Here is a 284413-nt window from a genome sequence, read left to right on the forward strand (position 1 = left end):
CGGGGAGCCAAGATCGTGCCATTGCGCTCAGCCTGGGCAACAAGAGTGAAACTCTGTCTCCAAAAAAAAAAATTAGCCGGGCGTGGTGGTACACACCTGAAATCCCAGCTACTCAGGATGCTGAGGCAGGAGAATCCAGGAGTCGGAGGTTGCAGTGAGCTGAGATCGTGCCACTGCACTCCAGCCTGAGTGGCAGAGCAAGACTCTTTCTCAAAAAAAAAAAAAGTCATAGTAAAGGGGAAAACAGCATATAGTCAAAACACTTTTTTGGTTTCAATTATCTGCAGATTTCAGATGAAAACAATATTTACATAGGCCGGGTGCGGTGGCTTACGCCTGTAATCCCAGAATCCCAGCACTTTGGGAGTCCAAGGCGGGCGGATCACATGAGGTCGGGAGTTTGACACCAGCCTGACCAATATGGTGAAACCCCATCTCTACTAAAAAATACAAAAATTAGCCGGGCATGGTGGCATGCACCTGTAATCCCAGCTACTCAGGAGGCTGAGGCAGGAGAATCGCTTAAACCCAGGAGGCAGAGGTTGCAGTGAGCCAAGATCACGCCATTGCACTCCAGCCTGTGCAAGACTCCTTCTCAGGAAAAAAAAAAAAAAAGAAAAAGAAAACAATATTTACTTGTTCTGGATTATCTGGGTGGCATTTTAGTTTTTCTACTTTGTTGCCTATATAGGCATAATCTGAGGCAAATGTGAAGAGAGAATTTCAGTTGGGGAATGGTCTTCTGACAGTAAATGGCTAATAATCCCAGTCTGCAGCTTTGTGCTTTTAAGAGGATATTTTAAAGACAGTCAGAAACCTCCATCTTTAGCCTGTCTGCAATAATTGGACTGTGACTTGGACCTAAATCCTAGGGAGAACATCTGGACTCCAGTTTCCTGTTTCCAACCCTGAGTCTGAGTTAGAGGCTAAATGGGTTTAAGAACCCAATCAGCTTAAAAAAGGCAATTTGAATATAGATAAAATAGCAAGCTTATGCTTTACAGGCCATCTAAGGACTGAGAGAGATTGATGAGCAATGCAGATTCACCCAGGTTCAGACACCTCACATTCAACTAGATCACATTTCTTACAACTGTGATGTTAGAAAGTCTGTTTGGTCATTCTGTTTTGAAATTCCTTGTACAAAAGGAAGATTCAGAGAATAAAGAAGGCATGTGAAAGTATTAAAAAGGAGAGGTAATAGGAATATAATTTGTTGGCTTGAAATGAATTCTGGCGCTAGACCTTGGATATGCGGAGTGATGGACAGAATTTCCCAAGAAATAAATAATCCCCTAGCAAGTCTTGTTCTAAAATTACACTGATATAAAAATAACCTGATTAGAATAATGGAAGTGTGAATTAGGTTCACACATTGGTGCCTCTGCTGGGACAAAAAAGAGACTTTCCTGAGGGTTGTCTTGTTCCCAGTTTCTCAGCCACTCACCATGTGATACCTCTGACTTGTCCTCTTGGATCATTTCCTACCTCCTGCCTTTGGCAGTGTTAATCTGGTGATTTTCAAAGTAAAGAAATGAACAGCTGATGACAGAAGAAATTTGGAAATAAATTGAGGGTGACTCATCCTCAAGATTAAAAACAATTATGGATTATTATCTGCTGTTTTATTTCTACTCCAAATGCTATTCACCATCATTATACTGCTCTATAAAGAGTGGGTCCATTTGGCAGTAGGTTGTGCTTAAAATGTACAGGGATGTCATTGAGGTGGGAATGGACAATGAAGAGTTGGCTAGAAACATTAACTCTATTCATTGTGCAACAGAGGTGCCTGGTTACATTTTTTTTTTCTTTGTAAAGTTCAACTTGTGACACAAGCTTGCTTTGTTTCCCTCATAAGGCAATGTTTTAATTCTCAAGGTCTTTCCTTTTTAAGTCTTCTAAGATGGGTATTTTCCCCATAAAGTTTTGGTTCTGTTTGTTATATCCCATCAGGAAAGGGTTACTGCCAAACATGTATCAGAAGTGGCAAGGTGAAGTGTGATCATGGAAAATGCCTTGCATTTTAGCCTTACATAACTACATTTAAGGAAAATTGGAGTTTTTCACAACTCACTAGATGGTGACATAAAAGACTGAGTGGGATGGACAGTCTTGGAGAGATTTCAAAAGCAATTTCAAGTCTGTTTACTTGCACACCAAAGATAATCTAAGTGCTGAGCTGACTGAACATTGGCTGACAGTGTTTTTTCCTGGGAGCATTTTATTTTCTAATAATCCCACAGGGAAACTCTTCAGATCTACACGTTTAACCTCCTTTCAACCTGTAGTTTTGCAGGCCAGGAATTTTTTTTTTTTTTTTTTTTTGTCATTAGTTAGTTATTTCCCCAAAATGATATAGGGAAAGGATCATGGTCTGTACTTCCAGATTGCCAAGGGTATCCTCATAGGGGCTTTTTATAAGTAAGAAAGCTTCTCCCTTTGTGGTCCTTAGGTGGATTTACAGCTTTTTTCTGGCATGGTTTTGGGAAAGAATCAAGGATTTTCTCCGTCTTACGTAAGTCTTGTTTTCCCATAGATAACTCCATCTGGCCAGCATAGTAGTTTTCCAGATTTACCCTTAGGTGTTTCAAGGCAGTAAGGTCTCAGGATATATCAAGGGAAAACAATATTAGGTGATCACCAATTTACCAATTCCAAATTATACAAAAGAGGGACCATAAACATATTCTTGGTTTAAGTTAACTGAATAGGGATGAAGGTGTTTTCCTGATCCTAGGACTGTAAAGGATCTAGGCCAAGTTAATCTAACTTAGGGATAAAAAACAAGACACAATTGTAATGGAGTCATATAGTGACAACATAGAAGAGGTGGGTAACGGTGAAAGAGGCTAGACAGATCATAGATATAATAAGATTTTATCTCTATCTGAAACAAACTGAAAATAGCCCAAAGACTGAGCTTCGTAGTTACTTTCCCTGGCAGTGGAGGGGAAGTTAGAAGGAGGACAAGAAAATAAGAAATGAAAGGGTTTTTGTGCATACACATGTCCTCAGGGCCCATTTTGCTCTCTAGATCCTGCCAAGATTTTCCAAAATTGTTGTGGGTATGAGAAATCACAGATTCAGGATTAAGACTTTGTTGATTATGTAGAAAGGAAGGAAAAATACTAGCTGAAGGCTGGGGACATGCTAGTTTCCTAACACATAAAATTCATAAGACTTTTTTTTTTTTTTTTTTGTAGGAGCAAAACTGCAAGTTTATTTTGGTCACCTAAGGTGTGGGGAAGAGGTCTGTCGGCCTCCGGCAAAGAAGGCCGACAGAGTCCCCCCGTGGGGCTCTTGGACGGCGTTCCTGGAGTCCTGACATCCCGACAGGAGTGAAGGACTGAGGAAGGCCGCCCGAGAGCCCTACGGGGGGACTCTGTCGGCAAGACTTTTTTTATCACACAGAAATCCTTGTTCTAAAAAAAATTATGTATTTATTTATTTTTTTGAGACAGGGTCTTGCTCTGTTGCCAAGGGTGGAGCAGTACAGTGGAGTGATCTCGGCTCACTGCAACCTCCACCTTCCAGGCTCAAGTGATCCTCCCACGTCAGTCTTCTGAGTAGCTGGGACTACAGGCACACACCACCATACCCAGCTAATTCTTGTATTTTTTTTTGTAGCAATGGGGTTTTGCTAAGTTGGTCTTGAACTCCTGGATTCAATTGATCTGCCTGCCTTGGCCTCCGAAAAGTGCTGGGATTGTATGCGTGAGACCCTTTGCCTGGCCCTGAATTTTTTTTTTTTTTTGAGACGGAGTCTCACTCGGTTGCCCAGGCTGGAGTGCGGTGGCACGAGCTCCGCTCACTGCAACCTCCACCTCCTTGGTTCAAGCCATTCTCCTGCCTCAGCCTCCCGGGTGGCTGGGATTACAGGCACATGCCACCATGCCCAGCTAATTTTTGTATTTTTAGTAGAGACAGAGTTTCACCATGTTGGCCAGGATGGTCTTGATCTCCTGACCTTGTAATCTGCCCACCTCAGCCTCTCAAAGTGCTGGGATTATAGGTGTGAGCCACCATGTCCAGCCCTGAATTTTTTTAAATTAACTTTTGTAGAGACAGGATCTCACTCTGTCACCCAGACTGGAGTGCAGTGGTGTGATTGTAGCTTATTGGAGCCTTGAACTCTTGGTCTCAAGTGATCCTCCCACCTCAGCCTTCCAAGTAGCTAGGACTAGAAGTGTGCACTACCATGCCTGGCTAATTTTTTTTTTTTTTCGTACATGTTGCTGAGGCTGGTCTTTTTTTTTTTTTTTTTTTTTTGAGATGGAGTCTTGCTCTGTCGCCCAGGCTGGAGTGCAGTGGCCGGATCTCAGCTCACTGCAAGCTCCGCCTCCTGGGTTCTCGCCATTCTCCTGCCTCAGCCTCCTGAGTGGCTGGGACTACAGGCGCCCGCCACCTCGCCCGGCTAATTTTTTGTATTTTTTTAGTAGAGACGGGGTTTCACCGTGTTAGCCAGGATGGTCTCGATCTCCTGACCTCGTGATCCGCCCGTCTCAGCCTCCCAAAGTGCTGGGATTACAGGCTTGAGCCACCGCGCCCGGCTATCAGGCTGGTCTTAAATTCCTGGCCTCAAGCAATCCTCCTGCCTTGGCCTCTTGAAGTGCTCTGAGATCATAGGGATCATAGGCATAAAGTACGGTGCCCAGCCTAAACTTTTCTTTTAAACGTGACTACAGACTGGGCACGGTGACTCACGCCTGTAATCCCAGCACTTTGGGAGGCCGAGGCGGGCAGATCACAAGGTCAGGAGATTGAGACTGTCCTGGCCAATATGGTAAAACCCGTCTCTACTAAAAATACAAAAATTAACTTGGCGTGGTGGTGGGCGCCTGTCATCCCAGCACTAGGGAGGCTGAGGCAGGAGAATCGCTTAAACCTGGTAGGAAGAGATTGCAGTGAGCTGAGATCGTGCCATTGCAACTCCAGCAACAAGAGCAAAACTCCAAAAAAAAAAAAAAAAAAAAAAATGACTGCAACTGAAGGCCTCTTGTGATTGTAAAGTAGAAGAAATTAGATCTCTGGATACTGAACAGGAGAAAGGAGATTAGACTTTGAAATCATAAATTAGCAAATTTCAAAAAGGGGCCTCCCTGTTTGCCCAGCAAAATGTTAAGGATCTGTTATTCTGTTGACATGTTAACTTTCTCTAATCTTTATGCTGTCTTTTATAGATGGGCTGACTTATTGTAGAGCCTTAAAATATACATTTTGATCTATTGATAAATTTCATCACTGGAGATTTATCTTATAGAAATAATTCCAAAGAAGGGAGGGCCTTCTATCATTCTACAGCTAGCAGTTCCCTGCTGTTCTGGGGTCTCTCTCCTTCCCTAGGCTGCTCCTACATCACTATACTACTTCTATCTTTACCATTCCATCATCAAATGTATACATGACCCCACAGCACAAAAAGAACAGGCCAGAAAAGAACAGAACAGAATTGCAATGGCAGAATTGACAACTGGCTTAGCATTTCGGCTGTTCAAGGCCTGACTGGTCTTTATTACAGAATTATCTCACGCTAGGTTCAAGCCTGATATCTACCACCAAGTGTGTGATAGAGGCATGTTTCTCAGAACCCAGAGCCAAGATAAGGAACAGTCTCCAATTCCCTCTTTTCTCCCCTCCCTTCCTCACCCTTCATTCCAGGCAAGTCTCCTAGGTAAGTGTGCCCCATCCTCATCCTCTTTTTTTTTTTTTTTGAGGCAGGGTTTCACTGTCTCTGTTGCCCAGACTGGAGTACAGTGGTGTGATCATGACACACTGCAGACTCGACCTCCTGGGCTCAAGTGATCCTTCTGCCCAGCCTCCTGAGCATCTGGGACTGCCAGTGTATGCCACCACTCCCTGCTAATTAAAAAAAAAAAAAAATTTTTTTTGTTTTTTAGAGATACAGTCTCACTATGTTGCCCAGGCTGGTCTCAAACTCCTAGACTTAACCTGTCCTCCCACCTTGGACTTCCAAAGTGCTGAGAGTACAGATGTGAGCTGCCACACCTGGCCTCTTGTTGCTTTAGTCTTTCCAAAGTTTTTTCCATGTGATTGACAGGGGCAAGGTCCATGCTTAAAAGTAAACTGTCCCAGATTGCCCATGGCTGTCATGGTTTTAACACTCAAAGTCACATGTTCTGGGAAACCCCTTAGTCCTGGGCAAAGCTAAGACTGTTATCCTACTTCAGGGAAGCACCATCCTACCTCCGGGGAGTGGATTCATGAGGAGAGTCCTGCCAGAATTCAGTGATCAACAGTCAACACCATAATAAGTTCTTGAGTCTTAACAGCAATACGAGGAACATCAGGGGTACAGTCCAGGATGATCTTCACTTCTGTTGGCCTTGTTTCTTTTTTACAGTTTTTCCTCTAGTGTGAGGAGATTCCCGCAAGGTTGATGGTTTCAACTCCTGATCCCTTGTGATCCATCTTCAATCCAAATAAATATTTCCATAAGAACATGCAGTAGTTTGCTGTCAAACTGAAGCTTAAATCCATATATATATATATATACACACACACATACATATTTAAAAAGAACAGTTCTCTGAAGGAAATTTATCTGTAGAGGTGCAACTCTGCCCATAGAATAAGCCACGCTTTCCATGGTCTCACAAAGCAGTCTAGACTCAGCTTTGCAAATATCGCCATTTTCAGATGATTTTAGATAAATCTTTGCCGAACTTTCAGGTGTTTTACTCAAAAGTCTCCAGCTTTTGAAAAACGGAAAATGTCTTAGAGCAGTGAAATTAGTTTCTGTAGGATTTTTCACTGCAATCAAGGTTTCAAAACAATGTAGTTGGCCGGGCAGGATGGCTCGAGCCTGTAATCCCAGCACTTTGGGAGGTCGAGGCGGGCGGATCACGAGGTCAGGAGATCTAAACCATCCTGGCTAACACTGTGAAACCAGTCTCTATTAAAAATGCAAAAAAATTAGCCGGGCGTGGTGGTGGGTGCCCGTAGTCCCATCTACTCGGGAGGCTGAGGCAGGAGAATGGCGTGAACCCGGAGGGGCGGAGCTTGCAGTGAGCCGAGATCGTGCCACTGCACTTCAGCCTGGGCGACGGAGCGAGACTCAGTCTCAAAAAACAAACAAAAACAAACAAACAGAAATGTAGTTATCTGAGTCAAATTTGAATGAGGGCTATAGCTAAGCCCTACACGCCTCTCCAAGAAGGAAGCTTCCTTTTTTTTTTTTATTTTTTATTTTTACTTGAGACGGAGTCTCGCTCTGTCGCCAGACTGGAGTTCAGTGACGCGATCTCGGCTCACTGCAGCCTCCGCCTGCCGGGTTCAGGCATTTCTGCCTCCTCAGCCTCCCAAGTAGCTGGGACGACGTGCGCCCACCACCACGCCCGGCTAATTTTTTATATTTTTAGTAGAGACGGGGTTTAGCCAGGATGTTAGCCAGGATGGTCTCAATCTCCTGACCTAATGATCTGCCCACCTCAGCCTCCCAAAGTGCTGGGATTAAAGGCTTGAGCCACTGCGCCCGGCCTGGCCAGTATTTTCAAAGACTTAGAGGAGATTTTTGTAAAGTGGCAATACATTATTTTAAAAAGGATCATACTGTAAGGATGTGCTCTTTGATTTTAAAGTCTTTAAAGGCTGGAACTTTTTTTTTTTTTTGAGATGGAGTCTTGCTCTGTCACCCAGGCTGGAGTGCAGTGGCACGATCTCTGCTGACTGCAACATCTGCCTCCCGGGTTCAAGCGATTCTGCTGCCTCAGCCTCCTGAATAGCTGGGATTACAGGCGCCCACCACCACGCCCGGCTAATTTTTGTATTTTTAGTAGACACGGGGTTTCACCATCTTGACCAGGCTGGTCTCAAACTCCTGACCTCGTGATCCACCTGCCTCGGCCTCCCAAAGTGCTGGGATTACAGGCGTGAGTCACTGCGTCCGTCCTTTAAAAAAAATTTTTAGGCAGAGTCTTGTTCCATAGATCAGGCAATGGTAGGATCATGGCTCATTGCAGCCTCCACCTACCGGGCTCAGGATATCCTTTCATCTTAGCTTCCTGAGCAGTTGGGCCTACAGGCAGGAGGCCTGTAGGCTAACTTTTTGTATTTTTTTTTATAGAGGGTGGAGTCTCACCATGTTGCCCAGGCTGGTCTTGAACTCCTGGGCTCAAAGCAATCCACCAGCCTCGTCTCCTAAAGTGCTCGAATTATGGACGTGAGCCGCTGCGCCCGACCAAACTGGGACTATCTTGTTTCCTTTTTACACCCTTCCTAAGTGGTGGGGAAGGGTGTAAACCTCCCTAGGAGGATGTAAGGTAGACTATGATTGCTCACACTTGGTAACCATACTTGCAGTGATCTTTGTGATTTATTGAATCATACCTAGGATGTACATATTAATTCATATTTGTGCTGAGCATATTCATTTATCAACTAAGAGACGACAGGAAAAAGCCATTGTTGTGATGATGAAAATGTCAACACTTTATCAGGTTCTGAACCCAAAGAGACTTTTGCTTATTATGTAAGAAGCACACCTGTGGCTCTAGGCCTTTGGAAGAAAATAAAAGAGAAAAGCAATCCGTGTACTTCTCCCCCACCCCGCCTTAAGGTCAGGCTACAAAATTCTGGGTTTTCCCAGCCTCTCTTGGTCATGCTTTGTGGGGGCTACACTGGCGCTTTTACGTAGACTGTTCATTTTGTTCCTCAGCCTGAATTCTCTCTCGTTTTCTTTCTCTACCATTTTTAATTCCCCTCACTGTTCTGTTAGGAAACCAAGGGTCAAATGAGGTTAAGTAATTTGCTCAATTGGGATAAAGAGTGTTGGGAGTCCATAAAACAGTCGCGGGGCTATAGACAACAAGTGTTATTGCGCTATGATTTGATCTTCAACACATTCACGAGAAACTCCAGTTCTCTAAACAACCTTAACTGCCGGCGACCCACAGAAAATGGCAGAAGCGCAGGCTCTTTTTTACCCCGTGGTTTATGATCTGGGTTTGTTTATTTATGCCTCGGACAGGAGCCGGACCTTGAGTAGGAGTTGAGCTGTTTTTCGGCGCTCGGCTGCGGTTCCTTGAACGATTGCTTGGGCGTTCCTCCTTTGATGTCTGGGGCGTTCTTGTATTCGGTGATCTTTTGCGCCGTCTTCTTGCTTGATGTCTCCTGAGCGGCGGCGGCGCCGGGTCGAGGACTGAGTTATCCGCGAGGCCCTGCGCTCAAGCCGCCTTCTCCTGCCGGTCGGTAGAACGGACCCTTTGCTTTATCCGTGCCTCCTCCTTCTTTTTCCCTGTGGCTCAGCTCGTCCCCTGGACTGCAAACCGAGCTCCCGTCTGCCTTGCAGGTAGGCCCAGGAGAAGCCTGGGAGGCCCAGCCCGGCATCCTTCCGCCGCGGGGTTGAGAAGACCTTGGCGCCGGCGGGTGGGCAGGCGGGCCGGTCTCCGTGACACTGCCAGAGGAGGGGCTACCGGACTGCGTTGAGGGGCGCGGCCGGAGGGGCAGCCCGGAACCGAGGGAGAAGCCGGAAGGAGGGAGAGATGCTGGGATTTCCCGGTGTGGTTCTTTTGGGAGGAGATGTTGGGTCTAGGGCACCCCCAGTGTGCGGGGAAAATGGCTTTCCAGGAACCGACAGAGCTTTGCGCACTTTGACCTTCCTTCCTTCCTTTATCCTTTCCCCCCATCCCGAAGTCTCCGGGTGTCATGCCTCAGTTGCACTGGGGACCCCTACTGAGTCCAGCCTTTGAAGGGACCTTTGAGTAGGTGGAGGTGTATGGAACAAGGTCTTCTGGCTCCTCTGAGCGAAGTGTCATGTTCTCGCCTTTTTTGGGTGGGGAAACTGAGGCTGATGTCTGGGACGTGACTTCCCCCCATATCCCCAACAGATCATTAAATGCACTGTAAGTCACTTTTTGTCATGTACCAGTTCCCTTCCCCCCAGTTACCAGTCAAGTTATGAAAACAGTGAGTTGTTGTTTGATCGCCTGTGGTCCCTCTTTTCCTAGGAATATAGATTGTTAGGAATATAAATCCTGTCACTAGAGGCTTCAGAAGTAAAGGAACCATGTGGTTTCTTGGCTGTTTAGCTTTTCAAAGTCTGTATCATTTTAGCTAGTGTAGCAATGACAGTTTCTTTTTGTTTCTTGATAACCTTGTTGCCTACTTTGTTTCCTGATAACCTTGTTGTCTACATTGTTTCCTGGTTGGTTTATCCTCCTCCCAAGCCTCTTTGGAAATCTTAACAACTATGGTGTTTGTGGTTAGTCTAGTAGAGGATGGTCAAGACTTTGAAGGCAAACGCTTGTCCTGTGTGAAGGTCTGCTTTCTGGGGAGTATCCAAAGGAAACCCAAGGAGTCAGTCTCTCTCTCTCTCTTTTTTTTAAGACAATCTCGCTCTGTCGCCCAAACTGGAGTGCAGTGGCGCGATCTTGGCTGACTGCAACCTCTGCCTCCCGGGTTCAAGCGATTCCCCTGCCTCAGTCTCCTGACTAGCTGGAACTACAGGCGCGCGCCACCACACTCGGCTAATTTTTGTATTTCTAGTAAAGCGGGGTTTCATCACGTTGGCCAGGCTGGTCTTGAACTCCTGGCCTCAAGTGATTCACCCACCTCGGCCTCTCAAAGTGCTGGAATTACAGGCATGAGCCACCGCGCCCGCCCAGTTTTGTTATATTTGATTAGTAGTTTGGTCACTGCACATACAAAAGCTAAAAAAGGCTGTATGTAGAAATCATTCAAATATTGAGTTTTTTTTTTTTTTTTTTTTTGAGACGGAGTCTCGCTCTGCAGCTCAGGCTGGAGTGCAGTGGCCAGATCTCAGCTCACTGCAAGCTCCGCCTCCCGGGTTTTACGCCATTCTCCTGCCTCAGCCTCCGGAGTAGCTGGGACAGGCGCCCGCCACCTCGCCCGGCTAGTTTTTTGTATTTTTTTTTTTTAGTAGAGACGGGGTTTCACCGTATTAGCCAGGATGGTCTCGATCTCCTGACCTCGTGATCCGCCCGTCTCGGCCTCCCAAAGTGCTGGGATTACAGGCTTGAGCCACCGCGCCCGGCCCAAATATTGAGATATTTAAATGAAATTCCTTTGTAGTTCTCTTTTCCTTTCCAACTTGGAAAGTTTGGGGACTAAGTCTCTCATTTTCATCGGATTCAGTGTCATGATCCTAATTTGTGTCACTTCTTTGTTGGGGAAAAAAAAAAAATATCAGCCTGCTGGGTGCAGTGGCTCACACTTGTAATTCCAGCATTTTGGGAGGCCAAGGCGGGTGGATCACCTGAGGTTGGGAGTTCGAGACCAGCCTGACCAATGTGGAGAAACCTAAAAATACAAAATTAGCCGGGCGTGGTGGTGCATGCCTGTAATCCCAGCTACTTGGGAGGGTAAGGCAGGAGGATCACTTGAACCCGGGAGGCAGAAGTTGCCATGAGCGAGATCATGTCATTGCACTCCAGCCTGGGCAACAAGAGCCAAACTCCGTCTCAAAAAAAAAAAAATTAGTCTTGAAGTCATTCTGGGTTGGATACCTTTCCAAAGTATGTAGAATCAGTGGGAAGGTGTTTTTTGTTTGTTTGTTTGTTTGTTTTGAGACGAGTCTTGCTTTGTCCCCCAGGCTGGAGTGCAGTGGCGCTATCTGGGCTCACTACAACCTCCTCCGCCTCCCAGGTTCAAGCATTTCTCTGCCTCAGCGTCCCGAGTAGCTGGGATTACAGGCGCCACCACCACACCTGGCTAATTTTTTGTATTTTTAGTAGAGATGGGCTTTCACCATCTTGGCCAGGCTGGTCTTGAACCCCTGACCTGGTGATCCACCTACCTTGGCCTCCCAAAGTGCTGGGATTACAGGCATGAGCCACCGCGCCCGGCCAAGGAGTGATTTTAAGGGTGTAGAGATTCAGTTCCTAGTCCTTGAGTGGAAACTGTACAAAGCTACATTCTCCCACTATTTTAGTATTCTTGTATAAGCTTTGGAAAGATTACTGTTCCTTTAATTTTTTGTGTGAGGTCAGCAAGATTTAAATGAAGGGCCCTTAATCATGAGCGATTTCCTAGTTACATGACCTCAGTGCTCCCAGAAAGAGATTAAGGAAGAGCCACCAGACTATCTTTACGAAGAATCTAGACTGGGGAGTTAAGCTAAGAATGTGCATTTTTGAAAAAGTTTTTATGGTAGAAGAGAATGTGTATCAGATAAAAGAATGTAGAAAAGAAAGCAACATTGTCCACTGGGAATTGATAAGTTCTGTGTAGAATTTAGAGTTATAAGGAATATCTCATTGGCTCCTAATGAATGCTAAATAACAAATGGAAATTGCTGTGAGTGTCTTGAAGCAATCTTAGAAATATTTTATTATGTTTCTGCAGGAAATAATTTGCAGAGGCTTAAGGTGAATTGAGGCCAAGAAATTTGGTGGTGTTGATGGGAGGTTACAGGGATAGAGCTTATCAACTTAATCAACTTATCCCATGCTTTGTGATAAAAGTTCACTCAGTTTTTTTTCTTTTTCTTTTTCTTTTTTTTTTTTTTTTTTTTTTTTTGAGACGGAGTCTCGCTCTGTCGCCCAGGCTGGAGTGCAGTGGCCGGATCTCAGCTCACTGCAAGCTCCGCCTCCCGGGTTTACGCCATTCTCTCGCCTCAGCCTCCCGAGTAGCTGGGACTACAGGCGCCCGCCATCTCGCCCGGCTAATTTTTTGTATATTTTAGTAGAGACGGGGTTTCACCGTGTTAGCCAGGATGGTCTCGATCTCCTGACCTCGTGATCCGCCCGTCTCGGCCTCCCAAAGTGCTGGGATTACAGGCTTGAGCCACCGCGCCCGGCCTCTTTTTTTTTTTTTTTTTAAGATGGAGTCTCGCTCTGTCGCCCAGGCTAGAGTGCAGTGGAACTCACTGCAAGCTCCACTTCTCGGATTCAAGCAATTCTCCTGCTTCAGCTTCCCGTGTAGCTGGGATTACAGGCGCATGCCACCATGCCCAGCTAATTTTTTGTGTTTTCACTCAGCTTTTTACTTACTTGGTTAAATCTTGCATTGTTCTGTCGATGTTAGATTGGGTTCTCTTTTGACATTCCTTTAAAAACTGAACAGGTTCAGAATGTAAATGAATTCTGTCTTTTAGTAAGAAAGTTCTTGGAGATGATTGAAGATTTGAAATTCTAGAACTTGACCTGGAACAGAGTTATGTACATCGCTTGAAAAATATTAGTTATGTATATCATTAAAAAACAATTATTTTTATTAATAAAGTAGTAATTTACTTTTTTTTTTTTGAGAGATGGTCTCCCTATGTTTCTCAGGCTGGACTCAAACTCCTGGGCTCAAGTAGCCCTCCCCAGTAGCTGGAACTACAAGTGCATGCACCTGGCTTACTTTTTTTTAATTTATTTTTTTGAGGTGGAGTCTTGCTCTGTCACCAGGCTGGAGGCAGTGGCGCAATCTCGGCTCACTGCAACCTCCGCCTCCTGGGTTCAAGAGATTCCTGTGCCTGAGCCTCCTGAGTAGCTGGGACTACAGGTGTGCACCACCACGCCCAGCTAATTTTTTGTATTTTAGTAGAAACAGGGTTTCACTATGTTGGCCAGGATGGTCTCGATCTCCTGACCTTGTGATCCGCCCACCTTGGCCTCCGAAATTGCTCGGATTAGAGGCGTGAGCCACCATGCCTGGCCATACATTTTTATACTGTATAATTTTCACAATATTTTCAATATGTATTAGGAAACTTATAAAACTTTTGTTTTGATCATGTAACTTTAGGGTGCTTGTTAATATCGAATCCAAACATTATGGTTCTCAAGCATATTGGTGAATGTTGTCTGTTTAAGTTGACAGTTTCTCTCACTCTTCCAATTTACTCACTCTTAAAGGAGTAAGAGAAAATGTTTCGTTGTTAGCACAGTAAGGTGTCTTTTTCCAAGATATGCCTCAGCCTTGATAGAGTTATTTTGGAGTGGAATCCACATTTTTTTGCCCAGTGGTTTGGTTTATCCCCAAAAAACTTAAGTTCCTTTAATCACAGTCATTCTTGTTTCATTCTCCAATTGTTCCTCATAAACTCAGAGAGAGCTTTCAGTGTCTTAATTTCTGTTTGTACAGAAGTGTTCTGGTACAGCCTGTCCTGTGGTTTGGGGTCATTTATATTTTATCTTTTCTAGCTCCCCCAGGTTAATATGATCAATTTTTTTTTTTTTGCACAGCTAAAATTAGTTACTGATGGATAAAAATTTTGTGATTAGTTATTGTCAGAATGTATTTATGTGTCCAGTACTATGTGGCAGCCTGCCAATGTAATGTAAGGAGAAAATAGATTAAGTAATTAGGAGATCTGGGTTTAAGCCCTAGGTTTACTACCTGAGAAGTCTTGTATAAATTATTTAAGGAGGCTGTAGGGAAAGTTAGTGTCCTTTATTGAGCATTTACTGTGTCATGTTCTTTACATGTGTTATTTCATTTAATACTTGTAAGAGTCCTTTATAGTAGATGTTAATTTCCTTATAGAGATACTGTTTTTTCCATTTTTTTTGCTGAAGCTCAGTGATAGTAAATAATTTAACCAAGATCACACAGTAGGTATAGTAGAGCTGAGATTGAAATCAAAGGCTTTGAATGCTTTTCTGAGTCTATATTTAAAGAATGGAAAAGTAAAACATCCATCATAATACTTTTTTTTTTTTTTGAGATGGATTTTCACTCTTGTTGCCCAGTCTGGTGTGCAATGGTGCAATCTCAGCTCACTGCATCCTCCGTCTCCTGGGTTCAAGCAATTCTCCTGCCTCAGCCTCCCTAGTAGCTGGGACTACAGGCATTTGCCTGGCTAATTTTTGTATTTTTCTTTAGTAGAGATGGCTTTTCACCACATTAGTCAGGCTGGTTTCAAACTCCTGACCTCAGGTGATCCACCTGCCTTGGCCTCCCTAAGTGCTAGGAATACAGGTGTGAGCCACCGTGCCTGGCCCATCATAATACTTACGTTGATTACGTTGAGAAAAAGTATGTGAAAATGCTTTAAAAGGATAAAGTACTCTTCAAGTGTTATCTTCTATGCTGTTTTACAACAACAATGAACAGATGTTATTTAAGTTCTTGGGCAACTTGCTACTTTCTCTTTTTTTTTTGAGATGGAGTCTCGCTCTGTCACCCAGCCTCCTGGAGTGCAGCAACGCTATCTTGGCTCGTTGCAACCTTAGCCTCCCAGGTTCAAGTGATTCTCCCTCTTCAGCTTCCCGAGTAGCTGGGATTACAGACACGTGCCACCACGCCCAGCTAATTTTGCATTTTTAGTAGAGACCTGGTTTCACCATGTTGGCCAGGCTGGTCTTGAACCCCTGACCTCAAGTGATCCACCCAACTTGGCCTCTCAAAGTGCTGTGATTACATGCATGAGCCACAGCACCCAGCCTCCTTCCTTTTCTTTTCTAACTTATTTTGTCTCTTCCTCTGTTCTTAGGGTTAATAATCTTCACTTCTCTACCCAAATTTTTTTTTTCTTCATTGTGTGTTGTTTTGGTACTGTGTTTATTTCTTTTTTTCTCTTGCCTTAGCCTCCCGAGTAGCTGGGACTACAGGTGTGTTCCACCATGTCCGGCTAATTTTTGTATTTTAAGTCGAGATGGGGTTTCACCATGTTAGCCAGGCTGGTCTCGAACTCATGCCTTCAGGTGATCTGCCCGCCTCGGCCTCGCAACATGTTGGGATTACAGGCGTGAGCCACTGTGCCTGGCCTGGAGTTGTGTTTCTGTAAAATGAGCTGAAACAAATTTCACATTTCATGATTTCATCACTTATTTCTGCTCTCCAGAATAGATCATAGGCATATATACCTATAGTATAATGAAGCATCTGAAATTTTGCTGAGTTGGAGAGGATTAACAAGCACATTTGACTTGCAGAGAAAATTGGAATATTTTATTCTAGGTGACCACTGAAAACAGGACAGAAAAATTTCTCTTCCCAGACTTTTGAATAGCAGCATAGTTGCACTGACTCCTGGAGTCAAGCAGCCTGGTTCAAATTTCAGCACCCCTACTTACTAGCTGTACAACTTGGGGAAGTTACTTAGTCTCTCTGTGCCTCTCCTCATCTGTAAAATGTTGTTACAGTTGTTGTAAGAACTAAATTAGTTAATATGTATAAAGCATTTAGAACAGTGCTAGGTGCTGTATATGCCAGTTGTTAGTAACAATGTTATTATTATAACAAAATAAAGTTTTCCAAAAGAACACATGATAGTGATTCTTAGATTGAAGTTTAGATGCTTTGGTGAAACTTTAATAGGGAATAGGAAGTTAAAACAGCATATTTGTCCCTCTTTCCCCTCAGTACCCTTCAAGTTAAAGTAAAAGGATATAGATTCAAATCCTAGCTAGGAAAACAAAGTAAAAAGATGAATCTTTATTTTTAATTCAAAAATTATTTTATTTTATTTTTTGAGACAATCTTGCTCTGGTGCAGTGGCACAATCTTGGCTCACTGCAAACTCTGCCTCCTGGGTTCAAGTGATCCTTGTGCCTCAGCCTCCTGAGTAGCTGGGATTACAGGTGTGTGCCACCACACCTGACTAATTTTTGTATTTCTTTTAGTAGAGACAGGGTTTTGCCATGTTGGCCAGGCTTGTCTTGAACTCTGGCCTCAAGTGATCTGCCCACCTCAACTTCCGTAAGTACTGGAATTACAGGTGTGAGCCACTGCGTCCAGCTTTAAAAATCATTATTATTTTCGGCCGGGCACGGTGGCTCATGCCTATAATCCCAGCACTTTGGGAGGCCGAGGCGAGTGGATCATCCGAGGTTGGGAGTTCAAGACCAGCCTGACCAACGTGGAGAAACCCCGTCTCTACTAAAAATACAAATTAGCTGGGTGTGGTGGTGCATACCTGTAATCCCAGCTACTTGGGAGGCTGGGGCATGAGAATCACTTGAACCAGGGAGGTAGAGGTTGCGGTGTGCCGAGATCGCGCCATCACACTCAAGCCTGGGCAACAAGAGCGAAACTTCATCTCAAAAAAAAAAAATTATTGTTATTTTCTAATTATAAAGGACTTGGAGGCCGGGCGCGGTGGCTCAAGCCTGTAATCCCAGCACTTTGGGAGGCCGAGACGGGCGAATCACGAGGTCAGGAGATCGAGACCATCCTGGCTAACACGGTGAAACCCCGTCTCTACTAAAAAAATACAAAAAATTAGCTGGGCGAGACGGCGGGCGCCTGTAGTCCCAGCTACTCGGGAGGCTGAGGCGAGAGAATGGCGTCAACCCGGGAGGCGGAGCTTGCAGTGAGCTGAGATCCGGCCACTGCACTCCAGCCTGGGCAACAGAGCGAGACTCCGTCTCAACAAAAAAAATAATAAAAATAAAAAAAAAATAAAGGTCTTTATGCCTGGTGTGGTGGACTATACCTGTAATCCCAGCAGTTTGGGAGGCTGGGATTTTTTTTTTTTTTTTTTTTTTTTTTTGAGATGAAGTCTTGATCTGTCGCCCAGGCTGGAGTGCAGTGGTGTGATCTTAGCTCACTGTAACCTCCACCTCCTGGGTTCAAGCGAGTCTCCTGCCTCAGCCTCCCGAGTAGCTGGGACTACAGGCGCATGCCATCACGCTTGGCTAATTTTTGTATTTTTAGTAGAAACAGGCTTTCACCGTGTTAGCCAGGATGGTCTCGATCTGCTGACCTTGTGATCCGCCCGCCTTGGCCTCCCAAAGTGCTAAGTGCTGGGACTACAGGTACGAGCCTTCGCGCCCGGCCTTTTTTTTTTTTTTAAAAAAAAAAGACAGAGTCTCACTCTGTTGCCCAGACTGGAGTGCAGTGAGTGGTGTGATCTCAGTTCACTGCAACCTCTACCTCCCAGGTTCAAGTGATTCTCCTGCCTCAGCCTCCTGAGTAGCTGGGTTTACAAGCGCCCATCACCTCATCCAGATAACTTTTTTTTCTTTTTGAGATGGAGTTTCGCTCTTGTTGCCCAGGCTGGAGTGCAATGGCGCAATCTCAGCTCACTGCAACCTCCACCTCCCGGGTTCAAGCGATTCTCCTGCCTCAGCCTCCCCAGTAGCTGGGATTACAGGCATGCACCACCACGTCCAGCTAATTTTGTATTTTTAGTAGAGACAGGGTTTCTCCATGTTGGTCAGGCTGGTCTCGAACTCCCGACCTCAGATGATCCACTCACCTCGGCCTCTCATAGTGCTGGAATTATAGGCGTGAGCCACCGCGCCTGGGCCCATGTCCAGATAATTTTGTATTTTTAGTAGAGACGGGGTTTCACCATGTTGGCCATCCTGGTCTTGAACTCCTGACCTCAGGTGACCCACCCACCTTGGCCTCCCAAAGTGGTGGGATTACAGATGTGAGCCATTGCGCCTGGCAACAATTTTTTAAAATTAGCTGTAAATGGTGGTGCATGCCTGTAGTCCCAGCTACTTGGGAGGCTGAGGCAGGAGGATTGCCTGAGCCTGTTAGATCAAGGCTGCAGTGAACCAAGATCACACCACTGTACTCCGTCCTGGGCATCATCATGGCAAGACCCTGTCTCAAAAATTTTTTTAAAAAATTCTATCTAATGATTATAGCAGAGTGTGCATTTTTCAGTCATTCATTTGATAAATGTTTGTTGCATGTGTACTCTTTCAGTAGGCGGTGAGGATACCATAATGCTGTGTATTATGTACTATGGATTTTTTTTTTTTTTTGAGTTATGACATATCCCTGTGAAGCCTTTTAGAACTGTTTCTTGATTGTGATTCTGTGTCTCAATTCTTACTTTTTCAGACTTTTGTTTGTCTATCAAATATTGGTTCTGATCAGAACCAGTCCTTATGAATGCTTTGTGCCAGGTACTGTATAAGCACTTTGCGTTGATTCTTTTCATTCTCACTAACAACCTTATGACATAAGTACTCTTATTCTTCTCATTTTATTGATGTAGCAGTTGTGGCACAGTGAAGTTAAGCAGTTTGCCCAAGGTATATAGCTAGCAAATGGCAGAACCAGGATTCGAGTCCAAACAACCTGGCTCCACATTCCCCTGCCCTTAACCTCTAAGTTATACTGATTCTCAACTACTAAACACTTTAAGCCACTAGGTCAATATACTAAGACTAGAGTGGAAAAATAGATGTCCATGCCTTTATGGAGATTACAGTCCAGAGGAAAGAGAGACAGTAAACAAATAATTATACCAATAAACATATAATTGCAATGTGTGGCAAACCTATGCCAGAAAAATAAAAAGAGATTATAGTAGGGGAACCTGAATTAAACTGGAGGTTTGAGAAGTATTTTTCTGAAGAAGTGATATTTAAGCAGAGACTAGAAGGATAGAAAGGGAAGGGAATAGCATGTATGAAGTTCCCAAGATAGGAAGGAATTTGACACATTTGAGAAACTGGAAGAAGATTGATATGGTTGGAATACAGTGAACAGTAGGGGATGGAGGAAAGAGGCACAGAATGAGGATAGAGACTTAGGCACGACTGTGTCAAGGCTTTCGGTTTGTTGTTGTTTTTTTTTTTTTTGAGACAGGGTCTCTGTTCCCCAGGCTAGCTTGCAGCGGTGTGATCACAACTCACTGTAGTCTTGACCTTCTAGGCTCAAGGATCCTCCCACCTCAGCTTCCCAAGTAGCTTGGACTAGAGGCACCCACCACCATGCCTAGGTAATTTTTGATTACTATTTGTAGAGACAAAGCCTCACTATGTTACCTAGGCTGATCTCAAACTCCTGGACTGAAGAGATCCTTTCCCACCTTGGCCTCCCATAGTGGTGAAATTACAGGCAGCAAGGCTTTTGGAATTTTTTTTTTTGAAATGGAGTCTTGCCCTGTTGCCCAGGCTGGAGTGCGGTAATGTGGTCTCGGCTCAGTGCAGTTTCCGCCTCCTGGGTTCAAGTGATTCTCCTGAGTCAGCCTCCTGAGTAGCTGGCACTACAGTCACGTGCCACCACACATGGGTAATTTTAAAAATTGATTAATTAATTAATTGATTATTGAGACAGAGTCTCTCACTGTCGCCCAGGCAGGAGTGCAGTGGCGCGATCTTAGCTTACTGCAAGCTCTGCCTCCTGGGCTCATGCCATTCTCCTGCCTCAGCCTCCCAAGCAGCTGAGACTATAGACGCCTGCCACTACACCCAGCTAATTTTTTGTATTTTTAGTAGTAACGGGGTTTCACATGTTGGCCAGGATGGTCTCGATCTCCTGACCTCTTGATCAGGAGAGCCACCACACCTGGTCAAATTTTTTCATTTTTAGTAGAGACAGGGTTTCACCATGTTGGCCTGGCTGGTCTTGAACTTCTGACCTCAGGTGATACACCCGCTTTGGCCTCCCAAAGTCCTGGGATTACAGGCGTGAGCTACCATACCTGGCTGGCTTTTGGATTTTTATCCTGAGTGTAATTAGAAGATTTTGAAGGTTTTAAGCATGAGTGTCATGACCTTATATATTATTTTAAAACGTTACTCTGGGGCTGGGCACGGTGTCTTATGCCTGTAATCCCAGAACTTTGGGAGGCTGAGGCGGGGGGATTGCTTGAGCTCAGGAGTTTGAGGCCAGCATGGATAACGTGGTGAGATCCCATCTCTACAAAAAGTACAAAAAAATTAGCTGGGTGTGGTGGCTCACACCTGTGCTTCCAGCTACTTGGGAGGCTAAAGTGGGAGGATCACCTGGTCTGGGGAGGTCGAGGCTGCAGTGAGCTTAAAACCATGCTACTGCACTCCAGGCTGGGTGACAGAGCAAGGCTCTGTCTCCAAAACGACAATAACAACAGCTGTACCCCATTACTGTGGGTACATTGTGGGAGTGATTTGGAAAGAGAAGAAATGGGGGAAGTGTGGTTAGGAAGTATTACAGAGGTCCAGGCAAAAGGCAATGATGGTTTGGATTATACTGTAGGCAGTGGAGATAGAAGTAGAAAGATTCAGTAGATATTTTAGAATTAGGACAGGCAAGACTTAATGGATTGGATGTGTGGGAAGAGGAAGGTGTCAAGTATAATTCCAGATTTTTGGCCTGAGCATCTGGGTAGATGAAGGTGGTGTTTCTGAGATGGAAACATTGGAGGAGGAGTAGATTTGGATTAGAGTTGGGGAGTGGAATGAAGATCTCAGTTTTAGTCATGCTAAGTGTTAGATGCCTGTGAAAACATACAAGTGTAGATATCAAGTACGTAGTCTCTAGGCTGATTCACAAAAGTGGCGCTGGAGAGAAATCAGGATGGTATTAGTATATAGATGGTATTTACAACAAAGGGAAATGGATGAGATCTCCTAGAGAAGAAGTATAGAGTAGGAGGAGAAGACCACGCTCCAAGGAATTCAAGAGAAAATCTAAGAGCTTGTTATTAGAGAAACCAACATAAGAGCATATTTCAGGAAGGGAGTAATCACTGTATATTGTTGGATTTAGCAACACAGAGATGATTGATGATTATGGCAAGAACAATATTGGAGGAAAGTAGGGCCAGAAGCTAAACTGAATTGGGTTTAAGGCATGGGAAGGGACGAAGTGGAGATGGTCTGTGTATTTTGATTATTAACATTTGTAGGCTGGGTGTGGTGATTGACACCTGTAATCCCAGCAATTCGGGAGGTCGAGGCAGGCGGATCACCTGGGGTCAGAAGTTCAAGACCAGCCTGGCCAACATGGTGAAACCATGTCTTTACTAAAAATACAAAAGTTAGCCAGGCGTGGAGGTATGCACCTGTAATCCCAGCTCCTCAGGAGGCTGAGGCAGTAGAATCACTTGAACTGGGGAGGTGGAAGTTGCGGTGAGCTGAGATCCCATCACTGCACTGGCCTGGGCGATCCCAGAACAAGACTCCATCTCAAAACAAAACATGTCTGTTTCCTCATAAGAAGTATACTCTAAGACAGTAAGATCCATGAAGATAGGAGCTGTACCTTTCCATTTTTTGTATTCTTGACTGCTTAGCTTGGTATCTTGCCCCAGAAGGTTATATTAAGAGAGAAAAGGGTGAGGGCATGAAGATATTTGCAAAATGGTGAGAGTAATGGTTCTCATGGCCTTTTTATGTTGGCCTTAAGGGTTTATCTATTTTTTATGTTACTTACTTACTTTATTTATTTATTTATTGAGATGGAGTTTTGCTCTTGTTGCCCAGGCTGGAGTGCAGTGGCGTGATCTCAGCTCACTGCAACCTCTGCCTCCCGGTTTCAAGCGGTTCTCCCGCCTCAGCCTCCCGAGTAGCTGGGATTATAGGCATGCACCCCCACGTGCCGCTGATTTTGTATTTTTATTAGAGACAGGGTTTCTCCATGTTGGTCAGGCTGGTCTCGAACTCCTGACCTCAAGTGATCCTCCTGCCTCAGCCTCCCAAAGTGCTGAGATTACAGGTGTGAGCCACCACGCCTGGCCCTTTTTATGTACTTTTAAACTTTGCTATGTTTAGCCTTTCTTTTTTCACCTCCCTACTGAATAGGTCTTAGTATTTTGGTATTATTGGCTTTTAAAGTTCATTCCTTATCTTTATTTTTTATTTTATTGCTTTCCTGTGGTCATTGTTGCTATAGCTAATTAGCTGAGGTGCTTGGTTAATCTCTTTATTCATTTATTTGTTTATTGGCTCTTATTTCCATATAGTGATTATATAATTGTGACACACTGTAATCCCAGCACTTTGGGAGGCCGAGGCGGGCGGATCACAAGGTCAGGAGATCGAGACCATCCTGGCTAATACGGTGAAACCCCGTCTCTACTAAAAAATACAAAAAACTAGCTGGGCGAGGTGGCGGGCGCCTGTAGTCCCAGCTACTCGGGAGGCTGAGGCAGGAGAATGGCGTGAACCCGGGAGGCAGAGCTTGCAGTGAGCTGAGATCCAGCCACTGTACTCCAGCTTGGGCAACAGAGCAAGACTCCGTCTCAAAAAAAAAAAAAAAAAATTGTGCCAAAGTTCTGTACTTTTGTTTTCTATTAATAGTTTGTGATATATATACTTTGCACAGAGTCTAATTAGCCATATAGATATGATAATAATAAACATTTTGGCTACAGTCCTACATATATATGTGTGTGTGTGTGTGTGTGTATATGTATATATATATATTTTTTTTTTTTTTGTAAAACAGTGTCTTGCTCTGTTGCCCAGGCTGGAGTGCAGTGCTGCGATCTTGGCCTACTGCAACCTCTGCTTCCTGGGTTCAAGCAACTTTCTTGCCTCAGCCTCCCAACTAGCTGGGATTACAGGCACACACCACCACGCCTGGCTAATTTTTGTATTTTTAGTAGAGACAGGGTTTCGTCATGTTGGCCCGGCTGGTCTCGGACTCCTGAGCTCAGGTGATCCACCCACCTTGGCTTCCTAAGGTGCTAGGATTACAGGCATGAGCTGCCATGTCCGTCCCTACCTGGAATTTTATATGGTAACTTTCCTGGGAAATGCTTATATGGACATTGTCCTTATTAGTTCTTCTAGCATTCTTTTATTTATTTATTTGAGACACTCTTTCTTCCAGGCTAGACGGCAGTGGTGATCATAGTTCACTGTAGCCTTGAACTCAAGCTTTCCTCCTCCTTCAGCCTCCCAAGTAGTTGGATTACAGGTACAGACCACCACACTCAGCCTCTAGCATTTTTTGTTTTGTTTTGTTTTGCTTTTGTTTTTGAGCCGGAGTTTCACTCTTGTTGCCCAGGCCGGAGTGCAATGGCACGATCTCGGCTCACCGCAACCTCCTCCTCCCGGGTTCAAGTGATTCTCCTGCCTCCGCTTCCTGAGTAGCTGGGATTATAGGCATGCACCACGATGCTCAGCTAATTTTGTACTTATAGTAGGACAGGGTTTCTCCATATTGGTCAGGCTGGTCTCGAAGTCCCAACCTCAGGTGATCTGCCCGCCTCAGCCTCCCAAAGTGCTGGGATTATAGGCATGAGCCACCCTGCCTGGCTGCATTTTTTTTTTTTTTTTTTTTTAGAATAAGGACTTACTGAACTGAAATTCACTTCACATAAAATTAGCCATCTTAAAATGAACAATTCTGTGGCATTTAAGTACATTTACAATGTTCTGCAGCCTGTTTAGTTTCAAACATTACCATCTCTCCAAAGTAAAACCCCTTACCAGTTAAGCAGTTTATCCTCATTCCACCCTTCCTCTAGCCCGATAACCACCAATCTGCTTTCTGTCTCTGTGGATTGATCTATTCTGGATATTTCATATAAATGGCATACTACAATATGTGATCTTTTGTGTCTGACTTCTTTGACTTAGCGTAATGTTTGGAGGTTTATTTATCTCCATTGGAGTATTTGTCAGTACTTCCTACCTTTTCATGACTGAATAATATTCCATTGTGTGTATATATCACATTTGTTTATCCATTCATCCTTTGAAGAACATTTGGGCTGTTTCTGCCTTCTGCTATTGTGAATAGTGTTGCTTTGAACATGCATGTGTGTGGGCTTATTTTCAGTTAGTTTAGGAATATACCTGGGAATGGAATTGCAGGTCCTATGGTAATATATTATTGATATATTAATGTTAATGATCTTCTGACATGTTAGAGATCAAAGCCAACATCTGCAGCTTCTCCAGAGTATGTGATTTCTGAGTTTGACTGGGCTTAGATTGGGACTCAGAATCTCTTTCCTGTATGAAGAACTGAGTTCTAACATTCTGGTTTTATTATTTGCATTTTACTGATGGGATAATTGAAGCACAGCATCTGCATGGTTTTAACTTCCTATCATCTTCAGAGCAAGTCAGTGGTGGAATTAGGAATTTAAGACTCTTAATCATGTTCTTTGTCTAAGGTGACCCATATAAAGCCATGTTGCATTTACATGAAGCTATTTGAAACGGGCTTCCTATATTTTATAATCTCTTGGAGGGATATTGTTCAGGTGGTGTTAAGCAGATGTTCTCTTTCCATAGAGGACAGGACAAGAGGGAATGTGTTTTAATTGCAACATAAAGGATGTAGATTACACATTAGAAAGAACTTCCTGACTACAAGATACTGAAATGTTGTTACCAAGGGATATTGTGAAGTATCTTCTCCAAAGACTATCTTTCTGGGATCATTTAGGTGTGAGCTTGTTTAGAAATGAGCTTGTTTAGAAATGAGACAGTGATGACTTGCTGAGGTCCCTGGTAACCCTGGGACATAATTGCTTGATGGTTAATCGGGAACAGTGAGTCATGCCTGTAATCCCAGGACCTTGGGAGTCTGAGGCGGGAGGATCTCTTGAGCCCAGGAGTTCGAGACCTGCCTCAGCAACACATGGAGATCCCTGTGTACAAAACAACAGCAACACCAATGTCTCTGGCATTTTCATGACTATATTTTCACTTTTCTCACAAAGCAATAATAGAAAGCAGGTGAATTGCTCGAGGTTCCTGGTAAAATACTAGATTAGTATTCTAAATCTTTTTGGATTCCACATCCATATTGAATACTCAGGTATGTCTTCCTTATCTTAAATGACTCTTTTCTTAGCTATGTGATCTACTGTTATGATTCTTCCTGAATCATGGTGATCAAAGCCAACATGTGCAGCTTCCATAGAGTGTGAGATTTGAGAGTTGGCTGGGCTTAGATTGGGACCGACAATCTCTTTCCTATAAAAATAGCTTTGGTCTCTGGTTATACATGAATAAATGGGAACATGTTATTAATAATAGATCATGGCAGTGGATTCTTAATGACTGGTTTAGGCAAGAGCCAGTTTAAAATTGTTGGCCGGGCGCTGTGGCTCAAGCCTGTAATCCCAGCACTTTGGGAGGCCGAGACGGGCGGATCACGAGGTCAGGAGGTCGAGACCATCCTGGCTAACACGGTGAAACCCTGTCTCTACTAAAAATACAAAAAACTAGCCGGGCGAGGTGGTGGGCGCCTGTAGTCCCAGCTACTCGGGAGGCTGAGGCAGGAGAATGGCATAAACCCCGGAGGTGGAGCTTGCAGTGAGCTGAGATCCGGCCACTGCACTCCAGCCTGGGCGACAGAGCGAGACTCCATCTCAAAAAAAAAATAAAAAATAAAAAAAATAAAATAAAATTGCTTAGGCGAGGATGCACATGACATAGATGTATTTTTTGGCTTGCGGTGCCTGGAAAAATAGAAGCCTGGAAGATGGGCAAGTGAACATTAGATTCTGTTGTAGAATATGAACATTAAAGCACTCATTACATCTTAGAATTAAGTTGCCAGTTGAAACGCTCAGCTCAGGAAATGCCACAGTTAAGATACTCAGTACCACAATAACTTATCCATCTCAAACATCATGTCTATGTTAAGGGGTGTTATAAGGGATCTCTTTTTTCTCTATTATCAAAATTGTGGTTTTGGGTCCATGAGTCAGTGGCTGACTGGGAGGCTAAGCTGGGAGGGTGCTATGGTCTAAATGTTTATGTCTACTTGGAATTTATATATTGAAATCCTCACCTACAGAGTGATAGTATTAGAAGGGGGGGTTTTTGGGAGATGATTGGGTCATGAGGACAGACCCCTTATAAAAGAGACGAGAGAAACCCCCTTGCTTTTTCTAGCATGTGAGAACACAGCAATAAGGCGCTGTCTGTGAACTGGGACCTGGGCCCTTACCAGACAGCAGTGGACTTTCAGTTCCAGAACTTTGAAAAAAAATTTCTGGCTGGGCGCGGTGGCTCATTCCTGTAATCCCAGCACCTTGGGACGCCGTGGCAGGCAGATCACGAGGTCTGGAGTTTGAGACCAGCCTGGCCAATATGACAAAACCCCATTTCTACTAAAAATACAAAAAATTAGCTGGGCGTGATGTCGCACACTTGTAGTCCCAGCTACTTGCGAGGCTGAGGCAGAAGAATTGCTTGAACCCGGGAGGCAGAGGCGGAGGTTGCAGTGAGCCGAGATCATACCACTGTACTCCAGCCTGGGTAACAGAGCGAGACTCTGTCTCAAAAAAAACAAAAACAAAAACAAATTTCTGTTGTTTATAATGCTACCCAGTTTTGTTTGTTTGTTTGTTTTAAGACGGAGTTTTGTTCTTGTTGCCCTGGCTAGAATGTGATGGTACTCTCTCAGCTCGCTGCAACCTCCACCTCCCGGGTTCAAGCTGTTCTCCTGCCTCAGACCGCTGAGTAGCTGGGATTACAGGCATGCGCCACCATGCTGGGATAATTTTGTATTTTTAGTAGAGATGGGATTTCACCATGTTGGTCAGGCTGGTCTTGAACTCCTGACCTCAGGTGATCCACCCGCCTCAGCCTCCCAAAGTGCTGAGATTACAGGTGTGAGCCACCGTGCCTGGGTGGTTTTTGGTATTTTGTTAAAGCAGCCCAAAAGGACTAAGAGGGAGTTACTAATACCACTGGTACTTTTAATGAAGGATTTATTAGGTTCATTTATTTTAGTTGAATTACGGGAGCATTTACTTGTTCACTTCTCTGCTGCCAAGAATATCTTCAAATATAGTTATTGAGCTTTCTTGAATTGGCAACAACTATTAACACTGTAGATAAAGAAGAAGGAAACTAACTTTTGGATGTGAACCATGTATAGGGAGTTTTACATTTATTCTAATATGTAATATTTGTAACAAACCTGTAAAGGATGAGAGAAAGTGAAACACTGTTTTTTGTCAAAGGTTATACAGCTGCCAAATGGTAGAGCTGAGATGGAGAAAGCAGAGTCTTCAGTTTTAAACCAGTATTTTTCAAAGTATTCCTTGGAGGTGCCCAAGAGTTGGCGATGAGAGTAAGGAAGAGCTTTAGTTCTCCCACCTTGCTTAAACCAGAGCAGCTCAACTTTGACCTGCTTTACATTTTAGTGTTTTCACATAAGATTTCATTTGGAAAAAGGATTCTGCTTCCTTAAAAAGAGAAACCCTGAAAGACCACTCATTTGAGGAATCATAAAAGAAAATTAGCTAAACCAATCTAAAGATTGAAAAGATGGCTAAATTACATAACTTCCAGTCAGGAAATTATGTCAAAGTTTGAAGTGACTTGATACTACAGCCACATGTGCAGTATAGTTATTCTGCCCTTAGGGAGCAGCAGGAAAAGTGCATGGACTCTGAGGTCTTTTTTTTTTTTTGAGACAGAGTCTCACTCTGTCACCCAGGCTGGAGTGCAGTGGCTCAATCTCGGCTCACTGCAACCTCTGCCTCCCGGGTTCCAGCGATTCTCTGCCTCAGCCTCCTGAGTAGCTGGGATTACCAGGCACGTGCCACCACACCCGGCTAATTTTTGTATTTTAAGTAGAGACTGAGTTTCACCATGTTGGCCAGGCTGTCTTGAACTCCTGACTGCAAGTGATCTGCCTGCCCTGGCCTCCCAAAGTGCTTGAATTACAGGCATGAGCCTCTGTGCCTGGCCAGAATACTTCTTCTTCTTCTTCTGTTTTTTTTTTTTGACAGAGTTTTGTTCTTGTTACCCAGGGTGGAGTGCAATGGCGTGATCTCAGCTCAGTGCACCCTCCACCTCCCGGGTTCAAGTGATTCTCCTGCCTCAGCCTCCCAAGTACCTGGGATTACAGAGTTCACCACCACACCTGGCTAATTTTTTTTTATTTTTAGTAGAGATGGAGTTTCACCATGTTCGCCAGGCTAGTCTTGAACTCCTGACCTCAGGTGATCCACCTCAGCCTCCCAAAGTGCTAGGATTACAGGCGTGAGCCACTATGCCCGGCTCAGAGTACTTCTTTTTAAATCTGGCGGCCACAAATGTACAGTGGGGGGACGATAATACCTACCTTTCAAGAGTTGTTGTAAGGATCAGAAATAACATGTGAAGTGCCTGGTTCAGAGTAAACACCCCAAAATACTAGCTAATTGTCAAGATGATGATAATAATGCTGACAATTTTTCAGTGTGTATTGACATTTCCCTCCAATGCCTAAGAGCGTCTGCCATATCAAAGATAGGCAGTTCTTTGCCTACTGTATGCACCTCATGGTGGGTGCTTAGTGTGCTTGTTTTTGATGAAGTTAGTCTTTAAACTTGTATGATTATTTACTCATGGATGTATCTATGATTGATTAAGTGAGAAAACTTGGACTTCATTAAATTCATTGTTACTGGATTTAAAGCAGCAGCAGTGCAAAGCAGCCCTATACAGTGAGTTAAGAGCCCTGGGTTTATGTCTCAGAGATGCCCTTAGTGAGTCTTATAACAATGGACAAGTGAATCTAACTTTTTTTTTTTGAGATGGAGTTTTGCTCTGTCACCAGGCTGGATGCAGTTGTGCAATCTCGGCTCACTGCAACCTCTGCCTCCCAGGTTTAAGCGATTATCCTGCCTCAGCCTCCCAAGTAGCTGGGATTACAGGCTGGCACCACCACGCCCAGCAAATTTTTATATTTTCAGTAGAGACAGCATTCCATCATGTTGTCCAGGATGGTCTCGATCTCTTGCCCTTGTGATCCGCCTGCATCAGCCTCCCGAAGTCCTGGGATTATAGGCGTGAGCCACCACGCCCGGCTGTGAATCTAACTTTTTAAGATATTGATTGATTGGGTAGGGCACAGTGGTGGCTCACGCCTATAATCCCAGCACTTTGGGAGGCTGAGGCGGGAGGATCATGAGGTCAGGAGTTCAAGACCAGCCTGACCAACATGGTGAAACCCTGTCTCTACTAAAAACACAAAAATTAGCCCGGCGTGGTGGCACGCTTATAGTCTCAGCTACTCGGGAGGCTGAGGCAGGAGAATCACTTGAATCCGGGAGGTGGAGGTTGCATTGAGCCAAGATCAAGTCACTGCACTCCAGCCTGGGCGACAGAGGGACAGTCTGTCTCAAAAATAAAAAATAAAAATAAAAAAATAATAAAATAAATTGACTGAAACAGGGTCTCATTCTGTCACCCAGGCTAGAGTGCAATGGTGCAGACCATAGCTTACTGCAGCCTTGACCTCCCAGGCTTAAGTGATCTTCCTACCTCAGCCTCCTGAGTAGCTGGGACTACAGGTGTGTGCCACCATGGCTGGCTAATTTTTATATTTTTTGTAGAGACAGGGTTTTGGCATATTGCCCAGGCTGGTCGAGAACTCCAGGGCTCAAACAGTCCTCTTGCTTTGCCTCTGAAACCACTGGGATTACAGGAGTGAGCCACTGTAATATGGCCACTTTTCAAGATTTTATGTTCAAAATGATCCCTAAGTCACTTTTAACTCTGTATATCCATGATTTGACAAAAAAGTTAAAGATACTTTATTTTCATTGCTAGAATTTCTAAAAATTACAGGGTTATTTTTAGAGAAGGAGCTTTGTGCTGACTTGAGCTGGCAAATTTCTGTCATACTTACTGAGTGTGTCCAATGGAGTGATTTGTATAGAAGAACACTGGGGACCTCTTGCCCAGGCATAAGAATTAGTATTTGTGGTTTATAGAATATCAGCGGAATTGAAGCCAGAACCATTGTAAGGAAGCAAATGTGAGAGATTATCTGTTGCTTTTGGGAAGATAGCTGGAGTTTTCAAACCATGCCACTTTGTACTTCCTTGAGGGTAGCACTTGCCACATTTCAGCACAGTGGTTATAGTTACAGTATATTGCAGTTGTAGTCTCCCCACAAGCTCTCAGAGGTTGGAGTCCTTTTTTGTTCATTTGTTTTTTCCAGTTCTCTATCCCTGTCACCTGCAGTAGGGCTTGCTGCATCGCGTAGTCCTCCAAAAATATGCTAAATGGACAAAAATAGTTGAACCAAGATCAGCAGATGTATTTAGAAAATGACTTGTGCCTACATACTTGTTAAATGTATTATTGCATTTTTTCTGTTGGCATGTGATAACATAGAAAAACCTGATAAAGGAAAAAAACCCAGTGTTGGCCGGGCGCAGTGGCTCAAGCCTATAATCCCAGCACTTTGGGAGGCTGAGGCGGGTGGATCACTTGAGGCCAGGAGTTCGAGACCAGTCTGGCCAAAATGGTGAAACCACGTTTCTACTAAAAATACAAAAATTAACTGGGTATTGTGGTGTGCACCTGTAATTCCAGCTGCTCGGGAGGCTGAGGCATGAGAGTAGCTTGAATCCCGACAGCGGAGGCTACAGTAAGCCAAGATGGGACCACTGCACTCCAGTCTGGGAGACAGAGCAAGACTGTCTCAAACAGGCAAACAAACAAAAAAACACTATTTAATTTGCTTACGTTTTATTTTATTTTATTTTATTTTATTTTATTTTTATTTTTATTTTTTGAGATGGAGTCTTGCTCTGTCACCCAGGCTGGAGTGCAGTGGCCAGATCTCGGCTCACTGCAAGCTCCGCCTCCCAGGTTCACGCCATTCTCCTGCCTCAGCTTCCCAAGCAGCTGGGACTACAGGTGCCCACCACCACACCTGGCTAATTTTTTGTATGTTTAGTAGAGACGGGGTTTCACCGTGTTAGCCAGGATGGTCTCGATCTCCTGACCTCGTGATCCACCTGTCTCGGCCTCCCAAAGTTCTGGGATTACAGGCATGAGCCACCGCGCCCGGCCTCTATTTTATTTTATGTTGTTTTATTTTCTTGAGACAGGGCTCACTCTGTTGCCCATGCCAGAATGCAGTCACGCAATCTCTGATCACTGCAACCTCCACCTCCTGAGTTCATATGCTTACATTTTAGCAGAGTTCAGGCCCCTCTCATAATCCTAAACTTGGGGCCTTTCGTTAGTTTTACAATGGCAGTTTAGTTTTGAGAAAGGCTATTATCATTTAAACTATAAACTAAATTTTAGTTTTGAGAAGGGCTATTATCATTCAAACTATAAACTAAATTTCTCCCATAGTTAGCTTGTCCTACACACAGGAATGACCAAGGGCAGTTAAAGGCAAGATGGAGTTGGTTAGGTCAGACTGTTTCACTGTCATAATTTTCTTACTGTTACCATTTTTGCAAAGGCAGTTTCACAGTGGATAAAGTTGCAATGAAGCTTTGCCCAGAAAATCCAGGGAGCATGCATTCGAGGGGTAGGTAGCTCAATCCCCACCCCCCCGATTCCCTTCTGTAATCTCTTTCAACCATTAATATCTCTCTTTGTCATTTTATTTTATTTTATTTTATTTTATTTTTTTTTTTTTTGAGACGGAGTCTCGCTCTGTCGCCTGGGCTGGAGTGCAGTGGCCGGATCTCAGCTCACTGCAAGCTCCGCCTCCCGGGTTTACGCCATTCTCCTGCCTCAGCCTCCCGAGTAGCTGGGACTACAGGCGCCAGCCACCTCGCCTGGCTAGCTTTTTTTGTATTTTTTAGTAGAGATGGGGGTTTCACCGTGTTAGCCAGGATGGTCTCGAACTCCTGACCTCGTGATCCGCCCGTCTCGGCCTCCCAAAGTGCTGGGATTACAGGCTTGAGCCACCGCGCCCGGCCTCTTTGTCATTTTAAAAATGTTGTATAAATGGAATTATATAGAATATAACCGTTTGGATTGGCCTTTTTTTCACTCAGCGTAATTCTCTTGAGATTTATTCAAGTTATAGTACCAATAGCTCCACTATTTTTTTTTTTTTTTCTTGAGGTGGAGTCTCCCTCTGTCACCCAGGCTGGAGTGCCATGGCTCAATCTCGGTTCACTGCAGCCTCCGCCTCCCCGATTGAAGCGATTCTCCTGCTTCAGCCGCCGTGGTAGCTGGGACTACAGGTGCCCGCCTGTAGAGACGGTTTCACCATGTTGGGCAGACTGGTCTCGACCTCCTGACCTTAGGTGATCCACCCTCCTCTGCCTCCCGAAGTGCTGGGATTAAAGGTGTGAGCCAGTGCCCCTGGCCAGTTCCACTCATTTTAATTGCTACATAGTAATTCATGATTTGGATGTACTGTAGTTTGCTTAATCCTTTACCCATTGAAAGACATCTGGCTGGGCACAGTGGCTCACACCTGTGTTCCCAGCACTTTGGGAGGCTGAGGCTGGCAGATTGCTTTGGGACCAGCCTGGGATTTGAGACCAGCCTGGGCAATCTGTCTCTACTAAAAATACAAAAAACATTAGCCAGTGTGATGGCACACATCTGTGGGTGCAGCTACTTGGGTGGCTGAGGTGGGAGGATCACTTGACCCTGGGAGTTGGAGGTTGCAGTGAGTAAAGATTGGTCATGCCACCCACTCCAGCCTGGGCAACAGAGGGAGACCCCTTCTGAAGGAAAAAAAAAAAAAAAATCTGAATTTTTCTAAATTTTTTGGCTATTATGAATAAAACTGCTGTTAACATTTGTATACATTTTTTTTTTTTTTGAGACATGCTCTGGCTCTGAGCCCAGATTGGAGTATGGTGGCATGATCTCAGCTCATTGCAACCTCTGCCTCTCAGGCTGAAGTGATCCTGCCACCTCTGCCTCCTGAGTAACTGTGAGCACAGGTGCGTGCCACCACACCCAGCTAATTTTTTTTTGTTTATGTAGAGACAGGGTTTGGCCATGTTGCCCAGGCTGGTCTCGAACTCTTGGGCTCAAGCGATCTGCTCACCTCAGCTTCCCAAAGTGCTGCAATTACAGGTGTGAGCCACTGCACCCAGCTGATATACAAGTTTTTGTGTGAACATGTTATTTTTCTGGATAAATGCCCAAGAATGCAGTTGCTGATTCATATGGTGTGTATTGATTTTTTTAATTAAAAAGAAAAAGGAAAACAGAAGTAAAATAACAAATTATGTGGTTCCTTTTCTCTTTTTTTTGAGGAAATTTTCCTCTGTCTCCCAGGCTGGAGTGCAATGGCATAATCTCAGCTTATTGCAACCTTTGCCTCCTGGGCTCGAGTGATTCTCCCACCTCAGCCTCCTGAGTAGCTGGAACTACAGGCGAATGCCCAGCTAATTTTTATATTTTTTTGTAGAGATGAGGTTTTACCATGATGCCCAGGCTGGTCTTTTTTTTTTTTTTTTTTTTTTTTTGAGACGGAGTCTCACTCTGTCGCCGGGGCAGGAGTGCAGTGGCCGGATCTCAGCTCACTGCAAGCTCCGCCTCCCGGGTTCACGCCATTCTCCTGCCTCAGCCTCTGGAGTAGCTGGGACTACAGGCGCCCGCCACCTCGCCCGGCTAGTTTTTTGTATTTTTAGTAGAGACGGGGTTTCACCGTGTTAGCCAGGATGGTCTCGATCTCCTGACCTCGTGATCTGCCCGTCTCGGCCTCCCAAAGTGCTGGGATTACAGGCTTGAGCCACCGCGCCCAGCCCCAGGCTGGTCTTGAACCCTGGACTCAAGTGATCTTCCAGCCTTGGCCTCCCAGAGTGCTGGGATTACAGGCATGAGCCTCTGTACCTGGCCATGATTTATTTGTAGAGTACTTACACTCTACATTCTTGGTGCGCGTAACTTATTTACTGTGATTTCTGGTGCCTTGCTGTAGATATCGAAGCAATAATAGTTTCTGAGATGGTATAGTTTTCCTTGTCTCATCTGATCTGTGCATATATTGCAAATACTAATTAATATTCATAACCCACTAGGAGGCAAATAATGGTTACCTCCAGTGAGGTTAGCTCCTTCTTTAGATAGATAGGTTGAGGCATGGATATTATAGAATTTGTCCAAGGTTATAGCATGAGTCACTGTGTTCTGACTCAGATTCATTCAGATTTACTAATTCTTTCTCCCTCTCCTCATCTCTTGAATCAGATCTTTTTAATTATGACTTTCGAGGTGTGAGGACATGAAAAGAGCTTTTTTTTCTTTTTCTGTATTTTATTTTATTTTATTCTATTTTATTATTCTATTTTATTTTATTTTTTATTTTTTATTTTTATTTATTTTTTTTATTTATTTTTTTTTTGAGACGGAGTCTCACTCTGTCTCTGGGGCTGGAGTGCAATGGCTGGATCTCAGCTCACTGCAAGCTCCGCCTCCCGGGTTCATGCCATTCTCCTGCCTCAGCCTCTGGAGTAGCTGGGACTACAGGCGCCGGCCTCCTTGCCCGGCTAGTTTTTTGTATTTTTTAGTAGAGACGGGGTTTCACAGTGTTAGCCAGGATGGTCTCGACCTCCTGACCTCGTGATCCGCCCGTCTCGGCCTCCCAAAATGCTGGGATTACAGGCTTGAGCCACCGCGCCCGGCCTTATTTTTTATTTTATTTTAGTGAGACGGAGTCTTACTCTGTGGCCCAGGCTGGAGTAGAGTGGCGCGATCTTGGCTCACTGCAAGCTCTGTCTCCCAGGTTCATGCCATTCTCCTGCCTCAGCCTTCTGAGTAGCTGGGACTGCAGGCGCCGGCCACCACGCCCGGCTAATTTTTTTTTTGTATTTTTAGTAGAGACGGGGTTTCACCATGTTAGCCAGGATGATCTCGATCTCCTGACCTCGTGATCTGCCTGCCTCGGCGTCCCAAAGTGCTGGGATTACAGGTGTGAGTCACTGTGCCCAGCCCTTTTTCTGTATTTTATAGAAGCAGTATTATATAATGGTTAGAGCACTATACAATACTGCTCATTGGACAACAGATTTGATTTTGAATCTCTCCTTCACTTAGGTGAGTCATTTAGCCTCTTTAAGCCGAGTTTTCTGATCTGTGAAACGGGAATAACAGTACCCATCTTCATAGTATCATTGTGAGGAAAAAGTGAGATAAAGTGTTTAGCACTACCAAGTGTGTAGCAAATGTTCAATGAATATTAGATAATATGTTGCTTTAAGTATATTTACGTGTTACATTCTATCACTTGTCTTTATCAGTTCATATGTAATTGGATACATACTGGGATTCTTTTTTTTTTTTTAATACTGGGATTTTTCTGCCATGTACTTAAGAAGGCTGTAAGATTGCTGTTACTTTTTTTTTTTTTTTTTTGAGATGGAGTTTTGCTCTTGTTGCCCAGACTGGAGTGCAATGGTGCAATCTTGGCTCACTGCAACCTCCACTTCCCAGGTTGAAGCAATTCTCCTGCCTCAGCCTTCTAAGTATAGCTGGGATTATAGGCATGCACCACCATGCCTGGCTGATTTTGTATTTTTGGTAGAGACAGGGTTTCTCCATGTTGGTCAGGCTGGTCTTGAACTCCCGACTTTAGGTGATCCACCCGCCCCAGCCTCCCAAAGTGCTGGGATTATAGATGTGAGCCACCACGCCTGGCTTTTTTTTTTTTTTTAAGACAGTCTTGCTTTGTCGCCAGCCTAGCCTGGAGTGCAGTGGTGTGATCTTGGCTCACTGCAACCACCGTCTCCTAGGTTCAAGTGAATTCTCCTGCCTCAGCCTCCTGAGTTGCTGGGATCACAGGTGCACGCCACTATGCCCAGCTAATTTTCATATTTTTAGTAGAGACGGGGTTTCACTGTGTTGACCAGGCTGGTCTCGAACTCCTGACTTCAAGTGATCTGGCCGCCTCTGCTTCCTAAAGTTCTGGAATTACAGGCATGAGCCACTGTTCCCGACTGATGGTTTCTTTTAGAGAGATGAGGTTTCTCATCAGGGTGCCGTGTGGCTCATGCCTGTAATCCCAGCACTTTGGGAGGCTGAGGTGGGAGGATTCCTTGAGCCCAGGAGTTTGAGACCAGCCTGGGCACATAGTGAAACCTTGTATTTACAAAAAATAAAGATAATTACTGGAGTGTAGTTGTATGCACCTGTAGTCCCAGCTACTGGGGAGGCCGAGATGGGAAGATCACTTACTCCTGGGAAGTCAAGTCCGCAGTTCAGTTGAGATCCTGCCACTGCACTTCAGCCTGGGTGACAGAGTGAGTTCCTGTCTCAAAAAACAAAAAAAGAGATGACGTCTCTCTGTGTTCTCTATGTTGTGGGCTGGTCTTGAACTCCTGGCCTCAAGCAGTTCTCCTCCATTAGCCTCCTGAGTTAGCTGGATTACAGGGGTGGTCTACCTTGCTTGACTCTCAATGTTATATATAATTATTTAAGAATAGGAAGCAGGCCAGGCCCAGTGATTTCAGCACTTTGGGAAGGAGAGGTGGGCAGATCACCTGAGGTCAGGAGTTTGAGACCAGCCAGGCTAACATGGTAAAACCCTGTTTCTACTAAAAATACAAAAAATTAGTCAGGTGGGGTGGCACATGCCTGTAATCCCAGCTACTCAGAAGGCTGAGGTGGAAGAATCGCTTGAACCTGGGAGGTGGAGGTTGCAGTGAGCCGAGATCATGCCATTGCACTCCAGCTTGGGCAACAAGAGCGAAACTCTGCTAAAAAAAAAAAAAAAAAAAAAAAAAAAAAAGAACCAATGCTGCATTATATTTATTATACTATTAATTTATAGGAAAATTTTAAGTTTCTTCTGAATTAATTCATATTTTCTCAGGCACATATTCATAGAAAAATAGAAAGTGATCCTAAACTATTGATTTCTCCCTTTAATCTGCTCCCCCACCCACAAACATACACATACAGTAGAACCCTTCTCAATAAGTGTCTCCACTATCCACTTGGGACTTAGGCCCAAAACTTAGGAATCACTCTTAATTTCTCTCTCACACCTCACATACACTGCATCTGTAATTCCCTTAGCTGTTTCTCCAAAATATATTCTGAGTATAACTATTCATCTCTTACATTGCTATAACCCTGGCCCAAATTCCCATCATTTTGTCATTTCCTTAGCTAAAATCCTCTAATAGTAACCCATTACACTTAATAAAATCCAAATTTTATCATGGTCTGCTGGTACCAACCTGTCTTTATTCTCTCCCTTGTTAGTGGTGCTTCAGCCATGTTGGCCTTATTTCTGGCTTTCACATGCACTAAGCTTACCTGTTAGGGACCTTAGTACTTGGTACTCTTCATTCTCCTTGAAATATTTTTTTTCACCTGCCTCTTTTCTCAGGGTTTCTATTTCAAGATGCCAGTCTTAACTCAAATGTCATCTCAGAGAGGCTTTCTCTGGCCACCCCAGGTAAAAGGTTGTGTGTGTTATTTTCTTTCACCTACCATATTTTCCTTTTAGCCCTTTTCAGTACTTGAAAGTATTATTAATATGTAATTTTATAAAAATCACATAAGCTTTTGGGGGGTAAGAATGTTCTTCTTTACTAGAGTATCCTCAGTGCCTAGAAAAGTGCCAAGTACATAATATCTGCTTAATCAATGCTTGTTTGGTTATTTATCAGTGCTTTTACATCCTTCCCCATCCTTAAGTGTTCTTTTTTTTTTTTTTGAGACGGAGTCTCGCTCTGTCGCCCAGGCTGGAGTGCAGTGGCCGGATCTCAGCTCACTGCAAGCTCCGCCTCCCGGGTTTACGCCATTCTCCTGCCTCAGCCTCCCGAGTAGCTGGGACTACAGGCGCCGCCACCTCGCCCGGCTAGTTTTTTGTATTTTTAGTAGAGACGGGGTTTCACCGTGTAGCCAGGATGGTCTCGATCTCCTGACCTCGTGATCTGCCCGTCTCGGCCTCCCAAAGTGCTGGGATTACAGGCTTGAGCCACTGCGCCCGGCCCCTTAAGTGTTCTTTATTTGGAAAGTTGGGGAAATGGAATCCAGCTTCTACTCAGATTTAAATAACTGGGTTCTTAAATCTAATGCCTTTTTTTGATTGGCCAAGAAATGTGATTGGCATGGTAGGGTGGCATCTCGGCCTTTTAGCGTAAGAACTCTGCATTTAATAATTTGACTTCTTTTCTTGAAGCCTCGAGGGAAATTTTTTCTTTCCCTATTTTAGTCAGCCAAGAACCTGACCTGGGCTGACTCTAAGATTGGAAAACACTGAACACAGTATCTACTGAGCCAAGCAAGGATTGGGAGTGTAGCTCTAATACTATCTGAAGGAAAAGCCTGAATTCAAATCCTGTTTAGGCTCCTGACTCATCTGTGAATCTAGATGAATTTCTTAACCTCTTCCAGGTTTTGTTTTTCTTAATTGTTTGATGAGTAATCACATCTGTCCTAGGACTTGTGAAGATTCCTGGGTTAATGTTGTCAAAGCTTTTTTTTTTTTTTTTTGAGACAGAGTCTCTGTCACCTAAGATGGAGTGCAACGGCATGATCTCGGTTCACTGCAACATCCACTTCCCAGGTTCAAGCGATTCTCCTGCCTCAGCCTCCCGAGTAGCTGAGACTATAAGCGTGCCACCACGCCCAGCTAATTTTTGTATTTTTAGTACAGATGGGCTTTCACCATGTTGGCCAGGCTAGTCTCGAACTCCTGACCTCAGGTGATCCATCCACCTAGGCCTCCCAAAGTGGTGGGATTACAGACGTGAGCCACCGCGCCCGGCCCTTTACAATATTCTTGCTGTAGCTCCAGGGGTTTCCAGGAAGAACTGGGGGCAATGTGGTGCTCCCAGGAAAGAGTTGGACTCTTTCTCAAAGACTGTGCAGAGAATAGAAAGATGGTGATCCTTTATGATTTGAAACTGGCCCTACTCCAACCTCCTGATATTATTGGTGGATGAAAGGTATGTTGTTGCCAAAGTCATTAGGTCTGTTTGAGGCAGCTGGTTTCAGTTCCCATTTCTGGGGTTAAGCTGTTTTGCCTCTGTGAAATTTCTTCCATCAGAAACTACTCTTTTTTTGTTGCTTGCTAATAGGAAATATTTTGCCATTTCTGTACATTTAAGAGTAGCCTTCGGCCGGGCGCGGTGGCTCAAGCCTGTAATCCCAGCACTTTGGGAGGCCGAGACGGGCGGATCACGAGGTCAGGAGATCGAGACCATCCTGGCTAACACAGTGAAACCCCGTCTCTACTAAAAATACAAAAAATTAGCCGGGCGAGGTGGCGGGCGCCTGTAGTCCCAGCTACTCGGGAGGCTGAGGCAGGAGAATGGCGTGAACCTGGGAGGCGGAGGTTGCAGTGAGCTGATACCCGGCCACTGCACTCCAGCCTGGGTGACAGAGCAAGACTCCGTCTCAAAAAAAAAAAAAAAAAAAAAAAAAAAGAGTAGCCTTCTTGGTCTTCCTGATTCTTTTGATAGCTTGAAACCAAAAAAGTGAGCTTCAGTTTCTTCTTGGTTTAGTGCTTTCCTCCTTGTTCTTCCTTCACTTTTAAGGAGTTCTTGTGTTCTCAGTGCATTGTTTTCTCCAGAATAATTTACAGATAAAACTTTGTTTCTTTTTTCTTCATCCTTCTGAGGTAAGTGGGAGTAAGGAAAATTGTCAGTCTCAAATTTGGGTCTTATGGCTTTCTATTTCCGGTTTTGATCACACTTTGTTTTAAGCACAAGCTTTCCCGTGTTTCAGACATTAGGCAGCATCATTGTGAGTTACTTAAGCTCTAGTAAGCAAAACCTGTAGCAGGAAAGCTGGTGCTTCACATGTCCCCCCTTATTTTAATTATAGTAATTAGAATTTACTCGGTTTTTTATCTTCAAAACATTTTGTAAAATGGTTAGCCCATTTGTGATATACCCTGTAGATAGGTCAGTTTTATTTTGAGTTTATATATAAAAAAAAACTAATGCTGCTGCATGTGTGCAGTAGAGGTGCAAGTTCTGTCTGTTGGCAGTTTATTTCTGGGATTTTGGCTTCTTATAAAGAAAGGGACTGTGTGTAATTTTAATTGTATTAATCTTAGTTCTGTTGAATTATTTGTTTTCAATTTGTCTAGTGGTTAATTAGAGATAATATACTCTGTGATTCTTCTTTATAATCACTGTAGTTTCCTTTGCAATCTTTCTCTTAGAACCGTAGGTGCCAGACTTCTTTGTGTGAACTTCTGTTTATCATATACTCTGGTTATTGTTCTATCTTGAGTTTTACTTTGAAAAGTAGTAATCTTTTTTTTTTTTTGAGACGGAGTCTTGCTCTTTCGCCCGGGCTGGAGTGCAGTGGCCGGATCTCAGCTCGCTGCAAGCTCCGCCTCCCGGGTTTTACGCCATTCTCTTGCCTCAGCCTCCGGAGTAGCTGGGACTACAGGCGCCCGCCACCTCGCCCGGCTAGTTTTTTGTATTTTTAGTAGAGACGGGGTTTCACCGTATTAGCCAGGATGGTCTCGATCTCCTGACCTCGTGATCCGCCCGTCTCAGCCTCCCAAAGTGCTGGGATTACAGGCTTGAGCCACCGCGCCCGGCCGAAAAGTAGTAATCTTATATTGGAATTTTATAACCCATTTCTCCTAAGATTCTTCAAGGATTTTATTCCTTTAAGATAGAAGGAAGGTATTATTACTTTCAGTTTACATATTGGAGGAAAACTTGAAATTCAGCGAGGATATGATTTGTCCAAGATTATATAACAAGCCAGCGATAAAAATCAGTTATTGAAGCTTCTTACCTCTTAGTCTTATATTTATTTATTTATTTATTTGAGAGGGAGTCTCGCTCTGTCACCCAGTCTGGAGTGCAGTGGCCGGATCCCAGCTCACTGCAAGCTCCGCCTCCTGGGTTGACACCATTCTCCTGCCTCAGCCTCCTGAGTAGCTGGGACTACAGGCGCCTGCCACCTCGCCCGGCTAGTTTTTTGTATTTTTTTTTTTAGTAGAGACGGGATTTCACCGTGTTAGCCAGGATGGTCTCAATCTCCTGACCTCGTGATCCACCCGTCTCGGCCTCCCAAAGTGCTAGGATTACAGGCTTCAGCCACCACGCCTGGCCATCTTTATTTATTAAATCACTGATTCTTGTTATGGACTTGATTGATACCCCTATATCCCCAGATTGCAGGATCAGCTTTCTTAGGGAGTAAATTAGGATGAAGGTTTTGTGTTTAGTATTCTCAAGCTTGAAAGGTGTAATATCCCATATTCTTATCTCTGCTATCAGAATATCCACTGCCTCTGTACTTTGTTCTTAATATTCTGTGTTTCAAATAGGAGGATAAAAAAATTTTACTGCCATTTTTGAGGGTTTTTTTTTTTCTTTCCTGCCTATAGTTGAGGTAGTGATGGATTAGTCCTTTGCTTACTCTGTTGCCTGGCTCTCTTGTGATCAATGATATTTGCATAATGAAATTACTGGCTGAAATTAGGTTGGTAATGGTGCAAAACCTTTTCTTTACTTTTTTTTTTTTTTTTTTTTGAGACAGGGTCTCACTCTGTCATCCAGGCTGGAGTTCAGTGGCATGATCTTGGCTCACTGCAACCTCTGCCTCCCGAGTTCAAGCAATTCTCCCACCTCAGTCTCCTGAGTAGCTGGGATTATAGGGGCGTGCCACGACGCCTGGCCAATTTTTGCATTTTTAGTAGAGATGGGGTTTCACCATCTCGGCCAGGCTGGTCTCGAACTCCTGACCTGAAGTGATCCACCTGCCTTGGCCTCCCAAAGTGCTGGATTACAGGCGTGAGCCACCGTGCCCGGCCTAGGTTTTTCTTTTTAAGATATTTGACTTGTAGAAATTGAATTTATGACTTTGAACTCATAACCACCACACTTTCTAAAACTCCAGATGTTGCTGTTTATGATAGTTTTGGGTTCATTTGGGATCTTTTCACAACTCTGAATATAAGTAAATATATATATTCATGCTCTTTTATGCTAGACATTGTGCTAGGTACTGGGACTATGACAGATATGTTTTTTGCCCTCACAGAGTTTATAATCTAGTGAGGAAGAAATTCGAGTCCTAAGAAAGGATTACCAGTGTGATAAAATAAATTTATTTTGAGATATCTTTGGTTACCTAAATTTATTAATTTAATTTCCATATTTTCTGAAAAACTTCTTGTTAGAGTATTGAGCAGATAGTGGGTTTTCTCTGGAAAATTCTTGATATTTGTCAGCTAGATATTAGTAGATACTAGGTAGTGTTTTGTTTTGTTTTGTTTTGTTTTTTGAGAGGGAGTCTGGCTGTGTCACCCAGGCTGGAGTGCAGTGGCGGGATCTTGGCTCATTGCAACCTCTGCCTCCCGGGTTCAAGTGATTCTCCTACCTCAGCCTCCTGAGTATCTGGGATTGCAGGCATGTGCCACCATGCCCAGCTGATCTTTGTGTTTTTAGTGGAGATGGGGTTTCACCGTTTTGGTCAGACTGGTCTTGCACTCCTGACCTCGTGATCTGCCCGCCTCGGCCTCTCAAAGTGCTGGGATTACAGGCATGAGTGACTGCCCAGCCATATTAGGTTGGGTAGTGTTTTAGTTACCTATTAATGTTCAAAAAAACCACCACAAAATTAGTGGCTTAAAATGATAAAAATTTATTTTGTCTCATAATTACTTGGGTTAGGAATTTGGGCAGGACTTGTCTGGATGGTCCTTCTCCCCTGTGTAGCATCAGTTGTGCTTCATTCGTCTGCTTTCAGCTGGTGGTTGGGCTAGGTTAGAAGGTCTAAGAAGGTTTCACTCATTTGCTTGGTATCTTGATAGTCTTCCACGTGGCTTCCCTCTCTCCACATGGTATCGTATCATTCAGGTCCTCTCTGAGTCTTGCTCAGTTGCCCAGGCTGGAGTGCAGTGGCACAAGCTGGGCTCACTGCAACCTCCACCTCCTGGGTTCAAGTGATTCTCTTGCCTCAGCCTCTCAAGTAGCTGGGAGTACAGGCACGCATCACCATGCCGGGCTATTTTTGTTTGTTTTTTGAGTCAGGGCCTTGCTCTGTCACCCAGGCTGGAGTGTGGTGGCATGATCATGGCTCACTGCAGCCTCAACCTCCCGGACTCAGGATAGCCTCCCACCTCAGCCTTCTGAGTAGCTGGAACCACAGGCATATGCCACCATGCCCAGCTAATTTTAAACAATATTTTGTAGAGACGGGGGTCTCACTGTGTTGACCAGGCTGATCTTGAATTCCTGGACTCAAACAATCCTCCCACCTCAATCTGCCAGGGCAGGGATTACAAGTGTGAGCCACTGTGCCTGGCTGGTTTTATTTTTTGTTTTTAAAAAGGTGACAGTGGTAAGATCTTTTATATGAAATGGTTTGGAGACCTCTACAGTGGACAGTCTCATTTTGCCTAGCAGAATTTGTTTTAAATTTAATTTGTCTGACTGTTTACAGGGCTTTGTGGCCTAAACTTTTTATTTTTAGAAATTAAATGTTGTGTGTTCTTATTACCATTTTCTGTCTGTCTTGTCTTGTCTTTTTCTTTTCTCTTCTTTTCTTTTCCTTTCTTCTTTCTTGAGATGGAATCTCACTCTGTCCCCCAGGCTGGAGTACAGTGGTGCGATCTCGGCTTACTGCATCCTCTGTGTCCTGGGTTCAAGCTATTCTCCTGCCTCAGCCTCCTGAGTAGCTGAGACTACAGGCACATGTCACCGTGCCTGGCTAATTTTTAAAATTTATTTATTTATTTTTTGAGATGGAGTTTCGCTCTTGTTGCCCAAGCTAGAGTACAATGATGTGATCTCTGCTCACCACAACTTCCTCCTCCCGGGTTCAAGCAATTTTCCTCCTTCAGCCTCCCAAGTAGCTGGGATTACAGGCATGCGCCACCACAACTGGCTAATTTTGTATTTTTAGTAGAGACAGGGTTTCTCCAAGTTGGTCAGGCTGGTCTCAAACTCCTGACCTCAGGTGATCCACCTGCCTCAGCCTCCCAAATTGCTGGGATTACAGGCGTGAGCCACCGCACCCAGACCTTATTACCACTTTCATACCAATTCTTCATCACAGAATGAAGCTATTATTCTACTATAAGCATTTTTCACATGGTAAATATTTTGATCCTTGTGGTAGCCCTGTGATATACATACTATCAAGTCACATTTTATGGATGAGGAAACTGAGGTATAGTCAGGTTAAGTAACTGTTCTAGAAATCAAGATACCATCATATACCAAGAAAAGGATGGAGCTGGAAGTCAATCAACCATTCTGACTGCAGGGCCCATATATATGACTATACTATACCGTCTCTAATTTGGGTGTTATGGATAATAACAATAAAATAAACATCACTCATGACTTCTCCATCTAGAGTTAACCAGTTAGCATTTTGCCATATCTTTGGATATCCTTTGCACACAATAGATACACAATTCAGGGAATAGTTGGAGTTTTTCTGCCTCTAGGTGTGTTTGCCTTCGGAATGTGTTGTTTCCTGTTCTAAATTTATGATGCTTTTCCCCACATTCTCTGTACCCCTGCAAATTCAGTCTAGTCTAAGAGTCACACAAGAGCTGTATGGAGTCAGGTGTGGGTGCTGGCTTGTGGTGCTTACAATTTGAACTTTGGTCCTACATGAGGTCGCTTGAAGTATCCTGAAATGCCCATAGGAAAGTCCTATTAATAAAAACAAAGCTGCCAGTCGTAGGAAAGCCTGTGTATTTCCATCCGTATGGAGTTTCCAACGAGTACTGGGGCAGTTTTAGGCTTCTAATTAAAAGCCTGAAATTTTGTAGTTAATTTTCCATTTGGGTAAACTTTACTTATGCAAGTGGTCTTAAAATTAGTATTTAAAGGATTTTTAAAAAAATAATTATGGCCGGGCGCGGTGGCTCAAGCCTGTAATCCCAGCACTTTGGGAGGCCGAGACGGGTGGATCACGAGGTCAGGAGATCGAGACCCTCCTGGCTAACACGGTGAAACCCCGTCTCTACTAAAAATACAAAAAAAAAACTAGCTGGGCGAGGTGGCGGGCGCCTGTAGTCCCAGCTACTCGGGAGGCTGAGGCAGGAGAATGGCGTAAACCCGGGAGGCGGAGCTTGCAGTGAGCTGAGATCCGGCCACTGCACTCCAGTCCGGGAGACAGAGCGAGACTCCGCCTCAAAAAAAAAAAAAAAAAAAAAATAATTATATCCTTAGGTTAAATCAAGTTATGGAATATATGTCAGTATTACATGGTTGGTTTGACTCTTAGACTTTGCCCACATAGGCATAGCAAAGTGGAAGAGAGATGTAGTTACTCACATAAATGAGGAAATTGGACTCCATTTTAACAGCTTCTTACAGGTCTATAGTTTTCTGAATCACACTTCTAAATGCAATAGGAAGGGGAAGATTTGGGGTATGAAATATTAGTCAGGTTTTAGATACAACTCTAAATTGTTGGTTCTGGTTTTTAATTCACTTCACCTATGTAGAGGGAGCCCACATCACAATGAATTATTTTTGCCACATAAATATACTTGATTGTCTCCCTGAGCACTTTTTACTTTGTTTTCTGGTAACAGCCTTTGGCCTAATTCTTAGAAATCTGCTACTCTTGGGAATTGTGGTGTCTCTGGGGTTTCAGTTGGCCCTATTGTTTGATGAGGGAAACCATAGTGAACCTCAGAGAGGATTCAGTAGTAATAAAAACAACAGCAACAAGATTCATATTTCCACAGCTCTTTTCTTATTTGGAGCCTTATAACAACCCTGTGAAGCAGACATTGTGATCCTGTTTTACAAAGGAGGAAACTAAGCCTCAAAGAGGTTAAGTATTCCCAAAGTCGTATAGCTAGAAGGTGGAGTAAAATTGCTGACATAAGATAATCAGATTGCACAAGGAACCTCTAAATCTAACTTTTTTTTTTTTTGTTTTTTTTTTTTTTGAGACGGAGTCTCGCTCTGTCGCCCAGGCTGGAGTGCAGTGGCCGGATCTTGGCTCACTGCAAGCTCCGCCTCCTGGGTTCACGCCATTCTCCTGCCTCAACCTCCGTAGTAGCTGGGACTACAGGCGCCCGCCACCTCGCCCGGCTAGTTTTTTTGTATTTTTTTTTTTTTTTTGAGACGGAGTCTCGCTCTGTCACCCAGGCTGGAGTGCTGTGGCCGGATCTCAGCTCACTGCAAGCTCCGCCTCCTGGGTTCACGCCATTCTCCTCCCTGAGCCTCCCGGGTAGCTGGGACTACAGGCGCCGCCACCTCGCCCGGCTAGTTTTTTGTAGTTTTTAGTAGAGACGGGGTTTCACCGTGTTAGCCAGGATGGTCTCGATCTCCTGACCTTGTGATCCGCCCGTCTCGGCCTCCCAAAGTGCTGGGATTACAGGCTTGAGCCACCGCGCCCGGCCTTTTTTTTGTATTTTTTAGTAGAGACGGGGTTTCACCGTGTTAGCCAGGATGGTCTCAATCTCCTGACCTCGTGATCTGCCCGTATCAGCCTCCCAAAGTGCTGGGATTACAGGCTTGAGCCACCGCACCCGGCCTAAATCTAACTTTTAATTCCCACTGGGTTGTGGCATACTCTTTAAATGGTTTTTATGAGTAGTCAGTAAATATAATTATCTCTTAGAGAAAATCTGGAAAGGTGGTTGCCTTCTCACCTTTGGAAAGTAAATCAGTCATGTTATTGGGAGTGGGCGTATGTGTGTGTGGAAATGGGATGGAATCTTGGTATTTGTCTTTTTTTTTTTTTAGACAGGGTCTCACTCTATTATCTGGGCTGAAGAGTGCAGCGGTACAATCATGACTCACTGCAGTCTTGACCTCCTGGATTCAAGGAACCTTCCCATCTTGGCCTCCCACTATGCCTGACCGGCATTTGTCTTACCTACATATCCTAGCCATGTCTTTAACTTCTACTTGGATAAGCTTTTGATGATTGAGAATTGATTTTGGGGACTGTGTGACAGTATCACAAAGACTATTCTTATTCTTGGTAACCTTTGTCTCAGTCTGCTTTACTTTAAGGGACAGATTGGGAAACTTGTTTCTTCTTCCTTTTTAAAAGAGGAATGAAAAACACAATTGACTGGCACTTCCTCCTCATCAGTAGCCCTGTCTAACTTCAGTTTGACTTAGCTTCCTTTGTTCTTTACAGGGAACACAGTAAAATCTCTTCTCAGGTGGCTGGTAAGAGCATATCAGGAGAGAAGTCCCTTATCCTTTTAAAGCAACAGCAATTTTTTTTTTTTTTTTTTTTTGAGACAGAGTCTCGCTCTGTCGCCCAGGCGGGAGTGCAGTGGCCAGATCTCAGCTCACCGCAAGCTCCGCCTCCCAGGTTCACGCCATTCTCCTGCCTCAGCCTCCCGAGTAGCTGGGACTATAGGCGCCCGCCACGTTGCCCGGCTAGTTTTTTGTATTTTTTAGTAGAGACGGGGTTTCACCGTGTTAGCCAGGATGGTCTCAATCTCCTGACCTCGTGATCCACCCGTCTCGGCCTCCCAAAGTGCTGGGATTACAGGCTTGAGCCACCGCGCCCGGCCTAGCAACAGCAAATATTTTTCTTCAGACGAAAGAGAGATTGTTTTACTCCCTCTGACTTCTTCCCATCAGTAAAGCTTTCTCTTGTTTCAGCTTTTAGTGTGTTTAGGTCCCTGGAAATTGATAGACATGTTCTTTGGTAATCCTGATCTTTAGATTTTTGTCTTGATATTGATATTTGTAGCTACTCTTTCCCCTTTCTGAATCCTGTAGGAATCTGAGGTTGCAGCACAGTTTTCTTAGTCATACAGTACTTCTTAGTCATACAGTACTTGTGAACTGTATTTTATTGTTCCTCTTGAGTAACAGGAGGTCAGAAGGTCGGTTTTATTTTTTTTTATTTTTAGGAATTGGAATACTGCTGTTTCTTACACAAGGTGCAAATCATTGGCCAGGCTGGTCTCAAACTCCTGACCTTGTGATCTGTAAGATTTAAATATTACAAAGTGCTGGTTTAAATGTATTTTTTTGAAAGTGCTTTTATATTTCACTGTTAAGACAAAGGACCCTCAAAATGTTCTGAACTTTTTTATGTTGGGTAAAATAATTGCAGTAGAGGGTTAAGGTAAACTAATAGGAACTGTATTTTTGGCACTTTCCTAGTTAGTAATTAATCACTTATGTGGCAGTTTGACCGAAGGGCAACCCTGGGTTCAGGTCTAGACTTCTGATCCTAATCTGTGAGTTGTCAGGGTTACTAAGGAGATGATTTCCTTCCTGTTAGTTCATCCTTAGCTTATTCAGGAGGTGGGCCTGAAAATGTTGATATTTCAGTACATATTTTTGCACTAATAAGTGATGATACAGCTCTGTATCATGAGGATACAGGCTAGAATTTGTTTCTTTGTCATTCCTTAGGTAACTCTGTGCTGTGTAGGACTAGGAACTTGGTGGGTGTTTTTGTTTTTGTTTTTGTTTTTGAGATGGAGTCTCACTCTGTCACCCAGGCTGGAGTTCAATGGTGCGGTCTTGGCTCACTGCAACCTCTGCCTTCCAGGTCCAAGCGATTCTCCCACCTTGGCCTCCCAAGTAGCTGGGACTACAGGCGTGAGCCATCACGCCTGGGTAATTTTTATGTTTTTAGTAGAGACGGGGTTTCACTATGTTGGCCAGGCTGGTCTCAAACTCCTGACCTTGTGATCTGCCCGCCTTGGCCTCCCAAGGTGCTGGGATTACAGGTGTGAGCCACCGCACCTGGCCAAACTTGGTGTTTTCTTACTGTGAAATCTTTCTGACTTTTACATCTTAGTACTCCAGTGAGAGAACTTCAACACAGGCTGTTAATGTTTATTTTTCTTTCTGTATTTGGATACATCTGGTTGTATACTCTTTAGATTGCAGCCTTTTGTGAAATGTAAAGAGTCAATTATTGCTTGGCTTTTTACAATAAGTAGTTACTACTTAAAAAAAAAAAATGAATGGTGGCCGGGCATAGTGGCTCACGCCTGTAATCCCAGCACTTTGGGAGGCTGAGGTGGGTGGATCACCGTAGGTCAGGAGTGCGAGACCAGCGTGACCAACATGGTGAAACCCTGTCTCTACTAAAAATACAAAAATTAGCCGGACATGGTGGCAGGCGCCTGTAGTCCCGGCTACTCAGGAGGCTGAGACAGGAGAATTGCCTGAACCCAGGAGGCAAAGGTCGCAGTGAGCCAAGATGGTGCCGCTACACTCCAGCCTGGGTGACAGAGTGAGACTCCGTCTCGAAAAAAAAAAAAGTGAAAGGTGAGGTTTGGGCTTCTGGTAATAATTCTTAAAATTAAAAAGTGAAAAAAAATAGAAACTTGCCTAATAAAATTATTAAATCACCAATAATGCCACCACTTAAAGACAACCATGGTTAGTATTTATTGTATTTCTTTTGTGTCCTTTTTCTCCAAATAATTTTTTTTTTTTTTTTGAGATGGAGAATCACTCTTTCGCCCAGGCTGGGGTGCAGTGATGCGATCCCACCACCACGCCCGGCTAATTTTTTGTATTTTTAGTAGAGACAGGATTTCACCATGTTAGCCAGTATGGTCTCGATCTCCTTACCTTGTGATCCACCAACCTCGGCCTCCTAAAGTGCTGGGATTACAGGCATGAGCCACTGTGCCCGGCTCTCCAAATTTTTTTTTTTTTTTTTTTTTTGAGACGGAGTCTTGCTCTGTCGCCCAGGCTGGAGTGCGGTGGCCGGATCTCAGCTCACTGCAAGCTCCGCCTCCCGGGTTCACGCCATTCTCCTGTCCCAGCCACCCGAGTAGCTGGGACTACAGGCGCCCGCCACCTCGCCCGGCTAGTTTTTTTTGTATTTTTAGTAGAGACGGGGTTTCACTGTGTTCGCCAGGATGGTCTCGATCTCCTGACCTCGTGATCCGCCCGTCTCGGCCTCCCAAAGTGCTGGGATTACAGGCTTGAGCCACCGCGCCTGGCCTCCAAATATTTTTTAAACAAAGTTGGGATTATACTGCATATAGAATTTTGTGTTCTTTTTTCACTTAACATGTACTTACTGCATAATTTAATTTTTTTTTTGGAGACAGAGTCTCGCTCCGTTGCCCAGGCTAGAGTGCAATGGCATGATTTCAGCTCACTGCAACCTCTGGCTCCCTGGTTCAAGTGATTCTCCTTCCTCAGCCCCCTGAGTGACTGGGATTACAGGCGCGTACCATCACGCCTGGCTAATTTTTGTATTTTTAGTAGAGACGAGGTTTCACCATGTTGGTCAGGATGGTCTCAATCTCTTGACCTCGTAATCCACCCACCTCAGCCTCCCAAAGTGCTGGGATTACAGGCTTGAGCCACCGCACCCGAGCATTTTGTTTGTTTGTTTTTTGAGATGGAGTTTCACTCTGTCACTCAGGCTGGAGTGTAGTGGCGCCGTCTCGGCTCACTGCAACCTCAGCCTCCTGGGTTCAAGCATTTCTCGTGCCTCAGCCTCCTGAGTAGCTGGGATTACAGGTGTGCACCACCATGCCCGACTAATTTTTGTATTTTCAGTAGAGATGGGGTTTCTCCATGTTGGCCAGGCTGATATCGAACTCCTGACCTCAAGTGATCTGCCTGCCTTGATCTCCCAAAGTACTGGGATTATAGGCGTGAGCCACCGTGCCTGGCCTCATGTAGTATTTTATTTTATTTTATTTTTGATTAATTAATTTGTTAATTTTTTTTTGTTTTTTTTGGAGATGGAGTTTCACTCTGGCACCCAGGCTAGAGTGCAGTGGTGTGATCTTGGCTCACTGCAACCTCCACCTCCCGGGTTCAAGCAATTCTCCATCCTCAGCCTCCTGAGTAGCTGGGATTACAGGTGCCTACCACCATGCCGGGCTAATTTTTGTATTTTTAGTAGAGATGGGGTTTCACCATTTTGGCTAGCCTGGCCTCGAACTCCTGACCTCAGGTGATCTGCCCGCCTTGGTCTCCCAAAGTGCTGAGATTACAGGTGTGAGCCACTGCACCTGGCCTAATTTTTGTCTTTTTAGTAGAGTAAATTTTGTATTTTTAGTACAGTAGGTTTTGCCATGTTGGCCAGGCTGGTCTTGAACTCCTGACCTCAGGTGATCCACCCACCTTGGCCTTCCAAAATGCTGGGATTGCCCCTGGTGTTGTTTAATATTTTAAACAAAATTTTTCATAAAGGTAACAGATTTACCTTTTTCAAAAACTAAAATTTCAGCACCTAGTGCAGTGGTTTGCACCAGCCTGGGGAACATAGCGAGACCCCATCTTTAAAATAATTTTAAGGCCGGGCACGGTGGCTCAAGCCTGTAATCCCAGCACTTTGGGAGGCTGAGATGGGTGGATCACGAGGTCAGGAGATCGAGACCATCCTGGCTACACGGTGAAACCCTGTCTCTACTAAAAAATACAAAAAACTAGCCGGGCGAGGTGGCGGGCGCCTGTAGTCCCAACTACTCGGGAGGCTGAGGTAGGAGAATGGCGTAAACCCGGGAGGTGGAGCTTGCAGTGAGCTGAGATCCGGCCACTGCACTCCCGCCTGGGCGACAGAGCGAGACTCCGTCTCAAAAAATAATAATAATAATTTTAAAAGTTAGCTACTCTGGAGGCTGAGGCAGGAGGATTGCTTGAGCCCAGCACTTTGAGGCTGCAGTGAGCCATGATTGCACCATCGCACTCCAGTCTGGGTGATAGAGTGATACCCTGTTTCTAAAAAAAAAAAAAACTACAAACATTCCATTTCAAAAACACTGACAGGTATTACATCCATTTTTGTTTCCATTTATCTAGTCCCTCCGGTCCCCAGTGCATTACCATTAGTTTTTCTTCTTATTCAAAAGTAGGTTTACTCAATATATTGTTTTGTACCTTGCTTTTTTCCCTCTCTCGACAATATATTTTGTACATCTGTTCTTATCAGTAGCCAGAGAATCTTCCTTGTCATAGATTAGTCATCCAGTACCCTTTAGATGGACAGCTGGGTTGTCCTCAGTTTTTGCTGTTGTAAACAATAAGACAGAATTAGTAGCTCCTCTGCACCAATTTTTAAGGGAAATTTATTATTTGTACAAGAAAGCCAGATAATACATGTAGAAATAATGATAGAATTAGAAAATCAATATTTTCAGCATCTCCCCCCATTAAAAAAGTACAAGAGAGAATCATTACTGAATGTTAAACCATTAAGTAAAAAGTTAAGAAGGAATAGTATATTTACATGATGCCAAATAATAGCCACAGATTACTAACTGTAAAGGGGGAGATACTCGTTTACAAAGAGAGGTCTGGCTGTTAACAACCTCAACCAAGTAATTGTATTTCAACAAATGATGCCTAATGATTGTACAGTCTGAAAATACGTGCCACCCGATGTACTCCACCTTGAGGTATATAGGCACATCAACTGTGATGCACTGTCACCAAAAACATGTAAACTAATGAAGATTTTAGACCTAACCTATTGTTTACAGGAAATAAAGGTATAGAGAGGAAGCTAAATGCTACTATGAGGAAGCAATCAGTTGAGTCTAGGATGTAAGGCATTCTAACAAGTCAACTATCCTAATCTTTTAGAAAAGCTAGTGTCAGCTGGGTACAGTAGCTCAGGCCTGTAATCCCAGCACTTTGTGAGGCTGAGGCGGGTGGATCACCTGAGGTCAGGAGTTCGAGACCAGCCTGGCCAACATGGCAAAACCTGGTGTCTACTAAAAATACAAAAATTAGCTGGGCGTGGTGGCAGGTGCCTGTAATCTCAGCTACTTGGGAGGCTGAGGCAGGAGAATTGCTTCAACCCAGGAGGCAGAGGTTGCAGTGAGCCGAGATTGCACTGTTATACTCCAACTTGGGCCACAAAGTGAGACTGTGTCCCCCGCCCCCCCCCCCGCGTCCCCCAAAAAAGCTAGTGTCACAAATGAAAACATAAAACGTGGAGGCCATTCTAGGATAAAGGAGACTAAAGAGACATAAACGTCCAAAGTCATTGCTTGAGTCTTGATTAGATTCTGGATTTTTTTTTTTTTTTTTTGAGACGGAGTTTCGCTCTGTGGCCCAGTCTGGAGTGCAGTGGCCAGATCTCAGCTCACTGCAAGCTCCGCCTCCCGGGTTCACACCATTCTCCTGCCTCAGCCTCCCGAGTAGCTGGGACTACAGGCGCCCGCCACCTCGCCCGGCTAGTTTTTTGTATTTTTTAGTAGAGACGGGGTTTCACCATGTTAGCCAGGATGGTCTCGATCTCCTGACCTCGTGATCCGCCCGTCTCGGCCTCCCAAAGTGCTGGGATTACAGGCTTGAGCCACCACGCCCGGCCTAGATTTTTTTTAAGTCAACCATAAATGAAATTTTTTTTGGCAATTGGGAAAATTCGAACAAGAACTGAAGTATTCTATGATAATTGGTATAGTAATGTTATTGTGGTTATGAGGCAGAACGTCCTTCTTCCTAGGAGGTGCATAGTGAAGTAAATATGCGGGGTTAAAGTGTCTTGATACCCACTGAAATAATTCCAAAATTATACAACAAAACAAAACAAAAAAACAACTTTGATATAGCCATATCTCTATCCATGGAGCTAGATGAGGCAAATTTGGCAAAATATTAACAATTATTGAGTCTAGGTGGAGAATAGTATATGTTTATTGTACTATTTTTTCAACTTTCCTATTTTTTGAAAACATTCATAGTGGAGTTGGAAGAAACATTTATGCCACAATGGATAACATTGTACATATGTAGATATTCTTTTGAAATACCATTTTATCAGGCTACATAGTCCAGTATATAGACCACAATTTGTTCTTCAATCATTGCACTTGTGTGTACTGTTCTGCTAGTTGCCATTTTAGTAGAATTTTAATTTGTGATGAAGTTTTTTCTTTGTAAGTCTTGTGGTAGATGAGAAAAAGAACCTGATTTTTTTTTTTCCTTCCCTTTCCTTCTCTGTCCTCTACCCTGGATCTTTAGTGGAGAGGAGAAAATGATACTCCCAAATAATCTTTTTTTTTTTTGAGATGGAGTCTCGCTCTGTCACCCAGGCACTAGAGTGCAGTGGCACTATGTCAGGTCTCTACAACCTCTGCCTCCTGGGTTCAAGCAATTCTCCTGCCTCAGTCTGATGAGTAGCTGGGTTTACAGGTGCTTGCCACCACACCCGGCTAATTTTTGTATTTTAGTAGAGATGGGGTTTCACCATGTTGGCCAGGCTGTCTCAAACTCCTGACCTCAAGCAATCCACCCTCCTTGGCCTCCCAAAGTTCAGGGATTACAGGCGTGAGCCACTGTGCCTGGCCTGATCCTTTCTTTAGATATAAGGTTGAGCTATGGAGAATATGAGAATATGAAATATTTTTGGAAGAAAAATTCTGGGAGAAGGGTCTTTTTTGAGAAAGTGTCATTAAATAGGAAAAGAATAATTTGCTTTTTGAGCTAGAATTATATTTGCAATGGAAAGCTTCTTGTTGCAGAATAGTCGTTCTTTGACATTATTCTTTATTCCTTAGATTTCCATGAAGACAATTTACAAGGACCTGTATGGCCTCATTTTAGTTTCTTCAGTGTGTTGGAGCTGTGACTTGCTCCTTCATTTCCTGGGCCTGGTGTGACAGTGGCTACTGAGCGCCATGAAGGTTGTCCCAGAAAAGAATGCTGTCCGGATACTCTGGGGGCGAGAACGGGGTGCTCGGGCCATGGGAGCTCAGCGGCTTCTGCAGGAGCTGGTGGAAGATAAAACCCGGTGGATGAAATGGGAGGGCAAGGTAAGGAAAATGGCTATATTTCACATAGGATTTGTGCTGGTGATGGTAGAATGAGATCTTAGAATGGGTTAACAGTAGAGTTGGGATATATTTATCTTGTGTGGGAGAGTTGACATATCTGACTTAGGGAGTTGTTTGTAAATTTGAAAGAATTAATGTGCTAGAAATATCTTTTTCCTTTAGAGCTAGACAGTTTTCCTGAAGGTAATTTAGGTTTATCTCTCTCAATTTGTAGCTTGATCATTGTCTCCAGTTTTTAAGCCTACACTGTGAATACTAATCTAGAATGGTTAATGTGCTTTTGAGATAGGGTGAACCATAGTCTATAAAATACATAGTCTATGTATTTTAACTTTTTTTTTTTTTTTTTTTTTTGTCTCCCAGAGAGTAGAACTGCCGGATAGTCCACGCTCTACCTTCTTATTGGCCTTCAGCCCAGACAGGTACTTAGTAATTATCTGTAACTTAACCTTAAGATTTGTGATAACAGTGCTTTCTGTATATTTGGCCTGGCTTGATCTTCCAAGTCAGTCCCTAAAGGCTCTCTGAAGTACTTTGTGAACAGTGCTTTGGCCACGTGTCAGAAAGGGAAAGAAAGTAGATGAGCAGTGCTAACCTGAAAAATCATGAGAACAAGCAAAGGAAACAGAGGATCAAAACTTGGAAAGTTTCTCAATAACAATCATTTGCCTATGTGATATAGCTCACCAGTGGCATGATGGTTATTCCAGTGGGAAAAAATATTTTCTGAATGTGGCATGTGTCATTTGGGGATAGCGTGGACAAGCCAAAAGCCTTTAAAGATCAGAATATTTCTGTTTGTAGATATACTGCCTAACGTATAAAGCTTAGGTTCTTTCGTGTTGGGATCGGCAGGTAGCATCACTATTCTGTGTTGTCCAAAGTTGATAAGGTTGGTTACCCTTCCACATGCTTCTGAATTAGTTCTACTCTTTGATTTTCTAGGACTCTCTTAGCCTCCACCCATGTGAATCATAATATCTATATTACGGAGGTGAAGACTGGCAAGTGTGTTCATTCCTTGATTGGACACCGCCGCACTCCATGGTGTGTCACTTTTCATCCCACCATCTCAGGCCTTATTGCTTCTGGCTGCCTAGATGGGGAGGTTAGGATTTGGGATTTACACGTGAGTATTTCCTTAAGATACCCTTTTCTTTTGGTTTTCTGTGTTTTTTTTTTTTTTTTTTTTTTTTTTTTTTTTTTTTTTTTTTTTGAGATGGAGTCTCACTCTGTCGCCCAGGCTGGAGTGCAGTGGCATGATCTCGGCTCACTACAACCTCCATCTCCCAGGTTCAAGTGATACTTCTGCTTCAGCCTCCCAAGTAGCTGGGATTACAGGCATGTGCCATCATGCCTGGCTAATTTTTGTATTTTTGGTAGAGACGGAGTTTCACTATGTCGGCCAGGCTGGTCTCAAACTCCTGACCTCAAGTGGTCCGCCTGCCTCAGCCTCCCAAAGTGCTGGGATTACATGGTGAGCCACCATGCCCAGCCTCTTTTGGTATTCTAAATGCAGAGACTTGTTTACCATTGAGTTTTTAATTCTGGAAGAGCCTAGCCGGGTTCTTAGGACTATATCTGAATATATTGTGGTAGACATTGCCCACTTAATTAATAGGAAGTCTAATTCCCTGTCTTCCATTCCTTTTTGTTTTTATTTTTTGCAATAGCTTAAGCATGCCCTGAGATTGTCTTCCATTCTAAGATGAACATCTGCTTTTGCTTCCTTTGGCCCATTGTGACATAGTACAGGAGAATCTAAGATATGTTCAGGATGGATTTCTGTTGTGTAAGGGCAAAGATTGTCCTGTACTCCGATCATGATCATCAAAGCAAGATCCTCTTTGTCCTAGTAACTGGCTAGCAGGTTGTCTTGCACCATGTTGTGCACCAAGCTTGAGTTTTTCTCAGGCTTTAGATATAGGAACTGTGGGCTGGGCGCAGTGGCTCACGCCTGTAATCCTAGCACTTTGGGAGACCAAGGCAGGAGGATTGCTTGAGTTCAGGAGTTCGAGACCAGCCTGGGCAGGATATTATACCAAAAATATTATACACAAAATTATACAAAATTAGCCAAGCATGGTGCCATGTGCCTGTGGTCCCAGCTACTTGGGAGGCTGAGGTGCGAGGAGTGCTTGAACCTAGGAGGCAGAGGTTGCAGTGCGCTGAGATTGTGCCACTGTACTCCAGTCTGGGTAATAGAATGAAACCCCCTGTCAAAAAAAAAAAAAAGAAAAAAAGAAATAGGAACTGTGTATATATGCTTATTGCTTGTAGATTGTGAATAATTTGAAGAACTGAGCTGATTGTATAGTATTTGTCTGATAAATTAGTGGCACTGCCAGATCACTGATCTTCTACATCTTTTTACAAGGATATATTTAAAGTAGTCCCTAGACGTAGTCATTTTACCTTAAATGGACCTTTCTTGAAATTGACTTCCCAGTGTGCTGGTAGCTTGTAACCTGAGAATATCTGGAATTGGTTTATTCACAGGGTGGCAGTGAAAGCTGGTTCACAGATAGCAACAATGCCATTGCCTCCCTGGCTTTCCACCCTACGGCTCAGCTCCTGCTGATTGCCACTGCCAATGAGATCCACTTCTGGGACTGGAGTCGACGGGAACCCTTTGCTGTGGTGAAGACAGCTAGTGAGATGGAACGGGTCCGGTGAGTGCGCTGCCCCATCAGCATTGTCTGGCACAGGACTGACATGATAGAGAACATTCTGCCAGCTGTCACTTTGGAAGACAGGTTGTTATCCCTGCTCAGGGCAAGTTGTCATCCTCACAGCTTCTCCTATTTTTTTTTGAGGCAGGGTCTCACTCTGTCACCCAGGGTGGAGTGCAGTGGTGCAATCTCGTCTCACTGCGACCTCTACCTCCTGGCTTCAAGCTATTCTTGTGCCTCAGCCTGCTAAGTAGCTGGGATTGCAGGCGCCCACCACCACACCCGGCTCATTATTTTGTATTTTTAGTAGACACACGGTTTCACCATATTGTCCAGGATGGTCTTGAACTCCTGGCCTCAAGTGATCTGCCCACCTTAGCCTCCCAAAGTGCTGTGATTACAGGCGTGAGCCACCGTGCCCACCCCCGCCCTTTTTTTTTTTTTTATTAAAGAGACAGAGTCTTGCTCTGTTACCCAGGCTGGAGTACAGTTGTGTAGTCATGACCTCATGGGCCCAAGTTACTGCGCCTTGACCTCATGGGCCCAAGCAATCCTCCCACTTCAGTCTTGTGAGTATCTGGGACTACAGGTGTGTGCAGCCACTCTCAGCTAATTTTTAAATTTTTTTGTAGAGACGGGGGTCTCACTGTGTTGCTCAGGCTAGTCTCGAACTCCTGGCCTTCAGTGATCCTCCTGCTTTGGCCTCCCAGAGTGTTGGGATTATAGGTGTGAGCCACTGCACCTGGCTGCCTCCTATTTTCTAAACAGTTGACTAATCAGCTGGGAGACATTCATTTTTTCATTTCAGCTTTCCCTTATTGGCGTCCTCTTCTGATCTTTGGAGACCAGGGTCATTAGACTCTCTTTTAGTTTCAAAGCTAACTGTGTTTTGGATAGTCTTTCTTTGGGAAACCTGAAACAAGTTTGGGTGGTATTTTAGATACCTCGCTGGGTTGTCTGTGTATATCAGACTGGAAGATGGAGAGGTAAGCATGTAATTGACATTTAGTCCTCAAGATCAAAACATATTGCCTGTATTAAAGACGATGCATTGTGTTTCTTTGGTCCTCTTGGATTTGCAGTCAAATACAGGCCAATTTTCTGGTTTCAGCTATGTCATTTAATGCTGGGTCTGTTCGTTGCCACCAAGATTCATGCTTCTTGCTGGTGTAGCTGCCATATGAGGGAAGAACTGATTCTGTGGCAGAGTATGAGAGCATTTTATGCTTTATGGTTAGGATGAGCTCTTGTATTTGAGCAAAGATGTGCTTAATGTTGCTGTTTCCTGGGATGGAAACCCTAGGTGTTTTTCATGTGAAATCGTTATTTTTGTGATACATATTCCTTTACTCTGGCAAGAAGTATTGAGTGTTGTTATTTTAATCTCTTTGAAAGTTTTGAAAGTCTTGAATGAAGTGGATACCTGAGTGATACCAGTTATCAGTAATGATTGCTAAAAATTTGAACACAAGTTTTCTCTTCTCAGTTAACATAATCTCTCTATGCGTGTCTTTGTCTCTTCTGTGATTTCAGTCTGGTGAGATTTGATCCACTTGGACACTACTTACTCACAGCAATTGTTAACCCCTCTAATCAACAGGTAAGTTAATCCAGCAGTTCCAATTCCAGCTAAACTGTGAGTTCTTTTCCTAACTAGTATTCCAATTCTGATTATATTGGATTTTAATTCTCAATACCCAAGTCTTTCTTTCCAGTCAAGATTTAAAGCTAGCTTCAGATTGTATATTCAGGGTTATAGTCATAATCTTGACAGGAGAGTCGATTCTGAAACTCTCCAGTGATCGCCTCATTAGAAGTAACCCTTATCATCACTAGACAGTGTTGGATAGCTTGTCACTCATGTGCCTCTGGCTGGTTGACATTTTGCTTCCCCTCACTGCTTCCATGTCATGGAGAGATGTCTTTTGTAAGACAGTTGGTTTGTCAGCTGCACTCATTCAGATATGCTGCTGATTGGGAGTGGAAAATTTAATACCATGTGATTATTCTGAATCTGAGGCCAGTTGTCAATGCTTCAGGGGTAGAGAGTTGTTTCCCACCTGTGAACATTGTTTTCCTTGGATGATTGTCAGTGGTTAGTTTTTCTTGATTTACTTGGAGGTACAACCTAACTGCCTTGCTCTACCCCCTGCCCCATGCTGGTCCACGTTGCAGGGTGATGACGAACCAGAGATCCCCATAGATGGAACAGAATTATCCCACTACCGTCAGCGTGCCCTCCTGCAATCACAGCCAGTTCGCCGGACACCTCTCCTCCACAATTTCCTGCACATGCTGTCCTCCCGCTCTTCTGGCATCCAGGTGGGAGAGCAAAGCACAGTGCAAGATTCTGCTACCCCCTCACCCCCACCGCCTCCCCCTCAGCCCTCCACGGAGCGCCCCAGGACTTCCGCTTACATCAGGCTCCGACAGCGGGTCAGTTACCCCACAGCTGAGTGCTGCCAGCACCTTGGGATCCTGTGCCTTTGCAGCCGCTGCTCTGGCACTCGAGTTCCTTCCCTCTTGCCACACCAGGACAGTGTCCCCCCTGCTTCTGCCAGAGCTACTACCCCTTCCTTTTCTTTTGTACAGACCGAGCCCTTCCATCCCCCGGAGCAGGCCTCATCAACGCAGCAGGACCAGGGCCTCCTGAACCGGCCGTCTGCCTTCAGTACAGTCCAGAGCAGCACTGCCGGCAACACGCTCCGCAACCTCAGTCTGGGTCCTACCCGCCGCTCTTTGGGAGGGCCTCTGTCTAGCCACCCTTCTAGGTATCACCGAGAAATAGCTCCCGGGTTGACAGGATCTGAGTGGACCCGGACAGTACTCAGTCTGAACTCCCGCTCTGAGGCGGAATCCATGCCCCCACCCAGGACCAGTGCCTCTTCAGTGAGTTTGCTGTCTGTGCTGAGACAGCAGGAAGGTGGCTCTCAGGCATCTGTGTACACTTCAGCCACAGAAGGGAGGGGTTTTCCAGCATCAGGGTTGGCAACTGAGTCAGATGGAGGGAATGGCTCCAGCCAAAATAACTCGGGCAACATTCGCCATGAGCTTCAGTGTGACCTGAGACGCTTCTTTTTGGAATATGACCGGCTTCAGGAGCTGGATCAGAGCCTGAGTGGGGAAGCTCCCCAGACCCAACAGGCCCAGGAAATGCTCAACAATAACCTTGAATCTGAGAGGCCAGGCCCTTCCCACCAGCCCACCCCACACAGCAGTGAGAACAACTCCAACCTGTCCCGTGGCCACCTGAATCGCTGTCGTGCTTGCCACAATCTCCTGACCTTCAACAACGACACGCTGCGCTGGGAAAGAACCACACCTAACTACTCCTCTGGCGAGGCTAGCTCCTCCTGGCAGGTCCCCAGCTCCTTTGAGGGTGTGCCATCGAGTGGCAGCCAGTTACCACCTCTTGAGCGGACTGAGGGCCAAACGCCTAGCTCCAGCAGGCTGGAGTTGAGCAGCTCTGCTAGTCCGCAGGAGGAGAGGACTGTGGGGGTGGCCTTTAACCAGGAGACAGGCCACTGGGAAAGAATTTACACCCAGTCCAGCAGATCTGGAACTGTGTCACAGGAGGCCTTACATCAGGATATGCCTGAGGAAAGCTCTGAGGAGGATTCACTCAGGAGGTAAGCAGTTGCTTTCCTGTCTTCTCCTGCATCCCTTGCTTTTCTCCTTGTATCATTTCCTTCAGTCCTATAGATGTTGTGGCTGTATTTGGAGTGTCTGGGACCCACGCATCTGCTTCTGATCTCCCCATTGCATTTTCTTGGAAAATCTTGCTCTGGTGGCAGAGATAGGATAGGGCCTAGCAGTATGAGTCAGTTGGCTGTGCTAGCTCTATTTCTGGCTAAGCTCAAGGTTCTGGCGTTAGCCTTGAAAGGAGAGTGTAGATTAGGTTAGAGAAGCATGAGGAGATGGAATCATTGACTTTCTCTGCCCTGCTTTTTGACCTTCTTGAGAGGTTGTATGTGCAGGACTACTTATTGTGAGACAAAACAATGTCCCAGCGTGCCTAGGAATAAGTAAAAGAGAACCCTGCATGGTACAGATTAGTCTATTGATTCTTTGCTGATTGTGTTGCTTTGGACAACCGAGTTCACTTCCTAATCCTTATCTTTTGGAACACTGCAGTTTGACAAAGGGAAAAGAAAAAAATATGTATATCTATATATATATGTATGTCAAGGAAAGTTCCAATTTTTTCAGAGATACTTGTTTTTGGACAGCCTATTAGTTGCTCAGTTGAGATTCTCTGAATGGACCTTCCAGATGGATATTCACTTTGGGGTGGAGAAGAAGAATAATTCATGGAAGGAAGGACTCTCCATACTCGGATTGGCATCCTAGCCAACTCTTTCATGGCAGAAACAGAGTGGGTGTAGTTGATCGCCCACCACATGTTCCGTGAATGGCTATGTGCGCATCTATCTTGATTTATTAGGGACTTCTTTCTGTAATTTTGTAAAGGTCAAAGCTAGCATAATCACCAACTCCCAGAATATGCCTGTTGGATCCAAACAGCATATTGCGCTGCATTACATCCTCTGTCGAAGCAACTGAAATTTCTCTGACATAAGCTTCTAACAAGGGTGGGAATATGAATTATGCACATAATGTACTTGTTATTTTGGGAGGATGCTTTAGACAGTCACTCAGTCAATAAGTATTAGTTGAATGGTTACAAATTTTCTAGTACTGTGCTAGGCACTGTGGGAAATACAAAAGAAGTATAATACATGGTCTTTACCAACCTGAGTCTACAGTGTTATTGTGGAGGCAAGACAACAAAATTTTTCAAAAGTGTAGATGAGCAAATGCTTCATTGTGTGGTACTGAGATTGGATGTAGTCTCAGAGAAAGGGAAATATCATTCAAGAAGGCTTTGCAAAATCAAGTCTTGAAAGATGGGTAGGATTTGGAGAGGGAAAGACCTTTTTATTTTAGGGAACCAGCACATGCCAGGGAGGAAAGGGTATAGTACATGTAGGTTCTTAGGCATTTACTAAGGGCTTGGGGTGGGAAACAGAGGGAGACTTGACTGGATGTGAAAGATAAACAAAATAGAGAGGTTTACTAACTCTGCTCATATGCTTGAAACCAGTTCTGGATTAACAGCTCCTCAATTCCTGGTTTTGGAATATTGTGCCTTGCATACTGGTCTTCATCAGGGGCCCGAGCCTCTCTTCTTCCTCTTTGCCAGGAGACGTGAGAAGGCAGTCAACACAGTGCATGACATGTAGTAGGCACTTAAAAAGTTTATTAAAGATCTCTATAAAAGGTGTAAAAGGACTGTCTTCAGTTACTGCTCTAAGCAACCAAGCAGTTGCTGTTTCTGTAATACCAGTGGACTCTGGTTAGCTTTTGTCCATTCTGCTTTAGTAGTACCTCTTCATATGCTATTCTGAGAAATACCTGAGTGGTTTAAAATAAACTTTATTGTTTGATCATAATTAGAGATACCAGTTACTGCCCGGTGCGGTGGCTCATGCCTGTAATCCCAGAATTTTGGGAGGCTGAGTCGGGCGGACCACTTGAGGTCAGGAGTTCGAGACCAACCTGGCCAACATGGTAAAACCCTGTTTCTACTAAAAATACAAAAATTGGCAGGGCATGGTGGCGCAGTCCCGTAGTCCCAGCTACTTGGGAGGCTGAGGCAGGAGAATCACTTGAACCCAGGAGACGGACGTTGCAGTGAGCCAAGATTGCACCACTGCACTCCAGCCTGGGTGATGGAGCAAGACTCCATCTCAAGAAAGAAAAAAAGAGATACCAGTTACTGAGGGCCCACTATGTGTTAGGTATTATGTTCTTGCTTTGAAATAATTCCTTCTGCTTTCAACAACAACTCTATGCAAGTCAGGTATTCAATTTTCCATTTTATGGTTGAGGAAAGTGAGGCTCAGGGAAGTCAGTTTCTTGTTAAAGATCATATAATAGGTCTCTGAGTGAGAATATGAACTCTGGTCTTCATGACTAGAGATTTGTGCAAGCTGCCCTTCATGGCATTTTCCTTAATATGATAACTTTTTAAAAAAATTTATGAGATGTATTTTTGCTCTTGTTGCCCAGGCTAGAGTGCAATGGTGTGATCTCGGCTCACCACAACCTCCGTCTCCTGGGTTCAAGCAATTCTCCTATTTCAGCTTCCCGAGTAGCTGGTATTACAGGCATGCACCACCATGCCTGGCTAATTTTGTATTTTCAGTAGAGACAGATTTTCTCCATGTTGATCAGGCTGATCTCGAACTCCCTACCTCAGGTGATCTGCCCCCTCGGCCTCCCAAAGTGCTGGGATTACAGGTGTGAGCCACTGCGCCTGGCTGTAACTTCATTTTTAAGTGAACCACTTTTTTTCTTTTAACATTTTATTATGGAAATCTTCAAACATATACAAAAACAAAAAGTATAACTGAGTTTCCATACACCTATAATCTGACTTCAAAGGTTATCAGTGCTTGGCTAGCTTTCTTTAATCTATATTCCATCTGCTCCCCCCACCTAGATATCAGATAATTTTGTCTGTAAACACTAGATTTTCTAGAGCAGTGCTGTCCAATAAAACTTCTCACACTGATGGAAATGTTCTCTGCCTGTGCTACATAAGATGGTAGCCACTAGCCACACGTGGCTATTGAGCATTTGAAATGCTGCTACTGTTAGGCCGGGCGTGGTGGCTCACGCCTGTAGTCCCAGCACTTTGGGAGGCCGAGACGGGTGGATCACGAGGTCAGGAGATTGAGACCATCCTGGCTAACATGGTGAAACCCCGTCTCTACTAAAAAATACAAAAAAAAATTAACTGGGAGTGGTGGCAGGCTCCTGTAGTCCCAGCTACTCAGGAGGCTGAGGCAGGAGAATGGCGTGAACCTGGGAGGCGGAGCTTGCAGTGAGCCGAGATCCGGTCACTGCACTCCAGCCTGGGCGACAGAGCGAGACTCCACTTCAAAAAAAAAAAAAAAAAAAAAAAGAAATAATCACGTGTGACTCATGGCTATGATATTGTACATCGAAAATATTATTAATCACTTAATAAAATAGGTTATTTAAAACCCAGAAACTACTGGGCAGGTGCAGTGGCTCATGCCTGTAATCCCACACTTTGAGACACCAAGGCAGGCAGATTGCCTGAGGTCAGGAGTTCGAGACCAGCCTGGCTAATGTGGTAAAACCCCGTCTCTATTAAAAATACAAAAAAAATTAACCAGGCATGGTGGCGCATGCCTGTAGTCCTAGCTACTCGGGAGGCTGAGGCAGGAGAATCACTTGGACCTGGGGAGGCAGAGGTTGCAGAGAGCCGAGATCGCGCCACTGCACTCCAGCATGGGCGACAGAGCAAGACTCTGTTTGAGAAAAAAAAAAAAAAAAAAAAACCCAGAAACTATTGAGGATGTACCATAATTTTTTGTTTAAATATTTTTTTTCTGGTGCCAAAAAATGTATGCATTGTGGTTTAAAGTTCAACCATTTGAAAATGTGTATTATAAAAATGAAGTCCCTGGTCATCTTGCTGTAAACAATTTTATATTTATGCTCATTTTCTTTTAAAATATACAAATAACTCAGGATTCTCATTTTAAAATAGTATATTAATTCAGTAGTTACATTATTTATATGGAATCACTTTTAAATGAGCTAGGATGTCGTATGCCATGAGGGCTGACAGCTGTCTCAAAAATGAGATATGTTGTAAAATATTCTAAGTGCGTACACATTAAAGAAGGACTACCATTTGAATGGCTGCATTCTGGTGTAAATCACTAAGACAAACAGGTGCTAGTCTGCCTCTTCTGCCTTCTAAAGGGACTGAAAGTCTCTAGGTGATGAGCCAACCCTTGCTTCTAGTTCTCCAGCAGGTGTCACTGTTGGGCTGCTGCTGCTAGGTAAGGATGGCTGGGAAGAAAAGGTGTCCCTACTGTTGGTGTACGAGGTTGGATCTTTTAACAAAGCCTGTTTTTGTAGATGACAGTTGTTCTTGAGTGAGTGAAGTTCACAAAAGGCGACTGTACTTGAAAGGAGAAAGTTTTGTTCATTGGCCTTGTAGTAGGAGATAGGCTAAGGAGAGATGTTTGGATCCTTGATGCTGCTGGAATATTTAATAGTGTTTGCAAATAGTGAGGGTATTAATAAGCATACAGTGTGTATTTAAGTGTAGCTGTGTGCTGCCAAATGGTAATAACCAGTACACAGTTTGTCTCCTTTTGCCTGTGGGCAGTGGAGGACGAGCTGTCTTTTTATAATAGTCTGATGCTACATTGCAACTTGAGTGGCAGGCCCTTGCTTCACTACAAAGAAACGATTTCTCTGTGGGAGTGCAGGATCCAGCAGAAGATCAGGGTATTGTGGCTCCATGCAGTAGGGTGCCCTTGGCCTTTAAAGGCTGGTATTAGGAAAAAGAAAATGGCTTCAATGGCAAGTTAAAACTGGAGGGAACCTAGAACTTTTGTAGTCCAATCTCTCTCTCTGATGAGAAAACAGAGAGAGTAAATTATTTCTTAAAGAGGTGTTTGTAAGCAAAAGTGGGATTCGAACTCCTGGGCCCTGAAGAGGGCACCCTTTCCTCCATTTCATTTGAAATTAGTTCCTTCAAACAGCAGTTTTCTTTGTCAAAACCTCTGTTGCTCACGTAGGTCATTGCCTGAGGGGGCTCTTCATTCAGCTCTTATTGTAAGAAATTGGAGGTATGTTAGATAATTTGTAATTATTATTGTTGGGTAGAATGGTAACTAACGCAATGCTTCTAGGAGAAATGCTGTTTTAGTTATTTGCCCATAGAACTACATTGATTAGTTCTAATAAAGTGATCCCTGTTGGGGTGTTCACTATTAAAATTCCAGCAACTGAGAGAAATGAAAATTGATCTCAATCTCCTCCTAGAAGCACTAATTGTTTCTGTATTCTGTCTCCAGGTAGTTAAGAAAGGTTTGGGTCTGGAGTATTTTGTAAGACTGAGTGTGTTCTGAGAACTTAGGTCTTTTTCTCTCATGATAGATGAAGACTGAGAAAGCACATTGATGGCCTTAGTGTGAAATGTGGCCAGAACACCAAAGGTTAGAGTTAGAAGCCCTCACTGGATTGCTAAGTTTCTTAGACTTCTCTGGGGGAATTGCTTTGGAGCTTAGAACAGTCTGAAGCCCTTTGAGGCTTCATGGACCACCATACTTATTTGATCCCTCAGCTCCCATCACCTGGGAATTCTCCAGGGAGGCCTCAGCCCAACCATCACTGATGGAGGAAAATAAATGGGTGTGTCTGCAGGGCTGATTGTAGGTCCACAAAAGAGGGCTGGCAACCTAAAAATGAGGAAAGTAGCAATCTTCTTAGCCTGACTGGTATAGAAAGGGGTCCAAATTTAGTAGTTTTCCATGCCGTTGATCTAGCTGAGTCTAAAGAGTTTTGATATCTAATCTCTCCCAGTTTCTTTGGATGGGGAATGTACACAATTTATTATTCAAAACCCAGCACAGCTGTCACTGTGTCCTTTGGGAAACCTTCCCTGATCGCCCCAAGTAATCACTTCCTTTTCTTTGTTGCATGTGTACTAGATACTTCTTTGTGATATTGCAGCCATGACAGAAAATTATTTGTTTACCTGTCAGTGAGCTCTCTGAAGGCAGTGATCATGTCTGTATATATCCCTTCTCTACCTAGAATACTAGCTGGCCACACGGTAGATGCTCAGTAAATATTACTTGAATTGACTAAGTAGAATTGAAGTTATATTCCTTATGATTTCGTATGCAATATAAGTCCTGTTTGGCCTTTTTAGTAAAAAAGATAAAAAACCTATTACTATATCACGTCATTTGGTCTTACAGAGTCATTGGCTCAATAATTACTTGTTAAATAAATGAAGTGGTATTACCTAGAGTTGTACAAGAAAGTCACACCTTCCATAACTTGAGCTCTGGTGACCTCTGATGTTTCACTGTGTGCTATGTTCCTAACTTGTGAATGGGTTGTCCTGAAGCCTGTAATAAGTCTGTTGCACCTGGCCAGTGTGTGTCCTTTATATTGGCTTTACACTGATGACTCAGGGCCTGCACCTTCCTTGAGAGCACTGGCATCATATGCAGCCTTCCCTTTTGTTTATCTTTTTGGTACCCCATTCATATTGAATACAGCTTGCTGTTGAGACCATTTTGTTGGTCTTTGGCTTGGCATCTCAATAATATCTCTGCCTGTCAGTGCTGTTGGTATTTTTTTTTTGTCCTTAAAGATTCTTCTGCAATCTTTATGAAGGTATACTTGGTCTTGATTTAGTTCAAAAATTACATGTGGGTAATCCAATTTAAATGCGAAGGTTCTTTCCCACTGATGCTTTATTTTTCTTTAAGTTTCTGTGGAAGGCTTTCATTAAATTTACTTAGAAGTAGGATTTTTAGGGTTTGAGAAAATGTGTGCTCTCATCTTTTGTTTTGGAGTCTGAGCATCATTAGAATGAACCTTTTTAAGTTTTGAGATACTTGTAGGTCCTTTTTCTCTTGTGGAGTTCAGAATCCTTATGTTAGCAGAAAGTTTTGCTTTACCTCTAATTATGCAGGGTGTGGATAGTTCCCCCTGAAAAAACTGGTGGAATTGTTGTCTGTGGTATTCAAGATACAGTACAATAAACCCTTCCTAACTTCTGAGTTCTTCTGAGTTAGAAGTTCAGCATTTAAGGACAAATAGGGAAGAATTCTCAACCGGGAAATCTTCATTTGTGATACAGGCAAATTATGACATGTTCTTTCTGGGAAGAAAGAGGACCAAGTATTGGGAAATAAAAAGGAGACAAAGCCTATGATGGAATTAACAAACTTAGTTTAAGAGAGGTAAGGGAAGGGAAGCTGGGGAAGGTAAACTCAGGCTTTAGAAGTACTGAGGGCTGGGCATGGTGGCTCATGCCTGTAATCCCAGCACTTTGAGAAGCCAAGGTGGGCAGATGGTTTGAGCTCAGGAGTTTGAGACCAGCCTGGGCAACATGGTGAAACCCCGTCTCTACAAAAAGCTCAAAAATTAGCTGGGCGTCATGGCATGTGCCTGTAGTCCCAGCTACTCAGGGGACTGAGGTGGGAGGATCGCTTGAGTTCAGAGGTTGAGGCTGCAGTGAGCCATGATTGTGTCTCTGTACTACAGCCTGGGCAACAGAGTGGAGACCTTGTCTGTAAGAAAGAAGAAGAAGGAACTTAGGAGTATGCACAAGGGCTGCTCCATGGATGAGTTTGGTTCTTCCTAGTAACCCTGAGAGTTGGACTTGTAAACTGTGATTGATCCATGCATGCATCCATTCATGCATTCCATTAACAGATATTTACTAAGCACCTGCTGCATTCCAGGTGCTATTTATTTTATTTTATTTTGAGATGGAGTTTCACTCTTGTTGCCCAGACTGGAGTGCAATGGTGCGATCTTGGGCTCACTGCAACCTCCGCCTCCCGGGTTCAAGTGATTCTTTTGCCTCTGCCTCTCGAGTAGCTGGGATAACAGGCGCCTGCCACCACTCCTGGCTAATTTTTTTGTATTTTTAGTAAAGACGGGTTTTCGCCATGTTGGCCAGGCTGGTCTTGAACTCCTGACCTCTGGTGCTCTGCCCGCCTCAGCCTCCCAAAGTGCTGGGATTACAAGCATGAGCCACTGCGCCTGGCTGGCACCAGATGCTATTTAAATGCTGGCAATAATTCTCTCATTCTAATGGGAAAAAGACAATAAAAAAATAAGATACCTGGTATGCCAGACAGTGACAAGTTCTATGGCAAAAAAGAGAAATGTATAAAAAATGTAGGGGATGCTGCAGTTTGAAATAGGATCATCAAAAAAGGTTTGATAAGGAGCAGAGGAGACCTTAAAGAAATACGAAAGCAAACCCCGTCGAAACTAGGGGAAGGACATTTTAGACAGAGGAAAGGGCAAATGCAAAATCCCTGAGATGCTTGGCACCGTCAGCAAGTGCAGCTGGAGCACAGCAAGGGATGGAGTGATAGAAGATGAAGTTGGAGAGGTGACAAGGATGAGATTATGCAGGGTCTTCTAAGCCATTTAAGAGATTTTTTTCCTCTTCCTTTGAGTGACTTGGGAAGCCATCAGAAGTGGAGTAGCATGATCTTATATTTTAGAAAGATAACTGTGGCTGCTGGTTGAGAATAGACCTAGGAGCTAAGTAGCGTAAATTAAAACTAGTCCATCTCTGCACAGTTTTAGATTGATTTGTGTCTTGAGACTGTTGAAAACTGAGAAGGAGGAATGACTGATTCTGTCAGAATAAGAGAGGCCTTAAATGTTTGGGTGAAGAGCTGATGAATGGGTGAACAAATGAATGAATCAGTCCTCTCAGCAGGCATATTACCTGCAAGAAAGCCCCTCCACTCTTCCCCAAACTCCAAATAAGAAGGTGTGTTACTGAAACCGTGAGGGAGAGCTTGAAAAATTTATAGTAAACAAGAGATCATACATGGAATGAAATGCCTCTTTTTTTGCTGCTTACAAAACTATTGCCAATTCATTTGTAAAAAAGTAAACATTACAGAAATGTATGATTGTAGGAAGTGAATATCCTCTCAAAACCACTGCTCAGAGATCTGCTATTAACAATTTGTGCGTATGTTAACTCCAGAATTTTTTCTGTGCTAATGAAAACACATTTTTCCATTTATTTATTTTAATTCTTTTCCTTTTTTTTTTTCTTTTTTTCCTTTTGAGACAGAGTCTCGCTTTGTAGCCCAGGCTGGAGTGCAGTGGTGTGATCTTGGCTCACTGCATCCTCCACCTCTTGGGCTCAAGTGATTCTTGTGCCTCAGCCTACTGAGTAGCTGGAATTACAAGTGTGCGCTACCATGCCTGGCTAATTTTTTTTTTTTTTTTTTTTTTTTGAGGCGGAGTCTCGCTCTGTTGCCCGGACTGGAGTGCAGTGGCCGGATCTCAGCTCACTGCAAACTCCGCCTCCCGGGTTCACGCCATTCTCCTGCCTCAGCCTCCCGAGTAGCTGGGACTACAGGCGCCCGCCATCTCGCCCGGCTAGTTTTTGTATTTTTAGTAGAGACGGGGTTTCACCGTGTTAGCCAGGATGGTCTCGATCTCCTGACCTCGCGATCCGCCGGTCTCGGCCTCCCAAAGTGCTGGGATTACAGGCTTGAGCCACCGCGCGCGGCCAATTTTTGTATTTTTAGTAGAGATGGGGTTTCATCATGTTGGCCATGTCTTGTTTTCTTTTTCAGTGATGCAGGATTTTTGTGTACTTAAGTGTTTTTAGAAGATGAAGTTCTAGAAGTGGAATTGCTAGTGCCCGAGTATCAGCGTTGTTAGTGGTAAATGAAAATTAATTGTATAGTACTCATTATTACTAATGTAAGATGTATAAAGTATTTCCTATTTCCTGTTTTATTTAACTGAACATTATTTCATAGATTTCATAGATTAGAACTCTTAAGGCCGGGCACTGTGGCTCACGCCTGTAATCCCAGCAGTTTGGCAGGCTGAGGCGGGCGGATCACAAGGTCAGGAGTTTGAGACCAGCCTGGCCAACACGGGGAAACCCCGTCTCTACTAAAAATACAAAAATTAACTGGACATGGTGGTGGGTGCCTGTAATCCCAGCTACTCGGGAGGCTGAGGCAAGAGAATCGCATGAAGTCGGAAGGCAGAGGTTGCAGTGAGCCAAGATCGAGATCACACCACTGCACTCCAGCCTGGGCAAAAGAGGGAAACAATGTCTCAAAAGAACTCTTAAACCTTTCCTCCCCCCATAAGCTCTTAAACTTATCAGTAGTAAATTCTCCTACCATGGGTTTTCAGGAGCTTCCTCCTAAAGATTTTGAGAAAAACTTTTGTTCTATTAATTCTAATAATTGCCATCTTAAGGTGTTAGTGTACATTTGTTCTCTGACACCCTTGTATGAGAAAAACATACCCCTGTTCTATCTCTGACAATCACGTACATACTGGCCTTCGTCCACTTAGTCTTCTGTGTCTTATTAAGTGATTGGAAAAATCCAGGCATCTCTTGCCTCTTTATAAGACAGTAATTTTATATTAATTAATTAATTAATTTTTGAGACATAGTCTTGCTCTGTCACCTAGGCTAGAGTACAGTGGCATGATCTCAGCTCACTGCAACCTCCGTCTCCTTGGTTCAAGTGATTCTCCTGCCTCAGCCTCCTGAGTAGCTGGGATTACAGGTGCCCACCACCACTGCCGGCTAATTTTTCATATTTTTAGTAGAGATAGGTTTCACCATGTTGGACAGGCTGGTCTTGACCTCCTGACCTCAAGTGATCTGCTCCCCTTGGCCTCGCAAAGTATTGGGATTACAGGTATGAGCCACCTCTCCCAGCTGGCAGTAACATTTAGATACCGAATGTATTTGTCATTGGGGGTGGTTAGGCAACCCATTTTCTCTTTGGCAATATGGGAATGAGGACAGAGTGAAGGAGGGGTATCATTCTGTTAATCTTTCTTTCTTTTTTCCTTTTTTTAGACAGAGTTTCGCTCTGTCACCTGGGCTGGAGTGCAGTGGCAGACTCTGCTCACTCCAACCTTCAACTCCCAAATTCAAATGATTCTTCTGCCTCAGCCTCCCGAGTAGCTGGGATTACAGGTGCCCACCACCATGCCCGGCTAATTTTTGTATTTTTAGTAGAGACAGGGTTTTGCCATATTGGCTGGGCTGGTCTTGAACTCCTGACCTCAGATGACCTGTCCACCTCAGCCTCCCAAAGTGCTGGGATTACAGGCGTGAGCCACCGCACCCAGCCTCATTCTGTTAATCTTTCTTACCTTTGCTGCTCACCTGCCTGAGTAGGTCACTCTGTTTGAGCCTCTGAATTCTGTGTGTGTTCTCTGCCCTACCCTCTATATCAGGCATTGGCAGGCTTTTTGTAAAGGTCAAGATAGTAAATATATTAGGATTTGGAGGCCATACAGTCTCTGTTGGAACTACTCAACTTTGCTGTTGTAGTATGAAAACAATCACAGACAATATCTAAATGAGTAAGTGTGGGCCTATTGTGGTGGCTCACGCCTGTAATTCTAGCACTTTGGGAGGCCGAGGCAGGCGGATCACTTGAGGTCAGGAGTTCGAGACCAGCCTGGCCAACATGGCAAAACCCCACCTCTACTAAAAATATAAAAACTAACCGGCATGGTGGCAGGTGCCTGTTTTCCCAGCTACTTGGGAGGCTGAGACAGGAGAGTTCCTTGAATCTGGGAGGTGGAGGTTGCAGTGAGCCGAAATCATGGCACTGCACTCCAGCATGGGCTACAGAACAAGAATCCATCTCAAATAAATGAATGAATCAATGAATGAGAGTGTGGCTGTGTTCCAATAAAACTTTATTTATGGAGACAAATTTGATTTTCATATAATTTTCACGAGTCATAAAAATTATTTTGATGTTTTTCAATCATTTAAAAATATGAAAACCATTCATAGCTGGTTTTGGCCTGCAGGTTGTAGTTTGCCAACTCCTGCTTTTTAGGAATGTGATTTGGAAGAGTCAGGTGCTAGAGTAATAGGAGGCATTATGACAATGAGGGCCCCAAAGAGATTGTTAGGGGACTCCTGCACTTGCTCTCTCTCTCTACTTTGGACTAGGTGCTCCAAGTATTGGCTCTTGTGGGATTCTTTGATGGTTAAGAGCAGGCATAAATGCTTAAATAATTTGTTTCTTGTGCTATCTGGCCTGAAGCAAAGTTATCCAGCCTCACTTTCTGTCTTTCTTGGGAATCGCGTGCAAATGAGGAGGCTTGCCCTGGTTGGGAGGGCATGAGCCTCCAGATCCTCCAGGCAGTATGCTTGGCAGGCAGCCCTTCCCCCAGTGTAGGTCATACTAGCACCTGCTAGGCTGATCTAAATTATCCCTCATCATTCCTCTCTCTGGGGCTGAATGGTGTAGTGCCTGCTGTGTGCTTTGTATACACCCTGAAACATGAAAAGATGTAATCGCTTCTGTCAGCTCAGGGTGTTGGAGCACTTGCGGACTACAGTGAAATCTGTATGTGTGCTGAAAATACGTTGGGAGCAATTTCTCGTGTACTCATTCTTCCCCCTTCAGATCTCCTTCTCTGTTGTATCTATTCAGAGTAGTGCTCTAAAGGGTGCCTTGGAGGTTTTTACCAAGACAATGACACTAGGTGTATGGGGTTCTGTTTGCATAACATATTTTGCTTATTGTAATTGGTCCCCGCCTATTAGAACTGTGGAGGTAGCATCCTCTCCTCCTGCTGGATTTCTTACACATTTATTGAGTGGTTGGGGGGTGGGAGCAGGATTCAGTATATCTTATTTCTGCTCTTTCTTGGAAGCATTCCTGACAGCATGTTTGTGTGAGCAAATTTTGCTTTCATGGGTGGGCCTGTTGTTACATTAACCCAGAGATTGCAAAATAGTCCTCAAGTATGTATGTTTGCCTCACAGTATTTCTAAAAATTTGGAATTTTTTTTCCATATCCATTCAGATATCTGGATTCTGTTGAAAAAACTGGCTCACGTTCCCACATAACAGTCAGCAGGAATTGAGTAGGACAGCAGCCCCTTTCATCAAGGCATGGACTTTCTTGATGCCTTAGTCTATGCTAGGCTGATGTCATGTTTCCTACTTAAATCCAATTTTGTGTACTTGGCCATTGCATTAGCTCAAGCAAAAAGTGTTGATGGTTAGGTGTGGGTATTTCCTAAGTGCCCTACCACTTGGCTCCACCAGGGGGAGTCACTGGTCATTACAGTACCCGCTCCACCACCCCACCCATCCTAATTCACCCACAGGGGCTCCCCCTGCTTGCTGTAGGCTGACATGCTGACAGCCCCCTCACCTGAGAAGCTGCCTGATTTTTAAATAGCAACAATTAACAAACTCCTCCTCTGTTTCCAAAGGGGGAAAATGGAGGTTCCAAGCTTATTTGCTGGATGAGGCTCACTTTAGTGAGCAGATCTCCGTTATGCTAGATTATGCAGTATGAGAGCAACCTTCTTTTGGATTATGTAAATGGACTATGTAAAATCTTGGAGAAGAATGCCTGCACCTTTTGCAGAGCACCTTGGACAGAGTGGTGGGTTCCAATGAAAAGGCTGCATGACTTGGGTGTTACTTGCCAGGAAATTAAAATCAAGTTAGAGCAGGAGTAGAAAATTGTAATAATAAAGAAATCAGAGGCTGAAAGTATGACCTTGTCATAGAAAGAGAATTGCAGCTTGTTAACATTGTGCCCTTTTCCTTTGCTGCATCAGAGGGTACGTGTGAATCTTTTTGCCTCTTCTGCTTTTTTCCTTCCCTACACAAAGGTAACCCAGCTTCTACTGCCTCTGTCTCCTTGTTGTCCCCTTGGGTCATTTCACCTCATCCAGGTGGCTTTTATCCTTTCTTTGTTCTGTTGGCTCATGTAACCCTTTTTATCTTCGTGTAAGTGTGTCTGTGGTAGAAAACAACATAGATTTACTCTGTTAATTTTAAAAGTGTACAGTACATATTATTGTTCAATAGATCTCTAGAACCTCTTCGTCTTGTGTGACTGAAACTGTATCCTTTGAATGACTCCTTTTCCCCCTCCCACAACCCCCTGGCAGCCATCACTCTCTGTTTCTGTGAGTTTGATCACTTTAGATACCTCTTATTAATGGAATCTTGTAGTATTTGTCTTTTTATGGTTGGGTTATTTCACTTAGCATAATGTCCTTAAGGATCATCTATTAATATGTCATAGTGGCTAGGTGCGGTGGCTCACGCCTGTAATCCCAGCACTTTGGGAGTCCCAAGGTGGGTGGATCACTTGAGATCAGGGGTTCGAGACCATGCTGGCCAACATGGTGAAACTCCATCTGTACTAAAAATACAAAACTTAGCCAAGTGCGGTGGTGGGCATCTGCAATCCCAGCTACTTAGGAGGCTGAGGCAGGAGAATCACTTGAACCTGGAGGTGGAGGTGGCAGCGAGCCGAGATCGCACCACTGCACTCCAACCTGGCCGACAAAGCGAGACTCCATCTCAAAAGAAAAGAAAAGAAAAAGTTGTATGTATATAATCATAATTTCCTTCTTTTCAAAGGCTGAATAATATTCCATTCTATGTATATACCACATTTTCTTTATCCATTCATCTACTGATGGACATTTAGGCTGCTTCCACATTTTGGCTATTTTGAAAAATGCTGCAGTGAACATGGGTGTGCAAATATCTCTTCAAGATCCTGTTTTCAGTTCTTTTAGATATATAACCAGAAGTGGAATTGCTGGACATATGGTAGTTCTATTTTTAATTATTTGAGGAACCTCCATACTGTTTTCCATAGCAGCTGAACCATTTTACAATCCTACCAACAGTGCATGAGGGTTCCAACTTCTTCATATCCTTGTCAGCACTTGTTATTTCCTGTTTTTTCTTTTTATAGTGGTCATCCTAACAGGTGTGAGGTGATAAATAATTGCGGTTTTGATTTGCATTTCCGTAATGATTAGTCATATTGAGCATCTTCTCGTATGTTTGTTGACCATTTGTATATCATTATTAGAGAAATGTGCATGCAAGTCTTTGGTCCATTGTTTAGTATGGTTATTTGTGGAGTTTTTTGGTTATTGAGTTGTAGGAGTTCCCCATATATCATGGACATTAAACATTTATCTGATATATGGTTAGCAAATATTTTCTCCCATTCCATAGGTTACCTTTTTTTTTTTTTTTTTTTTTGGAGACAGAGCGTCACTCTGTCACCTAGGCTGGAGTACAGTGGCGTGATCTCGGCTCACTGTAACATCCACCTCCTGGGTTCAAGCAGTTCTCCTGCTTCAGCTTCCCAAGTAGTTGGGATTACAGGTGCATGCCACCACGCCTGGCTAATTTTTGTATTTTTAGTAGAAATGGGGTCTTGCTGTGTTACCTAGGCTGGTCCCGAACTCCTGGCTCCCGCCTTGACTTCCCAAAGTGTGGGGATTACAGGAGTAAGCAACTGCTCCTGGCCTCCTGCTTCTTTGGTAAGGGAGGGAGCACAAATAGCCTTAATTTCTCAAATTTTAGGACCATTTTCTACCTTGAAAGGGAGCCACCCAGGGGAGAAGTGTGTTTCAGAAAGATGGAGAGCCTTGAGATAGGAATGAGTGCAAGTCTTTCTAAATGAACATTGACTCTTCTGACTAATACAGGGGCTTTATGCTTTAGAAACAGTGATCAAGTTTACACTTGCTTTATTATGATCTGTTTTCAAATGCCTTGGTAGCCAAGGTTCCTTCAAGGAGAGATGTGATTTTGGCTGTAAACTAACCTCATGGACTTAGTTCTAATGTTGCTGTTGTGCCTAGCTTGAAAGTTTTACAAAGATAAGGAATTATTTTGTTCACATATTGGTGTATAACAAACCACACTCCAAAACTTAGTGACTTAAAACTGATTCAGTTAGTTTTCGTGCTTTTTTTTTATTGTGGGAGGGGGTAGACTGGGCTCAGTTGGGAAGTTCTTCTGTTGGTCTTCCTTGGGTTTTCACTAGAGTCATGTGGAGGCCCAGTTAGAATAAAGTGGGTCTCTCTTCTTTGCCATGTAGACTCAGGGGCTCTTCTCTCCACGTGGCCTCTCGAGAGTAGCCAGGCTTCTCTCTCTCTTTTTTTTTTTTTTAAATTTTAATTGTTTTTTATATTTCTTGCTATATAGATGACAGGGACAGACTTCTTACATAGCAACTTAAGGTTTCCAAAAGTGACAGTTCTAAAAGGAAGGAAACGGAAGCTGCCAGTTCTCTTAAAACGGTAGGCCCAGAATTGGCACAGCTTGATGCATTCTCTTGATTAAAGCTACTGATAGAGCAGTCTAGATTCAGTGTGGGAGGGGACCACACAAGGGTGAGAATACCAAGAGGATATTTCTTTGGAGCCATCTTTGGATGGGCCATATTTTATTTTATTTTAGTTTAGTTTAGTTTAGTTTAGTTATTTTTGAGCCGGTGTTTCACTCTTGTTGCCCAGACTGGAGTGCAAACAGCACGATCTCGGGTCACCACAACCTCTGCCTCCCAGGTTCAAGTGATTCTCCTGCCTCAGCTTTTGGAGTAGCTGGGATTACAGGCATATTCCACCATGCCCAGTTAATTTTGTACTTTTAGTAGAGATGGGGTTTCTCCATGTTGGTCAGGCTGGTCTTGAACTCCCGACCTCAGGTGATCTGCCCGCCTCGAACTCCCGAATTGCTGAGATTACAGGTGTGAGCCACCGCACGTGGCCTATTTATTTATTTTTTGAGACAGAGTCTTGCTCTGTCACCCAGGCTGGAGTGCAATGGAACAATTTCTGCTTACTGCAACCTCCGCCCCCTGGTTTCAAGCAGTTCTCCTGCCTCAGCCTCACAAGTAGCTGGAATTATAGGCACCTGCCACCATGCCGGCTAATTTTTTTTTTTTTTTTTGAGACGGAGTCTTGCTCTGTTGCCCAGGTTGGAGTGCAATGGCACCATCTCAGGTCACTGCAACCTCCGCCTCCCGGATTCAAATGATTCTTCTGCCTCAGCCACCAGAGTAGCTGGGACTACAGGCATGTGCCACCACTCCCGGCTAATTTTTGTATTTTTAATAGAGACAGGGTTTCACTGTGTTGGTCAGGCTGGTCTCAAACTCCTGACCTCCAGTGATCCACCCACTTTGGCCTTCCAAAGTGCTGGGATTACAAGCATGAGCCACTGTGCCCGGTCTTGACCCAGCTAAGTTTTTGTATTTTTAGTAGAGACAGGGTTTCGCCCTTTGGACCGTGGCTCAGCTGGTCTTGAACTCCTGACCTCAGGTGATCTACCAGCCTTGACCTCCCAAAGTGTGGTGTGAGCCACTGCGCCTGGCCTATTTATTTTTTTTATTTTTGAAAGAGGGTTTCAGTTGGTCGCCCAGGCTGGAATGCAATAATATGATCTCAGCTCACTGCAGCCTCAACCTCCATGGCCCAAGCAATCCTCCTGCCTCAGCCTCCCAAGTAGCTGAGACTGTAGGCATGTGCCATCATGCCCGGCCGATTTTTAAATTTCTTGTAGAGATGAGATCTCCCTATGTTGCCCGAGCTGGTCTCGAACTCCCGGGCTCAAGGTATCCTTTTGCCTCAGCCTCCCAAAGTGCTGGGTTACAGGCGTGAGACATCATGCCCAGCCCACATCTGTATTTTATATAGTACTAATATATATAACCAACAGAAGGCATTCAGTATTTCTGTTTGAATCACCAGTTGGATGGACCAACACATAGGTTGGTAGATGGATACCTGACTGTTCTTGTTGGTTTATGTGGATGGGGTGCATGTGATTCTCAGGGCTCAGGTGCCCCTGTTTATACCTTTATAGTATTCACCCTTCTTCAACATGTCTGTCTTTCTGACAAAGTACCTTTTTAGGCATAGTGACTTGAGTGGACAGAGGGCATCATATTCCCTACAGATATTTTGGGAGCTGTAATCTAAGGAAGAAAAAAATAATGGCTGTTTATTAGACTGTGTACTGGCTACTGTACTTGACACAGGTTCTTACTTAAAAGGGATTTCCCCTCAAATGTGGAAGCAGAGGATAATGAACTTGCCCACGGTCTCACAGCTAGTAGGTGACACAAGATGGAATTTAAACTGCAATCTGTCTGATTCTAAGGCTCAAACACTAAATTGCCTCATATTTTAGTTACTCAGAGTTTTCTTGGTTAGTCTCAGACCACTAAGATACATCAGAAGGTTTTTTTTTTTTTTTTTTTTTTTTTGAGACGGAGTCTTGCTCTTTCGTCCGGGCTGGAGTGCAGTGGCCGGATCTCAGCTCACTGCAAGCTCCGCCTCCCGGGTTTTACGCCATTCTCCTGCCTCAGCCTCCGGAGTAGCTGGGACTACAGGCGCCGCCACCTCGCCCGGCTAGTTTTTTGTATTTTTAGTAGAGACGGGGTTTCACCGTGTTAGCCAGGATGGTCTCGATCTCCTGACCTCGTGATCCGCCCGTCTCGGCCTCCCAAAGTGCTGGGATTACAGGCTTGAGCCACCGCGCCCGGCCATCAGAAGGTTTTATAACAGCAGCACTATTGACATTTGGGGCTGGGTAATTCCTCACCATGGGAGGCTGTCCTGTGCATGGTAGGATGTTTAGCACCATTCCTGGTCTTCACCTATCACATGCCAGTGGTGCTCTAGCACCCAGAAGCAACAACCAAAAATGTCAGCAGATATTGCCACATTTCCGGGGGGCATCCCTCTCCCCTTGAAAAGCACTGGTAAATTATTTCATGATTTGTTGTCCTTTGATCTTGCTGGGTTTTAAAAATATGGCATTAGGTCGGGCGTGGTGGCTCACGCTTGTAATCCCAGCACTTTGGGAGGCCAAGATGGGCAGATCACCCGAGGTCAGGAGTTTGAGACCAGCCTGGCCAGCATGGTGAAACCCTGTCTCTACTAAAAATATAAAATTAGCCGGGCATGGTGGCACATCTCTGTAATCCCAGCTACTTGGGAGGCTGAGGCAGGATAATTGCTTGAACCCAGTAGGTGTAGGTTGCAGTGAGCCTAGATCGTGCCATTGCACTCCAGCCTGGGCAACAAGAGCGAAACTCTGTCTCAAACATAAATAAATAAATAAAAATATGACATCTCATAAGGAATTGTCAGTGGGTTCAAACCATCTTCTTAGATAGTTAATAGTACTGCTTGGTTCTGGTGGTCTTGCGTCATGCCTTTCTCTCATTGCTTCTCTCCTCTTCTGCCTTACCTTTTGTCTTTTGTCTCTGATTTTTCTAAATAAAGCGCAGGTGGGTAAAGTGGTGTTTGTAAGGACTTTTTACACAGGTATCGATTTAGCAGGCATTCAGAACTCTGAGATTATAGCCATTAGTGCTAGTAAAAAGAAGGCAATTCACATGTTCTAATTATAGTACGGGGGAAAATGTATGATTTTTAGCAAGGTGGGAATTGAATGGCTTCCAGACTCTACAGAGTTAATCCTCCTCAGGGTAGTATTGATTGACATGCTGGAGGACGTTAATGTGCCAATCTTTTTAGGAACGGGGGAGGAGAGTGGAAATTGCAGTTTCTCTACTAATTGTACTTTAGGTGTCATTTATGACAATTTCATGTTGTCTAGACAGAGGAAATGGTGGAGAAATTATTTCAGTAGAGTCAAATGCTGAGTCCAAAAGGAATCAGGGTGGTTGCTGAAGTCAAGATCAGGGTGGAAGGGCAAGTAGTACATCCCCACAGACGAATCAGTAAAATCAGATGTCACTAAGAGAAGCAGTTCAGAATGAACCTTGGATATAAGAAAAGAGATTGTACTCTGAGCTTCGTGTTAGCTCAAGGGCTAACAGTGGATTGTTTGGGGTCCCAGTTGTAGTCTCTGCCTTCATATTTCTGGAAATTCTAGAAACCTCATTCCATGGACAGATATGAGCTGGGAAATTGACCTCTTTGCCTCTGGTTAATAAATAGCCCAGCACACTGTGCTTTGCTTTTCCCTCGTTCTCTTGAGGCTTCACATACTAACTTGCTTTGCCTTTCTGATATTGGTCCTAAGATTTTACTTCCTATTATATAGTGTTTGCAGTATACCAGGGTCAAGGGCCTGTCACTTCTTAATGAATGGCCTTGGTCAAGGGTTTTTAAAGTTTCAGATCAGAAATGTGGATGTGAAAAAATGTTTTTTTAAAACCTTCACAGGCGGCCGGGCACGGTGGCTCAAGCCTGTAATCCCAGCACTTTGGGAGGCCGAGACGGGCGGATCACGAGGTCAGGAGATCGAGACCATCCTGGCTAATACGGTGAAACCCCGTCTCTACTAAAAAATACAAAAAACGAGCCGGGCGACGAGGCGGGCACCTGTAGTCCCAGCTACTCGGAGGCTGAGACAGGAGAATGGCGTGAACCCGGGAGGCGGAGCTTGCAGTGAGCTGAGAGCCGGCCACTGCACTCCAGCCTGGGCGGCAGAGCAAGACTCCGTCTCAAAAAAAAAAAAAAAAAAAAAAAAAAAACCTTCACAGGCTTGCTAGTATCACAGCAATAAATGATTCTACCAGTATATTCTTTGTAGACTTAGTTGGCCTGGAGGTTGGTGTTTAAAATTTGTCTGTGCTTCTGAATAAAATTAGCTAAGAATTCAACATTATGGAATTCTGTAAATTCCAGGGGGAAATCAGTGAATTAGGATGCACTGCCTCTTAAAGTCTAAACCTATATATCCCACCTATTGCATGTGGGGGGGCATGTGTGCATGTGGCATCAAAACTAGCTGTGGACCTTTCTTTCTTTTTTTTTTTTTTTTAATAGATTTGGTCTTACTCATCCTCTGGTGAAAAGCCTCTGATGCTAAATTCTGGGTTAAAAAAAAAAAGTCTGTGGTCTGTGAGCAGACCTCCTAAGTCTCTCAGAGAAATGGATTTGGATACTAAGTAAAGATGTCCATGTAGATTGACTTGGGCCTTTGAGTTTACTTGCTAACAAAAGTGAGTTTTTATTATACGTTCAAGTCTTATAACTATAGTGTAATGTGTTGAGGGTATATAGGAGCTAAGCATAGTGCCAACCAGTCATCTTACAAATATATTAAAAATAACTACCCACCAGACAGTTAGCAGAGGTCATATATTCCCAGGGGGAACTGGCTGACTTTTCAGACAAGACTTTTGTAATGCTAGATACATGATTGCACATTATGTATACATTCTGTTTCCAGCCCCTTCCCTTTTGCTATCTGTGACTATGTTGTGCTCTCATGTTTTGCCATCTATCGCTCACTGTCCAGAGGTACTGGGGAGGACATTAATGTTTTATAAAGATGTTTTTAAGCATTTGTGGTGAAAAGCATTGTTTTGTACTCTGTGAATTGTTTATATTTGATAATGCTAAAATAAGGCTGATCTACACTATAGGCACTGTGGTGTGTTTCTGTAGTATGTCTGTTTTTTTCCTGAGGTTACTAGCATTTTAGCAGTGCCACCTTGCCTTGACCCACCCCACATTAGGGGCAGGAATTGCCTGCCAGTCTCTGCTGGCAACTGCATCACATGCTTTAAGTGCACCCCTCAAACTAGGGGGCCCTGCAGCGATCAGATGAATGCCTATCGTTGGATAACTTAAACGATAATTACTAGTGTGTGAAATGGGGAGGCTTGGATGCCTCTGCATTAGAGCAGAGATGTCAATTTGGAAATCATAATAGAGGTGTCGTTTCAGAACACACAATTATTTTTTACAAAGAATAAGGGCTTGTCATCTCCCAACCCAGGCATGCGCCAAGGCAGAGATCAGGGAGTTGCAGAGCAAGATTCAGAAATGAAGAAAGCCACGGTGCATTCAAGTTTATTTGGCCTCCTACCCCTTCATCCCCTGGCAAACATTGCCCTCTTTCCCTTGTGGGGGTCTCTTTTGGCAATTTACAGTCCAGGAACATCAGTGGTAGTTTCCCAGGCAAGTAGCCAGCCTCTGGCTTTTTGATTTAATGAGCCTCCCAGGGACCAGACTGCACTGCATTTATTAGGACAACTATGTCAGCATTTTAACCTGAGCAGCATAAGTGACCAGAGGGGATGAAGGTGATGTAAGCAGTTTCTGAAAACCTTGTTCCTTCGGAAGTTTTAGTGTGAGCTTTTCGGCATCTAGCAACCTTGTCTGAGAGTCTTGTGGCCAGTGAGGGGCAATCAGATATGTCTTCTTGCTTATTCTTCCAAGTCTGGTTAGGCCTGCTGATTCATCACTTAGATATTTGTTGGTTTCCTATTACATGTTAATTAGGATGTGAGTTTTGACGGGGATGACTTGGATCCAGTACCTGTTTTCATGTTGCTTCTAGTCCAGAAGCAAAGACAAGACATAAGTTACTGGATGACTTGAGAAGGCCTCTTAAGAGAGGTACAAAATGCTAGGAGGCACTGGGGAAGAGAGGGTGAACTTCTGGCTGGAGGAGTCAAGTATTTGAGCTTTGAAGGCTTTTTACAGACAGTAATAAGGAAGAGGAACATTCCAGAAAGAAGAAATTGCCAAGATAAATAACGTAGGTGGGATAGTGAGGGTGTGTTTAGTTTAGCTAGAACAATGGATCCCCAAAGTCAAAACTATTTTTATAATAATGCTGAGACATTCTTTGTGTTTTTCACTCTCATTCTTTCACAAGTATAGTGTTTTCTAGAGGCTCCATGACATCTAATGAGGCTATCATCCTGATGGCTAATTGAATGTGTTGCTTGTGTATTAAAATTTTTTCAGTTTTAATTTCAAAATTGAAATTAAATATTGATAGTGGAAACCCATACAAATGAAATCTCTTTAGGAGCCTCGTAATTTTTTTTTGAGACAGAGTTTCGCTCTTGTTGCTCAGGCTGGAGTGCGATGGCGCCATCTTGGGTCACCGCAACCTCTGCTTCCTGGGTTCAAGCGATTCTTCTGCCTCAGCCACCTGAGTAGCTGGGATTACAGGCATGTGCCACCATGTCTGGCTAATTTTGTATTTTTTAGTGGAGACGAGGTTTCTCCATGTTGATCAGGCTGGTCTCGAACTCCCAACCTCAGATGATCCGCCCATCTTGGCTTCCCAAAGTGCTGGGATTACAGGCGTGAGCCACTGGGATCCTCATAATTTTTTAAGAGTGTTAAAGGAGTCTTGGGACCAAAAAGTTTGTAAACCACTGGACTAGAGCATATAGTATATTCAAAAGGAATGAGACATTTGGCTGCAAAGCTTGAATACCGAATGCGCTGCTGAGGAATCTGGATTTTATTTCCTAGGCAGAAGGAAGCTGTTAATTTGGATTTGGCTCTCCTAGATGGAAATAACAGTTGCCATCCAGACATTAAAGCCAGGCTGTAAAGTTACTCATTAGGCATGGGGGCACCAGTGGCATCTTACCTTCTGGGAGCCAGCATTCCCTAACAGTAGAGGCCAGAGAGTTCTAGCAATTGATTGTTTCCAGTGGTTGGAGAAAGTCTGGACATGTTTGTTTGCTTTAGGATATTGATTTTTCTCTGTGATCTGACAACCAGTTAAAAGAGTATCTTCAGGGTATAATTTTTTAGTAAGGAAGAGTTGTCCATGGCCTGTTTGTACCCAGACTTTCTGCACCTCAACCCTGATATCCATTGAATTTGAAGTGAAGGGGCCGGGCTCGGTGGTGCATGCCTGTAATCCCAGCACGTTGGGAGGCCGACGTGGGTGAATCACTTGAGGCCAGGAGTTCAAGACCAGCCTGGCCAACATGGTAAAATCCTGTCTCTACTAAAAATACAAAAATTAGCCAGGCGTGGTGGCGCATGCCTGTAGTCCCAGCTACTTGGGCGGCTGAGGCAAGAGAATTGCTTAAGCATGGGAAGCAGAAGTTGCAGTTAGCCAAGATCACGCCACCACACTCCAGCCTGGGTGACAGAGACTCTGTCTCAAAAACTGAAATAAAATAAAATAATGACGTGAAGGTTCTTTTCTTTCAGTTGATCTGCTTCGACCACTTTTTTTCTTTTCCGGAGCTTTCTTTGACTATTTTAAAAATTGTATTCCTAGTGATCAAGAGTACAGCTGATACAGGGAACCTCTTTGCAAATAATGCAGAATATTAATCAGGGAAAGAAAAAATAGTTGCATTCTTTTTAAAATGTGAGGGATTTCACAGCTTGAATTATGTGCCTGTTACGATTTTAGCAGGGCTTAATATGCATTTTTGATGGCTTTTTCCATCCATTACTTGCGCCCGGCCGTAATTCTTTTGAAAACAAATGGCTATCTCTTTCTTTTCAGTATTTTACTTTAAGATTTTTGTATGTTGTATGTTTTTGTTTTCTCATTTTGAAATAATTCCAAACTTGCAGAAAAGTTGCAAAAATAGTACAGAGGATTCCCATATACCCTTCACCCACATTCCCTAAATGTTAACATTTTGCCACATTTGCTTTATTATCCTCTTTTGTTCTCTCTGTATGTGTATATACGTATAAATATGAGTGTACTTTTCTATGCTTATAGTTTTTTTTTTATATTTAAGCTTATCCTATTCTTTATAGTATTGTTAAAGTCATATATAGTTTGATAGAGCAGTGGCCTTCAGACTTTAAAAAAAAAAAAGCTTATTAATAAAATGCTTTCTGGCTGGGCATGGTGGCTCATGCCTGTAATCCTAGCACTTAGGGAGGCTGAGGCAGGCGGATCACCTGAGGTCAGGAGATTGAGACCAGCCCTGGCCAACATGGTGAAACCTTGTCTTTACTAAAAGTACAAAAATCAGCTGGGCGTGGTGGTGGACCTCTGTAATCCCAGCTACTCGGGCGGCTGAAGCAAGAGAATCGCTTCAACCCAGGAGGCGGAATTTGCAGTGAGCCGAGATCACACCATTGCACTCCAGCCTGGGTAAAAGAGGGAAACTCCGTCCAAAAAAAGAAAAAGCTTTTGAGTAATCCATGTGTGTTATGATTATATATTATATAGCAGAAGTTGTAGTATTTCCCCCTTGTTGTCCAATGGATCAAATAGCACAACCCCTGGTATACCTCACTTGGACATCAGTGATGTACAAAATGAACCAGACAAGTAGAGAAAACAAGGAAGTATTTGTTTGGGGGGGGGTTTTGTATTTTTTTGTTCTTCAGCTTCAGTGATAGCAACTTCAGTCCTGAACAAGCTTGGCTGAGCCCTTCCTAGGCCCTCCCTGATTTCTTGTGATAGACTAAGTCAAGTCGAATTTGTGGTGGTCACAGCAGAATGTGCAGAACTACCATTGCACTCAGTTTTCTCCTACCATTTACTGTTGACGGCTCTCTATAACAGGCTAACACTGGAAAGAAAGATCTTTCTTTGAGGTTCCTAGGAATGGTGGTAAACATTCCTAGGATGTTTACTCATCTAGTAACTCTAGTTCTTTATTCCACACCAATTGGAGAAGCCTGTTTTTACTCCAGATAGTACTTGTATGGTAACTATGAAGAACTTATGTTTCATCAATGTATGTGTGTATTCATGGTGATTGGCTTTCCTGCTTTTGTGTATTAGCAGTAAAGTGACATGTGTATGTGGCTTGCCAGTTCCACTGTATTATCTGGGCAGCAAATGTTGCCAACACATTCTGTAGTAAGTAGGCACAGGGGATGCATGTTCCAAAAGAACCTCATCAGAGACTCTCCAGAGACAAAGCTTCACATTTTGGTTCTATTCCAACTTAAAGTAGTCTTCCTAATTAAGGTAGGAAATTAAGGTGGGAAATAGACTTTTGGGATTGTAAAATGGAGTCATTAAGGCCGGCATGGTGGCTCACACCTGTAATCCCAGCATTTTGGGAGGCCAAGGCAGGCGGATCACAAGGTCAGGAGTTTTCGAGACCAGCCTGACCAACATGGTGAAACCCCCATCTCTACTAAAAATACAAAAATTAGCCGGGTGTGGTGGCACATGCCTGTTGTAATCCCAGCTACTCAAGAGACTGAGGCAGGAGAATCACTTGAACCTGGGAGGCTGAGATTGCAGTAAGCCAAGATTGCACCACTGCACTCCAACCTGGGTGACAGAGTGAGACTCCATCTCAAAAAATAAAAAATAAAAATGGAGTCACTAAAACTGAAGTTATCTAATGCAAACCCTTCAGATCAGGAATCTCCTTTACAGCATTCCTAATAAATCATCTCATCTCACTCAGTGCTGTCATTGCTTTAGCAGAGTGGGGGTAATATTTGCCTTTGTTACCGTAATCAGTTTCCAGGCAAAAGTACTTAAGAAGGATGTATTTTTGTTTGTTTGTTTGTTTGTGTTTGTTTTGAGATGGAGTCTCACTCTGTTGCCCAGGCTGGTGTGCAATGGTGCGATCTCAGCTCACTGCAACCTCTGCCTCCCAGGTTCTTGCGATTCTCGTGCCTCAGCCTCCCAAGTAGCTGGGATTACAGGCACGCACGACCACGCCTGGCTAATTTTTTGTATTTTAGTAGAGATGAAGTCTCATCATGTTGCCCAGGCTGGTCTTGAACTCCTGAGCTCAGGCAGTTCACCCATCTGGCCCCTCAAAGTGCTGGGATTACAGGCATGAGCCACTGCGCCCAGCCAAGAAGGATGTATTTTCGTCACTGTGGAAGATGCTGGTTGCCAAAGGGCCTCAGCTTACTGTACGACCACTTGGAGGATAACACGAAAGGACTCGGTGACATTCAGGACTAACTAACTCCAGAGGACTTTAAGGGTGGAACAAGCTTCTAGGTATTCTAGGATAGTCAGCTGCTCCCAGACCTTGCTTCCATTCTTCAACTCACACCCAGTTCCTGAAGAACTGGTTAATGATAAATAAGTACTATATAAGATGGCATAAATGACCTGAATACTCTTCTCAAAATTTTGCTTTTCATTTTTCTCCAGACTATGTATCTCTCACTACCCCTACCTATCCCACACATTCTGTATTTCAAAGACTTAAAACATGCCATTATTTTGTGTTCCTATGAAATCATGGAAAAAATCCTGCCAGTGGACAGGCACAGTTACTTATGGCTGTAATCTCAGGACTCTGGGAGGCCGAGGCAGGAGGATCACTTGAGGCTAGGAGTTTGAGACCAGCCTGGGCAACATAGCCAGACTCTGTCTCTTAAAAAAAAAAAAAAAAAAAAAATCATGCCAATTAAACTGTGTCACACAATTGTAAAAAACATCCCAACCTCAGACACATTAAAAGGTGAAAAGTGTGTCTTGGAATTGATGAAACAGCATTTCTGCCACTGGAACCATAGTGATGTTACTGTAGATTCAGTCTTTCAACCAGAGAGATATATTTTATTGCTTTCCTCTCTTCCTCATTGGTTACATTGTGTTCTCTCTGTTCAATGGCAGGATTGTTACAAGTGTCTTAAGTGTGGGGATATAGGCCTTGTCTAGAGAGAAAACATTACTTGACCATTGATTGTCCTGGACAGGAAAGGTTGCAAGCCAGGTTGTTAGGGCCTTTGCTATGTCTCTTCCCCAGGCAGGTAGGGAAATACTGCAGTGGGCCAGTTGCTGGAATAAAGTGACTGCACATGACTATACCTAAAGCCAGCTGGTTTTAATAACAGTGAATTCAATTAAATCCATTGGAAAAGATTAGTAGCTGCTGTCCTTATCCTGCAGATCTGCTTTAAAGAAGAGTCTGGCAGGGAGCCGGGGACCTGTTCCTAGGAATGGCATCTTGCTGCTGGAGAGGAAGAATATGCGTTCTCTCTGAGACCATTTCCTTTGAAACATGTTCTGGGGCAGGAGCTTGATTGGCTGCCAAGGCACATATGAGTTGGGAAGCATCATGTCAGACATGGCAAACCAGGGAGCCTCTGGGCCATGTTTATCATTTGTGTTCTAACTGGCCCTTGTAAAAAAAAAAATTAAAAAATATTTAAAAAGTTGTAGCTACAATTTAACAATCAGGAGATTTTATGCAAAAGTCCACATTTCTGGCTTTCCTTAAAATATAGGAAAAGCCAGCAATACTGAGCCTATATTCTAGCTTGGTAACAATTGGCTAGAGGTAAACGATGGGCCATTTATGCTTCCTGTTTGTCAGTCTCCCTTGATCATAGTGAATACATATGCACTTGCTTCCTGCCTGGACCCTGGAAGGTCCTGCAGTACAAAATAGAGGTTTGAGGCATTTTGGAGTTAAGACAGGTCTTCCCTGGAGTCCTGTCACTATCTCTTAATAGTTACGTGCCACAGAGTAAAATACTTTAACTTCTGGGCCCAGTGTTCTCATGTATGTAGTCATACCTACCTTTCTAGGTTGTGGTGAGGTTTAAACAAAGAAATACATATGAAGTGCTCAGTATATTACCTATTACCTGGCATCAAAAAAAGTGTTCAATAAAGTGATAAAATGTATGTATCACATATGATCAGTTGAATTTGTGATTGGGCTAGATTATATAAGTAAAAGTTGTCAGTTGAGAGCCTGTGAAGTACTCTTATATATATTTTTAATAGATATATTACAGTTATATATCTGAGGAGTACTCATTCTCACAAAAGAGCATGGGCAGAGCAGAATGGATAGACAGTAAGTGGATGTGGATGATGATGGCATGGAGGAACAGAACACCAAGATAAATGTTAGCACTATGTGATAATTTCTGTGTGTGCCTAATTTTTCCCTCCTGTGTTGATCCGAACCTTCTATTTGTCTACTGAAAATACTGCAAATAGAAAGAAGATCATGTCTCTGAAGCACTTGTTCATTTCTCATTGAAGAGCAGTATTCAGCAGAATGCAGTGGTCATGTCCAGTGTGGGAGTTCTGCAGCTCTTCATTTATTTATGTCTCTACCTACTTAGCTTGTAGAAGGGTGTGATCTCAGATAACAGGCATTAGCTGGCTGCAAAAGGGGGAAGTTGTGTATCTCTCCCTCATTTTTCCTTATGAATGACCTCTGAGTTGGTAATTGACAGGGATTATTGCCATTTTTTTAATCTCTGCTAGGAGGCTGCTGGAATCTTCCCTCATTTCATTATCCCGTTATGATGGAGCAGGATCCAGAGAGCACCCAATTTACCCAGACCCAGCGAGGTAAGGCCAAAGTGAGAAATGGCACTAGGTGGGGGGGAGGGGCGGCCCTTGGGGTTGCCACGCTGTTGGAAGCTCCATTCTGTGCCTCTCTGGTCCTGGTGCTCTTTTATTCTTCAGTTACACTTTTGAGACAGGTGGTTCAGGTGATGGGGAAGTATTGCAGGTAAGTGAACAGTACCTCTGGTGACAGAGGGTTATGACCAAGCTCTTGTCCTTTAGTACTCATTTCTGCAAGTGTGGTACTAGAGGAGGAACCTGGAGAGGCCACAGGTAGTCGTAGGATATTCTTTTTCTGTTGGCCAGAGAGGCTGGTGTCATTCAGATGGACAGCCAACAGGGGAACAACATTTTTTTAATTTATAGAGAAATTATGTATAGATTAAACAAAAAACTCAATTTGCTGTCATTTGAGAGGGAATTTAGCATATCAAAAGGCAGAAGTCAAGCTCCTTTGGGTATTGACATTTTTGGAGACTGCCCAAAGGAAGAGATGACTGAAGAAGGAGTAAATGGATAAAACATGTTGGCATTTTATTAAAGTGCTTGGCGTAGACTTATTAGAAGACATTTGAGGCTGGGCATGGTGGCTCACACCTGTAATCCCATCACTTTGGGAGACTGAGGCGGGCAGATCACTTGAGGTCAGGAGTTTGAGACCAGCTTGGCCAACATGGCGAAAACCCGTCTCTACTAAAAATATAAAAAATTACCTGGGCATGTTGGCAGATGCCTGTAATCCCAGCTACTTGGGAGGCTGAGGCAGGAGAATCACTTGACCTAAGGAGGCGGAGGTTGCAGTGAGCCAAGATCGCACCACTGCATTCCAGCCTGGGTGACAGAGCGAGACTCTGTCTCAAAAAAAAGACATTTGAAAAGTTCTGAAGAGAGAAAAAGCAAAAGTTATTTCAGTGAGTTCAAGGCCTGCCCTTCACTGATGGTGATAACTGAGGACCAAGCGTGGGATATTGATGGATAACATTCATCTGCAGAGTGCAGCCCCTTGGGGTTGTCACAGCCAGATTTATGGGTTCTGTTCGTGATCTAAAAAGACACATTATTTAAGCAATACTAGAGCACATTATGAGGCTTTGCCAAAAGAGAAGGGTAATTTATAGTTGTGGGGTTGACAGGTTAGCAGTGTAGGTTAGGTAAAGCAAAATGAGCTTTGCTCTAGGTTAAGACTTTTAGGTCTGCCTGGAAAAACCTTTAGACCAAGTTGATTCCAGGAATATTAAGTCTTTATTGTTGCCACAGTTATGTCATGACACTGAGCATTCTTTCTGAGATACTGGTGCAAAGATTCTTCATTATCCTTTTATTCCTTTTCCACACCCTAGAAATGACAAACCTAAGAATCAGGGAACGTAAGGATTGATGACTTTAAAACAGGCACCTTAGATGATGAGTGAAGCAAGGAAGTTTATGTGAGTCTCTAATGATGTTTGAGGGTTATGCACCCTAAATATAAGGGAAAGGAATTTTTCATATGAATCAATTACTTTGAAGCACTGAGATAGAGAAGTTCTTGCAATAAAGACAGCAATAGGCATCTCATCCCCAGAACTTTTAACCTGGCAGTGTTCTACAAGGATACTTAAAGACCATGATTTATCCTCCTTTTATATAATAAATCTGTTATTTATCCTACTGTGATCTTTATCACAGAAAGTGTCATACTTTGTGGTGTTGGTATTTTTACATTTTTCCTTTGAATACAAAATAGGTTTTTTTTTTGGAAAGGGAAGTATTTTTCCTTGAAGAAAACTTAAGGATTTATTTAAACATTTAAAATGTTCACTTGGAAGACTAGGGTTGTTTGATGATTTTCCAGCTCTTTGTTAGGAGGATGATTGTTACTACCTCATTACTGGTTGTTTAGTTTCTTTTTCCTCTTAGGCTTCACCGTATGCACTATGTATAGGTCAGAGCCTTAGTGAGACACCTCCTCAGCATTCAGATCCTTAGCTTCCCTCTGCATATCTAAAAGGACAAGGCTAGGATATACTTGTATTTAATAATTGTGGCAGGAATGCTTTTTAAACCATTAATCTATAGTTTCATAGCTTGGGGAACTCCTATGTCCCTACATAAAATGGCAGTCTTTGTATTATCATCAGCATCAACATTATGTCTACCTCTATCACCAATAATGTTATGTTTTTTCCATTACTTAGGGTAGGCTGTAAAGTAAGTGTACTTACCATTTTTCAGAATCGGCTCCAAATAAAAGGGTCTTCTTTCTCCTCTTGAAATTTTTCTCCTTTTATATTCTTTTCTAGTCTGATTGACTTGAGAATTTAACCAGTGATGCTTGATTTCTACTAGAAGAGTTCTGTATGTTGGGCAGATGTAAGAACAGTGCACGAACATTGACTTCTGTTGGTTGAAAATTTAGGATTCTGTGGTTCATCCTTGCAAAATGCATGGGAACAGGGGCCCAAACAGATAATGAAAGTTCCTCTAGTTGAAGCTTTTAGGAACTAGCTCTTGTACTCTGATTCTCTTGGCCAAGGCATCTGTGCCTCCCATGCCTACTTGCTATACAAAGATACTATAATATTGACTCATTGGTATTCACTGCAGCATGTTATTCTGTAAAACAGAATTTTGAGTTTAAAAGATTGTTAGCTGGTCTGCTTGGGAATTCCATTTGCTGGTTGGCCAGAAAGATACCACCTTTGATGACAGGCATTTCAGAGGCAGCCTATGTTCCTCTAGCAGTTGACTGTGACCTGGGTTGGTAGACTTACTGAGGACCTCTTTGCAAGACAGTTGCCAATACTTTTTGTACCATTTGGATATAACTATTCCTATTTCTGTTCTTAATCAGTTTTTTCTGATTTCCATTAAAAAACCGAAGATCTATGCTCTTTTCCTTTTATATTCAAACATTATGGAAGTATATAAAATACAAAAGTCCCAGGAATCCTAATTAGGATTGCTGTGTCCCCTTACAGTTTTTTCCTCTAGTAACAGCAACACATTTTTATATATGTATTAGTGTATACAGACCATTCTTCAATTTTTCTCCCACTTAAGATTTTATTTTAGAGGACTTTCCTTGTAAGTGTATAGGAATAGTGTATTCTCTTGAATTGCTGCATGGTGTTTCTTTGTATGGATATATTAATAATTTATTTAATTTGTTGCTGGGCATTTGGGTTGCTTCCCAGTTTTTCACTAATGCTGACAATGTTGCAAATGAACTTTCTTATATATATCTTTGTAACCTTGTATATTTCTGTAGGATAAAGTTTCTAGTGGAATTATTGAGTCAAAGTGTGCCTGAGGCAGGTTTTTGGTCTTGAAATTTTTTAGTAATCCATTTAATATTATCATAGAAAGCGTTTTTCTGTTATTGTCCCTCTTACATTTTCAGTCCATAGCATCAAATTATATAACAGTGTTGTGAGAGATGGAGGAAAACTTGAGAAGCCAATGTGGAGAATTATATGTGACGCTAGAAGTTTTCATGGAGTAGCAAGATATTAAAGCCATAGTTTGAAGAATGTAGATCTGGACTAATTATTTACAGGAATAGCCATCATAAGGGAGAAGAAAGATGAACAACTATCACCTTTCATATTGCCCAATGACCACACAACCTCTGATGCTCTGATTGTAAGAAATAGAAAAAGGAATCCCTTTTAATTTTTTCTGTTAGATTTTCTGTTCTCTCAAGTATATTTTACTCTCAGTCTCAGTTCTAAATTTTTTCCCCATATTACAAATATCTATGATTAATTCTTAAGGGAGAGAAAAGATGTTGCGAGAGATCATTCTAAGGAGGTAGGACAAATCTGGAGCTGTGTGTACTTGTTGGAGAAGAAAGAAGTCCTGGTGAAGATACCTGTGGATACCTTCTTTAATCATCTGAGGCTTACCATTTCCTGGCCTCTTTTCTCATCTATAAAACAAGATGGTAGATGATTGCTCAGTTCCCTTTTGTGTCTTCCATTTTGCGTATGGATGGTGATCAAGGAAAAGCTATGAATGAGCACAGCTCTGTGTAAAGAGCACCCTGAGGAGCTGAAGGTGTACCTTAAGAAGCTAGAAGGAAAGGTCCAGTGTTATTCTCTTGGGGAGGGGCAGCGCTTCCCCAGAAGATGTCTGGTTAAGCCGCCTGTTTGCCTTATCTCAGAACAGAAACACTGGTGATAATCTGATAGGCATATTCTGCAGTGCAAACCTCCTGATGAGTTAAATGCCCTTTGATTTTCATGTCTCCAGAGTTTACCTCAGCAGGGAGACGCCATGGGAGAGCTGGATTGACTGCCTTTCACAGTATTCCCCACATTAGTGCTAGTTTGTGTTTGTCCATCTCTGTCTCTCTCAGATTATCTCCTGCTGCATACTACGCCCAGAGGATGATCCAGTATCTCTCACGGAGAGACAGTATTCGCCAGCGCTCCATGCGCTACCAACAGAACCGTCTCCGTTCTTCCACCTCCTCCTCTTCCTCAGACAACCAGGGTCCATCAGTAGAGGGAACCGACTTGGAATTTGAGGACTTTGAGTAAGTACATACTCAGCTTGCTTTCTTCCCTCTCCTCTCAAGCTTGGAGTGCTTCCAAGTTGCCCACTGTTGGAGCTGCAGTGGTGGATGTTCTTGCTCCCAACTCCTCAGTTATTATTTATGAGTAACAGGATGGGGCGAGGGACAGAGGGTTAAGATGCCCAGAGCACTCCCACCTCTGGCAGTTGCTTTGCTGATTCACTGGTGCGTGAGGAGACCGCCCACTGGGCCCCAGGCCAGATTGCGAGAGGATGCTGTTCCTCAGGCAACATTTTTATTTCCTTTTTGCATGTACAGTGACCGTAGAAAGCTTCTCATGGACTGTCTTTACCACATCAGGGGGGCTGGAGGGTTGCTGCTTTTTCTCCTAAGCAGAGTAGCTGTGGAGATGTTGTCTTCATTCTGAAATACTTGGATTTCCCTAAGAGGTGGATTTTCTGTCTTAGTGCCCTGATCAGACGGACTCCTTTAAGATCTTACTCCATTGCCTAAACTTTTTCGGTCTTCCTACTCCTACCCCCAATTCAGGAACCTTAAAAAGTTGACTGTCAAATTAATGGGGTGGGTTGAGAAGTGATTTCTGGCTTCTTTGGACTTTTTTGAGTGGTCAGCAGGGAGAGCCGTGGGAGGATGCAGGGTCAGCCCTAGAATTTAAGCTAGCCAATCTTTTTTTTTTTTTTTTTTGAGATGGAGTCTCACTCTGTTGTCCAGACTGGAGTGCAGTGGCACAATCTCGGCTCACTGCAAGCTGCACTTCCTGGGTTCACACCATTCTCCTGCCTCAGCCTCCCGAGTAGCTGGAACTACAGGCGCCTGCCACCACGCCTGGCTAATTTTTTTTTTTTTTTTGTATTTTTTGTAGAGATGGGGTTTCACCATGTTAGCCAGGATGGTCTTGATCTCCTGACCTCGTGATCTGCCCGCCTCAGCCTCCCAAAGTGCTGGGATTATAGGCATGAGCAACCGTGCCCAGCCTAAGCTAGCCAATCTTATTTATTTGCTGGGTTTTGCATTCTCTCACCTGCTGCTTCTGACCTTTCTAGCCATTCATTGTGTTTCTTTCCATCCTGAAACTGAGCTTTTATGGCCTGTATCAAATTGGACATTTGGCTCGTTTTGATTCCTTATATTTTGGTATTGTCAAACATAAAAGCAAGAGAGAGGGAAGGGCGGTTAAGCGTTGTTTCTTCCTCCCTTTTCACTGGCATTTGTGAAAGAGGACAGCCTGTCAGTCATTTCTTCCCTGCCTTCCATCTTGACGTAGCGGGGTCAGGTTTGGGGCCTTAAGAGTTCTCATCTCCCCCTCAGCCTTCTTCCTTAACTGAATGGCTAGTTCCCCACAAGTCATCTTTCAACAAAGCTTTTTAATGTGTTTAAGAAACTTCTTTGCCAGAAAGCACTAGGAAAGTAGGAACAACATTTGTACCAATTTGCCTTCTCCATGCTGTCATTAAACACACTAGCATTTGTACTTTTAGAAGCAAAAGGAAAACTAAGTGGGAGATTTATTTGTCTGAGAAAGATGTAAATGTGAAATAAATGCAGGGATGGCCTGAAGCAGCAGTGGTGTGGCAAATGGAGCAGAGGTCATGGTTCTCTCTTGTCAACTGCAGGAGAAGAGCAGAGCTACCTTCTGACTGTCAGCTTGCTCCTTCTCCCTTCTGTCCACTCTAGGGTGAGGTGGATGTACATATCAGCAGTGAAGGAAATGGAGTGTCTGTTCCCTTAGCCAGGCAGACACTTGTAGTGAAATATGTTCTCCTGTAGATATTATGGTTTTTCCAGCACCAGGGTCTATTCAGGGAAGCAGTGGAAACATACATGCCAAGGCTGCTGGCACTTAGGGTTGCTGAAAAGCCTGGGTGACTTTCTCTCAGTAATGCTGTGGAGCCCTGGGAGTCACTGTTGTGGATTGCCTAGCCCTCTTTCTATGCATGCCTGGGAGGCTGTTATCTCTTTGCAGTGGTGAAATGTGGGGCTCATGCCTTCAAGCTGTATCTTGCCTCGTGACTTGTCCTTCACAAGGGAGTTCTGGATTAGTTTAAAATGTTCTGTTCTTGTCTTACCTTCCCTTTCTTCTGCTACCACCTCCTCTCTCTCTCCCCTTCCTTCCCCCTCGATTTTCCTGTGTCAGACTGCCTCCTCCTTATGCTCCCCCCAGCCCACCTGTGCACTCTCCCCCACCCCTCCCCTGGCTTTAGCATGACCTGAATTTACATTTCCTTCACCTTTCGTGCACTGACTTACTGTTTTTTCTTAGGGGGTCTTATATTGCTCCCTGGTTAGTAACAATGGACTAATTTCTCTAATACTCCTTGGAATGTCGCTCCTGGGGTGTTTGCCTCTCTTTTTGGGCTGATGTAGACCAGAATCTTGTTTTTAATAGCAGCTGTGGATGAGTCACCTCAACATTAGTAGTCCAGGTTTTCTAGCAAAGGATGTTGCTGGCTGGTTAAACTGTTTATTTTTCCTCTGTCTCCTTCCCTGCCCACCTCCCTCTACTGTAAACTGAATGCTGCTTGTGGTTGCTCCTGTTCTCTGAGTGTCTATGTGCTCTATGAGGAAGGAGAATAACAAAGAAGGAAGGTACCAGCACATTTTAAGTTTTCTGCCCCAATCTTTTGCCTTGGCTTTGGTAACTAGAAGGAAAGTTAGAGGCATGTGCAGTCACAATTTATACTTTTTCAGGTACAGAGAGACATGTAAGGTAGATATGGCAGGAAATCTTCCTAACAATTAGGTTACCATTAAGACAGATTGTTCCTCAGTTTGGTATCCTCACCTTCTCAGCACTTCATGCTCTTACCTTTGCTGCCTCACTTTGATGACCTCTCTGTCTGTTTGCTAAGTCATAGATCATTTTGTCATTTTTGGGCTTGTCACATCCAGGTGTATAGTATTCTCAGAAAACCAAGGGAGCCATTACTCAGCCCATCTTTTGTAGTTCTCTTCCATTTGACCAAATCAGATACGTCTAAAGTTAGAGGACAGGAGCAAGCATATTTAGTGTCTGAGTTTTATTGTCTGCTGATTTAAAAACCTTTGAAAATTATGTACAACCATTTTTGAGCCTTTCCAAGAGCTTGCTATGGAGCAAGACCATTGAGATTTATCTCTGGGGAGGGTGGCTTTGGAGGCTGGTCAGCATCAGGTTAAATTTTCTGTTCTTTTGTGATCTGGATGAATGACCATCTTCCCAGGCAGGCTTCCTCTCCTGCCATTCATCTCTGTCTACAGCAAGGATTGAGACTGCAGGGTCCCTGTGTTTATCAGACTGCACAAACAGGACATCTAGAAACCTGCTGTCAGCAGGTCTCTCCTGAAGCCCTCAGCAGCTGTCTTTGCATAAAGATATTCATAAGGAGGGTAAAGGTGTGGCTACCCATGACATTGCTGTCTGTCTGCTTTCAAGCCCAGACCACCTACTAGAATGGATATGGCAAATAAGCATAAAGCAGACTTCCATTTTCATGTTTTCCATCCCTTTGGAAAGAGAGAGGGGGCTTTTATAAAGCCCAGGTTAAGTGTTGTGGCCCATAGTTGTAAGTCCTACAGAAGAGCTTTATGACTATTATTCCAGGTATTCTTGCCCCCTTACTCGTTTTATCTGTTAATCTAAACGTAATTATAATTCCAGAACCCTCCCTAGACCATATTCCTGCCCTTCCTGCCTCTTTTTGTATCTGCTTTGCTTTCTGAGACACAGGGATACTGTAGCAAAGGCTTTGCTAATGACAGTCAGACTAGAGAAGCTTCAGATTAGATCAGTCACAAATATCTCCATCTTATATACCAGCCACTGGATAATTACATTCAGCTTCTTGAAAACTGTTGCTAGAGCCGGGTGTGGCGGCTCACACCTGTAATCCCAGCACTTTGGGAGGCTGAAGCAGGAGGATTGCTTGAGCCCAGGACTTCAAGACCAGCCTGGGCAACGTGGTGAGATCCCCGTTTGTATTAAACAAACAAAAGACTGTTGCTGGCACAGAAGTCTCTCATTCACAATTTTGACACACGGGCTGTACTTTGGATTTCTGCCTGGAAAAAACATCTCAATGAGAATTCTGGTCTTTTAGCCTTAAGATGAATTCTCTTTAGGTCTATTAATTTATTTTCTTAACTCTTCTAATTAATTTGCTTATATTTGGGTCCCTTTTTCCCAGAAGTCCACATTGTTTTTTGTTTTTTGTTTGTTTGTTTTTGAGACAGAGACTCGCTCTATCGCCCAGGCTGGAGTGCAGTGGCGTGATCTCGGCTCACTGCAAGCTCCACCTCCCTGGGTTCACACCATTCTCCTGCCTCAGCCTCCCGAGTAGCTGGGACTACAGGCGCCCGCAACCCCGCCCAGCTAATTTTTTGTATTTTTAGTAGAGACAGGGTTTCACCATGTTAGCCAGGATGGTCTCGATCTCCTGACCTCGTGATCTGCCTGCCAGAGTATTGGGATTACAGGCGTGAGCCACAGCGCCTGGCCAGAAGTCCACATTGTGACCAAATATAGGCACACCTTATTTTATTGTGCTTGGCTTTTTTTTGCACTTTGCAGGTATTGTGTTTTTGACAAATTGAAGGTTTGTGGCAACCCGGCATTGAGCCATTGGCACCATTTTTCCAACAGCATGTGCTCATTTTGTGTCTCTCTGTCACACTGGTAATTCTTCCAGTATTTCAGATGTTTTCATTATTATTGTATCTGTTATGGTGACCTGTGGTCAGTGATCTATTGTAATTGTTTTGGGGCACCATGAACCACACTCATATAAGACAATAAGCTTAATTGTAAACGTTGTATATATTTTGACTGCTCCACTGACTGGCGATTCCCCCATCTCTCTTCCTCTCCTTGGACCTTCCTATTCCCTGATACACAGCAATATTGAAATTAGGCCATTTAATATCCCTACAGTGACCTCTGTATGTTCAAGAAAAAGGAAGAGTCGCACATCTCTCACTTTATGTCAAAAGCTACAAATGATTAGCGAGCAAGACATGTTGAAAGTTGAGATAGGCCAAAAGCTAGTCCTCTTGTGCTATAAACAGCCAAGGTATGAACGCAAAGCAGAAATTCTTAAGGAAATTAAAAGGTCTACTCCAGCAAAACAATCTTACTGCTGATACGGAGAAAGTTTTAGTGGTCTGGATAGAAAATCAAACTAGCCACAACATTCCCTTAGCCAAACCCTAATCAAGAGCAATTCCCTAACTCTTTTCACTTCTCTGACAACTGAGAGAGGTAAGAAGCTGCAGAAGAAAAGCTGGAATCTAGTGGAGGTTGGTTCATGAAGTTTAAGGGAAGAAGCTGTTTCCATTAACATAAAAGCACAAGGAGAAACAGCAAATGCTGATGGAGAAGCTACAGCAAGTTATCCAGAAGATCTAGCTGAGATCATTGATAAAGGTGTCTACATTAAACAACAGATTTTCAACATAGATGAAACAGCCTTCTATTGGGAGAAGATGTTATCTAGGATTTTCATAGCTAGAGAGAAGTCAATGCTTGGCTTCAAAGCTTCAGAGGACAGGCTGATGCTCTTGTTAGGGGCTAATGCTGCTGATGACTTTAAGTTGAAGCCAGTAGTCATTTACCAGTTTGAAAATCCTAAGACCCTGAAGAATGATGCTAAGTCTACTCTGGCTGTGCTCTGTAAATGGAACAAAGCCTAGATGACAGCACGTCTGTTTATAGCATGGTTTACTGAATATTTTAAGCCCATGGTTGAGACCTACTGCTCAGAAATAAGGATTCTTTTAAAAATATAACTGCTGTGTTGATGCATACCTCTGGTCCCAGCTACTCAGGAGGCTGAGGTGGGAAGATTGCTCAAGCCTTGGAGGTCAAGCGTGCAGTGAACTGCGATCACGCCTCTGCACTCCAGCCTGGGCAACACAGCAAGACCCTTTCTCAAAATAAATAAAAATAAACAAATATAATGTAACTGGTCACTGACAACGCACCTGGTCACCAGGACCTCTGATGGAGATGTACAAGGAGATTAATGTTATTCTCATGCCTAGTAACACAACATCCATTCTGCAGCCTATGGCTCCATAAGTAATTTCGATTTTCAAATCTTATTCTTTAAGAAATAAGGCTGGCCAGGTGTGGTGGCTCACACCTGTAATCCCATCACTTTGGGAGGCCAAGGTGGGTAGATCACCTGAGGTCAGGAGTTCGAGATCAGCCTAGTCAACATGGCGAAACCCTGTCTCTACTAAAAATACAAAAATTAGCCAGGCATGGTGGCACACACCTGTAGTCCCAGCTACTCAGGAGGCTGAGGCAGGAGAATCGCTTGAACCTGGGAGGTGGAGATTGCAGTGAGCCAGGGTGGTGCCACTGCACTCCAGCCTGTGTGACAGAGTGAGATTCTGTCTCAAAAAAAAAAAGAAAGAAAGAAAGAAGGCCATAGTGCTATTGATAGTGATTCCACTTATGAATCTGGGCAAAGTAAATTGAAACAACCTGGAAAGGATTTGCAATTCTAGTTGCCATTAAGAGTTTTGGCAATTCATGGGAGGAGGTAGAGATATCAACATGATATAGCGTATGGAAAAAGTTGATTCCAGCCTTCATGAATGACTTTCACAAATTCAAGATTGTAGTGAAGGAAGTAACTGCAGATGTGGTAGAAATAGCAAGATAATGAGAATTAGAAGTGGAGCCTGGAGATGTGACTGAATTATTGCAATCTCATGATAAAAAACCCAGCACTTTGGGAGTCCAGGGCAGGTGGATCATCTGAGGTCAGGAGTTTGAGACCAGCCTAGCCAACATGGTGAAACCTTGTCTCTACTAAAAATACAAAAACTATTTGGGCGTGGTGGCAGGCACCTGTAATCCCAGCTACTTGGAAGACTGAGGCAGGAGAATCGCTTGAACCTGGGAGGCGGAGGTTGCAGTGAGCCGATATCGCGCCACTGCACTCCAGCCTGGGTGATTGAGTGAGACTGTGTCAAAAAAAAAAACAAAACAAAAACTTGATTGGGGCCAGGTGTGGTGGCTCACACCTGTAATCCCAGAGCTTTAGGAGACTGAGGTGAGAGGATTGCTTGAGTCCAAGAGTTCAAGACCACCCTGGGCAACATGGTGAAACCCCCTATCTCTACCAAAAAAAAAAAAAAAACTTAGCTGGGCGTGGCGGTGCGTGCCTATATTGCCAGCTACTGAGGCTGAGGTAGGAGAAACACTTGAGCCTGAGAGGTTGAGGCTACAGTGAGCCGAGATCGCGCCACTGCCTGGGTGACAGAGCAAGACCTTGTCTTAAAAAAAAAAGAGAGAAAAAGAACAAAGGCTGGGCGTGGTGGCTCACGCCTGTAATCACAGTGCTTTGGGAGGCTGAGGTGGGCGGGGCGGGGGGGATCACCTGAGGTCTGGAGTTCAAGACTAGCCTGACCAACATGGAGAAACCCCGTCTCTACTAAAAATACAAAATTAGCCAGGAGTGGTGGTACATGCCTGTAATCCCAGCTACTTGGGAGGCTGAGGCAGGAGAATTGCTTGAACTCGGGAGGCAGAGGTTGCAGTGAGCTGAGATTGCACCATTGCACTCCAACGTGGGCAAGGAGCGAAACTCCATCTAAAAAAAAAAAAAAACCCACCAAAAGACAAAATCTTGAATGGATGAGGAGGTATTTCCTGTAGATGAGCAAAGAAAGTGGTTTCTTTTTAAAATTATTTAAAAATTTTTATTCTCAGCATAGACACCTTGAGGAAGTAGTTTTTTAAGGATGGAATCTATTTGTGGTGAAGATGCTATAAACATTGTTAAAATGTCAACAAAGGATTTAGAATATTCCATAAACTTAGTTGATAAAGGGCTTGAGAAAATTAACTCCAATTTTGAAAGCAGTTGTGCTGTGGTTAAAACGCTATCACATGCTGCAAAGAAATCTTTTATGAAAGGAAGAGTCAATCGATGCAGCAAAACTTCATTGTTGCCTTATTTTCAGAAATTGCCACAGCCACTCCAGCCTTCAGCAACCATCACTCTGATCAGTCAGCAGTCGTCAACATTGAGGCAGAACCCTCCACCATCAAAAATATTACAACTCACTGAAGGCTCAGATGATCGTTAGCGTTTTTTTTAAGCAATAAAGTTTTGGTTTTTTTTTTTGAGATAGAGTCTCGCTCTGTTGCCCAGGCTGAAGTGCAGTGGCGTGACCTCCACTCACTGCAACCTCCGCCTCCCAGGTTCACACCATTCTCCTGCCTCAGCCTCCCGAGCAGCTGGGACTACAGGAGCCCGCAACCCCGCCCAGCTAATTTTTTGTATTTTAGTAGAGACAGGGCTTCACCGTGTTAGTCAGGATGGTCTTGATCTCCTGACCTCGTGATCCGCCCTCCTCAGCCTCCCAAAGTGCTGGGATTACAGGCGTGAGCCACTGCACCTGGCGCAATAAAGTATTTTTAATTAAGGTATGTGCATTGTTTTTTAAGACATAATGCTGTTACATACCCAGTAGTCTATAGTATAAACGTAGCTTTTATATGTACTAGGAAACCAAAGATTCATGTGGCTTGCTTTATTGCAGTATTTGCTTTAAATTGTGGTGGTCTGGAACCACACCTGCAATATCTTCAAGGTATACCTGTGTGCAAAAATGTCTACTTGTATGACAATTATTTCCGGGAGCGAGAGATGGGTGCTGGTTCCTTAGTTTGGCATGATATATTCTGGAAATACCACATGCATATGTACACGAGTTTCATGCAACAAGAGATTCTCCTTTTATGGTCCCCTTGCTAAATAATCTTCTGGCAAACAAGTCATTAAAAGGTGTTCTTGGTGTATGATGTGGCTGAGGAAAGTTCTGAAGGCTGTTACTCAGCTCTGCCATCTGATTGGATGTGGCTTAGGGGAAGTTGCTTGCCTTTAGTTCACAACAATTTTTTTTTTTTTTGAGACTGGGTTTTGCTCTGTTACCCAGGCTGGAGAGCAGTGGTGTGCAGTTCAAGCAGCCTTGAACTTTTGGGCTCAAGGGATCCTCCTGCCTCAGCCTCCTGAGTAGCTGAGACTATAGGCATGGACCACCACGCTCATCTAATTTTTTTTTTTTTTTTGGGGGAGGGGGTGGAGACAGGGTCTTACTATGTTGCACAGGCTGATCTCGAGCTCTTGAGTTCAAGCAATCCTCCTGCCTTTGCTTCCCAAAGTGCTGGGATTACAGGCATGAGCCGCCACGTCTGGCCCACAATTTAATATTCTTCATCTGCCCCTTTGATATAACTGAAAAATCTAGTTGAGTCATGGCAAAGAAGATATGTTAGAACCTAGATAATACCATTCTTATCAGGTGATAGTCCTGATGACTCATGTATTTCAAGTTCTGACTAGAATTCTGCTCTCTTCTGAGCTGGGAATTTCTAGGACTTCTGTAGGAATCAGTGACTACTCTCTAATAACAAATATATAACTTGTACCCAAGGAAGGGAGGGTAACTTTTGGCAACTGAAATCATCAGAGAGGGATGGGATATTGTCTACTTCATTTTGAAATGGAGTTCCCTTTGTCTTTGCCTTTGACTTATGAGCCACAGACTCTTTAATATTAGCAGTGCAAGAGGAACGCTGAGGAAACACACTGTAAAGTTATTCTCTTTGTAGACTGGAACCTGCTTAAAGCAGTTAGGAATCAGCCAGCCATCTACATTATTGAGTGGTGGTATTATACAAAATTAGTTCTTAGTGTGGAACGAGACAAAAACTTCTCCACCTGTAGTCCCAGCTACTCAAGAGGCTGAGGCAGGAGAATTGCTAGAACCTGAGAGGCGGAGATTGCAGTGAGCCGAGATTACGCCACTGCACTCCAGCCTGGGAGTGCAGTGAAAATTTTTATTTTCATAAAAAATTTTTTAAAAAAAGAAAGAAAATGACCTGGGGAGAGATAAAAACCTCTCTTCTTATTTTCCAGATAATTTTTGTAGTGGTTGAATGTTTTTATGAAGTGGCTTAGAAAAGAGGTGTAAGTCTTAAAATAGGGTCATTCTTTAGGTATACTTAGGAGAAAGGCAAGTACAGTAATTCCTCTTTGGAAACTGTAACATAAGCAAAACTACTATAATGAAACCAATTTTACCATAAGCTAATTGATATGAACAAGAGTTAAGTTCCTGTGACATATTTCTGGCTACACAAATGTCACCAAGCATCTAAATAAAGACCCAAAACAGGCCGGGCGCGGTGGCTCACGCCTGTAATCCCAGCACTTTGGGAGGCTGAGACGGGCAGATCACGAGGTCAGGAGATCGAGACCATCCTGGCTAACACGGTGAAACCCTGTCTCTACTAAAAAATACAAAAAACTAGCCGGGCGAGGTGGTGGGCACCTGTAGTCCCAGCCACTCGGGAGGCTGAGGCAGGAGAATGGCGTGAACCCGGGAGGCGGAGCTTGCAGTGAGCCGAGATCCGGCCACTGCACTCCAGCCTAGGCGGCAGAGCAAGACTCCGTCTCAGAAAAAAAAAAAAAAAAAAGAAAACCCCAACACTTCTTATATTAAACATTGAAATAGATGTGAGCTGTATGTACATCTAAGGAAGATTAATAAAAATATAATTATTTGATTTTTGGTGAATCAGTGAGTGACAACAGTCGATGTGGGGTGAGGTAAATCAAGGAATAGATAGATGTTTGCAAAGTGAAAATTGTGAGGAACACGTCCTGCCACCATGTAGTTAAAACATAAACAGGAACAAATATGGTGAGCGCCCTGAGACTTAGTACTGCATCATTATTATTGTGCATCTGTATGATTATTGTATGCTTTACATATTTTTACATTATTTTATATTCATATATTTTCCAATGTGCTTATTCCCATTCTGGCTCACAGGTGGCTGGAGCCTATCCTGGCAGCTCAGGGTGCACAGGGAAAATCTGCCCTGGACAGGATGCCATTCCATCACAGGGTGCACTCACGCACACACCCACGCCCGGTCAGACTGAGGCAGTCTAGACACACCAGTTCATCTAATGTGCACATCTTTGGGATGTGAGAGGAAACCGGAATGCCCTGAGAAAACCCACACAGACATGGGGAAGTGTGCAAACTCAACACAGAGAGTGGCCATGGCCAGGAATTGATTTTTTTCCCTCATCAGCATACAAAACAACATTTAATGAAATAACATTATTTGAGTACCAACTGTAAATGCATGGTCATAGAAACATGAAACAGCATGGAATATTTGGGGAATTGCTTTGTTAATAGGTGTGGCTGGACTGTAAAGTTCAAGATGTGTAGCAGATGAGCCCCTAGAGTGGAGCTAGATCTTTGTCTTGCATGCCTTGCAAAGGAGGTGAACTTATCCCATAGGCAAGAGGAAGTCATTGAAGCCTTTTAAGTTATGGAATAGCATCAAGTTTTACATAAGTATCTAAAAAGATAGACTGTAATAAGTTACCACTAAAATTCTAGGAGAGCATTGTATAAAGGGAGACAGTATTTGGGGAGAGGTGAGAGAGCTTCATGGATTTGAGCTGGGTGTTGAAGACTGCATAGAACTGTGAGAGAGGAATTGATATGGATGATGGGTATAGGCAAGGAGATTCTAGATAAAGGGAGTAGCTTAAGCAAAAGCGTAGAGACAGGAGATTTACAGGGCTTATTCAGGGACCCTGAATAGATCTGTGGCTAGAGCTATGGAGTGTTTGTGATATGAGAGAGACATCAGAAAGCCCTGAACTCTGGATAGCCTGGAATGCCTAGCTGAGAAGTTTGGACTTTGTCTCAGGCCAGCCATCATCCAATATGTATTTTAGGCAGCTAACTCTGATAGCATTGGTTAAGGTGACCTAAAGTGACAAGTGTACTGATGCAGAAGAACCAGTTAAAAAGCAGTGGGCATAGTACAGGTGAGGATATCTGAGGGTTGCATTGTAAGTATTGATTTCTGAGGGCTCGATGTTTTCTGAGTGTGGAGCCTGTTTGTGAATGTTTTGGGGGAATGAGCTTCCTGAAAGCACAGCCATCTTTTCTTGTAAAAAAAAAAAAAAAAAATTGCTATCTAAGTCCTTTTTTACTCTTACTGGATCCAATTTTGAACTAAATTTATAAATTCACAATCACTGCTTCTTAGAACAGCAATGATTGGCATTGAGATCACTTGTCAATGCCTGCTGGCCCCACAGCCTGACAGCTATTGTCTAGGGAATAGTCCTGGGTTCTAGTCTTGGCTGAGGCTGTGATTTATTATCTGATCTTGAGCAGGCCCCTTTCCCATCCTAGGCCCCAGTGTCTGATGTGTAGAATGAGATTAGATAACCTCTGGTTCTTGTAGCTTTAAGCTTCTTGGATCTTTGTTGGAGTTAACTATCTTAGAAAAATTTCCCCTGTCGGCCGGAGGCGGTAGCTTATGCCTGTAATCCCAGTTCTTTGGAGGCTGAAACAGGTGGATCACACCAGGAGTTCAAGACCAGCCTGGCCAAGATGGTGAAACCCTGTCCGTCTAAAAATGTAAAAATTAGCTGGGCGTGGTAGCAGGCGCCTGTAAATCCAGCTACTCGGGAGGCTGAGGCAGAGAATTGCTTGAACCCAGGAGGCGGAGGTTGCAGTGAACTGAGATTGCACCACTGCCCTCCAGCCTGGGTGACAGAGTGTGAGACTCCATCTCAAAAAAAAAAAAGAAAAAGAAAAAGAAAAATTTCCCGTGTAGTACGCAGAGGTGCAATAATGAAAAGTCTCAGAAAAGTAAGGGACCTTCCTGAGGTTTAAGAATAGGCTATATGGTACCTGTCGAACCTCAGTGTATTTGTAAAATACATACTTAACCTGAATTCTAGCTCTTACTGAGGACTTTGATTTATTGCTTAAAAATGTGTAATATTGCTTAGCAATTTTAGAATTAATACTTTAGAATTCTAGAATTAGAATTACTGGGCAAGTAAAATACATACGAATATTTCTTAAGAGGAGTGAAGAAGAAGAGAAAGAAAATGGAACACGTCTGGATTGTGCCTGGGCTTAGAATGGGAAAATACAGCAGGAAAGAATTAAGCAGTGGGGGTTTGGGGGAGGAAGACATAACCCTTAGATTTATATGCTTATTTTTTAACATAAAATGCACAATAGGAATGTGGATTTGCATAATGTAGGCAGATGAAATTAAAAGGTAACATAAGGGAGGAGAGGAATTTGTAAATGGTAATTATCTCTTATATTACCATTCCTTGGAGAAAAATGAAGGCTCTGTAGTTCCAGGAGACCTATGCTATTAGCTGTGTTCCCTGTAAATGATATGAGCTGGGGCTGTGCCTTCCTTCCAGAAATCAAAGCCCTTGCATATGTGCACAGTCATTGAAAGTAGAGACTGGGGCCTCAGTTTCTAACCAACAGCACTCCAGTAAGGAAAGGAGTTGACCAAGATCACTGTGCTCTCTAGGGACAAGAAGACCAACTAGGCCTTCTGTTGTCTGGAGATTGAGTAGAAACAGAGCAGCATAGGGAAACAAAAAGTTTTTTAATAGTCTAATTGTCAGCAAAGTCAACTGTATACTGTCAAGAGGACAGTGGCCTTTTGAGCTTTTTGCTGCAAGAGCTTCATTTATAAAGGCCCAAGTCAGAGCTATTTGTCACTGAGGAGCAATGACAACCTGACTGTCTGGTCAGGACTCAGACAGCAGTCTGTAGGTGCATTTTTCATTCCTTCAAATTACAGCCTCTCTCCGAGGCAATTAATCCTAGACGTTTAGCAAAAGAGCTGCTGCTGTGTTTCTCCCTTGTTCTGGAAATACATCTTCTTGTATTTAGCACTTGTTTTGGATACTTGATTGTTTGAAGGGTGTTTTTTTCTGGTAAAATCTTTGATAAGAAAGTATTTTTCCCCCTACTCCTTCCCAAATACCCCTCTGAGAGTTAATCAGAGATGCACAGAATTCAACAACTGGGAAAGCCATTAATAACCCAGCCAGCTTCTATCCTGCTGGCTCAAAGTCAGCTTCTGGCTGTTGGAATTGATGAGGGTTTCTCTGGTGTTTCCCTGAAAAGTATTCCTCCTGTGTTGAAGGAGCAGTACCAACATATTTGTGTACTCTGTTCTTCACACTTTTAAGTCACTACCCTTGGAAAGGGTGTTGGCTATGTCATCAGACCCCGGTATTTAGCACCCTTCATTGTTCCTAAACTGTCTCTCTGGGTCTGCCTTTCTCTCACTTTTCATCTGGCAAATATCTTCCAATTCACTCATATTCAGTCTCTGCCTGCCTGACCAAATTTGTCTCCTTCTATCTCATAGAGGTTTGGCTTGATGTCGACTTTGTGTCAGCACTGAAGTGAGTGGCAGATTTCTGTGTAGTTTTCTAAATATATCATTATTTTAAGTACTTTTAATTCCTTTGCTCTTTTGTTTGGAACTTATTCCTCTCCCTTCAGTTTTTCCCCTAAATATCCCATGCATTGAGATGTCTTTTCCCACCTCAATCCATTATCTCTGAATCTTCCCCTCTTTCTGGACTATAGAATCTAGAGAGTCATCAGTTACTGTTTCTGCCTTTAGTTATTTGGAGCTGTGCCTTTGGTCCGGGATTTCTGTGTACCAATACTAAAACTGATGGCCTTTTCCCCTCTTCTTGTCGAACTTATCCTTTTGTAGTATATTCTAACCTTTACCACCTTACCCATTCCGGTATTCAAGGTTTAACCTGCTCAGTAAATGTCTGAGCTGGTTTGGTTATAGGCTATTTTATCCTAGACGTCTGTGGGTTCTTTTCTCCCATAGGCAGCATCTCATACAGTGTTTATTATGTTTCACATTTTCCTGGTCATGCTGGGTCCTCTCCTGTCATTTCTCCTTCAGAGTTCTCAACACTTGGAATTTGAAATCTTCTCTACTTTGTATTGAGATGACATTTAGCTCTTATTTCTCCATTCTTAGCCAAGATGTTAAATAAGCTGAGAACCAGCATGAACACCTCCCCTTACTTAACATGTTGCCTCTTTTATGGTGCCTCATGTAACCTTCAGTCTGAGACTGTGTGTATTTGAGTCAGCTGATCTCATTCTTGTTTTCCTCTATATATCCTCCAGTAATCTCTAAACACTGTAAAGCCATTATCTCTGACTGTATTTTGCACCGTCTCTTTTCCATCAGTTTTTTAAAATGTTGGCAAAATACACATAACATAAAAATTATCATCTTAACCCCTTCACTTTATTTTTTTATTTTATTTTATTTTATTTGTTTTTGAGATAGAGTCTTACTCTGTCGCCCAGGCTGGAATGCAGTGGCGCACTCTTGGCTCACTGCAATCTCCACCTCCCAGTTCAAATGATTCTTGTGTCTTAACCTTCCGAATAGCTGAGATTACAGGTGCTCGCCACCACGTCTGGATAATTTTTGTGTTTTTGGTAGAGATGAGATTTTACCATGTTGACCAGACTGGTCTCGAACTTCTGACTTCAAGTGATCCGCCCGCCTCAGCCTCCCAAAGTGCTGGGATTACAGGCGTGAGGCACCGTACCCAGCCCCCTTCCCTTTTTTTTAAATGAAGGGATAAGCTAAATCAGAAAGAAATTATTTTTAGGTTTTAATTGCAACAAAAAGATGCTTGTGACCCATGTTGTATGGGCCCATATTTTCCCCAGCCTTGGGGTTTGCCCTTTTTTCTCTGTTGTCTTCTTGTGTTCTTTCACCAAGCTCTGTGTTACCTTTGGGCACTGGCAGCGGCTCAGTACTATCCAGTGCACTGGCTTCCCCTTCCCTGCTCTTCAGCCCTTCTAATGAGAGATAGATTCGTGTTTGTTGTCCAGAAGGAAGTGAATCTTTGACTCTTGCAGGAGCAAATTGTCAGCTCTGTAATGTGATTCTGGGAAGGCCAGCTCTCTCTCATGGGTGTGAAATAATTGGATTTGCCCCATGATGCTTCTTTTCTAGCTTTGTTTTCTATTTTTTATTTTATTTTATTTTATTTGAGATGGAGTTTTACTCTTGTCACCCAGGCTGGAGTGCAAAGGCGCAATCTCAACTCACTGCAACCTCCACCTCTTGGGTTCAAGCGATTCTCCTGCCTCAGCCTCCGAAGTAGCTGAGATTACACGCATGCAACATTGTGCCTGGCTAATTTTTTTGTATTTTTTTTTAGTACAGACAGGGTTTCACCATGTTGTCCAGGCTGGTCTCGAACTCCTGACCCTAGGTGGGCCTCCCAGGGTGTTGGGATTACAGGCGTGAGCCACTGTGCCTGGCCTGTTTTCTTTCTTTCTTTTTTTTTTTTTTAAAGAGATGAGAGTCTCTTGTTGCCCAGGCTGACCTTGGACTCCTGGACTCAAGCAATCCTCCCACCTCAGCCTCCCAGGTAACTGAGACTACAGGAGCACACCACTCTGCCCAGCTAGTTTTTTTTATATTTTTGAGGCTTAGAGGCCTCCACCCTTTCCCCCCGTTAGGATCCTTTTTAACTTCAAAATATTTTCTAACTCCTCTTATGATAGTTAGTTGTACTTTTAGTACTAATTGATAAGTGAAATATACAGTAATGAAAAGCTATCATGAATTCAGTTATTCTTTTAAATGAATTCATAATTTATCACAACAGTAGTATATTTGAAAAATAATAGTATGCTTAATTTGGAAACTATCTTATTTGTTTGATATTCAGCTACTCCTCTGTGTACATGTATAATTTGTGGGCTCCCCAGTAACTGCAGTCTGCTGGTCAGGAACTCCTTATTCCATTATTCTTTTTAACCCCCCTTTTACATTCCATATAGTCTTAACTCTTTCTCCTTGCCCCTCCTTTCATCTGCAGAGTTTCAGGTCAAAGGAGTAAGATGTGTTAAGGAACACAGTGTGTGCTTTTTCTTTTGGGAAAATAAAAATCAAATACTTTCAATGGATCAGCTTCCAATATCCCTGGTATTGATTTGTCTCTTAATGCTCGGCAGCCAATTCTGCCAAGATGTAAAAACCATCATAGGCTTTTGTTTCTGGCTTGTGAAGTTCCCAGTGGTCCACTTAAAAGCCAAGTGTTGCCTTAACTTCGGTTTCAGGGCCAGTTTGAAGATTATCTCATTGATTTGAAGATAATCCAAAGGGAGAATTCAGAAAGTATCCCAAATCAAGCTCTCAAAGGTTCATTTATTTTGTGGAGTTGGTTAAGCAGCTAATTAACTGCTCTGTCCAGCCAGTGCCCTTTGGCTTATCGTTCCTTTGATGTACTGGAAACTAAAACATGTGAAGCTCCTTTCCTCTTTTCTTGCAGGAAGCAGTGAAGTGTAGTGGAAAGATCTAGGGCTTCAAAGTCCAATCTTCCTTGAATCCTGCCTTAACCACTTACTAGTTATGTGACCTTGGTATTTACCTCTCTGGTCTTTCATCCACTTGTCTGTAAAATAGTAGTAATACTTCGTGGCCTAGCTAGAAGAATTAAATGGGATAACATATCAATAACCTTTTTATTGGAACCTAGTAGATACTTAATAAATGGCAGTTATTACTATGGCATGGACTGTTAACAATCTGTAAAGAAAACACCCAGACTTTGTATTCAAATGACCTAACATAGGATTGCATTTTCTAATATTCTTCACCATTGACAGTCTGTAAAAGAAGGTACTGTCTTTTTCTTGTGCGTTTTTTTTTTTTTTTTTCTTTTACCTATCACTGATTTTTCCACATGGAAGACCTAAACATTTCATTTGAAGATAACCATTTGCCAAATGAAATTGGTGGGAGGATTTTTCTTCCTTTAAGACCTCCTCCCACAGCAGGTGTCTGGATAACAAGTAAAATAATAATAAATAATGTAAGACAACCCCCCAAGACACATTTTTCTTGCATCTTTCAATATAGAAAAAGTTTATATATATCCATTCCAAATCCTAAGATCTAAATGTGGCTTCAGTTTGAGATGCTAAGGGACCACATTAACTCAAGAAAAATCTTCCTCATTCCTGAGTTGTTGGTAAATGCTCATAAATCTCTTAGTTGAGGTTCTCCAGAAATATGTTTTATTAATGTGCCACCTAATTAGTGAGCAGCCAGAAGACAAATTTCTGTGGGGTCCTCTCCTAAGTGTAAGAATGTCATTTTGGGGATGTTTCCTTTTTGAGCTGGTGGGTACTTCTTTCTTAGTGACTCTCTTATGTGTAGTCTTTTTGTTTTTTTCAGGGACAATGGTGACAGATCCAGGCACCGAGCTCCACGCAATGCCCGGATGTCTGCACCTTCGCTTGGACGCTTTGTCCCAAGGTAAGAACCGAGTTGCTAGCAACAGAGGGAGACTTCGTTAGAGCCTAGGATTTAGTTTTAAACCTACTTTCTGGCCTTTGGATTGTCCATATCTGGCATTGTTTCCTAGTGGGCCTACAGTCCAGCCCTGCTGTCTAAACTCTTGACGGATGATGGTTAGCCACATTCAAAAGAGATGAAAAAGTGGTGCTGGGAGAATCCTGTTTAAGAACAGAAGTGTTGGGGGAACTTTAGAAGGAAGGGCAGAAAAGGATAGATACAAATCCATGGAAGGACCAATCTTGGAAGATTCTGTTCCTTTCTGGGCATCTGTGGATTCAGTGGGTCCCTTCGCCTAGATTTTTCAGTGTAGGTAGTTAGTATCTCCTTTGTTTCGTGGTAGTCTTTAGTCAGCTTTTCACATGTGATTCCTTCTTGTAGGCGTTTCTTGCTGCCTGAGTACTTGCCTTATGCTGGGATTTTTCATGAACGTGGACAGCCTGGCTTGGCTACTCACTCTTCTGTTAACAGGGTCCTAGCAGGTAAGGAAATGTTTGGCTTTTGAAAATGTGAAGGGGCAAGGAGCCAGATAAAGCTTCTCCCTCCTTTACCTATGTTGATGTGATGGTGTCTTGGCATCTGTCTGAAAATTCTATTTTGGGGTCCTGGTTTGATATTCTGTTCCTTACTTCAAGGCAGGAAATGGCAGGGTTGAAGAAAAATGTTTCTCTTACCCTATTTCACTTTCCCCAGACCTTTTTTTTTCTTTTAAATTATTTGTTTAAACCATTTGTTTCTTAATCCAGCAATTAAATTCTGGCTATGCTTTTAATTGAATGATAAAGGTGCCGTGTTTATGTTTCGGTTGGTGAGATACTCATGAGCCAGATCCTGTGATTTAATTAGGAGCTTAGTGCATACCTCTCCACTCCTTTGGTACTGCCAGCATGTGGAATTTCCAGGCACTGGTGAATCTTCTGAGGAAGGAGAACAGGGAGACACCCTTGGAGCTGGCTCAGAAATCTCCACAGAATAGAAAATGGGCTAGGCAAGCCCCACTGAAGCAGTTTTAGTATTTATTTACTTATTTAGTTTTGAGACAGCGTCTCACCCTGTCGCCCAGACTGGAGTGCAGTGGCGCGATCTTGGCTCACTGCAACCTCCACCTCGCAGGTTCAAGCAATTCTAAGCAATTCTCCTGCCTCAACCTCCCGAGTAGCTGGGACTACAGGGGTGTGCCACCACGCCCGGCTAATTTTTTGTATTTTTAGTAGAGACGGGGTTTCAGCATGTTAGCCAGGATGATCTCAATCTCCTGATCTCGTGATCTGCCCGCCTTGGCCTCCCAAAGTGCTGAGATTGCAGGCATGAGCCACTGTGCCTGGCCAGCAGTTTTATGATGGTTGAATAGTTTAGTGACAGATGTTTTTGGGCTGTGAGGCATGACGTGACTGTGTTCTGAGACGTGGTGTGTGCTGTTGCTTCTGGTCAGTCTCTAGAGAAGGAAGTAAAGCAGAATTCCATTTTTATATGTAGAAAAGGTTGTTTCCCCGTCACAGTCTTTTCCCCCCTCCCTCCCACCTCCACTGCCGACTTATAAATTTATGAATGCAAATGCATAAAAGGTATAAAAAGCCACATTTAGAGAGATCTTTAATAAGCATCTTTATTAAAAGTTTTTAAATGGCATTCTGTTTTGGAGAATCTGGACCATGTGATAGTTAAAGTTGGGGAGGGATCTACTGAGGCAGTGTCACTGTCAGACTGCGATAATGTTACAAGTTTTATCTTATGATTTCTAACCAAGCTGCTGTGACAGCATCAGGGCCATGGAATCTGGCCTTTCCTAAATAGTATGTTTCATCCAACATCAATGCTCAGAAATTCCAGAAACCTCAGTGGTTTCTCTGTCAGACACCAGGACTTCATAGGCTCTGGCCTGGCAGGACAGCAGACTACACCACAGTCTTCTGACAGCCTCGTATGAGGAGGCTCTGGCCCTAGTTGTAAAACAGATGCTGTGGCCCATGCCTCTCCTTGCCTGGCACTTCTGTGTGACTTAACTGAAGGCACGTGAAAGCTTTTCACTGGCAGATAATCACTTGCTGCCAGACAGTACTCCAGAGCTCTTCTCCACCCTTCTTTGTTCCAGACATCTGCCTCCACCGCCCCATACAGCACCTCCTGCTTCTCTACTGTCGGCAGATCTCTGTTTCCTTGGCATTTAGCTTTGGGGGAACAGCTGTATGTTGTTTTTTTCTGCCTTGCCTCCAAGACCTCCTTATCTCAGTTTCCTGTTTCCTACTTTATGCCTAGTGGTCTGACCCCAAATGGCCTAATTACACTTACGGATACCTTTGAATATAGGGGCTGTGTTCCAGTGGGCAGCTGTTTACAGATGTGAAATCTGCTGAGAAAATCTATGAAAGGATGCAGAATGCCATTAGGAGAAGGAACTCTAGACTCCCTAGAACCTCACTCTTGAGTTAGATTAGCAGATGGTTTCCATTCACCATTAAACTAGTTTCTATCAGTTTTTCAAAATACATATTACAGAATGTTTATTTATCATTCGTTGATATTTTGATGTCCCTCCAGATTCTATTGGCGGTTGTATCGTTTATTTTCTTCTCTTGAGAAAATTCCAGTAATAATAATACAGCAACAAAAGCCTAACATTTATTGAGCATTTGCTATATACTAGGGAGTGTTTTAAGTGCTTTACACATATTTCATTTCTGTCTTGCAGTAATCATATGAGATAGGTGTGATTACCTAATTAACAGTGGAGGAAACTGAATCCCAAGGGCGAACGTGCCCAGAGTGATGCAGCTAAGAAGTAGAAGAATAGAACCAGTGGACTCTAAACCACCTTCCTGATCTGCCTCCTCAGAGTTATTTTAAAGGACAAAGCATTAAAATGTCCTTCTTTTTCCTAGGACTTTATAAGAGGGAGAGCGCTCCCAGGGAACTCAGTGTTTTTCTTGTTTAATTCTTCTTTTTAAATGGTTCTTAGACATAGGTTTTTATGATCCAGTGGTGCTTACTGAGGAAAATCTTATTATGTAACCGACCTTTTCCTGAGCTTTCTTGCCCTCCTGGATACAGATGTTTTGCTTTTTATTAAACTTGTGATCATGTAATTGAGCTGCTATAATAATAGCTTTCAGAGTGAAAGAGCAATTGGCCTTTTAGCAGTAAGCACTCCCAATTTTCCTGGAAAAGCATTTTGTCTTGTATGATTGGAATGAGATTGTAATGGTCCCAGAACAATTACATTTAGCAGACATTTGTTCTACAGCTGTCATATGCCAGGCACTGTTCTAGGCTACTACAGTGAATAAGACAGACTATGATCCCTGCCTTCCTGTAACTCCAAGTCTAGGTGGTTAGCCATGACTCAGTCTTACTCCAAACATAAGTGGAACTTTTGCATGGTGAATGGCTTTTTGCAGGGATGAAGCTTGGAGGGACAAAGCAGACACACACCTGCAGTTTTAGGGGGTGTGACTAGTACTATAGTGCCAAAAGAGTCTTCAGTAGACCCTAAGCAAAGCCATTCAGAATCATCAACAAAAATGGGTTTGTGGAAAATCAAGATCTGTTCTACTTCCTCCCACAAGAGACTAAAAGCAATAATAGAAAACAGAAGCTACTGTAGAAAAGTGTTATGAGGTGACGAGTAAGTTATTGCAAAAAGAATTTTTAAAATATTAAGCCGGGCGCGGTGGCTCAAGCCTGTAATCCCAGCACTTTGGGAGGCCGAGACGGGCGGATCACGAGGTCAGGAGATCGAGACCATCCTGGCTAACACGGTGAAACCCCGTCTCTACTAAAAAACACAAAAAACTAGCTGGGCGAGGTGGCGGGCGCCTATAGTCCCAGCTACTCGGGAGGCTGAGGCAGGAGAATGGCGTAAACCCGGGAGGCGGAGTTTGCAGTGAGCCGAGATCCGGCCACTGCGCTCCAGCCTGGGCGACAGAGCGAGACTCTGCCTCAAAAAAAAATAAATAAATAAATAAATAAATAATAAATAAATAAATTAAAATATTAAAAAATTTAAAAAGTGTTTTGATAGGCTATTAATTTCATCTCTTCTCCCTTATCTTGGTGCCTTTACCTGCAATTCTGTAGGTTCCTGGTAGCCTCCAATTGGTCATCAACCCAGGCCTTTCCCTATCTTCAGCAACACAAATTCTAGAGCCATACTTAAAGAGCTGTAAATGCATGTAAAGCTATTGCAGTTCTACCAGGTAAAATTTTGGGAGAACATGCAAAAGTCTGAGGAGCTCCCCCTGCTGACACTGTAGCAGACCACTAACTCTGTGTAGTCACAGCAACTGAAATGATGGAAAGGAAGCTAATGAGTGCCTACTGTGGACCAGGTACTGTCTTCCCACATTATCTCTTTTCATCTTTGCAACAACCCTGTGAGGTAGGTGGTAGCATTTCCATTCTGTAGGGAAGAAAACTGAGACTTAGAAAGTTACGTCACTTGCCCAATATCACACTGTGAGAGGCTGACCTGGAACTTTAAACCGGGTCTTCCTGACTCTTAGAAGCGTTCTGTTCTGTCGTCTGTGCTATGTTTTGTTTGAGTTCAAGTAGGGAGTATCTGCCAAAAGGTTCTTAAGCTTATAATATTTTTCTGCATGTTTGAGGCCTCATAAAAGTGAAATAAGAAGCTTGGCATTTGACAGCTTCCTGGTAATTACTGGAAGAACAAAAAACTTCTGAGGAATAGGGGCCTGGGTAATGTAGGGTATTAGTTGTCTGTCCTGCATAATCTTTTTGACTTTCATCCTAATGAGCATCTGCTCCCAGCAGATGTGGACCTGATATACTTAATTTACTTAATTTACTATTTTGATTGAAATCAATGGGAAGTGTCAGGGTTTTCTTGCTCCTAGCCACAGGTCATTAGGGCCTGGTCCAGTGTCTTGAGCAAGAGATGGCTTTGTGCCCAGTTATCCTAATTTTTCTTGTGACTTCTCCTTCTTCTTTTTAAATATAAAAAAAAAGAAAAACTTTTTACTGAACAATGTCACTTCTCAGTATGACTTCTTCGACCTTTTAAGTTTTGGGGAGTGTGTTGTTGAATTTTCCCATATTTTGAATTTCCCAAATTTCCTTCTGTTGTTGATTTCTTATTTAATTTGATTGTGGTCTAAGAACATACTTTGTGTGATTTTATTCATTTTAATTGTATTGGAACTTGTTTTATGGCTTAGTATATAGGCTATTCTAGAGAGTGTTACCCATGTGCTTGGGAAGAATGTGTATTCTGCTGTTATTTAGTTGAGTGTCCTGTAGATGCCAGTTAAATCTACTTGGTTGATAGCATTATTCCAGCTTTGTATATCCTTGCTGATTTTCTATCTAGTTCTATCTATTATTGAGAGTGGGTATTGAAATTTATTATTATTGAATTGTGTATTCTTCCATTCAATTTTGTCAGGTGTTTTGGTTTTTTTTTTTTTTTTTGGAGACAGAGTCTCGCTCTGTTGCCCAGACTGGAGTGCACTGATGTAGTCTCTGTTCACTGCACCCTCTGCCTCCTGGGTTCAAGCGATTCTCCTGCCTCAGCCTCCTGAGTAACTGGGATTACAGGTGCATGCCACCAGGCCTGGCTAATTTTTTTATTTTTAGTAGAGATGGGGTTTCACCATATTGGCCAGGCTGGTCTTAAGCTCCTAACCTCAAGGGATCTACCTGTCTCAGCCTCCCAAAGTGCTGGAATTACAGGCGTGAGCCACTGCGCCCAGCCCAATTTTGTCAGTTTTTGATTAATATATGTTGTGACTTTGTCATTAGGTGCACATATGTCTACGATTGATATGTGTTCCTGATGAATTAACTATTTTACCATTGTCCCTCTCTCTCTAGTAATAATTTTTGTCTTAAAGTCAATTTTTTCTTATATTAATATAGCTACTCCAGCTCTTCTATGGTTGTTGATTATATGACATATCATTTTCTTTTTTTTTTTTGAGACGGAGTCTCGCTCTGCCGCCCAGGCTGGAGTGCAGTGGCCGGATCTCAGCTCACTGCAAGCTCCGCCTCCTGGGTCTACGCCATTCTCCTGCCTCAGCCTCCCGAGTAGCTGGGACTACAGGCACCCGCCACGTCGCCCGGCTAGTTTTTTGTATTTTTTAGTAGAGACGGGATTTCACCGTGTTAGCCAGGATGGTCTCAATCTCCTGACCTCGTGATCCGCCCGTCTCGGCCTCCCAAAGTGCTGGGATTACAGGCTTGAGCCACCGCGCCCGGCCCTGACATATCATTTTCTGTACTTTTACTTTCTTTTTTTTTTTTTTTTTTTTTTTTTTGAGACAGAGTCTCGCTCTTTCTCTCGGGCTGGAGTGCAGTGGCCGGATCTCAGCTCACTGCAAGCTCCGCCTTCCAGGTTCACGCCATTCTCCTGCCTCAGCCTCCCAAGTAGCTGGGACTACAGGCGCCCGCCACCTCGCCCGGCTAGTTTTTTGTATTTTTTTTTTAGTAGAGACGGGGTTTCACCATGTTAGCCAGGATGGTCTCGATCTCCTGACCTCGTGATCCACCCGTCTCGGCCTCCCAAAGTGCTGGGATTACATGTACTTTTACTTTCAACCTGTTTAGCTCTTCGAATCTGAAGTGTGTATCTGGTAGAAAACATATGATTGGAGCTTGTTTTTTATTTAGTCCGACAATCTCTGCTTTTCGATTGTTTAGTCCATTCATATTTAATATTATTATTGATATAGCTGGGTTTTTGTCTGCCATTTTACTGTTTGTTTTCTGAATCTCTAATGTTTTTCTTCCTCTATTCCTTCTTTACATTTATATTAAATGAATATCATCTAATGTGTCTTTTAAATTCCTTTTTTGATTTTTGAGTGTATTTTTTATCAGGATCAATTTCCAATTTATTCAGACTTAATTCTGGTAAGATACAGAAACATTTTTCACTATATATTGTTCCCCTGTGGCTCCATTCCCTTCTACCTTATTTGTGCTGTTATGTATATATTAATATTACATCTATATATATTACAAACCCAGCAATGTGGTGTTAACTTATTGATTGATATAATCTTTTCTCAGGCATCCTTCTGTTTGTTGCCTGGTATGGGAAAGACAGAGCTATACTTTTTATAAAATTTACTTTTCCTTATTAACTTTATTTTTGGTTGTCCTCTGGCCATCTCATGTCTTTTATTTCTATTTTATTTTTAGAGTGTGCAGTGACCCAGTCACGACTCGCTGCACCCTCAACCTGCTGGTCTCAAGCTATTCTCCTATCTTAGCCTCCTGAGTAGCTGGCACTATAGGCACACAACACCATGTCCATCTAATTTTTTTTCTTTTTTTTTGGAGACAGAGTCTCGCCCAGGCTGGAGTATAGTGGCATGATCACGGCTCACTGCAAGCTCCACCTCCCAGGTTCACGCCATTCTCCTGCCTCAGCCTCCCAAGCAGCTGGTACTACAGTCGCCCACCACCACGCCCAGCTAATTTTTTGTATTTTTAGTAGAGACAGGGTTTCACTGCGCTAGCCAGGATGGTCTCTGTCTCCTGACCTCGTGATCCGCCCGCCTCGGCCTCCCAAAGTGCTGGGATTACAGGCGTGAGCCACTGCGCTCAGCCTTGTCCATCTAATTTTTGTACTTTTTGTAGAGATGGGGTTTTGCCATGTTGCCCAGGCTCGTCTCTAACTCCTAGGCTCAAGTGATCCACCCGTTTCAGCTCCACAAAGTGCTGGGATTGCAGGTGTGAGCCATGATGCCTGGGCCCCTCTCATCCTTTTGTGTGTTCATTTGTTTTTATTTATTTATTTGTTTATTTTTTTGAGACAGAGTCTCGCTCTGTCACCCAGGCTGGAGTGCAGTGGTGCGATCTTGGCCCACTGCAACCTCCATCTCCTGGGTTCAAGCCATTCTCCTGCCTCAGCCTCCCAAGTAGCTGGGATTATAGGCACCCACCACCATGCCCAGCTAATTTTTATATTTTTAGTAGAGACAGTGTTTCACTATGTTGGCCAGGTTGATCTCAAACTCTTGACCTCAGGTGACCTACCCACCTTGGCCCTTCCAAAGTGCCGGGATTACAGGCATGAGCCACTGCACCCAGCCCCCTCTCATCTCTTTTAAAAACACCAGTACTCTATCTTAGATGTTCCCCACTTCCCTGGTACCTTAGGGAATTGCTTTCAGGAGGACTTTTTAGGCTCAGTTGTCAACTGGGGTGGGCATCCAGAGCCTCAGGCTTGCCAACTTTTAGGAATTAACCTTATTTCACCATCTGATATCATAGCTGTCTAATACAACAAATTGCTTCATCACTATATAGCAGATCTTCACTTGAACTGGCAAATCTGGTTAATAATAGAGAATGCAGTTAAGGGCCTTCATGATATTACTTAGATGAAAGTGAACAGAAATGAATAATATTTCTGGTGTTGGGTCCTTTATCTCTTTGATCTCCCTTTATCTTTCTGCCTTGTACCCATCTGGTACCCAGTAGCCAGGCAGATAACATGAGTGGCACATTCCAACTCAACATCAATTAAGATGGCTGTTTATAAACCCCAGATAAATGGGCAATTAATGGTGGTGGTAGTGGCTAGTGCTGCTTTAATAATTAACCCAATTACATTTCATTCTGCTCCAGTGATGAAAGTGAAGGGAATAAGAGGCTGGCTTTGTTGCCTGGGAAACAGAGAAGTAAATGCAGTACTCCTCCCAGAGAACTCAGCCTTCCCATTTGCCTTATAGTATCCGGGGCCTTTTACCTATTTGGTGTCCACCAGTCACTGGAGCATTCGGGCCCTTTTTACCCCAGCCCTTTATCTTATCTTCTTATACCACTAGTGAGACGTGTGCTTACTGGGGACATGGGGACCAGTTTCTAAGCTGAATTGCCTGTGCTTCTTCAGGCTTTTCTAGGGAAAAATACTGGGCCTTGTCAATGAACTTTTCTGTTCCTTTTATATGTGTAAGTTTTTCTGTGCTTTTGTCTCTCTTTCCCCCAGGAAATGTCCTCTTGATCTTTCCCCACTTATGCTTTACTCATGTACCCTTTCTGTATTGTCACCTTAAAATGTACACAGCACGGCCGGGCGCGGTGGCTCAAGCCTGTAATCCCAGCACTTTGGGAGGCCGAGACGGGCGAATCACGAGGTCAGGAGATCGAGACCATCCTGGCTAATACGGTGAAACCCCGTCTCTACTTAAAAATACAAAAAACTAGCCGGGCGACGAGGCAAGCGCCTGTAGTCCCAGCTACTCGGGAGGCTGAGGCAGGAGAATGGCGTAAACCCGGGAGGCGGAGCTTGCAGTGAGCTGAGATCCGGCCACTGCACTCCAGTCTGGGTGGCAGAGCAAGACTCCGTCTCAAAAAAAAAAAAAAAATGTACACAGCACTTTCTAAATGCTTAGTATTTTCCAGAACACTTTGGGTATTACAAAATTATTAAATGATTCTGCCCTCAGGGAGTTTACTGTCTAGCCAGGGAGTGGCCCGATTTCTGTGTTTTGTTTTGGCCCTGCCACTAAAAATTAACTAATTCCCCTGGGACTTTAACTGCCAGTCCTGATAGATTAGCTAAGGGAGGTGGAGCATAAGCATGGGCTTAGATCAAGGACTTAGGTGTTTCAGTACAGTTTGAAGAAACTCTCCAAATGTGTCCCCCATTCATCTTTTGAGTGGGGCTGTAAGCATAAGTAAGTGGGGTGCTGGTAGGACAGCTGTCATTTATGTGGTATACTCTGTCTGAGAGACAGTATAGTGAAATGTTTAAGAGTTTGGGCTTCTTGGCCGGGCGCGGTGGCTCAAGCCTGTAATCCCAGCACTTTGGGAGGCCAAGATGGGCGGATCACGAGGTCAGGAGATCGAGACCATCCTGGCTAACACGGTGAAACCCCGTCTCTACTTAAAAAAGACAAAAAAACTAGCCGGGCGATGTGGCAGGCGCCTGTAGTCCCAGTTACCCGGGAGGCGGAGCTTGCAGTGAGCTGAGATCGCGCCACTGTACTCCAGCCTGGGCGACAGAACAAGACTCCGTCTCAAAAAAAAAAAAAAAAGAGTTTGGGCTTCTTGAAGCTGGGTGCAGTGGCTCACACCTATAATCCCAGCACATTGGGAGGCTGAGGCGGGCAGATCGCCTGAGGTCAGGACTTCGAGACCAGCCTGGTCAACATGGTGAAACCCCGTTTCTACTAAAAACACAAAAATTAGCCGGGTGTGATGACAGGCATCTGTAATGCCAGCTACTTAGGAGGCTGAAGCAGGAGAATCGCTTGAACCCGGGAGGCAGAGGTTGCAGTGAGCTGAGATCGCGCCATTGCACTCCAGCCAGGGGGGCAAGAATAAGACTTCGTTTAAAAAAAATAAAAAGGGCCGGGCACGGTGGCTCATACCTGTAATCCCAGCACATTGGGAGGCTGAGGCGGGCAGATCACAAGGTCTGGAGATCGAGATCATCCTGGCTAACATGGTGAAACCCCATCTCTACTAAAAATACAAAAAATTAGCCGGGCGTGGTGGCAGGCATCTGTAGTCCCAGCTCCACTCAGGAGGCTGAGGCACAATTGCATGATCCAGGAGGCGGAGCTTGCAGTGAGTGAGAGATCGCACCACTGCACTCCAGCCTGGGCATCAGAGTGAAACTCCGTCTCAAAAAAAAAAAAAAAGCCAAAGAAGAATAGATGGTGGCAGGGATGCAGTGGAAAGGGAACGCGTATACACTGTCAATGGGAATGTAAATTAGTACAAAGTAGAAATCTTAATGTCCGTATGTCTGGATCGAGGCACCACTATTTGTACTTTAAGTTCTCTGTTCTCTGGGGCTTCCCTAGACCTAAAATGATCTCAGAGCTTATTAAGTCCCATGGTTGTGTGCTCGTTGGAATTACTGCTCATTTTGAAGGTGCCAGCTGAAGATTCCCTATAATCTATAATGACTCAGTATAATACCAGAATTCTTTTACTTCTCTCTTCTTAGGTTATGATTAGTATGTGCTTTGACATGTTTTGCAGCCCCTCAGAACAAATGCAACAATCTAGAAATCTGCAGCGGACATGTGAGGAAAGGGAAGGCCAAATGTGAGGTCAAAGCCCATATTTTCCAGTGGAAACAGCAGCTTTCTTTGTTATCTTTCTTTACATTTCAAACTTTCTTTAGGATTAGATATCCCCTAACTTGGGCTCCTTGTGCATGGCACAAAGCTGCAGTGAGCTGGGCCTAGGATAAACCCAGGGACTCACCTCAATAGCCCTATAACATGAGAGAGTTATCTTTACAGGGTGAGTAAAGAGACTTGGAACAATCCTTTTTACTGTCCCATCTACTCAATTAGTTTTTACCAAAGTGAGCAGTATGAATACTGGAAGCTAATAACACTTGATAACTAACACCCTATCTCCTTCTTTTTACCTTTTTTTTTTTTTTTGAGATGGAGTCTCGCATTGTTGCCCAGGCTGGAGTGCAGTGGCGCACTCACGGCAACCTCCACCTCCCAGGTTCAAGCAATTCTCCTGTCTCAGCCTCCCGAATAGCTGGGACTACAGGCATACACCACCACGCCCAGCTAATTTTTGTGTTTTTAGTAGAGATGGGGTTTCACCGTATTGGTCAGGCTGATCTTCAACTCCTGACTTCAGGTGATCCACCCACCTTGGCCTCCCAAAGTGCTGCGATTACAGGCATGAGCCACTGTGCCTGCCAACTTCCTTCTTTTTAAAACCCTAGGGCTCACATTAGCTTTTCTTTCTCGTTCCCTTTTCCTATCTCCAAGCAGCCTCGTTTATTCCAACCTGGCTAGAAATGCCATGGGAGCTAGCAGACATCACCTCTCACCTTTTCTACCAAAGTAGAGCCAACCTGTGGGTGTTAATTTCCTTTAAAACTTGCTGATCAACAAAGGCCAGCTCTTCCCCTGGGTCCTCATGCCACTCATCTTGAAGAGCAAGCATGGATATCTTTGTATAAGCCATGATGGGGAAAGAAATTCCTGCAAATAGGTGACTAGGGGCCCTTTGGGAGTGTTAAGACTCCCTTGGGTATTTCTTTTGGGCGGCTGTTGAGTGTCACCCCAGAGCCAGAGAGTCGTCTTGTAACCACATCCTCACCCTGTGAAGATAGTCTCTCATGTTATAGGGCCATTGAGGGGAGTCCCTGGGTTTATCATAGGCTCAGCTCACTGCAGCTTTGTGCCATGCACAAGGTTCACTTCTACTGTCTTGAGCGGTGGAGCTACATTCTTTAGGGATGCCTGGTAAACAGATTCATGGTTTTTAACTCTTCTTTTTTTTTTTTTTGGAGACAGAGTCTCACTGTGTCACCCAGGCTGGAGTGCAGCGGCACGGTCTCAGCTCACCGCAACCTCTGCCTCCCGGGTTTAAGTGATTCTCCTGCCCCAGCATCCCAAGTAGCTGGGGCTACAGGCGCATGCCACCACGCCTGGCTAATTTTTATATTTTTAGTAGAGATGGGGTTTCACTGTGTTGGCCAGGCTGGTTTCGAACTCCTGACCTCATGATCTCCCTGCCTCAGCCCCCCAAAGTGCTGGGATTACATGCATGAGCCACCACGCCTGGCTGGTTTTTACTCTTGTAGCTCATAACTGGTAAAGCAGAAGCCAAAAATCTTCCTTCCTAATTCAGGGAAGTTAACTGGTCCAGGGTACAAAGGAACAGAGGGAAAGCTAGACAGGAGGTAAAGGATAGAAGTCCCCATTGGGAACAAGGGTTTCTCCTTGTTCCTGTGAAGTGAGGTGCACAGTAAACATGTGAGGGATATTTATTTTCACAAATGAAGGTGGCTGGAAAGGTGAATTGTCTCCAGAGTCTACCATATTCATATAGTGCCGGTGGCTGCTTTTTGTAATATTTGCTGACTCCCAACAGCAAGAGTTCACAGCAGTCTTTTATGGTTTCCCTTGGACTGGTAACATAAATGAAAGGAATGACATGGAAATATCCACAGTCACTCCTGCTCATTAGAGTGAAGTTTTACCCAAACAAATAGCTCTGAGATTGTGACAGTTCTATAACAGCATTTACAATTATCCAAAACATCGCCCATCATGCTGAACTGGCAGAGGGGTAGTGAAAAGACAGAATTTAGTAACTCAAGCTTAGATTTGGTCATGAAGTAGTATTACAGAGAAAAACAATCCTAAAATTCATAGGAACCAGAAAAGAACCTGAATAGCCAAAGCAAATCCTAAGCAAAAACAACAGCAACAACAACTGAACCAAACACAAAGCTGGAAACATCACATCACATTACCTGACTTCAAATTATACTATAAGGATGTAGTAACCAAAACGTGCAAAACGTGGGGACTTTGGAATATGGTATTTCAAATTTGGTAAGCAAAACAAAACCCCTAAGAACATTTGTTCTATACCAAGTACTGTTCCAAGAACTTCTCACATATTAATCATCAGCAGCATTGCTATGATACTCCGTCGTTTTTACAGATGAGGAAACTGAGGCTAAAAGAGATGAAGTAGTTTGCCCAAAACCACAGCTAGTACTTGACAGAGTGGAGTTGGACCTCAGGCAGTCCTGCTCTTTTCCAGCAGAACCACTATGGGGCGTAATCTGATTCTTTGTTGGTAGAAAAACAGGTTAAAATATAATCTCAGGCTTTACCTTCAGAGAACAAAAATAGGCCGGGCGCAGTAGCTCATGCCTGTAATCCCAGTACTTTGGGAGGCCGAGGCAGGCAGATCACCTGAAGACGGGAGTTTGAGACCAGCCTGAACAACATGGAGAAACCCTATCTCTACTAAAAATACAAAATTAGCTGGGCATAGTGATGCATGCCTGTAATCTCAGCTACTCAGGAGGCTGAGGCAGGAGAATCACTTGAACCCAGGAGGCAGAGTTTGCGGTGTGCCAAGATCAACAAGAGCGAAACTCCGTCTCAAAAATAAAAAACAAAAATAGTATGTTCAGCTCAGAAGACTGCTACTGGGGAGGGGGCTACATATGCTCTTATGTCCTTGTCGCAGATCCTTTCCCCTAGAAAGAGGGCCCGTAGAAGAATTATATTCCGAAACATTGAATCGTGAAGAGGTAATTACACTGTTGCCATCCCATTGGGAAGAAGGCTGGGGCGGTGATTACATTCCAAAACAAAGCTGTTTGGGTATAATTGCAGCGTGCTGCTCTTATCAGTCTGGGGAAAGCAGGCCTCTGGTCTCCATCCTCATTTGTTTTTGAGATGGAATCTGAACAGCATTCAATTAATAGTCAAGACCCAGGCACAGGGAAGTCAGCCAAAAGAGCCAAGAGGACATTAACTTGCTATTGGCATTTTCCTTCTACTGAAGTTTTCCAGCAAATTTGAGGGGGAGCCTAGTTAAGAAAATTTATTTGGCTAGTGAAGGGTTAGAGATTCCTCTTCAAGATGCTGTGCCCCAAATCCCTCATTGGTCTCTATATGTAAAGGAGAGATAGTTGGATGGCAGTGAAATTTACCTCTTCTATCAGCAGCTTTAGCTCTATCAGAACATAGTCCTTCCTTGAAATCATTCCCTGGGACTTGCAGCATGTATATATATTTTTCATGTATGTAGCTTCCAAAGTTGTAGAGCAAAAAGCTTCTCTCTGGTTGTGTTGATATGGTAAGGCTGACTTTGGTTAAACTTCAGCAATAATCTCTAGATCTAGACTAGAAGAAAAAATAAAATGAATTTTTTTTTTATGACTCAGAACAAAAAACGGCCAGTTACTTTGAAGACTTGCTTGTTGATCTAGAGCAAAGAAGTAAAAGGTGCATGTATCGGAATGAGGGTTGCACAACCCTGGAAAGTGGTAGAGCTTTGGCCATTATGTCATTTAGCTTTTGCTGCTGGATAAACCACCCCCAAATTTAGTGGCATAAGACATTTCTTGTTTCGCACAAATCTGTGAGTCCAATTGCAGTTCGCCTGGTTCGCACCATTGGCTCTTCTCTGTGGTCCATTAGTAGCTTGGCTGGATGTGGATGATCTTAGATGGTTTAGTAGGTAGAATAATGATCTGCCTAAGAGGTCCACATCTTAATCTCCAGAACCTGTGAATATGTACTTTACTTGGCAGAAGGGACTTTGCAGTTGTGATTAAGATTATGGATCTTGAGGTGGGAAGATTATCCTGATTTATCTGGGTGGGCCTCATCTGATTACATGAGCTGTTAAAAGTGGAAGAGGAAGGCAGAAGGGTCAATCAAGGTGCTGCAGTGATTGAAGATAGGAATGGCCTCTGCTAACAGCCAGCAAGCGAGTGGGAACCTCACTTCTGAATCTGCAAGTAGCTGAATTCTGCCAACAACTGAAATGGACAAGGAGACACACCTGAACACAGGCCAGCCAACACCTTGGTTCTAGTCCAATGAGTCCTTTGTTTGACTTCAGGCCTATAGAACTGAGAGATAATAAATTTGTCTTGCTTAAGCCACTAAGTTTTTGGTTATCGTTATGGCAGTCATAGAAGACTAGTAACAGATAGCTTCACACGTGTATCTGGCATTTGGCAGGCTGTTTGGCTTCAGCTGGGATGACTTGTCTCCTTTCTATTCACCAGTAAACTAACCTGTGCTTCTTCATATAGTGTGTCAGGGTTCTCTCTCTCTCTCTCTCTTTCTGTGTGTGTGTGTGTGTGTGTGTGTGTGTGACAGAATCTCGCTGTGTCACCCAGGCTGGAGTGCCGTTATATAGTCTCAGCTCACTGCAACCTCCGCCTCCTGGGTTCAAGTGATTCTCCTGCCTCAGCCTCCCTAGTAGCTGGGATTACAGGTGCCTGCCACTACGCCTGGCTAATTTTTGTATTTTTAGTAGAGACAGGGTTTCACCGTGTTGGCCAGGCTGGTCTTGAACTCCTGACCTCAGGGTTCTAAAAAGAAGCAGGAGAGGTCAAGCCCCACTGCAGAGGCACTTTTTGAGTCTCTCCTTATGTCATGTTTGCTTTCGTCCATCCCATCAGCTAAAGCAAGCTGTTTGGGTAAGCCCGAAACCAGGAAAGCAACTCTCTAAGGCCATGGATACAGGAGGGCTTAAATCATTTGGGGCCATTACTGTAACATGCTGCCACAACTAAGTAGGCTTTGGAATCTGAGGTAGCCTGCTAGCACACTCTGAACACATTGGTTTTTTTTCTTTTCTTTTGAGACAGGGTCTCACTCTGTTGCCCAGGCTGGATTGCAGTGGTGTGATTACAGTTCACTGCAACCTCTGCCTCCTGGGCTCAAGTGATTCCCCTGCCTCAGCCTCCCAGATAGCTGAGACTACTACACATGCCACCACGCCTGGCTAATTTTGGTATTTTTTGTAGAGACAAGGTTTCACTGTGTTGCCCAGACTGGTCTTAAACTCTTGGGCTCAAGTGATCCTACCACCTTGGCCTCCTAAAGTGTTAGGATTACAGGCATGAGCCACTGCGCCCAGCACAAATTGCTTTTTTTTAAAGTGTCCTTATATATACTGAGGAAAGCTTCAGCATACCAAAGGATATAGAGGTACAGATTTAGAACTTTCAAGAAATATCTTCGGGTGTGGTGGCGCATGCCTGTAATCCCAGCTACTTGGGAAGCTGAGGCAGGAGAGTTGCTGGAATCTGGGAGGTGGAGGTTGCGGTGAGTCAAGATTGCACCATTGCACTCCAGCCTGGGCAAGAAGAGCAAAACTCCATCTCAAAAAAAAAAAAAAGAAAAAGAAAGAAAGAAAAAGAAATATCTTGTCTTAGGTAATTATTTGGGTTATTCAGAGAAATGAATTTAGAAACAACATTCAAATAAAAAGCTGGACCCTGGTTTCCTAGACATAGGATATCAGGGAAACTACCTTTTCTCTTTCTCTGGGTATTTTCTAGGATATAGCCCTCTATTTCTGTGCTGGAGGGTAAAAAGATGTGCAAAAGAGCTCTGTGGGTGGTTGGGCCCCTTGGGGCCAAATGTATTTCTGTGTAGGAGTAAGACTGACAGAATTAACTGTGCAAGCACTTACTAATTGGCTGTAAGTGAACCTGTACCCATGGCATCATTTATAATCCAGAGCTCCTTGAACAGAAGCAACTCAGAAGAAAAGTTCCTAAAAACTAAGGCAAGGAATTTTTGTGTGCCCAATTACTGTGGCATGTTTTGCTTTCTTATAGCAATGGTTGGGAGAAGCAAGAATTCAATTCTTCTCAAGCATAGGACTTAGCTTTTACTTGGTATTGTTGAGATTGGATAAAAATTATTTTATGGGCACCAAATGTGAATTGCATAGATTGGGCCTCTGGTCACATAGAGACAAATTCAGTGTATTCACCATTCTTTTTTTTTTTTTTTTTTTTTAATTCACCAGTAAACTAACCTGTGCTTCTTCACATAGTATCTCAGGGTTCTTTTCAAAGTAGAGGATTCTTTTGAAATACAAAAATTAGCTCCAGCTAATAGTAGAGATGGGGTTTCCCCATGTTGACCAGGCTGGTCTCGAACTCGTGACCTCAAGCGATCTGCCCGTCTTGGCCTCCCAAAGTGCTGGGATTACAGGTGTGAGCCACTATGCGCGGCCTCACCAATCAATCTTTTAGGACTTCCTTGATGTACTTTTAGAGCCACCTCAGTGGCTGGTGGGTTGGGGGCTCTGCTGTTGGTAAACCCTGGATATTGCCCTAGGCATATGCATTCAAAATGGTATAGCCTATGTACAGTAAAGATGTGTCCTCATAGAGGCTGGGCACAGTGGCTCAAGCCTGTAATCCCAGCGCAGTAGGCCAAGATGGGAGGATTGCTTGTGCCTAGGAAAGGCCAGCCTGGGCAACATAACGAGAGCTTATCTCTACAAAAAGTTTTTTTTTTTTTTTTCCCCAGAAATTAGCCGAGGATGGTAGCATGTGCATGTAGTTCCACAGTCCCAGCTACTCAGGGGGCTGAGGTGGGAGGATCACTAGAGCCTGGGAGGCACAGGTCCCCATTGAGCAGAGATCACATCACTGCACTCCAGTCCAGGTGACAGAGCAAGATCCTGTCTCAAAAAAAAAAAAGTATCTTTAAAGAGACAAAGACTCCCTCTGATGAAAACTAGGCCTTATCCTTTTTTGTCTGATAAAAGTCAGAGGTTGTGGTGATGAGACTGAGCTAGTGTCCTTCTAGTCTGCCTTTACTTTTACTTCTGGGTCCCTTTCCCCTCCCACCTTTCTCCCTTTGTCTGTTGTGGGTCTCCGTATTTAAGCAGATTTTTTTTTTTTTTTTTTTGAGACAGTCTGGCCCAGGCTGGAGTGTGGTGGCGCAATCTCGGCTCACTGCAACCTCCGTCTTCCGGGTTCAAGTGATTCTCCTGCCTCAGCCTACCTCGTAGCTGGGATTATAGGCATGCACCACCATGCCCAGCTAATTTTTTTGTATTTTTAGTAGAGATGAGGTTTTACCATCTTGACCAGGCTGGTTTCGAACCCTTGGCTGGTCCATCTGCCTTGGCCTCCCAAAGTGCTGGAATTACAGGCATGAGGCAACACACCCAGCCTTAAGCTGAATTTGAACCTGATTTTCTTTAAGGCAGAACTTAAGAGAGCTAACACAGGAACTAATTGAGAGCTTATAAAGCCACGAAGTGTTTCTTGGTCTAAATATTTTTTTTTTTTTTTTTGAGACAGAGTCTCGCTCTGTCTCCCAGGCTGGAGCGCAGTGGCCGGATCTCAGCTCACTGCAAGCTCCGCCCCCCGGGTTTACGCCATTCTCCTGCCTCAGCCTCCCGAGTAGCTGGGACTACAGGCGCCCGCCACCTCGCCCGGCTAGATTTTTGTATTTTTTAGTAGAGACGGGGTTTCACCGTGTTAGCCGGGATGGTCTCGATCTCCTGACCTCGTGATCCGCCCGTCTCGGCCTCCCAAAGTGCTGGGATTACAGGCTTGAGCCACCGCGCCCGGCCTGGTCTAAATATTTTTCTGGATTCTGCTGATGTGAAGCAACTGGGGAAAAGTCGTAAAATGTTGTATAGCTTATTTTGCAAACTAATTAAAACTGAAAATATCAGTGCAAAGCTGAAGTAAATTGTTTAAAATGCTCAGTTTCTTCACTCCCATGTTCTAGGTGCAGAGGCCACAGGGACAGGTTAGGAGCACATGCTGTGAATAAGTTTCTGGCTATTCTAATCTGTGTCTTACCTGGGAAGAATGTGAAGGTCCTATGGGATAGACGCAGCACCAGCACCACGGGTTGACTTGGGACTCTTTGCATATCTAACCACCCCTAAAATATACCCTCTAAGTGAAAAACAGTGTGCTTGCTCTGCTGGCAGCTTCAAGACAAGTCACCTAACCTATGCACACCCTACTCATTCACCTGCCAACCCTGAGACTCATTTATAGAATTTCTTGAGCTGCCACTGGGTGAAACTAACAAATAAATTGGCCATGGGATTTGGAGATAATATCGCTGAAGGAAACACTGACTGGCTGATTTCCCCTCTCAACTTCATGGATACCTTTTCCCCTACTCTATTATTATTTCTGGGTAGTGTGTGTTGGAGGTTTGGTTTGTGTGGACTCATTAGTCATTGTTTTCAGGCACCGAGTGCAGCTCTCCACCTTTTCCTTTGTGATATTAGTGTCTCCCCTACACGGAAGAGTGACCATTTTCTGAAAGGCTAATGCAGCTATGGAGGAGAACAGTGTTCTTTTCTGATACCCGGAGAATAGCTGTTAGGGTTTAGAATTCCTGAAAAAATTCATTTTAGTCTTGATATTTTAGAATATCCTTTATTTGAAGCTGCCTGCTTTCTTCACCTTCTTTCTTGTGAATGCCGCAGTTCCCTGTTCCACCTTTCTCTGAATCTGAGACCTTACAGTAAAAAAGAAGTATGCTACAAGAAATTACGGGATTCTTGTATCCAGAGCAAAGTGATGATGGTTGCAAGTTGACTATTTGACATTTTACAGTTTTATATGACTCATAACTTTTGTGTGGGGAGCATAACTGAAACAAATTATCAAACTGGGAATGGCCTCAGGGGCACTGTCTCTGAAGGAAAGGGTTGGAATTTTGAGTCCTTGGGGCTTCTGAGTTTGACAAATTGAATTATCCTAGGATTCCTCTGTCTCGTTTTCATTTTTCATTGGATAGTCTGTGATGGGAGGGGATTTTTGCATACAGAGAAATAGACTCAATCAAAGAATATGGCAAACTAATACATGTGGAATTAAGGTCCAGTGTACCCCCTCAAAGAAATACATGCTTGTCTTTTCCTTTTCCAACCTAGAGCCTGGACATTAAACTGTTGAATATTTTGTCTATCTTCCCTTTTGGCTTTGGTGTTCTTAAACGTTGAACGTTAGTCAGTGTCATGGAGACACACCCATGTGTCTTTCTTGTAAGGAAATCAAGGACTTGAATTCCTCTTATTCGTAATTAATACTTTGCATTCCAAGTTATAGGTAGTACTGAGCCCTGGAGGCTGTCTGCCAGATAGGTTGACTAGGGTTTGAAGTTAGTTGGATTGCTATTCTACTTTGCAGAAGAACCTAAAATACTTTAATTTTTTTTCTATTGATAAGACTTTTTCCATTTAAGACGTATTCAATTCACCTCACTCATTTTCTCCTCTCATCTCCTCTCCAAGTATTCAGGTTGATCCTATGGGAACATAATGTTATCCTCCTCGTGCTATAGATATATGCAGACTTTCTCAGGCTGAGCCTTAAAATGTCCATTTCTCAACTGCACACTGTGTTCTTTCTCTTTCGACTATCTTGACTTTTGTGTTTTTTTTTCACTCTTCTGGCTCTGATATGGGTTAGCTCCCTCAGTGAACCAGTACTATATTTCTTTTCTTGAACTTAACCTTACCTGCTACCCATAGGGAAAATCTAGAATGAGTACTAATCCTTTGTGGATTTATCCCTCTGTCCAACAGACAGTATGGTATAGATGCTTAAGAACAAGGGTAGAGGCCAGGCGCTGTGGCTCACACTTGTAATTCCAGCTCCCTGGGAGGCCGAGGCGGGTGGATCACCTGAGGTTTGGAGTTCGAGACCAGCCTGGCCAACATTGTGAAACCCCGTCTCTACTAAAAATACAAAAAAGTCAGCCAGGCATGGTGGCACATGCCTGTAGTCCCAGCTATTTGGGAGGCTGAGGCAGGAGAATTGCTTGAACCTGGGAAGTGGAGGTTGCAGTGAGCCGAGATCACACCACTGCACTCTAGCCTGGGCGACAGAGCAAGACTTTGTCTCAAAAAAAAAAAAAAAAAAAAACAACAAGGGTAAAAATTGGGCCTCTGTTTATGTTGAGAAGTACATGAATAAATCTGTTCATATTGATCATATACCTGATAATAATTATTTATTTATTCCCTTATTCATTTGAAAGTATTTTCCTCTGGTTGTTCTAATATTACTAAATAATGAAATTAATCAACCAGGAAAAATATCAAACTGACTGATTTTACCACCACATTTATTGCTATTCTTTTTTTTTTTTTTTTCTTCTTCCTAGATCAAGGCAGCACCCTGAACCAGTAAAAGTTCAGGGATCTCCTCATTGCTATTCTAAGGAGTAATATAATCCAGTTTTCAAGTTTGTGTGTTATCATTGGAATATACTTCTTGGGTGCTACAATGTGCTAGGTCCTATACTAAGTGTTGGGAATTTTTTTTTTTTTTTTTTTTTTGAGACGGAGTCTCGCTCTGTTGCCCAGGCTGGAGTGCAGTGGCCGGATCTTGGCTCACTGCAAGCTCCGTCTCCCGGGTTAACGCCATTCTCCTGCCTCAGCCTCCCCAGTAGCTGGGACTACAGGCGCCTGCCACCTCGCCCGGCTAGTTTTCTTGTATTTTTTAGTAGAGACAGGGTTTCACCGTGTTAGCCAGGATGGTCTCGATCTCCTGACCTCGTGATCCGCTCTTGGCCTCCCAAAGTGCTGGGATTACAGGCTTGAGCCACCACGCCTGGCCGGGAATTTTTTTTTTTTTTTGAGACAGAGTCTCGCTCTGTCGCCCAGGCTGGAGTGCAGTGGCCGGATCTCAGCTCACTGCAAGCTCCACCTCCTGGGTTCCCGCTATTCTCCTGTCTCAGCCTCCCGAGTAGCTGGGACTACAGGCGCCCGTCACCACGCCCGGCTAGTTTTTTGTATTTTTTTTTTTAGTAGAGACGGGGTTTCACCGTATTAGCCAGGATGGTCTCGATCTCCTGACCTCGTGATCCGCCTGTCTCGGCCTCCCAAAGTGCTGGGATTACAGGCTTGAGCCACCGCGCCCGGCCCCGGCCGGGAATTTTTAACAGGAAAAATTAAGTTACCTTGTTTAAGAATCCTTAAAGGATCCAGTCCGGCGCGGTGGCTCACGCCTGTAATCCCAACACTTTGGGAGGCTGAGGCGGGTGGATCACAAGGTCAGGAGATCGAGACCATTCTGGCTAACACAGTGAAACCCCATCTCCACTAAAAATATAAAAAGTTAGCTGGGCGTGGTGGCTGGTGTAGTCCCTGCTACTCGGGAGGCTGAGGCAGGAGAATGGTGTGAACCCAGGAGGCAGAGCTTGCAGTGAGCCGAGATCACGCCACTGCACTCCAGCCTGGGTGACAGTGTGAGACTCTGTCTCAAAAAAAAAAAATCCTTTAAAGGATCCATGTTTTTTTTATTTTTTATTTTTTATTTTTATTTTTATTTTTTGCCTTTTCAATACTTACTATTGCTATTTTACCTCCAAAAATCCTGATTTTTTCTGATTCTTTATCACTGATCATTATATCACTCTGTGACAGTTTCCCCCACAAATAACAGGAAGAATTAACTTTGTTTTATGTTAGGGCTTTATCCAAAGATGTCAATACAATACTCATCCTATCAGAGAAATGTATTACAAAAATACAAGTTATCACCTCTCTAATTTTCTGTGGACTTAAACACACCTAAAGTTCCTGCCACTCAAACCAGATGTACACAGCCTTCTTTTCCTCAGCAAACTTTTTTGAGGAATTGCACTGTCTTTCAAGCTTTAGCTTCCTTTGATGAGGTCAGTTGTCTCTTCCTGGCTACCACAGAGGCTGTCATGCTGACATGATACAGGAGGATGTAGTCTTTAATGAGTGCCTTTGGCACTACTTGACAATTGCTTATTTTCCAGTGATGTTGCATTAAAGTATTAATTAACCACTAAATTCAAGTTGACCTCTTAATTGAGGAGGCTTTGCTTTCCTGAAGGCAGGCAGACTGACTTCCCTAACATGATCTAGCACTCTTGTGTGCCAACAAGTTTTGATCAGTGTGTAAAATGTACCTTTACTAAAACTGTTACTGTAATAGGTTGATTTGAGGTTGAGGAAGTCACATTGTGTTCTAGAGTGGGATACAAGTTAGTATGAGCAAGAGGTAAGAGGCTGGTACCAAAGAGCAGGAGTTTCCTGGAGCATGTGTGAAGTTTGCCTGGTGAGCAGGTGACAGGGCAGGGAGAACAGCTCTGCTCAGTGAGTCAGTGACATAGTTCCAAAGGCCACCAGCTAAGGACTAGGAGACATTGTCTTACTGTAAGTGATTGTGTTTTTATTATTGCTGCTTTTACTGTTCTGTGAGTCTTCTGATTCCTTCAAATAAACTGCTAAGAAATCTAGTATTCAAATGTATGTTGTGAACACAAAAAGATTGAGAACTACTGATTTTGTGTTTTAGAAAATAAACTAGAAGTTGACAGGTTGTTCTCCTGACTCCTTTCAGTAATTCTCTATACAATTTGAGTGAGTCATTTAACCTCTGTCCACTTGACAGGCAAGGGTGTGGTGCTTACCACTATGTTCCTTCCAGAATTTAAGTAGGAAAAATTGGTAAAGTGCTCTAACTTCATTTGAAAAAGGTATTATCTGTAGTTCAAAGGAATGAAATTAAAGATATGTCCTAGCACCCAGGTTTTTGGCAGTACCTGAACTACTTGAGACAAGTTGGGACTGCCAACGTTAGATGTTCCAATGACAAGAACACCTCAGTGCTGAGAGACACGCTCAGGTGGCTGAAAAGGATCCATCTCAGTTTAATAAAAGGAATTGCTAAAGAACATCTGAGTTGTGCTAGGCACCCTTGGGACATAAGATAAATACTTCTTGTTGAACTAAATAGAAGTGGTCACAGCAGCAGTAAGGAGGAGGTAAGACTTGTCCAGGATTTGTACAGAATCTTTTCACAGGCTGAATGTTGCTCACAATATGTCCTTTGACTATCTCTGGCTAATTATTATTTTAATCTCTTCTCAGCTTTTCCACGAATATAATGTCAACCAAAGATCTTAGGCCATTCACAACTCTTCTGTAAAAATTAATGTGGATGTGAAAATGAGGCTTCAAATCCTGAAGTAGAAAGTTATTCCTGGCTGGGCGCGGTGGCTCACGCCTGTAATCCCGGCACTTTGGGAGGCCAAGGTGGGTGGATCATGAGGACAGGAGATCGAGGCTAACATGATGAAACCACATCTCTACTAAAATACAAAGAAATTAGCTGGGTGTGGTGACGCGTGCCTGTAGTCCCAGCTACTCAGGAGGCTGAGGCAGGGGAATTCCTTGAACCTGCGAGGCGGAGGTTGCAGTGAGACGAGATCGGGCCACTGCACTTCAGCCCCAACAGAGCAAGACTCCGTCTCAAAAAAAAAAAAAAAAGTTAAGAAAGAAAGTTATTTCTTAACCCTTTGGGGGAAATGCCAAAATACTCTTAAAGGAATATTACTCTATTGCCCAGGCTGGAGTGCAATGGAGCGATCTCGGCTCACTGCAACCTCCACCTCCTGGATTCAAGTGATCCTCCCACCTCAGCCTCCCGAGTAGCTGGGAGTACAGGCGCTCGTCATTATGCTCAGCTAATTGTTTGTATTTTTAGTAGAGACAAGGTTTGTATTTCGTGTGTGTGTGTATGTGTGTGCGTGTGTGTGTGTGTGTATAGTGTTTCTGTTGTTTTGATTTTTTTGGAGACAGAGTTTCGCTGTGTCACCCAGGCTGGAGTGCAGTGGCGCAATCTCAGCTCACTGCAAGCTCTGCCTCCGAGTTCATGCCGTTCTCTTGCCTCGGCTTCCTGAGTAGCTGGGACTACAGGTGCCCACCACCACATCCGGCTAATTTTTTGTATTTTTAGTAGAGATAGGGTTTGTATTTCGTGTGTGTGTGTATGTGTGTGCGTGTGTGTGTGTGTGTATAGTGTTCTGTTGTTTTGATTTTTTTGGAGACAGAGTTTCGCTGTGTCACCCAGGCTGGAGTGCAGTGGCGCAATCTCAGCTCACTGCAAGCTCTGCCTCCGAGTTCATGCCGTTCTCTTGCCTCGGCTTCCTGAGTAGCTGGGACTACAGGTGCCCACCACCACATCCGGCTAATTTTTTGTATTTTTAGTAGAGATAGGGTTTTACCGTGTTAGCCAGGATGGTCTCCATCTCCTGACCTCATGATCCTCCCGTCATGGTCTCCCAAAGTGCTGGGATTACAGGCATGAGCCACCACGCCTGGCTGAATTTTTATATTTTTTAGTAGAGATGCAGTTTTGCCATGTTGGCCAGGCTGATCTTGAACTCCTGACTCCAAGTGATCCACCCGCCTCAGCCTCCCAAAGTGCTGAGATTACAGGTGTGAGCCACTGCATCTGGCCGGAATTCAAATTTCATCTAAACTCTTACTAACCTGGAAACCATGGACAAATGGTTTAACTTGATCTGAGCCTCAATTTCCTCCTCATCTATTACATAGGGATTCAGTAAATTCTTTCAGCAACTACCCTGTCAGAAATCACCAGTCTTCCACGCAACATTTTCCATTCCTCTTCCCTGTTTTATATTTCTCCATGGATCTTACCATAATTTAACATACTATATGGTGAACTTACTAGTTCTTTCTCCTCCTCCCTCTAGAATGCAATTTCCACGAAGGTGGGAATTTTTGTCTATTTTGTTCATTGTCTGGCACGCAGTAGGTACTCAAGAAATGTTTGTCTGATGAGTAAACAAACTTCCTGTAGGGTGGTTGTGAAGATAGAATGGGAGCTTTTTATTTTATTTTTTTGAGACAGTCGCACCTTGTCACCCAGGCTGGAGTGTGTTGGTGCAGACATGGCTCACTGCAAGCACCCATCTCCTGGGCTCAAGCAATCCTCCCACTTTAGCCTTCTGAGTAGCTAGGACCACAGGCCCATGGTGCCACACTTGGCTAATTTTTAAAAAATTGTTTTGTAGAGATGGGGTCTCCCTATGTCGCTCAGGCTGGTCTTGAACTCCTGGCTTAAGCAATCCTCCCACCTTGGCCTCCAAAGTGCTAGGGTTATAGGCATGAGCCATGGTGCTCAGTCTTGAATGAAAGCTTTTAGAGCACTTATTTTGGCACCTGGCATGTTTTCTTTGGCTCTAAGGAAGATAATACAAGTCTTATTTATATAACTGATTAATGTGTAAAGTGTCTTACTACACATTGCTCAGTTATATCAGAATGGAAGTATGGATATTAGATGATTGTAAAGTTTTAAAATGAAATAGCCTGGGCACAGTGACTCATTCCTGTAATGCCAGCACTTGGGGAGGCCAAATCAGGAGGATTGCCTGAGGCCAGGAGTTCGAGACCAGTCTGGGCAACATAGTGAGACCATATCTCTACCAAAAAAAAAAAAATGTTAGCTGGGCATGGTGGTGTGGGCCTGTAATCCTAGCTACTCAGAAGGCCGAGACGGGCGGATCACGAGGTCAGGAGATCGAGACCATCCTGGCTAACACGGTGAAACCCCGTCTCTACTAAAAAATACAAAAAACTAGCCGGGCGAGGTGGTGGCGCCTGTAATCCCAGCTACTCGGGAGGCTGAGGCAGGAGAATGGCATAAACCCGGGAGGCAGAGCTTGCCGTGAGCTGAGATCCGGCCACTGCACTCCAGCCTGACAGAGCGAGACTCCGTCTCAAAAAAAAAGAGAGAAAATGAAAGAAATACATGTTGCTGTGTCTTATTCTTAGATTCATTTTACTCTGCAGATAACATATTTAAATTGTGCCTAGTTTATAATGTTTTCATTGTACATATTTTCATATAATGTACATATTTTCATACATATTACATATATAATAGGTGTACATATTTTCTCTCTCTTTCAAGATTATCAGTTCTCTCAAGTTAGGAACCATACCATTTTTTCATAGTTGCTGTCCCCAATGTTTCTGTTACACTCTGTTACGTTGTAGTCTAAGGATTCTATTTCTTTTTTTTTTTTAACTCCTTACTATCATTCCCAAGGTACTCTATTTCTAAAACATTCAGAGCAATAAAAAATTATGTTATAAAAACAATGTTTTAATTTTGGAGGAAGGGAAGATTAGGAGCTAGAGAGTTCAGCATAAAACACATTTTACCTGGAGCATATTCAATGAAAATACGTTAGATATAGATATAACTGTAAAGCCTAAACTAACTAAACCTAATATCTTATTACATCTTCCTTTTCTTTTTTTGAGGTGGAGTTTCCCTCTTGTCACCCAGGCTGGAATTCAGTGGCGCGATCTCGGCTCACTGCAACCTCTGCCTTCCAGGTTCAAGTGAATCTCCTGCCTCAGTCTCCCGAGTAGCTGGGATTACAGGCATAGACCACCACACCCAGCTAATTTTGCGTTTTTAGTTGAAACAGGGTTTTGCCATGTTGGCCAGGCTGGTCTCGAACTCCTGACCTCAGGTGATCCACCCACTTTGGCCTCCCAAAGTGCTGGGATTACAGGCTTAAGCCACTGTGCCTGACCTTTCTTTTCTTTAAGAGTGATACTTGGGCTACTAGGAGGCTGAGGTGGGAGGATTCCATAAGCTCAGGAGTTCAGAGTTACATTGAGCCAAGAGTAATGCTTGGGCCTCCTTCCTCGTCTTCTTTTTTCTTTTTTTTAAGAGACGAGGTCTCACTATATTGCCCAGGCTGTTATCAAACTCCTGGGCTCAAGCCATCTTCCTGCCTTGGCACCTCCTAAGGTGCTTGGGACTATCAGTGTGAGCCACCGTGCCCGCCACCCCATCCCACTTTTTTTTTTGTATTAGTGATTGGTCCCACCACGCACTGCTTGCTGCATATTCTTTAGCATCCATTGCTATTATAATTCACAGAACCACTCAAAGAAGGCAGTTGTTGTTTGGCCATTCCTTCATTAAACAAATATATGAGGGTTTCCGCTATACCTGTCACCATCCTATACCCTGGAAGAATAGCAACTGTGTTTTCCTAAGTAAACTGAAGATTTCAGGATCTCTTCTCACTATTCTAACCCTGATTGAGGCCATTATGCTTTCATAGCAGTTTCCTGACTGGTTGTTCCCTGCTTATAATCTTCCCACACCAGAAATACTTGCCCGTATGTGGTCCTAGACTTCTGGTAAACATGAAAGAATGCATGTGTGTTTATCTCCATTCTCTCCCAAATGTCTTCTAAATTAACAGTAAAGGGGCCAGGCACAGTGGCTCATGCCTGTAATCCTAGCACTTTGGGAGGCCGAGGCAGTCAGATCACTTGAGGTCAGGAGTTTGAGACCAGCCTAGCCGACATGGTGAAATCCCATCACTACTAAAACTACAAAAATTAGCCGGGTATGGTGGTGTGGTACTCGGGAGGCTGAGGCAGGAGAATCGCTTGAACCCAGGAGGCAGACGTTGCAGTGAGCTAAGATCATGCCAGTGCACTCTAGCCTGGGCAACAGAGTGAGACTCTGTTCCCCCGCCAAAAAAAAAAAAAAGAGTAACAGTAAAGGATTTAGACAAAAGTATATATTCATTGTAAAAAGAGAATGGGCAAAAGCGAGTGATGACTAGTAAGTGATGACAAGAACATTTCTCTTCTAGAAGAAACAAAATTGCATATGAAAGGAAATATGAATTTATTATACTATACCTGTATTTGTGAATATTTATATAGTCATAATACTGTAAATAATTTACATTAACCCAAACATGGGATGTAGTTATTTTGAAAGGTTGGGAGAGAAAAGAGGCTAGGAACAAATCATCTCCCATCATAGGAAATCAGTAGATAACAGCGGAAATTGAAAAAATCAATAATAGGCCTAGTGCAGTGGCTCACACTTGTAATCCCAATACTTTGGAAAGCTAAGGTGGGCAGATCACTTGAGGTCAGGAGTTCGAGACCAGCCTTGCCAACATGGTGAAACCCCTACTCTACTAAAAATACAAAAATTAGCTGGGTGTGGTGGCGCGTGCCTTTAGTCCCAGCTATTCAGGAGGCTGAGGCAGGAGAATTGCATGAACCCGGGAGGCAGAGGTTGCAGCACTCCAGCCTGGCAACAGAGCGAGACTCCATCTTAAAAAAAAAAAAAAAAAGAAAGTAATTTTGGAAATATGGTGGTTAAGTATCAGAAGATAAACAAAAAAGGTTTGAAAAGTGATTGCCTCTGGAGAACAGAAATCAAGGAGGGTGGGTCATGGGGCCGGAGGCTGCAATTTAACTTTATTTGTCTTGAATACTTTTTAACTTTAAAAATTATGGGTAGGTAGTACTTTGATAAAAAAAATTTGAAAGCTATCCACTGTGTAATTTCCTTACTCAAAACCGTCAAAAGATTTCTCTTTCCTGACACACAGATGACAAGTTCCTTGTCTTTTTTCAACCTGATCTCTATTATTCTTTATATAAGCCTTTGCTTCCCACTGAACTGGTATTAGCCCTTGACCCCTGAATCCACTTTGAGCAATAACCTCTTTCTATCCTGAACTGTTCTTTCCACATGCTTCAAGCCCTAGCTCCTCTGTACTCTGTAAGTTTCCTGCTCCTTCTCAGGTGGCCATTGGTGCCCAGTGGCCTCTTCCTAAATGGCTGTGGCTGTGGTTGGTCCCCTCATTAGATACTCACATTGCCCCTTCTCATTTGTTATGCTTTTTTTTTTTTGAAACAGAGTCTTGCTCTGTTGCCCAGGCTGGAGTGCAGTGGCGCGATCTCAGCTCACTGCAACCTCTGCCTCTTGGCTTCAAGTGATTCTTCTGCCTCTGCCTCCCGAGTAGCTGGGACTACAGGCGTGTGCCACCACGCCTGGCCTCATTTATAATGCTTTTGATGGACGTCTTATCTCCCCAACTGGATTGTAGGCTTCAACCAAGCAAGAAGTACATCTTATTACCATTTTGTATACATCCTCTACAGTGCTGTTTGATAAATATCTGTTTAATATTCAGTTCTCACTCAGCCATCAAAAACTTTGTTTTGAGATCACTATTCTTTATTCTAGGCATGTCTCAAGACTGTACTTTAGTCTAGATCCCAAATCTGTGTATCTTTGTCAGCCTTAGTGAGGTTGAAGGCCAAGACTTTATCTCTTTGCTGCTGATACTGTCGCTGGTTGGCACAGCATGCTAGTTGTTTTTTATAGAACATAGCATGGACAGTTGCACAATTTCTGTGAATGTTTAAGCAAGATTGTATGTATACATTTCAGAAGTTTTGTGTTATCTATGAGAAATGCTAATTCATCATTGGCATCACTATTTTGGGGATGGATGAGCCTTTTTCCTTTCTACCTCCTTGCCTGATGATCCCTTACACTGCAAAGAGCCAGGAAAAACCAAAAGTAAATAAAGCCCTATGCAATCTCCACTTTTTCTCTTTGCACTCTCTAAGAATAACCACCTGGCTTTGCATGCTCCCTAGAGAGGCTTCCTCTGTGATGTATCTTAGCCTGTTGAGCCCCAAAGTTACCTGAAACATTTATGTCACTAGTTTTTAATCTTTAGAGAACAGTGAATTCTCTGAGAAAGTGTGATAAAAACTTAGACCCTACACTCAGAAGAAAATATGTACACATAACTATAATAACATGTGCCCAGGATTTTGTTTTTATTCCAGTATGGTAAGGACAAAAGATGAAGAGATGATTGCCGTTGAAAGGATAGTTTGCTCCTTACAGTTCCCAAGAGATGGGCATGTGCCATGCCACATAACACAAAGCCACATGGGGAAGTGCCAGGGAGTCAGGAGACAGAAGGAGGGCATGGGAGGAACATGAGCCTTTATTGGGGTTTCTAGGGGAAGGGGTGGGTGAGGCTAAGAAAGTTTAGGATTGGATCAGTTTGAATAATTTTGGCAGGCTCTGGGCTGTAGGTATGGGCACTAGTTATCCATACTTGGCCCTGGGGTGATTTAGGGCTGGGGAATATTATCTTGGTGTTTATTTTATTTTTTTTTTTATTTTTTGAGAGGGAATCTCACTCTGTAGCCAGGCTGGAGTGCAGTGGCGCTATCTTAGCTCACTGCAACCTCCGCCTCCCAGGTTCAAGTGATTCTCCTGCCTCAGCCTCCTGAGTAGCTGGGATTACAGGCACCCGCTGCCATGCCCAGCTGATTTTTGTATTTTTAGTAGAGATGGGATTTCACCCTGTTGGCCAGGATGATCCGCCCACCTCAGCCTCCCAAAGTGCTGGGATTACAGGCGTGAGCCACTTCGCCCGGCCTTGTCTTGGTGTTTAATAAAGGAGGTAGTTAAGGTATGGACTCTGGATTGGTTGGTTTGCACCCATCTCCAGGAATTAACTAACCCTGGGAGGTACAGTTGCTTATCGGCAAAACCCCAAGATGTCAAAGCATCATAAAATACAGAAAATGAAAAACATTAATATAATAACAGACTCATGCACACATGCACAATTTTATTTGCTATTTCAGGGGTTTCTTGAACCACCTGAAGCCTATCTGTAAACCCAAGGTACAAAACCTAAATTGGGTCCTGGGAGCTATCTGCCTTTGAATACAGTATTTGAGTTTAGCTTAGACCATCTCAGGAAAGTGCATAGTTAATTATTAAATCCAGGGAAATGCAGCAACTGCTCAACTCTTTTGGTAAAGCTTTTCTTTCCACTTTGTTTTGACTTTTATACTAGGAGCTTATTTGTGGGTATTTTGTGCCAAGAGGGATAAGCCTGCATTCTCTAATTGCTGCATCAAGTCTGCTCACAGGGCGTCCTGATGACATTTTAAATACATGGAAATTTTTGAATGCATGAAAACATCTAGTGCTGATTCTCTGGCACCTGCTCTTCTCTTCTTGGAGTTTATCCCATTGCCTAATTCTGTACATTGTTTCCAAACCTTTCATTAACCATTGTTGGAATTTTTGCTTTTTAACCTCAGCATCCCCACTTATCTTTTGAACAGAAACAAAACTGTCTCTGACTACTAGGCATTTCCTAGAGTGAAAAGCTCCCTATCTCTCCTTTTATGACTTTTCAGAGCATGAAATGGCTGTGCTAATCCTGTTGGCCCCAAGGCAAGAGCCTTGCAGAGGCTAACAAAGGAGAAGGCCTGCACCCACTTGGATCTTCCACAGGTCAGAGCAGGCTTTTTTTTCTTTTTCTTTTTCTTTTTTTTTTTTTTTACATTTTACCAACTTGCAAAGGGAAGCCTGCCCACCCTGGCTTTGTTTTGGCTGCAGTTATATTTCCCCTGCACAAAACCATCAATTTCTTAGTGCCCTGAGTACTGTGCTAGATAGACTTCCAGAATTTGGGTGCTTTACTGGAGTTGCAGAAATCAGACAAAAAGGTTTTTAGGAATTCTGGAAGTGCCGTTCTGATGATTGAATGGTTATTTTCTCAAAGCCAAAGGTACTTTGAGTCCTAGTTAACAAATTGAGTTGTAACTCTGTGCTTTGTGCAAGGTACTCTTTAGTTAAGTGCAAGGATTCAGAGGTACTCTGAGGGATTTAAGGAGTCCCTACTCTTAAGGAGCTGACAGTCGAATAGTCCGAGTCAGATATATTCAAGTAGCCCTTTGTTTCTTTATTTAATACGGAATTACCGCATACCTTCTACAGCAGAGCATCACGATATTTCCTGTAAAGATGAAGAAACTGTGTGTGTTCTTGCTGCCAGAGGCACCTACTAATAATGTACTATGGGGATTCCGATTCAGGGAAAGTTTTGAGTGGGAATAGAACAGGTATACTTGGCTTGTAGATTTTGAGTTGGCCCCTGGTGGGCTGAATTTTAAACCCATCCTCAAGCAAAATGGATAATGGTAGAGCATCCTGTGGAGGGCAGGGGATTGAGCAGAACTGTAACAGAATAAGAGAGAAACAAAGTGCCACGGGGCTTCTGAAGAGGAGATAATATCGGGTTAGTGAGATCAGAAAAGACTTCTTAGAAAATGGGATTATTGGCCAGACGTGGTTGCTCACACCTGTAATCCCAGAACTTTGGGAGGCCAAGGTAGGTAGATCACTTGAGGCCAGGAGTTTGAAAACTGCCTGGCCAATATGGTGAAACCCCATCTCTACTAAAAATACAAAAATTAGCCGGGCATGGTGACGCACGCCTGTAATCCCAGCTACTTGGGAGTTCTGAGGCAGGAGAATCACTTGAGCCCGGAAGACAGAGGTTGTAGTGAGCTGGGATCGCACCACTGTATTCCAGCCTGGGCGACAGAGTGATACCCTGTCTCAAAACAAAGCAGAGGGGAGTGGATTATTTGAGAAAGTCCTTGAATGGGGAGATGAGGGATGAAGGGGATTTTAGTAAACCTTGACTAGGGCAGGCAGGAAGGAGTCTAGATAGTGGGGGCAGTATGAGCAGAAGGTTTAAATGTAGGGATGTACAAAGTGATGGGAATGGAGAGCAGTGGGAGACAAGCACAGAGGGGTAGATGACAGACAGGTCCAGATCGAGGAGGGCCTTGAAGACCAAGGAGTCTACCTCAGTGTAGTCAGCGAGGAGCCACTGAAGCTTTAGAGCACTTGAGTGACAATCAAAAATCTGCTTTTAAAAACAATCTGGCATTGAAGATGAGAGGGGAGTAAAAAGGAAGATAGATGGTTTTGTATGAGACAAGGGCCTGGCACTTAGTGTTGACTGCAAAATTATTTCCTGGTTTCTCATACCCCAAGGAGTATATAGAGGAGCTTGCATGTTTTTGTGTATTCTTTATGATGACCAGCAACAGAGTTGGTCGTAAAAAGATATGTGCTTATACCACCGTGCTCACTTGTTTACGTGCACCCCTAACTTGCGATAGCAGGTCCAGGATTTTCTGGGAGGTGCATGCAGCTCTGACAGAAAGGAAAACACCAAAATACATTTTAATCTCCTTTGTCAGATATCTCTTGTAAAAGCTAGAAATTTGCCACAGGCCTTTCTCAGACATTTGTCTAACCTGACGTTAAAATTATGAGGGATGAAGGGGATTTTAGTAAACATTGACTAGGGCAGGGAGGAAGGAGTCTAGATAGTGGGGGCAGTATGAGACTTAAAATTAAGTCTTTCTTGTTTTCAGGGTAAGATGTTATATGGCATCAAGATGACACTGAAGAGAAAAGCTTGGGCCTGGGCATGTTTGCATGTTTCATTTGTGCAGACGGACTGTTCCTAGTTTGAACTCAGGAATCCCATGGCATTAGAGTCTCTGCCTTTGTGGGGTACAAAGTTTATGTGACCATATGTCACCAGTAGCTGCCTGCAGAATGGTTTCACCAGTGCAGTAGCTCAGGCTTTACGTGGTATGAACTTGATTCATCAAGACTCAGGACATGTTTCTGTGGGCCATAGTCTTTTATGTCAGGAATTCCAAATAAACAGAATGTAGACTTTCTGCCTGCCTCTGGAATTTAGTGGGACTCCACATCCCCAAGTATTTAACTTTAGCCGATTATGACTCCCCCTTGGTCAAGGTTTAAGATTGTGGGAAAGCACGTAAATGTTCTTCTTTCCTTTATATTCCCAGTTGTTTGCTTTCGTTTGCTTCCTTCCTTCCTATTGTGAGAAATTTTAAAATACTTGCAAATATATGCCCAGAAATTTTAAAGTAGTATCTATACAGGCATATATATGACATGCATTTGTGCTTCCACAACCAAAATTTAATAGTATTGACATTTTGCCCTATTTGCCTCAACAAATTGAGTTGTTTTGCCCTATTTGTCTCAACAAATTTATTGTGTTTTATTTTTCGAGTCAGGGTCTTCCTCTGTCACCCAGGCTGGAGTGCGGTAGCAGGATCACAGCTCACTGCAGCCTTGACCTTTCAGGCTCAAGAGATCCTCCCACCTCAGCCTCCTAAATAGCTGGGACTATAGGCATATACCATCATGCTTGGCTAATTTTTTTATTTTTTGTAGCAATAAGGTCTCACTAGGTTGCTGAGGCTGGTCTCGAGCTCCTGAGCTGAAGGGATATTTCCAGCTTAGCCTCCCAAAGTGCTGGGATTATAGGTGTACACCACCACTCCTGGACCTAATTGTTTCTTATTTAATTAATTAATTTATTTATTTTTGAGATGAGGTCTCACTATGTTGCCCAGATGGGCCTTGCACTCCTGGCCTCCCACGATCTTCCCACCCTGGCCTCTCAAAATGTTGGGATTACAGGTGTGAGCCACCATGCCTGGCCTCCCAACAGATTTTTGAAAATGAAACATTTCAAATAAAGTTGAAGTTCCTTTGACCCCTTTGATTATCTTTCCCACTTCACAGAGAGGAAGCCGCTCTTATGACTTTGGTTTATATGGTTGTACTTTATCTTTTATAGCTTAATATATTAGTAAAATAGAGTTTTGTATTTTAAGAGTTGTGTTTATGCCGGGTGCGGTGGCTCATGCCTGTAATCCCAGCACTTTGGGAAGCCGAGGCAGACGGATCACAACGTCAGGAGATCGAGACCATCCTGGCTAACATGGTGAAACCCCATCTCTACTAAAAATAAAATTAGCTGGGCATGGTGGCGGGCGCCTGTAGTCCCAGCTGCTTGGGAGGCTGAGCCAGGAGATGGTGGGAACTCAGAAAGTGGAGGTTGCAGTGAGCCGAGATCGCACCACTGCACTCCAGCCTGGGCGACAGAGCGAGACTCCGTCTCAAAAAAAAAAAAGCGTGTTTATATAAATGGGGTCATATGCATATGGATCATCATATAACTTTCAAAATTCAGTATTATAAGTCCATGTTTTTATATTATATTATTAAATATAATATATTATATATATAATATATATATATATATAATATAATATATAAATATATTATATTTTATATTATATATAATATAATATAATATAAAATATAATATATTATATATTATATTATATTATATTATAAGTCCATTGATTTGATTTATTTCTGTTGTTACATAGTATTCTAATAGTCATTCATATGTCTTGTTGTCTGTTCCCTATTGATGAACATTTAACTTTCTAGATTTTTCACTCTTATAATGTGCCCTGAAATTCTGTACACATGTGGTGTTTTCTCTAAGATGTTTACACAGAGATGGAATTGTCTGGCTCATCTTCAGTTATATAGCACCGAGTTTTTTGGCTACTAAAGCCATAACACTCTTACTTCTTAAACATATGAAAGGCATCTCAGGGTATTATTCTGACTGGCACTCAGTGAAAAGAGGGAAGCTGAGGCTCCTGAACTTCATTGGTAAACCCAGGACCAAGGAATTTTTCTGAAGTCCTTCAACTCTTTAGCTTCATGGAATAAGTAAATGTATATGTCGAATACATTGGAGATTAAATAGTAAAATGTACCATTTTTTTTTTTACTCCTCTGTGGTATTCTAGGATATGTGTGTGTGTGTGTATGTATATATATTTTGGGGGGGGGCGAGGGGAAGGTGGATGGAGTCTGGCTGTATCGCCCAGGCTGGAGTGCAGTGGCATGATCTCAGCTAATTGCAGCCTCCACCTCCTGGGTCTCAGCAATTCTCTTGCCTCAGCCTCCCAAGTAGCTGGGATTACAGGCGCATGCCACCACGCCCTGCTACTTTTTGTATTTTTAGTAGATACGGGGTTTCACCATGTTGGCCAGGCTGGTCTCGAACTCCTGACCTCAGGTGGTCCACCTGCCTCAGTCTCCCAATCTAGGATATAAATTTTTAATTGTTATAAGTGTCAGTGTCTCTGACCCCCTTTTAAAATTTATAAAGTAATATAGTTTCACTGTAAATAATTAAAGTAATACCAAAATATATACAGTAAAATGTTCAAATTTGTCTTCCCACTCTTCCAATCCCATTCCCCAAAGTTTGGTTTGTGTCATGTCTTTCCAAGTTTTTTTTCTGTGTGTAATCAAAAACATGTATATTTATACATCTGTATAGTTTTCATCATTTTGTTTTGTAGTGGGGATGGGATCATACAGAACAATATCCAGGATTTCTGTCTGTTCGTATATCTAGATCTGCTTTATTCTTAGTAGTGGCTGCATGGTGTTCCATAGTGTAGTTGAACATAATTTGGTCACCTATTTTCTTCCCGATGGATATTTAAATTTATTTATAATGAAACACAAACTCTTTTTGCAAAATATAGTTGCTTCGTCCTGTTCCTGGATGTGTATACTATACTAAAAACTCCTTTAAATTATGATTTGGTTCTGTATAATTCAGCCAGTCCCTCTAATACGCGTAGGTAGTAAAAGCCATCTAGGACCTGTTATCTAACTTGCAGAAGGAGCAGTTTATAAGGCCAATGTTAACATTCCTTGTGTATTTCATGTTTATGGATGGCAGTATTCTAAGACCCATGGCTGCACAGTATCTAAAATCTGAGGGGCTGGGCATGGTGGCTCAAGCTTTTAGTCTCAACTACTCAGGAGGCTGAGGTGGGAGGATCACTTGAGGCCATGAATTCAAGGCTGTAGTGAGCTGTTACCATGCCACAGCACTCCAGCCTGGGCGACAGAACAAGATCTTGTCGCTTAAAAAATTAAAAACTTAAAAAATATATATGAAGGAAAAGTTGATGCCTTCTCTCAAGAAGTTCACCATCTCAGGAAGAAGGAAAAATCATACAGTACCAATGGAAAATCGATGGCTCAGTGTACACAGAGACAAAAACACTTGAACTCAGAGGAAACTTTATGTACTTGTAGTCAGGTAACCTAACAGATGACAAAGTTTTGTGTTATGAAAAACAGCTAATAGTGTGTAGGCAGGGATTTCTCTCTAATTCAGGAAAGCTTCTGGGAGGAGGTGGGGTTTTAAACAGGCTTCAAGACTGAAAAGGCTCATCTGGATGGCTGTGTTCCAGGTGCGTCCTTTTAGCAGTGTCTCAATATATGGCTTGCTAATAATGCTTTTCTACTGTGTGCCTGGCGTTAATGTTTGAACACTGGATTTTAATTAGAAGCTATTTCAAATTAGCTATCTTTTTATGATAAGTGCTATTCTCCTCAGATTCCACAGCATATGCCAGGTTCTGGGGACTACTCAAGTTTCAGAGTAGTTTATGCTGTGAAACAGACCCATTCACCATGCTGTCTCCCACTTATTTTTGCTCCTGATTTTCCATTAGTGGGTTCCTGCACTTCAGAACAAGGGTCTGAAATCTTTTTTCCACTTAGGATCTAAAGGAAGACAGCATGGCTGAGCCAGTAGGGCAGAATGTCTTTTTTTTTTTGCAATGGAGTCTTGCCCTGTCGCCCAGGCTGGAGTGCAGTGGCGCAATCTCGACTCACTGCAACCTCCACCTCCATGGCTCAAGCGATTTTCATGCCTCAGCCTCCCAAGTAGCTGGGATTATAGATGTGCGCCACCACACCTGGTTCATTTTTTGTATTTTTAGTGGAGATGGGGTTTTACTATGTTGGCCAGGCTGGTCTTGAACTCCTGACCTCAGGTGATCTGCCTGCCTCAGCCTCCCAAAATGGTGAGATTACAGGTGTGAGCCACTGCACTTGGCCCAGCCTATCTTCTTATAAGCAACTGTCACCACCAAATACATTAAGAATCACTAATACTTTTACCTTACTCAAAAAAGCCTCAGTTCCATTACAGTAACCAAGTCAGTCAGATGCTTTATCTTGATGCCATAAACCTCAAAATTAACATTTTCCTTGAGCGTAGTTGTGGAACACCCTCAAGATTGTCAACCGTTAGGTTTTCTCCCCCTTCCAAGGTGAATGTGAAGTTGGACTGAGTGTTGTATTTAGGAGTCCACTTTCCAATGTAACCTCACCTTTGACCACCAAGTTCTGGGGGCTTTGTTAGCCCTTAGAGCTTAGCCTCTCTGTCGCTAGGTAATGGTAATGTGGCAGTGATTGCAGTGGACTGACACCATGCTGTCCTTAACCTGAGTGAACCAGGCTTTGAATTAGAGAGTTCAACAGGCTTGGGAGTTCTTCACTTTTCTTCGCTGGGAGCAGGCCTGTCCTTTTTCTTGCATGTTGGCCCCAACTGACTCAGCTGTAATGCTGTACCCTGAAATGTACAGGTGCTGATTTGACAGGAGCTTTTCACCCTTTAGAAGCTGGGCCCCCTAATGTGAATGTAGGCTCATAGAGCAATAATTCACGTGTAGGTGGCCTGTAAGGAAAGTTTTAACAAAAGAGTTGGTTAAGAAGCAGATTTATTTTCTTGCTTTAACTCTCTTGTCATGTGCTGAGTGGGGGCGGAAGAGGAGGGGAGGGTGGGGACTGGTGCCGCTGAAAGCATTTATCTTCATTTCTGCCATCTCCCAGTGTTTATTACCCTGTGATCGACAGATGAGGAAAGCTGCCAGTCAAACCCACGTTCAGCACATTTCCATTTCCCTTCATTGCAGATTTTAGGCTTTTGAAATCTGCATCCTCTTTGCAGCAATAAAGGTCGTTTCCCTCCTGCTGCTGACAAGCCCAAGACCCTCTGGTCCAATTCCACTCGCTTGTGCTTCCACCAAACAATAAAAGCTGCGGGAGTCTCAGCAATTTAAGACAAGTGATTGGTGAGAGCCATTTAGTGTTTGAGTCAGTCGCTCTCTTTATCTTTCTCTCTCACCTTTTTCTCCCTCAGTCCTTTTCCTTACCTTCACCCCTCTCTTTGCCCATTCTTATGCTGCTGAGGCACCCCCTTAAGCAGCTGCATTGCATAATGATGAGAGGCTGACAGTTTTCCTGACTTCACCTAGGGACCTGCCTAAGCCAGTGTCCTCTGTTGCTGGAATTAAGTATTGGCAGTGTCAGGTTGTGGGGAATGTGTTAGTGGAGGTAGAGTAATTCTTAATACTCTTATCCACCTGCATGTCTTTTGTCAGACGTAGAGGCTTTGAGGAAATCCCTGCCTGGTGGGAGTGAATGCTAGATGTTTGTGTTTGGGGGTTTTTTCTCCTCGTTTTTCCTGAACACTACATTTTTTTGGAATACTGTTCCTAGTAATCTTTCAGTAGCATGTGTTCTTGTGAGCTTATTTGTTTTTGTCCTAAATACTGTTTGTGGGTAGAGTAAAAGTAATGATACTCATTTCTTTGAAAATGGATGTTCTGCTTTCATAGTTACTTCTCCCAATTACATCATTAGTGTAAGTGCAGGTAATTGCTTCATTAGGACATATGTATTGAAGGAGGGAGGGCAAGTCTACAGCATGGTGATAAAAACGGGTCTCACCCTCTTTACCCACACGGGAGCATCTCAGCTTGACTGCAGGGATCCAGGAGCCACCAGCCACCCTGTAAATAGCCAAAATTAATCCTGGGTTTCAGTGTGATGGGAGGAAGGAATGAGGACCTAGTAAAGAGTGGCTTACTCACTTTTTTTGGGGTGGTAACTCACTGCTGAACTCTGGATGGCACTGGTGCATTCAAGGCAATGCGATTGAATCATTGGGAATTACTGAATTAGGGAGCGAAGTATTCTTATGGAAGCTGTGTGCTTTCTGAGGCTCACTAGGCCTGATGGCATGAGCCCTATCCTCTGGTTGAGTTATTTGGCTGGCTTTTTAAGGGAGTCTCCATTCTCATTCTGGTCATGACAGATCAAGAGATTATATTCTCCCATCAGACCTAACTACTTTCCTGTAGAGTTGAATATTATTCTGATTTTATGCCATGTCTGTGAATGTCTTTGTGTGCATGCTATCTAGTTACGCATCTCTTCTTTCAAAGCATGTTAAAAGATGATATCGATAATATATGATTCTGCTTATATGAGGTTATCTAAAGTAGTCAAATTCATAGAAAGTGGAATGGTGGTGACCAGGCACTGGGGAGAGAGGGAAAGAGGAGTTGTTTAATGAGTATAGAGCTTGAGATTTGTTACATACATATAGTTCTACTGAACTGTACATGTAAATATGGTTAAGATGGTAAACTTTTATGTTGTATTCTTTTTAGCACAATTAAAAAAAAGAAAGAAAGAAAAACTAGGCTGGGTGCAGTGGCTCATTCCCATAATCCCAACAATTTGGGAGGCCGAGGCAGGAGAATCATTTGAGGCCAGAAGTTTGAGACCACCCCGGGTAAATACTGAGATCCCGTATCTACCAAAAAAAATTTTTTTTTAATTAGCTGGGCATAAGGTGGCATACACCTGTGGTCCCAGCTACTTGGAAGGCTCAGTTAGGAGGCTCACTTGAGCCCAGAAGGTTGAGGCTGCAGTAAGCTGTGATCATGCCACTGCACTCTAACCTGGGCATCACAGCAAGAACCCGTCTCCATCTCAAAAAAAAAAAAAAAGGCTAATACCAGATTCCTTGTTCACTTACTACTTACTCCAGATAGGAAGGCTCTGTCTATCTATTACTGTGTCTCTAATGAATATCAGGTTAATTTCTCTTTCTTTTTTGACCTGTTATAAACCTTACTCTGCTGTGGCCATGTAATCCTGGTTTGAATTGTTGTTTCGAGAAAATTTTTTATGAAGCTGTGATACATAGAAATATTTCACAGTTTGCCAGGCATGATGGCTCACGCCTGTAGTCTCAGCACTTTGGGAGGCCAAGGCAGGAGGATCACTTGAGCCCAGGAGTTTGAGACCAGCTAGGGCAACACAGCAAGACCCCATCTCTAAAAATTAAAAATTAAAAAAAACCTCATAGCTATTTCTTTTCCTTTCCTCATACTCTGTCTGTATTGCAGGCCTTGCCATTTTCCTTGTTGAATTCTCAGACTATCATTTGCTTTATTGGCCTGATCCAGTGCCTTTGGCCTCAATAGTATCTTTCTCAGATCTGCACCTAAAGTTCATGATTTGCATGTGGACTAATATTATCCTTGTTCTTTGGAGCCTTTAGGAGTTTATTGGACAGTGAAATTATGTTGATTTGGGGGCTTAATTCCTACAAATAAGACATGTAACCATTGAAGTCTGTATTTACAAAATATTTACCCTTTAATTCATGTTAAATATATTGTAAACTTGTTTAATGATTAATCTCAGCATCAGATTAAATGACTGGTAGAGTGGTTATTAAACTGCCTAAATATGATAGACCAAATGCCTTACTCAGAACATTTCCTATGCCAGAATTATAGACGGCCACGTGGTGCTTTTTTAGGATTTTATTTTTGTGGTTTGCAGAAAATGATATTCCCTAATACTCTTCATATCTTTTAGCCTCAGGAAAAAGTGAAGACACTATTTCAGCTGTAGATAATCCACTCAGAATTAGTCTTTGAAGCCCTACTTTTTCTTTACAATGGAAATAATTCTATTTGTCTCAAGTCCTTTTATTATTGCTGCTTTTCCACACAATATATTTTCTATAAAATAAAAACTACTATTTAATTCTCATATGAAGCTATGGTTCAGTTATAAACATATGATAGAATATTATTCAGTCATAAAAAGGAATGAAGCCAGGCAGGGTGGCTCATGCCTATAATCCCAGCTACTAGGGATGCTGAGGTGGGAGGATTGCTTGAGCCCAGGAGTTCAAGGCTGCAGTGAGCTTTGATTGCACCACTGAATTCCAGCCTGGGTGACAGAATGAGACCTTGTCTCTTTGGGGGTGGGGGAGAGGAAGTGAGGTCCTGAAACATGCAGTAAGCATGGATAAACCTTGAAAATGTTATGCTGAGTGAAAGAAGCCAGACACAGAAGGCCACCTACCAAATGATTTCATTACATGAAATGTCCAGGAGAGGTAATTAGTGATTGCCTAGGGGCTAGGGTGGGAGTGGGACAGAGTAAAAGGGAGTGACTGTTAATGGGTACGGTATTTAGGGGAAATGAAAATGCCTGAAATTAGACAGTAGTGATGGTTGTTGTAAAATTTATTCGGTGATGATTACACAGCTGTGTGGATATGCTAATAATTCTTGAATTGTATACTTTAAAATAGGTGAATTGTAAGTTATATCTCAGTAAAGCTATAATTTTAAACAGACAGACACACATGTATTTGGGCATTTTTCTCAATATCAGAATCAGAAATGGGAATTCAGAGAAACTTGGGACACTTCTAACCATGGAAGAAGTCTTCTTATTTGTCATCAGGGACTCCTTCCAGGTACCAGGCTATAGGATATATTGACTGTGATTTTAGATTAGATTAAATGATGATTAGAGTGAGTGTGACTGAGTACTTAGTTATATCCCCTTCTTAGGACAGATTTTAAGACTGTATTTGAGTGAAGCTTTCTGGAAAGAAGATTAAGTGTTCTTCCTAGGATGCCATTCAGATATACTTAGGAAGGGAAGATGCTTTCTATGTTTAAATAATTATTTAAACAGAGACTTGCTCTGAGAATTATTTGTTATAAATAGAAGCCAGTGTATTTATTTACAGAGAGCTCAGATAATCCATAAGAGAAAAGTTAAAGTAACCAAAGCTGGGTAGGGTAGCATGTGCATGTAGTCCTAGTTACTGGGAAGTCTGAGGCAGGAGGATCACTTGAGGGCCAGGAGTTCAAGGCAAGCGTGGGCAACATAGTGAGGCCCCATCTAAAAAACAGATAAGAACAACAACAACAAAAAAAGACTTAAAATACCAAAGGTTTTTAAAATGTACATAAGACACTAGTATACCATCTAAAAGATACACAATGAGCTAGTAAACAAATGAAAAGATGTTCATCAATTCTCTTAATTATTAAGGAAATGAAATGGATCCAACAAATAGGATTACCATTTTTCACTTCACAAATTGATAGACATTTATATTGAATAGTGTTTTCTTAATAACAGCATTATTGAGATATGATTCGCCTACCATACAGGCCACCTATTTAAAGGATACATTTCAATGGCTTTTAGAATATAGAGTTGTGCAGTCATCACCTCTATCTATATATTTCATATCATTTTTATCACCTCCTAAAAAAACCCATACACATCAGCAGTCACTTCCCCTTTCCCTCTCTCACATCCCTCCAGCCTGAAGCAACTGTCAATCTGTTTGTAAAGTTGATTAGTTGTTCAATTGGACCTACCCTGGGCTTTCTAGTCTCAGCTCTCCTCCAGCTCAACTGGTCAGGAGAGCTGAGACTAGAAAGCCCAGGGCAGGTTCATATAACAACCAAACAGAAAGATAGCAATTGTGTCTCCAGGATGATGAGTGTTTACGTGCCCAACCCCATTCTTTTTTCACCTTCCCAGCAGCAACACAGTCAGAGATGGCCATTCTGAATTACAAAGTCTCAAGTTAAACAGAGTTTTCAGGACTGAAATATCATTTAATCATTTCCTTCTTTGCAGCTTGCCCTTTTTTACCCTCTCTGAATTAGCTTTTCTGATAGATTTGCTAATGATTCCCATTGTTCAGTATCTTCACTGAACTGTTGAATCATACTTTTTATTTCCCTGCTCCTAGAACAAATCTTAGAGAGAAGCTGTGAAGCTGTTTTGAAAAAAGGTTCCTAATTCTTTCCAAGCAACAGAAGAGAAGAGTCTTGGAGAGAAACAAAGGCAGAGAGATGCACAGAGGCTATTAGGCTTGGTAGAGCTCGCCTATCATGTGACTGTGATGATGATGATTATTTCATCCCCAGACACATTCCGGGAGCTCTGGCCTACAAGTTGAAGACCTGACTCTGGAATGAGACTTGGCAGCTTAGTTTTTGCCATTGTTGTTGGCTGATAGTTAGCCAGGATCACTGGATTTAAGCTTCTTTTCCTCCTTGTTTTGTCTGTCATCAGAATAATCTTTATTTCTTCTTTTGCTCTAAGCCTCCATGAAAGGAATTTCTGCAGTTATATGGTAGCTATGAACTACTATGACTAGTATTGTCCTCATGGACAGCTGCTGTTCCCACTGTCTCCTGGAATGTGAATAAAAGTCTTGGCCCCTCTCTCTTTTTTAGGTTTATTAAAAGTTGAGTGGAGAGTACAGACAATTCCTATATACTCCCTCCCCTCACACCCGCAGGCTTCCCCACTGTCCGCACCAGTGTGGTACATTTGCTGCGGTTGATGAACCAACATAGACACATCATTATCACTCAAAGTACGTGTTTACATTAGGGTTCACACTTGGTGTTGTAAATTCCACTGGTTTTGGCAAACGTACATGCCATGTATCCAACATTGTAGTAACATACAAAATAACGTTACTGCTTAAAAAATCTCCTTGTGACTGGACATGGTGGCTCATGCCTATAATCCCAACACTTTGGGAGGCCAAGGCAGGTGGATCTCTTGAGTTCAGGAGTTGGAGACAAGCCTGGGCAACATGGTGAAACCCCATCTCTACAAAAAATACCAAAAAAAATTAGCTGGTCATGGTGGCACACACCTGTAGCCCCAGCTACTCGGGAGGCTGAGGTGGGAGGATCATCTGAACCCAGAAAATTGAGGCTTCCTTGAGCCGTGATTGCACCACTGCACTCCAGCCTGAGTGGTGGAGTGAGACCCTCTCAAGAACAGAAAAGAAAAAAATCTTGTGCTCACCTGTTCATCTCTCCCTCCCTGCAAACCCCTACCAACTACCCATCTTTTTTCTGTCTCTATAACTTCCTTTTCCAGAATCTGATACAGTTGGAAACCTATAGTATGTAGCCTTTGACTTCTTTCATTTAGTAACATGCACTTAAGGTTCCTCATGTCTTTTTGTGGCTTGATAACTCATTTCTTTTAGCTCAAATAATATTCCATTGTATGGATGTGCCACAGTTTATCCGTTCATCTCTTGAACGAAGAACATCTTGGTTGCTTCCAACTTTTGACAATTATGAATAAATAAAGCTGCTATAAACATCCATGTGTAGGTGTTTGTGTGGACATTAGTTTTTTTTTTTTTTTTTTGCTTTGTTTTGTTTTGAGACAGAACCTCTCTCTGTTGCCCAGGCTGGAGTGTAGTGGTGTGATCTCGGCTCACTGCAAGCTCCGCCTCCCGGGTTCAAGCGATTCTCCTGCTTCAGCCTCCTGAGTAGCTGGGATTACAGGTGCACACCACCATGCCCCGCTAATTTTTGTAGTTTTAGTAGAGACGGACTTTTTCACTATATTGGTCAGGCTGGTCTTGAACTCCTGACCTTGTGATCCACCTGCCTTGGCCTCCCAAAGTGCTGGGATTACAGGCGTGAGCCACCGCGCCCGGCCTATATTAAGTCTTGAAGTCAGGTTGTGTCAGTCCTCCAATTTTGTGTTTTTCTTCCATATTGTGTTGGCTATTCTGGATCTTTGGCCTTTTCATATAAACTTTATAATCAGATTGTTAATATTCACAAAATAATTCAAGATTTTGATTGGGATTTTGTTGAATCTGTAGATCCAGCTGAGAAGAATTGACATTGTAACAGTATTGAGCCTTCCTATTCATGAACATGAAATATCTCACTAATTTAGTTTTATCCTTTGTGACGTCTTTCATCAGTTTTGTAGCTTTCCTCCTATAGACCTTGTACATATTTTGTTAGATTTATACCTAAGTTTTTTATTTTTTTGATGCTAATGTAAGTGGTAGTGTATTTTTAATTTCAAGTTCCAGTCATTCGTTTGTTCATTGCTATTATATAGGAAAACAGTTAACTTTGTATCTTGAAACCTTGCTATAATTATTTAATAGTTACTGGAGTTTTTTTGTTGATTCTTTGGGATTAGACAGTGATGTCATCTGGCAACAAACAGATTTCTTCCAATCTGTATACCTTTTATTTACTTTGTTTTGCAGTGGCAGGGGCAAGGGGGTCTGATTGCATTAGCTAGGACTTCCAGTATGATGCTGAAAAGTATTGATAAGAGGGGGCTTCCTTGCGTTGTTCCTGATCTTAGGGGGAGAGTATCTAGTTTCTTACCATGGAATATGATGTTAGTTACAGGTATTTCATATTTCTGTTTTCTGGAAGAGACATTAGAGAACTGGTACAATGTCTTCCTTAAATGTTTGGTAGAATTTGTTGAAACCATCTGGGCCCAGTTCTTTCTGTTTTAGGAGATTATTAATGATTGCTTCAATTTAATAGATATAGGCCTATTTAGATTATTTGTCTCTTGTACAAATTGTAATATACTGTGTCTTTCAAGGAGAGTTAGTCCATTGCATGTAGGTTTTCAAATTTGTAGGCATTCGGTTGTTCATAGCATTCCCTTATCCTTTTGGTGTCCATGGGATCAGTAGTGATGGCGCCCCTTTCTTTTCTGGTGTTAGTAATTTGTATCCTCTCTCTTTTTTTGTAATTGGCCTACCTAGATGTTTATTGTTTATTGATCTTTCAAAGTTTTTGGTTTTATTGATTTTTCTCTGTAGATGATTTTCTGTTTTCAATTTCATTGGTTTCTGCTCATTTTTTTCTTTCTTCTGCTTACTTTGGCTTTAATTTGTTCTTTTTCTTCTTTCTTATGGTAGGTGCTTAAATTACAGATTTTAGATATTTCATCTTTTCTTATATATGCATTCAATGCTATAAATCTCCCTCTAAGCACTGCTTTCACTGCATTTCATGTATTTTGAGAACTCATGGTTTCATTTTCATTTAATCCAAAATATTCATTTAATCCAACATATTCTTTGAGCCATGTGTTGTTTGGAAATGTATTGTTTAATCTGTCAGTTTTATAGGATTTTCCAGTTATCTTTTTATTACTGATTTTTAGTTTAGTTCACTTGTAGTCTGAAAGCATAATTTGTATTATTCCTTTTCTTTTGCATTTGTTACATGGTGTTTTGTGGCCCAGAAGGTGATCTGTCTTGGCCTGGGCTGTTTTCAAGGAGAAAGTTGCCAAATATTATAGGGCCTAGACAGTTTATTTTAATCTTCAGATTAAACACTTCTCTCTCGGCCCTGGCACACTATTTGGGCCAGTCTCTTACACAAGGACATCTCTCTATAAGCTGTCTGTTGATGCTGATGTAAGTAGTAGTGTAACTGTAGACGAAATACACACAGATTGGAGTAGATGACAGACATAACTTTAAAGGCCATTTATCAGACACTTAGTATTTGCCATCACTATTTCTATATATATTTATTTACGAGATAATCTGGCTCTGTCACCCAGGCTGTAACTGTAGATGAAATACACAGAGAGTTTGGAGTAGATGACAGACATAATTTTAAAGGCCATTTATTAGGCACTTAGTATTTGCCATCACTGTCTATCTATCAATATATCTATCTGTCTGTTGATCTATCTATCTACAAGATGGTCTGACTCTGTCACCCAGGCTGTAGTGCAGTGGTGCAATCTCAGCTCACTGTAACCTCCGCCTTCCGGACTCAAGCTATCCCACCTCAGTCTCCTGGGTAGCTGGGACTACAGGTACACACCACCACACCTGGCTAATTTTTGTGTTTTGTGTTTTTGGGTTTTTTGAGGCAGAATCTTACTCTTCCCCAGGCTGTAGTGTGGTGGTACAATCTTGGCTCATTGAAACCTCCTCCTCCTGAATTCAAGCAATTCTCATGCCTCAGCATCCCAAGTAACTGGGACTACAGGCACGCACCACTATGCCTGGCTAATTTTTGTGTTTTTAGTAGAGGTAGGGTTTCACCATCTTGGTCAGGCTGGTCTGGAACTCCTGACCTCAAGTGATCTGCCTGTCTTGGTCTCCCAAAGTGCTGGGATTACAGGTGTGAGCCACTGTGCCCAGCCTTTTTTTTTTTTGCGATAGTGTCTCACTGTGTCCAGGCTGGTCACAAATTCCTGGGCTCAAGCAATCTGCCCGCCTTGGCCTCACAAAGTACTGGGATTATGGGCATGAGCCACCACGCCCAACCACTTTATATTTATTGTCTCAGTAAGTTCTTCCAACAAGTCTGTAAGTTGTAGGTACTATTATACCCTTTTCTACAGATAAGGAAACTGAGGTTCAGAGAGATTAATTTATACAAAGTCACATGATAGTAAATAATGGCAGGAAGTGTCAAAATCTGGTCAAATTGATTCTGAAGCCTGTATTCTCAAAAACAAACAAAAAACAAGCTGTAAGATCCCATTGGCAGATACGGAAAATTGAAGTTGTAATCCTGTGCCTTGGATTAGTTTCTTTCCGTGACTATAACAGCATCACTTGTTAACAGCAGACATTCTAGCAGCAGACGTTCTAGTAGTGGTGCTCAGAGCATCTACCCTGGAGTTAAAATGTAGGATATGTTTATCTAGCTTAGCTTTTCTCAACTAGGAATGATTTTTATCCCCAGGGGACATTTGGCAATGTCTGGAGACGTTTTTGGTTGTCTCAACTAGGTGGAGCAGGGTGCTACTGGCATCTAGTGGGTAGAGGCCAGGGATACTAAATGTTCTGCGATGCACAAGACTCTTCAAACAAAGAATTATCTGTCCTAAAATTTCAGTAGTGCAGGGATTGAGAAACTCTGAGTCTAACTTGTTCCATTCTGTCATTACTACATGGGAGAACCTTGAAGTCTTAGAAATCCCTCACCAGTCTCTCAGGATTTGGTTTCTGAGGCTAAGTGCCTCGTGTGTAAATACTTTCTAGCTCAGTCCATTAACCCCCTCTTGCACATTTCCTATACCTTCATCTTAGTGGCCAGAGGTCTACTAAATGGTTGGGGTTGTTTTAATAAATCAGGCTTTTTCTTCCTGTTATTTCCACGAGACAGGCTCAGTTGGCCTACAGTTCTTGCAGAAAAGAACCTGGTGACAGTACTCTAATCTGTTGCTGGCATCTTTAGCTCCCTAATCTGTGTTTATATGGCACAAAAAAAAAAAATGACTCTCCCTGGTGCCAGACTTCATTCCTCCTCAGCACCCTGGCACTACTGACAGAGAGCACCTCCCCAGTCTCTTCCACATAGTGGCAACCCTACATGTTTATTTTATTGCACAGCTGTTCTCCCGAAGACATTTCTTGAGACATGGACAGTACAGGATGCCTCTGGAGCTGGAATTTGGGAGTCTTAATCTTTTGTGTTCCCATTTGCAGATTCACGGTACTCAAAAAGCATCTGGTATAATTCCTTAACTGTTTTCCTGTTTGTAATTCTTATCCCTTCCCCCAGAAAAAGCTCTTACACAATATGAAGTTTGTTTTTTCAATTTATTTTCTGCCCTCTCTTAGCAACTAGCATTTTGTTAGTCATGTACTGAGAAAATCAACTTACCTTCTACCATTTGGGGTTATATGGTTTTCCGTTAAAAGCTGGAGAAAATGATAAGGAACTAAAGTAATTTGAGAGAGACTAGTGGTCAAAGGGGGATGTCAACCATCTTGATAAGCAAGCCCAGGAAACAATTTGGAAGCTCAGTGGAGTTGAGCCTGGATCAGAATGAAATGGAATAATTCCTTCCAGGGAAGTGGTAGACCTTGTAACTAAAAAAAGTGATTTTCATTATCAAAGAGGCATAGAAAAATCAAGAAAGTTCCTTTTAATAAAGTCCTTCGGGTATCTTACCCTCGTCATGACCCAGAGGTTCAGCAAAAGTCAGATATAATTATTAAAGGGGAATTTTCTGTGAAGGTTAAAGCAAGGGTATATATTTACCTCATCTGAATGATACACCACAGGGACCTCAAATAGAGATTTGAGGTCAGTGGACTCACTGACATCACACCCCCAAATGCTGTCGTTCTCAGGTCTCAGGGAGATCATGACTGGGCCTATGTCTTTGAGTTTGCAAGATTTCAAAGGATGTCTTGTTTTGGGGGTATTCATTTATCTAGAACGGTTTGTTTTAGCCTTTATTCCATTATTGTCCTCCTAGGGAACCTTTTTAGACATTTTTTTCCCTACTTGTCTCTCCTCCCATGAAATTTTAATATCACAGATACAATGTGTATCTATTTATATACTTTGATGCTTTGGAAGGGAACAAATGATTATACTAAGGTTTTTTTTATTATTATTTTTTGCCCCCATGAACCAATTTTTACCCCCATGGGGGTGATATTCCCTGTGTTGAGAATGCATGATCTAGAAGTATCATCATTTTGGAGATGAACTGTTATTTGTACTTTTCCTTACAAATTGAAAATGGGACAAAGACAAGACTATCAATAAATGAATGCTGAGAAAATAGTCTTCTGACACAGTGGCCAGCAGCACTGGAAGAGTGCAGAGAGTACTTTTCTCACATTTCTTGGCTTGTATGGAGGTTTTCTCTTTGAACCATCTCTTGATCATTTGGGGAAAGAAAGGGAAACACCAGGAGTAGCAGTGTGATAAATGCCACTCTCTAAAAGAAAAGAACTACAGTTCATAAGATGCTTTTGCAGTGATGTGCAGAGGAAGAAGACTAGGTGATACTGAAGAATCTGGGCATGAAATTGTCCATTTTTCCAAGGCTGGTAAACTCTAACAAGTTCAGTTTTTCAAGGTAGCCTTTGATTTACAGCTGAGAATACCATTTAGGTTATCTAGCATACAGGAATGTTCTATTCTCCCAACAGGGTTTGACTCTGTCTGATCAGAAGGAGGGTGGTTGTGTATGAAATGCATCTCAGAAGGAGGAGGAGGAAATGACATGTTCATGTAAATGAAATACAACTGCAAATTAAAGTGTCACCCTGTTAAAAAAAAATCCATTTTTTATTTAATTGGTTACCAAGGAAAAAAATGTCATACAGAAGAGTATATCTCAGAGAAAGTTAAACCCTGAGATGTTCTAAGCAAATGTGGATTCAAGGAGGTTCTTAGGGGGTAGGTATAATAAAAGATGGCCTTAATAAAAATATTCTGATGCTACAAAGCGAGGCTCATAAATTTTTATTGTGTTACGTGCCAGGGGTCCAGAAGAGATGAACGAATATTACCTTATTTGTTTTTCACTGTCTCTTTCTATCCAGTCAGCTGTATAGTAGCTGCCTCTTCCCTGGAGGAAGCCTGTTTTTGAGATGTCCTATTAGGAAGAAAGTGATAAAGGAGGAGATTCTTTGTCTGAAAGAGTGCTGCTTACTATCAGGATGTCCAGGGACTGAAATGCTACTGGCTTTTCTGTATTAATGGTGTCTTCCCATTTTTATTTTTCTTTTCCCACATTTTTATGAAATTTCACCTGTCTCTTTTAGATGTCGAGCCTACCAGACCATGTATGTACAGTACCTGCCACGTTGTTGGCACTAAGTAAATGTTAAGTAACAATGGGAGGGACCGATGGATGGGATTATATTTCCACATTAAGTTGTTCCCTGACAAACATACCTGGTTTTTCTGTGAGACAAAGACTTGCCAGGTGGGACTCATTAACTTTCTTCAGCCATAGTCTAGTTTTTCCTCTTCTCTCCCCACTACTAATCCCAGTATTGTTTTATGTTTTGCAGTGGAAACGTTGACAAATAATATAATGTGCTGTCTTTGACTTCTTCCTCATCAGGGGCAGTGATTGGTGATGGACAGTCTGCCGTGGCCAGTAACATTGCCAATACTACCTACCGGCTCCAGTGGTGGGACTTCACTAAGTTTGACCTCCCTGAAATCAGTAATGGTAAGTCAATATCAAATGGGGTATCAGTGGAAGGGTTATATTTGCTGGTGAGTCAGAACTCAAAAATTCATGGAGCACTGGGTTTTTCATCATCCTATTGAGCAGTTGTTGTCTACATGCCATTTCTGCACCTCTTCTGTGACTTTCATTTCAGGTCCATTAACCAAACATCAACCATACCATACACTTAAGTCCGTTAAGATCTGGATTAATCGAGTTTAATTAACATCACTTAGTCTTTCCTAAAGGGTCACACAAGGTTTAGCTCTTGGATCCTACACTCCCTTTTCTTTCTCTTCTTTTCAGTTCCACCTAAACTTTAGGTTTTAGCTGGTGAACTACTAGTCCACAAACTCTTCAGAGCAGAGGAGTCTTTGGTTTTGTGTCTACTTCAGTACCTTACATTGTTTGCTACTGAGAGTGGGTGCGAGACATGTTTGCTGAATTGCTTAATTGAGAGTTACAAGCTGGGCATGGTGGCTCATGCCTGTAATCCCAGCACTTTGGGAGGCCGAAGCAGGCAGATCACTTGAGGTCAGGAATTCAAGAGCAGCCTGGCCAACATGGTAAAACCCTGTCTCTACTAAAAATACAAAAATTAACTAGGCATGATGTCATGCGCCTGTAATCCCATTATAGGCTTAGTTGTTCATATCTGAAGCCGACATTTTTCTATCTTGTCTGTAAGATATTATAAGACTTTGCCAGTTGCCTTAAAATAATTAAGATATTCTCTGTCTGTGGCATTTCCTGATATGCCAGTCTTCGTATCTTTATTCATCTCAATGGTATGGTTGATATCTGATTTACAAACATGACTGTTTCAGTTTCCTTGCTTCTAGTGAAGTCTGCAGTCCACATCCCAGTTGTTCTTTTGGAATCACAACATTTTAAACCTCTCATTTCACCTTCTACCTCGTGAAGGGCTCTCTCTTGCACATTTCTGAGAGAGATGGTTCAACCTCTGCTTGACTGCTACTGATGATAGACTGCACTGACAAGGTGGCCTGACCATCACTGCTACATTTGTGTTAAAATCTCTTTCGGCCAGGTGTAGCAGCTCATACCTGTAATCTCAGCACTTTAGGAGGCCGAGTTGGGAGGATCGCGTGATCCCAGGAGTTCAAGCCCAACCTGGCCAACATGATAAAACCTCGTCTCTACTAAAAATACAAAAATTAGCTGAGTGTGGTGGCACACACCTGTTTTTCCAGCTACTCAGGTGGCTGAGGCACAAGAATTGCTCAAACCTGTGTGGCAGAGGTTGCAGTGAGCCAAGATCACATCACTGCATTCCAGTCTGGGTCACAGAGTGGCACCCTGTCTCCAAAAAAATAAATAAATAAACACACAAACACAATTAATTGGGCATGGTGGCATATGCCTGTAGTCCCAGCTACTTGGGAGGCTGAGGTGGGAGGATCACCTGAGCCCAGGAGGTCGAGGCTGCTATGAGCCAAGATCACACCACTGCACTCCAGCCCTGGCAACAGAGCAAGACCCTATCTCCAAAACAAAAAAAAAGTTCTTTTTTTGCACCGAGCCACCATTTCCCTTGTCACTTTCTCCCATTGGTCCTAGTTCTGTCTCTGAACCTCCATAGTATAAATCTCATGATGCTTCTTTCAAGTGACAGTCCTCTGACTATTTAAACTAAGCTGCCGTTTTCCATTAAATCTTTGTTGAAAGGTCAAACCTCCTTAGATTCCTTTCACTGATTTCCAAATCCTTGACAGTTCTGCTCATCTTTCCTTTTAACTTTCAGTGGAGGGGGGCAGAAAAGAATAAAAAACTCTAGATGCGAGCTGTCAAATACATATTACAGTGGTGCTTCAGACACTATTAGCTTACCCTGTAGCTTCAGCACTTTTTTCAGAAGCCACTCTTGAATTTTCAGTCAGTTAAAATTTCTTGATAATTGCTAATAAACCAAGACTCAACCTTCCTGTACTTTTACAGCTTGATCTTTTTTTTTTCAGAAACGGAGTCTCGCCCTGTCACCGGGCTGGAGTGCAGTGGCGCAATCTCGGCTCACTGCAGCCTCCACTCGCCTTTCCTAGGTTCAAGCGATGCTCCTGCCTCAGCCCCGAGTAGCTGGGACTACAGGCACGCGCCACCACGCCCAGCTAATTTTTGTATATTTAGTAGAGACGGGGTTTCGCCATGTTGGCCGGTCTGGTCTTGAACTCCTGACCTCAGGAGTGATCCACCCACCTCGGCCTCCCAAAGTGCTGGGGTTACAGGCTTGAGCCACCACGCCTGGCCCAGCTTATCTTTTGATAACCAAAACAGATTTGTATTTGTTTCTGTTCAATTTTTTCTGTCAACGGTAGTTTCTTTTTCCTGCCTCTCATCATCTATTTGAACTTTGTTTTAATCCTTCTTTCTCAATATTCCATTGTCTACTAGTTCAATAAGCATGCTTTTCTGTGTTCTTTCAGATTGTTAGCAAAAAGTAGTGAATCAGGCAGGGCATTGCACCAAGCCTTGTGGTACATTACGGTGGACTTCCTCTGTGTTGATTTTAGTTTATGAATTAGCACTCTGGGCTTGGTTGTTCATATCTAAAGCTGACATTTTTCTGTCTTGTCTGTATGATATTATAAGACTTTGCCAGTTGCCTTAAAATAATTAAGATATTCTCTGTCTGTGGCATTTCCTGATATGCCAGTCTTGGTATCTTTATTGGACAAGGAAAATCAGTTTAATTTTTCCATGTCCTGTCTCAGTGAAACTTCAGCAGCAATCATCCATTTCTAAGTGCTTATAGGCCACATGTCCAGTAATTCATTCTTTAACTCTGCTGGGAATCAACCACAATCCACCTTTTCCCTTATTGAAAATGAAATTTGGCTTCTTCATTTCTAGCTTTCTGGACCATAATTTATTTAAAGTTGGCCATAATTTAAAGTTATTTTGTTTTGTTATTTTGTCACGTTGTTTCTTTGTCATCTGAAATTGATATTACTGTTCAAAAATTTTAAAAATGTAAAAGATTAATACAGTAAGAAGCCCCCCAATCCTACCACTCCTCCTCATATGTAACCACTGTTAGCAGTTCCTTGTATATCTTTTCAAAAAAAAAAATTTTTTTTTTGAGATGGAGTCCCGCTCTTTTCCCAGGCTGGAGTGCAGTGGCGCTGTCTTGGCTCACTGCAACCTTCGCCTCCTGGGTTCACGCCATTTTCCTGCCTCAGCCTCCTGAGTAGCTGGGACTACAGGTGCCCACCACCACGCCTGGCTAATTTTTTGTATTTTTCATAGAGACGGGGTTTCACCGTGTTAGCCAGGATGGTCTCGATCTCCTGCCCTTGTGATCTGCCCGCCTCGGCCTCCCAGAGTGCTGGGATTACAGGCGTGAGCCACTGCACCCAGCCATCTTTTCAAAAATATTATATGTATATAGAAGCAAATACAAATTTATGTTTTTCTGCCTTTTATTTAACCCAAATGGTAGCATGCTGTATGTACTTGTCTGTACTTTCTGCACTTTTTCTTTACGGTATAGCTCAGTGTTCTTTTCACGTCAGTATATAAAGAGCTTATTTATTCTTTTTTATGACTGCCTAGTATTCCATTGTATGAATGTACCATAATTTTCTAACTAGTCTACTATTAAAGGACCTTTAAGTCATTTTCAATATTTTACTCTACAAACTGTGCTGCAGTTTATTGTTTTGCACATGTGCAGGTATATCTCTAGGATACATTTCTAGAAATGGAATTGCAGGGGGGAAGAGTGTGCATTTGTAATGTTGCTAGTTATTGCCATACCACATTCTATACAGCTCGTGCCAAATTATTATTCCACTTGGAGTTCATGAGAGTGCTGATTTCATAAACTCTTGCTGATAGAATGTGCTATCAAATTTTTGGATATTTGCAAATCTGATATGTAAAAAAAAAAAAAAGTAGTATGTAGGTATTTTACATTTGTATTTTTCATGTTACAAACAAGGTTGCATGCCTCTTCATATGAACAGCCATTTGTGTTCCCTTCTCTTGATCTGTCCATGTGCTTTACCAATTTTTCTGTTGTGTCACTGGTCTTTTCCTTAGCGATTTTACAGGAGTTCTTTATAAATCAGAAAATTAACTTATAATAGGAGTTTCCTACTTATCATTCAAGTTTTGACTTTGCTGAAGGTTATTTTTGTCATAGAACTTATTTTAAGGAGTCAAAATTATACAACTTTCCTTTTATGGTTCCTTGGTTTTGTGTCATCATTAGGGAGATCATTTAGAACTTTTAGATTTTAGTTTTTTAATAGTTAAGTCTTTGATTCACTAGGAAATTTAGTCCCAAATATTCAAAGTATGATCCAATTTCCCCCCCCATATGGCTACTCACTTGTCCCAACTAATTAATAATCCATTTGTCTCTATTGATTTGGGATGTTATCTTCATCATAATATTAATTTCTTTTCTCTATTTAGATATATTTCTGGACTCTCTGTTCTGTTCTAGTGATGTGTCTGATTAGTCATTTGAAAGTTCCACATGAGTTTAATCTTTGAGGATTTATGTTTTATTTTACTTACTTTTATTTCACTTACTTTTATTTTTAGAGGGTCTTGCTCTGTTGCCCAGGCTGGAGTACAGTGGCGCAATCATATCTCACTGTAACCTCAAACTCCTGAGCTCAAATGATCCTCCTTCCTCAGCCTTCTGAGTAACTCGGCCTACAGGCGCATGCCACCATGTCTGGCTGATTTTTTAATTCTTTTTATAGAGATGAGGTCTTGCTGTGTTGCCCAGGCTGGTCGAGCTCCTGACCTCAAGTGATTATCCTGCCTTGGCCTCCTGTAGTACTGGGATTACAGGTGTGAGCCCAGCCTGATTCTGTGTTTTACTGATGAGTTCAGCAACCCCCAGGTTGATTTATGTGAATTGCATTTAACCTTTTCCTGGAGTTAGGCTAAAGATCTTGCCACCTGCTTCTCTCACTTGAGATTTGAGATTAGTGTTTAGAAGTTTATGAATAAGACCTCATGCATAAATAATTTTGAAATTGCTTTCCTGAAAAAAGTGACGCTTTAGATTCACTATGATTTTTAAGAGTAAACTCTTACTGGGTGAATGGAATTGGTCACTAGGCTGTCCTGTCAGAATAGGCCTTAAGAAACCCGGCAGATGAGTGGTGTGGGGCAGGCCATACCACAGGGGATATAGTGCCTTCAGGGAGTGTTTATGGGTCATCTGGAGCTCTGTACAGGCCTTATTCTGAAATCTGAGGGGCTCAGAGATAGCCAAGAGGAAATTTTTCTGCTGATTTAACCCCCCTTGGGTTTTCTAAATTGGTATCTAATGCATTTGCAAAAGCATTGCAACTGCTAATCGCTCCCATGGCCTCATCTGGCCAGCCAGCAACAGGCTACAAATCGATCTTTGTACAAGGTGTTTGTTTATAATTTATGGAGCTGATAGGAAGGCAGAGCCATCTGCTCCTCCAGGCATCAGTATTTCTAACCCCTCCCATTCCCTGCTAGGGCATTTTCACTTGGAAATGATTTCTAATTGGGAGGAGATTACATTGCAGAGTCTGGAACATGGCTTCCTGCTGTCTCCTGCATTGTTTTTTCTCCCTCTGGAGCTGCCCCCTGAAGTTCTTGAGCAGTTTTGATTTGAAAATCCTTTCTTTCCTAATCTTTATTTCCATCCTTCACAGCCCAGCTAACTACCCCATCATTTTTTCCAGTATGTGTTTTGCCTTTAAGTGAAAGCCAGTTGTTGGAGATACATCTCCAGGACTAAGGATTATTTGACGAGGCAACATTTCTCAAGTGTAGTCCAAGTCCAGCAACATCAGAGACACCTGGGAATTTGTTAGAAATGCAAATTCTCAGGCCCCATTCCAGCATTCTGTGTTTTAATACGCCCTCCTGGTGATTTTGATACATGTTAAAGTTTGTGTACCGCTGGGGTCACACAGGGTATGGAGCACCACAAAGACTTCTAGTGGTGTGTAAGCTGCTGGTGTCTTTGGCTATATTTCACTTCTCCCTTTTCTCTCTACCTTATATTATTGTTGAATCCAAAAAGGATGAGTTAGTTGTCGTTTGTCATTAGTACATTACTTTCCTGTGGCCTAAGTAAACAAGTAATTGAGATCCAAGAAATCTCTTCCTGTATGAATTAACTCATCAAAATCTCAGCCTTACAAGAGGAAACTTCACAAGTGAAGGGAAGCAGTGACACTTATTGTAACTGAACATTTCCTTTTCCACATGTGAAATTAATAGACAACAAGCAGCAAATGTGAGAATGAAATTGTAAACAGAGCCCAGCGCAATGGAGCTACCAAATCACTTTATGCCTACCACATCCCATTAGGGTAGAAGTGAAACCCTGGATCATGAGCTGCAAAATTTCTGAAACTGAATATGCTACCAGAGAAGCTGTTAAAATTTTCAGCATTCTCTTTTCGTTTGTCCTTTGCATGTCTCTGTGAGCTCATTGCAGTAGCCAGGAAGAGTTGTGAAGCTGGGTGGAGTCAGGGGAGAGGGCAGAATTTGGGAGATAGCTATTGATTTGGAATCATCATCATATAATACAAACGCAAGCACAGTGGCCTGGATTTGAGGCTGACAAAATGCTTTTTGTCCATATGCCCAGTTTTTAAGGGGTTTTAGAGCCAAGCTTTCCAGAAGAAGGAAAACCTTACTTGTACTCTCCTCTGCACCCCTTGTCTCCCTAAGCAGTTAAATGCTTTTTTTATGTATTGGTGATGAGTTTTGAGGGTTACTATAGCCTTCTAGATGTTTGACCAAAATGAATGTTAACACACATGAGCTAGATCTATGTAACAGCAAGACAGGAAAGTCTACTTTGATAACATACCCAACAGACATTTTCGAGACATTAAATGTGGATAAAATGGTAACTGTTCAAAGCTGTCTAAAGCTGATAGAGTCCCATTTCCTTTCCTATTTAAGTTCTTTTGGTTCTGTATCCCCAGCTGGATTCATGTGTTGACCCAGAAAAGGAGAGGGATATTGCCATGTTTTTCTTGTTTGTTTATTTTGGTTTGGTTTGTTTTTTTTTTTTTTTAGCAAAGGGCTTGGGACCCTGAGTAATAAGTAGCAGACGTCCCAGTGCTAACTAGATAAATCTAGCCTTACAGGCTAGACCAGATGGTGAGTTGGGAGTTGAGCAGTAGAAAGGCCTAATGGTGATAGCAGTGAGTATTTGGATGTCATTATTTTATTAGTTAGCAAACAGAACCATCCTTATGGTCCCTCTTCGGTTTTATGCGTAATGGTACTGTAGGTGTTAGCCCCTGAGTTGGCACAGTGGTCTTATCAATGTGTTCTGATGCCTTTTTTGATATACACTGTCATCTCATTAGCAACACACAGGGAAAGGAGAACAAATAGAGTTTTACAAATCACTCAGTGTCAGATCGCATAAGCCTGGGGGCCTCTGAAAGAGCAATTCCTTGTTTTGTTTTCCTTGAGGTAATTTCCTAGGGAAACTTGCCCTTGACGTTTTTTTTTTTTTTTTTTTTTTGTTTTTTTTTTTATTACCGCAGTAGATCACCTGGACTCTGGGGAGGGCAGCTGAGCTTGGCTTTTAAAAAATTACAACAATGCCTCTGACAGTGGACATCTCCTTCAAATAAGAGAAACAGTAAAAATTTTCTTTGCTTGAGGTATATCTAAATGGGACAAAGCCCTGATGAGCTTGGTCTGTTTGAATGTGTTATGCTGTTCTGCCTGGGCCCATGATGTGGGCACTCTTGTTCTATGCTCACATCAAGGGTAAGCCACTTCCTCCTGGCAGGGAATCGCACAGTAGGACTCAGAGAGGGATTCAAATGAAAACTGAAGCAAGGCCTATAGGCACAGTGCCAGTTAACATCCTATTGGTCCTGTCATGTGGAGTGGATGCTCCTTACCAACAGACATTCCTCCACCCTCAGATCTTGCCACCTTACCAGGCTGAGCCTGCTGCCTGCCTGACCCTGCAGTTTGTTCTCAGGAACTACTAAGTGCAGACTAGGGCTGCCATGGACATTGGCATAGAGCATAGTGGGAAATGAGCCCTGGCCATCCAGCCACAGCTGGGCATTATTGTTTTTCCTCTCTTGGTAGAGTTAGAGATTAGTATTAGCAAGGAGCTGTTCCAGAAAACTGGTCTCTAGATGTTCCAGTTCTCTTTCTCTTAAATGAGAAAGCAAAATACAAATTTGCGAAATGGCTTTCTTCTCCAAGGTCACATAACAGGTGTTGAATAGGATTCCTGCCTCAAGAAAGCTCTACCTGTATCACCTTTTTCTTGGAACCAATGGGTTTGCATTTTCATTTACCTTAGTTTTGATCTCTGGGACAATAACAGCTGTTAAATGGCTCTCTAGGAATAATTTTTAATAACTTCTTCCTTATCTAATCTCTCAAGTGATATTTCCTAAATGTGAACTAAGACTCAGCAGGTGGTTGTGGTGGTGTTGACTATCCTGTAGTTTCCTGCTAAGGTGGGAGAAGAGACATACTTTTCTTGCCTCCTGTGTTTTGTTCATTTGACATTTTAGTTTGAATGAGAAGGTATTCTTTAGCATTTCTAGACAAGGTGCAGGCCCTTAGGAAGTCCCTAAAGTTTCTTGGCCCCAGAATTTTTACAATATCAACTCCAAAGTTTCTTATCCTCTTTTCTTTCTTTGTCTGATGCAGCCTCCGTGAATGTACTGGTGCAGAACTGCAAGATCTACAATGATGCCAGCTGTGATATTTCTGCAGATGGCCAGCTCCTGGCAGCTTTCATCCCCAGCAGCCAGAGGGGCTTTCCCGATGAAGGCATCCTGGCAGTATACTCCCTGGCCCCCCATAACCTGGGTGAAATGCTCTACACCAAGCGATTTGGTAAGGGATAGGAAGCCCAACCTAATGACAGAGGGACACTGGTGCCTTGGCATGGTCATTGCTAGGTGAGGCACGGCTTGGGTGGGAGTAACGGTCACATACTGCCCCTACCTTCACTGGGGCACAGGCCAGAGAAAGATTGCTTTGCAGGAGTGCTGGCTGGTAACATTGCAGAAGCATCTCAGGATTAGAGTCCTACCGCATGCCCCTGTTACGATGGCCCGGAATAAGGGAGGAGGTGGTCGCGGCACACAAATGCACTGCAAGACAGTTTGGCATTGTGTATTTAAAACCTCTCAAAATGTGTCAGCTCTTTGGCAATCCAGCTTTTAACGAAATAATCAGAAAACTATACAAAGATTTACATACAAGGGTGTTCACAGCAGTGTTACCATACAGAAAAATGTCAAATTGTTGCCTTGAGACTGTTTTTTTGTTGTTGTTTTTTGCGGGGGGAGGGGGTGGTGGGTGTTTTGTTTTGCTGGTGTCACCTTGAGTCAAATTTTAGTGTTTTTTTTTTTTTTTTTTTTTTTAAGAGTTGACTAAACAAATGATGGTGCAGCGATGGAATTGCTCCACTGGCCCTTAAAATGCTCATACAGAACAGTGTTCATAATGTATTAAATGAAAAAAGTGGGTTTCAAAATAGTAATATCAGGATGTTAACAATTTAAAAAAATGTTGATAATAATGGTTAGCATTTATTAAGTACTTTCTTTTTGTTTGTTTCTTTGTTTTTTGAGACAGAGTTTTGCTCTTGTTGCCCAGGCTGGAGTGCAATGACGTGGTCTCAGCTCACCACAACCTCCACCTCCCGGGTTCAAGCGATTCTCCTGCCTCAGCCTCCCGAGTAGCTGGGATTACAGGCATGTGCAACCATGCCTGGCTAACTTTGTATTTTTAGTAGAGACGGGGTTTCCCCATGTTGGTCAGGCTGGTCTCGAACTCCCTACCTCAGGTGATCCCCCCGCCTCGGCCTCCCAGAGTGCTGAGATTACAGGCGTGAGCCACTGCGTCCAGCCTTATTAGGTGCTTTCTATATGTCAAACACTATACTCAGTATGTATATGCCTTCTCATCATACTCCTCACTACAGTCCTATGAGATAACACCAGGATGAGCAAGTGAATATGAAGATTGGAGAAAAACAGAAGAGTAAGAGTGAAAGTTGTTTCCTCGGAATGGCCAGAAGTCTAGGAAATATCTCTCTGTTCTGTTGGCCCTCAGGTCCCAATGCCATTTCGGTGAGCCTGTCCCCAATGGGCAGATATGTAATGGTGGGCTTGGCCTCACGAAGGATCCTGCTGCACCCCTCCACAGAGCACATGGTGGCCCAGGTCTTCAGGCTGCAACAGGCGCATGGTGGAGAGACCTCCATGAGGGTGAGTGCCATTGCTTGTGCTTTCACTGTATGGCATCTCCCCTAGGCTTGGAAGGGTAATGAGGGACAGTGGTGTAACCTCCCAGCCAGGACCAGAGCTATCATGCAGTCATAAGGAGTAAGGAAGGGCTCCAGTCAAGCCCATCCATGATCTGCAGGCTTCATTTGTGGAACCCCTGGACTATCAAAGGCCCTTCCTCACACCCTAGAACATGTGCTGCATTCCCCAGAGGCCTGCAAGTATCTTCAGATAAACTGAATACTTCCTAACTTGTACATGAAACTTTTAATCTGGAGATGCATAAAGGACCCAATGAACTGCTTTTTTTTAAAGCTTTGTGTGTGTGTGTGTGAGGAAACAAGCTGTAAAAAGTAATAGTATGCCATGAAATTTTTTTTTCTGTGAGTTATAATTATGATGGAAGATGAAGACTTTAGGCAGCTGCTTTATTCTTAATCATCCCATTCATTTCACCAGTAGAGAAAAGGTCCTGTCTAGGACCCTGTCTTGTCTGAGGTGTGTCTCTCTTATATTGCCATAAAAGCCTTCTGGGCATCCTGTGTTTGGTGGCCTTTTGGCCTCATCCAGACTAATGTGCCTGAGTGAGCGTCCCACATCCCATAGGTGCTCATTTAGCCAGGGTTTTGTCAAGGGGATTCAAGCATTTGAACAGTTCTCTAATTAGATAGTATTTAAGCTTTGTCTGAAGCTAAGAACCTGTGAATTTCCCAGTACTTTGTGCAGTCTGTACCATTTATAGTTGGATGTACTTGTTGGTCCATTTTTTGTCTTTAGCTGTGTAGTGTGTATGTTTAATCCACCCAATTTGGTTCAGTGTAAGCTCCTTAGAGGGATATCCCTCAGGGGCCTTCATTTAGTGCTGTGCATGTAGATGGTTGTTGAGTGTCTGGAATGGGAAGCATTTGTTTTAAAGAAAAAACTAGAGAGAGCACCCATTATATACAAAGTGACAGAAAGTGGGTGGCCTGGTTGTGGTCCTTTCTTCTCCAGCCTCTTCTCCCTCCTGTCTCCTACAGATATCCTCTATCCAACTACACTGAACCACTTTCCAAGCTTCTTGAATTTGGCAAAGTGCCTTCTTGCCAGGGTACCTTTACTTGGAATGCCCTCCTGTCCCCTATCTCCAGCTACCTGGAAGCTTTTCACCTTCTGTGGCATCTTTCTTAGTCGAATTGATCACTCGTTCCTTGTACTACCATTGTACCCCTTACACACTGTCATGGCAGTACTTGTCACACTAAACTGCAGTTATTTGTTTCATGTCACTCTCTTCTCCTGGAGTGTGAGCTCCTTGAGAATAGAGACTGTGTCTGTTTTATCTTTATGAAGTTGAAGAACTTCATGGGGAGCCTGACACTTAGTAGAAAGTGAATGAATGAAAGAGAATCTCAAAAAAAAAAAAAAAGAAGAAAAAAGTATCCTCTTTACAATTTCTAGGTGGTAACTAGCAGAACCAATGATGGATGACATAAAATCATGTCCCCACCAAGCTTCTGAAAGGAAAACAAGTCATTCTCTGCTCTTGATATCACAATGACAAGAAAGTTCTGATCTTGAATTCGATATGGCTGGAAATATTTGACATTGGGTGAATGGGAGATGTCATTGTGGGATATTCATCAAGCCTATTTTCTTATCTAGATATTTGAGGATGGAAATTGAGTTTTCATTTAAATATTCTTCTGACCGGGCACAGTGGCTCACACCTGTAATCCCAGTACTTTGGGAGGCCGAGGTGGGTGAATCACCTGAGGTCGGGAGTTTGAGACCAGCCTGACCAACATGGAGAAACTCCGTCTCTACTAAAAATATAAAATTAGCCAAGTGTGGTGGCACATGCCTGTAATCTCAGCTACTCAGGAGGCTGAGGCAGGAGAATTGCTTAAGCCCAGGAGGCGGAGGTTGCGGTGAGCCGACATGGTGCCATTGTACTCCAGCCTGGGCAACAAGAGTGAAACTCCATCTCAAAAAAATAAATAAATGAATAAAAATAAATAAATATTCTTCTTTTGCTTCTCTTAAACAGACTTGGCTGGTAAAAGCACCTGGTCTCTGCTTTTCACCACCTGGAATCCCAGTCCCAACAGCTGCCCTTCTAACCCTTGCAGCCTAATTGTGGAATAATTGTTTATAATCATTAATAGACAGGATCTGATTTGGGTAGCTCTGACAGACCTCTCTAGCCTGTTTCATAAGCCAGGGCTCTTGCCCAACTCCTGCACACAGCCTGCCAGTCCTCCATCCTAGCACAGTTCCACTTTTCCATTGTAGCCAGAAACATCTGGCTGAAGACAAACAGTTACAAAGCAGAAGCCAAGGTGGTGGGATCTGTTGTCACATAGGGGACTGGCAGCTCAGGGAATGTGGCTAGAGAACTCTGCTGAGGAGATGTGGTCATCCAGTCAGTCCCTGGCTGTCCTGCCAAGGGGCTCAAGGCAGCTAGCCAGCAGCTGCATGCGTGGTGACTGGAGCTACTGCCAGGCTGCCCAGTGAGCCTTTTTTGTTTCTCAGTAGGTACCATCTGCCACCAAGCACTAAGAAAGGGAGCTGAAGTACTTAGAAAGTTCCCATTTGGGAAGTGTTCCTGTCACCCAAGAGACAGGATCAAGGCATCTCAGCAAGGTTTAGGTCAATCTGGTGTCCACCCAGTCTGACTTTAAAGCCCCATGCTACGGAAAGATTTCTGGTTTTCCAGGTCTTGGTTGCCCTTTACATCCAAAGGCACCAGATCACTCAGCAAATGTCCCTGAATTCAGTGATTAGTGGAAGGGAAGACACCAGCTTTTTTGGATAGCTGTGCTGTATCACCATTTAAGCGAGAAGTGAATTTTTATCTGAGAACAGGGAGCAAGGGTTTAATGGGACAGTACAGCGTCTCCCTCTTTGCACAGGTTAGTATAGGTGGTGTCTCCATCTCTAATGTCAAGCTCTGGCCATAAAGGAATGCTTTAGTGGGTAATGGGCCTGTCCTAGAGCTTTGCTACTCAGAATTCCCCTTCTCTCTGGTGTTACTTCTTGGAATTCACTGTGGTAATGTTCAGAGAGGCAAATGTGTTGGGCCAACAGACATTCCCAGGAGAACATCCTCCAGAGCATTGATTTATTTTAAGATGGCACTAAGTGACATCTCTCCCCAAGAGATGGTCTCTGACACAATCCCATATGAAAACTCTTCTGAAAATGAATTGCTAATTGCTATTAGCCTTGATGCACTTACTCTAAGCAGTTCTTCAGACCTCTGGATCAGTGCTTCCCAAACTGTGGTTCTTGGACAACTTACATTAGAACTAAATGGGTCCTTATTAAAATACAGATCCGTGTCAGACCTAAATTCAGAATAAGAATGGCAGCCAGAGGGACCCAGGATTAGTATTTTTAAAGCAAGCTTTCCTTCCTTCATTTTAGGTGTCTGCCCTCAGCCTCCTCAGCAAGGCAGAGTCAATCTCAGTTCTACTTGCCATTGTGGTTTTGTGCGTGGTGCTTTGATTCTTTGCTAATTATGTTGCAGGCACAGTGGTGTTTGTCTTCTATTTCCTACCAAACTCAGCTTTTTGGCTGTGTGTGCCTCACCTCCCATCTTTTCTCGGCTGTTGCTGCTTTCCAGGTTTCTCCCTTGAATAGCTGTATGTGCTGGAGTCTTTTCTTTATGTTGAATCATTTTAATTTTTGTCCTTATTTGTAGGATCTAGGGTCCTTTTGATCTTTCCCTTCTCTTTTTACTGTGTTAGTCCTCCCAATTTTAGTGATGGGTAAGTCAGGAAAGTAAGACTGGGCACATATTTTCTCTCTCCCTTCCCACTGTCCATTTGCGATTCCTCCAGACTGGATATGCTACTCTCTATGACTCAGAGTCTTATTTTCTGTCTGATTCCCTTCTACTTGAGCCAGAGAGGGCTTTTTGTTAATTTTTGTTTTGTTTTTAGGTTAAGCTTTTAGAGACTGCTGAGCTGAAGTTTTGCTGAATTCTCAAAACACTTAAACTGCCTGTGTTCCTTCTTGGCTTTCATTTTCTAATTGGAACCAGGCACAATATTGTATAGAGAACTGCAATTAATTTTCTAAAATAGTGGCAACTTTCACAGTATAATAACTTTGGTTGTAACCAAGTGAAAGCATAATAACCAAAATACAAAATTACTAATGAAACTGGAAAGAGTCATATACCACATTGTTCCTCTAGTCTGTATCTCAGTAAATGCTGTGTTACTTAGGAATAGGGGCAGAAGTCTGCAACTGGGCAGGGAGGTTCAGGGACATGAGGGCGAAGCTAGGTCATCTTGAGCTAGAAAGCAAGAATAAGGATTAGTGCTTTCAGCACTGGAATTAACATGGACCACCCCCACCTCCCAATAAGCGGGGATTGTAGGCACGTAAGTGGTTTAGTAAGAAGTGAAAAAGATCCTCATTGCCTAATTAATTGCTGCAGATCCTAGAGGCACTAGGAAATTGAATCTCACCAGGAGTAGTTTGCTTTTCTCTTGGGTCATTTTATTGGCAGAAGGGATGACTAAGGACACCTTCATTTGACTTGGGTGGAGGAGGAAGCTCTGGGATAGAATGCAGTTTAGCTCCCCTCTCTCCATCGAACAGTATTGTGGTCTTTAAGGGAAAGCCTCCAATACCTAAGGGTCAATTTTATTGAAAGCTTTTTCTTTGTGGCTGTGTGGTAAAACCATAGCCAAGCGTTGAGTGAATGTTACCTAGACAAATCAATAGTTCATAGGACACATTGAAAAGAAAGTATCCATCTCTCTCCCTCTCCTCCTCTTCCCCTCCCCATTCCCCTTCTTCTTTCTTCCTTTCTTGACCTAAGAGTTTTGCTGGTCAATAGTGGACTATCCCTTTATACCCCTTCTCCCTCTAGAGTGCTAGCAATATGCCTCCCCTTCACCCTAAACAGGTCCCAGGAAGCAGGGAAGGAAAGCAGATTTGTTACTTTTTTTTTTTTGAGACGGAATTTCCCTCTGTTGCCCAGGCAGGAGTGCAGTGGCACAACCTTGGCTCAGTGCAACCTCTGCCACCTGGGTTCAAGTGATTTTCCTGCCTCAGCCTCCCAATTAGCTGGGTCTACAGGCACCTGCCACCACTCCCGGCTAATTTGTGCATTTTTAGTAGAGACAGGGTTTTACCATGTTGGCCAGGCTGGTCTCAAACTCCTGACCTCAGGTGATCCGCCCCCCTCTGCCTCCCAAAGTGCTGGGATTACAGGCGTGAGCCACCCTGCCTGGCCTTTTACCATTTTTTATAGACCTACAGCCCACCCAAATCTGATTGCACCGCAGTTCTGTGTGTACCCCCAGGGGACCACATCAGCATCTCGGGAACTTATTAGAAATGCAGATTCTTAGCCCCACTTGAGATCTGCTGAGTCAGAAACTCTGGGGGCGAGGCCCAGCCATGTGTGTTTTAACAAGCCTTCCAGATGACTCTGTGCGCTAAGAAGGAACCACGGGCTGTAGGGTGATTCCATCTAGACCTCACCTGTCAATGTATCTTGATCCTTTCCCCTTTTCTTCTTGCTCTATCTCTTACTATCTCTGAAAATAAACATTAGGTTGCTTGCTTTCTTTTATACCATTGGGTAGCCATCCTTACAGAGACTAATGCTGCTGCTGCTGCTGCTGATGATTATCATTATTATTATAAGTTCATTAAAATGAACCACAGAAAAAACTTGGGATCCAGACTTCTCCAATTAGTGGTAACTATAGTTGGGGCTTAGATCCTGGGTCAGGATGAGTGCCCAGTGCTGTCAGCACTGACCAGAATTTATATAACTTCACAAATATAGGCTCTTTTGACTTGTCCCAGCTTTATTCTTCAATCTACAAACTTTATTATGACTCTCTCCTTCCCTGCCATTGAATTGAACTTATAATATAGACCTAATCATCTGTACTTACCTATATTCTACAAGTTTGATTTCCAAAAGTGGCCTAGAATTCTAGTTCAATCCAGAGTATTCTCTAGAAATCTAAGGAAACTGAGCCTTTTCTTAATCTTGTCTGGACTTGGGGGTGGCAAATACCAAAAATAATGATATTTTATTTTTGTATGCTGGAAGGGTACTATTTCTTCAAGGGGAGATTGGGATAAAAGAGAGATGTCTTTGTTGTCAAAAATGATTTACTCCTTCCTAAGATTTTTGTCCTCATTAATTTTCTTAAAGCTGCCTGTCAGTTGATTAAAAGCCTCTTCCGCTGCAATTATCTTAAAGTTGACTTCTGAGATGTGGCACAAAGCATCTATCCTCAAAAAGTTATTTTCTTCAGAACATTGTAGGAAAGCGGGGAGGGGTATAGGAGAACTAAGAAGTGTCTCTGCGATTTGTCAGAGAAGGGAGGGGGGCAAGATAAAAAATTAAAAATAACACTAGAACTGCAGTCAAAGCCATTCATTTAGGAAATTTTTCCATGACAGATTCACCAACTCTGACAGTGTCTTTCCTCCGTGGCCTCTTAGTAGAGTGCAGTCTATGCTGCATTTTATTCTATTCACTCAAAAAAACTGTATTGAGCCCCTATCATTGGTCTAGGAATGCAGCAGTGAACAAGATGGACATAGTCCCTTCCTCTGTAGTGTGTCCATGTGCGATGTGTGGCTTCTTCTGATCTTTTCACTGCCATCTCCCCAGCCCTCACTGTGCTTAGCTGCGGGAGGCATGCAACATTTGCTTCCTAAGTGTGTGTTACTTTGAAATCTCGTGTGCCCTGGGTTTCTCTGCATGTTCTTACATGTGCACCCTGCTCACCATCACTATCACTGTGACAGCCCATTACTCAGCCCGCCCTAATTGAATCAAAGTACTAATGAGATAATCCTGAAAATAAGGAGCATCTTACTCATTTCCACGATGTTTTCTTTTTTTGTTTTTGAGACGGAGTTTTGCTCTTGTTGCACAGGCTGGAGTGCAATGGCACGATCTCGGCTCATTTCAACCTCTGCCTCCCGGGTTCAAGTGATTTTCCTGCCTCAGCCTCCCAAGTAGCTGGGATTACAGGTGCATGCCACCATCCCAGCTAATTTTTGTATTTTTAGTATAGAGACAGGGATTCACCATATTGGTCAGGCTGGTCTCGAACTCCTGACCTCGTGATCTGCCTGCCTCGGCCTCCCAAAGTGCTAGAATTACAGACTTGAGTCACCGTACCTGGCCTCGTTTCCACAATTCTAACCAATATCAGTGAATTTCTCCGGGTTCTAGTCTCAGCACACAGACATGATGGGAGGTTCCCAGTAGATAGTTTAAAAAGTGAAAGGCAAAACATCCTTTTTTTCAAGAATTGGTAGGAAAATCAATTAATACATTTGTAAAAGCTGAAAGTATTTAATATAATCCCTGTCCTGAACAGAGAAATACTACTACGTCCACACACACACACACACACACACACACACACAAATGGATCAAGCAAAATATATGGAAGCATTCTTTTATCCAAGGTGAATCTCTAGAACTCATTAGACCATTTCCTTTGAGATGTAGAAAGCCACAGAAGTTCAAGAACTTGTGTTGTGCTCTGTGCCCAGAGATGTGGAAACCAGAGTAATTGCTTTCTATTTATTTATTTTTTGAGATAGAGTTTCTCTCTGTTGCCCAGGCTGGAGTGCAGTGGCGTGATCGCAGCTCACTGCAACTTCTGCTGCCCAGGTTCAAGCAATTCTCCTGCCTCAGCCTCCCGAGTAGCTGGGATTACAAGCACCTGCCACCGCACCTGGCTAATTTTTGTATTTTTAGTAGAGATGGGGTTTCACCATCTTGGTCAGGCTGGTCTTGAACACCTGACCTTGTGATTCACCCACCTCGGCCTCCCAACGTGTTGGGATTACAGGCATGAGCCACCATGCCCAGCCTATTTGTTTAAAATTTTTTTTTTAAGAGACAGGATCTCACCCACGCTGGAATGCAGTGGCACGATCATACCTCACTGTAAATTTTAATAACTGGGCTTAAGCAATCCTCCCACCTCAGCCTCCCAAGAAGCTGGGATTAGAGGTATTGCCCCCATGCCTGGCTATTTGTTTGGAGACATGCAGATCCTGCTTTGTTGGCTAGGTTGGTCGAACTCGTGGCATCAGGTGATCTTCCCATCTCGGCCACCCAGAGTCCTGGCCACTACAGGCAGGAGCCATCACGCCCAGCAAGTATAATTTCTGGGAATTCTGGAAGCTGTGCATGCCTCAGTATTTCTTTTTTTTTTTTGAGACGGAGTCTCGCTCTGTCGCCCAGGCTGGAGTGCAGTGGCCGGATCTCAGCTCACTGCAAGCTCCGCCTCCCGGGTTTACGCCATTCTCTCGCCTCAGCCTCCGAGTAGCTGGGACTACAGGCGCCCGCCATCTCGCCCGGCTAATTTTTTGTATATTTTAGTAGAGACGGGGTTTCACCGTGTTAGCCAGGATGGTCTCGATCTCCTGACCTCGTGATCCGCCCGTCTCGGCCTCCCAAAGTGCTGGGATTACAGGCTTGAGCCACCGCGCCCGGCCGCCTCAGTATTTCTTTAAGCACTTCCGGAAGTAGATTCCTCAGCTGAAGTAATGTCTGTGCTTTGATCCTAATGGCCAGGCGTGGCCTTTGGAAAGCAGCGGGCCAATTGAAAAATAAATAGCTTGTCTTCTGACTGTCGTTGGGGTCTCCTTGAGGAACAAATGAACAAGACAAAGTTTACAGGACTCAGCAAATCATAGGAGGTTGCCTAGAAATGCCTTGAAGGCAGCACATTGTAACACATAGTAACAAAGGGCAACAAATTTGAACAAGTTAAAAAAAAAAAACAAAAGGCCGGGCGCGGTGGCTCACGCCTGTAATCCCAGCACTTTGGGAGGCCGAGGCGGGCGGATCACGAGGTCAGGAGATCAAGACCATCCTGGCTAACACGGTGAAACCCCGTCTCTACTAAAAAATACAAAAAACTAGCCGGGCGACGTGGCGGGCGCCTGTAGTCCCAGCCACTCGGGAGGCTGAGGCAGGAGAATGGCGTAAACCCGGAAGGCGGAGCTTGCAGTGAGCTGAGATCCGGCCACTGCACTCCAGCCTGGGCGGCAGAGCGAGACTCTGTCTCAAAAAAAAAAAAACAACACTGTTTGCGGTTTGCCCTTTTTTTCTGCTGGGAGAAAGCTTTGGTTTGGATGCGTGCAATCTGGGCAGATATGTTCCTGCTTCAAAGGGAGAGAGTTAGGTGACTTGGTATTTTGATTTTTTAAAAAATTTCCAAACAAAGCTATGATTTGGGTTTTTAAATAATCACTTTAGGCCGGGCGCGGTGGCTCAAGCCTGTAATCCCAGCACTTTGGGAGGCCGAGATGGGCGGATCACAAGGTCAGGAGATCGAGACCATCCTGGGTAACACAGTGAAACCCCGTCTCTACTGAAAAATACAAAACACTAGCCGGGCGAGGTGGCGGGCGCCTGTAGTCCCAGCTACTCGGGAGGCTGAGGCAGGAGAATGGCGTGAACCCGGGAGGCGAGGCGGAGCTTGCAGTGAGCTGAGATCCAGCCACTGCACTCCAGCCAAAATTGGGTGCACTGGCCAGGCGCGGTGACTCATGCCTGTAATCCCGGTACTTTGGGAGGCTGAGGTGGGTGGATCACCTGAGAGTGGGAGTTCAAGACCAGCCTGACCAACATGGAGATACCCCGTCTCTACTAAAAATACAAAACTAACTGGGGTTGGTGGTGCATGCCTGTAATCCCAGCTACTCGGGAGGCTGAGGCAGGAGAATCGCTTGAACCCAGGAGGCAGGGGGTGCAGTGAGCCAATTTCGTGCCACTGCACTCCAGCCTGGGCAACAAGAGCAAAACTCCATCTCAAAAAAAAAAAAAAAATGGGTGCACTGCCTGTGAGTCAGCCTTGCTCTGTCAGAACAGTAAAAATATAAAAATAATAAAAATTGGCAGGGCATGGTGGTTCACGCCTGTAATCCCAGCACTTTGGGAGGCCGAGGCAGATCACAAGGTCAGGAGATCGAGACCATCCTGACCAAGATGGTGAAACCCCATCTCTACTAAAAATATAAAAATTAGCCAGGCGCGGTGGCAGGTGCCTGTAATCCCAGCTACTCAGGAGGCTGAGGCAGGAGAATGGCATAAACCTGGGAGGCGGAGCTTGCAGTGAACCGAGATCGCATCACTGCACTCCAACCTGGGTGACAGAGTGTGACTCCATCTCAAAAAATAAAAATAATAATAATTATTATTATAAAAATTACATCACCGTTCTGTGAATTCTGAATTCCAACATAGAATATAAAGGTTTGGAGAGAGTAAAAGAAATTAAAGTTTTTAAAAAGCAATCAGACTTTCCTAGAGGTGAAGAAACTCAGTAATTCATTAATCTAAGCAGATCAACAGCTGAAAAAGAAGAAAAAGATGGCCAAGGTATCGGTCCCACTGCCACTCTAGGATATGTGCATTTCTCAGACTGTGACGAGATGTGTAGCCATCCATTTCCAATGGAAAGGTCAGCTGCCTCTTAGCATCTGCTTTCTATTGATTTTTCCCTCTTCTCAGTTGATTCTCTTCTAGTAACCCTCACTAAAACCTTAAAGCCTCCTTAATTCCCATCATTATCCAGAAGGCATTTTTCCTCTTCACAGTTCCTTTCTTCCTCAAAGCCCCCTTGCTTTGCACCTTGCACCTTTTCCCACAGCTCTTCTAGCCTCAGTTTCCAATTTTCCCCTTCCTCCAGCCAGCTTCCATTGTCTTAAAGAAGATCTGCTAACTGCACTTGACCTCTGGCCACCACTGCGAGGTTTTAGCTTTACAGATGATGAGATTCCCAAATGTAAACAAAATAAACACAAAGTTTTTCTTTTAACTTCTTATCTGGGCTGATCTGAACAGTGCGGTTTGCTGCTTGAACTATTGGTCTGAGTTTTATTGGCATGCAGTAGGGGAAAAAAAAACGACCATCTTGTTGAGGACTGCAATACCTTTTTCCTCTTCGTTTTAAAAGGATGGAGAAGAAGGTTTCCCAATGACCTCCTGGCTCCCTCTCATTCTTTTCCTGTCTATCTTTGAACAAGGAACAAGACACTTTTAGTTTTGATCTGAACTGTTTTCTTTTGCTCTCACTTCCTATTAGTTAGAGTTTGAGGGGTAGAGAGGCAAGCGGTACAAGAGATTGTCTTGGACACCAGAAGTGGAGTGATCATTATCTTCTACTCCCTTAGAACCACAAATATCTTGGCAACCAGACTCATTCCCTATTGACATGCTGAGACTGCACTAACTCTAAGAAATTTCTTCTTTCTAGCATATTGATTCTATTTCCCTTCATAGATGTTAGACAGAAATGAGAACAGTCTACCTTGGGAAGAGGGGTTGCTGTCAGCATTCATCATATACCAGGGAAGAGCTGTAGTGGAGATAGGTGAAACCAGGACTCGTCAATCATGAATCAGCAGCTGGGTTTTGTACTCAGCCACACAGAGGGTCCCCTCTTCCTGATAATCCCTCCAGTGTAGTAGAATTTGGTGGTGTAGCTGCACAGCATGTCTCTTGTGTCAGAGAGAAGAGTGGGGGACAGGGTGGGTGTTCAGCAGGCCACCCAAGGTTGGTTCTGAACATCCCATGGGGAGCTTCAGGGCACCCGACTAGTATTAAGGAAACCTTTACTAGAGATGTTTTTAGGATGTCTGTACATGAAGACCAGAGCCATCTCTTATACTGTCTTTGTCAGTACTGATGACCTTTGGGTTTACAGAGCCAGTCTCCATGGAAATCTAAAAGGGGACTCACAGCTCACCCAGTCTCTGGGTTAGAAAGACTAATGATCAAAACCATAAACAGTTTGGGATTAGCAGAGCTAGGTAACCATCTGTCAGTACTGAGAAACTTGTCCAGATAGTCTCTCATCTGTGGGGCTAATTGTGAGAGATATTTCCCCTCAGCAAGGTGGACTGAGAGCTGTTCAGCTTTGGCCAGGGAAAGGGGTGGACGCTACATCTCTGGGTGCTTTTCAAAATGGGCCAGATTCTCATTGTTCAAGGGTCCATTAGTTTTGGACATGTGTGAAATGAGGATGATTGGACCAGATGATCTCAGCCTATGGATCAGTGATTAACGTCCCATCCTGCACCCTCCGTGCCCTCCTCCCCTCTGTACGTCTTGCCCTCATCTCCCTTCTTCCCACACCACACGGGAGTGTGCTAAGCAAGCAAGTGCTTATCAGGATCCAGGAGGCTGGTGATCTTTATGTGGCATTTTCTGGCTTCCTGCCACAAAGCAGGATTTAGCCTAATACCCAAACATGGGAGGAGATGTGCACTTGAGAACTGCCCTTTCGGCACTGTTTAAGGACTTGAGCATGAGGGAGTGCCATAACTGGAGGACAGATTCATGCCCCCATGATTCCTGCAGCTGCAGAAGTTGGGAAGTGGCTAGCAACAACCCGGGAGTCTCAACATTTCATTACTTCTCTCCAATCCCTCTGTGACCTTGTCTCACCTAAGCTGGGTTCATCTGTCATATTGGCGTCGCGAGGGTTTTGTCCCCAAAGGAAGTTCCTATACTAAGAAGCAAATAGATAATATTTGCCTGTTAATCCCTCTGCAGCAGTAAATGATAAAAGGTAAATTTGTGACATATGAGAGGCTTGTTTGTTACTTCCTGGTCTGGAACGTTTCTAGGAAAGAGGTCTTTTATTCTTCTGTTTCAGACCCCCATTTAAAAAACCCAGCACAGCAACTTAAGCATCTGATGACTAAAGTCTTATTATTCTCCTCCTTGTAAGGCTACTTTCTCTGGCCCTTTGTCCCCATTCCCTACAGTTATAAATTGTTGTAGTTTTAGGGGAGACTTTGTTGTGAGGCCCATGTAGAACTACCACAGGCTCAAAATCAAGGTGCTCTCCTCATGCACCCATTGAAGTTAACCCTCATCCCTCCTTAACTCTGCATGTGCTCTGCTCACACCATCTGACCTTTGGAGAAGGAAAACTAAACAGATTAAGTGATCCCAGCCACAATTGTCTAATCACACCCACATTGTCCTTTTAGTGTTAAAAGTTAAATGGCAAGTTCTATTTAACCACAAAGTCTATAGGTTGGACAGAAACTATTGGTTATCTTCTGAGAAGGTGAAAATCTCCATGAGAAAGAATAAAGGCACCACACCTCATTGCTTGATTTAAAGGCAAAACATTGATTAGGTGCAAAGGAGAAAGAGTGGTATTACCATCTCCGTGCCCATTCAACCAGTGAGGCTGAATGGAGAATAGCAGCCATGAATTTGTTTGAGACTCCTGCCAGCCAGGAGGAGATGATCCAAAGGCCAAGCAGCCACACCCCAGATGACTACAAGAGAAATTCATTAACATCATTGGGTTCTTTTTTAATAGTCTCCTCAGTTAGAGCAAAGATTTAAGGAGCCCTAATGAATTCCTTACATTGGAGTTGAGTCCTACAGGAAGGGTGTAGGAGGTTCCTAATGCAGCTGCCACAGGGCAGTCAGTGCTGTGCCTCAAACCTGAACCAATTCCATGTCTGTAAAAGGCCCATTTGACCTCAGGACCATAGCTAGGCCATTCTGGAAGAGAACCATCAGCTACCTGGGCACATTTCTCAGTACCACAACACCTGGAAAATTACTAATAACAAGATTCTATGTGTGTGTGTGTGTCAGTATATTGAGGACACGTGCTGCTATCTTCTCCCTTCTGGAGGCTGTCCTGTCCAAGGCCTTTCAGATAGGCACCCAAGGCACATGAGCATGTGTTCTCAGATCCAGGGCTGCTTATCACTTGGTTTGCATAGATGGAGTGGACCCTTAGTTCAGACTCAATCATCCCTCCCTGCCTTCCTCCCTTTCTGCCTTCATCCCTCATCAGGATAGTCAGAAAAATGATCATTATTGTACCACTCTAAGTTCACTTTATGAATATTACTGTCTAAACCACATGCTCATTTGTTTTCTCTTTTTTCCCCTTCTGTCAACCCTAGGGGCAGGTAAAGGCAGATGAAATGAAGTTCATATTTGATAGATTAAAAACTGGGGAAGCAAGAAGGGAAATAAACTCCAGTTTATAGAGTTTCAGCTTCCTGTTGTTTTCATAGGCCCTGATGACCGTTTGTGAAGACTCAGGTGCAGGTTCCTGGTTACAATAATAGCAGTTACTATTTAGGAGCTTGCACCATGGCAGGCATTTTATACATCATCTCTTCTAATCTCCCAAATTATTTGAATGTGTATGTTTGTTCTAAGTTGAGATCTAGAGATTTTGTTTTGCAGTGGCATCAGGACTCAAACCCAAGTCTTATTAACTCTAGAGCCCATATCTTTTATTCTTCTACTGACCTGCCCCTATCTCTGATTACATTGCTTCTAAAACATGTCAGAGAGTGGCCAAAGAGACTGTGAGGCCATATTTTACCTTCAGCCCAAACCCTACGTACTCAGAAAATATGCCGCTCAGAAAATATTAGCTTGCAAAAAGAGAATCAATTTAATGGTGATTTATATAAGCTAGAAACAAGTTGTGTGCCTGAATGTTCACGATTCCCCTCTGCTACGCTCCCTCCATCTTAATGCACCATTTAGGTTTCCTTAACAATAAAAGTTTTAACATTGCTTTTAATTAGATGAATTAAGAATGTTCTCTGATGTTATCACTCCCTCCCGCCCCCCTATCACCTCCAATTCCCCATTGCTGTGAGAGCACTGTGATTTCCATGGTAACAGGACTACCAGCCAAGGCTGATGCTCACTGGTTGGCCTGGTCAGAGGAAAGTTATGGGCAGTCCATCCTGGTATGGTGGGCTCTATGGGGCTTTCCAGGGAGTTAATTTAAAAGCAACAAAGTTAGCTAGAAGGCTCGAAGGAGAGCGCATTATTAGAGCCATAGAGTCCCCTAGTATTTCTTAAAAGAGACCTAGCTCTCCCCACAAATGAGAGAATGCCATCTCTCCTGCTGCCCCAAGTTCTCAGGCATGAGTTAAGAGTCATCCTGTTCGAAAACCAAACACATCATGTTCTCACTCATAGTCAGGAATTGAACAATTAGATCACTTGGACACAGGAAGGGGAACATCACACACGGGGCCTGTCGTGGGGTAGGGGGACGGGGAAGCGATAGCATTAGGGGATATACCTAATGTAAATGACGAGTTAATGGGTGCAGCACACCAACATGGCACATGTATACATACGTAACAAACCTGCACATTGTGCACATACACCCTAGAACTTAAAGTATAATAATAAAAAATATATATATGGAAAAAAAAAAAAAGAGTCATCCTGTTCCCAGCCTCACCACCTCCTTTCCTCCCTGTAATTTGTTTCTCCCTGGATTTTGTTATTCTTGGTAACAAATTGTTTCTCCTCCCATTCTCTTTTTTCCCTCTTTTCCTCTACCTAGAGAGTTTTCAACGTCCTTTACCCGATGCCTGCCGACCAGCGGAGACATGTCAGTATCAACTCTGCCCGTTGGCTGCCTGAGCCAGGGCTTGGCCTGGCTTATGGTACTAACAAAGGAGACCTGGTGATCTGCCGACCAGAGTAAGTGGCTTAAAGTGTGGGAGTTGAGGGATCATTGGGGCCGAGGACTGGGGTAATCAGTATTCACCAACTGGGGTCTTTTAGATGGGAAATGTCAATCCATCTAGAGCCTGCCTCATTCTCAGCGCCACTCCTTAAAGGGCCCTCTTCCCACAGAGGCTGGTAGGATTAGCTCCCCATTGCACATTTCATCCAGAGACTGATTTAGTGATCGTGTTTTCTTGAATCTAAAGGGAGTAGTTTTTTGTCTTTGTTTTCCCTTGTTCTCTGTTTTCCTAGTGATACTAAAGTTTCTCTGCAGTCAAAAGCATAGATATCAAAGATTCTTTTTTAAACCCTGTTAGAAAAATTCAACAGTTGGTCTTGGATTTGAGTAAATGCCATAGACTTTAACTTAAAAAGTATTGGAAATAGGTATTGTTGAAACCCTAAATGGTTAAGCCACTGATCTCTAATAGCTGGATTCTGTCTTGCGTGTTTTCCTTTCTGCTTGGAGCTCTAGCTTATACTAGTGAAAGCAGACTGAAAAGCTCAATTTGGGGCTGGGCACGGTGGCTCACGCCTGTAATCCCAGCACTTTGATAGGCTGAGGCGGGCACATCACGAGCTCAGGAGATTGAGACCATCCTGGTCAATATGGTGAAACCCCGTCTCTACTAAAGTACAGTTAGCCGGGCGTGGTGGCACGTGCCTGTAAGTCCCAGCTACTCGGGAGGCTGAGGCAGGGGAATCGCTTGAACCTGGGAGGCAGAGGTTGCAGTGAGCTGAGATCATGCCATTGCACTCCAACCTAGCGACAGAGTGAGACTCCGTCTCAAAAAAAAAAGAAAGAAAGAAAAAGAAAAGAAAAGCTCAATTTATAGTCAAAGCAATTATTATCTGGTCTTGAAGTAGGGAGTAGGAGGGGATTTGTGTCTGAAGTCCTGATGACACCCCTTCCCCTTCCTCTGGCTTTATGGAGGTCAGGGTTTCTCCAGGCATTCATTCACTAGAGACCCTGGGAGTCAGCCGGGTCTGTCATCAGTTTCCAGCCCCAGCCAGGTGGAGAGTGTGAAGCTCTGCTTCACTGCAGGTCAGGCTGATTGCTGCGTGGGACGCTGCAAAGTTCCAGTCGACTAAATGCCACTTCTGCCTCCAGGCTGTCCTCATGTTGACCTCCACCTGGTGCACAGTCTTTTCCCAGAGTGTTCTGCAGATCACAGAGTGTGGTGTGACAGTTCCAGCAGGGTCTCTGGTTATCAGAAGTGGGAAGTGTCCGTGTTGCGTTTTGATGGGACCCTTGATAGTTTCTCCTAAAGGATGTACTTGGGTCAGCTCCTGTGGCCTGGTAGGGAACTGCTGATTGGGTCCTTATCGCTGATTAGGCTGAGTTAGCTCAGTGGCCCAGGAGAAAGGAAACCTGGTTCTTGGGGCAGCTCTTGCATTCCATTTTGAATTTTTTGAGCCCCTCCCAAAGACAGACTACTGTCTAAGCCTAGCCTGGTCAGGCTGCGCTTGGAGCTGCAAGAATGTTTTGTGTTGCAAGCCACTTGCTCCAGAGAACATCTTTCACCATCTCCAAAGCGTCCAGAGAGCATTTTCATTATCTCTTTGGGTCTCTCAGTTGCTGCCCTTTCTCTGGCCTGTCCGTAGTCCCAGGATCTGTCCTGAAATATTCCTTTTCCCCAAAGCACATGACACTGATTGTCTTACCTCTTTTCTTAACAGTTCATAAGCGGAATCTAATAAGCATCTTTTCCAAAACTGGCACAGAATTCTGGACTATGATTCTACTCTTACTTACACCTCAGTTACAAGTCTTTCTTTCCCTGTTTCTCCGAGACCTCTTTCCTCAGGAGTGTTGTTTTGTCTGTGGCTTCCACCACTAACTTTTGTCCCAGCAAAATTTCTAGTCCTCTCCCTTGCAAAAATAATCTACACCCAGTTTGTTGTGGCCTCACAGAGGTTTTTATGTCTGAAACCCCAGCCTACCTACTTTGTGTCAGTCACAGTCACCTCAGCCAAATATGAAGCTGACTTTGGTTTCTGTTTTCTCTTTTCTCCCCATGTGTTGTCTCCAGCATCCCAGAGTCTCAGCTGACCTAAGCCATCTTGGGCTGCCTGGGGAACTCTCTTACCCACCAGGAACTCAAGCCTCTTCCCTGAGTGACATGGCATTAGCATTGGACACATTGAACAGTGTCCCGTCACAGACCAAGTTGTGTTGGACTAAGAGAAAACTAGTTTAGCCCATTTTTTTTTGGGGTACTGTTTGTCCTGACTTCTTGGGTCAGGTTGGCAAATGCCTCAAGCCTTAGGGCCCAAAATGTAAGGGTACCGTATAAACTGGATATGGACGTGACTGAAGTTCTTCCAAGCTTAGGCAAGGAAGACTGTGTGTGAGCAATAGACACCTAAGGAAGTTAAAACTCCTCTGAGGCCTCCTAACAGATTGATGACGGAACTAGAATTCCTCACTTTCCTATCCAGAGCCCTTTTCACTCAAAAACCCCTTTAAAATTCTGACGCAAGCGATGTACTGTCTTCCACAGAAAAATATGCCACAAGAACACACACATACTTTTGTAACTCTTTAAGACCTCAGGTAAACAATGCAGCTTTGGATCGTGTTGAGACATTTCAGCAGGTCAGCATAGATGCAGGGGAATGAGGGGATCAGTGAGCACGTTCATGTCTTTTGAGCAGTCTACGGATGAGTCGTCTCCCGTCTCAAATGAGGAGAACAAATAGGGAAGTAGGAGCTTAGGGTTCTTGTGTTTCTCATAGGCAGCTGCCTATCCCTGGGTGATACAGCTCCCTGGCACACCCATTCCCAAGGGCACAGGATCCAGCCAGCCAGCTGGGCCAAGATTGTAGCCCTCCCTCCAAAACAGGTGGCTGTCTGCCTTTGTCCCAGGCACAGGCAGCTGCACCCCATTTTGTGCTCTCAATACTGCTCTTGATTTCTCCTCCATTGTCTTCGCCTCAGCACTCTCTCCAAGCATAAAGACAGAGGAACAAGTTCCTTGGGCATCTCTTGGTGGTACTAAAACCCCACTTGGCAGTAGACTAAGGCCTTCAAAAATCCTCATCTCTCCAAAAGAAGGAATTCTTAGGACAGGCAAGAAGACAAACAACTGGCCAGTCAGCCACTCTACAAAGCCATCCCAGGCGCTGATAACGCAGTCACCCCGCCCTTCCTAGCAGTGAGGCGCTCCCTCCTCCTCTGCTCCCCTATCTGCACTTTGTCCAAGCTGCTGCTGTGCCTCTGGCTGCCTGCCAGCCAGCCAGCACCCCCACTGAAAACCATGGGGGGTGTGAAGTGCCAGGTTGATATGAGGGGGTGCTTGCTTACTTCCGGCCTCATAAACCAGCCCTACAAATGGGGCAGGAGGAGGTGCTGGCAGAAAGTCCACTGCTTCTCAGAGTCAGCTTAAAGGACAGAATCAAGGAACTCAGGGCAGAAGAGAGGTGGGCTGAGACTATGGGCATCTGGCCTGTTGGCCAACTATGGGGCTCCTGACAAGGCCCCAGCTCTGTCCCTTCTGTAATCATGGTAATTAGAGTCAAGTATCATCACCCAGGGAGGGGAAAGCATGCCTCCGAATCAAAAGGGAGCCAAAATTGCCGTGGAAACCACATCTTTCAGGCAAGGCTCTAAGAGCCAGGTGCTAGCTCTTTCCCGTGCTGCAGAGACACCAGGCATCTTTGGTCTGATCCTCTGCAGCCATGTCACTGATAGATGAAAGAAAAATGTTATTGAAGGGAATGGTCCCTAGAAGTTGGGAAGTTCACAGCCAGAAGTTCTGTGGAGAGAGCATCGTGACCACTGTGAGAGCTCAGGTCTGTTCAGGGAGCCCTGGAAGGTCTCAGCATGAGGAAGTGGTTGAGCCAGGCCCAGAAGCACAGCTTCCAGATGCTGTGGAGGAAGCCAGGTGTGAGGTGGAAGCGCGCTGGAAAGGCTGGCCCTGATTGGACTTCCCAGCCTTCCTCCTCCCTTCGTGTGTTTGTCTAGCTCCCAGGAAGAACCCAGAGCAAACAGTGACTCATTTACCCTCACTGAGACCCAAGAAGACAACAGGACATGTTGGGATCATTCTTTAGCTCACAGACAGTCAGTGACAGTGGGTATTGAAAGCTAAGAGTTTCAGGCTGGGCACGGTGGCTCACGCCTGTAATCCCGGCATTTTGGGAGGCCGAGGTGGGCGGATCACCTGAGGTCAGGAGTTTGACACCAGCCTGGCCAACATGGTGAAACCCCATCTCTACTAAAAATACAAAAATTAGCCAGGCATGGTGGCGGATACCTGTAATCCCAGCTACTCAGGAGGCTGAGGCAGGAGAATCGCTCGAACCCGGGAGGCAGAGGTTGTGGTGAGCTGAGATCACACCATTGCACTCCAGCCTGGGCAACAAGAGTGAAACTCCATCTCAGAAAAAAAAAAACAAGCTAAGAGTTTCAGTAGCCAGAGAGGGCGTCTCCAACTCTATCCTTGGTACAGTGCCTAGAATTGAAACCAAATCCATGAGCTCATTGTAGTCCAGCTCTCTGACCACAGAAAGTAAAGCAAATCCTGGCTTAGAATTAGACCTGTGTGTGGGGAGCAGAAAGGACTGGGATGGGGAGGCATAGTGGAGCAACACATCTGAGACAGGAAGTATGGCCCCTGTTCTGTTGGCAGTGGACCTCTTCAATCAATAGCCAAGGTCACAGCCCTGAGCCGAGGATGCTCTGTGCTGCTGCCTGGATGGAAAGCATTCGAGGGGACCTTTTGGCCACCAGCATTATGCTGACAGTCTCAGCTCAGACAGCAGGCCTTCTTGTGGCCTCTTTTCTGAGATAGGAAGGAACGTTCCGGGTCAGGAAGTACGTGGTTTGTTGTAGGTCTGATGTGAACAGTTTGTTGTCACTAACCAGCCCTGGCTAGCAAGAATTCCAGAAGAGGGATTTGGTGGGGACCCATGTGGTATTGCAACCTGTCAGTACATCTTGACAAGTTTGTAAATCAGTCTTCCTGGCAGCCAGCTTCACATAGTATCTAATACAGACAGGATTTGCTCACCAAAAACAGTGATGAGTTTGTTTTTGGAGGCCTCTTCTGTTACTTCTGACCATTTACCTCTTCCATAATGTAAGGTAGCCTTTTCTCACCTTTGCACTCTAATGCCCATCTGGTTCTCAGATAATCCCCAAACCCCACAAAAATGGCTGTGTAGAAGAGGAAGGATAAACAGTTGGCCCTTGGTATCTGCAGGTTCCACATTCATAGATTCAACAAACCATAAATCAAAAATATTTTTGGAAAAAATAAAACAGTGAAAATTAACAGTACAATTAGGCTGGGAACGGTGGCTCACACCTATAATCCCAGTACTTTGGGAGGCTAAGGTAGGCAGATTTTTTAGCCCAGAAATTTGAGACCAGCCTGGGCAACATGGTGAAACGCTGTCTCTACAAAACAAAAAACAAAAAAAAAATTAGCCAGTCGTGGTGAGGCACGCCTGTAATACCAGCTACTCAGGAGGCTGAGGTAGGAGAATCACCTGAGCCCAGGGAAGTTAGGGCTATAGTGAGCCATGATCACACCACTGCACTTCAGACTGGGCAACAGAGTGAGACCCTGTCTCAAAAACGAAAGGAATACAAATAGACAATACAGTATAATAACTATCTGCATAATTTACATAGTATTAGTGCAAGTAATCTAGAGATGATTTTAAGTATACAAAAGGATATGGATAGGTTGTGTAGTAGGGACTTGAGCGTGCATAGATTTTGGTGTCCACAGGGGGTCTTGGAACCAATTCCCCAAAGATACCAAAGGACAACTGTACTGCTTTTTAAAGAGGTGGCCTTTGGAATGACAGCAACTCCACAGCCTGACAGGCCCCTGGAGCCTGGGAGAGATTGACTACAGGGCAGTGAAAGGAAGAGTACTTTTGTTTGGCTGTGGCTCTTTCCCTTCAAAGAAGCAAGTAGTATTCTCGCAGGTAAAGCCTAATCATAGTTACCCACTAAAGACAGATTTGGGCTGGGCGTGGTGGCTCACGCCTGTAATCCCAGCACTTTGGGAGGCCAAGGTGGGAAGATCATTTGAGCCCAGGAGTTCAAGATAAGCCTGGGCAACATAGTGAGACCCCATCTGAAAAAATTTATTTTAAATTTTTAAAATTTTAAAAAGACCGATTTGGGCTGGGCACAGTTGCTCATGCCTGTAATCCTAGCACTTTGGGAGGCCAAGGTGGGCAGATCACTTGAGGTCAGGAGTTTGACACCAGCCTGGCCAACATGGTGAAACCCTGTCTCTACTAAAAATATAAAAATTAGCTGGCCATAGTAGCACACACCTGTAATCTCAGCTGCTCGGGAGGCTGAGGCAGGAGAATCGCTTGAATCCAGGAGGCAGAGGTTGCAGTGAACTGAGATCATGCCACTGCACTCTAGCCTGGGCATCAGAGTGAGACTCCATCTCAGAAAAAAAGGCAGATTTGGAGGCTCAGTGTCTGGTTTTGTTGCCTTTTACCTGAGGCAGTACAGCCTCCTGGGACCTCCTGGAATACAGTCCCTCATCATCCAGGCCCTACCGGGTCTCTGTCCTAGCCAACACCCATGTTTAGGAAGGAAGCACCTCACAGCATCCTATAATCCACTCACTTGGGGATGTTTGCTCTTTATGGAGGTAAGTTCTGTTGTTAAAGGAGGGTGATCTAGGCCCCTAGGTTAAATAGCTCAGGCTACCCCAGGGGCAAGAGCCTGCACTGTCTTTGTTCCTGAGGCCTCTGCTTTTCTTTTTCTTTTCTTTTTTTTTTTTTTGAGACAGAGTCTCACATTGTCACCCAGGCTGGAGTACAGTGGTGCAATCTCAGCTCACTGCAACCTCTGTCTCCCGGTTCAAGCAATTCTCCTCCCTCAGCCTCCCGAGTAGCTGATACTATAGGCGTGTGCCACCATACCCAGCTAATTTTTATATTTTTAGTAGAGATGGGGTTTCACGGAGTTGGCCAGGATGGTCTTGATCTCTTGACCTCGTGATCTGCCCGCCTCGGCCTCCCAAAGTGCTGGGATTACAGGCGTGAGCCACCGGCACCCAGCCAAGGTCTCTCTTTTAAAGACTAGGCATGCCCATTGGGCAGAGCTGTCCATGGCACTATATCTCTCCAGTGGGCCTCACATTTGCCATCTTAGTTCCTTTCTCTGTGTCTGAAGAATACTCAGGACCCACTGCCTGCATCTGTTGTTGCTATTTTTTAGCTGTCTCTTAGCTCCAAGGAGGAGCCAGTTAGGCTAGTCAGGGGGAAAGGAGAAGCTAAACCCACCATTCCAGCCGTTTAGGCTATTAGAGATTTGTCTGAATTGCCCCAGCACTGAGCATCCTGATGAAGCCACAGCTCTGGTCTTGGTCTCAGCTCAGCCCCAGGAGAGAGAAAGGATGGGCAGCCACAGTCCACAAAGCCAGGAGTTTTAGGAGCTCTTATCCTTCCCTCTCTAATGCCTTTCACCTTCTTCTACACCCTTCCCAACTGATTTTTAGGGCCTTAAACTCTGGTGTTGAGTACTACTGGGACCAGCTGAACGAGACGGTCTTCACTGTCCATTCCAACAGCAGGAGCAGCGAGCGGCCTGGGTATGTTTGGGAAGTAGGCAGGGAGCAGCTGGCTGGAGGCCCGTCCCTCCTGCTTTTGATGAGCTCTTAAGCAGTGCCTTCAGCGTCCTCTAGGGCTCTGGGTCCCTCCTCAACCAGAGCAGCGCCTCCTTGATCTTTTGTGTACAGTTTCATTTAAGAAAAGTGTTGTATGGCTAAGAAAGAGAACAAAAGCTCTGCTCTCAGAGTCTTGCTGTAGAACCACCCCCTCACCCTCTCCCATCCTGGCCATGGTGCCTGGGCACACTTGGGTGAGGAGAGAAGATAGGGCCTGAAGAAGGATGCCGCCCCATGAAGTCTGCTCCATGGCCCAGGCTCTTCCAGATGACTAGGACCTCAGGGACCAAGCTGCCCAGGGCTGTAGCCCAGGGACAAATCCTCTTGAGGCACCCATTAGAAATCTGGTACTGATCCTTTCATCACTTAATTCACTAATGAAGACTGGAACAAAGTGCTGAGTTGTTGATAAACCCAAAGCAATTGCTACTTCCCCTAGGAATTGCTGAGCATAGCTGGAGGAATAGTCCCAGAAGCAACTAGAAATATGAGTGTCTGGTGATAGTCTCAAAAGCCCTGGGCTGCCTCTGCTGCCAGCTCCAGCTGTTCCAAGGCAGTGCCTGGGACATGTCCAAGGAAGGGGGATGCTAGCATTGGCCAGAACCTTCCTTGTAGGACAGCCTGTGCTCCCTACCTGCAAGGGTCTGTTTTCAGAAGGCCCTGGAAGGAGGATCCCAGAGCAGCCTGTCCAGGAGTTCCAGTCTTGGATGGGCGTGGTGGCTCACGCCTGTGATCAATCCCAGCACTTTGGGAGGTGAGGCGGGCAGATCACGAGGTCAGGAGATCGAGACCATCCTGGCCAACATGGTGAAATCCCTCTCTACTAAAAATACAAAAAATTAGCCGAGCATGGTTTTGTGTGCCTATAATCCTAGCTACTTGGGAGGCTGAGGCAGGAGAGTCGCCTGAACCCAGGAGGCGGAGGTTGCAGTGAGCTGAGATTGTGCCACTGCACTCCAACCTGGGTGACAGGGTGAGACTGTCTCACCAAAAAAAAAAAAAAGAGTTACAGTTCTTTCCCTCCAAAGTGGAGCTCTCAGTTCTCTTGGAAATTCAAGAATTCAAAGTGGAATCTTATGAGCATACAGTTGGAAGGAAGGTAAAGCTAAAGAGAGAAAGGACCTTCTTCCAGTGCTCACTCTTTATCCCGTGATCTCAGCTGCTGGCCTCCTGAATTTCATTAGTGTCTTTTCATATCAGCCATCTCTACAGCTCCTCCCCACTCCCCGACAGGGGCCTGTTGTTGAAGGGCATGACTGAGCCAGGGTTGCAAGATTGGATGTTTCTGTGGCCTTTCATTGTCCCAGGGTATAGACTGACCTTGGGAGAGAATGGACACAGACAAGTTAACCACCATCAAGAGGCAGTTGCAGGAGCACAGGGCTTCTCTTAGCCAGCAGGACCTGGCCCACACTGCCCTGAGGATTGGCACAGAGCCAGCAGAGTGCTGTGTGGGGCACTGTCCCAAGCCCCACCTGACTTCAGTCTGTTTTTCTCTCCCTAGAACCAGCAGAGCCACATGGAGGACAGACAGAGACATGGGGCTGATGAATGCCATTGGGCTGCAGCCCCGGAACCCAACCACCTCAGTGACATCTCAGGGCACCCAGACTCTGGCCCTTCAGCTGCAGAATGCCGAAACACAGACTGAGAGGGAGGTGCCGGAGCCAGGGACAGCCGCCTCAGGTCCTGGTGAAGGTAGGAGCCATGTGGTGCTGGAGTGGGTGGGAGAGGGACCCTAAGACCGTGTGAGTGCCACTTCCCACTCAGGATGCATACCCCCTCCCATGTCTGGGTGATGCCCACCTGGTGGCATTAAGAGCCTTCTCAACAGTGACATGGTTTCCCTGAGCTGGTTCACTCTTGCAGCTCGCCTCAGCTCCCACCAAGTACGCTGACCTCCCTCTCCTCTAAAATGTGAGGACCCAGGCTCTTTTTCCCAGAGAGAACACAGAAAGCCTGGATTGAAAGGGTTAAAGGGAGACTCGCTCCTGCAAGCTGCCATTCCAGAGAAGTGCGCCCCAGGCTTTAGCTTCTGGGGCCAAACCACAGCCTAGCTTGTCGTCCCCCTACCAGTGTGGCAGATTTGGGACTGCCCCATGGGAGGACCTCTTGCACTCCTGTCACACCTGGGGCTCATTGCCATTTTGGCTGCAGCCTGGCATAACATCAGCCCCTTCCTCTCACCTATTTCAGGTGTGGCTCTGCCACACTCAGCCCTGACTCTCTGTGCCAGCCTCACACTTTTAAAAACCAATTAGCACTTCCCAGCAGCAGAGCTCGAGCCACTTAGGAGTCCGTCAGCAGCTGTGTTAAACAGGCTGTTCTCACTCAGTTGCTATCCTCACCACCTACCCCCAGCCCCCTTGCTGGTCGTAGCTCCAAACAAAGCAGCCTCCAAACAGACACATTTTCTAAGTCTGTGTTGAGCCATTTGCCCAGAAGAGACCATGGGAGAAAAAGCCATGGTGCATGTCAGGCAAAGAATAATAAACATACCTGTCACCCCAGGGAACGGCTTTCTATACCGCAGTGCCCCTCAGGGTCTTGCATGGTCACTCTCAATGCCATGAACCAGGGTCTTGCATGGTCGCTCTTGATGCCATGAACTGAGAATTTTCTTTTTTTTTTTTTTGAGACGGAGTCTGGCTCTGTCGCCCAGGCTGGAGTGCAGTGGCCGGATCTCAGCTCACTGCAAGCTCCGCCTCCCGGGTTTACGCCGTTCTCCTGCCTCAGCCTCCCGAGTAGCTGGGACTACAGGCGCCCGCCACCTCGCCCAGCTAGTCTTTTGTATTTTTTAGTGGAGACGGGGTTTCACCGTGTTAGCCAGGATGGTCTTGATCTCCTGACCTCGTGATCCGCCCGTCTCGGCCTCCCAAAGTGCTGGGATTACAGGTTTGAGCCACCGCGCCCGGCTGAACTGAGAATTTTCAAAGTGAAGTCCCTCTTTGGTCTGTAGCACAGCCCACCTCCTGCATGTGTGCTAGGTGGAAGCCCCTCACTGGGGCCATGACCTTTAGGTGGTGCTGGCTGAAGCAGCCAACCTTGGCTGTGAGCCTCTAGGAGGAGGTGGTGGAAGGCTCCTTCTGCCATCTTCAGGCCCTTTTTTTGCAGGTTTCTATGGACTCTGAGCTGCTCCGGAGTCCATTAGGCCTATTCCAGGAAGCCTGAGGGCCAGGCAAAAGGGAACCAGCATAGGCTTCTCCAGTGGAGCCAGCAGGCCAGCCCTCTCTCTCAGTAGGAGGCAGACCTCTCAGAGCTCCCAGTAAACCCTGACAGCGGAAGGAGTTTGGAGAGAGGGGCCAAAAGAAGGCAGCCCCTTTTTATTTTTATTTATTTATATTTTTCTTGAGACAGAGTCGAACTCTGTCACCTAAGCTAGAATGCAATGGTGTGATCTCGGCTCACTGCAACCTCTGCTTCCCGAGTTCAAGTGATTCTCCTGCCTCAGCCTCCCAAGTAGCTGGGATTACAGGCATGTGCCACCATGCCCGGCTAATTTCTGTATTTTTAGTAGAGACAGGGTTTCACCACGTTGTCCGGGCTGGTCTCGAACTCCTGACCTTGTGATGTACCCGCCTAGGCCTCCCAGAGTGCTGGGATTAAAGGCCTGAGCCACCATGCCTGGCCTCTTTTCTTATTTTTTGAGAGTGCAGTGGTGCAATCTCTGCCTCCCAGGTTCAAGTGCTTTTCTCTGCCTCAGCCTCCCGAGTAGCTGGGATTACAGGCGCCCACCACCACTCCCAACTAATTTTTGTATTTTTTAGTGGAAACAGGGTTTCGCCATGTTGGCCAGGCTGGTCTTGAACTCCTGACCTCAAGTAATACGCCCACCTCAGCCTCCCAAAGTGCTGGGGTTACAGGCGTGAGCCACCGCGCCCGGCCAGCCCCTTATGTATGTTTGTAGTATGTATATATGTATACATACATAGCAGTCACTGGAAGAGAGTGTTGTTTGTTTTGTTTTGTTTTTGGGATGGGGTCTCACTATGTTGCCCATGCCCTTTAACTCCTGGGATCAAGAGTCCTCCCACCTTGGCCTCCCAAAGTGCTGGAGTTACAGGTGTGAGCCACCACACCCAGGCCTTTTTTTTTTTTTTTTTTTTAATTTAAAACAGTCTCAGCAGGGTGTGGTGGCTCACACCTGTAATCCTAGCACTTTGGGAGGCTGAGGTGGGCAGATCACTTGAGATCAGGAATTCAAGACCAGCTGGCCAACATGGTGAAACCCTGTCTCTACTAAAAATACAAAAATTAGCCAGGCATGGTGGTGGGCACCTGTAATCCCAGCTACTGAGGTGGCTGAGGCAGGAGAGTCACTTGAACCTGGGAGGCAGAGGTTGCAGTGAGCCAAGATCACACCACTGCACTCTAGCCTGGGCAACAAAGCAAAACTCTGTCTCAAAAATAATAATAAAAATAAATAAAGACAGAACCTCAGTTGGGCACAGTAGCTCACACCTGTAGTCCCAGCACTTTAAGAGGCCAAGGCAGGAGGATCCCTTGAGTCCTGGAGTTCAAGACCAGCCTGGGCAACACAGCAAAACCCTGTCTCTACTAAATATACAAAAAATTAGCCGAGCATGGTGGCACGCATCTGTAGTCCCAGCTACTCTGGAGGCTTGAGGCAGAAAGGTTGCTTGAGCCCGGAAGGTGGCGACTGCAGTGAGCTGTGTATGTGCCACTGCACTCCAGCCTGGAGACAGAGCAAGACCCTCTCTCAAATATGAATAAATAAATAGAGTCTCACTCTGTTGCTCAGGCTGGAGTACAGTGGCGCCATTTTGGCTCACTGCAGTCCTGAACTCCTAGGCTCAAGCGATCTTCCTGCCTCAGCCTACTGACTAGCTGGGACTACAGGTGTGTGCCACCATGCCCGGCTATTTTTTTTTTTTTTTTTTTTTTGAGACGGAGTCTCGCGCTGTGGCCCAGGTTGGAGTGTAGTGGCCCGGGTTCCCGATCGCTCACTGCAAGCTCCGCCTCCCGGGTTCCCGCCATTCTCCCACCTCAGCCTCCGAGTAGCTGGGACTACAGGCGCCGCCGCCAGGCCCGGCTAGTTTTTTTTTGTATTTTTAGTAGAGACGGGGTTTCACTGTGTTAGCCAGGATGGTCTCGATCTCCTGACCTCGTGATCCACCCGCCTCGGCCTCCCAAAGTGCTGGGATTACAGGCTTAAGCCACCGCGCCCGGCCTATTTTTTTTTTTATCATTATTTTTTTTAGAGACAGGGTCTCACCATGTCGCCCTGGCTGGTCTTGAACTCCTAGCTTCAAGCAAGCCTCCCTTCTTGGCTTCCCAAAGTGCTGGAATTACAGGCATGAAGCACTGCACCCAGCTAGGCAGCCCCTTCTGATTTGATTTCACTGAGCTTTTACCATATATCAGGCACTTGGGCTGTGAAGACAAATAGGCCTCTCTGTCCTTCCATGGGGAGCTCACAGTCTAGAGAGGGAGATGGACGCCTAAACTGATAATTGTTTTAATGTGATGAGGACCTCCGGAGCACAGAGGAGGAGGGGCTATGCCCAGCTTGTGGGGCTTAGGGGAGACTCTAGGCTCAGGAGGTGGCCCTGAGCCTAGTCTTCAAGGATGACTAGGAGTCAGGTGAAGTTGGGTGGTGGGGAAACATTCCTGGAGATATGTCTCAGCACATGCAATGGCACCAAGTTCAAAGACATGTTACTGCATAAAGGACCACTAATTTGTGTTCATGGCATGTCTGGTGCATGTGGAGAACTGAGGCTGGATGAGTGGGGAGGGCAGGATACTGGGGCTGATAGATGACATGCTGGGGCTCTGGGAGCAGGAGCTGCCACCTTCAGAAGTATGTCTGCTAGTGTTTCACCTCCCAGAGAATTCTCTGCTGTTTTCTTGGTTAGCATGCAGCCCATTTCTGGCTTTTAGTCAATTATAAGTTCCTTTCATTCTTTTTGGGGGATGGGGAGAGGGTGTGGCAGAGGGAAGGAGCTCTTTTCCCTGGTTTTAGGAGGCAGGACCTGTATCCTGCCCCACTATCCCCTCCTTCTGTAAAGTAGAGTGGGTGGTAGAGGATGGCCCCAGCTAAGCTGAGGCTCTGGTCAGCGGGAGCAGCAGGCAGAGTGAGACCGGGCAGCTGGCTGCTTCTGCCTGCCTGCATCCCTGCATGCTCTGCCTAGACTCTGCACCCTCAGCTGTTCCACACACCATACCCCTTTCAGAAACCAGTCAGGGCAGGGGAGGTGTGGGTCAGAAGGTATGAACACTTGATGGATGGGTGTCAGTGTCCAGCCTTGTCCTTCCTAGGGCAAGGAACCTTGCTCTGAGGCAATCATACCACTATTCTGCTGTCAGACTCTTCAGGGGAGCCCAGGGATCAGGGCTCTCTTTGGGCCCAGATTTCACCATGCAGAGGCAGCTGGCAGGTTTTGTATTGACAAAACCAGAGCTGCAAGAACATGGATAACCAAACCCTCTGGTCAGGGAGTTCAGCTGTTCTGGGCTGGGCTAGAAGGGAGATCCCACCTGCACTCACACGTATACAGGCACCGAGATTTATTTTGTTTTTTTTTTTTTTATTTTTTGAGACAAGATCTCGCTCTTCCATCCAGGCTGGAGTACAGTGACACAAACACGGCTCGCTGCAGCCTCGACCTCCTGGGCTCAAGGGATCCTCCCCACCTCAGCCTCCTGGCACATGCCACCACACCTGGCTAATTTTGTTTTGTTTGTTTTAGAGACAGGGTTTCACCATGTTGCCCAGGCTGGTCTCGAACTCCTGGGCTCCAGCGATCCTCCTGCCTCGGCCTCCCAAAGTGCTGGGATTATAGATGTGTGCCGCCACACTCAGCCACCCAGATTTATTAATGTGGGAAGCCTGCTCTGCTTGTAGTAATTGCTGTTCTGTGGCCTGCCCCTACCCGCTCCCCTTGGCCTTTTTCTGTCAGCACCAAAGGGCTCCTAGGCTACTTCTAATTTTCTTATTCTACAAAAATTTCATTGAAATCCATTCTGCTCTTTCCAGGCCTTCCAGGAGGAGCCCTCCACGGGGGTATTTGCACGCGTCAGCTTTTTTGCGTGTTCAACTTTAATAAGAGTTTGATTTCTCCCAGAATTTGACCCTACAGCAAGCTTTCCTACCCTGCTGGCCAAGAGGGTAGCTCGAAAAGGGAGGGAAGCATTTCCTGGGCTCCCCATTGGCTTCCAGCACTGATATAGTGCCTCCCTAGCTTGCAGTGGGCATTCAGGGCAAGCATGGAATGAATGAGTTGAGCTGAGCTGAGGCAGGGCCCTGCCTCCAAGCATGGCTGTGCCCCACTATTTGGAGAGCACCATGGCTGTGCCTCTGACCCGTAGCAAAGGTCATCTGAGCCTCTGTTTTGTCTGGTGAAGATGGTAGGTAGACCAGCAGCAGTAGCCTGGGCCCTGGGCCAGGGAAAAGCAAATGTGAAGAGGGAGGGGCTGGAAGACCAGTACTCCCAGAGGTCAGGAAGGGCAGCTCCTCTTATGACTCTCTGAGCCTCAGTTAGCTCTTCTCTTCTGGCAATGAAACCTCTAGAATTAAATATGGTTGCAGGGCATGGTGGGAACTTGTTGATTCTACCCTGGCCTCTGCAGAATTCTAGAGTGCACCTTAGGACTTGCCAAGGAAGAGACCTCATGTGAACTCTAAATCAATTTCCTATTTTCAAAGACAAAAACAGATGCTTTTGCTACAGAGAAGACCGCAGAATTAACCCCCTGTCTGCCACGGTGCCTGGATCCCTGGATCCCTGGATCCTTGACTGTGACTGCCATTTCCCTCTAGCCCTGGTGTTTTTTCTCTTGAAGAATGTACCAGCTGCCCTCTGTTGCTCTTAGCCTTGGCTTAGAGTTCCCAGGAGAGAAGCATAGCTCATAGTTCTGTAGGCTGAAGTTGTCCACATCCAGCCCTTGGGGGGAGCCATTTGTTTGTACATTTTTAAATCTTCCATTCATTCTTTTTTGAGTACTTACTTTGTGTCTGGTATTGTGTTAGGCATCATGAATTCAAGGGCACTGTGGAGGGAATTACATTGAGATGAATCCGTTGTGTCTCTTCCCTCAGAGAGCAAGTCCAGAGAGAACTAGACATATAAATGCTTCTCCAGTGGCTCATATCTGTAATCCCAGCACTTTGGGAGGCTGAGGCAGGCGGATCACAAGGTCAGGAGTTTGAGACCAGCCTGGCCAATATGGTGAAACCCCATCTCTACTAAAAATACAAAAAAAATTAGCTAGGCGTGGTGGTGCGTGCCTGTAATCCCAGCTACTCAGGAGGCTGAGGCAGGAGAATTGCTTGAACCTGGGAGGTGGAGGTTGTAGTGAGCCGAGATCTCGCCACCGCACTCCAGCCTGGGCAACAGAGCGAGGCTCAGTCTCAGAAAAACAAAATAAAATAAATGCTTCTCCTGCAATGAGGCGGTTACAAGACCAGTTTTCCAAGCATCCTTAAGTCTGGAGCCCCTGTGAGGAGCCTGGGAGCCCTTTTATTCATCCATACACGTATTTGACAAATACACGCCCTGTGTAAACTCACGTGTTAGACTTGACTCAAAAGTGAATACAACTTGAGTCCAAGACCTTCAGGAACTTATAGGCCAGAAGAAAGATGCCACAGCCACGGGGAGGTGTGAAGCACTGTGAGGCCCCAGAGAAGGAGCAGCCCCTTCCAGCTGGGGGACCAGAGAGAACTGGGTGGCAGAGGAGACAGGACAAGAGCATGGCACAGTGTGCACAGTGTATGCCCATCTGTGCAGCCAGGGAGCAGGGCTGCCGGGTACCTGCAGGAATGTGGGGTCAGGGCAGGAAGGTCTGCAGCGTGATAAGGGCCTGGCCAGAGAGCCCTCAGATGTCAAGCTAAAGAGTTTTGACTACTGTGAGGGCTTTTGCAGCTTCGGATTTTAAACAGGGTACAGACTTAACAAGAGCTCAATTCATCAGAGCTGAATTAGGATGGTAATGGCAACAGTGTGGAGACTGGATGGAAAGGGAGGAGACTGGTAGCAAGAAGCCCAGTTAGGACACAGTCACAGCCATAGAGAGGGGTGGCCAGGCCTGGAGCCACAGGCAAGCAAGCAGTGGGCTCAGACTTGAGTGCCAGCAGCAGGGCCTCCCCCAGAGCCTGGGAAAGCCCATCCGGGGATCTCTGGGGGCTTGGCTGCAGCAGCACCCATAGGGCCCCAAGGGAGCCTGTTTTGCCTCTGGTAATCTACTTGAAAAGAGCTGAGCTGGATGTGGTGGCTCATGCCTGTAATCCCAGCACTTTGGGGTCCAGGTGGGCGGATCACAAGGTCAGGAGTTTGATACCAGCCTGGCTGGCATGGTGAAACACTGTCTCTACTAAAAATACAAAAATTAGCGGGGTATGGTGGCACATGCCTGTAGTCCCAGCTACTCAGGAGGCAGGAGAATTGCTTGAACCCGGGAAGTGGAGGTTGCAGTGAGCTGAGATCGTGCCACTGCATTCCAGTCTGGGCGACAGAGCGAGACTCTGTCTCAAAAAGAAAAGAAAAGAGCTGAGAGTTCACCAGGCACAGCGCCCGGCACAGTGCACTCCAGTGCCAGCAGGCCTCAGGCCAGCCACGGCACGCCCCAGATCATGCTGTGAGGGCTTCAGTGCACAGAGTTCTTAGAAAGCAATGGGGCTACAATGGGCACGGGGAGGGCCCCGCCTCCCCAGGCAGCCCTTGACTCCCAGGGTAGAATCTCTGTGAGCACCAAGGCCGTAGGTTGACCTTTTTCTCTTTACCCTCTGCCCCACTGTTAGAAGGCTTTAAACCCTGAAGATAGGGTTGACCCAGAACTCTGAGAGCCCTTTAGGTTTTCTCTCCTTCTGCCCTGGGAGCTAGAGCCAGGCGTCCCAGGAGGAAGTGGCGAAGGGCAGCCACCTTGAGGGATGGAGGGCAGTGCTTTATCAGGGGATCTCCAGAAAAGCAACAGAGAACATAATGCTGAGGAAGATCATCTAAGACTGGGGCCGGGCGCAGTGTCTCACCCATGTAATCCCAGTACTTTGGGAGGCCAAGGCAGGAGGATTGCTTGAGCCCAGGAGTTCAAGACCAGCCTGGGCAACGTGGAAAACCCTGGCTCTATAAAAAGTACAACAAATTAGCCAGGTGTGGTGGTGCTTGCCTGTACTCCTAGCTACTCGGGAGGCTGAGGTGGGTGGACCGCTTGCACCCGACAGGCTTAAGCTGCAGTGAGCGGTGTTTGTACCGTTGCACTCCAGTTTAGGTGACATAGCGAGACCTGGTCTCAAAAAAAAAAAAAAACCCTGTAGAAAGAACTAGAAGCATGAGGCTGCCAAGTACTAGCAAGAAGGGTGAGCGATCTCTTTGGGCCTTAGATGCCACCAAGCTGTGAAACCAGCTGGCCTGGAAATCCAACTCTAATGAGGCAGGCAGAGAGAAGGGAATGGATGGGGTTAGGGGAGCAAAGAAAGTCTCATAAAAATAGCTGGTGGCAAGTACCCCAAAAGGAAAGAAAACTCACCATCAAAACCCCCAAAACTGCAAAATCCAAAACAGTAGCTGATGGAGACAAATCAGTAGTTCAGTGGAGTCATCCCTTGCAGCCTGGGAGCCTTGATCATAGTTGGCCACGGTCTTAGCCTGGTTCTCACCCTACCAAGAGCTGAGCAGAAGGCTGGAAGGGAGGTCCCACAGGGACAGAGCTCCACTGCTGCAGACCCCAAGTTAATTACAACAGGCACTGTTGACCAAGTACCTGGGCTGTGTGTTCGCTCCTTTTCTCTCTCTAGCACTGTGCAAGGTAGACGGTAGGGATTTTTTCAAGGTCACCCAGCAAGCAAATGACAGAGCTGAGATTTGAGTCGAAGTCTTTTCTGTTCCCACACAAGTGAATGCTCGGGCCTTTCTGGAGAGGGGGTGGTAGACAGATGCTGCTTTCCCTCCCCAGACCTGCATTTTGAAGCCTGGGGCCTGTGCTGGTCAGTTCACTCTCTCCAGGGAAATACGGCATCAGGCATTGAGCCCCAGAAGAACAGTAACGGGGGAATAGCTTGTGAAGACTAGGGGGTAGAGGGAAAGAAGAGAAGGAAACAGCCCTTCCAGGGAACAGTTAAAACTCTCAGCTTCTGACCAGGCGCGGTGGCTCACGCCTGTAATCCCAACACTTTGGGAGGCCTAGGTGGGCAGATCGCCTGAAGTCAGGAGGTTGAGAGCAGCCTGGCCAACATGGTGGAATCCTGTCTCTACTAAAAATACAAAAAATTAGCCAGATGTGGTGTGAGCTTGTAATCCCAGCTACTCAGGAGGCTGAAGCAGGAGAATTGCTTGAAACTGGGAGGCGGAGGTTGCAGTGAGCCAAGGTTGTGCCACTGCACTCCAGCCTGAGTGACGAGCAAAACTCCCATCTCAAAAAACAAATAAAGGCTGGGTGCAGTGGCTCACTCCTGTAATCCCAACCCTTTGGGAGGCTGAGGCGGGCTGATTACCTGAGGTCAGGAGTTTGAGACTGGCTTGGCTAACATGGCGAAACCCCGTCTCTACTAAAAATACGAAAATTAGGCCGGGCGCGGTGGCTCAAGCCTGTAATCCCAGCACTTTGGGAGGCCGAGACGGGCGGATCACGAGGTCAGGAGATCGAGACCATCCTGGCTAACACGGTGAAACCCCGTCTCTACTAAAAAATACAAAAAAAGTAGCCGGGCGAGGTAGCGGGCGCCTGTAGTCCCAGCTACTCGGGAGGCTGAGGCAGGAGAATGGCATAAACCCCGGAGGCGGAGCTTGCAGTGAGCTGATATCCAGCCACTGCACTCCAGCCCAGGCAACAGAGCGAGACTCCGTCTCAAAAAAAAAAAAAAAAAATACGAAAATTAGCTGGGCGTGGTGGCGGGCACCTGTAATCCCAGCTACTCGGAGGCTGAGGCAGAAGAATGGCTTGAACCTGGGAGGTGGAGGTTGCAGTGAGCTGAGATCGCATCATTGCACTCCAGCCTGGGCAACAAGAACAAAACTCCATTTCAAAAAAATAAATAAATATGGCCGGGCACAGTGGCTCACGCCTGTAATCCTAGCACTTTGGGAGGCTGAGGAAGGTGGATCACCTGAGGTCAGGAGTTCGAAATCAGCCTGGCCAACATGGAGAAATGCTGTCTACTAAAAATACAAAACTTAGCCAGGTATGGCAGTGCATGCCTGTAATCCCAGCTACTCGGGAGGCTGAGGCAGAAGAATTGCTTGAACCCAGGAGGCAGAGGTTGCAGTGAGCCAAGATCACGCCACTGCACTCCAGCCTGGGCGACAGAGCAAGACTCTATCTCAAAAAAAAAAAAAAAAAAATAGGCCAGGCGCGGTGGCTCACACCTGTAATCCCAACACTTTGGGAGGCTGAGGCAGGAGGATCACGAGGTCAGGAGATCGAGACCATCCTGATTAACATGGTGAAACCCCGTCTCTACTAAAAATGTAAAAATTAGCCCGGCATGGTGGCGGGCACCTGTAGTTACTTGGGAATGTGAGGCAGGTGAATGGCATGGACCCAGGAGGCGGAGCTTGCAGTGAGCAGAGATAGCACCACGGCACTCCAGCCTGGGCAACAGAGTGTGACTCCATCAATCAATCAATCAATATAAAAATAAAAACTATCAGCTTCCTCAGGGGCTTTGAGGAGGTAACACAGAACTATGCTGAAGGAAGACAGCGTTGTAATGAAGCAGAGCAGACTGTTTCCCTTTCGGCCACACCCATAAGGTACTTACTCTCTTTCCAGAGAAAGGGTGGCACACCCCAGCCCAGCCCTAGGTCTGCTGAGTTTCCACAGCAGGGAGCAGGCAGACAAAGCCAGCTGTCTGAACCTGCCTCCTTGTACGCTAAGATGCCACTGGTACTGAGAGAGCTCATTGAGGCCAACCTGCTGCATTCTGGGCCAGTGCTGCCTCTTAACTGGCCATTCTAGGCCTCAGTTTCCCCACCAGGAAAACAGAAATATGGATTGTGATCATTTTGGGAGTTTTGTCTAGCTTTCAAGAATCGGATTGGTTTTCAGTGATGGAGGGAGTCTTCCTCTATCCTGCGTTTAGCCAAGAATCCCCCAGCTGCTACCAGTGGCTGCCCACCTGCCTTAGAAGCCCAGACCAGCAGCCAATTCGCTCTCTCTCCTGCTTTGTACCTGCCAGGTGAGGGCTCAGAGTATGGTGCCAGTGGAGAAGATGCGCTCAGCAGGATCCAGAGGCTGATGGCAGAGGGCGGCATGACGGCCGTGGTGCAGCGGGAGCAGAGCACCACCATGGCTTCCATGGGCGGCTTCGGCAACAACATCATCGTCAGCCACCGCATTCACCGCAGCTCTCAGACGGGCACTGAACCTGGTGCCGCCCGCACCTCCTCACCCCAGCCCTCCACCTCTCGGGGACTGCTCCCAGAGCCCGGGCAACTGGCAGAACGAGGCCTAAGCCCCCGGACAGCTTCCTGGGACCAGCCTGGTACCCCTGGGCAGGAGCCAACCCCACCACCCCTGCCCTCCTCCTCCTCCCCTGTCCCTGTTCCTGTTTCCCTTCCCAGCGCTGAGGGACCAACCCTCCACTGCGACTTGACCAACAACAACCACCTTCCGGATGGTGGCAGCAGCAGGGGGCACTCTGCAGGCCCTAGGGGAGAACCACGGAACAGGTAGAGACAAACACTGCACTGGTGCCTCCCCTCGAACCGCCAAGCAGAAACCGGACCTCACAGCTGACTGGGAACTGGATGTGCGGAAGAGCTGCTGGCTGCATCAGGGAACAGGAGGAAGAGGGTCGGGGTGGAGAGGTCAGTCAGTGGGCACGAGACAGTCGAATGGGCAAGGCATGCCTCGGGGAACTAGAACCTTCGAGGATATAGAGCCCAGGAGAGCCACACTGTGGGCTTAATGTGAATGGAGGAGCAAGTGGGTATCTCTGCCAGACACCCCACTTTCTCCTAGTAACATGGGCTCAGGGGACTCAGCCCTGGACAGGGAGCCTCCAGAGAGTGAACAGTCTTCCAGATCTGGGCCAATCATCCTGGACAGAGGCGCGCGAGGCAGCTTTGCCCTGTCCACCTGTTGGGTGGGCAGAGCCACCAGGAGCCCAGAAACAGGAGGAATGGCCTGGTCCCCAGAAACCACCTCCAACTCTGAGCCTTCCAGAGCTTCAGCCTCTCTTCGTCTTACCCCACTGAGACCAACAGGGGTCAGGCCAGGCTCCCAGATTCCTGAGGACAGGGACTTCAGCATTACTAATGGGGGGCTACTGTGGGGTAAGGGGGCAGCCTGCTTGCCTGATACAGGATGGGGTCAAGAGACAGTGGGCAGGTCCTCACTCAGGAGTGGGGGGTGTAGGCTGGCCGGCCCCCAGGGCTTGTCCACCAGTCTCCTCTTCCCCCCAAGGCCCTCAGAGCAGCGCCTGTGGGTGTCAGTATTACCTGAGCCTAGGCCAAAGCTAGCCCAAGGCTGGGGAAGGGGAGGAGACTCCAGGTCAGAATGTGAGGTCTCAGTCTGTGATTTAAGATGTTGCATGTGGACTCTTAACTGTACGTGTAGTTTCTAGTGGAGAAATCAAGGCTCTGATCATTTTGTTTTTAGTATGAAAATGTGATTTCCTTTCTGTTTGTAACTCATCATAGAAACATTGTGGTGGGAGGAGAGGGGATAGTCTACAGCTAACGAGGGAAACACCAAAGATCACATCATTAAAATGATGACATGCCCCTCGCCAGGCTCCTCTCTCTTATTTCCACGGAGGATGGGGGAGGGTTGGGGATTGGGAAGTGAGGGGCATTGAACTGGGCCAGGCCCACGTTCCCCCAGCACCGTTTCTGGTGCTCTTCTAGTGGGGTGCGGTGGACCCATCTGACCCCTTCACCAGAGCTGGTCAGGTAAGGGTTGCCGCCTCTACTTGTTACCACTTCTCTGTACGCCACAACTTCCTGCTTCCCTGAGGCCTGCTACAGACTGGGGCCACCTTCCAGTGGCCGGGTGAGTATGTAGGAAGGAATGACAGAAGGCTGTTCTTCCTAATAGCTTCCCACCCAGGACTACAGGCCTGAAGTGATGTAACTGGCCAGAAAGCTGGATTCCCCCAAATCCTGGGAAATCATGCACAGCAGGTGTCCAGCCTGCCAGGCAGGCAGTGGGGCTTGGTCCTATCTGCAGGCAAGGTGCCAGTTGCTAGCTGTTAAGGTCTTCCTTAACTGTGTCTTCCCTACAGTGGCCGAAAGGCCTGCTCTATTCGTGGGTTTTGACTGCTTGAAAGCTTCCAGCTGGCCAGGCGTGGTGGCTTACACCTGTAATCCCAGTACTTTGGGAGGCCAAGACGGGTGGATCACTTGAGGTCAGGAGTTCGAGACCAGTCTGGCCAACATGGTGAAACCCCGTCTCTACTAAAAATACAAAAAAATTAGCTGAGCGTGGTGGCTCGCGCCTGTAATTCTAGCTACTGGGGAGGCTGAGGCACAAGAATCACTTGAACCTGGGAGGAAGAGGTTGTGGTGAGTCAAGATCATGCCACTGCACGCCAGCCTGGTCAACAGAGCGAGACTCTGTCTCAAGTGGGAAAAGGATATTTGCCCCAAGTCTTCAAGAGCTATAATGGAAAATCCAAGCAGTACCAGGGCTTTTTGCCAGCAGCACGTACTTTTGAGGTTTTTGTTTGTTTGTGTGTTTGTTTGTTTTGTGCACCCAAATCTGTCCCTGATGCCATGGGGCACGCAGAATTCCAAGTTCTGCTCCAACAGAGACAAAACCAAAAGATAAGTTGGCAAGCAAGAAATACAAAACCATGGCAAGATTTAGGAAGACTCATTTTCTAGAAAATTATGATGGCCGGGCGCGGTGGCTCAAGCCTGTAATCCCAGCACTTTGGGAGGCCGAGACGGGCAGATCACGAGGTCAGGAGATCGAGACCATCCTGGCTAACACGGTGAAACCCTGTCTACTAAAAATACAAAAAACTAGCCGGGCAAGGTGGCGGACGCCTGTAGTCCCAGCTACTCGGGAGGCTGAGGCAGGAGAATGGTGTAAACCCGGGAGGCGGAGCTTGTAGTGAGCTGAGATACGGCCACTGCACTCCAGCCTGGGAGACAGAGCCAGACTCCGTCTCAAAAAAAAAAAAAAAGAATTATGTATAACAGTGGACTCTGGACTGAAAGACACATCACTTAGCTGTGTGACTTTGGGCAAGCCATTTGCCTTTTCTGGGCTTCATTTTCCCTTGTCAGGATGCGGGCTTGTACTACACAACCTCAAAGTTGCTTCTAGTTCTGTACTCTGGAATCATTCAAGCCCAGAGAGCACACAAATGGTTAGGACAGGCTTCCTTTCGGAGGTGGGATTTAGACACCTGTAGTCCCTGAGTACTTTGGAGGCTGAGGCAGGAGGACCACTTGAGCCCATGAGTCCAAGTCCAGCCTGGGCAACAAAGTGAGACTCTATCTCTTTTTTTTTTTTTTTTTTGAGATGGAGTTTCGCTCTTGTTACCCAGACTCGGGTGCAATGGCACAATCTTGGCTCACCGCAACTTCCACCTCCTGGGTTCAAGTGATTCTCCTGCCTCAGCCTCCCTAGTAGCTGGGATTACAGGCATGTGCCACCACACGTGGCTAATTTTGTATTTTTAGTAGAGACAGGGTTTCTCTGTTGGTCAGGCTGGTCTCAAACTCCCGACCTCAGGTGATCTGCCTGCCTCGGCCTCCCAAAGTGCTGGATTACAGGCATGAGCCACCGCGCCCCGCCGACCCTATCTCTTAAAAAAAAAAAAAAAGTGGGATTTGAGCTAAGCATTGAAGGATGGAAGGAAAAAGGAGCCCACTGCCCCACATCCTCTCCCCACCACCCGTAGGAGGAATAATTCCTTGGTCTGATAATGGGACTTGTTGATTTGTTTAATGTAAACCACGTGCCAGGAGTCAATGTGCGTTCTCTCTCTCAATCCTCACAAAAACTCTCTGAGGTCATTACTGCTGTTACCCCCCGAGCACACAACTGGCAGAGGGTTTGATCCAGGTAGTGTATGATTCCAGAGCACACACCTCAGCCACTGTCATTTCTACAGAAAGAAGACAAGGTGTAGGAGAAACAATGAAACCCTGACTTGTTATGTTGCTTTGGGGAAAAGGGTGCAAGGCCCCTAGGGATGAAGTGGTCCAAATTTGTTTTTTGGGTTTTTGTTTGTTTGTTTGTTTGAGACAGTCTCATTCTGTCGCACAGGCTGGAGTGCAGTGGTGCAATCTCGGCTCACTGCAACATCCGCCTCCCAGGTTCAAGCAATTCTCGTGCCTCAACCTCCTGAGTAGCTGGGATTACAGGTACGTGCTACAACACACAGCTAATTTTGTTTGTATTTTTACTAGAGATGAGGTGTCACCATGTTGGCCAGGCTGGTCTCAAACTCCTGACCTTAAGTGATCTGTCTGCCTCGGCCTCCCAGAGTGCTGGGATTATGGGCGTGAGCCACCACCCGGCCAAGATGGTCCAAATTTGGACCTGCCAGGCCTTGACTCTGCTGTCTCTGGATGGTGCCAGTCACCCTCCCCAACCTCCCCTCCCCCCATTGGAGGCCCTTGTCAACACCTCCCTGTCCCCACACCAGCCCTTTTCCTTAGAAAGCCCTTGCCCAATAACAGAGCCTCTCTGGTGGTGAAACCTTTGCAGGCCCCTCACACATCACAAGGTTGTAGCATCAGCAGGGCAGAGATAGGGACAGCCTCTTTTGGAGGTGAGGAAATAGGTTCAGAGAAATTCTGTTACTTGTCTGCTGACCTAGTGGCATCAAAAGCAGAGCAGAGAAACCACCATGTCCCCTTTATCCCAATTCAGCTCTCCAGGGTTCCACCGTGGGTTCTTGGGGTTGGGAGATTGAGGGAGGTCAAAAGCCCCTTCATAAGAGGGATTGTGGAGAAATTAAAGTGACTTTGCCTGCCAGCTTCTGGAAGAGCTGTCAGGTGTGTCTGGTGTCTGCAGCCTCCTGCCCTTGGCCTTGCTTGTTTTCTCATCTGACTGTTTTAAGGATCTGCCTTCCTCCTCCACAACCCTCACCTCCTAGGCGTGCCACACTCTTCTGGGCCCTGTGAGGGATATGGCGGTGGAACAAGTGCAGGACTGCCGTCTTAGGGTCTTATGAACCAACTTTCCTTATTTGTGAAGTGGGGCAAGAACAGTAGTGCTTCTTTCACCCTCAGTTATGAGGTCTTGGGAGACCCAATCATTCATGTAGCAACAGAAGATGGCTTCCTACTCTAGCCAACCAACCCCCAGCCCTGAAGTTCTCAATTCCGGCCAACCCCAGCCATCGCGCTCGCGAGCTCTGGGGACCCGACCTCCACTTCCGGGTTCAGCGCGGAGAACCCCACACCAAGAGCCCCGCAGCGCTGACTTCTACTCGAGTTCCCTCCCCTTCTCAGCCAAGAGGCTCCTGCCTCTACACCGCCGCCCCGGCAATCGCCCTCACCACCTCCGGCCCTCGGGGGAGGGTCTTGAGTTGTTTCCCCGAGAGAAGAAACCAGACGTCTTAAGGTTAAATGTTTGCGATCAGAATTTGGGGTTACAGGCCTCGGTCCCGGGCGCAGTGGGGAGCGTCCGACCCCGGCGGCCCCCCGGAAGGGCGCTCTCGGAGGAAGAAGCGCTGGAGCGGGATCAGGCGGCAGAGGCCGCTGGGCCCGGGCGCGGGGAGCTCTCCGAGGTGCTGAAGCCGCCCCAATGTCGGCCCAGCCTGGGCGAGGCCCCGCGTCCTGAGGCTACCGCCCTTGCGGTTCCTAGCGACCTCTGAGATTGGCTGCCTGCTCTCCGGGGTCTTGTCCCGGGCTCCGGCCCCGGCGACCTTGGGCAACCGACTGTCCCTCACAGGCGGCGGTGAACTCACGGTCCAGGCTGCGGCTGGACTGGAGGCGCGTCCCATCCCGGGACTGGGAGAGCGGGGGCGCGCCCCTTTCCCGGCCCGGAACGCCAAGCAGGGAGCCGAGCGGGTGCGGGCGAGTGGTCCGCGGTGGGCTCTTCTATCCCCGGACGACCCCCTCCGGTCCACCCGCTCCTGAGCTTCCCCAGGCCCCGACGGCCCCCCTCCTCGCGGGCGGCCCGGCCGGCACGCAGCGGCGCGGCTGAAGCTCCCGGACCTCGGCCCCGACGGATCCCTGGCGGCGCAGCCCTCCCCACCCACCCTTAGCCTCCCGCTGGGGTCAGACTCCCGCGCCTCGGGGCCAAACCGCGAGTGGGGCCACGCAGGCGCTGAGGTCCCGGAGAGGCGCGAAAATAGCTCAGGGTCCCGGGAGTATGGTCAGGGCGGAGGCGGGAGAGCGGCCGGACCCGGCTGCCAGCTCCCTCCCCAGCCCGCGAGGGGGCGCCGCGTCCCCATGACAACGCGGACACCCCCACCCCCCGGAGGGCAGCGCCCCCTGCTCCCCTGCGCCGCTGGCCGTGGGCGGCGCCCTCTGTGCCCGGGCGGGGAGCTGCAGGCCGGCCCCGAGAGGGCGCGGACCGCCGGGGGTCTCCGACGCCCCGGGTGGTGACCCCCGCGCGTCGCCGCCGGGTGACCGGCCCGGGGCGGGCGGCGCGGCCCCGCCACGATTGGCTGCTTCCTCGTGACATCACGCGGCTCGGGGAAAAGTGCGAGCGTGAGCGCGAGTCGGAGCCACAGCGCCGGGAGCTGCGGGCGGAGCAGGGGCCGCCCCTCGACACCCCGTCCCCGCCCCCGGCCCTCGGCCGGGCCGCCTGCCCCGCCGGCCCGCGGGGCCGCGCGTCCGTCCCGCCGTCTGTCTGGCGTGAGGGGAGCTGGGCAGAGGCGGCGGGTAAGTGGCTCCGCGGCGGCGCGGGGGCGGGGGGCTCGCCGGGAAGAGCAGGAAGCAGGTCCCCGGGACGCTCTGAGGCTCCCCAGAGGTGGGTTCGACTGGAACAGGGCGCCAGACACCCCCCGGGGCGAGCGCGGTGCCGGGAGCGGCAGTGAGCCGGGGCTGGGGGACCCAGCTGGAAGCAAGGCCAGGGGCTCTCAGAGGCTTCTCCAGGTGCGCCCGGGTGCGCCCGTGGGAAGGGGTGGGCATCCAGGATGTCGGGGGCGGAGGAGTGCCCGCCCACAGCCCCCACGGAGCCAGGGACAGCCGTCGGGGGTGGGACCCGTACTCCAGCCCTCCCACTGGCGGCTCTGCAGGGCGCCAGGCGCTGGAGCCCCAAAAAGCCCTTTTCCCGCCGTCTCCCCGCCCTCCCTCTCCCTCCACCCCTTTGCCCTCGCGTTGCCAGCCCACTCCGGCCCCTGAAGTCCTCCATCTACGACCTTGAGCCCCGACGGAAAACACCCCTGCCCTCCCCGACACCCCTCCCCCACTCCAGTACTACCCCCCGCTGCTGCCCAGCCTTCAAGCCGGGGTCGTCCAGCTCCAGGCCCCCTCCTCCGGCCCCGCAACGGAAGTGTTGGGCACAATGTCGGTGCCAAATCTTCGCCTCTCCCTCCCTTGAACTCTGGAGTCTCCTCTCCCGCCCCAGGGACAGATCCAGGGACCACAGCCTTCCCAGAGCCATGGAGTGAATGCCCAAGAACCGAAGACCTACACCCCAAACCACCCCACGGGCGCCCGGAGCACCCCCTCCGGTCTCACCCGGGGAAGAGGGGTGTCGAGGACTCGGAAAAGCACAGTGCCCACGCCCAGAGGCTGCAGGAACTGCGTGCTAGGGGGTTGGAGGGAGGGCGGGGCACCCGAGAGCCAGGGCTCCTTCGACCACGGCAGAGACATGGAGGAACCTCCAGATGGTCCAGGAAAATCCGGCTCTGGGGAGGCCCGCCCGACCCTAGCGTGAGAAACTGGGTGCCCACTTCGGTCACGGGGGCTAGAAAGTGCCTCTGGGGTAGGGTGCAGGGTGAGGAGGGAAGACAAGAGTCTTGCACTCGCCTGACCCGAGCTCCGTCCGGGCCTCCGCCTTGTGGGTGCACTGCCGGTGCCCTCTCGCCGCGAGACTGGGCTGCTTTTGGCAATAACTCGTCTTAGGGGCACGCAGAACAGAGCCTGCCTGGTGTCCCTAAAGGCTGGGTTGGGCGACTCTCACAGAGGCCCCTCGACAGATGTCAGTCAGAGGCTGTGACTCTGCCACATCTTTAAGGACTTGGACACCTCTGGGCACCGGGCTAAGACGGCGTCCCAAAGTTAGGTGGCCCGTCGCACGCAGCCCCTAGTAGTCTGGCCTCCTCATCCGCACGACCCTTCACCCACAGGCCAGGTGCAATCCCGACGCGGGCTCCTGGCCTGACCCTCTCTGCGCTCAGTCCGACAGCTAAGGTCTGGCTGAGTCTCCTGGCAGGGGCGTTTGGAATGTAACCGGTCACCCATTCTCTGCCCTGCATTTGCTTGTGCATGCAAGTCCACAGGTGTAGAGGCACCCAAACCGTGTGCATCCTCCCGGCCACAGCACCCTAGGCACGCACACGCATGCACATGCACGTGTCCACACGGCGCGGCATGCTCACGCGCTCTCACGGGCGCACTGGTATCCAGGCGTGGCCGTGCGCACACACACGCACATGCAGACAGCTACTAGCGTCTACTCGCGCTCCCCCGTAGGCACACACAAACAGAACTCGCACTCGCGCTCCCGCCCACACGTTCCTCGCAGGGTGCCGGGTGGAATCCGGTCTCCCTCAACTTTTTCACCCGAGAACCCCGCGCGGAGCCGAGGGCAGCTCTGGGGCGGCGTCCCACGGGGCCTGGCGAGGGGAACCCACGTCCCTTCCCCGGGAGGCTCTGCTTGAGGGCTCCTCTGGGTTCGCAGTCGCATTGGAGTTGGGGGCGGTGGCCAACGGCGACCGCACGGTCTAGGTCCGGAGCGGGCACCAGGGACCGACATTGCCATCTAGCGGTGCGCACAGCCCCGGCGGCGGCGGCTCGCTCCCCAGATCCAGGCGCATCTGGATTCCAGGGAAAGGCGCCAGAGAGGGCTGCTGTCGGAATGTCTGCGGGTGACCCCGAGGTGTCCAAAAAGACGACAGCTGGGGCGGGGCGGAGTCGGGGAGACCCTGAGCCTCGCCCTGTCAGCACCTGGCAGCTCCCTCACGCGGGCCAAGAGCAGGACTTAACCACAGGCCATCCAGTGGTCCCGGCTCAGCCCGGCCACCAGGATCTGGGAGAAGACAAGACCATCGCTTGTCTTCTGGGAAAGCTAAGTCGAGAAGCCAGCAGGAATGTGAGGGGACCCTACCCAAGCCTCACCTGGACAGTCCCTCAGTTGTGTGGTTTTCGGGTAGAGGGAAGCGGAGGCAGGAGGTCAACTCTGAGCAGTAGCACCTTGGACTTAAGAAGGAGGTTTCCGGGTTCTTCTCCTGCCCACTCCCCTTCCTAACGTGGTGACTTTGGGCCAGTTGATTAACATTATCCTCGTCTATAAGAGGATATTTACATCTGTAAGATGAGGATACTAATAATACCTGCTTTTTCAGGCTGTTGTAAGGATTAAACCAGATAATCTATATTAAAAGCTCAGAGGGGTTCCTGACGCACAGTTAACACTCAATAAACAAGAGCTATTATGTTTTCACATTATGCACTTCTAGCCCCGTTTGTCATCATCCTGCTGGCCTGTATCCTGCCCTGGGAGGCTAAAGTGAGCTTCCTTGGGGCTGGCTGAGTGATTGCTCCTGCCTGCCCTGTCCCCTCCTGCACGTGAGTGATTGCGGGAGGGCAGCCTCCGGGTGCTGGAGGGGACAGGGCAGAGAGTGACACCTGAGCTTCTATTTCAGAGGCTCTGAGAGCCAAATGGGGTTGGCAGGGACCCCGAGAGAGGGCAGTATCTGGTCTTTGCCCTTGACTCGTTGTGTGACCTTGGGGGTGACAATACCTGCTCTCAGCCTCTCCTCCTACGAACCAAGGATTTAGAACAGGAGAACTTGAACTATCAGCTAAGAGGCTGGGTCTGTATCTGCGATGGTGGAATAGAAGGGCTGGGGTCAGACTTGGGGCGGTTACCCTGGCCCTTGGCCCCAGTCTGCAGTGCATTTTTGTGTTTATGTATAGAGATCAAGTTTAGGTGCTAATCACTATAGCTGCTGGGGGGGGGGGGGAGGTGATCTCCCAGGACAGGATCCTCTCTATTCTGCAAATGAGAAAGAGGTGCAGGAAGGCGCAGTGGCTTGTCTACGGCCACAGAGCTGGAGCCCAGGCTGCGGGCTAGTCCTCCTTCCTCCACAGCCGGCTGCCGCGCCCTCTCTTCCTCTCACACACAGACGCACAGCACTGCGTATCCGACCATGCCTGCTGGGCTGGCGTGGCTGTGATGGGCCCGCGTGCGTCTGTGGAGCGGTGTGTGTGTTGGCGGGTGTGAAGGAGGCTGGGCTGAGCGGCTGCCCTGGCACTCGGAGCTGGCGTGGGCCTCCCTCACATGGAGGGAAGAGGAAGAGGGGGAGGAGAACTAAGAGGAGACTGGTGGGAGGGAGGGCAGGCTCAGGGAAGGGCCTGTGGTGGGGACTCCAGCTAGGGCGTCGCTGGTGTGGGGAGTGGACTGCGGAGGGAAGGGGCGGCCCTGGCAGCCCTTCTCTTCCCTCTGGGACAATCCTTTTACCCCATGGGTCCCCAGTTGGGCCTCAGGGGTCTCTGATAACCCCTAGTGACCCCTGCACTGCCTCCCTCCCAGCTGCATGCCCTGTGGCTGGAGCTGAGGGCTCCTTGAAGGGGATGCGACAGTGGCAGGTACCTCCCGAGGCCCCTTCTGCAGGGACTTTCCTCCTCTCTGGGGTGCCCAGCTCCAGGTGCCATCTCTGGTCCCCTGCGAAGCCTTCTGGCTCCTGGAACTCTTTGGCCTCCCTCAGCCAGAGCTCTTAGTTATGGAACTGCCTTCCTCTCACCATCTCACCCCGCACTCATCCCCACCAGCAATACAATGCAAGAAACTGTGAAACCTTCGTCAGGGTTTTAACAGCTCCGTGCCTCAGTTTCCCCATCTGTAAGTAGTAAAGAAAAAAATGGTATCTACCTCATAGGTTTGTTGTGAGGATGAAATGAGTTAACGCTATAAAAAGTGTTACCAGGCATGGTGGCCCCTGGAGTCCCAGCTCCTCAGGAGGTGGGAGGATGACTTGAGCTCAAGGATTCTAGACCAGTCTGGACAACATACCAAGACCCTGTCTCTACAAATAAATAGACACTTTTTTTTCAAGTGTCCGAAGTGCTTGGCACTTAGTAGACCATCAGTGTTAGGTGCTCATAGATACCCCTATTATTATAGCCTTTGTCCCAGTGCCTTCTACAGGGGTTGGAGACCAGGTGTTAAGAAATGACTGAGTGGGTAAGTGGATGAACAGAACACCTCTCTCCAGAGCCCACATGCTGGTGGGCCTCTGGGACCACTCTCCTCCTCCTCTTGCTTCCCTGAGCTCCCCCGACACCAGCCTCTGTCCAGGCCTTGCGCTGCTTCTGGGCCTTTGCTGTGGCCACTGCCCCTGGCAGGGCCACTCTCCGCAGCTCCTCCTGTGGCCGGCTCCCCATCACTCAGATGACCTGGTGGGTGAGGCCTTCCCTGATCACCCAGCAAGGAGTCATGCCTGTCCTGCCTTCTGACTCACTCTCCCATCGCCCTGCCTTTTTTTCTTTTGTGGCTCACGTGTTTCCATGTCTCCCCCCAGGAGGCAGGGGGCCATGTGTGTCTTATTCAATTCTGTAGCCACAGCACCCTGAGCAAGGCTTGGCACATAGTAGGTGCTCAATTAATGTTGAATGAATGGGCAAATGCGGGATGGCGGGACAGAGTTCTCTCAAGACATTCTGCCAGAGTGTCCCTCTGTCACCTTGATGCCAGTGTGCCTCCAGATGACTCCCCCCATCCCCTTCCGCAGTTCATGCTTTTCTCTCCCCTTCCTCCCCAGACACGGCCTACCCACCCCTGAAACCAACATGGCCAACTTCACACCTGTCAATGGCAGCTCGGGCAATCAGTCCGTGCGCCTGGTCACGTCATCAACCCACAATCGCTACGAGACAGTGGAAATGGTCTTCATTGCCACAGTGACAGGCTCCCTGAGCCTGGTGACTGTCGTGGGCAACATCCTGGTGATGCTGTCCATCAAGGTCAACAGGCAGCTGCAGACAGTCAACAACTACTTCCTCTTCAGCCTGGCGTGTGCTGATCTCATCATAGGCGCCTTCTCCATGAACCTCTACACCGTGTACATCATCAAGGGCTACTGGCCCCTGGGCGCCGTGGTCTGCGACCTGTGGCTGGCCCTGGACTACGTGGTGAGCAATGCCTCCGTCATGAACCTTCTCATCATCAGCTTTGACCGCTACTTCTGCGTCACCAAGCCCCTCACCTACCCTGCCCGGCGTACCACCAAGATGGCAGGCCTCATGATTGCCGCTGCCTGGGTCCTGTCCTTCGTGCTCTGGGCGCCTGCCATCTTGTTCTGGCAGTTTGTGGTGGGCAAGAGGACAGTGCCCGATAACCAGTGCTTCATCCAGTTCCTGTCCAACCCAGCAGTGACCTTTGGCACAGCCATCGCTGCCTTCTACCTGCCTGTGGTCATCATGACGGTGCTGTACATCCACATCTCCCTGGCCAGTCGCAGCCGAGTCCACAAGCACCGGCCGGAAGGCCCAAAGGAGAAGAAAGCCAAGACGCTGGCCTTCCTCAAGAGCCCACTAATGAAGCAGAGCGTCAAGAAGCCCCCACCCGGGGAGGCCGCCCGGGAGGAGCTGCGCAACGGCAAGCTGGAGGAGGCCCCCCCGCCGGCGCTGCCACCACCACCACGCCCCATGACTGACAAGGACACGTCCAATGAGTCCAGCTCAGGCAGTGCCACCCAGAACACCAAGGAACGCCCAGCCACAGAGCTGTCCACCACAGAGGCCACCACACCCGCCATGCCCGCCCCTCCCCTGCAGCCGCGGGCCCTCAACCCAGCTTCCAAATGGTCCAAGATCCAGATCGTGACGAAGCAGACAGGTAACGAGTGTGTGACAGCCATTGAGATTGTGCCTGCCACGCCTGCTGGCATGCGCCCTGCAGCCAATGTGGCCCGCAAGTTCGCCAGCATCGCTCGCAATCAGGTGCGCAAGAAGCGGCAGATGGCAGCCCGGGAGCGCAAAGTGACACGAACGATCTTTGCCATTCTGCTAGCCTTCATTCTCACTTGGACGCCCTACAACGTCATGGTCCTGGTGAACACCTTCTGCCAGAGCTGCATCCCTGACACGGTGTGGTCCATTGGTTACTGGCTCTGCTACGTCAACAGCACCATCAACCCTGCCTGCTATGCTCTGTGCAACGCCACCTTTAAAAAGACCTTCCGGCACCTGCTGTTGTGCCAGTATCGGAACATTGGCACTGCCAGGTAGGCAGGCAGGAGTGCCCTAGGAGGTGCTGGTGTTGCGTGCGTCTGCTGGGGGACCACACGGCTCACCTGCTGTGGGGAAGAGTTGCAGGCACCATTCCGTGTTCACGTTTGCTGAGGAGGAAGCTCAGAAGAGGCTCTGGCTGCATTCAGAGACCAGCTCTCTGCTCAGGCTGAGGAGGCTCACCCCAGGGAATGTCTGAATTGGGGCTGCCTGGCCCACCTCTGTGGCCCTGCTTCAGCGAGCTGCGGGGCACTGGCCTGGGTGGGCACCTACCCCACTGTGGCCATCAGCAGTGCTGAGAGAATGGATATCTGGACGGGGGCCGAAGCCCAGGGCCCCTCAGGAGGAACAGAGGGACCAGTGCTTGGAAAAGGAGGCTTGGAAAGGGAGTAGAAGGGTTGGAGTCCCCCATTCTGCTGTAATCGGTGCTTTCTGCCCCCCTGCACCCTGCATGTAGGCTCAGCCCCCTCTCCCCAAATCCCACTCCAGGGGCAGAAATCTCTGGCTGCAGCTACTTCGCCAGGTTCTGGGTGGGTATGGTGGAGGCCAGGTCCCCCCAACCCCAGCAGCACTGCCCTTGTCACATTACAATGGGGCAGCTGGGAGGTCAGGGGTTCTCTCTCAGGAACTGAGGTCTGGCCTCCTCCGATCCCAGGCTGAGCTGAGAGTGGTCCACTTATTCAGAAGACAGCTCCCTGCGGCCCCGGCCTTCCCAGATCACACATCGAGTGTCACACATCGATGTGTCCCAGGTCACACATCGAGTCAGGGTGAGGCTGTGGTGGGCGGCATTCCCATCTGCCCTCTTCAAACCTCTCACCCTCTGGCTTCTGCAGGGTGGAGGCCTGGGTCACACAGGCAAGAGGAAAGAGGTCAACCTGGTGGCTCACTCGGGTTTCCGTGACAGTGGGAAGTGGGAGGTGGGCAGTGAGGTAGGCATGCAACCCCCGCATCTGCTCTCCCCCAGTGGGTAGAACCTTCCTGATGGGCTGTGGGTTGGATCAAAAGACCTCTGACTGGGCGAGGCTGAGAACAGTGTGGCGGTTCCAGTGAGTCGGCCAGGTTCCCTTCCCCAGCCCTGGTCCCTGGGGGAGATGAGGACCGAGAGGCTTAGGCGACTTGATGGCGGGCACCCTTTCGGGGGCCCTGGAAGAAATTTTCATAATTGTTCTGCTTTTTCCATGAGCTCTGGAGAGCACCCACCACCAAGCCCCCAACCGCTGAAACCCACCAGTCCCTACAGCCTGGTCTTTCTCCCCACCTTCCCACTCCCAAACACATTTCCACAGCAAACTCCTTGGGAAGGGGCTTTTATATATTAAAAAAGAAAAGCTTTTATTGGGGGGAAAAAAAGTCAGTTTATTTGATGTGTTTCTTAGTAATGGAATTGTGGGGAAGAACAAAAGCGGGCTCTGGGACTCACATTGCTTTGGGGGAGGCTAAAGCTTCCCAGAATCCCTTGTCCCTCCCCACTTTGGGCACTTAGGGGTGGGGCTGGGAAGTGAGACGGACAAGGCAGGGAATGATTGATTAAAGCTAACGAGCAGACAGAAGGCACTGGTGGGTCATATCTCGGGCCTGGAAGAGGGAGGGTGTGGGCCAGGCCCCATGTAACACCAGGGGCTCCTTGGCATCCAGGCTTGGCCTCTAGTCCTTTCCCTTCCCTTTCTTGGCTGTAAAACAAGAAAGAAATATTAATACCATATCAACAGGCCGACCCATTGCAGACCGCCGGCTCCACAAACACCCAGGCATCAGGGAAGGAGGAGAAGATTCTGCCCCCTAGTGGTTTCCGATCAGCTGACCCGGAAGCAAGGGATGGGGCCGCCATTGTGATGTGGACATCGGACACCCCCAGCTTCCTATTTCCACTTGGGATCAGAAAACCTTCAAGTTTCCAGTTCTGGTCCTGGTCACAGCAGCCCTGGACAGCGTCAGCCTCCTCACCTGAGAAGCGGGCAGATTCACCCCTGCCCTGTTGGCCTCGCTGGGCTGAGTCAGGAGTGAGCTGAGAGGCCTAGGGTGGGCTGTGACCTACTCCCAACACTAGAAAGGGCAGAGCTGACCAAATGCTGCCCGTGGCTGGAGAGCTGACAAAGGCAAGCCGTTCCAGGACACTTTCCCTGGGTCCTAAGCCAGATGCTCCAATGGAGTAGCTTGAGTTGGTCCCTATTTGGTCCAGGGAGGATTTATGTCCCCAGCATCACCTGCCGCCCCTCTTGTAGTGCCCATCTCTAGACTTTTCCAGGCAGGGAAGCCAAGTGAGACGATGTCAGGAAGCTATTGGCCAGGACTCAAAACTTAAGGTTTAACCTGGAATGGTCCCCTCACAGGCGGCGGGGTGGGGGGGAGCAGACCCCTTGGGACAGCCTCACCCCCTTCTCCTCTCGCTGACCTTTGGCCTTGGCTTTGGTCTTGGGGGTGCAGGGCTTGGTGACGCGGATGGTCTCCTGGCACTGGGCATTGTAGCGCGCCTTCTTCAGGGTGCCTTGGCGGACTTTGGTGCCTGTGCCCCCATCACACGCACCCCAGTTCTCAAACTTGTACTTGCAGTCGGCTGGCGGGAGAGCGGCCCGGGTCAGCGCTGCGCGCCCCGCGGCCCTCCCTCCAAGGGTCTGCCCAGGCTTCGGCGAGCCTGTGCCCCCCTCTCCTGCCCTCCGCCTGCGCCCCGCCTCACCTCCAAACTCCTTCTTCCAGTTGCAGGGCACCCTGCACCGGATGCGCTGGGTCTGGGCCCCGCAGGTGCCCTCGCGGAAACCCACGCCGCAATCCTTGCTGCTGGGGGTGCAGGGCCCCCAGGCCCACTCCGCACACTCGCTCCCCGGGCCGCCCTTCTTCACCTTGTCTACAACGCGCGGGGAACAGAATTCAGGACGGGGGCACGGGGAGACTCCATCAGGGGCCGCCTTCCTGGGGTTCCAGGCTGGGAACCCAGGCGGCCCAGCCCAGAGGTGGCGGGGCCTCGCCTGCCCGTCCCCAGCCCTCCTTCGATCATCCCCCATCACCTTTCTTTTTGGCCACTGCGGAGGTGAGCGCCAGCAGGGCGAGGAGAGTGAGAAGGAGGAAGCCTCGGTGCTGCATCCTGGGGGGAGAGTGCGAGTCTGAGTCCCTGGCCCGTCCCCTTCCCCACCGGGGGCCGCGTGCAGGGCCCTCCCACCCCCGCGTGCCCCATTTTCTAGGCCCCAAGTCGGGCTGCTAGGGTGGCGGCGGTGGGAAGACTTGGGGCGGCCCCTCGCCGCTTGCCCGGACGCACCGCCGAGAGGCGACTCCCCGGGGGACGCCTCGAGCCCAGGACGCAGCTTAGACCCCCACCCCCGCCTCCAGCACCCAGATCGGCCGCGGCCAGGAGGACCGGAGGCCGCCGCGCGCTCACTCGCTCGCTGCCCGCGCTGCTTCGCTCCCTCCCGCGCCGGGCCCGTCCCGCTCCGGCCGCCGCGGCCCCTTTTGTCTCCAGAACCGGTCTGAGCCGGTCACATGGGCCCCCGCCCCCTCTCCCCACCCCCCAGGAAAGGACCCGCCCCGCCCCCTCCCCTCAAACCCGCACCGCCCCCGACCCCGGCGTCCCCGCCCCGCTCCCGCTCGCGCCCCCTGAGCTTCTACTCTGTCGTCCGTGCGCCCGGCCCCGCGCGTTCGCCCCTCCCCGCCGGTGTCCTCCGCGCTGCGACGGCGGCCTCTCCGGGCCCCATCTTCCGAGCGGTGGTCTCCCAGCCCCAGACCCCGTCCCGCCCGCGCACACCGGCCCCCGGCCCACTCCCTGAGCCGCCGCCCGCTGCCCCCATCCCAGGTCATCCCCTGCCGTACGCCAGGGCCCGGGCCGCTCTCAGGCCCCGGCTTCCCTTGCCTGCCGCGGAGCCCCCGCCCCTGTATAACGAGCCGGGCCCGCTCCCCTCCACGGCCGGCTCAGCCCTGGCGCCCTGCTGGCTACTGGGGAGGGGGCGCCACCTGGGGCCGTTTCCGCGGGTGGGCAGGGAGGCGCTCTGCTGTGCTGAGGGGAGTCTGGGACTCGGACCCCCAGATAAAGTCACGGGTGCGGTCACCCAGTGCCTTTCCGGGAGTACGGGCATGAGGGACGGCGAGTGGGGGTCCTGGGGGAGGAGCCCGCAGACCTGGATTTGGTGAAACTTGGCGCTGACAGGAGCCGTCTGAGAAGTTCCAGACCTGGCCACAGCGGCGGCTCCAACTGCCCACCCCCTCTGACCCCGGGCCTGCGGCATTGCCTCGCCCGGTTCCCCCAAACCGGGAGAGCCCCCGAGGCCTGGGGGAGGGGCTTGCTCAAGGCCACAGGGCAAATGGGCCAGAGCCCGGGCTCGCCCCCGCCCCACCCCTTTCACTTTCATTGTTGTTCCCCGCGGGAAGCGGGAAGCCGGAGGGATCGGCCCCGCCCCTGGCCCCGACGAGCGCGGCCGCCGGGCAGAGGTCAGGAACCGGGCAGGCCCTGAGACCCACCCCCAAACGGGAGCCGGGGACCCGGGAAGGTGCTGTCGACAGCATTCAGTCCCCCACCCCGAGGACAACCCCGCAGCCCCCGCTTTTTGTTAGACCTCCTCCGCAAAAGAAGAAAAGCAGAAAAGAAAAAAAATCCACTTTACTGAGTCACACCCAGCTGTAAACATGTCACCGTGAGAGTCCCGCCCCCCACCCCCAGGCCGCACAGTCCGCGATGAAATGACGGGGGAGCGGGGAGGGTCGCCGGAGCGGGTGCCAAGCAGGGCAGGGCGGGCAAGTGCAGCAGGCGCTGAGTTTCCGGGAGGAAGCCCGGGGGAGGTGGGGTGGGGCAAGAGCGGGGGCTGGGGGCCCGGCCGAAGACCAGGGGGCCCAGGAAGCCTCTTTCCGAAGGCCTCCCTCTCTCTCCAGCCCCTCCACTCCTCGGAGGGCATCTGCCGCGGCCAGGGAGCGCCCTGACCCAGAACCCCCGCCCCCCCCAAAGGCATGTCCAACCCAGCCGTGTCCTGTTCCCTTGTGAGCCTCCGGGTCCGTCGGGGGCCTCAGGGGGACAGGTGAGGCCCCCAGCTCCTGAATCCAGCCCTAGGTTTGGGCGGCTCCTTAGGGCGTGGCACGGGGCTCTTTCCCTGGGGCCTGGGTCCCCCCGTGGCCGTCCCACTGGAATGTGGCAGTGAGGTGGGCAAGGAGGGCGCTCGTCCCCTGGCCGCCTTGTCCCTCCTGCTGCGGGCAGCCCGCTACACAGCCGTCTCCTGGTCCTCCCGCTGGATCATCTGGTAGTGCTGCCGGTTCTCCAGGTAGGCGGCCAGCTCGGTGTCCTGAGCCTTCTCAGCCCGCTGCCGGGGAGTGTCTCCCTGGAGGAAGGGGGAGCTGCGATCAGCAGGGGCCAGAGGCAGGCCTACCCCCTAGCAGGCGGAGGCAGGGGCTCTACCTCCCTGTGGCATGGTCGGGAGGGAAGCCTCTCTGCGCACCAGCTCCTCCCCTGCTGGCTCAGGTTTCTCAGGGTCTGGCCTGTGTCTTCCCAGGGACAGCCCCTAGCCCCAGCTCCCCTCTAGGACCTTGGGAAAGGTTTGGTTGGTGCCCACATGGGCTCCCTGCCGGCCGTCTGCTCACCTGCTGGTCTGTCTTCATGAGCGAGGCCCCGGCCTCCACGATGTAGTGGCAGATGGTGCGCTGGCCCAGGGCCGCTGCCTGGTGCAAACAGGTCTCCCCGCTGGGGGAGCAGGGGCTGGCTGTGTACCCCATCCCGGCCCCTGATCCACCCATCTGTCTCCCAAGGGCCATCAGAAAGGGCACGAAGTTCGGGGCTCTGGGGCAATAGGGGTGGCCCAGGGGATGACAGATGTGGCCAGGAAGTTTACGGGCTCTGACCTGACAAAATGGGAGGGGTGGGGAAAAGGGTAGTTTCTGGGGTGACCGGGGTCCTGCACTGCCCAGATACTCACTTTTCCTCCACGGCATCAAGGATCTCTGGGGGGGCTGAAGAAGGGGAGAGGGTGGTCAGAGAGACCTGACAGCCCCTCTTTCCTCCCACCTTGGCCCCAGGCCCGGGGCTCCATCGCCCGGCTCACCGTGGTCCAGCAGGTAGCGGACCACATCCTTGCTGCCAGTGCTGACTGCATGGTGCAGGAGCGTGCGGCTCTGCTCGTCTCGGTGCATGAGGTCGCCCCCAGCTCGGTGCAGCTCCTGGAGCTGAGGGCAGGAGGCATGGCAGGGCAGGGCCTCCTGGGGCCACCCCTCCTTCCCCCAGCTCACGCGCTGGCCCACAGCCGGGTACACCAGCACAGGCCTGAAATGAGTGCGCTCATACATCTTACTCCCGAGTTGCCTCTGTGGGTCTCTCTGGAGCACCAGAGGGGCCTCTCACCCCACAGCCTGTGGGCTCCCTGGCAGCATTGGTGACCAAGCCCTGGAGCAGTGCTTCCTCTGACCTGCTCCTTTCTAAGCACCAGGGATGGGTGGACTGAGCTAGGAAGCCCCGACTAGGAGCCATCTATTGTGGCCTAGACAGGGACAGGGCAAGGTGGAATGGGAGGATCACTGGAGATCCCACAGAGGGCCAGAGGATGACAGATGACAGCACCTGAGCAGGTCAGCTCTCGGCTCAACCCAGAGGCCTTGCTCCCCAGGACCTGAGAGAGCTGCTGGGGGAAGGAACTGGAGCCTGGAGCTAGTACCTTACAGAAGTCGTTCCTCTTGGCAGCCTCAATCAGCTCTTCACCTGCACGGAACACCGGCCCGTTACTCTGCAGTCGGGGGCCTGGGCTTGGGTTGGTGTTTCAGTGGACAGGACCGTGCCTGCCGGGCATGTGCGCCCAGGGCTGGGCTGGTGTGTGAAGCTTAAAGGCTGTTTGTGTAAGGCTGTGTCTGGGCCCTATCCCCACCCCACTGAGTCTCCTGCCCCCAACCAGGCAGAAAGGAGGGGTCCCAGAGGGAGAGGCCTCACCTTCAGGGGGTGCGGCATCCCCGTGCAGTGACCTGCAACAGAGCACGATGTGCTGTGACCAGCTACGGCACAGGCCAGCTGGTCACCCTCCCCAGCCCCAACTGGGGGCGTCTTCATCCTTTCCACTGTTTATTGAGTGCCTGCTACACACCAAGCACTATTCCGGGTACTGGGGATACAGCAGGAAACGAGGCAGAGGAAGCCCTTGCCCTCATGGAGCTTACATTCTAGTTCAGAGATGCAAACAAGTCAAATAAATAAGGAGTTCTGAGAGCAGGCGTGCTCTGAAGAATTCAGAACAGGTGGTGTGGCACCCCTGCAGAAGGGGTCCTAAGAGTGACCTCTCCAAGGAGGAAACCGCCAAGCTGAGATTCGAGTGGGATGGGGGTGGGGGAGCTCTGGAAAGATGGGGGAAGAGCTGGAGGCAGTGATGACAGAAGTCCAGTGGTGGCAAAAACCTGAGGCCTCAAAGAACCAAGAGAAGCGAGTGGGGCAGGACTGTGGAGGTGAACACAGGGAGGGGGCTAGGAGCCCGGGGCAATGACCGGGGGCCTGGGGAGAACCTGAGTTCAAAGGGATGCTGAGAAAGAAGCTTCTAGGTAGGGGAATGGCCTGGTGTGCTCTGCATTTTCAGTGGACCGTGGTGTGGAGATGGGGATGGGAGAGCACAAATGGCTGCAGGGATGTAAGAGCTGAGGGCCAGGGTGTGGCATGGCAGCCCTGGTGCCAGACAGGCTGGTGGCAGTGGGGACTGGGGGGAGTGCTCAGGTGGTGGGGCGGGGGGCCGCCAGGACTGGCTGGAGGATGAGGTCCAGGAGAGGCCGAAGTCAGGGAGGGAGCCCAGGTGGACGTGAGGCCGCTTCCCTAGGGAACTGCAGGGCTGAAGGCGCCAGGTGGGCTTTGGCCAGGTTCAGGTTGACACCATTTAGTCAACTGGTGGAGGGGCTGGAAGCAGGGATTCCGGAGTCATTGGCTTACAGGTGGGACTGAAAGCCAGGGGCTGGAGGGACAGGACACCAGGACTCACCGGGGCGTGGGTGAGCAGGGTGAGGTGGGGAGAGGGGAAGTGGGGGTTGGGAGGTCAGGCCGGGCCGATGCCCCCAGCAGCTCAGGGTCCAGGATATAAATCTCATCCTGTGCGATCTCAGTCACATAGTTGAGGTGCTCCTGTGGGGGGGAGGTCAGGGCAGGAGGTCAGGGCACCTGACGGTGGGGGCCGAGGGGCAGCAAGGCTGGCAGACCTGCAGAAGCCTCTGCTGTGAGCACAAAAACCGAAAGGAGGTGGCCAGGCAAGGAGCCCTGCCTGTCCCTGTCCCTCTCCCTCTCCTTCCCACTCCTGATGCCTCCTCCGACTGCCCAGCCTTTACCAGATGAGCTGGCACCTGGCCAGAGTGCCTTTGCTTCTATGTCTCCCTAGATGGCTCTGCGCTTCCAGGCCCTCCTGCCCACCCAGCAAGCCTTTGCTAGGTACCCGGCTGCCTTTCTGGCTGGCACCACACTGTACTCTCCAGTGTGGAGGGCAGGGCGGCAACCCAGTCTGTGCACACACAAGTGTGAAAGCCCTCAGAGGCATGAGGACAGAGGTGAGCCCATCAAGGGAGCTAACAGGGAAGGCATCCCAGGAGAGGCGACCCTGGGGCCCGGAACCAGCTGTGGCTGGAGCAGGCCTGCAATCGCTCACCTGGGCTCGGTCGATCCTGTAGAAGCGGCTGGCAGTGGTGGCTGTGGGAGAGAGGGCAGCTGAGGATCAGGGAGTGCCATGTCCAGGCCCAGGTCCTCTGCTGCCCCCACCTGGGTTCCCCTAGGGAGGGGACAGGAAACAGCCTGGCACTCTGGGAGTAGACTCACCGTCCAGGAAGCACCACTTGGGGGACAGTTTCTGGCATGTCGGGGACGTGGCTCCAGCACCATCGGGCTCCTGTTGAGAGAAGAAAAGGCCAGGCTGGGATAGAGTGGGGGCCAGGGAGGGAAGGGAACTTGGAGTAGGGGTAACCAGCACAGAGGAGGCTCTGCAGGGCGAGCTCGCTGCGGGAGGAAGAGGCATGTCTTCACTTCTCGCCACCCTCTTGGTGGGCACCTGGGGAAGCCCCCACCCCTTACCTGCTGCAGTCTCTCGATGTGGGCGCGGCAGAGCTCTAGGTCACTGTCTCCTGGGACCACCACAGTGCCCAGCGGCACGGCTGGAGGACAGAGCACCTGTCAGCAGCTGGCTGCATCCCACAGCCCTGCCCAAGGGGGCCCCGGCTGCCTCAGCCCCTCCTGGCCACCCTGCCAGACCGCCCCACCGCACTCACAGGCCTCCTTGAGCTGCTCCTTGTCGTAGTGCAAAGCCTCGTAGTCGTGCATGCTGACGCGACTCACCTGGATGCGCAGCTGCTCAGGCACCGGCTGCTGGCTGTCGGGCAGGGCCGGCAAGCGGGGGCTCAGCAAGGGCCCTGCCTCGGTGCCACCCTCGGCCTGGCACCAAACCACGTGCCGAGAGAAGGTCCCGCCCCACTCCAACACCCCTAGGGCAGAGGGACAGTCAGCCCCTTTTACAGATGGGGAAACCAAGGCCCAGAGAGGGCAGGCTCTGGCCTCGGCGCCCAGGGCACGTGGCGGGGCGGGACGTACTCGCTGTGCAGGGGGGCGGCGCTCCGCCGCTTGGCTTTCTGCACCATGGTGGCCTGGTTGCGCAGGGCAATGCGGATGCGTGAGGCTGCAAGCTTGCAGGGCTCGCCGTCCACCTGCACCGGGATGGCCTTGGACGTGGTGAGCACCACCTCACGGCACTGTGTCAGCCGCTCGCCATGCCCGCCCACCTGCAGCGCAGCCTGTGGACACAGGAAGCTCGGGTCAGATGGCACCAGGGCTGGGGGTGGCGGGCCCCAGGCTCTGCTCCTTCCGAAGCAGAAGCTCTAGCCAGAGAACAAAGGTGAGAGTGACCCCTGGTCAGAGGGCAGAGGGGAGGGCAAGACCCCAGGTGAGGAGGGGAGGGGGCAGAGGCAATGAGGGTGACTCCTCAGTTAGAGTGGGGAGCGAAGGTACCCCGAGGCATAGCGAGGAGAGGGGGTGGGTGCCGCTCTCGAGCCAGAGGAACGAGACGAAGGAAGGTGAGGATGAACTAGGACGCCGTGGCCCATGGAGGCGAGTGTGGATGACCCCTTCTACCTTTGGGCTGCGCTCCCAGGCACCATGGGCCCAGTGCCCACTCACCAAGGATGTCATGGTGAAGCCAATGACCTCGAGGTAGCCGTCGTCATGCCGCTGGGGCTCAAAGTCGTGGTGCTCCCCAGGGTGGCCCCAGGGCATGGTGCCTGCACAGTACCTGCATGGGCGGGCGATGACACGGGCCTCACAACACAGTGTCTACAGGAGAGGCCAGCAGGGCCCCATTCCCCCACCCCAGAAGGCCCCTCCTCACCTGGGGATGTTCAGGAAAACAACACACTGGGGTTTCAGGTCCTGGATCTTAGGAGTCAAGTCTGTTCCATCACACTAGAGGCGGGCGGGGAGGGTGTTGAGGTGCATATGCCAGGTGGCCTCCCTCCCTTCCGACCCGCCTACCCACGGCAGCCTGGCCCCACTCACCACCACTCGGATGTGCTTGGCCAGGTCCTTGGAGCTGCCCATCAGGAAGTCAGAGAAGGCTGTCTGTGGGAGACAGAGAGCGTCACCATCTGCTGACAGAGATCTTTCCTTACCAGCACCGGTAGGGCTCCTGGGGCCTGGTGGACACAGGTGGGCAGGGGCTCGGGTGGTAGAAGAGGTGGGCACAGGCGGGGGTGCAGACCCACTCACCCCAGCGTAGAACATCTTATTCCGAAAGCGGCTGTTGAATTTCTCTGGGTTGGCCTCTGGGTGGAGACAAGCAGGAGGGCCAGTGAGTCACCCCAGCCTGCCCAGGTGGGGGTGGGGGAGGGCTGGGATGGATGCCTTCACTGGCAGGAGCAGGGTCTGACCCTCCTGTGCCCACCCTGCCCTGGCCTCAGTGGGAGGCTGCCAACCTCGAGACTCGTGGAACTCCAGGGTGACATGGGCGTCAAAGCCCAGGCTGAAGTAGTTGTTGAAGACATCCAGGGGCAACTGGAAAAAGGTCAAGGGACCAAAATGAGGGCTGGGCCTCACAGATGTCCCCACTCCAGGGGCCTTGTGTGGACGAGCCAGCTCAGCCCATCTGTTCACAGGCCTTCCCTGGTCAGCAGTGTCTGCCAGAGCTCAGCCCAGCTCACCCGCCGTCAGGCGCAGCCCTACTCTGCCTGGTGGCTCCTGGGGGATTTCCCTGCATGCCTGGCAGCATCTCTTCCCTGTCAGCTCCCCTAACACTTCTTCCTGACATGCCATGTGGAACACGACAGTGGAGCTTGGTTTTGCTCACTGCTGAGAGTAATGCCTGGCAGGTAGCACGCGCTCAGTGCATGTTTGTGGAATAAAGCAGCATCTTCTGGCCAGGCGTGGTGGCTCATGCCTGTAATCCCAGCACTTTGGGAGGCCGAGGCAGATGGATCACCTGAGGTCAGGAGTTCAAAACCAGCCTGACCAACATGGTGAGACTCCCATCTCTACTAAAAATACAAAAATTAGCCAGGTGTGGTGGCAGGTGCCTGTAGTCCCAGATACTCAGGAGGCTGACGCAGGAGAATAGCTTGAGCCTGGGAGGTGGAAGTTGCAGTGAGCCAAGACTACACCACTGCACTCCAGCCTGAGTGACATTGAGACTCTGTCTCAAAAAAAAAAAAAAGAAAAAGAAAAAAAAAATTAGCCAGGTGTGTTGGCACATGCCTGTAAATCCCAGTTACTCAGGAGGCTGAGACAGGAGAATTGCTTGAACCTGGGAGGCAGAGGTTGCAGTGAGCTGAGATTGCACCACTGCACTCTAGCCTGGGCGACAGAGCAAGACTCAGCCTCAAAAAAAAAAAAAAAAAAAAAAACACAGTATCTTGTGAGGCAAGTACTATTATTCCCATTGTACAAGGAAGAAGTGGAAACTGGAGAAATGAAGAGACGTGCCCAAGATCCCAGAACCAGCAAGTGGGAAAGTGGGACCCAGTCCCCAGTGGCCCGCCCTGCCCTGCCCCGCCCCACCCTGGCCAACTTACCCGGTCAGTGGCGCCTTCATCTCGGTCCTCAGGCCCTGCCTCGGGGTTGGGCTCGGCATGGAGGTCCCAGCGGTCCAGCTGTACTACGTTCCCCTCCTCCACGTGGGAGAGGATCTTGGACACAGGCTCATCTGTGTAGCCCTGGGGGAGGAGGCAGGGACTGAGCCCTCTGTGGCTGGAGAGGCCCCAGCTGCACCCCCCTCCTATGGGTGCTTACCCCACCCCAGTTGAGGGTTCGGGCCAAGTCGTTGCCAGTACCCAGGGGCAGGATGGCAACAGGGGGCGGCGGCTTCAGGCGTAGCTGGTCCAGGGTGGAGAGGATCCAGCCCACCTGGGGGAGGGAGAGCAGAGGCAGGTCAGGCCCACAGGGATCCCGGCTTCAGGCCCAGCCCTGGTGCTCGGCTGGCCCATGCAGGGAGCTCACCGTGCCGTCGCCCCCGCACGCCAGGATCCGCAGGTTGTGCACTTTGCGGTACATCTCCAGCCTGGGCTCATAGGAAGATGGCAGTGGGGTCAGGGGATGTGTGCTGTACCCCAGGAGTGAGGCAAGTTTTCCCCCATGTCCCCCACAAAACCTTGGCAAGTACTTACGCCTCCTTGGGCCCTCCCTGGCTCAGGTCGAAGACTTGTCGGGGATTGAGATACCAGAGGAAAGACTGGATGATCTTTGCACCCTGGATGGGATGAGAGCCGAGAGACAGTCAGGCAGTGGTGGGATGAAGTGGGAGAAGCACAGGGAGAGGGGTGTGACTGTGGGAACCAGGGCCAATAAGGGGTGAGGGGTGGAGAAAGGACAGGATTTTCTCAGTATCCCTGGGAAAAAGGGATTGGGGCAGAAGCCAGAACGGGCTCTGGGAATAGCTGCTGGCAGACAGGCTGGACCCCAATCACCGCCCGAGCCCTCAGCTGAGAGGCAAGGCCACGTTTACCTGGTTGCCCCCACTCTTGGGGTTCACAAACACCAGCAGGGGCTTCATGAGGGGGGAGGGGGTGGGTCTGATGATGAAGGGTCTCCAGCGGCCCTCCTGGGAGACAAGGTGAGAGCCTGTAAGCTCCTTCCTGTCTAGGACACCCTACCATCATCCTTAGCAGGCCCCCCTGGGTGACTCTGTCCCCCCTTGTGTACCCTCATGTACCACCTCTGGGCCAGATCTTACCAGGCCACAGAGCAGAAACTGGCATCTAATCCTGCCCTCCTCAGAGGCCCCAGAGCCCACACGGACCCCTGCCAGCTGGCAGCATTAGCCGGGGGTGGAAGGTCTGTACCCTGAGCCACAGACCCCTCTCTCCGGCTCCCCTGCAGCCTCTGCCCAGCCTGGGACTGACCTCAGGCCCTTTCTTGCTGGACTTCCTCTTGAAGGACGCCCTCTTCTTCTTCTTGCTTGCTTTCAGGGTATTCTGCAAGAGAAGCAGGGGCGTTGGTGACAAGGTGGGCAGGCTGGGGTGGCTGGCAGACCCCAAGTGCGTGGGGGGCATCAAGGATGCAGGAAGTACTCACCTGGGGCCTCCGCGCGCGGAGGATCCAGGTGGGCGGGATGACCACGGCCGCGTGGACCCCCAGAGAGCACGGCTCCTCAATCTGCTGCAGCATGAAGCAGGAGACCTTGCTGTGGTACTGAAGAGAGTGAGGGGTGGGGCTCAGCGGGACCGTGTTCGGACTGGGGACCCAAACCCAGCAGTGCAGGGCGTGGCCCTGGGGGCAGGGGCAGCACTCACTGCCTGCTTGCACCATGAGCAGCTGATGGCCACAATCTCCTTGCTGTGGAAGGTGAACTTCTGCTGGAATCCCTGAGGGTAGACAGGACAGATGGGCACCAGGGCAGGCCTGGAGCAGCAGACCCAGTCCCTCTCCTGCTGCCAACCTCTATCCACCCAGACACAGGGCCTCGCTATGTTCCCAGGCTGGTCTCAAACTCCCAGGCTTAAGCAATCTGCCTCAGCCCCCCAAGTAACTGGGAACAACAGGCATGTGCCACCATGCCCAGCTTTGAACGCATTTTTTGTTTTTGTTTTGAGATGGAGTTTCGCTCGTTGCCCAGGCTGGAGTGCAGTGGCATGATCTCAGCTCACTACGACCTCCACCTTCCAGGTTCAAGCGATTCCCTCGTCCCAGCCTCCTGGGTGGCTGGGATTACAGGCGCCCACCACTATGCCCGGCTAATTTTTTCTATTTTTAGTAGAGATGGGGTTTCACCACGTTGGCGAGGCTGGTCTTGAATCTCCATCACCTCAGGTGATCCTCCCGCCTCAGCCTCCCAAAGTGCTGGGATTACAGGCGTGAGCCACCATGCCCAGTCTGAACACATTTTTTAAAATAAAAAATATATACATATAAAATAAGCCTGAAGAGCAGGACTGCTTAGCCAGGGCCCCCTGACTGCCTGGTTACCTGCACAGCACCGTGTGCATACTGCAGGCTAACTCCTGCCTCACTCCGATTTTCCCTCCTTCCTACCCCCGAGGCCTGACCAGGCCCCCATGTGCTCTTAAAGAAATGTACTGCTGCTTCCGAGTACCTATCACATTCATTCCCTGTTCATCCCACAAGCTGTTATGAAAGGCCTGTAGTGGGCCAGGCGCTGAGAATCAGTGAAGTGAGCCTCTCCATCTTTGAGAGCCTGCACTTACTGAGGGAGGCGGGCAAGAAGCAAACAAGTGAACCAAACAACTGTGGACTGTGTTAGGCGGTCACCTGGAAAGCCTGGCTTGATTCAAGCCACACTGTCCTCAGGAGGGTGGGAAACCGCTGCCCAGCTTGGCGCTTGGCACACAAGTATCCACCGAATCACTGAATGAGTAAGTCTATACGATTCTCCAAATGGCCACTTGCAGCTTCAAAGCAGGCCAGGCGTGCCACGTCAGAAGAAAACTTTCCTCCCTGCTCTCCTGCTAAGCCCAGAGACCAAGAGCAGGCCAGGGTGCTTGGGGACTGAAGGCACTGCAGCCAGGCTGAGAGTCAGCCCTGGACTCTGCATGCCAGGGTGTGATCAGTGATGGGCAGGCCACGTTGGCCACACAGCCTGGGCTCAGGCCCACAGGTGCAGGTGGTGATTTCCTCAGGCAGGGCCTCTCACCTTCCCACAGTGCCGACACTTGCCGTCCTGGCGTCGTCTGTGTACCCAGTGGTGCCGTACAAAGGTTGGCTGGGGGAGAAGTGGAGAAATTTCACCAGGTGAGGGGGGGGTGGGGGCACAGCCCTGAGGATGGCCCACGTGGCTCAATGCATCAAAGGTGGGGGCTGCAGGAAGCTCTCTGCAGTCCTGCGCATGAGTGGAGGAGGGGCTGAAGACTCTCTTCATGGCCCAGGGGAGGCTCAGAGTCAAAGGAGAGCCGGAGAAGGCTGGGAAGCACCAAGAGGCACAAGCTGGGCCACCCCTTCCGCAGGCAGCGCTAGTTAGGCCTCTGCATGGCAGAACTCAGACCTCAGAGAGCAGCAGCCTAGAGGGAGCCGAGCCCCCTGGTGGCACTCCGGAGGCACTGCACAGAGGCCCATGCCAGAATCTTAGGGTGGCCCTGTCCCCGAGCACCCTGGACACTTACCTCGCGCACGTTCCTGGAGCCTGATTCACGGAAGGACGGCTTACAGCGGAAATTTATCTGTGAAACACAGCAGTGACCACCACAATGTCAGACCCTTCCTTCGGGGTCAGGTATATGGTCACTTCCTCCAGGACAACCCAGAGTCATCCTCAAAAGCCGGGGATACCCCCATATCATCCCGAGAGTCCTTGAAACACGAGACACCTCCTGTGAGAAGCCCTCCTGCCTCTCTGCCTCCTCCTCACTAGCCAGAGGGATCTTTCCTTCTTCCACCCAGTGCCTGGGATGAGGGGAGGTTGGGAGCTTCGGGTTCATGGGACCATGTTTGCTCATCGTTCTTTTTTTTTTGAGACAGTCTCAACTCTGCCGCCCAGGCTGGAGTGCAGTGGTGCAATCTCGGCTCACTGCAACCTACACCTCTTGAGTAGCTGGGATTACAGGTGTACGCCACCATGCCTGGCTACTTTTTGTAATTTTTAGTAGACATGGGGTTTCACCATGTTGGCCAGGCTGGTCTCAAACTCCTGACCTCAGGGTGATCCACCTACCTCGGCCTCCCAAAGTGCTGGGATTACGGGCGTGAGCCACTGTGCTCGGCCGCATCCTTTTCTTCCTTGCCCTCTGGCACTCACGACCTAGGCACATGCAGCCAGCCTGGTTCTCGCATGCAGACTTGAGCTGCCTGGCCCCTAGAGACCTTTAGCTAATCTGTGGAACCCTAGCTCGATTTCCACCTTAGATGATGAGTGTACAGTGCTTGGGGCTGCATTTCTATTTCCCTTCCCATAACTGTCCCTACTTCAGCCTTATTAGAGGTATGAGGAAGTCTCACTTTACAATTCAGGGGCTGGGGAAAGCAGCCCGTGTGAGCCTGCCTGAGCCACTCCTAGTCTTACAGTCTCTCTCGTATGCTGGCCTGGGTTTCTGCAGGCTGGGGAGCCCTGCCCCTCCACGCGAACCCTTCTGCCCCTGGCCTTGACCCGCCTGTCCAGTGCTGCCTCTACTTCCCTCTAGAAGCACAGTGCCCAGACATGCCCCCAGATGCAAATGCACAGTGGACAATGGCCCTTGGGGAAAGGTCTCCACAGAGGCGGGGTGTAGGGGATCCCCCCCAGCCACAGCTGAGTTATGAAGCTTCAATGAAGCAAATCAATCCTCTTCTAAGCGCTAGTTTGGACATGGGAAATGGTACAAGGGCCACCATTCGTCAATTCATTCCATTGAGTGATATTCAACGAACCCACTAGCTGCCAGGTTTGTTCCAGGCAGTGGGGATACAGCAGCTAATCAGTGAGAAGCCAGGATTCGAACGCAGTCATTTGGCTCCAGGGTCCTTGACTCTTCACCCCCGAGGGCTGGATCGCTCCTGGCAGGCCATGTTTGTATAATGTGTGGGTGTGTGGGTGTGCTGAAAGGGCCTCAGCACCCAAAGGGCAGGGGCGGGCAAAGCTGAGCTACCCACCCACCTTCTCCAGCTGCTCGATGCAGGGCGTGTGCACCACAATCTTGCAGGCTGCACACTTTCTTCGAGACACTGACTTCTGCTGCAGGACAGGAAAGAGAGGGCCCCTGAGGCACCAGGTAAGTCTATCTTGGAGGCTGCCTGCCTCAGCACAGCTGCCCTCTGTGTGCACTGGGAAGCCCCAGTCCTGGCGTCCAGACAAAGCCCCTGCACCCCTCACCATCCTGGGGCGACCCACAGCAGGGGTGCTAGGGAGCGGGCTTGATCCCACCTTCCCGGAAAAAGGCCGTGGCTGTTGGCTCCACCAGCAGGGGGCAGCGTGCCCCAGCAAGCACTCACCAGCATCCTGGCTACACAGTACTGCTCCCCAACGTAGCAGAAGTCCCCCGACACGTTGGTCTCGAACCAGATGTGCTCCCCATATGTCGCTGACTCCTAGCCATGGGATGGGCTTACTCAGCGCATGCTGGCCGCCCAGCCCTCCCTCCCATCAGCCCCTGCCCACCCGCCCTCTCCCAAGACAAACCCGCTCCAGTGCCCTGATCAGCCCTGCTCTGTTCCGTCTGCCCCACTGTCCCAACCCTTCCAGGCTTGGCTCTCCCAGCTGCCTGGAGTGCCTCCACTCTCCAACTGCACCTTGGCCAAGAGCCAGAGGGGCTGGGACCCATGGGTGTTCAGGCACTCACGCTCCAGTCCACTGTGCTCCGGATCTGCCGCTCTGACTCGCTGCACGGGGCCCCAGGGGTGGGCGGAGGCGGGGCCAGGTGCTGGAGGCCCGACTTGGTGATGGCTTTCCTACAGAGGAGAAGACAGCTGAGGAGGGGGCTGAGCACTTGCTGACCCTACTTTCTCCCACCTCCTGGGGCCTCTGCCCTCTCCATGACCTCGGCAACAGGGAGGGCGGAGGAGCCTCCCAGCAGCCCCAGAGACTAAGAGGCTCCCTGCAGGAGACATGGCCTTTTGGGGTACGCTGGCTTCAGAGCACTGCCCAGAGTGTTCCCAAGTGGGGAACCCTCACCCAGGCAGAGCTTCAAGGCCCTTGCCCAGGCCAGACCCACAGGAGGTCACACCACTCGCCCTGCTGGCCACAGCTATACCTACGCGAGCAGGGCGCTCCAGGCCTGGTGTCCTGCTGCCTTGCGCCGTAGGGCTACCTGGCGCCTGCGGGACAGTGGGCGCACATGGGTGGGCAGCACGGTGCTGGCGGTGGTGCCTGAGGCTCTTCGGCCTGAGGGCCGCCGCTGGCTGAGGCGCCGATAGTAGCCGTGCAGGCCCCAGAGAGCGTGATCATACACGGCATCCGCAGGGAGCAGGTGGGAGGAAGCTCGGCGCAGGTAGTGGGGCAGGGGCGACAGCAGCCGGGCGCCCTGGGGTGGGGATGGCCCTGGTGTCTTGGTGCCTGGCTGGACGGCGCTCCACGCCCCGGCTGCCACATCCTCCTGGACACCCTTCTCCTCCTCCTCATTCATGCCCACAAGCCCGGTCAACAGCAGGGGTGCGCCAAGAAGTTGGGCCCCCACAGTGGTAGGCTGTGGAGTGGGCACCTTATCCACGATGAAGCGGGGGTTGCAGGAAGGGGGCACAGTGCTGGAGCGCCGGCGACTGGAACCCCGGGCCCTCACCCCGCAGCTCAGGAGGCAGCCCTGGAGCTGGGCGCTGGAGCGGCGCCGCTGTGCCAGTGAGGAGGAGGCCTGCCCAGCAGGGGAGCGACGCCGGGCCTTGCCCGTGGGCAGCCCCACACTGCTGGGCCGCCGCTTCCCCTCTCCAGGGCCTGGCACCTTCCACTGGAAATGTCTCCTAAAGAAAGTCTCCATGGCAGGCAGGTGGCTGTTGGGCACAGAGACCGGGGACATCAGGAGCTGGACCAGGCCATGGTCTGTCCTGCATCTGGGAGCCCATTCACAGCCTCTGCCCCATGAGGAGGGAAGCACCCCCGAGGGAGGCAGGGGTCACTGCAGCCTCCGACCTCCATGTGAGGGTCCCAAGGGTGCTCAGGGGAGCCCAAGTTTATAGCTGTTGGGGCACTGATGCTCTCCCCCGTTGCACCCTAGGGAGCCCTGGAGCTGCAGGTAGGTGGGTGCTTCAGGCTACCCCTTCTTCCCCCATCCAGGCACCAGAATCCACAGAGCCCTGGGCCTAAAGGCCTCCACCTGCCCCACCGGAAGCTGATGGAAAAGAAAACAAAAAGAAAATGGGGAGTCGGTCTGTCTGATTGGACGGTGGGGCCCAGGGCAGGGCTTCCCACTCGCTGGGTCTTTGTTTTGCCACCAACATGGGGGAGCAGGTTAGGTGTCTCCCCTGGGACATGGCACAAACCAAGCTATAACAAAATGAGGCTCTCTGCAAAGGAACTCAGTCCTGACAGGACCCCCAGAGTCTCTTGGCCCCGAGCCTCGGGGTCAGGCTGAAGGTGACTCCTGGAAATGGAGAGGGTCTAATGTGTAGCTCAGGGGAGACTAGGTCTCAGGGAACTGCAGAGTCGCTGTCTAGCTCACCCCGGGGAGGGGCTGCTCAGTCTTCCTTCACCCAGGGGGCCGTGACAATAGGCTTGGGCCAAAAGCAAAGCCTTCTGGATTCTGGGTGTGTGCGTGCCTGTATGTCTGAGGCACTGATGGTAAGAACTTTCTGGTGCTCAACTGCTCTGTCTCACCTTTCTGAAGGGACAAAGTATGGATACCCCAGGGTGAAGCTGGGTGATGCTGGGAAACCATTCTGATTCTGCTGCTGAGGGAGCCTGTGACTGGACATTCTTCTGCGGCCCTGATGCTGGATGCTTGGATACTCACAACTTCAAATGCTGCAGGGAGGCAGGAGCTGTGGGCATCATCCTAGCTCCCACCTGGACCTGGTCTCCCCAGACCCATCCTGAACTCACGCTCTGCTCCCTCTGCCAGCTCACCTCCGCCCTGCCTACCCTTCTTCACAGCCAGCATCGAGCTCCTGTGCCCTCACCTCTCCTAACATTAGGGGAAGGGCAGCCTGCCTCGCATGGATCAGGGTGGCAATGCCTCCAGGTACCTGAGGCTACCTGTGCCCCACAGCAGGTGATCTCCTGGGCCCTGGTCCTTGTCCTGGTCCTGGGGAGAGACTGGTGGGGGATGCATCCTAGCCCTGGGCAATCACAGAGGTGAAGGTCACAGCCCTGGGACAGTGCTGCCTGGGGCTGACAGAAGCCCTGTGGTCCCCTGAAGGCTGGCATGAGTTAGGCATGGTGGGTGATGCCCTGGATGCACCGTGGACAGGAGGGAGGATGAAGGCAGAGATGGTGGGTTGGAGGAGTCAGGCCCAGGCCACACGTCTAGCACCTTCTCCTTCCATATACCACACTCTGATTTGCTACTGCCCTGCAGGTCTTGAGCAGCTTCAGGCCAGGTGCAGGGGTGTTGAGGGAAGAGACGGACACGGTAGAGGTGCCTAGGGAAGCAGAGTTCTGCACGGCTCAGCTCTTGGTCTCTGCCTATTGGAGTCTGCAGCTGCCTCAGATGACAGGGAGGTCAGGGCAGTGCTCTTATGACCCCAAATGTGCCCCATTCAGAGCAGACCGCCTGGGCAGGAGGGAGCTGCAAGGGCAGGAAGGCAGGCATGGGCGGAGAGCGCTGGGCCTCCCCCAAAATCACCAGTGTCACGGCTGCCATTTACTGAGCCCCCAGGTGTCAGGCACTGTGCTAAGCCCCTGGCAAACACTGAGATCATTTCATCAACCATAACCCCAATGAATAGGTACTGCATCACACTGTTCCTGATGAGGAAGTTGACGCAGAGGTGGCCTGCCTAGGGTCCCCGGCCAGTGTGGAGCCAGTGCTGGAGCCCAAGTCTACCTAATGGCAAAGCCTGCGCCCCAGAAATGGGGTGGGTTGCAGGGTCCTTCCTCCTGGAACATGAGGCTGGGATGGGGTAGGAAAGGGAACCAGGTAGGGAATAATAATGAACGCCTGCTATGTGACAGGCCCTGGGCTAAGTACTTTATCATCTCATGTGAACCTCACCACAGCCCCGGGAGGTAGGCAGGACCCACAGCTCCATTCTAGACACAGAGAAACTGAGGCTTCAACAGGGCCAATAACATGCCACAGTCCCACCGCCAGTCAGCGGCAGAGTCGGGACCTGAACCCAGGTCTTCCCGACCTGGGACCTACTTTCTGTCAGGGAAGAGGAGCCTGAAGGCCCAACTGCCCCCTGTCGTCAAGGCACTGTCCTGCCAGCCCTCCCCAGGGTGTCAGCTTTCCCCGCCCGCCTGGTTAGGCCGCCCTGTGACAGCTGCCCAGCCTGGAGGAGATTAGTCACCCGGACACACCGCCTGATGCTAGTGTCACCCAGAAAACAAAAGGCCACAGTCAGTGGGGGGAGGTGCCGCTGCAACCGTGGGCGGCGGTGAGGGCTGGGCCCAGCTTGCGGCCCCAGACCTGCACTGACAACAGGGACCAGGACCCCCTCGAGAGACAAGGGCAGCTGGCACGTGCCCGGCTCCACACACTGCCAGGCAGCCCAGGTCCACATCTGTCCAGGAGTCTCCTCAGTGGCCGATGGTGCCGCCCCTCCCAGCAGAGTGGGGTGGGCAGGGCCGGCAGTGCTATGTGACTGTGTGCAAGTTGGCCCCTCACGGGCCTCAGTTGCCCTGTCTGTCTGGGGAGACTGTCAGAGTGGCTGAGCTATTTTGCCACAGGCTATCCTGCTGGGCACCCACGCCTCCGTGCTCCCATGCCCCTCCCCGCAGGCCTGTGCTTCCTGTTCCTCTGGTCTCCATAGAAACCTCTGTCCCTGGTCAGCAAGAGCCTGACTCCTCACTTCCTATCTCTGCTGGGGTTTCTCCTGGGCCTTGTAGGAACCCGCCCTGGGCCTGAGCCTCTCCGATAGCACAGCTCTGTGTGACAGCGTCTTCTCACCTCGTGCTCTTGGTCACCTTCAACTCACCACACAGTACATGCAAAGGTCACCCTGAGGGCTTCAACACCAAGAGCACAGCAAAATAGCTGCCCCTCGGTCTCCGGGTGGGGAGCCTGACACACCAACGAGGACAGGATGGGAAAGGACTCAGGGGACCCCATCAACCTCCGGCTCTGGGGCCTGACAAGGACAGGGCTTGGGAAAGGACAGAGGAAGTCAGGAGGCAAGACCAGTGGTGTCTGGCCGTGCACCCTTGCTAGACAGTGCTTGCAGCTGTGGGCAGCCGAGCTGCAGTGGCTGCCATGGGGGCGGGCAGGCCGGAGAACTTCATCGGCTACTGCTACAGCAGACAGGACACCCGCCCTCCAGAAACCAGGCCATCTCACGCCTTATGCTAGTTTCAAGGGCGCTGGCATCCTGAATCTGCCATTGCCACCCTAAGGCTGATCTACTAACCTTTCTCAGCCTCAATTTTCTCATCTGCAAAATGGAGTTCACACCATCTGGTTCAGAAGATTGGCATAAAGGAGGTCTGGATGCGATGGCGGAGGGAGAGTGCCTGGCGATACCTGGCAGACAGCAGGGGCCTGGCAGGGCCTACACCCACCACAGACACCAGAGCATGTGATTGTGCTACCTCCTGCGGTTTGTCTGCCCACAGGGAGGCTGAGAACCCAGAAAGGGAAGCAGGAGTGTCCAGGGTGGCCACCACCCACCGCATGAGGAACAGAGCCGGCCGCAGGTACCACCTGGTTATCTGCTCGTGTCGTGAGGAATGCACTCTCTGCACCCGGTACCAGGCCTGGCCTCCTGAGCTGCTCTCACAGGACACCCCATGGGACTGACCCAAAGCGCCCACTCCACACCCTGGGCAGGGCCTCGTCCGCCTTCTGCTCCGTGAAGGCTGGGCATGGTGCATGGCGACCCCACCTCCAGCAGCCCCAGAGCAAGGGCCTGCAGCTGCCTCCCCAGAACCCCCTCGGCTCTGCTCCCACAGTCCCTGGGTCAGAGGGAAGGAGGTGGGGAAGCTGGAAGGGAGGCCGGCCCCTCCCCAGTCAGCCTAGGGGCTGGGGAGGCAGGGTCCTCCCTTCCCAGGCTGTGACTCACCACAGGGATCCTGTCAAAAACAACAAACAAAATGTACCTCGGGGAGCAGGTGGGCCAGGCTGGACGGTAAGAAGGCGACCAGGCCAGTGAGTGTTTACTCGGCAGGGTCTGCCCTGGCTCAGCAAGAGCTTGGCGGGACCCTTTTCCATCAGCTCAGGAACCTGGCAGGGCAGGCCCCTCGCCTAGGGACGGTGGGGCCTGGGTCCACCCGGATCCAACCCTCCCCATATCCACCCAGCCAGATACAGAGGGAGGAAGCAGAAGGCAAGGAGGGGCTGGGGGCCCCTTTTGACCTGATCTGGAAGGCAGGGCGCAGGCGGGAGCAGGGCAAGCAGGAGGGAGCTGGGGTCCCCAATGCCGGGCTCTGGCTCCAGCTCCGGGCTGGCGGCCTCTGCTGAGCAAGTCCTAGTTTGGAGAGCGAGCGGCCGTGGCTGCTCCTCTGCCCCCTCCCCCTTGTCACCCTCCTCCTCGCAGCCTGAGACAGCCGTTATGAAAATAACCCGATTGGTAACCGAACGCACTTCCTCTCCCAGCGGCGGCTCCCGGCCCTGCAGCAGGCGGCGGGTAGGCGGGCGGGCACACTGCGCACGAGCATGCCTCCCAACTCCTTTTCCCAAGGTCCCCAGAGTCAGGCTGGGTGACAGCCCAGTGGCCTGCCTTCCACCTGGCGCCCAGTACAGCCCAGCCCACGCCTCAGCTTGGGAACGAGGTCTAAGGAGAGAGAAGTGGGAGGGAGAAGTGGGAGCCAGGCCGTTTTAGGGAGGGGGCCCCCCACTAATGCCCCCTATTTAGCCACCTAATGCCTTCTCACGCCCACTGGACAGGTTTTCTGAGGTCTGGGGAAGCTAATCACGCCGGCTCCAGACAAAACAACCACAAAAATAAGTATCTGTGGCGTGTTTCACAACTTACAAAGTGCTTTTTCACCAGCATTACAGACAGGAGGCTGGTTTTTTCCCTGTGCGGACGGCGTTACTGTCCCATTGAATAGATGGGGCACTCGAGGCTTGTGGAAGCCTGTGACTGCCCATGACTCAGAATTGGTTGAGCTGGGACTCCAGCTTCCCGTCTTCTGGCTCTGCCAAGTTAAAGAATGCCCAGAAGAGACCAGTCCATGTTACATGTATCCTGACCGGAATGCCACCCTCCCAGCTCCCAGTCCTGCCATGGCGCCCTGGGGTCTGGGGAGTGGCAGCTGTCCAACTGCCTGATCCTAAGACCTCTTTAAACTCTTTTTTTTTTCCTTTGAGATGGAGTCTTGCCCTCTCACCCAGGCTGCAGTGCAACGGCATCATCTCAGCTCACTGCAACCTCCACCTCCCAGGTTCAGACGATTCTCCTGCCCCAGCTTCCCGAGTAGTTGGGACTACAGGCACCTGCCACCATGTCCAGCTAATTTTTGTATTTTTAGTAGAGATGGGGTTTCACCATGTTGGCCAGACAGGTCTCGAGTTCCTGACTTCATGATCTGCCCGCCTTGGCCTCCCAAAGTGATGGAATTACAGGTGTGAGCCACCGCACTCGGCCCTTTTTTTTTTTTTTTTTTTTTAAATGAGGGAAGGGGCAAGGCGCTTCCACACCCTCCCTGGGCACACCATCCACCAGGAACCTCCATGTGTTCAGCTACTTGAAAACTCCCAGACCCCTTTACACTCTCAAAATTGGTGAAGATCCCAAAAGAGTTTTGTTTTAGGGGGTGACAGCTATTAATATGTATCGTATCAGATATTAAAACTGAGAAATGCCTAAGATATTTATTAGCTTAAAAACAATAAGCCCATTACATATATAAACAACACTTTTATAAATAATTTTCTAAAAAAGGTTAGCAAAAAGAGTGGCATCATTTTACATTTTTTGCAAATCTCTTTAATGTCTGGCTTAATAGAAGGCAGCTGGATTCTCATGTCTATCCCTGCATTCAATCTGTTGTGACATGTTGTTTTGGTTGAAGCATATGAAGAAAATTCTGCCTCACACAGACATGTAGTTACAAAAAGAAGGAATATCTTTAACAGCCTTTCCAGGTAATTATAGATTTATTTTGCTACTACACCAAAATATGACAAATGATAGTTTCTCAAAGGTTAGTAGCAATGTGGAATCTAAAACTGAATCAGGCCAGGCACAGTGGTTCACACCTGTAATCCCAGCACTTTGGGAGGCCAAGGCAGGCAGATCGACTGAAGTCAGGAGTTTGAGACCAGTCTGGCCAACATGGCGAAATCCCGTCTCTACTAAAAATACAAAAAAAAAAAAAAAAAAAAAAAATTTAGCTGGGCATGGTGGCAGGTGCCTGTAATCCCAGCAACTTGGGAGGCTGAGGCAGGAGAATCGCTTGAACCTGGGAGGCGGAGGCTGCAGTGAGCCGAGATCACGCCATTGCACTCCAGCCTGGGCCACAGAGCGAGACTCTGTCTCAAAATAAATAAATAAATAAATATAAAACCATGTCAATGAACTTTTCACTGGACTACCTTGCATTTTGAATTTTGTAACATCAAGCACCGGTCACTGGTGCTTGATGTTACAAAATTTGATGTTATCAATTTACTGAGTTACACAGATCTTCCAAATGGTGACACATTTTGTTTTATTTTATTTTTTATTTTTATTTTTTGAGATGGAGTTTGGCTCTTGTTGCCCAGGCTGGAGTGCAATGGCTCAGTCTCAGCTCACTGCAACCTCAGTCTCCCAGGCTCAATTGATTCTCCTGTCTCAGCCTCCCGAGTAGCTGGGATTACAGGCATGGGCCACCACACTCGGCTAATTTTTTTTTTTTTTTAATTTTTTAGTAGAAACGGGGTTTCACCATGTTATCCAGGCTGACCTCGAACTCCTGACCTCGTGATCCGCCCGCCTCGGCCTCCTAAAGTGCTGGGATTACAGGCGTGAACCACTGCACCTGGCCTTATTTTATTTTATTATTTTTTTGAGACAGAGTCTTGCTCTGTCGCCCAGGCTGGAGTGCAGTGTTGCGATCTCAGCTCACTGCAACCTCCTCCCAGGTTCAAGCAATTCTCCTGCCTCAGTCTCCCGAATTGCTGGGATTACAGGTGTGTGCCATCACATGCAGCTAATTTTTGTATTTTTAGTAGAGACGGGGTTTCACCATGTTGGCCAGGCTGCTCTCAAACTCCTGACCTCAGGTGCTGCCTGCCTCAGCCTCCCAAAGTGCTGGGATTACAGGTGTGAGCCTCCACCCCTGGCCCACATGTTATTATATAATACCAAAAATCACACCAACTTTACTACTGATCTCATCAGAAAAATTTTAAGTCCAAGGAAGCTGTCAGGCTCTAGGAAGTGAATAAAAAGGTTTCCAAAATTCTCATTTTTGCTCAAAAGCTCAAATTCTATCATTGGCAACACATATTTTATTAATTAATTTATTTTTTAAAAATAAATATAGAGATGAGGTCTCACTGTGTTGCCCAAGCTGGTCTTGAACCCCTGGGCTCAAGTGATCCTCCCACCTCGGCATCCCAAAGTGATAGGATTACAGATACGAGCCATGGTGGCCCATGCCTGGCAACAAATAGTGATACCGTTTTGGAAGTGACAAACTCATGTCATTCACTTTTGAGAAAATGTCTGCCAAATACCTATATCTAACTAGTTTGTTTATCAGGTGTCCAAGTACAAATGGTGTTCTTTTTTTTTTTTTTTTTTTGGCGGAGTCTCACTCTGTCGCCCAGGCTGGAGTGCAGTGGCACGATCTCAGCTCACTGCAAGTTCCGCCTCCTGGGTTCACTCCATTCTCCTGCCTCAGCCTCCCGAGTAGCTGGGACTACAGGCGCCCGCCACCACGCTCGGCTAATTTTTTGTATTTTTTTTTAAGTAGAGACAGGGTTTCACCGTGTTAGCCAGGATGGTCTCGATCTCCTGACCTCGTGATCCACCTGCCTCGGCCTGCCAAAGTGCTGGGATTACAGGCGTGAGCCACCGCGCCTGGCCCCAAATGGTGTTCTTAAAAGCAGCACCGCCGGGCGCAGTGGCTCAAGCCTGTAATCCCAGGACTTTGGGAGGCCGAGACGGGCGGATCACGAGGTCAGGAGATCGAGACCATCCTGGCTAACACGGTGAAACCCCGTCTCTACTAAAAAATACAAAAAACTAGCCGGGCGAGGTGGCGGGCGCCTGTAGTCCCAGCTACTCTGGAGGCTGAGGCAGGAGAATGGAGTGAACCCGGGAGGCGGAGCTTGCAGTGAGCTGAGATCCGGCCACTGCACTCCAGCCTGGGCGACAGAGCGAGACTCCGTCTCAAAAAAGAAAAGAAAAAAAAAAAAAAAAAAAAGCAGCACCTAGTACAGCTTACAACTCCACCGAGTAAGAGCTTTTCCTCATCACAGTTTGGTTTGCAGCAAAGGTGCCTTATGTATATTTCATATTCCTTAATGTAAAATATCAGAAGGTATAGGTACGCAAGGGTCTAGACTTTATAACATTAATGATCTTCACTACTTTTAAAGAAATGTACATATGGAGTAAGGACTCTGATGTTGGGGCCCCTGCCTAGATGTGTGCTGAGGGGCCAGCACTTTCACCCACCACTACTTTTGTGTCATCAGCACAGCAAAAAAAAAGGCAGGAACCAGGGTAGCTCTGAAAATAGTTTTGACTTTATCAAATCCCTGAAATGGGTCAGGGCACCCCCCGGACCATACTTTGAGACCACTGAATCAGAGACAATCTGCCTCCTCTACCCCGGCAGACGTGGCTCCTGTGGTGTGGCACTAACAACCTCCTGTGCTGTGACACAAAGCCTTGGTTCTAACCAAGCCAACCTATTCTCTGTGTCCCAATCTGGCTGTGCCCAGCTTACTGCTGTGCCGCCGCACCTGGCACACCTTCTGCCCCGAATTCTGGCCTCCCTCTCTACCTCATAAGCAGCTGCCTGCTCACAGCCGATGACACACCCCTCCTACTCACAGCTCCGCACTGCCCATTCGGCTCCCCTGCCACTGGAGCCCTGGGAGGCCTGCTTCTTTCAGCCCACATGTCTGCTCCTCCACCAGACCGCGAGCTCCTGGGGGGCCGGGGCCAGGTCTAGCACATCTGGGCATGCCCGGCATGGTGCCTGGCAGTGAGTCCAGCGTTTACTGCTGATCAGTGCAGGAGGAAAGAGCAGGGAATTCCACGGGGGACGGGCCAGCGCCTTAAGGGAAGAGAAGGGCTCCTTCTACCTTGCGTAACCACATGCAAGGGCTGACCACAGGCTCCAGCTGGCTCAGGCCACTTCTCTTTGTTGGGTACAAGGGGATAGCAACAGCCTTGGTTTGGGTGGTGACCTTCCTCTCCTCTCTAGAGGACCCCAAGAGTGACACCTGGAGGCCCCTTTCTGGGCTGGGTGCTATCACCCGCTCTGTGTCCCCCATGGCTTTCTCATGAAAACTAGACAGTAGGTTTGGTGACATGAAGTCACAAGGGGAGGGTGGTGGGCAAGGAAGGGGGAAGAGGGGCTGTCTCAGAGGCTTGGGGGCTGGGCCGGGACCCTGGGCTGGCCTGAGCTCCTTGGTGAAATACCCCCAGTCTCTTCCTTCACATCCTGAGTCCCTGACTCAGCCCCAGCTAGGCCTCAAAGAGATGTCTGTGCAAACCGGCTCATTCCTTTAGAGCCTCCCTCCAAGCCAGACCCCAGCTGCCACCAGAATTCATCCTAATGCACCCAATCACCTTTTACTGATTCTCCTGTCAGCTGAGCAAAATGCAAAGACCTGGGGCTGGCAGGCAACAGGCCTCCCAGCTTCCTCTCTGCTCTTTCATATTTTTAATGCTGTATTTGACACTTACATAACTCACTCCATCAGACACTGCTCTAAGTGTTTTACAAATATTAAGCTATGAATCCTCCTTAGTTGGTATTATCCCCATGAACCATATCCTCATATTACAGATGAGGAAACTGAGAGACAAAGCGGTTAAGTCACTTGCCTGAGGTTGCGCAGCTAACACGTGGCAGTGCTGGGGTTTGAACTCAGTAGTGTTTTCCACGGCACATACCCTCAACCCCTCAGGCTCCACCCTCGATGCTTCTGGCAAACAAAACACCGCAGGTCCCTTTTCCACGTGGCACCATGTGGCATCCGGTGGTTTCCCTACCTGGAATACCACTCCCCTCTCTGCTCAGTGAATTCTCCCTCATGGTTCTCCTCTCAGAGCCTGGGCGATCAGCACTAATGTGCAAGTCTGTGTCCCCAGCCAGGCTGTGAGCCCCAGGGCCTCACACTGCTTCTAATGGCATCCCTAGAGTGTAGAAGTGCCGGGTGTGGTTTGAAGAGTGAGTGGAGGGAACCGCGCATGGTCCGGACTCAGCCTCATGGATCCCACTGACAGCACAGGCTTCAGGCTGGCACAGCACCCCAGTGGCGGTCCAGCTCCCGAGAACTTCCTGCTGCACTGGGTGGACAAATCTGGTCTGGGCTGAGCTCTGGTGTCTCAGAGGCAACACTGAAACCGATCTCTGATGGGAATGCCGATATGTCTCCCTTAGTCTCCCAAAGAGGCCCCTTTGTTACAAACCCCTCGCGGGCCCCCACTCTTCTATGGTGACCGTCCCCTGTCCTTGCCTTCTCATGTGTCTGCAGAGGGCTCCCATTCTCCACCTGTTAGGAGAAGCATTTCCCCCTCATCCCCTCATTCAATATTAACACCCTGGCCGGGCGCCGTGACTCACGCCTGTAATCCCAGCACTTTGGGAGGCTGAGGCGGGTGGATCACCTGAGGTCGGGAGCTCGAGACCAGCCTGACTAACATGGAGAAACCCCATCTCTACTAAAAATACAAAATTAGCTGGGCATGGTGGTGCATGCCTGTAATCCCAGCTACTCGGGAGGCTGAGGCAGGAGAATTGCTTGAACCTGGGAGACGGAGGTTGCAGTGAGCTGAGATCGAGCCATTGCACTCCAGCCTGGGCAACAAGAGCGAAACTCCATCTCAAAAAAGGAAAAAAAAAAATTAACACTCCCCCCACCCAGCTTTCTGACCATGTTGCTCCCTTCCCCATCAGCCCCCAGGGCCCCACCCCACTCTCCAGGCTTCCACACTACTCATACAGGGGACAAAGGTCTTCACAGAGGGTTTGGCTTCAAAGGCCCAGAGGATCTGCCTCTGACCAGCTACATGACCTCAAACTAGGCCTTTGAACCTGCCTGAGCCTCAATGTCCTGATCTGATAAAAAGGGCTAACACCCACCCTCATCTCTCTCAAGGGACTGTTGCAGGCTTGAAGGAGAAAGTGTTTGTTCCTGGGAAACAATTCCCTAGTTTACCGAAAGTTTAAAGAAAGAAAATAACCCCAGAGGCCTGAAAATTAGGACAACCACTTCGGAGCACAACTTGGCAACATCTGTCTATCTGAAAACACACACGCCCTGTGAGCAGGCACCGGCGAAGAGAACACAGAGGGATGGCTCGCAACCGCGAGAAACTGCAAACCACCAAGTGTCCGTCAACCATCCTGGGCAAATAAGCCGCTGTTACACAACAGAATTGGGTGTGGAGGTTAAAATGGATCCATGAGAACTCATGTTTCGGGTGGTTAAATCTCCAAATAAGATTGAGGGGAAAACCTAAATGCAGAATATGCTTGGTATACCATTTAAACAGAGTAAAATCATACAAAACAGCACTGTATATTGCTAGCCATGCATACCTATGTAGGACAATTTTAAAAACAGGCACAAGAACATCACACACACCGAAATCAGAATTGTGGTTTCCTCCAGGGAGGACAACATGCGGGCCTCCATCTCTGTCTAAAGCAAATACGGCCTAATGCTAAGCTCCAACCAAGCTAGGCAGTAGGTGTCACCTTATTCTGTAAACGTTTATAATGGCAAGATATTTAATGTGTTAGGAAAAATTTCAAAATAATTTCTTAAAAAGACTCCAGAGGCTGGGCACAGTGGCTCAGGCCTGTAATCTCAGCAGCTCAGGAGGTCAAGGTGGGAGGATCACTTAAGGCCAGGAGTTCAAGACCAACCTGGGCAACATAGCAGGACCTCGTCTCTACAAAAGAAAGAAAGAAAGAAAAAATGAGCCCAGTATGGTGGCCCCCACCTATAGTTCCTAGCTACTCGGGAGGCTGAGGTGGAAGGATTGCTTGAGCCTAGGGATTTGAAATTAAAATGAGCTGTGATTGTGCCACTGCACTCCAGCCTGGGTGACAGAGGGGGATCCTGTGTCCTACAAAAGACCCCTTGAGGGAGACCAGCCCCCTAGAGCTCCCTGGGCCTACCAGGGATGGTTTTGGCAGCCTGTCCCTCACCCCTTCAGGGCCCTCAGGGTGGAAGGAAGGTCTCCCCCAAGGGGATGCCTTCCAGAGGTGGGTGGGTGGCGACAGGCTGTGTCAGTGGGGTGTCCGTGTGGGTTGGGGAGCAAGAACCAGCTTGCCCCCTTTCACAACCGCCCCCGCCTCTCTCTGTAAAATGTCAGCAAGCTGGGGAAGGGGGGCGGAGAGACAGGCAAGCTGTTAACCCGCGAGATGCTGGGGCGTGGGCGGTGTGGGCCCAGGCTCCCAGACAGCTATTTTGGCATGTGCTGAGATGGGCTCATCCCTGGCAGGGGAGAGGCCTCTACGTGGGAGCTCTGAACTGGTGATCTGCCAGGAGCAAGGGGAGGAGGTCTCAGTGTAGATGAGGAGGGTGCTGGGGCCCTGCCTCTCCTCTCTCAGACCTCTCACCATGAGGCACTGGATGCAAGTGAAGCGATCCTCCCTCCCTGAGGCCAGCCACTGACCCCTGGGTGGTATGGGGGCTCCTCTGAGCATGTCCATTGGGCTTTAGACTCCCTACGCCCTTGAAGTAAGGAAAAAGATCAGGCTTGTCCTCCACTCCAGACACAGCCAGGAAGCCAGATGACGACGTGCTCACAGACCCAGTCTCTTTCCCAAGGGTCTCTCCCAGTCCAGCCTGCTCCCCCTGACTCGAGGGATGTCAGTGGCCATTCTCCCTTGGGGTTCAGGTCAGATTATCTCATGTGTCTCACACCATTGGCACAGGAAGCAAAGACCTTTCACTAAACCCCATGGAGCACTCAAGCCTCTTCTTAGGTCTTCCCAGTTTAGGGATGGCAAATAATAGAAGAAAAGAGTACTCCTAAGCAGAGCGGCCCAGCATCATGAGAAGATCCTTGGGCCGGGCTTCAGCGTCAGCTGGGGGATCCTGGCTAGGCCCCTGACCTTTCTGAGCCTTGGTTTTCTTATCTGCAAAATGGGAATCAAACCAACTACAAAGATGTTATGAAGATCACATGAAACTGATGAGTTTAGAAGCTTCTGGCAGCTGTTAATCACCAAAGACAGAGGAGCTGGAACGTCACTCCTGTCTCTTTAGCCTCTCCCTCCCCTCCCCTGCCACAGAGCCTTTGGTCTCACTCAAACCTACTCTCCCAACCTAACCATGTCTCTGGTGTTTCAGCGAGGAAAGGGGTGAAGAGGAAAGATGGCAGAATGACAGCTCTTCCAGGGCATTTGGTTACTGTTTTGGCCTACCCTCCACACCTGTGACGCAAGACCCAGCCAAGTCCTGTGCTGAGACCCACACTGCAGGCCGGATGTGGGCTGACCCCAACATGGAACAAAGGAGAGCCAAGGAGAGCAAGGAATGAGTGCCTGGCACTGCCCAGGGGTGGCCCAGGAACTCGGGGAGCGGAAGAACCTGGTTGCAGGTGCAGCAGATCCCGCTTCCTGCACACACTGCCCCCGCAGCTGACCTAGAGGGTTGTTCAAGGAGGAGGCAGAGGGGGCAGGGAGGAGAGGTGGTCAGGCTGCTCCAGGGTCCTGTGATGAGGCCTGTGAACATGGCCCTGGAAGCCCAGCGCCGGAGTCCCAGATGACCTAGGCTAGCTGCGAGACCTTGGCTGAGTCAAGGCCACCTGGCTGTGCCTGGGCCTCAGGGAATGGGAGAGGTGGGGCCAGGTGGCTGGAGGCACCCACCCAGCCTGCCCTGGGCCGTCCTGACTGGCTCCGCCCGGCAGCTAGAGCGGCAGGTAACTACCAGCCAGTGCCTGTGAGTCCCCACGGGCATGTGGACTGGTGGAATGAGAAGCTCATCGCCCACTGGCCTCCCACAACGGCAGCTGTCGCCCCCTTGTGTCGCTCCAGTGGCACTGCAGGGCAGTCTCCAGGGGCTGCTTCCACACCTCCCAACTCTCTCCTGCCTTAACGTGGGTGGAAGGGCTCCAAATCCCTGCTTCTCCGAGGGGCCTGCATGGCCTAAGACTCAGGGCTAACCTATGCCCCCACTTCCTCCTCTGCCCGGGGGGCCACTGGCGAATTCTGGAGAGGCCTTCAGAGAGCCAAGGAGGGCAGGCCCGTTTCTCTCACTCTCCCCCAGCCCAGCTGCCTGGAGCCTCAGCTTTCTCTCACCAGGGATCACTTAGTCCTTCCTCTGTCCTTGCCTTAAGGGACACCAGCTCTCGTGCTCCTGTGCCAACTGAGAATCCCAGGCAGCTCCACATCCCAGGATCTGACCTTTTTGGAGTATGGCATGGAGACAAAATGGCAAGAACTGCCATTCCCTCCCCTGACAGCATTTGGCACAGAGGGAGACTGTGAGAATTCTACCCTGGGTCCCCAGCTGGGGCCAGCTCTATACTCTGGCACCTGACCTTGTGTGGGGAGCAAACATGGTGAGATGAACGCAGCTCGGCCACTGAGGCCCATTTTTCTTTCCCAAACTGGCTGGAACCCAAGGATTCTAGGTTGTCCCCGCCTCCCACAGCAACCTGGGCTGCTCCCAGCATTAGCCGGGGGGAGACAAACCACTCAGAGGTTTTCTTTCGCTCCCAGACACCCCGGCGCCATAGACAGGGTTCTCACCTCTGTGCAAGAGGCATCCCTCAACACATCCCTCCCCATTCATTGCAGAACCAACCCAAACGGGGCTGCTTCTGCTCAGGCACCCGCTGGGCACCCTCTGCAGCCCTGACTTCAGGGCCATGCTCGCTGGGGCCGTGTGGCAGTGCCTCTAAATGGGACCCATTGTCTCACACTGGTTCTGCAGGTGTGCCTCCTGCCCTCTGGGAGCTTGTGACTTTGAGCACCGTGAAGGGCAGGGGATGGCGGCACAGACGCTCAGGCTCCCAGGGCTCTGAGGCCAAGACTCCTTATGTCTACATGTGTGAGGTGCCAGGTAATTTCTGATGCCCCTGGGGTGCAAAACCAGCTAATCCACAAGCCCTGTGACCTGCCAGGATCAGGCTGCTGGGACCAGGCCAGAGAACAGGCGGGTCCTCCTTCCTGGTGGGTCCTGGAGGAGGAGACAGAGTCCACTTCTCTCCCACTCCGGGCTGCCCGACCCTTAGGGTCAACAGAAGCTTCAATGGAAAGGTCCTGCCTGCCCTCTGCTCAGGATAGAGAACCAAATACCCTGGGATCAGAGTAGGGCCTGTACCTCCTCTCCTCCTCCTCCTCCTCCTCCTCCTCCTCCTCCTCAGGGAGGAGACTGATGGTTCCGGCAAGAAGTAAGGTGGGATGGAGTTGGGGTGGGAGGAATCCACAAGCTGGGGAGAATCATGGCTCACTGAGCTAAAAAAAAAAAAAAAAAAAAAAAAGAGATGGCAAGCTGCCCCCCAGATTCTGAGAGGATGACGCCAGTTGTGTGGGGCAGAGATGGACTTTAAGGAAAAGCCTCTTTCAGCCCCACAGGGGCTGCCATTCAGAGACTGTCCTACCCAGAGGGGTCAGGATGGCAAACATGTGGCCCATGTGCCATCAAGACTCCCCCAAGCCCACAGCAGACACTGCTAATTGTTCATGGAACTCTCCCCATGAACCAGGGTCTGCATGCAGAATTCTCCACCTGGCTTCAGCAGCCACTGCTGACCTAGTTGTTACCCTTGATCTTCCCGTCAGGTCCCTCAGCCCCAAGGCTGGATGTGTGTATGTGGGTGGGGTGGGGAGGGGGCGGGATGGGGGACATGCAGAGGGTGGACGTCAAGGGAGAGGCAAGAGCTAGGTTAAGAGCCAGGTTAAGAGCCAGCATGGAGCTCGGATAAGATGAAGGGCTGGTTTCAGATGGGGCTTTGAGGACTTTTACCTGAGGCTGCAACAAACAAACAAAGGTAGTAGGACCAGCTAAGCAGCATTGGAGGGGGCAGAACCCAGAGCAGGTGTGTACTATTCCACCCTTCCACATGTCTGCCCCCAGCCCCCACCCCTTGGCCCCATCAAGTCAAGGGGAAGGAGGCCAGCCTCAGTGAGCTCCCAGGCCTGCCAGGAGAAAGCGTTTTCCCTTGCTGCTTTCTGCCTGACACTACTGGGTTCTCTGAATGTGTACATTTCTGACGGCCCTACTATCCCCAGCACAGTTTTCCCAAACAAGGGACACTCCTTACATGCTTCCAGAGGTGCTGCTGAATTTTCTTTCCTCACATCAGGCCTCCTGTAGGAGCACTTACACTCCCCAGGCTGACGGACTACTGTGCTTCTCAAACTTGGTGGGACATCAGAATCACCTGGGAAACTTGAACCAATGCCCAGGCCCCACCTCCAGACCTGATGGGTCAGACACGCCAAGGGTAAGATCTAGAAATCCGTATTTCTTAAAGCTCCCTTGGCCACCGTGATGTTCCGTTTGGGATCCTGGTATAGAGAAAGGGATGTGGATTTTGGAATCACACCAACTTGACTTCAAATCCTATCTCGACCTCTTCCTTGCTTTGTGACTCTGGGCAAATCCCCTCTGACCGCGTTTCTTTCATCTATAAAAACGGACAAAGAGGCCAGGCGCGGTGGCTCACACCTGTAATCCTAGCACTTTGGGAATCCGAGGTCGGAGGACTGCTTGAGGCCAGGAATTCAAGACCAGCCTGGGCAATGCTGTGTGAGATCTCATCTCTACAAAAAATTGGTTTTTTTTTTACAAAAGGAAGAATACCACCTACCCTGCTTATTTTAAAGAATTACATAAAGGTATCCGTTGGTTCTCTGGTTTCTTGTTCTTCCGCCCAAACGTGCTCATCCCTATACCCACAAACCTGTGCCCTTCAGAAGGGGTACAGCCACAGGTCATAAAAACCCAACACTTGATACCCTGTGGGCAGCAACAGGAAGCCTCTGGTGGCGCCCCTCCCTCCCCCTGCAGAGCCTGTGAACACTGGAGGCTACATCCTGCAGCGCTGGGTGTAAACTGCTCCATCTTGCAGGGCTGTGGGTGACAAAACAGAGCTACTGGAAGTTTCACTCCCTGCCCTGTTTTATATGACATTGAAGCCTGCGTGGTAACACAGGAGCCCACGGAGCTCCATCTGCCAGTGTAAGAATCCAGATCTGTACTCAGAGACAGACTGCAGGTGCAAAGGGCAGGCCCTGGCCCGGGTAAGGCAGGTGGAGGGCACAGGTCAGCATCACGAGTATGCCAGCCCACACGACAGGAGAAAACTGCCCATGTTATGGGTGGGTAAAGTCTACCCGGAGAAGGGGCAGGGCAAAGCTAGGGGTGGGGTGGGGATGAATGCCACCAAGTCTGGGCAGCTGCAGAAAACTGAGAGGGAGGCCTTGGGCAGACTCCAAGTGGTCAGAGTTCAGGAGGTGGTTCTGGGGTCCTTGGCTGATTGGCTGCAAGCTCCTTGGCCACCAGGGAAGGGCAGGGATTGGTCAGGAAGCAGCGCAGGGAGCCAGGTCAGGTACTCCTGGGGCCTCACATCCCTTACCTTGCACCAGTGCTGCGAGGGCAGGAGGTGGCTCACCACCAAGAGCAGTACACTTGCCATGCACTCAGTCTTTCCACACCCTCCCCCCAGTTCCCAGCTAGAGTCCTGGTCAAAGCTCTGTCACAGGCACAAGATGGTGACATTTGGAGTGCTGCGGGAGGGGGCAAGATGAAGCTTGAACAGCCAGCACAGATTCCAGACTCCAGCCACCTCATCCCTTTCCTAGCATAGGCTGGAAGAGGGCAGAGGGAGACATGCTGCCTGCCTAGCAGAGGGATGGGCTGGGGTCTCTCTGCTAAATAAGAGCAAGGTAGGGCAGATGATCAGGCACCCCCAACCCCTAGGAAAGGCTTAACATGTTGAACAATTAAACCAGTGACCAGAGTTTGGGGACAAGCCATGTGTAGTGACGGTGTCAACGGGGCTACGTTCTGCAGATGCCACACAGTGGTGGTAGGCAACCGGGTCCCACGAAAGTCCAAAGGACGGTGTGATCCCCATCTCAGTGGTGCCAAGAGGCGCAGAGAGGCCCTGTTCTATCCGTGCCAAGAAGGTGTGGGTGACCAGTCCTGGGGGCCCTACCTCCTTGTGCCGGGAAGGCTGGGGTGATTCCATCTGCCTGCTGGAGGGTTGGGAGCCGACCCTGCCACGGTACTACACATGAGGAGCACTAGACTGCCAGTGCCAGGGAATTACCCCCTACCCGGTGACAGTGCCAAGCCGACCGATCCCGCCCGTGTCCCGGCCCTGGGGGATGACCCTTAGTGGGTGCCCACGCCAAGACGGCTCGTGCCGCCGGTGCCAGCGTCTCCCCGACTCGGTGTCAGTACCGAAGTGGCCCAGACCTCCAGTGGCCGAGGAATGTCCCCCGGTGCGGGCGCGGTAACCTGCCGGTGCCTCGGTGCCTGCCCCGCCGCCGCCCCGCTCACCTGTGCCCGAAGAGCCGCAGCCCCGGGAAGCGCCGCTTGTTGAGTCGCCGCGGCGCCTTGTCCGGCTCGGGACCGGCGTCGCGCTCGGAGCCGCTGGACGAGGCGGAAGCCGACTCGGAGTCGCTGCTCCGGGCCTCGGGGCTGCCGTCCCGCGGCTCCATCCGGCCCTAGCCCCGGCCGGCGGCGGGCCCGCGGGAGACGCCCATGCCGGGCCGGCGGCCGGGGCTCAGCACGCCCGCTCCGCGCCGCCTGCCACCGCCATGGCGCGCGCTCGCTCCGCCCGCCCCGCGCCGCGCGCACCCGCGCCCCACGCCCAGGTGCCCGAGAAGCGGCTGCCGCCGCCGCTCCAGGAAGTGCCGCCAGCCGCGGCCGCAGGACCCCGCATAGCTGGCCGGGCCGCTGCCTGCCCGCCGCCGAGCACGCCCCCTCCGCCGCGCGGTGGCACCGGGCCCGCAGCGCCCTCTGCCGGACGCCCGCTGCGCCGCAGCCCGCTGGGGCGGCCCGAGGGGCGGGGCGGCGAATGGGCGGGGCAGCAGAAAGCCCTGCCCCCAGCCCGGCCCGGCCCGCCTGGATAGGACTGAATCTCCCGGCCTAGCAAACTCGCGTTGCGCGCGCTCAGATGCTCAGTCTTTACTCCCCCGATCCCCCCGCTACCAAACATGTGTACACCCGCGAGGGCTGCTGTCACCGCTTCCCCTCCGCTCTCGCACACCCTGTGCCTACTCATAACCACTCACAATCTCCACCCATGCCCCCTTGGCTCCCCCAAATCGCACTCAGGGAAACAAAAGTCACACAGTGCTCCCCATGCACGCAGAGCAAACACATCCCTTAAACAATTATGCCCACTCATTACTCAGACGAACACTTCCCACCCCAGCCTCTCACATTCAGTGACCAAAGTCACTTAATGACTTGCACACACACCAACAAAGAACTCACAAGTTTCTCCTACAAAGTCATCCTTCCACAGCTATTCACAATGGTTTCCAACCTTCTCACCCATGCCCAACACATCGCATTTTCCTGCTATAGATCTCATATGCTACGGGAACCACCTGCACAGCCCTTACACACTCACAAATACTCACACAGAAGGACAACAGGTACCACACTCCCATTCACAAGCACACACGCCCACACAAAACACACACCTTTCTCCTACATGCAGATGCCCCCAGGACAATGGTTACTGGTTGCCACATCCCTCACACATATATGTGTGTGTATGCACACACACTCCCATCCAGAAATATACCTCACATGCACACACAAAGACACTCCCCAATGCAGCCAAGGTCGTCCCCCTCCAGAAATGACAGCAATTAGAACCCAAGCAGTCACCTGTGGGGGCACAACCATCACACACACCTGGGCTGTTTCTGATGGCCCCCGCAGGGCTGACAAAGGGAGGCCGGGAGCTGGGAAGCATGGTCTTCCACCTCCCCAAACCCTACCACCCTGCTGCCCGCACCAGCTGCCCACTATTTCTGTGTGCACGCCTCTCTGCCAAGCCACATCCTGTGTCACCTTCACTTTCATCCTCCCCTATTGGGTTCTGGCAGCCTATTTTCCAGCCTTGGTCAGCCACAAATAGCCAATGCTTGGGGCTGTGACCTGCGGGCAAGCCTGTGATTTTGAGGAAGAACCAGCACCCCGAGGCCCCAGAACCCTCTCCCAGTTTCCTGCAAGTTGGGAGAAGGTCTGATCAGGGAGGTGGGGCTCCAGCCCTCCAGCCAGCAACTGGTGACAGGGTGGCCAGGAGGAGGGCAGATCAATCCCCAAGTGTGCCTGGTAACTGGCCTCTGGGGTGGATGGGTCCCTTTGGGGAAGTTTCCCAATGGTTCTTACTCCAAGCTCTGAGAGAAGAGATCAGAGGCAACTGAAGACCCCACTGAGTCTCCACAAGGCCTTGCAGCTGGGTCAGAAATCTCCAGCATCCAGTGCCACACTCCTGGGGGGGGGGCTCCTCTTCCCAGATCCCCCCACCGATAGCTTGCTCAACTCCTGGCCTCTCTGGAGCTCAGTTCCCCCACAGTCCAAACATCAGAGCTCCCTGCACCCTGCCAATAGCTCCTTTGCCCTGCTCTGTGCCTCTGCAGAGTGCTGGATGACAGATGAGTGACCCTACTTCTGTCAACCCCCATCTCAGATAAAAGGCTCATAGAGAGACAGAGGTCCCATGCCCACTCCCAGGCTACCCCTTGTACCTACTGTGTCTGGGGTGCCTCTGGTGGGATCTGTGGCACGTCCCAGGAGCGGTAGCGCCACATCTGCCTCAGTGCCCCCGACCGCTCCCCTTCTTCCGTCCCCAGCGCCTCCACTTGGCCCAGAGCTGAGGCCTCATTGCAGCTTCCCCCGGCGCTGTGGCCAGCCCCCAGTGCGCTCATCCTGCCCGGCGACTCTCTTCCTCTTTCGGCACTTCCTGACGGGGGTGGGGTCGGGGGGGGCGCCTGCTAGAGGCCGCTGGCCGCCCAAGCTGAGGACCACAGGCTCAGGGCTCATAGGCGCCTTCCGCTGGCTGGGGCCAGCTGCCGCGAAGAGTTGCACAGGAAAGCAAGGGGCAGGTGGAGACAAGCCCAGCCCAGCAGCCAGGAGGCAGCCACGGGGCTTGCTTGGGCTGGAATCTGCACCTGGGCTCCTGTCTGGTTTTCTTCTCCATTTAACCTGTCTGATTTTCAACTCTTGGTCCTGCTGAGGTCTCCCACTTTATGACAACTACCAGGTACAATGGCTGGGTGTGCCCAGCCCTCAAAGAGCGCTCTCATCCTAGCACTTCTGTGTGCAGCATACCATCTTACATGGGACTGAGCATACAGGATGGTGGTGTAGAGAAATGAGCAATGAGGATGGAGCCTGGAGACATAGGCATGTGTCCTGTTCTGCGTCTTACCAGCTCTGTGTGGCCTGAATCAGGTCATAAACCTCTCAGAGTCCTCTACATAGCTTTTGGGACAAGGTAGGTTATAAACAAATAAACTAATGAATACATGTGTCAGGGAGCTTTTCTGAGTCTCAGTTTTTCTCATCTGTGAAGTGGAGTAATAGGCCAGGCATTTTTGCCCACACCTGTAATCCCAACACTTTGGGAGGCTGAGGTGGGTAGATCACCTGAACTCAGGAGTTCGAGACCAGTCTGGCCAACACAGTGAAACCCCATCTCTACTAAAAATACAAAAAATTAGCCGGGCGTGGTGGCGGGCGCCTGTAGTCCCAGCTACTCCGGAGGCTGAGGCAGGAGAATGGCGTGAACCCGGGAGGCGGAGCTTGCAGTGAGCTGAGATCCGGCCACTGCACTCCAGCCTGGGTGACAGAGACTCCGTCTCAAAAAAAAAAAAAAAAAATACAAAAATTAGCCCATGGTGGTGGCAGGCGTGTGTAATCACAGCTACTTGGGAGGCTGAGGCAGGAGAATTGCTTGAACCTAGGAGGTGGAGGTTGTGATGAGCCGAGATCGTGCCACTGCCCTCTAGCCTGGGCGACAAGAGTGAGACACTGTCTCAAGAAAAAAAAAAAAAAGGAGTAATAATTGAGCTCATGGTGTTATCTGAGGAATAAAGAAGAGATAGGAAGGTTTACAAATTAATTCATTCAATAAATACTTATTGAATGCCTTCTGTGCATCAGGTACCATATCAGAGAGCATAGCTCTAAAAACAAGTAAGCAGGGCTCTATCCTCACAGAGCTTAGATTCTAGTGGGGAAGACATTCAGGAAACAAACAATCTACGTACGATGTAATATCAGCTAACAAGATGTGCCATAAAGATTGGGAGGCTGAGGCGGGTGCTTTACTTGAGGTCAGGAGTTTGAGACTAGCCTGGCCAACATGGTGAAACCCCCTGTCTACTAAAAGTATAAAAATTAGCTGGGCATAGTGGTGGGCACCTGTAATCCCAGCTCCTCTGGAGGCTGAGACAGGAGAATAGTTTGAATTCAGGAGGCGGAGTTTGCAGTGAGCTGAAATCACACCACTGCACTCTAGCCTGGGCAACAGAGTGAGACTCTGTCTAAAAAAAAAAAAAAAAAAAAAAGATGTGCTAATGTGCTATAAAGAAAAATGAAGCCAAAAGGAACAGAGAAGAGTGATGAGAGTGGCTTAGGCTGGGGATCAGGGGATCAGGGAGGGCCTCTCTGGGGAGTTGATATTTGAGAGCAGACCTGAATGAATGGGGAGTGTGAGCTATGTGACTTACCTGGGAGAATAGCATTCTAGGTGGAAGTGGAGTCAGAGCAAAGGCACGGAACAAGGAATGTACTTGTGTCTGGAGACCCGCAAAAAGGTCAGCGTGGCCAGCGAACAGGGAGCCGGGGGGGCTGTGTTAGGAGCTGGAAAGATCTCCAGAGGCCAAACTGTGCTGGAGTTTGAGGCCATTGTGAGGATTTGGTGAATACATAGTACGGCATATAGTCACTCTTTATTCTTAGGACTGGTTCTAGGAAAGAAACTGTACCTTCCTCAAGCATTCTTTAATCACCCTGCTCTATAACTAGTTCTTTAGTTGTATATGTGTTTGTTACTGTGAATTTCTTGAGGACAGAAACAGCGTCAGTTCAGTTCAATAAACATTTATGCTACAGAACCCTTCAAGATGCCATCCCGACCCTTGTAAACCTCCATCTGGTGGTGTAGTCACCTTTGTGTCCCTCATGACGGGGACATAATATTTTTCAATAAATATTTGTTTAATAAATGCATGCTATGCAATTAATAATTAATACTCAGTAATCATAAAACAATGGCTAATATTTCCTGAACATTACTGTGCCAAAAATCTTACTGAATATGTAATGTAGCTCTTTGAATCCTCTTAATGACTCTAGGAAGTAGATCTTGTTATTTTCCTCCTGTTTTTGCTTTTTTTGTTGTTTGTTTTGTTTTGAGACTGAGCCTCACTCTGTCACCCAGGCTGGAGTGTAGTGGCGTGATCTCGGCTTACTACATCCTCTGCCTCCCAGGTTCAAGCGATTCCTGTGCCTCAGCCTCCTGAGTAGCTGGGATTACAGGCGTACACTACCACACCCAGCTAATTTTTGTAATTTTAGTAGAGATGGGGTTTCACCATGTCGACCAGGCTGATTTTGAATTCCTGACCTCAAGTGATGTGCCCGCCTTGGCCTCCCAAAGTGCTGGGATTACAGGCGTCAGCCACCGATCCTGGCCTTATTCTCCTCCTTTTACAGATGGTGAAATCAAGGCACAGAGCTGCAAAGCTTACCTGTCTAAGGTCACCCAGCTGGTAAGTGGTGGAGGTGAGAATCTAGCCCCAGAATCTGTGCTCTTAAATAAAACATCCTATTGCTGCTCTAAGGTAGGGGATATGGCCATGTAATGCCCCCAAGGCTCAGTCCCCACTTTTCCACAGTTTCCCCTCCAACCCATTATCTCTGAATTCCTCAAGATGGGTCCTATATGCTGTGGCCTCATTGGAGACTCTGTCCACCAGGCCAAGTTCTATTCTGGAAGGAGTCTGTGCAGGGCCCTGCCTTCCTCTTGCAGGCATTTTGCAAGTAGCTGGAGCAGTTAAACAGAGGAAATGGGGCTGGGCTTGTTTTCCATCTGAGGCGTCTGGCAGCCCTGGAGAAGCAGAGAGCAGGAAATGGGGCTCCTGGAGGGGAAGCAGGCAGGCTGGAGGCTTCGAGAAGCAGGGCAGTCCTGACTGTGAGACTAGGGCCACCTTGAGCTAGCACTCCTTGGTGCTGTCAATGTCATCTCTGCTTTCCGGGTTGGGTGGGGAGGACAAGGTTGGAAGGGACAGGTGCACGGGACTAGGGAGGATGCCCTTGGCAGTTCCTAGGACAACATGTGCCAGGCCTGGGAAGCTGGGGACCCCTCAGAACCCACCCAGGTACACACAGGAAGAAGAATCTGGGTAAGAAAATTATTCTGGGCTTTGTTGAGGCCCCAGAGGATGGTGTTCTACTTTCTGTGGCCTGGATGAGCAGGTGGGAGCTGGGGAAAAGAAATGTACCAGGGCACTGAACACTCAACCCACGACCTGGACACCCTCTGCTGTCAAAACCCGCCCAGCCAGCCTCCTTGGCCTGACCTTCGCGGCTCCTTATGCTCTCTGGCTGCTCTTGCTTTTCTGCCTCTTTGTCCAGGCTTTCCCTGCAGAGATTTTCTCTCAGCTCATGCCATGCTGGTGCCTGCCTCATAGTAGATGCTAAATGAACCTTCCCTCCCCCCCATTTTCACATTCCCTTCACATGTGGCCCTGACCCCTGCCATTCCCTTTGCCTATGTTGCACTCCTAGTTTGTCTTCCCTGGGTATTTGGCCAATCACGTTCTCCATCCTTCAGACCCAGCCCAGGCAGCAAAAGTGGGAAGGTAGAAAGAGCCCCAGACACGGAGTCCATTGGTTCACACTCCAGCCCTTGCTGTGCGACTATGGACCAGTCATTACCCTCTCTGGGTTGGACCAGATGATTTCTAAGATCTGCTCTAGGTCTGACAATTTCATTTGAATCTTCTTTCCTGATTTCACAGTTTTTGCTTATTCATTCCTTCATTCATTTGTATGACAAACATTTCATAAATATCTACCAAGTGTCAAACACTTCTCCTGAACTGGCATTCCACCCCACCTGCTGATCCCTTACCTATGATGCACACTTTTGTTCCTAATATATTCCTGTATCATTTGACTTTTTGTGCACTTAGTTTTGCTTCCTTACAAGATTCTTGAACCCTATGTTGCTCCTAGCTCAGTGCTGGGTACATGAGTCTGTGCTCAGTGACTTCCTATGGAAGTTGCCATGGTTGAATACAGGTGTTCAGAGGCTGGGCAGAGGGAGGGTTTCTTGTTTGCATAAGTGGCCATGGTGAGACATGGAGGGTTTGGAGACAGAGCCTTGCTCTGTTGCCCTGGCTGGAGTGCAGTGGCATGATCTCAGCTCACTGCAACCTCCGCCTCTCAGGTTCAAGCGATTCTCCTGCCTCAGCCTCCTAAGTAGCTGGGAATACAAGCATGTCCCACCACACCTGGCTAATTTTTGTATTTTTAGTAGAGACAGGGTTTCGCCATGTTGCCCAGGCTGATCTCGTACTCCTGGCCTCAAGTGATTGGCCCACCTTGGCCTTCCAACGTGCTGGGATTACAGGCATGAGCCATCATGCCTGTCCTACAAGGATTTTGAAGTCTAAGTGCCTGCCTCCCCAGCAGCTATGCCTGTGATCCGGGCACCTGCTGAAGCCCTTGGGAATAGCCCAAAGCCTGGATCACCTGCTGATCACTGGCCCCTGCCGAAGTGCTGGGCCTCTGCCCCCGCAGATGAGACAGATATATCTGAGCCGGGTTGCAGGTGCTGCTCGCTAGTGACAGATGGACATTTGATTAGGTTCCTTCTGGGCAGCTTCATGAAAGTCATGAGCAGGAGGAAACCTGGAGGAGGGGCTGGAGACCCTCTCCGGCTGAGGCAAGAGAGCTACAGACACAGCACTGGCGGCCCAGCAGCCAAAGGTGGTCCTTCAAACCACCATCTCTCTTGAAAGCTGTCCTTTGACACCTCCCAAGTTCCTGGATTGGAGGTGAGAGAGGAGCCTGCACAGTTCTCCCCTTACTCTGGGTCAGCTGCATCTGCTCAAAAGAGTTTCCATCTGTACCCAGCCCAGACTACACCAAGCCTCCAGGACACAGTCAGTGTGTCTCCTGCCTTCCAAGCCTCCCACGCCCATCTGTAGGGTCATAAGCCCTGACTACACAGCTACCTTTCAGCCCCCTTTCTGCCTATCCTATTACTGCACCCAGGGATATGTACACTTTGTACAGAGCCACAAGCAAGATCCTTAAGGATGAAAGTCTAGGCCCTTGCAAGCCTGACAGAGTAAAAAGGGCTTTGGAGAGAAACAGATCTCAGTCTGGATCCTGGCTTCACCAGTTACTGGCTCTGTGATCTTAACACATTGCTTAACTTCTGCCAACCTTAGCTCCTCATTTGTAAGCTGCGGCCCAGTGGCCCCCAAAGTACTGCAGTCTCTGATTAGCCTTCTTTTCTAGGCATCTGTAGGCCAAGAGCCTTGGTCAGTCACACTGGAGCCCTGCAGAAGCCTAAAGTCCAGTCCCAGTTCCTTCCCCACCCTCTTTGTATGTCACTGAAGAGAGGTTTTCCCCAGTTGGTACTAACCCCTGTCTTTGGCACCCTGGACCCTGGAGGGGCCTTTCTGAAAACTCTGAAAGGCACCAACTGAGGCAAAAATGGGACTCCACGCTAGGCTTCCCCATGCCCGGCCCACAGGCCACCATCTCAGCGGGCCACCAAATAACTTCTTCAAATGCCGTTGATCAAACTGGCCTTCCCAGGTTCCCTCCAAAATGCCCAAGTGGCTGTGACCCTTGGTGTGGGGACTGGGGGACATGGACTGCTGGAGGCACGTCCCAAGCTTCTTTTGCCAAAATGGGGTCGGATAAGACCCTCTCCTTGGATCCCGATCCCTGCACGTTGGCCTTTGAAACAACGTGGCACTGCCCTCTCTGGCCTTTGACTCACTGATCAGCAAGAACTGCAGGTCCTGGAGGGGAGGGAAGGAGTTCCGGGCTGAGCCTGGGCCCCGCCCTTTTCAAAGGAAAGAAAATTGATGGACCCCAGGCTTCCTCTGGCTGTGGTCCCCTCCCGCTGCTCGGCTCAGCTCTCTGCCCCTGGTTTTGCATTGTTAATTCAGGACAGAATGTGATCTCTGGCAGCTCCTTGCTTTATCCTGTTGCTATTTAAATTACAAATCGGCCCCATCTCCCTGTCACTCTTGGGTTATTTTTAGCTTCTGGTAAATAGCCGCAGGGAGAGTTGGATCAGGTGCCCCTCCCTCGAGGAGTCGTGGACCTGCAGCAGCGTGCCACAGCAGGGGGCATCCTCCTCTGCCAGTTGGTGCCCAGTCCCTGCCCCCAGCCCCTCTGCGGGGGTGGAGAAGGGGGAGGACCATAGGCCGGGACATGTGCGCATGCTCAGCCTTTGCTTTTAGTCTCTGTTAAACTTTACCACCCCCGGGTCCCACCACCATCTGTGGCTTGGGGCCAGGCTCTGTGTCCACACCTTACAGGGCCTCCAGAACCCACGAAGAGGTCCAGCTGCACAGGACAAAAGCTCTAACTTGTTTTACCCGTGCTCCGAGTCAGGAACTTGACATCTGGTATCTTCTTGAATCTTCCCAGCCACATTCTTGACAAGGTATCATTGCTCCCATTTTCCATGTGAGGAAACAGGGTCAGAAGTGAAAGCCTCTTACCCAACTAGGAAGGGGCAGGGCTGGAATTTGAACCCAGGTCTTTCTGACCCAGAAGCCTGGATGCACGGGTATTGCATGCCCTCTCTTGGTGGGATGCGTGTGCCATGGAGTCCCCCCTCCCCGTTGCTATGCTCAGGTTCATTCCAATGCCTCAGTTCTGGTTTCCCATGAGTTTGTCCTGTCCCATCTACTGGTTCGGGGCCACATCCAACCTGCTGCTTGTGTTTAGAGGGCCTAGGAGCCAAGAATGCTTTTTTTTGAGATGGAGTCTCGCTCTATTGCCCAGGCTGGAGTGCGGTGGCGTGATCTCGGCTCACTGCCACCTCCGCCTACCGGGTTCAAGCAATTCTCCTGCCTCAGCCTCCCAAGTATCTGGGATAACAGGCGTCCACCATCACGCCCGGCTAATTTTTGTATTTTTAGTAGAAGCGGGATTTAACCACGTTGGCCAGGCTGGTCTCGAACTCTTGAGCTAGGTGATCCACCTGCCTCGGCCTCCCAAAGTGCTGAGATTACAGGCGGGAGCCACCACGCCCGGCAAGAATGCTTTTTTTTTTTTTTTTTTTTTTGAGACGGAGCCTTGCTCTTTCGCCCGGGCTGGAGTGCAGTGGCCGGATCTCAGCTCACTGCAAGCTCCGCCTCCCGGGTTTACACCATTCTCCTGCCTCAGCCTCCGGAGTAGCTGGGACTACAGGCGCCCGCCACCTCGCCCGGCTAGTTTTTTGTATTTTTAGTAGAGACGGGGTTTCACCGTGTTAGCCAGGATGGTCTCGATCTCCTGACCTCGTGATCCGCCCGTCTCGGCCTCCCAAAGTGCTGGGATTACAGGCTTGAGCCACCGCGCCCGGCCAAGAATGCTTTTTACATTTTTAAATGAGTGGGAAAAAGCAAAAGAATGGTATTGTGTTGCTGAAATTCTATGAAATGTGAAGTTCAGTGTCTATGAATAAAGTTTTAGCAGAACCCTGGCCACTTATTCACTTACATGTCATCTATGACTGCTTTTGCTCCACAATGGCAGAGTCAAGTGCCCTGCAAAGCCTAAAGTGTCAATACTCACCCTGTATGGGGAATCATACTTTTGTTAAGGGAAGGGACTGTTTCCCATATTTCCATCTCAGGCAGAGCTTGGCCCACACCCAGGACACCAAATACAGGCACTGGTTCTTCTTGGAGGCCCTTCTGGGGCCAAAACAGAACTCAGCACAGGGAAGCCCTCCACCAGCCACATCCCAGTGAGTCATCTCACATTGGACACCCCCTCCCTTCTTCTTTTTTTTTTGTTTGTTTGTTTCCTGCCCTGGCCCTTTCTCTTTTTCCTTCGGTTTCTTCACAGGCAAAACCAGTGGTTTCCAAACCTGCTCCACTGTCAAAATTACCTGGGAGAGGTTTTTAGCGTGGAGACATCCAGGTCCAACCCTATATACCTGTAGCAAGGCCTCTAGGGAGAGGGCTTAAGTATCCATTTTAGGCGGGGCGCGGTGGCTCAAGTCTGTAATCCCAGCACTTTGGGAGGCCGAGACGGGCGGATCACGAGGTCAAGAGATCGAGACCATCCTGGCTAACACGATGAAACCCCGTCTCTACTAAAAAAAAAAAAAATACAAAAAACTAGCTGGGCTAAGTGGCGGGCGCCTGTAGTCCCAGCTACTTGAGAGGCTGAGGCAGGAGAATGGCGTAAACCCAGGAGGCGGAGCTTGCAGTGAGCTGAGATCTGGCCACTGCGCTCCAGCCTGGATGACACAGCCAGACTCCGTCTCAAAAAAAAAAAAAAAAAAAAATCCATTTTAAGGCTGGGCGCGGTGGCTTATGCCTGTAATTCCAGCACTTTAGGAGGCTGAGGCAGATGCATCACCTGAGGTCAGGAGTTTGAGAACAGCCTGGCCAACATGGCAAAACTCCGTCTCTACTAAAAATACAAAAATTAGCCCCGCGTGGTGACAGGAGTCTGTAGTCCCAGCTGCTTGGCAGGCTGAGGCAGGAGAATTGTTTAAACCCAGAAGGTGGCGGTTGCAGTGAGCCAAGATCACGCCATTGCACTTCAGCCTGGGCAACAGAGGAAGACTCCGTCTCAAAAAAAAAAACAACAAAAAAAAAAACCCATTTTAAAAGAGACCCCCAGGTGATCCAGTTTGGAAACCACTGAGCTTAACTCTGGAGTTGCAAATCCTGCATCTCTGAACTGATCCTTTTAGACCAAGCCCTGCATCCCTTGCCCCACTCTGGCTTTACCTAGCTGGAGCCCGCTCTCCCGTGGTATCTTGAGCCCAACCCTGATCATTTAGGATAAGAGTTATTTTTCCTTCCCTCCAGATGGAGATGCAAGATGTCAGGCGCTACTGCCCTGCCCCCCGCTTTTTTTAGAGACAGGATCTCACTCTATCTCCCAGCCTCTAGTGCAGTGGCGCAATTGTGGCTCACTGAAACTCGAATTCTTGTGCTTAAGCAATCCTCCCACCTCAACACTCTTTGAGTAGCTAGGACTACAGACTCGTGCAACCACGCCCAGCTAATTTTAACAAAATCTGTAGAGGCCAGGAGCAGTGGGTCACGCTTGTGATCCCAGCACATTGGGAGGCCAAAGTGGGCGACTGCTTCAGCCCAGGAGTTTGAGACCAGCCTGGCAACATGGCGAAACCCCATTCCTACAAAAAATACCAAAAATTATCCCAGGCATGGTAGTGTGTGCCTGTAGTCCCAACTATTCAGGAGGCTGAGGTGGGAGGATCACCTGAGTCAAGGCTGCAGTGAGCCATGATCATGACAGTGCAATCCAGCCTGGGTGACAAAGTGAGACCCTGTCTCTACAGGAAAAAAAAAAATTTTTTTTTTCTTTCTTTTTTGTTGAGACAGAGTCTCACTATGTCACTCAGGCTGGTCCCAAATCCCTGGGCTCAAGCGATCCTCCTGCCTTGGCCTCTGAAAGTGCTGGGATTACAGGCATGAGTCACCGTGCCTGGACCTGTCCTGCCCTTTTATGACTTATTGGAAACCAGGACCCATTTAAACCAAACAAGGGCCCACCCCATTCAAGTTCTTCTCTTGCCTACTTTCCTGCCTTCTTGCCCTTCTCCCCTGCCTTTCCAGGTGTCTGAGTTTCTGCTGGCGCACACCCGCCATCTCTCCATCCATCTAAAGAAGCTGCCAGGGTTGCTTCCAACCCATGCTGGCACTGGGAGGTGAAGGAAACCTATTTCTGAGAAATCCCCACACCCCTCGAAGTTTCTAGTGTCCTGCCAAAGCCCCCGTCCTCACTTACGTCAGAAGCAGCCAGGCCTTCAGCCCGCTTCCGCTTCCACTTCCCACCTTCAGATTTTTTTGCCCCCGCATTTCTGTCTAAAAGCCTTTTCGCTCTGGGCTCTGGGAAGGGCTTTCAAGTGCTTTTCTTAGCAACTCCGCACAGCAGGGTGGGAGGGTTAGCTGCCAGCCAGAGCTGCACGGAACTGTGGCACGTGGAGGATGTAAAAAGAGCCACCATGGGCCTGAGCTCCTGCCAGCCCCCGGTTCCCCAGTCCCCCTGCCAGGCGGCCACAGGCCACCCAGGACAGCAGCCACGAGAGAGGGCTTAGCCGGAGAGCACGGTTTGTTCCCCTGGGGTCCCCTGGGCCTGGAAGAGCTGCTGGCTCTTTCCCAGCTTGTCTGTCTCTGTCCTTTACCCAGGGGCTCTCCTTGCCTCAATGCCTTGTCTAGCTCTGAGACCGAGAATGGTTCCTAGACTAACCCCGGGGAGTGAGCAGATGCCCTATCCCTTTCATCTGTCCAAGGGTGATAGTGGAGTCCACCCTGGTGTTGTTTTCTGCCGCCCTCACACAGGTAACCTGGGGGCAGGGGTCAGGGGGACCTCAGTGGGATTACCTGGCATCCTTGGTGATTACAGGCCCCAAGTTGTTTGGGCTGTGGCAGGGCCTCCATTCTGGGGCCACCCCAGGGGATCCCAGCCCTTGCCACTGTGTGCATGTGTGTGTGTGTGCACGTGTGCAACATTTTCTATCTCAGCCCTTTAATTATTCAATTATTCTTTGCTCCCTGCCCTCTAAGTCTCTACTCCACTCTGGCCTGCATTTGTGATTTTTTTTGTTTGTTTGTTTGTTTTTTTGAGACAGAGTCTTGCTCTGTTGCTCAGGTTGGAGTGCAGTGGCACAATCTTGGCTCACTGCAACCTCTGCCTCCCGGTTCAAGCAATTCTTCTGCCTCAGCCTCCTGAGTAGCTGGGATTACAGGCACGCGCCACCACGCCCGGCTAATTTTTTTGTGTGTTTTTAGTAGAGGCAGGGTTTCTCCATGTTGGTCAGGCTGGTCTTGAACTGCTGACCTCAGGTGATCTGTCCTCCTTGGTCTCCCAAAGTGCTGGGATTACAGGCATGAGCCACTGCGCCTGGCCTTTTTTTTTTTTTTTTTGATGGAGTCACCCTCTGTCACCAGGCTAGAGTGCAGTGGTGCGATCTTGGCTGGCTGCAACTTCTGCCTCCCAGGTTCAAGCGATTCTCCTTCTTTAGGCTCCCGAGTAGCTGGGATTACAAGCGCCTGCCACGACGCCCAGTTAATTTTTGTATATTTAGTAGAGAAGGGGTTTCACCATGTTGGCCAGGCTGGTCTTGAACTCATGACCTCAAGTGATCCTCCTGCCTCAGCCTCCCAAAGTGCTGGGATTACAGGTGTGAGCCACCGTGCCTAGCCTCCATTTGTGATTTGTCTCTGACCCACAGCTAAGGCAAACCTCGGGGTCATCCCCTTATGTTAAAAGAAAAGAACTGACACCCAGAGAGAAATATTGTCCAGCTCAAGGACACACAAGTCTCTGGCAGAATCAAGAGCAGAAACCAGGTCTTCTGACTCCCAGGCTGACATTTATCCCAGAAGTCTTCATTCTTTGCTGCATCCCCTGTGAGGCCCTCTGCACTTCCTCCTGCCCCAGGGGGACATCCATATCTACAGCCAGAGGCATGGGATGGATGATGCACTCCCTGGGCGTGGAGTTCTGGAAGAACTTGGTAATGGAGCCCCACGTACCCACGATTTCTAGTACATCCTGGAAGGTGGAGGTAGGGCCCATGGGACCCTAGCCTGCTTCCCATTTGCTCTGAGCATCTCACTTCTTGGAAAGTCCCCTCCCCTACTGTCCCTTCCTCCCCCAAGTGATAGAGCCCTGATGGCCCCAGAGCCATTAAGAGTACTGGGACCTTTCAAGCTCCCAGGGCTGGGCGAGTTTTATGAAACGTCTTCCCAGAAGCCACTGGGAGAACCAGGGCAGCCTCAGACATATCCCAAACGCCCCATGGTTGTAAGCGGACAGGGAACTTGTCCTCTCCAACCAGGCAGATGGCTCTAAGGACCGCAGCTGCCCCAGTGGCCCTGCTAGACTTTCCAGGGGAGATCACTCTGGACCAAGGGTTTGAGAGGGGCAGCAAGTCCAAGTTGAGGCTGTGGTTTGGGAGAGGAAGAGGAAGGTAAGGTGTGTACTGGGCTGTCCCAGCTCCACCCTCTGTAACTTTCCCACCCTTGCTCTGAGGGGCAGTCCTCCCTCATTAACGTCCTACCCCAGTCATCAAAATGACCTCTGGGGCCCACTCCAGCTGGCTTCTCCAGGACCCTCTGGGCAGAGGCGGCAGACCAAGAGACTCTGACACTGGCAGAAGACAGTTGAATTAAGAATATGTGGGTGGGGGTGGGGAGGTTCCCTCTGCCCCTAGAGGTTGCCAACCAGGGCCTGCTGGGGCACGGGGGTTCAGGAGGGAATTCTGTTCCCCATCTCTGGGCAGCAGGGTCTCCGCCGTGGTGTCAGGGAGACTCTCAGTCACTTCCACAAGCCCGTGCCTAGCACAGACTTAGCCCACGGGAAAGCTCAGGGTAGACCTGTTGAATGAAGAGGGGGTTCCTCTTTCCCCCAGAAGGGTCAGAGGGCATCTCCTAGTTCTCCCCAGCAGATAGAGGTTTGTTAAGAACAATGTCTTGGCTATTTCCTCTCCTCAGCGCCTGGTACACAGTTCCCTCAGCCGCTGCATAGTGGATGAATAGGGCTTTCACGGCTCAGGCAGAGAAGGAGTCTCAGAAGCTGCCTCCTTCCCACTGTACACGAAAGACAGAGATCCCTCGGCAGTCATCTCTAAACTCCCAGCGCCAGGCAGGCGGCGGGCGCACAATAAACGCTTGTGCAATGACGCCTGCAAGAGGGGTGGTCCCAAGCGCCGCGCTCCCCTCTGCCCGCGTCGTCCTTACCTGTAAGACACCTGCTTTCGTAGGTGCAGCTGTCGGAACCGCTCCTCCACCGGGGGCCCAGCGGCCGTGGCCCGGGGACCCTCGGGCCAGGGCTGCGCGACCTGGGCCTCCTCCCCGCGCCGGCATCGCCGCCGCACCACCTCCTCCTCGGCTGCCCGGCCGCCGCCAGCCCAATCCCTGCGCTGCCCTCCGCCGCCCGGCCCCTCGGCCATCGTGCGCCCGCCTTCCGCCTGCGGCTCCCGCGGCCTTTCGGGGCACCCCGCTCAAGTTCGAGTCTTCGGTCCTCTCGGGCCGGGGGCGCGAGGCGGGGAGGGAGGGGAGCGCAGGGTTCCGCAGGTCCCTAGCGACGCCGACGCTTAGACGACAGGAGCCGCGAGATGCTGGGCGCTGCGCCTAGGAGAGGCCGGCCGGGGTCTTCCTGCGCCCCCCGGGGGCGGGGGTTCCCGGCTGGAGTCGGGGTGCTGCGCTCTGCGCACCGCGGCGTCCCCCGGACGGCTGGAGCCGAGCCGGAGCCTGGGCGGAGAGCGAGCTCCTGCAGCCACCGCTGCTGCCGCGCACCCGAGTGTCACCTTAGAGACACTCGCCAGCCGGTGGGGTCCGGGGGGGAGGGCGCCGCCCCGCCCCGCCCGCCCGCTCAGGGCACGGAGGGAGCGAGCCCGGCCCAGCCCACTGCGGGCAGGAACCTAGCTCAGGGCGCAAGACCCTGGGTATGGGGGCCTCCTGGGGCCACCTCTGCGCCCCCGCCCCCGTCCCAGTCCAGACTGCTCGGCAGCTGCCAATCATCACCCCGCTGCCTGTCACTCAGCTGCTGCGATGTGTCCCCTCCACCCCCACGGCTGCCTGGTCCCTCGCTTTCGGCTTCGGCATTCGCCGCTGCAGCTGGCAGGTTTGGAGCGGGGGCGTGCAGAGGCGGTGACAGCAGCCAACATTAACCCCGTCGGCGCCACCGGAATTTAGACCCAGCTGAGTTTAGGGAAGGGGCACAGAAGAGGGAACATATCCAGGGATACCTTGAATTTGGGGATGGACCCGATGGTGGGTAACACTACCTTCAGGCCTAGAGCTCTTCTGGACTGTGCCTGGAGAGGGCCCCAGATGGGGGTGGTGTCTCCTCAAGGCAGGGAGGCCTGCTAGGACCTGAATTACTGAGGCTTCAGGGTCAGGGTCTCCCAGATTTAATCAACCTGCGGGTCAGGAAAGACTAATGATATATGGGAGAAGCCAACTCCAAAAGGAAAGACTGGAGTTCTCCCTGGGGTCCATCTTGGACTCCCCGTCTTCTTTCCCTCCAAATCCTATGGTTCCTCCTTGCCTCACCTCCTCTTGTCCTTGCAGTACTGGTCAGGTGAACCCTCCATCTGGATTACAGTGAGGCCCTGGTGAACTTCTCTGATGGAACACCTCCTCTTCATGGCCCCAGACTCATCTTTCTGGCCATAGCATCTACTTTTCTCCCGTGGTATTTCATAGCTTCCTCATGCCTATACTTTAGCCTGGCACTCAAGGCCTGCCTTGATCTTCCCCCATCCTGCAGCCCAGTCTTGTCGGTTTTCTCCCACTCATTTATGCTCCTTATTCTGGGAACTTGCATCAGGCCTGTACAGTATCATTTAGGTTGTCCCCTCTGTCTGAAATCTCCTATTGATGTACTTCAAATTCTGAGGCTCTGCTTAAAAGCCTCCTCTTCCAGGAAGTCTCCTTGGATAGCTCCAGCTGAACGACATTCTTTCCTCCCAGACCCCATTGCCCTCTGCATCAGATGTCTTATCTAGTCTGTATCTTTCCTTTCACTGAAGCTGTGACTGTGAGTGTGGGAAGGTGGGAGGGATCAGATTCACAGAGGTAGAGAATGGGCTACAAAGGGAGACAGCTGTGTCATAGCTGCCCTGCCCTTTGCTCAGACTGTCCCCATTGCCTGGAGTATGTCCCCTCCCTGTCCTGCCTATGGAAGACCTGTTAAGTGTCCTTCAAGGCCCATGTCAAGTGCCACCTCCCCCATGAGCCCCTCCCCAATACTCCAGTACAGATACCATCTCCCTCCTTCAGCCCTATAACGATTTCCTGGGCCTCCCCTTTACCCTTGAACAATAACTAACATCTCATTTGATCCTTGCCACAACCCTGGGCGTCAGATATCATCACTTCCTCCGTCGTATGGAGGAGGACACGGAGATATCATTCAAGTGATTTATTTGCTCAAGATGGCTGAGGCAGTGAGTGGTGGGGCCAGGATTTAAATTCAGGGCTTCTGGCCCCAGAACTCACGCGCTTTTCCACTTCATCATGCTGCCAGCCACACAGTAGCAGCCTCCCGCAGTCTGCCCTCTTCCCTCTAATCTGGAAGCTTCCCAAAGGGCAGGGAGTAGCTTGCTTCAGTTCCACCTCCCATCTCTGTCTCCGTCTAGTACTTCCCTGTTGGATGAGTTGCATTCAACTTCTTGGTCACAAGGGAGCTTCCTCCCTAGAGCCAAGTTCTAAAGAAGTCTTGCTGCTGGAGTGGGTAGGGTGGGGCACGTCTTCTACCCCCTACAAGGAGGGCAGCTGCCCTGGGGTTTGCCCTTCCAGGAGTCTTGGCTCCTATTTCCAAGCGGCCTGGGCCAGTGGAACCTCTTACACTGTGCATTATGGTAGTTCTTGCTGGGTTTGACGTTCTCTCGCCAGCTGCCTAGCTGCTGGGTTTCCACGTTGGTTTTTTGTTGAGCTCTTTCCTGCCGCGTTCTCCCCACTCAAATCCTTTCTAAAGTGAGGCTTCTTTCCTCTGTCCTCACAGCTCCCCTCCCCATTAGGAACAGCTGCTGACTGCATTATTGTTTAGTTGTGGTCTGTGCTCTTCGCAAGAAGAGGGAGAAAATGAGACTCCTTCCCCAGACCAGCCCGACCACCTTCTGCAGCCTCTCCTAGCTGCAGCTCACTCCTCTGAACATTTCCATCTCCAGCCCATTCAATATTCTGTGCTCAGAAAATAATTGCTAATGTCTTCTGAGAATTTACTGCATGACTGACCAGTGTGCTAAGAGCTTTTTGTACAAGCTTTCATTTACCCCTCCTAACTAACATCTTTAAGAGGGTAAGCACCATTGAACAGATAAGGATACTGTGGTTTTGAGAGATGAAGTGATTTGCCAAGATCACACTTAGTGTAGCACAGATATCAGAGCCCCACAAAGCATCTCCTGCTGCTTTGAAGCTGAGTTTCCAGCTTGCCTCCGTCACTCCCTGGAAAGACCCCAGGGGTACCTGTTACTGACATCAGATATGTGCCCAGTTTGGCCAAATGGCTCCTGAGGTTATCTAACCCCTCTGAGATTGGAACTTTGCCTGAGATTGGGATCTTGCCTCCGCCCATACCAGCTCCAGGCATCACCCACAGCTACTCTCCCTTTTTCCAGAGCTTTGGTTTAGGTATAACAAAGGGTTTGTTGTGGCAATTTGAGCAGGATGACTGCCACCGCAAAAGCCATCATATGTGTGTGGCAAAGCAGGCTGCCAAGGGCTGACAATAGAGCATGCGGACTGCAGCTTCATTGCTGGGGACACACTGGGGATGGGCCCCCTTGGAACGATGACACATGGCACTGAGGAGGTGGCATGTTAACAGGTGGCTTATGCGTGAGGACTAACCTTGCCTCGCTTCTCAACACAGGCCGGGAAGACGGCTTTGGATGAATGGGCAGAGGGTAGTGACCACAGATGACCACGCTTTGACCAGCTCACCAACCCTGGGGTGTCTGGCTTAGTTGCTTCAGGAAGCTCCAATGTTCTTAGATCTTGTGCTGTAGTATGAAGCTGGAAGAGGCAGGGAGGTCTAGAGGACATGGGAAGGGAGATTGGGGAGGGGGGTTGAGGGGCAGCATGAACTCTGAAGCCAAAAAACCTTTGTTCAGATGCCAGCCTTGACATTTTCCAGCTGCATGAGCTTGGCCAAGTCAGTCACCTCTCTGAACCTCACTTTCTTTGTCTGTAAAAATACCCACCCCTGAAGATCACTTAAATTCCTAATTGAGATATTCAAATCCTCAGTCCAATGCTTGGTACAGGGTAACTAGTCAAAAATGGGAGATGCAGGCCTGGCGCAGTGGCTCACACCTGTAATCCCAGCACTTTGGGAGGTGGCCGATCACTTGAGGTCGGGAGTTTCAAACCAGCCTGGCCAACATGGTGAAATTCTGTCTCTACTAAAAATACAAAAAAAAAAAAAAAAATTATCTGGGTATGGTGGCGGGCACCTGTAACCCCAGGTACTTGGGAGGGCGAGGCAGGAGAATCACTTGAACCTGGAAAATGGACATTGCAGTGAGCCGAGCCGAGATCGTGCTACTTCACTCCAGCCTGGGCGACAGAGCAAGACTCTGTCCCCCACCACCCAAAAAAAAAAAAAAGAAAGAAAAGAGAGATGGGAGATTCCCCCCCCCCCTTCCTTCCTTTCTTCTTTCTCTTTTTTTTTCTTTTTTGAGGTGGAGTTTCACTCTTGTTGCCCAGGCTGAACTGCAGTGGTGCGATCTTGGCTCACTGCAACCTCTGTCTCCCAGGTTCAAGCAGTTCTCCTGCCTCAGCCTCCCAAGTAGCTGCGATTACAGGCGGCTGCCACCATGCCCAGCTAATTTTTATATTTTTAGTAGAGATGAGGTTTCACCATGTTTGCCAGGCTGGTCTCAAACTCCTGACCTCAGGGGATCTACCTGCCTTGGCCTCCCAAAGTTCTGGGATTATAGGCATGAGCTACTGCACCTGGCTGTCAGTTCTTTTTCTTTTTTTCCTTTTCTTTTCCTTTTTTTTTTAATCTTTTTTTCTTTCTTTCTTTTTTTTTTTTTTTTTTGAGACGAAGTCTCCCTATGTCTCCCAGGTTGGAGTGCAGTGGTGCAATCTTGGCTCACTGCAACTTCCATCTCCCGGGTTTGAGTGATTCTAGTGCCTCAGCCTCCCAAGTAGCTGGCATTACAGGCATGTGCCACCACTCCCGGCTAAGTTTTGTATTTTGTTTTTGAGACAGAGTCTCACTTTGTCACTAGGCTGGAGTACGGTGGTGCAATCTTGGCTCACTGCAACCTCTGCCTCCTGGGTTCAAGCGATTCTTCTGCCTCAGCCTCCTGAGTAGCTGGGACTACAGGCGAGCACCACCACACCCAGCTAATTTTTGTATTTTTAGTAGAAACGGGGTTTCACCATGTTGGCCAGGATGGTCTCAATCTCTTGACCTCGTGATCCACCCGCCTTAGCCTCCCAAAGTGCTGGGATTACAGGTGTGAGCCACCACGCCCAGCCAATTTTTGCATTTTTAGTAGAGATGGGGTTTCGCCATGTTGGCCAGCTGGCCTCAAACTCCTGACCTCAGGTGATCTGCCTGCCTCAGCTTCCCAAAATGCTGGGATTATAGGCGTGAACCATCGCACCCGGCCTAGATTTCCAGCCCTTTGCTTTAGGAGCTGTGTTTTGTTTGAGTTCCATTCTTGGCATGGTGCTCTGCCCATAAGGGACATCCAGAGAATATTTGCTAAATGAATAAATGAATGATGAGAGGTCACTTAAATGTCAGCTTTGTCTTTCCTTCTTCTGAGTGACTATTTCAAACTGTCCCTTTCTCCCCCTTCCATGCCCATGCCAACCCTCCACACTGCCCCCTCCCGCACCTCAGTTATTGGAGTACTCCCTCAGTTTCCTGTCTCCTCACATTCTGCACCGACAGAATGCTCTCCCTTTTTGGCTAGTCCTCTGTGTCCAAAGGTGGACCTCTCCACCTGCCACTGGATCCCATTCCCACACCCCGCATCTACCATCCTCTCTGTGGTCCTCTTGGTTTTCCCTCTGTTGGCCCTGTGTTCTAGAAATAACCATGGTCAATGATCTCCCATCTGAAAAACTGCTCCAAACTACATTTTTAATTTGATTTATTTTATTTTTTGAGACAGAGTCTCGCTCTGTCTCCCAGGCTGGAGTGCAGTGACGTGGTCTTGGCTCACTGCAACCTCCGCTTCCTGGGTTCAAGCGATTCTCTGCCTCAGCTTCCTGAGTAGCTGGGATTACAGGCGTGTGCCACCATGCCTAGCTAATTTTTTTTGTTTTTTGTTTTTTGTTTTTTTGTATTTTTAGTAGAGACAGGGTTTCACCATGTTGGTCAGGCTGGTCTCGAACTCCTGACCTCGTGATCCGCCCACTTCATTCTCCCAAAGTGCTGGGATTGCAGGCTTGAGCCACCACATCCGGCCCAAAACATATTTTTTTTTTTTTTTTTTGAGACGGAGTCTTGCTCTGTCGCCCAGGCTGGAGTACAGTGGCCGGATCTCAGCTCACTGCAAGCTCCGCCTCCCGGGTTCACGCCATTCTCCTGCCTCAGCCTCCCGAGTAGCTGGGACTACAGGCGCACGCCTCCTCGCCCGGCTAGTTTTTTGTATTTTTAGTAGAGAAGGGGTTTCACCGTGTTAGCCAGGATGGTCTCGATCTCCTGACCTCGTGATCCGCCCGTCTCGGCCTCCCAAAGTGCTGGGATTACAGGCTTGAGCCACCGCGCCCGGCCCCAAAACATATTTTTAAAAAAGTTCTTTTTAGAGACCGGGTCTTGCTCTATTGCCCAGCCTGGAGTGCAGTGGTGCAATCACAGCTTGCCGCAGC

At 47.4% G+C, this 284413-nt stretch overlaps 4 protein-coding genes and 1 long non-coding RNA gene across 33 annotated transcripts; 3 read left to right on the forward strand and 2 right to left on the reverse strand.

Moving 5' to 3' along the window:
• Positions 1–9005: 9005 nt before the first annotated feature.
• On the forward strand, positions 9006–213245 carry AMBRA1 (autophagy and beclin 1 regulator 1). Of its 9 annotated transcripts, none has more exons than XM_033204167.1 (19): positions 9007–9310; positions 54643–54897; positions 55282–55340; positions 55864–56047; positions 57418–57590; positions 59124–59190; positions 59766–60026; positions 60183–61219; positions 89927–90013; positions 94350–94529; positions 112633–112713; positions 113134–113234; positions 165008–165118; positions 173789–173977; positions 175205–175359; positions 190737–190876; positions 198388–198480; positions 200060–200253; positions 211691–213245. In XM_033204167.1, exons 2-19 carry the CDS (start codon positions 54763–54765, stop codon positions 212185–212187), a joined length of 3744 nt encoding a protein of 1247 aa, XP_033060058.1. In that variant the 5' UTR covers positions 9007–9310; positions 54643–54762; the 3' UTR covers positions 212188–213245. The 9 variants fall into 9 exon arrangements, with proteins under 9 accessions (XP_033060055.1, XP_033060059.1, XP_033060058.1 ...); XM_033204170.1 differs by having other exon boundaries at positions 9011–9310; positions 59766–59912; XM_033204164.1 differs by having other exon boundaries at positions 9006–9310; positions 59766–61219.
• On the forward strand, positions 123269–128379 carry LOC117079890. The gene is made up of 3 exons (XR_004435645.1): positions 123269–123820; positions 126561–126757; positions 127938–128379. It is a non-coding gene; the product is annotated as an uncharacterized LOC117079890 (long non-coding RNA).
• Positions 213246–218157: 4912 nt separating the features above from the next.
• Positions 218158–226163, forward strand: CHRM4 (cholinergic receptor muscarinic 4). Of its 2 annotated transcripts, none has more exons than XM_033204191.1 (2): positions 218158–218397; positions 223358–226163. In XM_033204191.1, exon 2 carries the CDS (start codon positions 223386–223388, stop codon positions 224823–224825), a length of 1440 nt encoding a protein of 479 aa, XP_033060082.1. In that variant the 5' UTR covers positions 218158–218397; positions 223358–223385; the 3' UTR covers positions 224826–226163. The 2 variants fall into 2 exon arrangements, with proteins under 2 accessions (XP_033060082.1, XP_033060083.1); XM_033204192.1 differs by having other exon boundaries at positions 218199–218309.
• Positions 226140–229315, reverse strand: MDK (midkine). 4 transcript variants are annotated; one of them, XM_033204195.1, is made up of 5 exons: positions 228199–228328; positions 227831–227907; positions 227503–227670; positions 227221–227382; positions 226140–226498 (listed from the first exon to the last, which is right to left on the reverse strand). In XM_033204195.1, the coding sequence occupies exons 2-5, from the start codon at positions 227904–227906 to the stop codon at positions 226473–226475; spliced, it is 432 nt and encodes a 143-aa protein (XP_033060086.1). In that variant the 5' UTR covers position 227907; positions 228199–228328; the 3' UTR covers positions 226140–226472. The 4 variants fall into 4 exon arrangements, with proteins under 4 accessions (XP_033060086.1, XP_033060088.1, XP_033060085.1 ...); XM_033204197.1 differs by having other exon boundaries at positions 228079–228241; XM_033204194.1 differs by lacking the exon at positions 228199–228328 and adding an exon at positions 228768–229315 and having other exon boundaries at positions 226164–226498.
• A 77-nt stretch (positions 229316–229392) lies between these two features.
• Positions 229393–278609, reverse strand: DGKZ (diacylglycerol kinase zeta). Of its 17 annotated transcripts, none has more exons than XR_004435646.1 (32): positions 262368–262659; positions 242893–243618; positions 242478–242586; positions 242131–242226; positions 241796–241873; positions 240330–240386; positions 239864–239932; positions 238506–238577; positions 238288–238404; positions 238116–238187; positions 237719–237814; positions 237381–237463; positions 237214–237274; positions 237007–237120; positions 236790–236930; positions 235698–235776; positions 235492–235547; positions 235282–235344; positions 235115–235188; positions 234907–235018; positions 234325–234524; positions 234006–234106; positions 233812–233891; positions 233560–233629; positions 233393–233433; positions 232739–232878; positions 231712–231743; positions 231443–231486; positions 230837–231054; positions 230711–230744; positions 230379–230478; positions 229393–230119 (listed from the first exon to the last, which is right to left on the reverse strand). XR_004435646.1 is itself a non-coding variant. In XM_033204177.1 (32 exons), the coding sequence occupies exons 1-32, from the start codon at positions 262526–262528 to the stop codon at positions 230003–230005; spliced, it is 3510 nt and encodes a 1169-aa protein (XP_033060068.1). In that variant the 5' UTR covers positions 262529–262659; the 3' UTR covers positions 229393–230002. The 17 variants fall into 17 exon arrangements, 16 of the variants coding, with proteins under 16 accessions (XP_033060068.1, XP_033060067.1, XP_033060066.1 ...); XM_033204177.1 differs by having other exon boundaries at positions 230837–230957; positions 241796–241870; positions 242131–242223; XM_033204176.1 differs by having other exon boundaries at positions 230837–230957; positions 242131–242223; positions 262368–262658.
• Between the last annotated feature and the right edge of the window lie 5804 nt (positions 278610–284413).

The sequence above is a fragment of the Trachypithecus francoisi genome, unplaced genomic scaffold (genome assembly GCF_009764315.1).
Source record: "Trachypithecus francoisi isolate TF-2019V2 unplaced genomic scaffold, Tfra_2.0 Lachesis_group8, whole genome shotgun sequence".
Lineage (NCBI taxonomy): Eukaryota > Metazoa > Chordata > Mammalia > Primates > Cercopithecidae > Trachypithecus > Trachypithecus francoisi.

Bases quoted from the DNA above. Each gene is read 5' to 3' on its own strand.
- CHRM4 (XM_033204191.1), top strand. From the start codon at position 223,386: ATGGCCAACTTCACACCTGTCAATGGCAGCTCGGGCAATCAGTCCGTG.
- DGKZ (XM_033204174.1), bottom strand. From the start codon at position 262,528: ATGGAGCCGCGGGACGGCAGCCCCGAGGCCCGGAGCAGCGACTCCGAG. The intron at 238,578-239,863 runs GTGAGAGGCCCT...GTCTACCCTCAG, and splicing joins AGTGTCGGCACTGTGGGAAG to GGATTCCAGCAGAAGTTCAC. The intron at 235,345-235,491 runs GTGAGTGGGTCT...TGTCTCCCACAG, and splicing joins ATAAGATGTTCTACGCTGGG to ACAGCCTTCTCTGACTTCCT.
- MDK (XM_033204194.1), bottom strand. From the start codon at position 229,162: ATGAAAGTGAAAGGGGTGGGGCGGGGGCGAGCCCGGGCTCTGGCCCAT. The intron at 227,383-227,502 runs GTGAGGCGGGGC...CTCTCCCGCCAG, and splicing joins CTGGAAGAAGGAGTTTGGAG to CCGACTGCAAGTACAAGTTT. The intron at 226,499-227,220 runs GTCAGCGAGAGG...CTTGTTTTACAG, and splicing joins GACCAAAGCCAAGGCCAAAG to CCAAGAAAGGGAAGGGAAAG.
- AMBRA1 (XM_033204164.1), top strand. From the start codon at position 54,763: ATGAAGGTTGTCCCAGAAAAGAATGCTGTCCGGATACTCTGGGGGCGA. The intron at 57,591-59,123 runs GTGAGTGCGCTG...CTGTGATTTCAG, and splicing joins AGTGAGATGGAACGGGTCCG to TCTGGTGAGATTTGATCCAC. The intron at 90,014-94,349 runs GTAAGGCCAAAG...TGTCTCTCTCAG, and splicing joins ATTTACCCAGACCCAGCGAG to ATTATCTCCTGCTGCATACT.